The sequence below is a fragment of the Arvicola amphibius genome, chromosome 9 (assembly GCF_903992535.2).
Source record: "Arvicola amphibius chromosome 9, mArvAmp1.2, whole genome shotgun sequence".
NCBI classification, from domain to species: Eukaryota; Metazoa; Chordata; class Mammalia; order Rodentia; family Cricetidae; genus Arvicola; species Arvicola amphibius.
The window spans coordinates 69,900,900-70,146,416 of NC_052055.2; the positions used below are offsets into that span (position 1 = coordinate 69,900,900).

The following is a 245,517-nucleotide window of genomic DNA, read 5'->3' on the forward strand; positions in this document are numbered from 1 at the left end:
TCCTTTAGGAGTGGACCATCTGTTTCGTCAAAGCAAACGTAGAGCGTAAAATGATGCTGAGCTGTTGGGGTGGGGAGTAGGGGGCACCCAGCCGCTTTCTGCTCCGACATCACAAAGCCGGCAGCCATCTGCTTGCCCCATCGGGTATCATGGGGCGGTCATCTGTAGTTCAGGAACCACCTGATGGCAGCCCTGCTCATGCTGGGGGACCCTGGCCTGGCCCCCTGCAAGCAAGATTCAATGTGTGCATTTATTGCTGTTGTTTTTACGATTTATTTATTTTAACTTGGGAGGCAGAGATAGGCAGATCTCTGTGAGTTCAAGGCCAGCCTGGTCTACAAGTGATAGTTCGAAGACAGGCTCCAAAAATACAGAGAAACCCTGACTTAAAAAAAAAAAAAAAAAAAAAAAAAAGGAAAGAAAGTAAAGAAAAAAGATGTATTTATTCTATGTGTATGAGAGTTTTGCCTGCACATGTGTGTGCCTGGTGTTCTCAGAGGCCAGAGAGTGTGTCCAATCCCTGGAACTGGAATTACAAATGGTTGAGCGTCATCATGTAGAAGCTAAGAACTGAACTGGATGGAATCAAACCCAAGCCCTCTTCAAGAACAGCAAATGCTCTAAACCACTAAGCCATCTTTCTAGGGAGGGCCCTGTCTACCCCACTGTCCCTGAATTTGTTAAGTAAGGCTTTCTGAAACCTTCTCACCCCTTGGGGCAGATTCTGTCCAAAGTATTTTATGACAGGCAGTCATTCACTTAGCTGACTGACTTACCCTGGGGAGGAGGGGAGAGAAGTGTCTAGGTGGTAGAGCACTTGTCTAGCATGTTCAGGGCCCTGGGTTCAACTCCCAGGGGTGCAAGAAAATAAATAATATTAACAGCTCTGCATTCTGGGCACCTGCTACATGCTAGGTACCTAGCCCATGCCCTCACTAGGCTCTCGTGGATAGGGACACATGGGATCGTTATCCATGTGGCAAGTCCCACTACAGAGGCTGTATTAGCATGGAAACAGCCACACCAGCGCAGAGGCCGAGGGAACGCGAACGCAGAAGTGACCCATAGTAGGGGTGTTTGGCATTTGGCAGGTTGACTGAGACTCCAGGAGGCGGGGACTCTGGGAAGGTTTTTATCAGCTATGCCAACTATGTTGAGGGACGCAAAGATGACCTACGGACACACGGGGAAGGTTGGGATGGACTGAGAGTCTTAAATACAGCAGTGGTTTAACACATCTACAGTTGAAGAAAACTACTGGATCCATTTGGGGTATAGACAGAAGACAGGGCTGCCACACAGCGTGCTGGACAGGGTTAGTCAGCAAAGTGCAGCTCTGGTGTCCCCTGGCCTGGCCCTCAGGAGGGCGTACTGCCCAGCACTCTGCAGTGAGGGCTCAGCCCACCAGCCAAATAAGGGCCTACTGTGTTCACCCTGTGTGGTCCAAGCTGGCCTCAGATTCTCTGTGGCCGACGATGACCCTGAACTCCTGATCCTCTTGCCTGTGCCTGCCGTGAGCTGGGATTACAGCCGTGCACAACTATAGCTCGTACACACAGTCAGGACTGTGTGCGTGCCCTTAGGAGAGAAGCATTCTGCGGACTGGGACACATCTGTGACCATAACAGACCAAGGTGACTGCCCTGGTAGAACCTGTGTCTACACAGGGTTTGCTATTGTTGGAAGGAGACACCATGACCATGGCAATACTTATAAAGAAAACATTTAATGGAGGGGGGCTCGCTGACAGTTTCAGAGGTTCAGTCCATTATGATCATGAAGGGGAGCATGGCAGCGTGCAGGCAGATGTGGTGTTGGAGTCAAGAGTGCTACATCTTGCAGGTAACGGAAAGTTGACTGACAGCCCCACTGAAGGAAGCTTGAGCAAGAGACCCCAAAGGCCACACCTCCTAACAGTGCCGCTCCATTCAGGGGTCATTTTCTTTCAAGCCACGACCACCTGGCAAGGATGAGGTGACCATCTACTTGAAGCCTGTTGTGCAGTGGCCCACGACAGAGCTCGGAAGTCAGAAGAATGCAGGAGGGCGGCGAGCGGGATGTGCCAGGGTGTGGAGAGTTCTGGAGAGTTCTGCTCCTCCAGGGGAGCCTGCTGGAGATGGCATTTGGAGAAGTAGGGAAAGAAAGGGGTGAGACTATTCCAGGCAGAGAGAGAGGTACCGCTAGGCCGTGCTTCGCCTGAGTTTCAGCAGATCAGCACAGACAGAGCAGAGAAGGATAGTCAGGAGAGACAGCTCACCAGGCCTGAGGCCCACCTGGAACCTCAGCCCTTGAGGGCATCTGTGATAGCTCTGAGCACAGCGGGATCTGATGCAGCCTCTGTTTTTAGTTCTTATTGCTTGTTTTTCTTTGTTTGTTTGTTGTCCTGGCTCTGGGACAGACAACAGATTGGTGAGGTATAACCAAAGACAGAGAGGGGGACTCAGTGAGTGAGGGACAAGCAGAATTCTAGACTGTATATTGTTGTTTGTTTCGTTTTTTGAGACAGGGTTTCATGTAGCCCAGACTGACCTCCAACTCACCAAGTAGCTGAGGATGATCTTGAACTACTGATCCTCCTGCTTCTGTCTCCCAAACAGTGGAATTGCATGTGCACACAGTTTCTACAGTGCTGGTGATTGAACCCAGGCCTCCTGCATGCTAGGCAATCACTCTATTAACTGAGCCAAATCCCCAGCCTACTTCTTTAAATGGCTAATCTCTGTGCCTTAGTTTCTTCATCTGTAGAATGGGGCTAATTACAGCCCACATCGTAGAGTTGTTACAGGTGGATTAGGCGAGTGTCCTTCCTACACAGCACTTACAACCGGTGCCTGGGACACCTCTTCACCCACTTGGTTAAATACATAATCAGAGCGCAGTTAAAACAGGGACTCCTCCAGGCGTTGGTGGCGTATGCTTTTAATACTAGCACTCGGAAGGCAGAGACAGGCTGATCTCTGTGAGTTCAAGAGGAGCCTGGTCTACAGAGAGAGTTCTAGGACAGGCTCCAAAGCTACAGAGAAACCCTGTCTCGAACACCCCACCCCCCCAAAAAAGGACTCCCAATGCAGACTGGCTGTGCTCCCTTCAGTTCCCACTCTGATTTACTCGCCTCCTGTGCCTATAAAGAAACTGGGTATCCCCACTAGCTCCCCACTAGCTCCGTTTGCTTCTCGGGGCGATGGGGGCTACAGACACCGTGTTGTGATGGGGCTCCCTTGCTCCTGTCTCTGACTCGCCTGGCCCCGCCCACAGACTGCTGCGTCCACTGCATCCTGTCCTGTCTGTTCTGTGAGTTCCTGACACTCTGCAACATTGTCCTGGACTGCGCCACCTGCGGTTCCTGCAGCTCCGAGGACTCCTGCCTCTGCTGCTGCTGCTGCGGCTCAGGCGAGTGCGCCGACTGCGACCTGCCCTGCGACCTGGACTGTGGCATTGTGGACGCCTGCTGCGAGTCGGCAGACTGCCTGGAGATCTGCATGGAGTGCTGTGGACTCTGCTTCTCCTCCTGATGCCACAGAACAGCCTTAGAGCTGCCACACGAAGCTTGACACCTCCCCTGACCCCAGGGCCCCCTCAGAATCCCAGCCCAGATGTGAGAAAGTGGGAAGGCCAGAGGAGCCATCTCAGCCGCGGAACAGGTCCGTTACCCACAAGCCTGCTCTCCTCGGTGGGTGACCTGGAACGTGGCCTCTAGAACCGGGTAAGACGGAACCAGTTAGCTGCCAGGACTCCGAACACTGTGAACGGCAGGGGGAGGGGCAGGAATGGGAGGCCTCAGTCCTTCTCTACCTCTGCTCCAGGTGTCAGCCTCCCTCGGCTACCCCAGCTCAGAAGACAGAAAATGTGAAAAGACACCTGCCCGGCCCATTGTCAGCCCCTACCCACCTCCCCAGCTCATTTGCTGGGCTCTTACAGGAGCCTGACCCACACAGTGACCCGAGAGGGTGGGGCTTGGGGTGGGGTTGGGTGGGACAGGGGACAGTAAGACTGGAAGCAGGGTGGGCAGAGGGAGGGTCTGTGCTATTCGTTGCTGTAAATAAAGATGTTGTCTGTTCCGTCTCCACTTTCCTTGGGACCTGTGACAAAATGTAAGGGCATAAGTGCTGAAAAGCACTACTTCCTGCCAGGACCTTGTATGTATGTGGTCTCGGATGGGCCGATAGGCACGCTGCCACAAAAACATGAGAAACTGGCTTTGAGTCCCCAGAGTCCACATAAAAGATGGCTCTAGAAACCTGTGTCTGCCATCCCATAACTCCCTCAGCAAGATGGAGGCCGAGAGAATCTCTGGGAACAAGAAACTTCCAAATGAGAGAAGAGGTGAGAGCTGGCCCGAGATTGCCCTGTGGCATACATGCATGCTAGCACACACAGACCCTGTGGCACACACGCGTGTTAGCACACACAGACCCTGTGGCACACACGCGTGCCAGCACACAGACCCTGTGGCACACACGCGTGCCAGCACACAGACCCTGTGGCACACACACGTGCCAGCACACACACCCTGTGGCACACACGCATGCCAGCACACACAGACCCAGTGGCACACACGCATGTTAGCACACACAGACCCTGTGGCACACACGCGTGTTGGCACACACAGACCCTGTGGCACACACACGTGTTGGCACATACAGACCCTGTGGCACACACGCGTGCTGACACACATAGACCCTGTGGCACACATGCGTGCTAGCACACACAGACTCTGTGGCACACATGCGTGTTAGCACACACAGACCCTGCAGCACACACCATTCTCCCTGGCTTATGACTTCACTTCCCACAAGGAAGGGAGGATAGGTCAGGTCCTGACCACTGTTCCCAATGCCCGCCAACTGACAAGTCAGGTCCAGCAAGGGAAGAGTTAACCTTGGCACGGTGTAATTAACAACAGATGTGTCCAGGCTTTGATTAATTAATCTCCTGCTGGAGGCAGCTCTCCAAGATTCCCAATGGAGTTGCTCCAAGGCTCAGGCTGATCCTGTGTCATCTGCTGGAGGGTGCCTAGGAAGGGGTTACCCCAGCCTCACCCTGACTTGAAGCTACTCTGGGGATTGGGGGCAGATATGGCCTGAGCAAGGGTCATATTCCCTGGCTCAAGTCCTATTCCCCAGGTGTCAGGGACTGGATGAGGAGGAAGCCTTGTCAGGACCACAGGAACCTTGGAGGTCATGGGTCCAGTGACCCATTCAGGCAAAAAGTAGGATATGGCCATCAGAGACAGGCCTGGGTATCCCTGTACTGGGGTACATAGGCCCACAGCAGTCAGGATCAGGCCAAATGACAGGGACCTAGGTGTCCGGGGAAGAGACGTGGCTGAGGAGACACTCAAGTATGTGTGGGTGCTGCTTCCATCTCAATGGCTGGAGGGAAGGACACTCAGAAGGGCCATAGGCACCCCAGACTCTCTCCAGAAATATTATGGAGCCGTGGGCTTCCCTTCGGTATCAGAAGGTTGTGACAGGCCCTAAGGGGACTCCTGCCCTACAGGCCCAGGCCGCAGACCTTACTTTGCCTGCTTTCTGGATTCTAACACGACGCTGGAAATTTAGGAAAAGACAGGACCAGCCTGGAGTCACCATGGTGCTAAGAGAAAGTGCAAGGCCCCTGGTTATTAATTTGTCTATATTCATTTGTTTACAATTTTTATTTAGTTATTGTGCATGTCCAAGCTTCAAGAGTCAAATCTGGATTTTATATGCTCTGGTTGTTCGTTTTGAGACGGGGTCTTTCTATGTAGCCCTGACTGTCCTGGAGCTCACTCTGTAGACCAGGCTGGCCTCGAACTCACAGAGATCTGCCTGCCTCTGCCTCCCCATACTGGGATTAAAGTGTGTGCCACATGCAGTTTCTTTTGTTGTTGTTGAAAAACAACAACAAAAAAAATTGATCCTCTCAGTGACCCTAGTAAGTGAGGCAGAGCCACCGAGTGCCAGTGGGCGGGTGACTTGGTTTTATTCTTGTCCATTCTCAGCAGCCATGAACACACCCATTTACATAACTGTACTCCCTCTGAAGAAGGTTCCAGAAAATGAAAGGTGGGTGTAATGGTGCCTGTGATCCCACACTCCGGAGGCTGAGACGGGTTCAAGTCAGCAGCACAGTAGGAGCGTGCCTCAGACAGTCTGCAAGTGGCATCCTGGGCACATGAGTGTCTGTGGCACCGGCAGGGCCCCCAGTGGGCCTCTGTGAATGTCAACCAGCCCCCATGCACAAGTCCTCAGGTTGTCCCCATCTCCACTGCCCCTGGCAGCCTCATAGCTCCCTCAGTCTGGGGGTTGGGAGGTGGTCAGAAAATCCAGGATAAAGGATGCAGGGCTCCTGACCAATTCAGCATCAGCCCAGGTGGGCAGGAAGCCCTGCTGGCCTCCCTCTCTGCTCATAGACTGCTGGCGGTGGCAGGAAGAGGCACCTCTGCAGTCCAAACATTGACTTCCTGTTGCAAGCTCCAGGCTGTTTTCTTTAGGATAGTGGCTGAATCCCGAGAGTTGAGCAGGGTGGGGACAGGACGCAGGAAAGATTTAGCCAGGCTCAGCACACACACACACACATACACACACACTCAACTTCATGTTCATAGTCATTCCTCTATGCACATTTCTTCAGGCATATGTGTGCACACACATGCACACACATACACCTTCATGTGCACACCCTTTGGCTGGCACATACACTTCTCTACATGAACTTCCATTCATGTTCCCACTCATTCACACACAAGCCCCTCTACACAAACACGCACACGTGCACACACACACACACACACACACACCTTCAAGGAACACTCCTCGACACACATACACCTTTATCATCACCCATTCCATGTGTATTTTCCTTCATATACACACACCCTTACACACACACACCTTCATGGTATACCACCAACACATACACAGAGTCACATGGTGACCCCCATTCTGCATTCCAGAACTGTGCAGAGGTCATAGTTCACCTTGCATTCCCATGCCTGCTCTGCTTCCCCACCATCCACCTTTCCCAAGGAGCCATGGGCATTCATCTAGAGCTGTTCTCTACCCATTTGCACAAGCCAGCATCCTAGGAAAGCCCTAGTTGGGCACCCTTCTCTCCCACAGTCCTCTGATGGCACCTACCTTCACTTTCAGCTGGACAGAGTGGGTGACAGTTCTCAGCTGGCTTTGCTATGGGTCACAGAACAAGTCCCCCACCCCCACCCCATTCCTTGGTATCTTTTGTGCACACACTGGAGCTTGAGGGACTCTGGAGATCTGAAGGCCAGAGTCAGGAAGTGCCTGCCTCTGCTTCTCTCTGATCTTTGGAGCACTACCCAGGCCACCCTTGTCCAGGACATTTCTTGTGAGGTCCTGTCACTCCTGAGCTGTCCACACCGAGGTAGGAGATAAGATGAGGATCCCAAGTCAAGCTGACCCTGGCCTGAACCATCTGGGACCTCATGCTCTGGTCTAAGAGGGGCTGAGATGTGGTGGCGGAGGCTGTGTGAGGCAGGATGCTCACCCGTGCCCTCAGTCTCCCTCATATTAACAGACACTTTCTGTTCTTGGACCCAAAGCTGAGTTTCAGATACCACCTCTGACTCCAGAACTGTTAGAGGAACCACTTGAACAGCCATACTTGTTTGCGGTCAGTCATGTCCTGGGCCCCTGCCAAAGAGTAGTGGCGTTGGCTTGGCCCCTGAGGTCATCAGGGCTGCCACTAACCCCTATCGCTGTGCAGGTGGGGGCCAGTGGAACTCCATTGTAGCTCGGAAAGCAACATGGCCACAGCATATCTCTGGGGACAGAGGAGGTGATAGGGCTCATCACTTGCTGAGCTCTGGCCTTTCCAGGGAGAGAAAGGTCACAGTCTGGGGTGACACCAATGCCACAGGACCTCAGTGGCTTTAGCGCCCTGTCCCAGCCCTGCCACCGCCTGCCTCTCACCTCACAGTTCCGACCACCTCGAAACCTGCTTTTAGGGGGATCGCATCCTCCTTACTGCAGCAGTGCAGGAGTTGGGTGTGTGTTGGGGGCACTCATACACTAGCTGCCCGCCACAGTCTCAGTTTGCACCCCTGAGAAGTCCTAGATTAAAAACAAGTAAAAGACTAATTCACTCAGTTTATGCTACAGATTTAGGGCTGTGTTGTGATTGGCTAGGCCAACGCCACATGACATTTCTGGGCCCTCAGAAGGTGCGTTAGTTACATGGCCATCCTTCCAGAGCCATGTAGAATAGGTAAGTGTATTTTGGGGTGCCTGAGAAGGCAGGCTGGGAAATGAAAACAGTGGGAGCCACTCTGGGGGGTGCAGGAGACATGCTTGGTGGGGTGGCTGGCCTCAAAACCTCCAACAGTAAAACAGCTCAGCGAGGACACACGCCTTCAACATGCCTGGCTTGGTGAGATGGCCGCTCCCTCTCAGGCTCCAGCAGGCAGAGGTTAAAGCAAGGAGCAGACAGATAGGAGGGCCTCCCAGCTCTAGGAGAGAGAGGATGAACAGGGTCCCGGGAGCCAACACCCCAAGTGCAACTCCCCTGGTCCCAGACAGCTCTGGGGCATGGGTTGTGCTGGTGCTGATAGAGAGTGGAGTGTTATCCCAGGCGGCCCCCACCATGCCCTGACTAAGACCTCCGTGGTTCAACCACAGGGACCTGGCCATCTGATGAGAAAGAAATTCCAGGACACAGAGAGGGTGAAGGGATGGGGTGAGCTGAAGAAAAGGAAGCAGGACTGGCAGACGGCTCAGCAGGCAAAGATGCACACACAAGACAAACAAATAAAATGTGATTTTAAAAAGAAAGAAAGGAGACAGAAGTGCTTGAGAAAAATCCTGGGCACCCGGAGAGGAGGGTGCTGTGGGGACCTGGCCCTAGGCTCCTCCCAAGGTCACCCATCGTGGGATGTCAGGGCAGTGATGCCCCTCAGCCTGGGTCCCTCCCAAACATAGAGCTTCCACAGAACTGGGCAGCTTAGCGTTAATTAGAGGCCCTGGCTAATGGCTTGGAAGATTGGCCAGTTCTAGAGACGCTGATGAGTAGACACCTCGGTGAGATTTATTTCTAATTATCTCATTTGTCTCCCCCCATTACTCTTTATGGCCTGGATTTATGGGACCATTAGGGCCTCCCCTCCCCTGACCAGGCCAGCGTGAGCATCAGCCTTGGGATACTTCATAATAACAATAATAATGTTCTCCATGGTCAGATTGATGGAGGATTTGCCTTCTTGTCCTCTTCATCCTTGTCCTTGGGACCCAGATACCAGCTGCCCCCATGTCCCTTTCCCTTCTAGGACCAGTGGTCCTCAGTTTACCAACCTGAGGTGCTGAAGCTATGGCCTCCCCACCTCTTCCCTCACTGAATGACCCTTTACAACACCCCAGCCCAGAAGCTAAGGACAGCAGAGGGCCCAAAGCCTTCTATAGGTAATAGTTGGCAATGGCAGAAACATGTGGGTTTTTTTGTTTGCTTGTTTTTATTTCCTTGAGTTTTTGTTGCTGTTTTTGTGTTTTCACGACAGGGCATCTGTGCAGTCCTGACTGTCCTAGAACTTGCTGGGCTCGAACTCACAGAGATCCACCTGCCTCTGCCTCATGAGTGCTGGGGATTAAAGATACGCTCCACCTTTAATGTGTGGTTTAATCTGTATTTTCTCCTTGATGAGACAGACCATGGTGATCCCTGAGGTGGTCCTGCTTCTCCAATGTGTCCGCTCTCAGCTTCCTCCCTCAGAGATAGCTGTCCAATCTTCAGTTTGAGGTAGCTTCCTGCCTCCTGATGGTGGCATACACCTGAGCCCTCCTGCCCATTGTATGTTGCCCCTGCAACTGTAAACTGGGACATCTGCTTGGGCAAAAGCTACCAAGTGGACATTCGCATGCCATATCAGCTGCTAGTGGCATATAAAACACCCTGGATTCTCACAAAGCCCATGTCACACTATTCACCAAAGTCCCCCAATTGCTGTCTCCTGCTGGCAGAGGAGACATGCAGACCAGTGCGTTGAATTCTATCCAGCCGGAAAGAGACAGGATCCGATCATGGAGAAAGCTCACAAAACAGAGCTGCGGTAAAGGGACCAGGGTGTGCTATGGGCTTCGGCTCACACATAGCTGAGCACGGGATTCTCATCTCCAGTGTTAAAGTCAGAATCACTGTCACCCATTGCTGCCCTAAGGGGCAGTAGGACTGGAAGAGGGACGTGCGGTACTTCTGGGAAGCTGCCAAATGCTCGGGGTTTTTCTCTTAGACACTTTTATGTTGCCGTGTAAAACACCTTGGCCAAAGCAGATTAGAAGAGTTTATTTTCACTGATGACTCCAAAGAGATTAGAGTCTGTCATGTCAAGGAAGCAGGGCAGCACATGCCAGGCATGGTGGCTGCAGAGGATGCTGAGAGCTCTCATCTTGGATCACAAGCAAAGAGCAGAGAGCAGCTGGGGATGGCGGGAGTCTTTAAACCCTCAAAGCCCCCCTCCAGGGACATACTGTCCCAACAATGGCACACCTTCTGGATGTCCAGCGTTACCAGCTAGGGATGAAGTGTCCAAATGCCGGAGACTATGGGGAATATTCTCTCAAAACACATCCTCATTTTCTTTCTTTCCCTTCCCTTTCTTTTTCCTTCCTTCCCTTCCTTCCTTCCCTGAACCACATCCTCAGCCCCGTCCTGTCTTCTGCATGGTACCTTCATGACAGCTGAGACAGGGTGGGGATGCTTCCAGGGATAGCCTGGTCTCTGGGCTCCCACATTTCTGCAGAAAGCACTGAGCCTTCCAAGCAGTGTGAGCAGGCAGCTGCCTCCTGTATCTTGCTGCTGCATTTCTGGGACACAGGATCACATGACAGGGGCGGAGGGGGGGATGGGGAGCATTGCGAAGAAGAAAAGTCTTTCCAGGAAGAAGAAAGAATTCACAGTTGGTGGACTTCTGCTGCCTCTTACCATTGCTGTGTAACAAATAAGTCCAGACCGAACAGCTTTGAACCATAAGGAACAGCCATGGCTTCACACAAGAATGTGACGCTAGAATTTGCATATGGTGGAATGGTGTGAGTCTGGCTCAGGGTCTCTCAGGAAGATTCAGTCAAGATGGCAGTCTGGAGTTCTGCGGATGTGGCTAAGTTGATAGAATACTTGCCCAGCATTCATGAAGCTGTTGGTTTGGTCTACAGCACTGCCTAGACTATGTACAGTATCATACACCAATCATATCACCACTTGGGAGGTAGAGGCAGGAGGATCAGAAATTCAAGGTCATCCTGGGCTACAAAGTAAGCTCGAGGCAAGCCTGAGCTCTCTGAGATCTTGTCTCAAATGATGATTCGTTACTTACCTAGGACTATAATAAGGTACCACAACCAAGGCAACTTATAAAAGCATTTAAGACTATCATGGTGGGGAGCTTGGCAGGAGATAGGCAGACATGGTGCTGGAGCTTAGATCTTGACCCACAACTACAAGGCAGGGAGAGCTAACTGGAAATGGCTTGGGCTTTTGAAACTTCCAAGTCCACCCCCAGTGACACACCTCCTCAGCAAGGCCATACTTCTTAATCCTTCCCAAACAGTTTCACCAACTGGGGAACCAAGCATTCAGGAATAAGAGCCTATAGTGGCTGTTTTCATTCCGCCCATCTCTGGAAGATCGATGATGATGATGGTGGTGGTGGTGGTGGTAGTGGTGGTGATAACATTAACTAGAACTATGGTCTCTGTCATCTTGATGGGACCAGAGGGCATGTTTCCGCGGTGGCCCACTCCCAAGGCCAGAAGTCTGTGCTAACTAGTAGCAAGAGACCTCAGACCCTTGGGCTTCCTTGCTACAGGGATTTTTGTTGGTGGTGGTGGTGGGTGGGTTCTTTTTTTAATTTGTTTTTGTTGTTGCTGTTTGTTTAGACAAGGTTTTTCTTTGTAAGCTTGGCTGTCCTGGAACTCACTTTGTAAGCTAGACTGGTCTCCAACACAGGGATCCACCTGCCTGTGCCTTCCTGAGTGCTGGGATTAAAGGCGTGCGCCATCATACACGGCAGGCCACAGGGATGTTTAAGAGGACTCACTCACCGTGGTCAGCTTACTCCAGAGCAAATGATTCATTTCAGTCAAAGGGAGTCCAAGTGACCTGGGTGTCTGAGTCAGCCCTACTCAAGTTGAAAGACATCAAAAGGGTGTGAATACGTGAACCTGGAAAGCTAGAATCAGTGGGGGGCATCTTGGAAGCTGCTCAGCACCATGGGAATTCCTGCCTCCCTTTACTGAGGAAATCAACTTGGAGAGCCCGTTAACCTTTGGTTTGTTCTCTTTATCAAAGTCAGGACATCATGAATGCTAGGCAAACGCTCTGCCACTGAGCCATGTCCCCAGCCCTTTTTACACCTGTTCTTTTGAGGCAGGACTCTCTAAGTTGTCTAGACTAGTCTTGAACTTGTTTTGCAGGCTTTGAAGTTGTAATTCTCTTGTATCAGCCTCCCAAGTAGCTGGAGCCACTGGCTTGTATCACCCAGCCCAGCAACCTTTTCTAAATAACATCTCCAATGGGTACACCTGTGAGCCTGGTCCCCAGTGGTCCTGAGCACATCTCACGCTGTTACATTGTTTCATTGCCCGCAGTACTTGCCCTGCCCTGAGAGTCCAAGCCGGGTGCTGAGGTAGGCTTTCTGTTAACTTAGAATTTGCTACCTGTCACTGATGATGCTGCGTTCCTGGAGACGGTGTCTGCATGGTGCGTTTTCCCCCATGCTAGTCAGTTCAGAGACTGCTCCAGAGCAGAAACGGGAACCTGTTCCTGAGGTCTCACAGCCCCAGGCTCCTTCCCACTCACTCCCTGCCATGATTCTTGTTCTCGTGGTCCAGGACAGTGACACCCAATTCCAGACAGCAAATGGAGAGAAGACAAAAATGAGAGCCAAGGCTTATGCCAAAGTCCCTTAAAGAAGATTCCCGAGAGCTACTGGAACTGCAGCTTCCCATTGGCCGGAACGTTGCCACCAGTCATAATCCTCTACACCAGAGGCTGGGAGCGCAAGCTTCCTTCTGGGAGGCCATGCACTCTGCCAAAATTTCTACAATGGAAAAAAATGAGCTGGGAGTGTGGCTCAGGCGTAGAGTGCTTGTCTAGTGTGCATGAGACCTCAAGTTCAATCCCTAGAACAAAGAAAGTGGGAGGAAGACTGGGGATAAAGAGAGGAGGAGCAGAATGGGGGGGGAGGAAGAGGAGATAAAGAGGAGGGAGCAGAGCGAGAGTAGAAAGGAAAAGAAATGGAGAATGGCTGTATCAGGCCCTCATTCTTTGTGTGCAGAGTAGCGGTATGTCTGTGTGTGTGTGTGTGTGTGTGTGTGTGTGTGTGTTTTCATTTGTGTGGTGTTTTGCCTGAATGTATGTTTGTGCACCACATGCATGCTTAGTGGCCTCAGAGACCATAAGAGGGTATTATATCCCTTGGAACTGGTGCTGGGAACTGAACCCAGGTCCTACACAAGAGCAGAAGTGCTCTTGGGTGCTGAGCCACTTCCCACCCCCCACCCCATTATGTTTCGTGAATAGACTTTTAATTTACTTGACTCTGCCAGGGAACCATGAGTTTTATTCAGAAAGCAAGCCCCAGCTCCAGGGCAGGAATCGTGATTGATCTAAGTTAGCTACGACCCTCTCCGGGCCTGCGCTAGTGATTGATTTAGGAAAGTGTGAAGGCTGTCTGCGGAAGCTCCACAGACACGTGACAGGGACCGCCCATTTCCACCCTCAGTACTCGACTGCTGTCCACATTTGACCTCTATGCTAACCTTTGCCTTGCTCCGTTCATCAAATCCAGGCCCTCGAACATGCCCGGCAAGCTTCTGCCCCGTGAAGAAGCCCTGGCTAGCAAAACAAGACAATCCCTGAGGAGGCCAGGATGGGGAGAAGAGACAGCTGCAGCTGGTCGCGGTGCTGCAGCCCTGGGAGAGGAGACAGAGCAGCAGGATCACTGAGGATTTGATGGTCAGCCTATTGCACACACCAATTTTGAGCAAGGCTGTAGAACCAGACCATGCCTCAGCAGCAATGAAAGTCTCCCAATTCCTGTCTTCCCTGAAACCACACCATCTCTGAACTTTCCGGTGTGTGCTCGCCAGTATGTGCACGCCAGTGTGTGTGCACTTGCACTCCCAAGCATGTGGGGGTAAAAGGGCATTGTCAGGTGTCACCCACCTTGTTAGTGGTGTTTCTTTTTTCTTTCTCAGAGCTCAGAACTGAACCTGAGGGCTTGTGCTTGCTCCACAAATGCTCTCCCATTGATCTAATCCCCAGCAACACTCCTCACGCTGAGACGGTGTCTCCAACTGGCCTGGAGCTCATCAAGTAAGTTATATTGGATAGCCAGCAAACCCCAGCTTGGTCTTACTCCAAAAATCCCCAAAAGGTGAGGTAGTGGAGTAGCTGCCTCCCTGGGATGAGGCTGTGGGTTCTAATCTTGGAGAGAGGGGGAGCATAAGCTGGTATAAAATGGCTGCAAATCACATACATGATAAAATATTTGCCGACTGAATATATAAATGTATTAATCATTTTTTTCCTGTTGCTGGTACCACACACCTGATAAGATGAACACAAGGGCAGGAGGTTTGTTTTGGTTCTCAGTCTGAGGGATAAGGTTCATCATGGCAGGAGGGCAGGGCAGCAGGAGGCTTCTCAGAATGGGAGGTTACATTGGCCATTTTCTCAACTCTCACAAGGCAGGAAACAGGAAACACTCACACATGAAATAAAAATAAATAAATCTTTTTATTAAAGTCTTCAAGTAGATTTTCTTTAAAAATATTTTTATTCCGTGTATGTCTTTTACCTACATTTGTGTGTGTGTGTGTCTGTGCGTGTGTTGCAGTACCCAAAGAAGTCAGCAGAGGGCGTCATATCTGGAACTTGAGCTACAAATGGTTTTGAGTGCTGGGAACTGAACCCTGGTCCTCTGCAAAAGCAGCAAGTGCTCCTAACCACGCAGCCATCTCTCTAGTCCCTTTGATCACAATCTATGTAACTGTAGTAAACTCTTAGATTTCACATCACTTAGCATCTCAGTTTTCTTACCAATAAAGTAGGGATATGATACACTTATTCAATATCTATGCCACTATGCACACGCTTATGCAAGTGTGCAAGTGCACTCTCTAGAAGAGCTTCCAAATGAAGTGACTCTATTACTGAAAACTGGATGAGCATGCGGGCGCTAAAGAGGCACAATTCCAGTTGCCCCCACACCACCCTTAAGGTATTGGTTGATGGCTAGGGAGAAATGACCACTCCGATCGAGAAAGTAGAACTGCCTGGGTACTACTAGAGTGCCTGCCTGCTCTTTGGGCAAAATCATCCTGTCCGTGTGTCTTTCCGTCCCTCCCCCCCCCACACACACACACAGCCAGGCAGAACAAACCAAAATGTTGTGGCAACACAGCTTCTCCCTCGCTTCCCACCTTCGGGATTACTGGCCAGTAATTACCTAGCAAACTAGAGAGTCTACCAGGACCCTAGCTAGGTACCAGATATAATTGGTCCCTAATTAGAAAAAGTTATCAAATGGGAACAATTATATCTATTCTCCATTTCATCTCCCCTCCCTCAAGCCAAATCTCCCTGTCTCCCTCCCTGGGGGGACCTTCCTGCTATGAGACGGGGGGGGGGGGGGGGGGGGGAGGCCGGCAGAGGTTGGTCGCTGGAACCAGCTCTCGGAAGTGAGCCTCTGCTCCCAGGAACCCTTGCCCTCAGCTGTTTACTCTGGGGCCATTTAGAAAACAGAACACAGGACGTGGGCTTGTCATTCACTTCAGCAGCTCTGGGTGGAGACCTCGGCCTGTGTCCAGAAAGTGCCCAGAAGTGATTGTTGACTGCACCCGAGATGGCTGGTATTTGGCTCAGGAAATTTGAAGTTAAGAGGAAAAACCACAGGGTTGGGATGTAGCTCAGCAGGAAGAGGTTTGTCCAGCATTCTGGAAGCTGTGGGTTCAACCCAGCACTTCAGAAACTGGGGTGCTGTGGTGTGCATCTGCAATTCCAGCACTTGGGAGATGGAGCCAGTGGGGCAGGAGTTCTGGAACAGTCTCTGCTGCGTGCTGAATTTAAGGCCAGACTGGGCTACAAGAGACTGGGGGGGGGGGGAGGCAGGGCTGGAGGCGGGGCAAAGAACAGGCCAGTGGCTGGTGAGGGAGTCAGGTCAGGCTGAACTATGGAAGTACATGGAGACACAGTCAACACTGAGGCTCTGAGAGTCTAAAAAGTACTCCGTCCCCAACCTGGGGGTGTGTGGGCTTCACCTGGTAAGCACAGGGCAGTCAGAACCCCCAACCTGCAGCTGTGTGGGCTTCACCTGGTAAGCACGGGGCAGTCAGCTAGCTAAGAAAAGTGTCACTCCTGGCCACACTAAGAACTGAGGGGCTGCAGAACCAGGCCAGGCCTCCAGGACTTGGGCGACCACAAATGGTTCCTAATAGACAAAAAAGGCAAAGCGGTGTGGGAGCAGATGACGCCAAATGTCCCGTGTTTTATCTTTGTCTCTTCCAGCAGATACCATCCTCAATGGACTTCAGACTCTTTGGTTGGCTAGCATCCACCACGGAGTAGGGAGGATGGAAGACAGGGAGGAGCTCAGGCAGGAAAAACCAGAGTCCTGTGAATTACACAGATCACAAGCCACTCCTGGGACTCCGGATGCAGACACTGTCTGCCCACTGGTGTGCTGAGACGGGAGGTAAAGGCCATGATTGCTGGTGGTTATAGGGTTCTGTGTTGGTGAGATAAAATGTTCTGCTCCTGCCTGGAGACTGAGCAAGGAAAGGAAACCGCAGTGTGTGGCACACACCTCCTAGGTGCCTTCTTTGTGCAAGCTGGAGACCTCACCATCCATCATGGAGCCTCTGCCTCCTGCCAGCAAGAGGACAATGGGGTTCGCTCCGTACCCAAGCGCTGTGGCGGGGAGCAGCGAGGCTGAGTTTTCTGAGCAGGGAGTATGGTAGGGGAGAGGGGGAGGAGGAGGATCGATTGGGCAAGATGCTGAGGTGCTTGAGATGGGACGATTTTGCTTGTGCTGTCTGTTTTTCTCCTTCGCTTCTGCTATTTTTTCTCTCTGTTTTTCTTTGGCTTGTGCTCATTTTTCTTTGTAGTCACGGTATTATGGAGGAGGGGCCATCATTAAAGCTTGAGCCAGAAGGAAGAGACAGGAGGGCTGGGGGGCGGGGTACAGTTGGAAAGTGCTTGCCCAGCCTGCAGGAGACTCCCTTTAATTCCAGCACCACTACAGAAGGTGTGGTGGCCCCTGCCTGTGATCCCCACACTTAGAGGTAGGGCTGAGATGACTCACTGGATAAAAGCTTGTCAAACAAGCCTCGGATCAGAGTTTGGAGCTCAAGATCCAAGAATGTATGGAAAAGCTGGGCACGGTGTGGCAGAGAGGCGTGGGTGTTCGACTGAGAGCCGGCAGGACAGTGAGGCGCTCTAAAGACCCCTGCCTCCACCTTCGGGTCTCCACAGTGCACACACGCAATCCACACATGCCCACATCCCATACATGGGTACACACATAAGCACCCACCTCCCAGCCCCTCCCGTGCCACACACACACACACACACACACACACACACACACACACACAAAGAGGAAGTTGAGGTTATCCTTGCCTACCTAGCCAGTTTGGCGTCAGCCTAGAAAATATGAGATCCTGTCTCAAAACAAGTTAGAAATCAATTTTGACTGTTATCTTCTTTGCACCCATCACCTGAGGTGCCCAATTTTCAATTTTTGTTTTATACTCTCTCTCTCTTTCTCTCTCTCTCCCTCTCTCTCTCCCTCTCTCCCTTTCTCTCCCTTTCTCTCCCTCTCTCTCTCTTCCTCTCTCTCCCTCTCTCTCTCCCTCTCCCTCTCTCTCTCTCTCCCTCTCTCTGTCTCTCTCCCTCCCTCCTCCCTCCCCCCCCTGTTCCCGCTCCACTCCCTCGTCTTTTTCGAAGCCTGTATCGCCTTTCCTCTCCTACCTTACCTTCGTCACGTCTCCTGCTCACACCGTCTCCTCAACATCTTCTTCCTCCCTTGCTCCATCCTCTCTCGCCTCTCTTCCCTCTAACCCTTCACGATGAGCTCTAACACTGGCAGGGGCGGCAAACCCTCTCTTCGTCTCCATCCCAGATTCCTGCCCTCTCTCGAAGATCTACTCCCCGTGGAAGATGGTTGGCACTAAAGAGAGCGAACCTCTTCTCTCCAGTCCCTCATCTCCCTCTCACCCTCCGTCTCCTCGACTCTCGGCTCGTTCCTCTCGCCTCCCTCGTCCCTCCTCCCTCCCCTCGACCTCTACACTCATCCCCCTCCTCCCCCCTCTTCCCCCTCTCTTCCCCGACCTCGACTCTTCAGACTCCGTCTCCCTCTCTCTCTCTCCTAATCCCGGTTCCTCGCGCCCCCTCTCTCCTCTCCTCCTCTCTCGCCATCTCCCCTCCCATCCCTTCCACTCCCCCAGTCCCTCCCCATCCCTTCCTCCCCACCCTCTCTCTCCCTCTCCCTCTCCCTCTGGACCTCTCTACCTCTCTCCCTCCCTTCCTCCCACCCCCCTCTGTCTCTCTGTCTCTGTCTCTGTCTCTGTCTCTGTCTCTCTCTCTCTCTCTCACACACACACACACACACACACACACACACACACACACGAGTGTTTGCCTGCATGTGTGTCTATATATCTATCACACTGCTCATGCCTGGTGCCTGAGGAGGCCAGAAGAGGGAGTCTAGCCACCCCTGAAACTGGAGTTACAGACAGTTGTGAGCTGTCATGTGGGTGCAGGAAATGGAACCCAGGTCCTCTGGAAGAGTAGCCAATGCTCTGAGCCGTCTTGCCAGGGCTCCAGATGCCCATGGGTGTGCCTGTCTTTCACTCCACAGACACCGTCAAAGCAGACAGCAGGCACCAGGCCCTGGCGACCGAGCAGGAAAGTGTCCAGCATACAGGTGTAGACAGGCCACAGTGGTAGCCCAACTCACTGGAGATGGGCTGCTCTCCACAGGGGCCTGAGTCTTCTCTGACTGAGGAGATGATTTTCTGAGAGACCTGAATGAGAGAAGGGCCACCTTCATCACAGAGAAGCAGCAAGGCTCCAGCCTGGAGGTTGATCTGGCTCCTTGGGGGAACTAAGTTTTGCTCCACAGTCACGGCAGGTCTTGGGGTTCCACAGTCTAGGTCCCCCCATTTATCTGGATGTGTGGCCTTGAGTGAATTAGTCAAGCTCTCTGGGTACCTATTTCCTCGCTATCTACAGAAAAATACACAGCGGTGATCACAAAGCAAGTTTAGAGACTAGGGCTTGGATTGTAGGTTCCATGGCGAAACCAGAGGAAGGGATGGATGTAGTAACTTGTATTTTTAAATTTTGATTTCCCATGGGCGCTTAGCAGAGTATCATAACTAATGCTGGTGAGGGGAGAGCCTCAGATGACCCCAGTGTCTCCATGGCCAAGGTCACTGAGGGGAGGCCTGAGTGTAAGTCTCTGATCTTAGGACTGGAAATGTCACAAGAGCAAGCGGGGCTCTCCCCACCCCCACCCCCATTGTCCTTCCTTGCACCCACCATGAGAAAGCGCGGCTCTCCCCAACCCCACCCCCATTATCCTTCCTCGCGCCCACCACGAGAAAGCGGGGCTCTCCCCATCCCCCCCCCCCGTTGTCCTTCCTTGTGCCCACCATGAGAAAGCGGGGCTCTTCCCATGCCCACCCCGTTGTCCTTCCTTGTGCCCACCATGAGAAAGCGGGGCTCTTCCCATGCCCACCCCGTTGTCCTTCTTTGTGCCCACCATGAGAAAGTGGGGCTCTCTTCATCCCCACCCCGATGTCCTTCTTTGTGCCCACCATGAGAAAGCGGGGCTCTCCCCTTGCCCACCCTGTTGTCCTTCCTTGCGCCCACCACGCTACTTCCACATGTTTCATTCCAGAAGCTTCTAGCATGAGCGTCTTCTAGGCTTCTCTGAGGAGGGGGCTAATTAAACCTGAACTGACACAGCACTAATTGACTTCTTAATTACACGGAACCACATGGTTAGAGGCACAGCAGACACTAATGTTCATGAGAAAGCAGCCCTTCCCCCTCCCTTTTCCCAGGTCCTCTGCTCACCGAGGGCAGTAGCCCACCCCAGCCTAGACCTACCCCAGAGAATCTCTGGGAAAGTCACACTCTGGATCCAGGCTTCTAACAATAATGCAAATATACATGCCTCCCAGCTGAGGGTGGAGATGGAAAACCAGGAGGGTTTTTTGTTTGTTTGTTTGTTTTGTTTTTTTGGTTTTTTTTTTTTTATCATTTTTGCTTATGAGACAGATTCTCGCATAGCCCAGGCTGACCTTAAGGCCTCCTGTAGCCAAGGATAACCTTGAACTCCTGATGCTCCTCCCTCCACCTCACAAACACTAGTATCACAGATGTGGTCTACCATTCCCAGTTGATTTGGTGTTGGGGATTGAACCTAGGACTTCATGACCTCACACATGCAACTGAGCCACATCCCTGGTCTGCCTTTTGACTTTTTTTTTTTTTTTAAGAAACAAGATTTCATGTCTATCAGGATGGACTTAGAATCATTATATAGCCAAGAATGAGCTTGTACTTCTGATCTTCCTGCCTTTATCTCCCAGGTGTGGGTGGTGCCAACCCTGGGCAGGTTGTCCTGGATTGTACAAGAATTCAGCTGGCTGTGCTGATCACCCCTTTAATCCTAGCACTTGGGAGGCATAGACAGGTGGCTCTCTGTAAGTTCAAGGCCAGCCTGGTCTACTTAGTGAGTTTTCCGAGCAAGCCAGTCAGCCAGGACCCAGTCTCAAAAGGAGAAAGGAAGGAAGGAAGGAAGGAAGGAAGGAAGGAAGGAAGGAAGGAAGGAAGGAAGGAAGGAAGGAAGGAAAATGAGCTGAGCAGTGTGTGAGGAACAGCCAGTATGATGCAGCACCCTCTATAGCCTCTGCTCCAGCTCTTGCCTCAGGTTTCCCGTCCTGACTCCCTTCACTATGAACTGTGAGTGTTATCTGGGATATTTCTCCAAGATGTCACCTCCTCTTTCGGAGACTCAGCACCAGGTATGTGACCCTCTCTAGGCCTGTTTAGAGTCTGGGATGTACCAACAGGGCTCAAGGTTGCTCTGGTCATACTATAAGAATGAGGACTATGAGCAGGAATACTATTGGCCCTGCACACAGAGGGTGGCCCTACATCTTTCTTCTCCCAGACACTCTAGGTTGTGACCTGTTGCTCCGGTGTGACCATCCACTGGGTCAGGTCCCAGCCAAGTGACAGGGGAGACTGCTGGTGCACAGACAAGCTGGCTATAATCCAAAGTCTCTCTCCTCCTCGAGGCCCTCCCTGACCACCCCAGCCCCCACTGCCTGCTCCTCGGTGCCTGTGCCATCCTGAAGAGCATTCTTTGCCAGGTCACAACCTCCCCACACACTTATTAGGGTTTTGTCAGACACCATAAACACATCCAGCCATGTCTGCAGGACCCTTAGCATCCCCATCTTACAGATAAGGAAACGGAGGCAGAGGCTGAGGAACAGCACATTTTGACAGACCTAGAAGGAGAACCCGGGCAATCAGACCAAGTCCATGCTTTTAACTCTGATTATAATCACGTGACTAATAGATGCTGGGACATGCAGGACACCCACAGGACAAGAGTCGGCGGGCTTCGTAGGGTTTCTCATCTTATCAGCGGGTGCTCTTCTCTCTCTCTCTCTCTCTCTCTCTCTCTCTCTCTCTGTGTCTCTGTGTCTGTCTCTCTCTGTCTCTGTCTCTCTCTGTGTCTCTGTGTCTCTGTCTCTGTCTCTCTCTGTCTCTGTCTCTCTCTGTCTCTCTCTCTCTGTCTCTCTCTGTCTCTGTCTCTCTCTCTCTCTCATAGTTTTGGTACCTGTCCTAGAACTAGCTCTTGTAGACCAGACTGACCTTGAACTAACAGAGATTCACCTGCTTCTGCCTCCCAAGTGCTGGGATTAAAGATGTGCCCCACCACCACCAGGCACAAAAGAATCTATTTATTTTACTTTATGTGTATGGGTGTTTTGCCTGCATCTATGCAAGTGTAGCGAATGTGAGCCTGGTGCCAACCAAGGTCAGACGAGGACATCTGATCCCCTGGAAATGGAGAAACCCCTTGGCCCCCTGTAAAAGCAACAAGTGTTCTTAGCTGTGAGCCATCTCACCAGCTCCCAACTGGCAAACACTCGGGGTTTTTGCCAGTGTTGTGGTGGACGCTCACACCTGTACATGGTGTGTGCATGCAGCAGTGTGGGGAGCTCACACCCCACATGGGAAGTGTGGGCAAGTATTCAGTGTGTTCATGTCTGTGCACCTGGTGTGCTTCCTGCACAGGGTTGTTGGAGGGCACATCCCAGTCCTCTAAGTGCTGATGGCATTCTGCTTTTGAAAGGTGAGGGTTGGGGTGGGGCTGTGGCAGTGAGCAGCTGTGGCAAGGAGCTTGCTTAGCACTTGCAAGGACCCTTTTGTCCCTGGCCTCAAGAGAAAGTGGGGGCTGGGAAGGAGAGTGGAGAAGATTTTATCCCTTTCCACAGGCTTGTGCTTGTTTGTTTTGAAGCAGTGTCTCATGGAGCCCAGGTTGGTCTCCAACTTTCTGCATGAAGGATGGCCTTGAACTGGTGTTCCTTCCTCTCCTCCAGAGTGCTGGGGTTACAGAGTGCACCCAGTTTTTGGGTGCTATGGATAAAACACACAAGGTGAGCACTGTCTACTGAACTCCTCCCAGCCCTTGTTCCCTTTCCCAGCAGAGATGGTGCAGAAGCCAGGGAAGCGCTTTGACAACCTGCAGAGGCTCAGGGTGGCTTTCTCAGGACATGCCACATATTGTGCATGTGAAGACCATCACGTGACCTAAGAGTGCACATGCAGGTGCTTATCTCTGTATGCTTGGTGAGTCCCCTTGCATATCCATGTCGGCAGCATGTAGACGCACATTTATACAGCATGCCGATATAGGTCCGTGGCTGCACAGAGGATGTGACTTACGTGATATACATGTATGCACGTGTGTGCATGCCTGTCTATTTAGAGAGCAGCATATATGCAGGCCAGTGTAAGAGGGAATGTGGAGGTAGGAAAGGCTTGCACTTCTGCTTCTGTCCCCTCCTAGCCGTGTGGCCTAAGCCATCTTCCTCATTTCTGCACTACAGAATGAGAGCAATGATGTGGCCAGGCGTGGTGGTGCACGCCTGTCATCGCAGCACTGAGGAGGAAGAGCTAGGAGCATCAGCAACTCAAGGTTATCTTTGGCTACATAGTGAATAGAAGGCCAGCCAGGGCTACATTAGACTCTGCATCAGGGCTGGAGAGCTGGTTCTGCCATTAGAATACTGTACTATTCACCAGGGCAGGGAGTGGGGATATGGGGGAGGTGGTGCAGACCTTTGATCCCAGCACTCAGGAGGCAGAGGCAGGTGGATCTCTGTGAGTTTAAGGTCAGCCTGGTCTACAAAGAGAGTTCCAGGACAGAGTTACACAGAGAGAAAAGCAAAAGCAACAACAATAACAAAAGAGTAGCTACTGTTCTTGCAGGCGGCCTGAGTTCAGTTCCCAGCACATCTGGCCACTCTCAGGTACCTGTCACTCCAGCTCCAGGCCTCAGCACCCTCTCCTGGACTCTGCAGACAACCCACTCACATACGGACACATAAACACATACACATATACACAAAACTAACATTTTTAATGTAGCACTTGAGGAACCTGAGATAAACCAGTGGTTAAGGGTACGGGCTGCTCTTTCACAAAGCCAGAGGTCAGCTCCCAGCACCCACGTGGCAGTCACAACCGTCTGTACCTCCAGTCCCAGGGGATCCGATGCCCCCTTCTGGCCTTATCGTGCACAAGATGCACATAGAGCAAATACACATGCAGGCAAAACACGGGAAGAAAATAAAATAAATTAATCCGTAAATAAATAAATAGATTGTGTAAAAGAAAGAGAGGAAGAGGAGAGAGAGAGATGTGGAGAGAGGCAGCTAGCTGGGATGGTGAGGGCTCCTAGTGAAAACGCAGTAGGCGCTCAATGCATGCTCACTGTCTGGGAAGGCAATCCTGCGTGGGGTTCCATGTGCCTCTACACAGGACTTCTTGTGTTCATAGGGAGCATACTGAGCAAGCGGTGCATGTACACGGAACCAAGTGCAGGGCACACAGGGAGCACGCCCAGGCACGGAATGATTGTACAAGAGTGGTGCCTTGTGGTGAGACTGGGTTGCATTACATGCATGTTGGAGGCTATAGCCCCAAGACCCTCATTCTAGGTGGAGCTGGAGTTGAGGGGGCCAGGCTGGACCCAGGGGGTATCCCTGCCTGGCTGTCAGTCCCATGATAGGTGGGGGTGTCCCCACCAGTGGTGATTGAGCCTCTGCTCTCCCACCAGGCCTGCCAAAATACGGCAAGACAGGGTGTAATTACCAGCACTTACGGCGGCCATTACCCCCCTAGCTGCTGCGTGTGACACACGACCCGTCAGCTCAGCATTTGCACCATTAAGGGGCCTCATTAGCATCCCGGCTCTGAAGCAAAATTACCCTCACTGCTCATTTCAAGATGTCATCAATTTTAATTTAGGGCCCAAAGACGGTACAATGGGAAGGCCCTCCCTGGCCTGCCGCACACGGAGTGAGCCAGTGGGGGAGGGGCGGGGGGAGCCAGGCCAAGGAGGCAGTGAGGGAGAGCGACAGGAGCAGGCAGAAGAGCAGAGCCAAGGAAAAAGTCTATCCCCAACAAAGAACACCCCTAACCTGAGCTTCTACTGGTGCCCCCTGGAAATGAAGTGGGGGTGGGGGCAGTGACCATACACCCCCAGGATGACAGGAGAGTTAAAAGCGGCGTTTAGCTCCTCCTCAGTTCCCTTTAACTCCTACAGCAGCCCGAGAAGTTATAGATCGCCATCACAGATGGGGAAACTGAGGCACAGGCTCCTAGTGCAGCAAGCTGTCAGAGTTCACCATGAAATGTAGGTCTGTTCGGCTTTGCTGTTTTCAGCCTTCCACCCAGACGCTGTGGCTTGTTGAACAGTGTCCGTCAACACATCCGGGACAGGAGCGGGCAGAGGCAGCCATGCCCTGGTCTCAGACTGCCAGCCCATCTGCAGGGACCCTCACTCATTCAGTGTAAGACCCTGCACCTTCAGGCCTTACTGCACAAACGGTGTCCCATACCTAGCGTGCTCCTTCCCTCCTCCTACAGGGGGAGCACTCCTGCCAGCCTGATCCCTAGAGACAGCTGTCAACTCTGTCCCCTTCATCACTTCCAGTTTATATGTCTGTGTCCCCACCGTGTCCCCAGCTTACACGCCTGCTGCTCACCCTCTAAGGACATCTACCTAGGGTCAGCTCTCAGTGAGGGCTTAGCAGTTGCCCGGGGATGCCCCTCTAGCTGCAGAGGGCTTCCACTCTCCATTGCTCCAAGAACCGCTGACTCCAGAATGACAATTTCAGCCTGTCTCCCATGGGACAAAGCGGTGTGCCAGTAAGGTTTGTTGAATGACTGTGTAACTGAAGACAGGAACAAACGAGTCTGTGCTCAGGTCTCCCCGGGGCAGGAATCTCAGCTCCTCTTCAGCAGCCCTGCAGGCTCGCAGGCACACTCCACGCCCTGGAAATGGTCTTCTGCCAGGAGGAGCAGGTGCCACATCCCAGATCGTCTGACTTAGGGGACGGACGGAGAAGGATGTTTCCCGCCAGTTCTGCCTGGCAGTCATCCGTCATCATGCCCATGCAAGATCTGGCAGTCCACGAGCCTCAGTTTCCCCAAGTATAACTGTGGGATGAGGCTCGGTGGAACTGGAAGCAGGCTTGGGAGTGTGGGTGGAAGAACCGGGCTCCCGCAATCGTCCCACCTGCTGCAACCCTGTGGCGCTTCCTGCCTCCTCCCCAACCCCCGCCTGCCAGTGCAGAGAGTGAAGGGCCCCATTCTCCAAGCCCATGACAGGGTCCTCATGTCAGCCAGCTCACAGAAGACAGATCGCTGCCTTAATCACTCTGGAAAAGAACCCCAAGCCGATATAATATTATAATTAATTAATTCACTAAAAAGGTATTAAATTTCTCTCCCCCCTGTGGATATTATCTGAATTCATTGACCTTTAGAAAAATCGCCGTCTAATTGTAACCAGGTCCAGAAGCATTTGCGGCCCGTCCCTTTTACATTAATAATATCTTCCAGGACCAGGCTCTGGCTGCTTAAATATTGTATAAATTCCACTGCCCCCCTCAGAAAAGAGAGAGCAAGGAAGAGATGAGTCTGGAAGACACCAGGAGGGGGTAGACACAGGACCAGGGGTCTGGAGGCCCTGGGAGGTGGAGCAGGAAGGGCTTTAAAGGGGCTCCAATGGCCAGCCAGGGCTCTCAGAGGTCAGGGGAGGGGCTAAGAGGTCAGGGGAGGGGTTAGGGTTTGAGGAGGGCAGGGGCAGGAGTTCCTGAAGTCAGGAATGAGTCTCTGTGTGCAGCACAGAGGGTCTCACACCCTCAGCTTGTCAAAGGTCACAAAACAGCAAATGAAGAATCAGACTTAAAGGAATGGTGGAGATGGGAATGCCAAGCAGGGCCTTCTGAGGTCCCAGCTGTCCCTGGAGATGACAGGCAATCCAAAACTGGCAACCTGGGAAGGGGGAGGAGCTGGTGTGGATGGACAGACAGGCTAGGACCTGGAGCTGAGGGGACAGGGCGCTATGCATATGCCCCTTTTCTACTCCTCCAGCTCCTCCTTTGGGTCTTCTCACATGGGACCCAAGGAAGCTATGGCTGCTGGGACCTCATCCTACCATACTTTGTCCCCAAGGCTTAAAAGGGGGCTACCTCGCTGGAAGGGTCAGCGCTTTGTACTCAGCCTTAACGAGACTTTCCCTTGCAGATGTTCCAAGGGTTACCCACTGTCGAGGGATGAAGAACAGAATCCCCTATTTGACTGGGATCAGTCATAACCCCCAGCCTGACCCATTTCCAGTCACAGGTGAGGGTCCTGCCAGCCAGTCTCAGATAAACATTTTCTGGCGACGTGAAGTGCTGGAGACAGAGTCTGTGCTGGATATCAGCAGCCCCAGGCGGGAGAGAAGCCACCCAGCCAGGCAGTGTGAACTGCTCTCTCGGCCCTGAGACCGACTCCCCAGATTGCTGTCTGAGCCTGTGCGCCCCCGTGTGGACAGAACCCCACTCACACCCTGGTCCTGTTGGATGTGCCATCCAGACCCACGGCCCACGCAGCAGGTGGCGAACAAATGAAAGGAGCCCTGAGACCAGGAAGCTGCAGGCCTAGGTGACAGAGGTAGCTTAGGGTGGTTTTGAGGAGTTATATGAGGACGTAGAAGGCAGCTTCCCACGTCACTCCAGATCCACCAACCACCCAGAGTCTGTGGACGCCACCCACATCCCAGGCTCCAGTTGACCTCAGCCAGAGTTCAGGGTTCACGCCAGGGGTCTCAGAGGGAGGACAGATCCCAGGCAATGGAGAAGGACCCTGAACTGGAAGGAGTTAAGGCAGGCAAACTCAGGCTCTACAAGGTCATCCATGGCTCCACCTGACCTTGAGATTAATCTTTGAGCTCAGCCAGCCCAGTGCCACCTCGCCCACACCGTTTGGCGCCCTTTCTCCGCACGTTAATTGCTCGAATGTTGATTTGATCTCTTGTTCTTCGAAGAGGAAATTACCCTCTTAGTCATTTTCATACTGGGTTTAATTTTTTTTTTTTAAATTAGGCTTCTTTGGCCTTTGGGGACCCTCTGAAGAGAAAGCCATTTTGGTCCCTGGCAGAAGAGCCTTGAAAATCGAGGAACCAAGCAAAACCAATAAAGGTCCTGCTGGGGTATCAGGTTCACTTCCACATCCAGGCAAAAGGTCTAACACCCCAGAATCCGGAGCAAAGGTGTCCTAGAACCCCACTACCGTACAGCGCTGGAGCAGACTCCCAGCCAGTGTCCTCTGCTCCCATCTATTCCAAAACAAGTTCAAGCGGGTCCATTTCCCCATAGCCATAAAGACACAGCCTGGTAGTCATCTCCAGCTGGTTTGTAGCTACCCAGACAGGGGAAGAATGCTGAGGGTCCCACTAGAAGACGGGCCAGCCAGAGCAACACACCTAGAAAAGCGGCAGGGAGCAGACCCTACAGCATAACTGTTCGGACCACTGCAGGAGCTGAGGGACCAGCATGGCTGCAGCGCCACCTCGTGGCTTCAGTGAGACACATTCCCCCAGCCTCGCGCAGCAAAAGTTTCTCTCTCCTCTCTTGGAGTCAGTGCTACTCAAGGCGCGCTTGAATTCTGGATCCGGGATGGGGCCCGTTGGGCTGGTTCCCGCTTGTTGTGAGCTGAGGCCGCATGCACCGCAGAGCCAGGACAAATAATACAAAGCACAGTGTTTACTAAAGGCACGAAGTGGGGGGTCTGGAGGCGGGGGTACTCTCCACCCTGAACCCAGACTCCTCTTCTGGCCACCCCACCCTCATACCGCCAGGGGAGAGCTGTTAGCACCAAAGGGGGGTGGGTGCCCCACCTGTGGGGGAAGTGTCGGGCTGGGGGACAGGCTGGGCGCCATCTAGTCCCAGGAAGGCAGGCCTAGGCACCCCCAGGCCAGCTGCTACCTCAGAGATCCTTCTTATATATACCTTCTCCAAAATGTCCTTCATGGAGGGGCCCGGGCTCCGAGGCAGGGGCTCCCCTACCAGGGTTTCTTCTTATTCCTCATATTCTTTCACCTCACCCTTGCTCTTCCACATCACAATTCATAGTACTGCCCCCAGAGGAGGAGGCTCTAAGCCGAGCGGCAGGGCTTAGCCCTTCTGCAGCCAGGCAGGCACTAAGTCCAAACAGGGGCTGACCAAAGGGAAGGAGAGGCAGGGTAGGCGGCTACTTCACACCAAGTGCAGCCTGAGGGATAGGAGGGTTCTGCCCCTTCCTCCCAGCCCCCAGGCAGCCCCTGCTCCTTGGCACAGGGGCAGCCAACGTCACAGAACATCGCCCTCCTCCATACTGAAGCTGCTCCGGCGGCTGCTGGCCTTGGAGGCCTCAGGGGACATGGTAGAAAAGAGGGGGTCGGAGGCCAGGGGTAGCAGGGAGTCATCTAGGAGCATAAGGTCCAGGTCCTTCTTGGACAGGTTGGGGAATGGGGAGCCATGCTCTGTCCCCAGGGGATCATGGTAGCCTGTGGGCCCCTCATCACCCCCACCCCCAAAGCTCAAACTGTGACTGAAGTCCAGGTGATGAAAAGGGGACTGTGGCTGGGCGGCTGGGGGCAGTGGGACCTGAGGAGGGAGAGCCGGCATCGGCTCAGGGTCGGGGACCTCAGGCCCCAGCATGAGAGCCTCCCCTGGGCCGTCTTCACTGGGTAGTTCCTGCTTCACCACCTGCTGGGCCAGCTCAGCCATGTTCACTCCGGATGGTGATGTAGTGGGGAGGCCGTGGACCCGTGCCTGCATCTCCAGCTCCTGTGGGGAGCAGAAGGAGCAATAAGAGACATGTGATGCCAGCACCAGGCCTGCCCTCCCCGTATCCGCCACACTCACCCGCCCCTCCAGTTACACTCAAGAGCACAGAACGTCTCGGCTGGAGAAGAAAGCATCCCTCTCCAAGCCACAGCTGGTCGGCCGCTTATTGAGCCAACACAGAGCACCTTGGTCAGCTTTCTCTCAAAATTTTAAATTGAAATAGACCTGTCTGAGTGAGGTGGGAATGCCAAAAGGCACGGCATGCGTTAAGGATGTTTAGTCCACCAAAATTCAGTTTTCACTTCAATTGTCTGTGTGCTTAGGTGGGAACAATAAAGGTTAAAGCCTGTGGTCCGTGGGCAGCGGTGGCAGGCAGTGGTGGCACGCACCTTTAATCCCAGCACTCGGGAGGCAGAGGCAGGCAGAGCTCTATGAGTTCGAGGCCAGCCTGGTCTACAAGAGCTAGTTCCAGGACAAGCATCAAAACTACACAGAGAGAAAAAAAACTAAAAAAAAAAAAAAAAAAAAAAACCCTATGGTCTAATAAGCCTATGTTTAGAGCAGTGGTTCTCAACCTGTGGGTCACGACCCCTTTCGCAAATCTCTATCTCCAAAAAATTATTTACACTACAATTCATAACAGTAGCAGAATTACAGTTATGAAGTAGCAATGAGAGTAATTCTGTGGTTGGGGGTCCCCACAGCAGGGGGAACTGTATTCATGGTCGCAGCGTCAGTGAGAACCACTGTAGAGGACCAGCCTTGGGGGCCCTCGATACAGCCAGGAAGAGGCCCAGCTCCAGTGGGGGCTGACTCTCAGCCCTGCTCCTCAGTTTGCCCAGGTGACTGCCACCGTTGCCTGGACCTACTCTACCTCCCAGACACCCAGGGCAGGGCAGTTATTCCTGCTTCCTGGAGGTTAGGTGCAGGGTCTACTTTCCATTGCCCAAGGATATGTGAGCAGAGGTGACTGGCACCTTACGGAGACCTGCAGAGTCAGGGATGGTGGCCTATTCCTGCAACCCCAGCACTTGAGAAGCTGAGGCAGGAGGACTATAATTTTCAGGGCAGCCTGCTCTACAAAGAGAAATCCCATCTCTCAGAATATAATTTTGTTTTTGTTTTTGTTTTTTCAAGACAGGGTTTCTCTGTAGCTTTGGAGCCTGTCCTGGAACTAGGTCTTGTAGACCAGGCTGGCCTTGAACTCACAGAGCTCCGCCTGCCTCTGCCTCCCGAGTGCTAGGATTAAAGGCGTGTGCCACCACCGCCCAGCTAAATTTTTTTTTTGAGAAGTGGGGCAAAACATGAGTATCTGACTTTAAGAGGAACAGACCTGCCTGGTCCCCAGTGTGGACTGCAGGCTGAGGGTCTCAGGGAACGGGAGGAACTGGGGTTCATTTCACTGAGGCATCACATCCTGACTGATGCAGCTTCCTGATGGCCAGAATTTATGCCCCACCCCAGGACTTGGGAACCGGGTGAGATCAGTGAAAGCCACCCAAGGAGCCCGAAGTCAGGGCCAGACCTGGATGCGAAGCCAGAGCTGCTTGTTGGTCATCTCCAGGCGCCGAGAGTGGTTCTCCAGTTCTCGGGATTTCTGCAGATCCTTCTGCATCCTCCGGATGTAATCCACAGATGCCTTGAGAATGGTGCCCTTGTTCCAGCGCACGTCCCTGCAGCCACAACCACGCGGAGTCAGAGGTGAGCACCCAGAGGCCCGGCCAGGTCCCCCTAACACTAGGCTTGGTTCAGAGTCCCAGCTGCTTCCACCCCTCCCCATACCTAGCCTGAGTAGAGGATTTGTCTATGGAAATTTGTTCAGCTCCTCACTAATCCTTGGGACCAAGCAATCTGCCCAGCCCATCTCCTGCCTTCAGCTCTCACTCCTGCCCAGCGTCTCTCGCCTCTCCATCAGTTCAGGGTCTTTCACCCACTTTCCCAGCATGAGTCCTTCTCCAGGAAGTCCCCCCTTTACCCCAAAGTCTCCTTCCCAACAGAAGCTGTCTTGACCCAGCAGAGGCAGTAACATTCTCTTCTCAAATACGCGACCTCCATCACTGCCTTTAGCAATTGATCATGTCTGCAGCCTCTGCCCAGCCCAGACCCTTCCCCTCCCACCAGAAACCTGCTCACAGGTCATTGGCCTTGGGGATCAGCATTCCCAGCTCCTTGATGCGGTCATTGATGTTGAACCTGCGTCTCCTCTCAACTACAGATTAAGATTTCAGAGGGCATGGTTAGAACACTGGGAGCCCACCTAAGAGAAGCCCCCAACCTAGGATGGTAGGCACCCCATAGAAAATCTTAGTTTAGAATAAAAGGGACTCAAGCCTCAGTATGGTGCTTTAATCCCAGTACTTGGGAGGCAGAGGCAGGGGGATCTCTGTGAGTATGAGGCTAGTTTGGTCTACAGAGTGAGTTCCAGGACAGCCAGGTTACATAGAGAAACTCTGTGTCAAAAAGAAACAAAAAGGAAGGAGGAAGGGAGGGAGGGAGGGAGGGAGGGAGGGAGAGAGAGAGAGAGAGAGAGAGAGAGAGAGAGAGAGAGAAAGAAAGAAAGAAAGGAAAGAGGGACCTGCAGGTTGGGATTGGAGGCTGGGGAGGGTCAGGGTACAGTTTAGACAATTAGGGGGCAGGGTCAGGAGTCAGTTTTAGCAAAAGAGCTGCTGCCTGGGGCAATCTCTTCCACTCCTATTGCCTGAGGCCCTGAAGAATGAAATCCAGTGAACTGGAAAATTCAAGAAAATTCCACCCAGCGGCTCCTCCCATTTTCCTAAAAAGACCTAACGCAGTGGTTCTCAAGCTTCCTCATTGAAAAAAAATGAAAATAAGATTATTTTCATCGCGACTTTATAGCTGTAATTTCGCTACTGTTACTAATCATGATATAAATATCTGATAAGCAGGATATCCTTGTGGAAGGATCAGGCAAACCCCTGTGACCCCCCAGGTTGAGAACCGCTGGTCTGTGAAAGGGGACAGAAAGATGGGTAGTTTGAGACGGTACAGGGAGGCTGGTGGGGAGTGAGGCAGACGCTGGCTTCACAGCAGGGTCAGGTGAGGGAGGGGTGGGACTCACTTAGGTTGTGATTATCCTTCTTCTGCCGTTCCTTGGCCAGGGCCCGGCTCTCGGCATCTGGAGGCCAGAGAAAGAGAGAGGTGGTGGGAAGGAGAGAGAGAAAAAAGGACCCCAGAGCCCCAAGGGTATAGGGGAGAGGATGGCAGTACCTGTTAGCTCTCGCTTCTGGGTCAGGTCAGCAGGGCAAGAGCTGCTGGTGACACCTACCAGGGAGGCTGTGACCTGGGGGTCACCGCTGTACACGTTCAAGTGGCTGGTGGACAGGGGTAGCTGTGGAGGAAGGGGCGGAGGGGGACTTGGTGAGTCCTCGCCAGGACCCATGGTGCCAGGAGCAGCTGTTCCTGAAGGGCTAAAATTACCCCTAAGCCCCTTCTCCAGGATTCGGTGTGCTGAGGAACGTGTGGCCCAGAGCAGCCCTGCCCTCAAGAGCCCCTGGCCAGGGCGGAGGGTGGAGAGGAACCTAACCAATGCAGGGATTAAGCGCCACAGGGAGGGGCTCAATTCGTTTGGGAGTTTGAGTTCTTCTGAGAGCATGGAATTCAACAGAGCAGCAGTACGGACAGCATTGTCGCAGGGCAGAAAAAGATCCACTGGTTCCTACACAGAGCCAGGCAAGAGCCAGCCACAGGCCCAGAGATTCACTGTGTAAATGGGAGCCATAGAGGGATAATTAACTGGAGAACCTTGTTTCCTGGCCTCAGTGGCTATGAGCAACAGGTCTAAACTGGGCTCTCCCTCCTGCTTGCCCTGGCAATGTCACCAGACTGACATCCTCTCGGACCAGGACTTTCTCTCGGCGGCATGGCAATACTCAAGCCAAAGGACCCGAGCAAAGAAGTGAGCCCCGAGGAAGGTGGTGGCTCCAGCCTCTGGCTGGTGAGCCCCAAGGAAGGCGGTGTGGTGAGCCCCGAGGAAGGTGGTGGCTCCAGCCTCTGGCTGGTGAGCCCTAAGAAAAGCGGTGGCTCCAGTCTCTGGGAGGTGAGCCCCGAGGAAGGCAGTGGCTCCAGCCTCTGGCAGGTGAGCCCCGAGAGGCGGTGGCTCCAGGTCTGCCTGCTTGAAACTAATTCTTCTCGCCCTCTATTTTGTCTTCTTTTTTTATTTTTTTTTTTTTAGTTTTGCATTTAAATTTTATGTATATGTCTGTGTCCAAATGTGGGTTTGTGCAGGCAGCCACAGAGCCCATAGAGGGCCTGGGATCCCTGGAGCTAGAGTTGCAGGTCACCGACGTGGGTGAGTTCCCAAGCATGGGCTGTGCAAGAGCAGTTTCACCTGTCAGTCACTAAGCCATCTCTCTGGCCCCACCCTCTTTTTCTTCCCTTCTAATCTCCCTGTAACCTTATGGGTAAATGGTATTACCCCATTTTGCAGCTGAGTAGACAGGGGAGTCAAAATGGGGGGAGGAGGAACTTCCCAAGGTCATGACTGAAAGTCCAGAACTCTTGATCCAAGCCTGCTCCTCATCTGCTACCTAGGCCTCTCCCTCCCCACCCAAGTCAGTGAGACCCTTAGAATGGTCACGCAGACAAGAGTGACCGAGGGAAGGGTCCTGTGGTTGGGGACAAGGCAAGCCCTTCTGAGTAAAACAAACCTTCAGCCCTGGACACAGCAGAGGAGGGGATGATCCGCTCAAGACAGACTGACTCCCTATGGACACACTGCTGCTCTGGAAGGTTCTTCTAGCCTCTTCTCTACCCAACTCAGGGAACTCCCTGAGACCACCCCATCACACACACTGGCCAAGGCTGGGGCATGCCTGTCTTCTCTTCTTCTGAAGCAAGGCCTCACTTATGTGGCTCCAATTGTCCTAGAACTCACGATGGAGCCAGGCTGGCCTCGGGCTTCCGGAGATTTGCCTGCCTCTGCCTCCCGAGCTCTGGACTGACCATACCCAGCCTGTCTTCCTTGATTCAGTTCTACTCAGAGTCCTGAGTCTTTGCCACAGTCTTGCCTCCACAGACACCAGCTCTGGAACCACTATGTGTGTCTCCCCAACCCCAGCCCAAGAGTACCGTGTTTGGCATCTGCATCTCAGGGTTGATGTAGCCCAGCACATTGTCCAGGCGCATAATGTTGTCAATGACATCATCAAACTAGAAGAGAGAAAAGTTCATTTCGGGATGGCCTACCTGAAGAGAGGCAGCCATCCACCTACCCCAACACTACCTCACCCAACCTACTCCTCTAGAGGAGGATATGAACCAGAGAAAGGGCCTATGGCTGAGCCTAAGGCTGGTTTAGGCTTGTCCCCAGGATCTATCCCTTGCCAGGGAGTTCTTGACACACCTATCCAGGGCTACGAGAGCACTGGGCTTTCCTCTGAGTCTGCCCTATCACCGAGCTTACAAGAAGATGGCAACTCTCCTCAGAATAGGGCCCCCTGGAGGCAGGACTGTCTCCCTCAGACTGGAGCTCCCTGCAGACACGGCTCCACTTCTTCCACCAAAACCACACTTTCCCAGAGCTCCACAGCTGACAGACACCAAGCCGGCAGCCCTCACTCACCTCCTTCTCAGGGTTGGAGCTGATGTGCAACATGGCCATGGGACTGTTGGGGGCACTGTTGCCCGCTGAGGTGGACAGTACGTGTCCAGCCCGCACCCCAGGGGATGCTGCTGGTGGGGGCTTCGGGGAGCCTTGGGCTGGGCTGATGTGGGCCGCAAACTTGTTCCCGTAGGTCTCCGACAGGTACTCCCGCACCTTCTGGTGCTGGGACTGCTGCAGGTGGTAGGAGGTGGGGTTCTCCAGGTAGGACTGCACCTGGGGAAGGGGAAGGCACAGCTGTAGAGGGGTTGGGACTCATAGAGCAGGACAAAAATCAGTGGAGGCAGAGGCCCTACCTTCAGCACCTCCCCAGGCACAGGTGGTGGTGACTGGAAGTGGACCGGTGTGTTGATGGCTGGGGTGGGTGGGCCTCCCAGCTGCGGCTGCTGCTGCTGCTGCTGCATGTAATGCATGACGGCCTGCTGCTGCATGCGCTCTCGCTGCTCCTCCTGCTGCGCCTGCTCCCGCATGAGCTGCATGCGCAGCCCGATGCGTGATGCCATGGCAGCTGCTGTTTCGGGCTCCCTGCAGTCGAGAAGAGACAGGTCCGTGAAGCAGTCCTCCTCCTCCTCATAGTCTTTAAATGTGGGCTGGCACAAGTACGGTTGCTCCCACTGAACAGAAGGAGAAACTGAGTCCTGACAGAGGGGATTTGCCCAAGGACACTGAGCAAGCTGAGCCATGAGCCCAAGTTCCCTGACTCCTAGACCAGAGTGACTGCAGGAGCCCACCTGACGCCCCTCCGTCACATCCACATCCTGAGCATTTCATACCTGGCCTCAGCTCCATCCTCTCTCCTGCCCCTCCCTAGCCCAGCCCGTGCCACGCCTTCTCTGAGGGCCTGAGGAGCCTCCAGATGCCTGTGGCTCCTCCCCCACCATCTGCCAGAAGCTCCACCATGCTGCTAGTTCCTGTCTGCTCTCTGCTAAGAACTCTCCATGGCTCCCGTTCACTCAGAGCAAAAGCCTAAGTCCTTAGACATAGCTGCAGTGGCTCTCTGAAATCTGCTGACTTCATGGCCCCCCTCAGATCTCCCACCCCCACACGCTTCCCCCCCTTGTTCTACCCACTCCAGCCACACCCCCTAAACTAGCCTTTAAACACCCAGGGCGTGTTTCCACCTCGGGGCCTTTGCACTTGCTGTCCCCTCCACCTGGAACATTCTTTCTACAAATACCATCAAGGCTCACGTCTTAACCTCTTCCAATACTCAAATGTCACCTTATGGTGCCATTTCGGGACCACTGTGTTAAAATGACATTATCCCCTCCCCATGCCTTGCTTCTCTGTATCAGATGCCACCATCTAGGACGGGGCATTTTTTGGCTTAAGTTTGTTATTGTATTTGCTGTCTGTCCCTTACTAGGAATGCACGTCCCCTGAGGGGACACATTTCATCTGTTTACTGCCCTACCTTCGGCCTCTAGCCTCCAGCATGGGAGGTAGACACCAATGGGGAGGAGAAGGGAGAGAATGGATATTATCCGTGTGTCAGACACTGGACACGTAGTCCCCCCAGCTCCTGGATCCCACAGTCTCAGAGAGAAAGGAGGGCCCCCAGACAGGGCTAGTCCTGTGCAGAAGGGCCACTTCAGGCTCCTCACTGTTCGGAGCTCGGAGCTTAACCCACTGTGGGGAAGGGTGACTGAGGCACCCAAAGCTAGGCTGGGAGGTGGGAGGATGAGACCCAGTGAGTCCCCAAACTGGGCCTGCACTCTCCCTAGGCCACTGGGCCAGTCTCTTCCTCTCACTGGGCCACAAATGAAAGAGCAGAACCCGGTGACTTCTCAAGGACAGCCCAGACTGAAAGGCACAGGGCTTGGGGTACCCGAGTCCATGAGAGATCAGTCGGCGGGGGGGGGGGGGGGGGGGGATTTGGCAAGAGAGAGGGCTTTCCCATAGGCAGGTGGACTCAGAGCCCGGCTTCTCACTTCTTTGTTGTGTGACCTTGGGCAAGCTGCTTAACCTCCTAAAGCCTCACTCAGTTTCCTCTGTAAACAGCATCTTCCTCTTTGCCCACTAAAAGCGGGGTGGCTTGCGCACAGCCTGGCAGTCTGGGTGTGCAATCAGCACAATCTAACCAGGGTTTTCAAACTGGGATCCAAGGCCTCCGTCAGCAATGCTGGGAAGTCCTTGCTCAACCACAAACCATGGTCTTCTCATGAAGAAGGGAAACAAAGGCACCGGGCAGTGAGACACAGCTAGGACACACCCCAGATTCTGGGGAGCTGGGGCAGAAGTGGAGCCCAGGTCACAGGTTCCCAACCAGTGCTCCATCTACTATCTCCCACAGCTCCCTAATGGAGTGAGGGTGCCTACCATCCTGTCTCTACTGTAGCACACAGCCTTCCCCCCATCTTCCATTAGCTGCCCAGCGAAGGCCTGAGCAGCCCACGTCGACAGGACAGCCCCCAACAACTCAGGCTCTGACTCTCCACCCTCCCCCATTCCGTAGCAGTTCCCAGCTGCAGCCCTCACTGCCTTCCACCAGCACGGCTCCAGCTCTTACAGAGGGGTGTCCCAGTCTTCACACCACAGCCTGTTAACCACACTGCCAACAGACCCCTGGCTCTGACCAGATGCAGCCGCACACATCCACTAGGCAGCCAGCAACCTCCCCTCCGTGGACAATTCGACTTCAGATGGCCAGTGGGGGCCAAGGGGCCTGGCCGTGCCAGCCGGCTAAGGGAGGGTTAGGGAGAAGGAGTCCCTTGTTCCCCTGACAAAGAGTTGGCCTGGCTACCTCAAGGACTGTGCTAGACCCAATAGGCCATGCTCTGGCTGCATTAGCCTCAGCTCCCTGTCTGTGAAATGGGCGTGGAATTCAACAATCCCCTCTGCCTCAATCCAGGCAGATGGAGTGAACAGAGAGTCTAGCTAAGTGGGGTGGGTACCAGTGACTTCTGAGGGAGGAAGCAGGCAGAAAACACTTTCCCATTCCTAGCACCTCCCGGACAGAGCTACTGCTACTGTATCCCATATTCCTGATGGCCAAACTCTAGCCTCCCCGGCTGAGCTTGGGAGAATGAATGGGTAAGGGCCAAGAGTTTATGGGTACTGGGGAGGAGAGACCCTGTATGCTGACCAGCCTCAGTGGGGGCTAGCCAGAATGAACCAGGAGACAGGGACAGTCCAAATATTTGTGCCCCTCCCTTCCTGTCCCTCAAAGCCTGAAAAGGGTCCCCTGTGCAAGCCCAGGAACGTGGGACCCACAGGATCTACTATGTACAGATACCACCACCTCCTAAAGGGAGGAGACAGTGGCCCCAGAAAGTCCCTGCCTCTCCCCGTGGCAATGCCAACCCCTTCTGCCCACGTACTTCCAGCTGTCATTTGCCTAGGTCCTCAGCTAACTGCCTCAGCCCAAAGCCGAGATGGCTTAGTCACAACCAGGTGAGCCCCCAGGCCCACAGACGGCCTTCACTGGCTGAGTGACCTGGGGAAATTATCAAAACTCTCTGTGACTTGATTTCTTGGTCTCTGTAGAGCAAAACAATGGGCCAGGCAAGGTGGCAGACACCTTTAACCCCTGTATTTAGGAGGCAGAGGCAGGCTGATCTCTGAGTTCAAGGCTCGCCTGGTCTACAGAGTTGAGTTCCTGTGAGATCCCAGGGAGGTGCGGTGAGAGCGGAGAAGTCCCTGCAGCGGTCAGCACCTAGGAGAGAGGGTCCCTGCCTCCTCCTCCTCCGCTTCCACCCGCACTAGTGTGTGAACTTCCCTAACCACACATCTGAGTGTGGAGAGCTTTTCCTAAGGAGACGGGTGGGAGTCAGGATGGGAGGACAGAGATGTCAAGGGAAAGTCTTGTGTCCAGGAAAGAAGACAGCAAAGATACACCATGAAGTCGAAGAGGAGGAGGAGGAGGAGGAGGAAGAGGAGAAGGAGGAGGAGGAGGAGGAGGAGGAGGAGGAAAGAACTACAGAATAAAATGGACAGCTTTAGCCCAGTTAGGCAGGAGATGGGGAGAAGGGTAGAAGGAGAAGGATAACAATGCTGGAAGATGGTCCAGGAGAGGACTACCCTCTAGGTATCCACAGGAAGGAAACGGAGGCACGGAGACCGAATGGCTTGGCCAGAGCCGCAGTCACTCAGCAGCAGAAGGAAGAAGGCAGCCGCTCCCACCTCTACTTGTAATATACTCTTCTGGACTCCCTGGCACCTGAAACGCTTCCAAGTGGTCACCTCTGGGGAAGGGTGGAGGAGAGGAACCTGTTTCTGTGGTTCCCCCCCCCCCCACTTAGGAGGCATGTACCCTCCCGTGTGACTCGTGTGAGGCCAGCTGGCTTCTACAGGCCTATGGGAGGGAGCCCCACCTGATCCTGATCGTGTCTGAACGCATCTCTAAAAAGGAGTGCCCCCACCCCCAAGGTCCTTTTGCCAGGCCCGAGCTCTGCCCTACTCAGAGCAATGGTTGTTAAGTCAAGTGGGGACCTGAGTGGCAGAGGCACTGATGTGTCCCAGGCTGTTCTTGAACTCGCTAGTAGCAGAGGATGACCTTAAACTTCTGACACTTCTACTTCCTCATCCCAAGTGATACAATTCCCAGCTGTGCACACTACCACATCTGGCCTTGTGCGCTGCCGGACGTCCACTTCAGGGCTCCGTGTGTGCTTAGCATGCTTCACCAAATGAACTGCCTCTCAATGCTGTGTTGGAAGAAACTTTCAAAGGCTGGCTACAAACTCTTGATCCTCCTGCCCCAGTCTCCCAGTGCTGGGAGGTGTTTGTCACCCATACCCAGCTTCTTGGGAATTTGTCTGCCTTGCTGGTAGAGCCTTTAAGAACTGGACCACTGGGCCTGGAGATGAAGCTGAGTTGGTAGAGGCTTCCCTAGCACACAAACCCCTGGGTTCGGTCCCAAACCCCTGGGTTCTGTCCCCAGTCCCTGGGTTGGGTCCTTAGCATCACATGAACTGGGCATGGTAGGTGGTGCCTGCCTGTGACTGCACCACACAGAGGCGGGGTGGGGGACAGAGAAGTTTAAGATCATCTTTGGCTACATAGAGAATCTGAATCTAACACATGTGACCTTGTCTCAATAAATAAATAAATAAATAATAAACAAATAAAATAAAAGTTGTATCTCAAAACCGAAATCCATGGCAGAGGCAGGCAGATCTCTAAGAGTTTGAGGCCATCGTGGTCTACAAAACAAGCTCCCGGCCAGGTTCCCCTCCCCCCTGAAAAAAAGCTGTGTGTGGCCATTCAACACCAACCCCACACTCCACTGCCGCGGGCCTCACTGACGTGTCATATAGAGGCCAGACTCAGAAATCCCTGGAGCCAGGCTGGGTGTGGTGGTGCATACCTTCCATCCCAGCACTCAGAAGGCAGAGGCAGAGGAGACAGACTGGCAGATCTCTGTGAGTTCAAGCCCAGCCTGGTCTACATAGGCAGTTCCAAGACAGTCAGGGCTACGAAGAGAGACCCTGCCTCAAAAAACCACCACCACCACCACCAATAACAATAACAATAACAACAACAGAAAACCAAAAATGCACAAAGTTCCATCTACAAATATAAAGTTCAAAAGCAGGCACAAAGCGTCTACTGTGTGAGAAGTCAAGCTGCAGTTAGCCTTGGGGGACTGCCTGGGAGGGAGAAAGGGCAACTCTGCGGGAGGGGACCAGGAATGGTCTGCGAGGCTGCAGGTGTTGGTGACACAGGCTGACTAGTTTATGAGCACTGGTCCAGCTGCTCGTTCGCTCCTAATTGTTTTCATTTTCTGGAGTTCACTGAGGGAGGGAGGCCAAACTTGCACGGCTGAGAAGGAATAGCAAACAGTTTGACTTCACCAACATTCCGGACCTCAGCAAGTCCACGATGTCACTCAAAAGCAACTGGGGGCCAGCAAGATGATTCAAAGGACCAAGGTACCTGCCACCAAGCCTGGGGACCTGAACTTGATCCCCAGAATTCACAAGGAAAAACCAGCTTCTACAAGTTGTCCTCTGAGGCTCCACTTATACACTGTGGCATGTGAGCGCGTGCGCACACACACACACACACACTATAAAGGTGTTTTTTATATTATTATTATTACAGATGTTCATTAGGCCAAGGAAGTAATTCTAAATGTGGAAAACAGTGTAAGCAAACATACAGTCAGTATACATTATGTAGAAAATACAACAGTCTCAAGATGGGTATGGTGACTCACTCCTGTGCTCCCAGCACTCCAGAATCAAAACAGGAAGATACAGTAGAAGTTTGAGGCCAGCCTTGGCTAGATAGCAAGAGCCTATCTAAAACAATAAAGTAGCTGGAGGGATGAGGCAGCAGCTCAGAGCACTGGCCGCTCTCCTGGGGAACCTGGATTCGCTCCCAGCACTCACGTATGGACTCACAGCTGTCTATAACTCCCGGTCCAGGGGATCTGATCCTTTCGTCTCATTGCTGTGAGTGCCAGGCACACAGACATACATGAAAGCAAAATAATCAAAAACATAAAATAAAGATAAAGTCTCAAAGTCCAGTACCAGGGCAGCTCAGAAAACTATGGTTCATCCCTCCGATGTGTTTAGGGCAGACAGCATGAGGTTATGTGAAGGGACAAATGCACAATTTTATATAAAATCTGCTGTCACCTCCTGATGGCGTGCTGTGTTTGCAGTACACTGTGTGTGACACATGGGCAGGAAAATGTCTTGGAATGAAATACACAAAATTAGGACTGGTTTCTCTGGACAATAAGTGCATGGGTGTTCAGTGGATGTGTGTGTTTTAAAGATTGTGTGCATGCGTGCGTGCCTGTGTTCATATGTCAAAGGAAACCAACAGAGGGTGGTGGATCTGGATTTATGGGTGGCTGTGAGCTGCCTGTAGTGAGTGCTGGAACCAAGCTTGGGTTCTCTGGAAAGAGCAGCAAATGCCTCAACTGCCGAGCTATCTCTCCAGCCACCTAATTTGTTGTTGTTGTTTGAGACAGGGTCTCTTATAGCCATGCTGGCCTTATATAGCTGAAGGTAACCTCAAACTCCTGATCCTCCTGCTTCCACTTCCCAGCTTCTGGGATTACAAGTGAGCACCTTCACACTGGAGCTCCAATCTGATTTAATTTTGTAGTTCATTCTCAACAGTGCATGTCTGTCCCTGCATCACAGAGACAGACAGCGAGGCAGGGGCATAAAGGCCTCAGAGCTGCTATCAGGGCTGAGTCCTGGCAGGTCAGCTTTCCCTGGACTGGGAACCACCCCCATCCTGTTTTGGGCTGAGGTGGGCACCTTTGATTTTAGGAGTCCCCTTGAAGAAGAACCATACCCATCAAAGGGCTCGGCAGCTGATCTCATTCATATAGCCCAGAGCCAGGAAGGTGTCCAGCAACAGTCTGGAATTGGCAACCATAAGAGACATAGTTACCCTTCTTCAAAGGGCAGGGCCAGTTTCCTGCATTCCCAGAAAAACACGTGTCTGGCAGCTGAAACCGCAAAGTGTGAGCCCAGAGCTGGGGTGCCTGCTTAAGTCATCTTCTGCAGGCCTGCCTCTGTGGTGGGAGGGTGCTCTTTCCCTCGACTCTGCTACAGCCACCCACTGTGTGGGGGCTGCAGGCTCAATCCCGAGGAAACCGTGACCCTAGACAAAGGCCTCTTGACTGGGTGCCTGGGCAGGGGAATGGACACCAGAAGGAAAGGAAGGAGTCGGGGGAGAGGGTTCCAGGTTGGGAGGGTGTTCTCTCTTCTCTGTGCAGCCTCTGCTGCCGAAAGGCCCGGTGGCAAGAAGAAACAATGCAGGGGCCAGGAATGTAGCTCAGCGGGCAGAGAACTTGCCCAGCATGCATGGTCAGGAGGATCAGAAGTTCAAGGCCAATCTAGGCTCCCTGAGACCCTGTCCCAAAAGAGCAAGGGGAGGGGCAAACTAGCACGGATGGCCACACAATTCCCATACCCCAAGACGAGGCCATTTCTGTGATAGAAAAGAACTGTGGGCTTGGGATAGGAATGCAGAAGGTTCAAGTGTCAGTCTTGGGCCTGACTCAATCAATGTCTGCCTCAGTTTCCCCACTAATCAGGCTGGTTTTGTTAACTGGAGCCAGATATTCTACAGCGTACACCCTGGTTATGGAAACCACTACACAAGCTGTTACTGTCATTGTATCTGAGCTCACGGGTAATGTCCTTGAATAAGCTTTCTTCTTGTGTGTGTGTGAACATAGATGTGCCTGCATGTATGTGCACACGCATGTGTAGGTCAGAGGTTGACATTAAATATGTTCCTAAGTCATTCTCCTTTGGTCTCTCCCTGATCCAGAACTACCCAATAGGCTAGACTGGCTGACCAATGAACTTCAGAACCCTCCTATCTCCGTTTCCCACTTCCCTAGCAGTGGGGTTAGAGATGCTTGCCACCGTGCCTGACTACCTGAGCCACTGCTATTTCCACAGCCTAAGCCCCTTTGAGGAAGAGGAGCCTTCCAGTTTGCCCCACACAATCAGGGTTCCAGGCAAGCAGAAAGCAGCCTCTGGAAGACCGTTTCCTTCCAAAGTTTGTGTTCATTATGAAGCTCACAGCAAGGGGCTTTAGAGAAGCAGAAGAGCACTTCCCAGTTCCCTAGGCTCTCAGGCAGGCTGGGGCTAGAATATTGGAGACACCTGCAATGCACATTACAATCCCAGCACCCGGCCAGCAGCTCCCAGAGGTTAGGAAGAGTAGTGACAAGACTCTCAGCTTCTTCCCACCCTGGAGAACAGCACACTGGCGTCACCTGGGAACTGCACACTGTTTGGGTGGAAGGCCCCAGTATTTGTGCACTATTTAGTTGGAATGTGTCTTGTACCAAAATAGGATGCGATCAGTGGTGTTCACGTTTACATTTTTAAAAGATGTATTTAATTAACAATCAATGTGCATGTATGTATATGTACCACATGCGTGCCTGATGCCTGCAGTGGTCAGACGTCCTGGGACTGGAGTCATGGATGGTTGTGAGCCACCATGTAGATGCTGGGAACTGAACTTAGGTCCACTGCAAGAGTAACAAGTGCTCATACCCTCTGAGCCATCTCTCTAGCCCCATTTTTATACCCTTTTACATATTCTTATTTCTGTGTATGTGTGTGTATGCCTGCTCGTCCGCCAGTACATGCAGGTGCCTATGGAGACAGACCATAAAGAGGCATCAGATCCTCCGCAACAGGCAGTTACAGGCAGTTGAGAGCTGCCATTCTTTGGGTCTTTCTTCTGTTTATAGATGCCTAATCGACCCTAGCAAAACGTACAGATTTGGGGCCAGGGAGTAACGGCGCTTGCCAAGGTGATGGCGCGAGTTCAGTTCCCAGGACACAGGAAAGAGAGGACCAACTTATGCACGCTCCCCTCTGACCTCCCACATGCGCACTGTGGCGGTCTTGAGCCCCCTGACGAACAAGTAAATGTCATTTTTAAATGCACAAACTTGAACCATGTAGCTCATGAACGTCTACATTGGGCCTCGCCTGCCTGCACTCCCCACTCTGAGGTAAACAGAGGGCATCCCCAGGCACCTGAGGGGACCCCCCAAGGCCCCACCCTGAAGGCCTCTCCAGGCTAACCTATGGCATCTAAGCTGACAGTCACTGGTCTCCAAGACACTCGGGGCTGTCATGCAGAATGTGGCCTGCTATTACTTAGCTGAGTGGGAATACTTAGCACAGACCTGCCTGACCCTTACAGGTGACAGCTGCAGGTCCAGAAATAGACATGCAGTGACTCCAAAAAATGGGGCCCGGAGCAAACATGAGTATAGGAAAGGTTGACCCATCCCAAGAACAGTGAGTGACCACAGGGAGCTCAGCCTGTGGGGTCCACTGCTGGTAGAGGCTGGGGTGGTCAGGGGCCTGCCTCTGCTCTTCTCTTCTAACATGTATGTGGGCGGGTGTGTGGTGTGCGTGTGTGTGTGGTGTGGATGTGTGTGTATGAGTGTGTGGTGTGGATGTATGTGCATATGTGTGTATGAGTGTATGGTGTGTGTGTATGAGTGTGTGGTGTGCATATGAGTGTGTGGTATGCATATGTGTGTGTATGAGTGTGTAGTGTGGATGTGTGTGTGGTGTGGATGTGTGTATATGAGTGTGTGGTGTGGATGTGTGTGTGGTATGTGTGTATGAGTGTGTGGTGTGCATATGAGTATGTGGTATGCATATGTGTGTGTATGAGTGTGTGGTGTGGATGTGTGTGTATGAGTGTGTGGTGTACATATGTGTGTGTGTATGAGTGTGGCATGTGCATGTGTATGCAGGACAGAGGCTGACATCAGGGGTCTTCCTCGGTCGCTCTCTTCACTTAATCACTGAGGTAAGGTCTCTCAGTTGAACTCAGAGCTCACGGCTATGGGCTGGTCTAGCATCCTGCCCCCGCCTAGTCCTGGTGCTGGAATTACAGGCAGGACACTGCACCGATCTAGCATTTTCAGGAGTTCAGGGAACGCAGACTGGCTCTTGGGGTTTGACTGTAGGAAAGGACTTTATCCTCTGAGCCATCTCTCCAGTCCTGTTTCTATTTTATTTCTGAGGTACAGGGAATTGAACCCCGGGTCTCCCTCACTCAGCCTTCTTTTGGGGCATGATCCCTCTTGCTCAGCCTTGGGAGTAGCAGGGATTTTACAGAGCCCTGCTTCCAGCCCTGGCCAGAGCAGAAAGACAAGGGGTAGGAAGGGAAGGAAAGGGAGGGGCTAGGAGCAGAGCATGGCTTCTGATCAGCCTTGTGGTGGCCTCCAGTTCTCACAGGTTCATCAACCCAGGCCTCAGCTCCCATCCCACAGGAAAGAGTGGGAGCTGGCACCTCCTGCCTGCCCAGCCTGTGGGTCCGGGGCAACCTGAGCAACTGGGCACACAGGGAACAGCTTCAAAGGCAATCCCAGACCATAGACGCCTGTCCTGACCTTCAGGGACCAGCTGGACTCCTTCATAGGGAGAGTCACTGAAAGTGGGAAGATGGGGAGGCAGGAAAAGGATGTGTAGCCGACGCAAGTGTGGGGAGGGGATGTGAGAAAAGTCCTTGGTTCTGACTCAGCCTCCACACAGACCCTATCTCTGCCTGCTCACCTGCATCTGCCGATCCTCCCTCTCCCTCTCCCCTGTCCCTTAGCTGGCATGCCACCTGCCCCTTGGCTGAGTGGGACCAAGGGACTGGACCAGCCCTGCACCTCAGGCTCCCAGCCACTCAAGTGTCGGCTGTGTTCGCTGTGTTCTGTCCTTTCGTTTGCCGGTCACCCATCAGGCTCCCGGGCTTTTCTAGAAGAAAGAAAGCTCACAGCGAGAGCAGGTTTCACATCCGTCAGGACCCCTCCCCTGTCCACTCAGCAGACTTCCCAGGGAGGCGCCGAGCTCGCGCTGTGCTTGACAAGAGCCCACATGTTCAGAGATCTCTCCTCTAGCTCTGCAAACACTTCTGAGTGCCCCCCACATGTCAGGCCTCAGACATGGCCCATATCGGGCCTTGTGTACACCCCACAGACACCTCATGAGACAAACAGCAACTCTAGCAAAAGAGGAAACTGAAGCTCAGGGGAAAGTGGCCTGTCTGATCTCACACTGCACAGCAAGTCTACAGCTCAGCTTCCCCAGAGCGGACGTCACCACTACCTTCAGCAGGAGAACTTCCCCACCGTTACCTCTTGTACCCCCAGTCCTGTCCACCTACCCAGAATGCTCCCCTTAGTAGCCCCACAGAGAGCCCCTATAAAGGCCTGGGCACCAACCCTCTGGCTCTCACAGACACCACCAGACTCAAGTCCTTCCAAGCCTTCCAGCCAAGAAGACACAGACCAGGACTTGGGGACTATCTATGTGGCTCTCAGGCCATTAATGCCTGGGGAAGCCATACCAAAGTGTCAGGCAGAATATGATCACACGAGTCAGAGAGCTGATGCCCAACACAGGACAGGAGCTGATGCGAGAGGTGAGGGAGTCCAGCTCTGAGGGAAGATGAGGGGGACTCCAAAACCAAGACCACAGCTACCAATGCCCTGTCTGTGCCAACGCAGCCACCTGTGCCTCCCCTGCAGCGAGAAGCAACTGTGTTCACAATGGCAAGTTATTTGTAACTTTGGCTCCAGCTCACCCAAGGCCAGCGTAGCGTGGAAGATGCACAGTGGGTAGGTGAACCCTGCTCTCTGGGCCTCGGCTCCCTGTATCAAGCTAATGGGCCCCTCAGAGACTCCTTCCGGCCTGGTCTGGTGTAGAGAAAATTCAGGCAGCATGGATGCGCTCAAGGCTGGGTCTGGTATACATGGTGGGTAGGACTGCAGGGCTTTGACAGCAGGGCTTTGACAGATAGAGTCGGGGCTGCAATCCACTGCCACTTCCCGAGGTTCTAGCTCTTCTCCAGAACTATAAGGGTCTTAGGGACCAAGCTGCCTGGCTCACCCCAGCCTCTTAGAACCCTTTCTTGGGGCCGGGAAAGCTCCTTGTCAAATTCATAGCAACTTCTGGCTCTGGGTCCAAGGCCTAACTCTATTCAGGCCTCCCTCTATCTTCCTGGGCTACTAACAGCCCTCAGGGTCACTGTCACCCTGTCACACTCCCTGAGTTTGGTAGGGATCCACAGAGCACCCCTGGTCTGGCCCCCAGCCTCTGCTCACCCCCACTTCTTCCTCATACTTTTGTATGAGAGCTTCAGAAACAGCTTCCTAACTGCAACAGCCAGGTTCTGCCTGTAGTAACAAACAAACAAACAAGGCATGGGACCGGAAGGAGAAAACACTCCTGAACAGACACAGCCATGTCAATCGTCTCTCTCACCGAGAGCTAACGACATACAAAGCATCGTTCTGAGCTGCCACATACTGCTGACTTAATCCTCCAAACAACCCCACCAACCTGTGACAGGGGCATGACACACCCATTTTACAGAAGAGGCAACAGAGGGGCAGAGGCATGCCTGAGATCACACAGCACGTAGGCCACGGAGCATCGCTCTCTGAACCCACACACATGTGCTGCCCAGACGTACACACGGAAGAGGGTGGGAGCATGACAGCAGCCCTCTCTCTCCAGAACTGTGCTCCTCTATCCCTCCTTCCCATCAAAGGCCGTGGTCCACACCTCACACTGCAGTCCCCAACAGTTGCATGAGAACCCGGATGTAGTGAGATCTACTTGGGTTTTGAGGTTCAGCGGAGTGTACATGTGTTCTGGGCCCTCCCTTCAAAGCTGTGCGATTGTACACAGGCACATAACCTCCTGGAGCCTCAGTTTCCGTATCTGTAAATAGACAGCAACAAAGCTGTCTTCCTTGGAGCAGGTGAGAGGGTGATGTGCTTGTGAGAGTGTCAGCTCCCTGCCTGTCCACCAGCTGGAGTCTAGCTTTAGCTAGGGGCCTGGTATGTCCTCGTCCCTCAGCACAGGATCTTAAGGGAGTGGTGGTGCATGCCTGTAACCCCAGCACTTGGGAAGTAAAGGGAGGAGGATCGGGAATTCAAGGTCATCCTCAAGTACGTGGTAAATTCAAGGGTGGCATGGGCTACATGAAATCCTCTCTCTCTCTCTCTCTCTCTCTCTCTCTCTCTCTCTCTCTCTCTCTCTCTCACACACACACACACACACACACACACGCCACAGACCACAGCCCTCACACTCCTGAGCACCGGCTGGAAGGGCAGAACCTCAGCGCTTGGCCCAGACTGCCAGAGACTGAAGATTCACTGTAGCAAGTCTCCCGGATCTGTGCAGCAGTAAACCAAGAGACTTTACACGCTAACCTCTGAGGATTTGGTCACCTGATATCAAGGGTGAAAACTGGTGACAAGAAGGAGGTCAGACCCGGGTGGTCCAGCCCCTAGAAGGGTACAGGACAGGAATAATCTCCACTATGAACTCGAGCCAAATGCAGGCTGGAGTGTGGGTGGCTGGCTGCTTCATCCATGGCTAGGCCCAGCGCACGAGGCACACACATCCAGTGTTCGGGGACAGCAGAAGAGCAGTTGAGATGGTACTGAGACTCAGTCAGGACTAACTGCGTGAAGAAACCCGCTCACACAGACCACTACATCCACAGATACTCCCTGTTACAAGCACACACACCCCAAAGGCAGAATAATTCTGAGACAGAGGACTCTGAGATACACGGAGCCTCAGGCACTAAGACCCCTCCCCCTCACACAGCAGGCCAAGGAGCTCCTCTTGCCTCCACAGTGCTATCACCCCCATCATCGGCCACACGCCACTCCCACTCACCCAAGATGGACAAGGACCCACGTTCTTACTGGCTACCTGCTTGATGGGGCCTCACTCTCAAGAGACAGAGAGGCATCATGCCAGGCTGTTGAAAGATGGACAGCAAAGTGGCACTGTCACCTCAGGGTCCCCTGACAGGCGGCCATGCTCAGTACTTCACACACACACACACACACACACACACACACACACGAACGACAGTGGCATTCATACCTGTCTCCAGCTACACCGATTCAGGAGAGGCCACTGTCTGCTCTATCCATGGACAGGTGACCGCTCTTACCTCTAGCACCCCCACCACCAGCACCCCATCCCACATCCCACTGACCTCATTCACCACTGCAGGCTGGACTTCTGAGACACTAAGTCATGTGGACACTACAGAAACCCCAAAGTATGGGACCAGAACCCTGCAAAGGCCTACCATTCTTAATTAAAAAAAAAAAACAAAAAAAAAAACTCTTACTATGGGGGTCAGTTAGGACCGTTTCAGAGAGTGATTTCACAGGTTATGAAAAGGCCTGTGACCCTAAAATATCTTCCCTCTGGGTCTGGAAATCCCCACCCCCACCCCTCTGAGATTGACTTCTGGGACAGGCTCCCACCTGAAGTTCTATCACCTCCCACCCTGGGAGTGACAGCTGACAGCTGGCCTGAGAGTTGGTGAAAGATGCAGGGCAGGGCAGGGCAGGGCAGGGCAGGGTCACTAGCCTTTGCCAGCTCCCGCCAGGAGGGGGCACTCTGCCCCAGCACCCACCCAAGGACTAGTCCCCTAGAAGCTAGCCCCTCTTAGCCAGCAAGGGAGTTCGGACAGGAGAATTTTTAACACCACCGCCATGCAAACCAGGGAAAACCAAGTACCATCCCGACTGTCCCCTGCGGAAGGCAGAGTGCTGAGGACCAGGAAAGGACAGGAGCTCTGAGAAAAAGGAGGTGGTGGCGCTGGAGGGGGGAATTAACCAGGTTCCAAAATAGCACAGTTGGTTCTGCCTCGCTTCACCCGGCACAGTGTCTGGCTGCTTCTGCTTTCGATCTGACTCACGCCCGGTGGGGGCAGGAGAGGGTGGCCAGTATGGACTGAGGCCACTGGACGACCACAAGCAGTGGTTCAGAACCCTCAGCAGAGGGGCCTTTCTCTCCCTGGCTCCACACCCTCTTCTCCTGCCCTACCCAAGTGTGAGCTGGCTCCAGGAACAGTCAACAGGGCACCAAGGCCTGGAGGCTCCCTCGTCAGGGTGCTAGTCTCGGCTAGCCCACCTGGGTGTCTCCAGGAATGTCAGCTGCCTTTCACCTGCACTGCCTGGACACTCTGACCTCTCCAGCCCGCCAACCAGGAAGCCAGAGGACACTTGCCCTGAAAGCCACCTTCTCCTCTACTGAGGTGAAAGGACCCTCCCAGATCAGCCTCCTCGCAGCGAGCACAGCAGAGCTCCATCCTGGCCAGCCACCTGCAGCTCTCCCCTGGGGCCACAAGCAGGTATGAGAGGAACATGGAAGTCTTTTTCCTCAGCCACTTCTACCTTTTGCTGGTCCTTAAACACCAGCCTTTTGTGCTTCCTAGGTGGTGAAGAAGAACCCTGACCACATGTTGGGGTGGGGGTAGCATCCTGCCCCCGGTAACTATCGTTCTCCCCATGTCCTTCTGCCTCCTCCAGGACTTTGAACTGTCACATTTCTGCTCACAGGGGTGTGACTCCAGCAGCAGATTCACCACATATGGAAGATGCTTGAGCCCAAACCTGCGTGACTCCAGCAAGCAGATTCACCACATATGGAACATGCTTGAGCCCAAACCTGAGAGAGGCCCAGAAAGCAGCACCCAGCACAGGCCCACCTTATGGCTCCTGAGCAGAAGCTCCGCTGAACCTGGCCAGCTCAGCTGGGCCTGGAACAAGTATGGCCACCTGTATCAGTGAGTAAGGAAATCAGACACTCCTAGTAAACAGTGTCAGCGGTGAGATGGGTGGCCCACAGTGACAGGCATGTGCCCAATACCACCACCAAGACATGCAAACCGTGACCAAACATCAAAAGAGAAGAGCTGCAGGTGACAGCGAGGAGAAATCTATGCGGCGCACCTGCCCAAGGGGGATGCATGGCGAGCCCCAGCCCTTCACCAGCTTCGCACTGGGGCTTTCTTACTGGGCCTCTCATGTAGCCACACTACCTTCAAACCTACTACAGAGCTGAGGACGACCTTGACCTCCACATCCCAAGGGCTTGGATTACAGGTTGGGGATCCAACACAGACTTTTCTGCGCACTAGAAAAGCACTCTACCAACTGAGCCATACCCACAACCGCCACTCCCTCTTTTAGCTCTCTCTACCTGGCCCAACTAGGAGGAAGCCATAACCCAAGATTGGCGGGGCTAGGGTAGGCAGAGGTGAACCAGAGATTTGACCCTTCTCCTCAAAGCGGACTAGGAATGATCAGGGACGACTCTGCAAAACCAATCCCCCCACATCATGTTTCACAGACTGCATCTTGTTCCGCTGGGCACACAAAGGGAGGGGCACCAGAAGGCTCCACTCTCCACTGACTAATGGGCAGTCCAAGGTAGCCATGGTCCCACAGAAGAGGCAGGGGCAGTAAAAGAAAGGAAGAAGGGCTGCTGCATCCATCTCAAGAAGTTGGAAGGGACTGCTAGCGGGCATGGTGTCACATGCCTAAAATCCCAGCACTCAGGTCAACCTGAGCTATGTAGTGAGTTCCAGGATAGCCAGAGCTACATAGAGAGACCCTACCTTAAAAAACAAAAAAAAATCATCTTTTTCTCTTTAAAGGGGGACTGTTGGCTGCAGGTTATGTGCCACCTAGTGTAGCCACACATCTTTCTACGTGAAAATAGAACACCCAGGGCTCTCTCACTTGGTGGGACTAGGAAAGTACTAGCCAGTGTCAGGAATGGAGTAAACACATATTTGTTCGCAAAGGAAGATCCTGCCAGCTTCCACTTTCAGTTAATGGGACCTTGTAGGTTCTCCACCTCTGTTAGACACTGACTATAGCAGGGTGACTGGCCCAGGGTTAAGGGACTACCTTGGACACAGGCCAAAGGGAGTATGGAAAGAGGGCTGGCCTGACCACCTGGCTGGGTTGGGTGAGTCCAGCAGAAGCTGCTGAGGGCCATATCCCCTGGCCATGTGTGGCCCCAAGCAGTCCACCTGAGCACTATCATATGCAGCCAGAGGCGATGACATTAGTATCTGGCCCAGTGACCCCCACATTCCCAAGCCATCCCTGGATAACCTCAGAGCATGATCTAAGACCCGCCCATGAGAGGAGGCCAAGAACACACCCCCATAACCTGCACCTTATCAGCTCCCTGCCCTTCCAGGACTTCTGGACCCTACTTTTCCAGGTAGTCCCTGGGAATCCTCCCAAATAAACTATTTAAAGCTACATTCTTTGTCAGCCAGTAGGAATCTGGCCTGAAACTGAGCTGCCAGCTCTTAAGCTTAGAAGGGCCAGCTGTGGACGAGCCAGTGACAGGAGCTGACTTCCCTGAGGGGACCCGAGAAGCAAGAATGTAAGCGTCAGTCACTGGGAAAGACTGCCAGAGCCAGATGCAGTGGCCAAACGTGTACCTAGAACACCCTGACCTATGGGCAGGTAAGAATGTGCCTAGAAGCTGAGTTGTAAGGGTGGAGGGAAGAAACAAGGCTTAGCAGAAATGCTAATGCGCAGAAGAACACTGCACGTCGAAGGCGGTGATGGTGACGTGAGGTTCCTGGGAAGCCTGCTACTGCCTCCCACCTGCAGGGCGCGTCTGGGTAGAACTTCAGAACCTTAGCGTGATACTCATTTGCTAACGCTGCCTCTGTGTCTAGAACTCAGGAGGGGGCACTTGGGACGCCATCTGATTCACAACAAGAGCGCGTGCTTTGAGGCTGGAGAGCCGGCTCAACGGTTTAGAACACTGGCTGCTTTAGAGGACCCAGGTCTTGTTCCCGGCACCCACACGACAGCTCACAACCATTTGTAACTCTGGTTCCATGGAATCCGAAGCCCTCTTCTGGCCCGTGAGCACTAGGCACCCACATAGTACACAGACACACACGCAAGCAAACACTCACATACATAAAATAATAGTGTTAATCATTTTTTAGAAAGCGCATGTGTTAAGCAGAGAGGGCTGAATCCCACTTACTGGCTGTGAGAGCTTCAGGAATTTATTTCATTTGATGGGGTTTCAGGTTCCTGGTCCCTAAAATGAAATAACCTCCATCCTGGACCAAGGGTAAAGCATATGACCCAGCATCTGGCAGATTGAGTGCTCAATAAACCTCGAGAAATGAATACCATTCATTCATAGATGGAACAAGTGGGTGGGTGGGTGGACATGTGGATAATGAACGGATACATAGATAGGCCGAGTAGATAGATGGATAGATTGATAGACTCTACAGAGAGATAACTAGTTACATACAACAGGTGGATATAATGGATGATAGATGGGGGTATACAGTATGTTTTTATTCTCTTTGTTGCATGGGAACACACCCACGCATGCATGCCACTGCATGCCACAGCACTAGTGCCGCAGTAAGAGAACTTTCCAGCCGCTTCTCTTCTCCCATTGCGGGTTCTAAGGGTTAAACTCAGGGCACCAGGTTTGCAGTCAGGTGGTCCCCAGCCTTGACCTGACGAGGCAGCTCTGATTGCAGTACTATTGCTCCCACTCCTGACCCCTGCAAACATCACTTCACCACTTGCTGGGGCCCTCATGTGCGTCTTCGTGGAACCTTCAATAAGACTAGGGAGTAAGGAACTCCACAGGGAAACCGAGTCACTGAGAAGTTCCTGTCCAGTTCTTCAATCCTCTTTTACTTCATGTGTGTGTCTTCTGCCTGTGTGCATGTATGTGTACCACACGTGTGCCCAAAGTTTGCAGGAATTGGAAGAGGGGGTCAGATTCCCTAGATTTAGAAGAGGTAACTGTGAGCTACCACATGAATTCTGGGAATTGAACCTGGGTCCTCTGCAAGACCAGAAAGTACTCTTAACTGCTGGCCCAAATCTCTACTCTCCTGTCCAGCTTACTAGTTCATACGCTCCCCAAGGCCTGTCCTGGGTTTCTCTCCTAGGGACCTCCTAAAATCCTAGGGATCCTAAAATCCTCCAGACAGCAGGTAACCGATGCCACCGCCAATCCGCTCCTGTCTCCTGGGGGCGAGATCATGACGGCAGGGTGTTGGGAAAGGTACAGAGTGAGCAGACTGAGCAGCATGGGGGCAGGGACTGCAGGAGGAGGCAGGGACTGCAGGAGGAGGCAGGGACTGCAGGAGGAGGCAGCCTGTGCATCCCCTCCCAGCTGTCATCACCATCTGTCCCCATGCACCAGCCCTGGCAAGTCACCGTCCCATAGTCACTGAGAATGCCCTGTCCCTTTGCTAAGGCACTGAAGGAGGACTCAGGCCTCACGCCCAGGGTGGACAGGGTAGCTAGGAACATGGGCTGTGGGAAACAGGGCTCCTGAGTAAGTCCAACCATGAAAAGCAGGAAGACTCCACTGGGGGGGTGGCACATCTAGGAACTCTCCCCTTGGCCTTTGGACTTGGGCACAAGGCAAAAGTGGGCTCTTCTTGCATGACGTTAGGCTGCCCACGGCAGGCTCCTTTGCTGCAGAGGCCCCTTGAGGCTAGAAACCTGAGGAGGTAGAGAGACTCAGGCCAGACTCTCAGAATAGAAGCATCTAGAGGCAGAATGTCCTGCTTCCCAGTGGAACCGAGGCCTGCGAGGGGGCTCAGAGCCAGTCTATGGAGCTCAGGAGAAAATTCTAGGCCCTGTCTCAGTCACACCTCACCTCTATACAGCTAGAGTGGGGAAACTGAGGCAGAGGCTCCTCTCCAGCTTTGGAGGCTTGCTCTCCCCACCAACCAACCAATCCTTGATTGTTATTTACCTTGCTTTACACAGACATGGGGGTTCCAGATCCTCATGTATCGGGGCTCCATTACAACCCAGGATATGCTGTTTGCCTTGCTTTCCCAGATTGGCTCTGAAGAGCTGGAGTCATGCAATTTCAGAAGGTCAGCCTGGAAGGGGGACTAGTGGTTAAGCAGCTGAGCACGCCTGCCCCCACCCCAGGACTCTCAGGCCCCTGTGGGAGCTGCTGAAGAGACTAGGGAGCCACTGCTGTTGATAGCGCCGGTGCCAGGCCCATGACGCAGGCCTGAGGCCCAGGCACACAATGGGGCTGTGTGTGCACCCAGCATTACTCTGGAGTAGAGCTGGGCACCAGCATCTGGGTTCAAGCCAAGAATTCATTTCCCTGGAGAGAGCCTCCCACCCGTCCCAGGCAGCAGGGCTGGAGCGGGGGCTGCAGGGGTAAGCAAGTACTTCCTACCCTCAGTCCAGGGAGAAGGGACAGGCCAGGGGCAGGCACTAGGAACAGGGACTCTTGAGTCTACCCACTGGCTGCCTGCTCCCTTGTGAGGGATTTTGGATCTCTTACATAATGAAACAGGGTATTCCTGGGATTGCAGCCTCTCCAGAAATCAGAGAGATGGTAGAGGGACAATAGAGTGGCCTGGTCCCATCTGTAGGACCTTACTGCTACTTCTACACTTGCTCAGATGTGGATTCCATCTGTACAAGTTTTCTGAGACACCCAGGACTTCTGGACACCCAGCCTGTACAAATACCCTTAGGGTGCCCTGGGAGAGTTGCTGGCACCCTCCCTGGGGGAATGAGTCACCAGCTGGCTGCATCCAGGGTGTCAAGCAGGCGTTAGGCAGGTTCAGCTGCCTGCTCCCCTCCCTGGCAGGACTCAAGCTGGAAAACCACTCAGTTGGTATCAGGTGTTGACCACAGTGTCCCAGACTGGAACTGGACGGGCACTTCCCTCGGGAACAGGAGTTGCCTGGTGCCTGGATTCTGGGGCTCCATGCCTCCTGGTCCCCATGTTATCTCCTTTAGCCACAGGCTGAAGCACTAAGGACATTGGACCGCAGGAAAAGGCAGCCATTTCCCCCAGGAACAAGCAAGGTTTGAGCAGGCAGGAGAGAGAATAGAGCGCCTGAAGGCCCAGGGAAAGGGAGGAAGCCAAGCCACCTATATTTCAGGCTGAGGCTCAAATGCGACCGGCCCCTTTGCTGAAGCCCGGGGAAGCACCTGGTGACAGGAGCTCACCACCCTTGCTCCCTCTGGGGCTCTACAACAGGTTTCACACACTCCTTCACACAAATGTGGGGCCCCGAAGGCTTCTGCCTACACTCCCCAAAGGTCACACACAAATGTCACAGTGACAACCTTTGTCCATCAGACACAGATGGATGGCCACTCATCTTCTGATGGCCAAAGACCTCCATCTCCCTAATCAAGTGACATCAGGTTACAGGCATCCCATCAGCCTCACACAGGTACTGTCTCGGAGCATACTTAATCCGTGTGTGTGTGTGTGTGTGTGTGTGTGTGTATGTGTCAGTGTGTGTGCGTGTGTCTGTGTGTGAGTGTGTGTGTGTGTCTGTGTGTGAGTGTGTGTGTCTGTGTGTGAGTGTGTGTGTCTGTGTGTGTGAGTGTGTGTCTCTGTGTGTCTGTGTGTGTGTCTGTGTGTGTGAGTGTGCATGTGTGTGAGTGTGTGTGTCTGTGTGTGAGTGTATGTGTCTGTGTGTGAGTGTGCGTGTGTGTGAGTGTGTGTGTCTGTGTGTGTGAGTGTGTGTGTCTGTGTGTGTGAGTGTGTGTGTCTGTGTGTGTGAGTGTGTGTGTCTGTGTGTGAGTGTGCGTGTGCATTTGCACCACACCATCTTTACCCTGAGCGATTGCTCCTGTACCCTGAGATCAGAGACTATGTGGTCAGTGGGACCTTGTGGAGACCGACCCTTTACTCTCACAGATGAGCAGATGGCTGAGAGGAGCCTACATTCAAAGTTATGATGGAGTCTGGCACCCAGGGCTGGGCTAGCACAAGGTTAGTTTGACAGACCAGGAGACAGGGAATCGGAAAGGGGCAGGAAGAGGAAGGCGGGAAGAGAGGTCACTGTGCCATTCCCACTTTCCTGAACTGTCATTATGGATCCGTTTCACAGCTTTCTGTGCATGGTATGTGGGCCTCTCCAGCCCGGGTCATTCCACCTGTAAGAGCTGGCTCAGAATAACCACTGTCTTCAAAGTTGCCCAGTGTGGAAGAACAGCTACGGCAGAGCAGCTCATCTGTGTCCCACACTGAGAGATACTCAGCACCAAAGGGTTCGTGCCATAAGTACCCTCTGGAGTCATCAATGAGGGACAGAGGACAGCAACGTGGGCAGTCACCCACTAGAGAGCCCCAGGCCCACTGAAGCAGCAGAACCTCATTTCCAGACAAAAGACATGGAGCCCTTAGACTAAAGCAACGGACGGGGAGAAGGGAAGGTCACCTCTACCCCAGATAGTCACAAGGGACCTCCATGTTCTCAAGACCATAGCTTTGGGAAGTATGGGGGTGCATGATCAAGACACCGTGTATGAAATTTCCAAGAAATAATATACACACTATAAGAAATGAATCAATACTGGTTTGTTTATTTTAAGGATTGGCTTGTTTATTTTCTCTGGCTCCTCATCTGGCCAGAGGAAACAGAGGAGGCGTGTGTGTCATGGAGTCCATAGGGGACAAGGCCCCTGGCTCCAAATGCCAGCGTCTTTTCCACAGCTCCAAAGCTGCCAGAGCCATCTCCCTAACAGCCCCGGCTTCAGCCCCATGCACACCCATGTGTGTGACCAGGCAGTACAGCCTGCATCTTGCATGTGCAATAATATGGGGAATACGCCCAGATTCCAAGCCACCTTTGTGCTCTTCACCCCTCATGGCTGCTGCTGTGCCAAAGCCACCACTGTCACTAAGGCTGGTATAGCCGATCCTAGGAGTCATCCGACGTGTAGGGAAGCTGAGAGATCCTCCCTCTCAGCCCCTCAGTATCATCCACATCTCCCTGTCATTACCTCAGGCCTCCTCCTTGACCACCCCATTTCATCCTGGTGTGGGGCCTGCTTCCCTTTTCTGAGTCCCTTGTCTGCTGGGGGTCAAAGGCCAACTGGACCTACTAATGGCTACTGAGAGAAGTCTATGCTCTGACCTTCAGCCTCTGCCCCCACCCACAGCACTAGGGCAGGATAAAATGACAAGAGAAACCAACACGGAGCACAAACATGACACCAGCCACACACCCAGCTTCAAGTGGTGACAGGGGGTGATATAGGAGGCCGCCCCAGCTCTCCACTAGCCCCCAGAGGCATCCACAGGGGTCGCCGTGCACCACATGCTGGCAACACTTGGAACCAGAACTAAAAATAGACTCCATAATGAGTCACAGCTAAGAACAAGCAGGCAAACAGCCTCCGGGAAAGAACTCTGCCAGAGAAGCACCACCTCCTGCCCTTCCCAGCCCGTCACTGGGCCCCACGTCGCCCACAGAGGAACCCTGCACAGCCAGGCAAGGTGTGTGCCTACACACCCACAGCACAGGTCACCTCCAGTGCCCCGCGTGAAAGGTAGGGATAACAGGCACGAGAGCTTCAGATATGCCCAGTGCAGAGGTAAACTGAGGCACTGAGGCACGTTTCTCTCCTTAGCACCAGTTCTCAGCAGGATATGAAGAAGACAGCCATGCCCCTGTATGGGACCTCTGCTTACCCGTGCAATGGGTGTCCAGAGCCAGCCAGACTGGCTCTTCCCAGAGGTCATCAGTGGGCAGAGCCCAGAGAAGGCAGCAGGATCACTCAGGACCGATAGATATCACAGGGCAGGCAAATGCAGAGTCTTAGCCAACTGGACCCCATGGCTGTGGTCTCCTCCAGAAATCACAGGCTCGTTTCATTTGTACACGTCTGTAGCTGGAATCCGGGGACTTGGCGACACACACATTCTACCACAGGAACGCCTCTCCACAGCAATGCAGAAAGATAGGGTGAGGGTTTTATTTCAGAGGGGAGCCCTAGCCCCAGAGAACAGAAGGGCAAGACAAAGCCATAGCGCCATGCACCAGCCTTTGAAGTGTCTCCCAGGAACCACATGTTAGGCACACAAGACATTCTCATGCTGGGACCTAGGGATGGGGCTGGAAAAAGGGGGTCAGAGCTCTTGGTGCATAAGCCAGTCCAGGAAGAGAGGATGGAAGAAGAGGGACGGGGTCCCAGGCCGGTGTTGGTCATCAAGTCGGAGCACCTGGTCCAGCCTTAGGGATGTCACAGCCTCATGGCTTTGAACATCAGGACTTCAACGCCATGAGGCACAACAGAGAGACAGAAGGAGGGTTAGAAGGGCTGGGGGATGACTCAGCAGGTAACCGTCCTATAAAAGCAGAAGGTCCTGAGTTCAAATCCCCAGGGAAAAAACATACAAAAAGCCAGGTGTGGATGTCTGTAACCCAGTACTGTGTAGGGAGCAGGGCACAGGCTTGCTGGAACTGTCTAGACTCAGGTTCAGTTAGATGGCCTGTCTCAAGGGAATACACACACACACACACACACACACACACACATACCACATACATGTTCATACATATACACATGCAAAATTAATTTTAAATGAATATTAGTCCACCAAAGGCTCTAACAAGTCCAGCAGAGAACTGGCCCCATTTGTATACTATGTAAGTGCTCCACCACTAAACTACACCCCAGGCCTCATTTTTTGCCTTTTTGTTTGTTTTTTCAAGACAGGCTTTCTTGTCAGGCGGTAGTGCTTGAAACAAATTCATTTTCTCATTAGTCTGGGGGACAAAAGTTTAGAGCAAAGTAGGGTCACGGTCCCTTTGGCGCTCTGGGTCCTTGCCTCCCCTCACTTACAGTAGCTCCCTGCATTCCCTGGCTTGCGAGAGATTGCACCCCCTCAATCCTAGCACTTGGGAAGCAGAGGCAGGAGGATCTATGTGAGTTCGAGGCCAGCCTGCTCTACAGAGCTAGTACCAGGGCAGGCTCCAAAGCTACACAGAGAAACCCTGTCTCGAAAAACAAAACAAAACAAAAAGACAGGGTTTCTCTGCGTAGCCCTGACTGTCCTAGAACTTTCTTTATAGACCACGATGGCTCTGAACCCAGAGATCCGGCATCTCTGCCTCCCCAGCTCTGAACTGAAGATATGCACCACTATGCCCAGCTCTCTCATTTTGCTGTATAGGGGCTAGAGAGATGGCTCAGCAGTTGAGAGCATTGTCTGCTCTTGCAGAGGAACTGGGTTTGGTCACAAGCACTGGTGACTGAGGCTCCAGGGGATCTGATGCCTCCTCAGGCCTCTGTGGGCACCATGAATGCATATGGAGCATGGGCACATTGTAAGCACTCGCACATACATATAAACAAAGATAAATAAATGGAATACATATTTATAGATACAATTGGTAATTATAATATAGTCACACAGTTCAGAATAATTAAAGCAAGCTAATTAACATGTCTGATGCCTCAAAAATTTATCACTGATGGTGGTGATAACATTTAAAAATTTGATCTTGCTATTTTGAAAATATAAGACATCCTAGGTCACTGAACTGCTGTTCTGTGCGGCATGCCCCGAGTGCAGGGTAACATTTTCTTGTTATATCGAGATTCTGCCCACTTTGAGGGCACTTCCCATCTTCCACCACCCATATTGCACTTTTCAAATTCCACCTTCCATACCTGCTTGGCCACCAAAGCCATTGACAGAAACTGTCCTGGAAAAACACCTGGGAGACTCGGGCTTATTAATTGGAGGACTTTGTAGAAAGGTCAACAGGAGCCACGAGAATGTGAAGTGAACCCAAACCAAGAGCAATTTCCGTTACTGGAAAGTTCTAGCAGCCCTGTGGGCTATAGTAGGCTAGCTCTTCTGCCACAGAGACCTCCTTCTTAGCCACTTGGGGACTTTGATTCCCTACCTAGAGGGGCAAGGACCGGATCAGTTGTGTGACAGAGTCCAGGACCCACATGAACAGAGAACTTTGCAGCCCTTAGTCCACAGTCACAGAGCAGGCTTTTCACCAAACACCACACTGCTATGGGACTCATGCCCGAGTCTCTGGGCTCGGCACTCAGTAGACAGAAAACTGCCCACAGCTTTCTGAAACTGGAGGCTACTTTGGCCACCGACCCTCCCTAGCAACATAAACCTCAAGTTGGAGCTCCTTGGAAGCTCAATGGAAGGAGTACTCCAGAGGCCGGGGGTTGCCAGACCTGGTCTCGCCCCCTGGGACCTTAGCAAACCTCCTCCACTCAAGCCAGGGATAGCCTGGCCTGACATGACCAGGGTTCTCCCCACAGCTCCTCCTACTGCCCTCGGTCACAGGGTGGGGAGGAAGGGGGATTCTCCAGACAGGCAGCTGATGTCCTCATGATCTTCCTCAGCCATCCCAGCTTGAGAGACCTCAAGAGTAACCCACTCGGAGCTCCCACACTTCCTGCCACCCATTTATCAGTGCTGAGTCACGAGATGGGCAGGGGCATTGCCCTAGCAGGCTGTCAGTGGGTTAGGACGCCCACTCTACAAACGAGACACTGAGGCCCAGAATGGGCCAAGTACTTCCCAGGCTAGGCTTTAAGGAATGAAAGGGTTTTGGGTTCCTGGAGCAGGTCACAGACTAGGCTCACTGGAGCCGGCTGGGGCTGCAAGGGCAAGACAAAGTTCAGGAGGTTACAGAGGCACGGCAAGAGGGAAAAAGGAGAAACCCTCTGTTTCTCCCCAGTTACTGCAAGCAGGGAGGGGGACATCGCAGCCATGACTGCTCAATACTACCCCACCATCTGGGAGTGACAGAAACAGCCCTTCCTAATGTCCCCGGTGATGCCCACCGAGCCTGCAACCTCCACCAATAAGGAACTGCCTCTCTAGAGGCTGTCTAACCCCTAAACCATACCACCAACCATGCTAGGAACTGTCTCCTCTCCCTATCCCTGTCCTCCACCCTCTGCTTGTGTTTGTGAAGAACTGGGCCCTGAAACCTGACCCCCAAGCCATCTCTGGGTTTAAGTATGGCTACCTCAGCCCAGTTGGGGTGCTGGGCCTCATAATCAATAGGTACTACACCCGCCCTGCACAGGAGAGGGAGTCTCTAAGGCAACAGCCCTGAAGTTTTTAACCATGACTCACAGAAAGATGTATTTCATTTGACCTTGGAGGCGCACACACAAAACCAAGTGCTTTCCAAAACAGAAGTTCCTGATCTACTGGCACTGTACAACACACTCAAATAGTTCTGTTCTATTGTGTGTTTATGTGTGTGTGTGATACGTGTGCACATACACATGCCAGAAGAGAACACCAAATTCCTGCTCTATTACCCTCCCCCCATTTTTATGAGACAGGGTCTCTCTCTCTCTCTCGCTGGAACTAAAGTTCTCTGTTACAGAAAGGCTAGCTGACAAGCAAGCTCTTGGAATCCATGTCTCTGACTCCCAACACTGGTGTTACAGGCATGCGTGGCCATTCCTGGCTTTTCATGTGGGATTCAAACGCACGTCCTTATGCTTTTCTATGTAACCCTGGCTGTCCTGTAACTCGTTCTGCAGACCAGGCTTGCCTCAAACTCAGAGATCTGCCTACCTCTGCCTGCCAAGTGCTGGGATTAAAGGCGTGCGCCACCACCGCCACCACCGCCACCACCGCCACCGCCACCACCGCCACCCGGCTCCCACAGTCCTTTTCTACTATTCCTTTTTAGTTTTTAAAAATGTTCATGGAGGGCTGGAGAGATGGCTCTGTGGTCAGTACTTCCTGCTCTTCAAGAAGACCTGAGTTTGGTTCTCAGCACCTATATCAAGTGGCTCACAACCATCTGAGACCTCAGCCCCAGGAAGGATGGGACGCCCTCTTCTGGTCTCTACATGCACCTGCATGCATGTGGTATACACTCACACAGAAACATACATAATCTTTTTCTTAACAACAGCAAAAACTGTTCATGGAGCCTATAGCACTGATTTCATGAGTTAATTAGTGACCTGGTCCATAGTTCAAAAGAGCCCTCCATGTCTACTCAGCTACAATTCCATGTCTAGCCAGTGGCCCACTACCCTTGTTGCTATGCTGCCTGACCTTGTCCTTCCCTTCTCTGTAACAAGTAGGAACTGTTGGGTCCTCCCGGTATGAAGAAACTGAGGCTCAGGGCCACACAGTAAATAACTCAGGGAGAACCAACCCAGGCCTTCCAGAATGTACAGCCAGATATGTATCATACCACTCTCCATCGAAGATAATCAATCACCTTGGCAGGTGAATCTCTATGAATTTGAGTCCAGCCTGATCTACAGAGCAAGTTCCAGGACAAGCTCCAAAGCTACAGAGACACTCTGTCTCAAACAAACAAACAAGCAAGCAAAAAGATAATTACCTTGAAGAATGGTAGAGCATTGGCAAGGCCAGATGTAGACCCCAGAATACCCTCTGGACACTGTTCTGCCACGTGCACAGACACATTGGCTGGGGGAAAACACGCTAACAGGTGCAGGACACTTACTGAGTGCCAGGCTCTGCATCTGAGATCTTTTGTCTTTAATGCCCACGATGAGCACATGAGACGGGGACTACACCTGTCACCTCCATCTTAGAGATGCACCCGGGGGCACTGTGAGCAAGCTACCTGTCAGGATCACCCAGCTGGAAGGCTGCAGGGCCAGGGTAAAAACCCAACAGAAACAGGACCGCCCTCCACTAACACATCCTATCTACGTGACCTATAAACTAGGACCTAGACACAAGTCTAGGGAAGTGAGCAGCCACATGCCCAACTGGAGCTGGCTCCTAATTTCCCATGATTCCCACCACACTCTGGGCACACTCCCCCTTAACTGGACCTTTCTCCTTCTCCCCTTCTGCCCTGGGCCCAGCTCAGCCCAGTAGGCTGAGGCAGAAGATGGAGAGGCTGGTCCCCATTACACGGCCAGACAACATCTCAGTGAAAGACAGCCCTGAGTCAGAGCGGCCGGAGGGGGTTTTCCTCTCTGAAATGTCACACACACGCACACAAGCTTGCATGGACCTGGGAGAGGGTGCCCCTTGGAAGGAGGCCCCTGGGGTGCTCAGCTCCACTCCCCCACTCAAGCCCCAGTCATTTCCTCATTTTCCCCAGTGCTGTTTCTCACCCAGCCCCCTGCACCTCGGTGAGAGGAAGTTGCACAATCCCCTGGGAGCTGCAAATGTGGCCAAGGATTACTCACTGCACAGAGGGAAGCTCCAGCCAGAAGCCTCTTCCCCTCCCCAGGCAGGCTGGCTCCAACCTCCCCAACCCCAGGTTCCAGTCCTAGACAGAGCCTTTCGTAGGCACCAATTCAGCTTCTGGGCACCCAGAGAGAGATACAGAGGGACAATGGCCAACACAAACGTCCCAGAGAATACCAAAGTTCTCCTCCACCTTCCCGGCTAGCCACACGCCTGTGGCCTTGGTCTCTTATATTGCCCCTCTAGAAATGAGACCCAAATGTCACCAGGCTCTGGGAGGATAGGAGCCAAAGCACTCAGCCTGGTGGGAAAGCCATTCTTATGCACAGACGATTTCTATGGCTCCAAGGTCTCTTCCAGACAGCCTCTGTGCACAGGTGACTTCGGTGGCTCCTAGGCCTCTCCTCTGACAGACAGTGAAGGAGTGGCAGTGAGACCCCGTGCCCACAGATAGGTATTTGTCTGGAAGAGCAGGCGGTTATTAAGCCCTTGTATCCCAGGATGGAAGAGTTCGCTGGGCCCTTCTCTCCAGCATATTTCAGAGGTGTCGTGGGGAGAGCGCACTCCTGGAGAACGCAGAGGCCAGTGAGAGGAGGGGAGCCCAGAGCAGAAAGGGAGGTTCTGACTCTGACTTACCCTGGGCTAACAAACAGGAAGGAGCCCCAGTGCCCTGGACCTGCAGTGGGGCCTCAGATAAAGAACAGCCTCAGTACCTCTTTAACACCCCACAACCTTGGACTCCAGCTAAGGACAAAGTCAGAAGGGGCTCTTCCTGGGCCCCAGGGCTCCCACGGAGCCCCACATTTCTGCAGTCTTCATCAAAAGCCTGGGGCCCTCAGGGTGGTTCCCTGCAGGAGGGTCCACAGCACCAGGTTCACCAGCTGATGCCTCTAGTTCAGTGGACAGGGACAGCATGGGGGGAGGGGCACACTAGAAAGCCAGTCTTGTCTGGGAAACATAAGTAGCCCTAGGGTCCTTATAGAACTGCTTCCCCAACCCCATTAAGGAGAGGGGTAGCAACTCTACCACTCCCATTTTTCAGACAGAGAAACTGAGGCACAAAGCACTTAAGTAACTTCTCAGAGGCCATACTACTGAGACTTAGGACCAGGCCATTTTCTGATGTGGGACAACTTGTCCTTTATAGGATACTTTGTACTGTCACTAGCCAACTTGTCCTTTATAGGATGCTTCTTAGTGTCACTAGCCAATGTCCTCAGACATTGACAAATGTGCTCTGCCCAGTCAATTGCTCCCCGCTGAGAATTACTGCCCTAGGAGTGGCTGAAAGTCAAGGGCCTCCCAATTCAGCCAGAGATCCACAGTCCTCCTCCTGTGACAGATGCCCTAGGCACGAGGTCCAGAACCACGGCTGGCAAGAGGGTACCCCCACAGCAGGCACTGCCACTTGGGGTTCCTTCCCATTCAAGCAAGACTTGCTGGCAGCTGTCCAGTACTACAGCAATGATCTTTCCCTATTTTGATCAGAGACCCCTTACATCACTGAACAGAAAGAAAGAAAGGAAAGAAACTGATCAATCCTAATTAAAAATACATTCCCTGCCCTCAGAAATGGGACCGTCATTCCCATTCCTCAGTCTTCTTGGGACTCATGCCAGGATCTCTCTGGATGCTAAAATCCAGAAATGTTTAGTGTCTCTTACATACAGGACATCTAGCTCAGTGCATATCCTCCTATTCTTTAATCATGCCTAAGTTACTCCAAAACCCAAACAGGATTGTATTGTTAGGGAACAGTGGGAAAAAAAGCTATGTACGTATTAAATACAGGTGTATTGTTACGCATGTGTGTACACACAAAAGTGCAGTGCCCACAGAATCCAGAAGAAGGTGCTGGAGCCACCCAGGGTGGTGCTGGAATCAAACTCAAATGCCCTGAAAGAGAAGCAAGCCCTCTTAACCAGTAAGTCTCCTCTTCAGGTACTTTTAATCTGAAATCAGTTAGTCCTCAGATGTAGGACTCACAGACAGAGGGCCCGCTGTATACGCCAGTTATTCAACATACACTTGCTAGCAAACATATGCAAAACATAGATTTACTTTTAAAATGGAGAGACAGCTCAGGGGTTAAAGCACTTGATGTTCTTCAGAGGACCCAGCTTTGGTTCCCAGCACCCACGTGGTAACTCACAACCATCTGTAACTCCAGTTCCAGCAGACCCCACAACCTCCTCTAATCTCTGCAGTTACTGAACACACAGGTGCACATAACTTTTAAAAGTTGATGGGAATGTTAATTATACCTGTGATAAGACACCAGGTGGTGGTGGTGGCGGCAACACATACCTTTAATCCCAGGAGAGGCAGAGGCAGTCAGATATTTGAATTCCAGCCAGCCTGGTCTATCATAGTGAGTTCCAGGACAGTCAAGGCTACACAGAGAAACCCTGTCTCAATAAACCCCAAATAATAATAATAATAATAATAATAATAATAACAACAACAACAATATATAAATAAATAAAATAAAGCCAAAATAGTAGTAAGTTCTGGGAGGGAAGAAAAGTTGTTTCTTCTTGTTGTTTACTTGCTTTAAGGAGTCTCCCTATGTAAACCAGGCTGGCTTTGAACTCAAAGAGATCTACCCGCCTCTGCCTGCTGAGTGCTGGGATCAAAGGTGTGCACCATCATGGCCTGTTTATAAGAGTTCACGTTACCGCCTGTGTCTACATGCAGGTGTCTGTTATCTGGGGAGTTCCTTTCATTTAAGAGATTTATTTTATCTTTATGTATGTGTGTGTGCACATTTGTATGTGCAAGTGTACAAGGCACCGTTGGCGGCCAGAAGAGGGCGCCACATGCCCCGGAGCCGGAGCTGCCCCACGTGGGTACGGGGAGTCCAACCAATCCTCTTAACCGTGAGCCATCTCTCTATCCCTTCACGGCCCCTCCTTATTTATTTGTTCTTTCTTTGCACACGCTCATTCATGGACTCCTGAGGAAGTCAGGGGAAGACTCAGCCGCGGAGCTCGACAGCGGGTGCCTTACTGCCAGCGCCATCCTGCTGACCCAGTCATTCTGTACTTGTGCATCTGTGCTGTCTTTGGCAACTGTGCTGCATTTCACAATAAAACAGGGCAGGAAAGGACAAGATATGGGTAAATAGCAATAGAAATTCTAACATTTTCTTCCCACACCTGGCTTTGGAAAACACTATAATTAGGCTTGAAACACTTGGATGATAACCTATCATTAGTCACGGTTCTAGAGTGTGTGACGATGCTTGGGGCCCTCTCGATGGAGACCCCCCAAAGTGCCCAGTGTGGCGCAGGCTGCAGGCTGTCCCTCAGCCAACCAGAGCTGGCTACCTCAACCTCTTTCTCACCCTTCTCGGATACCCCTTCCTGCAGAAGGGCAGAGTGAGTGTGTTAGGCCATGTGTCTGCACACCCACCCTGCTCCATGCTGGGTCAGTCCTCTAAGGGCCCAACAGCAGGACCTGGAGGCTCACCTGGGGTCATTCCCTGAGCATGAGGAAAACAGGAAGACAGAAAAGAAATAAAGTGGGTGGAGAGAGTGAAAGAGAGAGAGAGAGAGAGAGAGAGAGAGAGAGAGAGAGAGAGAGAGAGAGAGAGGAGAGAGAGAGAGGGGAGAGAGAGAGAGCGAGAGAGAGAGAGAGAGAGGAGAGAGAGAGAGAGAGAGAGAGAGAGAGAGAGGTAGATGCACCGTCCTCAGCCTCCAGGCAGACATACCTTACAATCCCAAGGCTTCTACACAGCAGGTGAATGGCCCAGGGGCCTCCCCTTTCCTCCAGAATGCCTAGAAGGAAGGACTCAGTCCAGGAAGAAATCCTCCTGGGCCTGCAGCAGTGACCCCTAACAACCTAGAGTGTGGCAGAGCAGCCTTTCTGGGGTCAAGAAGGCAGGAAGGGCTGAGGGCCCACCCCAAGAGTCAGGTCTTAGTCTATCACTGTCTGCCTGCCTGTCTCTGTCCTCCGAGACTTCCAGAAGCTTCTGTCCCTAACAACCTCCTTGGACACACAGACTTGGGTGCCAAGTCCACATCTGCTGACCCTCATGGTGCTGAAGACCATGGCTGCTAGCTGCTTGGTCGCTAAGCCCCCTCCTTCCTCCTCTCAGTAACAGTGCCAGTCAGACAGCTGCTACCGTCAGCCCAGGGCAGAGTCAGTCAGCACTGCCCTGTTGGGACAGCTGAGCACACCTGGCCAGAGCGAGGAGGAGATGAGTGACAGTGGGGCTGGACAGTATAGTGTGTCATCTCCTGGCCACATCCCTCAGGGACCACAGGAGGCTGAACAGGTGCTGTCCCCAAACTGATTACAAACAAACCAGAGGACAGGCTGTGACTTCCCTTGCCAAACAAGCACAAGCCCCGCCCCACAGGCCCATTGGTAGAACTGGGATAAGTTGGGGGTGCTGGCAATTTTTCTATGGGGAGCAGCAGGCCGAGAACCCCAAGCCAGAGGGGGTTAGATCACTGTAGAAGAAGAGAGAAAGGTGGGATCAGAGCAGAAGCGGAGGACGGGTCTCTGCGGAGCTGTGTAGGAGGCCCTGGGTATACGGTAATGAAGTACCTAGAGTAGGGATCATGGAGAAGCTGTCTTTTAGGCCCTCGTTTCTGGGCATATGATGGGATTCAATTTATGTTCACTCATCCACCCTGAAAAGCTTTACTGGGCATCCACCGTATTGGAGGCTCTCCTGTAGGCAGGGGGAATGGACCCAAACAGACCAAATCCCTGTCTTGAGAGGATATCTATTGTGGAATATTAGCTTAAGACGTGTTACATGAGTTTATGCTGTGGAATATTTCTTTAATGATGCAAAGATGTGTTACATTCTTTTATGTTGTATTTATTTGACTCTGAAGCTGTCTTACTGTGCCCGTCTAAAACACCTGATTAGTCTACTAACGAGGGAGGAACGAGAAAAGGAGGGGAAGAGGATATGGGGGCAGCCACCAGCTACACAGCCAGCCATGGAGTAAGGAGTCACCCAGCTACACAGCCAGCCAAGAAATAAAAAGAGATATATAGAATAAAGAAAGGTAAAAAACCCTGAGGCAGCTGGGCAGTAGTGGTGCACGCCTTTAATCCCAGCACTCAGGAGGCAGAGGCAGGGCAGGCGGATCTCTGTGAGGTTGCGGCCAACCTGGTCTACAAGAGCTAGTTCCAGGACAGATACCAAAGCTACACAGAGAAACCTTGTCTCGAGGGAAAAAAAAAAGAGGCAAAATGTAGTTAAATAGAAACAGAATAATTTAAGAAAAGCTGACTGGAAACAAGCCAAGCTAAGGCTGGGCATTCATAAGTAAGAATAAGTTTCTGTGTATTTATTTAGAAGCTGGGTGGCAGGTTCCCAAAGATTAAAAAAAAAAAAATCAAAAAACCAACTATAGGCGGCTGAGGTCCAGTGCCATCAATCACATGTTACCTGGGACCCTAAGCTCCTCCCCACCAGCTTTCAGCCAGCTCCTTCAACCCTGAGCCCCAAGCACTCCTTAGAATGTAACAGCCTCAAGGCCCAGGTGGCACAGACTGCAATCCCAGCGCTGGGGGAGGTGAGACTACGACAGGCAGATCGCGAGTTCAAGGCTAGCCTGAGCCACACACTGGGATAGATAGTGAGACTGTCTCAAAAATGTCAAACTAACAAACAAAGCCAGACGTGGTGTGCACGCTTGTCACCCGGCACTTGGAAGGGGAAACAGGAGGATCAGAAGTGCTAAGTTGTCCTTGACTACATAGAGAGTCTAAGGACAGCCTGGGCTACGTAAGACCAGGTCTCAAAAACAACAACAAAAATCCACACATGGGCAACAAGACAGCTGCCAAGCCTGATGACCTGAGTTTGACCTTGAGCCCATGTGGAGAAGGAGAGAAGCAGTTCCTGAAAGTTGTCCCTAACATAATAAGCACCGTGTCTTCACACATATGTACACACGCACATGCACAGACACATATTTAAGTAATATAAGTAATTTAAGTAAATATAATTTTTAGTAAGTAAATATAATTTTTTTTTTTTGGTTTTTCGAGACAGGGTTTCTCTGTAGCTTTGGAGCCTGTCCTGGAACTAGCTCTTGTAGACCAGGCTGGTCTCGAACTCACAGAGATTCGCCTGCCTCTGCCTCCCGAGTGCTGGGATTAAAGGCGTGCGCCACCACCGCCCGGCTAAATATAAATTTTAAAATAACATAAGTAAATAGGAGTCCAGAACCTTCTAGATGAAATATCCTCTCACAGGGATCCGCCCAACACCTATCCGAGCAAAGAAAGGATACTTATCTCTCTGGTAAGGACCGTGAATGAGGGGCGGGTGAGCCAACTCCACAGTCAAAAGTGCTCGCTGTGTTGGCCTGAGGACCCGAGTTTGACTCCTAGAAGCCACATAAAACTGACTCCATAGAGCCTTCCTTCATGGTGGCACACTCAGGAGGCAGAGGCAGGGGGATCTCTGTGAGTTTGAGGCCAGAGTGAATTCTAAGACAGGCAGGGCTGTATAGAGAGACCCTGTCTAATACAAACAAAGCAATGTTGTCTTCTGACTGCCACACAGATACCTGGCATATACCTTCCCCCATTATGCACAATAATGATTCAAAAAATAAATATGATTCAGTGGCCAAATACTCGCCTGTGGCCCTATGTGGAGAAAGAGGTGAGTGGCAGGTGTGTAACAGTTTCACTTCGGAAAATGGCTCTTTCCTTCCAGCAATGTCCCAGGATACTGGTGACACGAAACATGGGCAGCTTTGGCTCTGCCACAGATTCTGATGACACCGTGCTCAGAACCGCCGCTCATCCAGCTCACTCCGTGCAAGCAGGCGGCATGTCCCAGAGAGGGACCAAATAGTGCCGAGTTTCCTGGGATGCTCAAGCATGGGTGTGGCCAGAGTGTCCCGTAAAGGCTGAGATTTAATCCTCATTACTCACAGTGGGGATTAGATGCTAGAAATACAACCTGACCCTGTTGCTCAGAGGCAGGCCTTTGGGAAGTGATCAGAATTAGGTAAAATCATCAGGATGGAGTCTTGAGATTGAGAACTGGTAGTGTTTTAAGGCCAGAGCCTGAAGATCCTGGTTTGTATACCCAGAACCCATGTAAAAGTCAGGCATGGTAGCATGTGCCGGTAACCTCAGCACTAAGTGAGCAGAGGCAGGCAGATCCCTGAAGTCATTCAGCCTAGCCAGATTAATAAGCTTCAAGTTTGGGGAGAGACTCGGCCCCAAAGACAAATCATAAATAAATGTATCGAGTGATGAAGGAAGGACATTATGCTGACCTCTGGCCAATGCCAGCGCATACACACTCATGTGCACACACACCACATCCATACTAAAGAGTTCGTGCACCACACACATGACACAACACGTTACACCCCCTTCACCCTCCCATACACACACACGACACATTATGCTCCTCCTTCACCTCCTTTACCCTCACACACACACACACATACACGACGACACAACATTACACCCCCTTCACCCTCACACACACACGACACAATGTTACACCCCCTTTACCCTCACACACACACACACAGACACACACATGCGACACGTTACACCCCCTTCACCCTCTCAAACACACACGCGACACATGTTACACCCCCTTCACCCTCCCCCAACACACAACACAACACGCTACACCCCCTTCACCCTCCCATACAAACACACACACACACACATCACACTTCCCCTCCACACCCTCCCCATACAAGACCAGAGGGGTCATCTCAGATGAGGTCTCCTGCCTTGAAAACTGTGAGCTACAGCCAAACCTTATTCTTCACAGGGTTCTTGATTCTCTGCCCTTTTGTTGTAGTAACTCAAACAGACTAATAAATGGGGACTGGGGACAGAGATGTTAGCACACAACGCAGAAGTAGGCACTGCCCTAGAGATCTGCCTTGAAAGACAGTATCAGCCAAACAAATCCCAAACAGCCTAAGACATTGCCACTGGGTTGTGTTCTGGGGACCAACAACTTGCCAGAAATTCAGTTCACACCAGACGAGTAGTTGTAGTGTGTCGTGGTACACACCTGTGATGCAAGGATTTAGGAGGTAGAGGCAGGAGGACCATGACTTTGAGATGATACTGAGAAATATATACATAGCAAGAATTAATTCTCAAAATTAATTAATTCTCAAAAAGAATTAAAACAGGGTTGGAGAGATGGCTCAGTGGTTAAGGGCACTGGCTGCTCCTGCCGAATACCTGGTTCAGTTCCCAATATCACATGACAGCTCACAACCATCTGTAACTCCAGTTCCAGGGAATACAACGCCATCTTCTGGCCTCCACAGGTACTGCATGCTTGTGATGTGCAGAAATGTCCAGCAAAACACCCATACACATTAAAATAAAAAAGTTTTTTTAAAGAAAAATAAACAGGCAAGTATAATAGGAATAGAGAGATGACTCTGTGATTAAGCGTGCCTGTTGCCTTTCCAGAGGACCTAAGTTTGGTTCCCAGTACCCACTACAGATGGTTGACAACTGTAACTCTAGCTCCAGGGGATCTGATGCCCTCTTTTGGCCTCAGTGAGCAACTGCACACATGAGCACACATATCCATATAGATACACATAGCTTAAAAGAAGAAAATAAACCTTTAAAAAGATAATAAAATAAAGTAATGGCTGTGAGGATGGTTCACTGAGCCACGTAAAAGTGTGCAGGGTGAGTCAGGCAGTGGTGGCGCACACCTAGCCTCCCCTAAGTGGTGAGCTCCAGACCCTGAAAGAAGGCAGACGCTGTTCCTGATACCCCAGGTTGCCTCTGGTCTCTGTGCACATGAATACACCTGTGCATACACAAACAAATACATGCACACACAAAAAAAATAAAAAATAAATTCTTATTTTTAAAAAATAAAACTCCAGACCTCAGAAGCTTGTGGAACTACTGAGGACGAGCTATGAAGCAGGCCAGAGAAAGCTGAAATGGAGCAGTCACTGGGGACTCCTCTGGTCTGCCTGGTGCAAGAGACCTTGCCCTGGACTCTGTGGCCTAGAGAAGGGCCTGGGAACCGCCTGGGCCTGATGCCTAGGCTCCACCCCCAGAGATGGGGAGGCAAGGGCATTTTGGAGGAGTTCCCAGCCAGGTGAGCGGGAAGATGGAAAGGTCCAATGGCCTCCATGAGAACTATGACGTCACTGAGAGGACACTGGTTGGAGGGAGAGAGCAGGGAAGATGTGACGGGAGCAAGCACATAAGAGAAGGAGGGCGAAGCAAGGGCATAGGAATCCCAGCTCTCTAGACATGGAATCTGCTGGAGTTCAAGCTCTGGATTATTCTCCAAAGCATCAAATCCTACTTTGGGACTGCCACTGCATGCTTAGCTGCCAACAAGGCGGACCGTCCGCTAGCAACACTGGGAAGGCCTGGTACTGGCCAGGTCCATTCTCTCTTCTTCTTTGTGTTCGCATTTAAGGCCAGGACCATGGTGGGGGTGGGGATCAGGGGCTCAGCACTTACTAGCCTAACTTGCACAAGGCTCTAGGCTTGCTACCCAGCACCAGGAGGGAAAAACTACGCAAGCCAGGAATCAACAATGATCCCGCCTGATGCTCCTGTCATCTCTCTGGCTGTCCTCTGACCTCACCCACCACCAGCCCACTCCATAGCAAAGCACTTCCTGTGGGTGCGATAAGTCTCAGGCCCTCCCTATCACTGGGATTTTATCTCTGCCCGCAGCAGCAGCAACGCAGCAGCCAAGAGGGTCAGTGCGTGTAACACAGAGTGGAAGAGGAAGGTAGGCAAGGGAGAGGGGAAGAGCACGGCTAGGAGGGAGGTGCCAGGACAGATGCTCCACAGGGAAATTCGAGGGGGGAGCACAGACTCTGCAGGCATGGCCAACCCCCCTGCACAGCCTCGCTAGCTGAGAAGAACAGCTAACTAGGAGAACAAGCTGGGAATGGGGAAGGGGTTGCAGAGTGTAGTAGGGACTGTGGCCAGAGTCTGCAAAACTTCTGGGATATACACACACACATATTTTATTTATTTACTTGTTTATTTTACAGACAGGGTCTCTCTGTACGGTCCTGGCTGTCCTAGAACTTGTTCTGTAGGCCAGACTGGCCTCAAACTCAGAGATCCTCCTGACTCTGCCTCCCAAGTGCTGAAATTAAAAGTGTGTGCCACCACCACCTGACTACATATAAATTGTGTATATATATATATATATGTATGTATGTATGTATGTATATATATATTATAAACTACATTATATATAGTGTGCCACGACTGCCCGACTCTATCTATCATACATAATATTTCTCTTATGTGTGTTTTTCCTGCACGTGTGTCTGTGCACAATGTGCACGCTGAGGCTGAAGAGCGCGATGGACCCTTGGAACTGGAGTTATAGACGACTGGGAGTCACTGTGTGTGTGCTGGGAACCGGAACTGGGGGCACTAAGGAGCAGCTGGTGCTCTTAACGGCCAAACCATTTCTCCAGCCTGGAAGGTGTTATATTTGAGGGCATTGGATACATCGACTGGACTGTTAGAACCCATAAAACTTTTGTTTGTTTTTTAATATTTATTTATTTATTATGTATACAATATTCTGTCTGTGTTTATGTCTGCAGGCCAGAAGAGGGCACCAGACCCCATTACAGATGGTTGTGAGCCACCATGTGGTTGCTGGGAATTGAACTCAGGACCTTTGGAAGTCTCCAGCCCTGTTTGTTTTGTTTTAAGATGCTTTTAAAATGTATGTGTTGTGTGTCCATGACGACTAGAAGATGTCAAATGCCCTGAAGCTGGCCTCACAGGTGGCTGTGAGCTGCCCGACAATGGTGCTGGGATCCAGTGCTCTGGAAGAGCCAAGTGCTCTTGGCCATGACCTAGCTTCCCAACCCCACTTACTGATTCTTCTTTAGGCAGGTCCACTGTTTCTCATGCCAACCTCAAACTCACTATTCTAGCAGAGGATGACCTTGAACTTCTGATTCTCCACTTCTCAAATGCTGGGATTACAGGTGTGTGCCACCGTACCCAGCATATCTGGGATCAGAGATCAAACCCAGGGCCTCCCGCATGCTTGGTAACTACACTATCAGCTGAGCTACGTAAGTATCCCCAGCCCGTCCACGGTTTTTTTTCCCTGTCCTGGAGCACTTTAGGCCTGTTTCTCACTTAAAACTGAGAAATGAAAAAATGAAAGAGCCACAAGAGTTGAGTGTGCTTGTGATTCTGAGTGCACTGTGTATCCAGGGCATCGACACACTTGGCCCTGGCTCTTACGTAGACAGGTAGAGCGTACACCTCTTAGTTGTGGAAGGAAGGGTACAGTGGGCTGCTAAAATTCAAAACCCTTGCTCAGGGTCCCACAGTGGTAAGTGACAGAGCTGGGACTCCAAGCCAGGCAGCCTGGCCCCACATTCATCCAGTACAGTGCTGAATACATGGTGGCTGGGGTTACGTCCTGACAAGATGGGACACGTGAGCCAGCCTTGATTCCAGGGCCTCCATCAGTCCCCAGGTCTTCTGCCACCCACAACCTCCCGTTCTGAAGCTTGTCCTGGTGCCTGAGGTAGAGACCTGTAAACAGCCATTCCTGGATTGAACCAACAATGATTAGTGTTCCTCAACAGCCACAAGGAGGCTGAGCAGCTACCCAGATAGCTGTTGATGGTGTCACGTCTCTGGACTCCAGGTTCCCTGTGACTTTCTCAATCAAAGGCCCCGCTGCCTTTCCTCCACATCTGATGAAACACATCCTTACTGATGTACTGATGTACTGTAGCTTAAAGGGCATGCTGTCCACGGTCGGAGCCACACACCCAGAAGGCTAGCCTCCCCTGCCTGGGATGAATGAGCTTTCCAGGGAGACCAACAAGGTCCTGCTGACCTATTTCCTCCCAGGATAAGGTCTCCCCGAGACCTAGCTCAGCAGCTCAGAAAGGAGGCCTGGAGACAAGTGTAGTCCCTGAGCAGCAAAAAGAAATGCCCCAAATTATCATGCCCTCTTTGAAAAAATTCACTATTTTTTATAATTAGTTTTTAGATTTTTAATTCGCATTTTACGCGTGGTCGTATGTCTGTGTACTACATGTGTGCAGCTCCCAAGGAGGCCATAAGAGGGATCCGACCCCACAGGACTGGAATCGTGACAGCTATGTGGGTGCCATGGGGGTGCTGGGAATTGAACTTCAGGCCCTCCAGCAGCCACTGCTCCTCGCTGCTGACTGCAGAGACAGCTCTCCAGCACACACTCCATCCACAGAAGGGACAGTTCAGTGGGTAAGATCTCCTTCAGTAAGTTCCCAGCATCCTGTCCGGTAGCTCAAAAGTGCCTGGAACTCCAGCTCCAGGGGATCTGATGCCCTCTTCTGACCTCTGTGGGAACTGCACTCTGTGGACACAGCCTCATACAAATACACAGAAATAAAAAAAAATTTAAAAGAACTTCTGGCCAGGTGGTAGTGGCTCACACCTTTAATCCCAGCACTCAGGAAGCGAAGGCAGGTAGAGCTCTGAGTTCGAGGCCAGTTTGGTCTGCAAAGGGGGTTCTATGATAGCCGGGGCTGAACAAAGAAACCCTATCTTGTGCCAGGCAGTGGTGGCGCACGCCTTTAATCCTAGCACTCGGGAGGCAGAGGCAAGAGGATCTCTGTGAGTTCGAGGCCAGCCTGATCTACAAGAGCTAGTTCCAGAACAGGCTCCAAAGCTACAGAGAAACCTTGTCTCAAAAAAGAAGAAAAGAAAGAAAGGAAGAAAGGAAGAAAGAAAGAAAGAAAGGAAGGAAGGAAGGAAGGAAGGAAGGAAGCCTGTCCTGAAACAACTGAATAAATAAATAAATAAATAAATAAATAAATAAATAAATAAATAAATAAAAAGAACAAGAAAAAAGAACTTCTGACAAACACTGGTGTGGTCTTCAGGAATTAAAGACGTGGTTCTTGGAATTGGTTGAGCCTGGGTTAGAACCCCAGCCCTCTACTCCAGTGTGGTTTCCAACAATTTACTTAACTTCTCTGAATCAATGTAACAAAAACAAGAATTCCTACCCTGATGCAAGATACATTCGGTGCTGGCAGCTATTGCTTGCAGCAAGGTCTTACTACAGTCTGCCTCTGGTGGCATTTAGCTATTGTGATTAACACAGTGCTGTATTCTCCTTACTGTCAGAGACGGCCATCTTCACAATCCATGAACACGTCCACATCCATTACACAAGCTCACCATGTAGGTCTCTGCACCTGGTCCTCACAGTGGTGCAACAGATGATCCTATTTCTATTCGGTCCTTTCGCAGCCCAAGACAGGGATGCTTCTGGAAGCTCCGAGGATCTGAACTTCCTCTACCTCCTACCTCCCGCCCCCAACACACACACTAGAAGGCCAACTCATTTCCATGGCAGCCCCAAGTGTCCCCTGCCCTCCATCCCCAGGACAAAGTCTCAACTTGGCTTTCATGTCAGCTGTGGTTGGGGAAACCCCTGCTGCCTGCAAAAACCAACTTGACTTTGAAAAGGAAGAGAAGCCAGAGGGAAGGGAGGCTGGGCCACTCCCTGTGGGGGCAGGTGCTAAGTAACTCTATAAACCCTAGCTAACGATGCAATTGCAACCATAAACAGAGCCTAAGAGAGATCAGGGCCAGAAGCCAGACCCTCAAAGGGCAGCCAGGCTAGAGGGTAGGTCCCCTCCCACCTACTTCCCGGCGTCCAGGAAATGGGGTGGGGGCAGGTGGCGGCTCCCTGGTGATGGGATGGGCAGACACACTGCACATCCCCCAGCGGTGCTTGAATGAACTCTCCCCTGGCTCACTCCCGGCCCACCTCTTACTGAGTCACCGGGCCATCGGCCCTAAATGCAGTCGGCTCTCTGTGGAGTCAATGCTCACGTCAGATGTACCTTGCCGCATTCCATGGGGCCTGGAGCCAAGAGACCTGGGTCTCCATCTAGCTCCACCTCCTAGGCGGACAGAGAATTAGCACTCAGCTGTAACAAGCCCTGTAAAGTATAAGCCATATCGGCTTCTCTCACGCAGGAGAACCCCCAAACAGACCTGCCTTTCATCACACGCTCTCCTTCTCAACTCTCCTATAACTGAGGCAAGCCTAAAGAAGGGAGCCAAAAGAGCCGAGGGAAACTGAGGAACAGTAAAAGCTCCAGAGGCAGCAACGTTTCCCCCACCCAACTACCTCTCTTCACTGGCCAGTTACTAAGGCTGGCTCTCACTCCAGACTGGGCGCTGCGGGGGAGTAGAGCCTGGAGACCGGAGACTGGCTCCCCAGCGGGGCACCAAGCAGCTACGAAGGGAGCGGGCCATCGAGCCTGACCTCCGCGTCTGGATCTGCCAGTATCTGCACCTGGCCGCCCTAGAGGAAACTGGAGATCTGCCCCCACCTCACCCCCCAACAGTGCCTGGTCTGGGCCAGCGAAATCCGGGCCAGGGAGGGTGTAGGAACCTCAGGACACGTCCTAGAGGCTCCCCTTCCCTGCTGCATCAAGCAGTCCCTCACTCCCGGTCCGTGGAGCCCACATTTCCCCAGTGAACCGAACACCCAAGTTTAGTCCTGCAACTGTCACACCGAATAGTCCTCTGCAGGACGAGCGAAAGCTGACGCACGTTGGGGAAGGGCACCGCGGTGAGGGGCAGGCGTAGAATGGAGGGCGGGGGCCGGGAGAGCGCTGGCACAGACTAGCCCCACCCGGGGGGGGGGGGCGTCCTCCCTTCCTCTCCAGGGCGCGGGGCTGGGGCGCGCCAGGCGGCTGCGGCGCGAACCTGCTCGCGCAGCCCCGAGCAGCTCCGGGCAGCGGTGCGTGAAGCCAGAACCCAGAGCACGACGGGGGCCGAGGGGCGGGGACCCAGGTGGCATCCGCCAGCTCTCTTCCAGGAGGCGCTGGGCGGAAGGAGCGACGGGGTCCGGAGTTGGGGGTGGGGGAGACGAAGGCACTGACCTGGAGCCCGGGGCGAGCTAGCCTGGGGTTGGACGGTTCAGAGTGAAGGGGACAGACAGGGGAAAGGGGGCGTATTTTCCGGAATCGGGGACCAGGAGGGTGGCTCAGGGAGGAGGGCAGACAACTGGAAGTTCAAGGAAGCAGAAAGCGAGACCCACAGAAGGTGCAACCCGAGTTGGGGTTCCCTAGGGTGGTGGGATAAGGCGAGAAAAGTTTGCCAGGGACACCAGGGGCTGAAATCGGGGTGTCTTCTGCAAGAGATCAAGGAGGGAGGGAGGCACAGAGGGAGGAAGAGAGGGATGGGACGTCCACACCATCCCCGGACACAGCAGCCCAGCCCACGGGGCGTGGCGCCTCGCCGGCCCTCCCACTCCCCCGCGACCATCCAGGCTGGGCCTGGCCCCGCCGGCCTTGGTGCTTGCACACCTCCCCGGGCCTCGGACTCCCTCCCCCGAGCCCCCCGCCCCCGCCGTATCGGGGGAGGGGGAGCGAGCTGAGGGCCCCGAGCGTCCCTCAAAACTTATTGCAAGTTTACTCGTGCGCCTCCCGCCCCAGCTCCACTCAGCTTCCCCGGGCCAGGAAGGCCCGTGCCCGCCCCAGCCACTCCCGCTCCGGTTACATAAGGTCGCGGGGAGGCGGCCCCCTACCCGACCTGAAGGGAGGGGCCCGAGGGGCTCCCCGGCTGACGAGCCGCACCGCTCCGGCCACGCGCTGGGTACCCAGGGCTGCACCGGCTGCGGATGGGTGGCGATGCAGTGCACCCTGTCCTGCTCGTCTGTACCCCCATCCACCCACCCCACCTGTCTCGGGCACCCACAGGATGGAAAGTACAGAGCTGGCGTCCCCCAGTTCCCCGTGCATCCCTTGCCCCCTAGTCCTGCTCACCTCGCTTTGAAGGTCAATCTGTCCGCCGCCGGCGCCCTATGGTTCCGGCAACTTGTCTCAAGTTCGGGTGCCCGACCCCCGATCTTCGCCCGCCGCCCGCTTTCGGGCTCCTCAGGCTACGCGCCACCAGCCAGACCCGCCCCGTCCGCCCTTCCCGCCGCCGTCGGCGCCGTCGCCGTTCTCTGCGTCCCGCCCGCGGCTGCCGCCTCCGCTGTCACCTAGCCCCGCGCCCGGCGCTCGGGCTACGGCTGTCACTCCGCGCCCACTTCCCGCTGAGCCCGGCAGAGGGCAGCACCCGCCCCCTGCGGACCGCCCCCGGAGGCCTCCCGCGGCGCCCGCTGGGAAACGTAGTCCCTGCCGCCGCCGCGCGGGGCTCGCCGGGATTTGCAGTTCTACTCTGCTGGCCGAGGTCCCAAGGAATCAACTTTTTTTTTTTTTTTTTTTTTTTTTTTTGGTTTTTCGAGACAGGGTTTCTCTGTAGCTTTGGAGCCTGTCCTGGAACTAGCTCTTGTAGACCAGGCTGGTCTCGAACTCACAGAGATCCGCCTGCCTCTGCCTCCCGAGTGCTGGGATTAAAGGCGTGCGCCACCACCGCCCGGCAGGAATCAACTTTTGACTTTAAAAGTTTGTCCCCTTTTTCCCCTTTTCAGATTTTCTTTCTCCTCTCTATCAGTGGTGTCCCGAGGTAGGATCTACTACATTATGACATCTTGTGAAAGGACCAGTACCAAGCTTCTTTTCCAGGAATGTGAGAAAGATAGAGGGTCCTAGGTGGTCCCTCCTGGTTTATGCCAAGGTGTTCACTCTCAGGATTGCCAGCAGCAGACTGAGGAGTTACCTTATCCTTTAGGAACCTCCACTTAGAGACTTTTGACTGTTTTGTTAAATAATAATGATAATTGCTGTTCTATTAATTATTATTATTTTAGAACAAGCCCGTATGAAGCAGAACTGTAGTTTATTTAAAAAATGTGTGCTAATGCATAAAAATAACATATATATTGTTTGTTTGTTTTTGTTGACAGGATTTCTTTGTGTAGCCTTGGCTATGCTGGAACTCACTCTGTAGTCCAGGCTGGCCTCAGACTCACAGAGATCCTTCTACCTCTGCCTCCCAAATGCTGGGATTAAAGACCTGTGCCACCACTGCCAGACTTAAAAATGTATTTTTAAATATATATTTAAAACACAGAGGTTAAGAGAAAGAGGCGATCAGGGAAAGTGGAAAAGGCAGGCCCACCAGAGAAACTGGGTGTGGGCTTCTCATTGTTTCTTACAATGGCCAGCTTTCTTGTTTTGGTGATCTCTGAAGTTATCTTCAGAGGACTGCTGAGAAACTTAAATAAGATCACAGGATGTTTCCTGGGGTGGACCTGATAGTGTTGTAATTGACCAGGTTAAAGATCATAAAGGAAGTGAGGCTATCTTAACTGTAAACAAAACAGTCTTACTTGTCAGGTTCCCAAACTGTCTGGAGGAGAGCTGAGGCTTGACTCTGGGACACACATGCTCAGGCCTTAAGCCTGGTTTATTGTTGTGTTTACCATTGTTTTATTTTGTTGAAACAGGGACTCACCAAATAACCCTAGCTGGCTCAGAATTCACTAGTGGATTACGCTGCCCACGAACTCACAGAGGTCTGCCTGCCTCTGCTTTCCAAGAGCATGTCCCCACTCTGGATTGTCTGTCTAAACGCTTACTGAGATGACCTCTGCGTTGGCAGCCCTCACATGAAATGCTCACTGCCCTAGAAGTCATGATTCTCAGCCGACAGAAGACTTCATCCAGACTGCAGAATGAGGAGGATACCTTTTCCTCTCAAGTCCCATAATTTCCCCTTCTGTCCTGTCTCAGTTTGGACCTTGCCCTTTGTGTCTGCCTGTAAGTATAAGATGGAACCACATCACCGCCATTTTACTGTTCAGTTTTCCAGTCTCCTCACTTGTCTCTTCCTCCGAACAGAAGCTCAGAGCACTAAGATAACATTCTTAGCTTTCTTTCCCTGTTGTTTTTTTTTTTTACTCCTTCTCCCATTGCCTCCTTTTCTCCACACCTCCTGCCCTTTTCTTCCCCCTTACCTCTCTCCCTCCACCTTTCCCTTTATTTTCTTCCTCTTCTTCTTCTTCTTCCCCCATCATGTGACCCCAAATTTCTGGGGCTTTCTGAGAAACTGCTAAGGATGTGCAAGAATAAAGTCTAGAGCAACAGACCTGTAACTGAGCTGGCCAGAGAAAGCCAGAGAAAGCCAGGGAAAGAGCTGGCCAACCTGTCCATAGGCGAGGGGCAACTCTCTCTCCTTCAAACACAAGTCCTCGGATTTAGGAGGTTGGGTGAAAATATAGTCACTTTAATTCAGTCTCAACCTTCTGCAGCCTTCCTAGAAATAAGCATCTTGCTCCCTCAAGGACCCATAACTGTTAGAAATGAACATGGGTACAACATCCTTCAGAAAATTCTAGTCAAAATGGATTCATAGCTGAAGAGACAAACAGGCACAACGTTGCTAGGGGTCATTCCCGTGGCCTTGAGGTCCGTGGATTCTGGGGTGTGGTTCAGCAGGGTGTTTCCCATTTGCCCATCAGTACAAGCCCTGCTCCCATCACCAGTCTTCAGAGGGAATCTGAGAAGAAGCTCGAAACTCTGAAGGGTACAGCCTATGTCCAAGCCTGGCTTCAAACTCTGCTTCGCTTAGCATCTCAATGACCCCACCGGGAAACCTCGTGGCCACTGAGGTCAGTCAAAGGGAAACTTGCCGTGATCCCCACTCCCACGGTCCCGAAGACCCAGTAGTCTGAGTCACAACTTTACCCAGCTCCCCCACCCCACATATCCCATACAAATGACCCAACAGGCTGGTCAATGTGGAGAACTATTTATTATCAGAGAAAGTATAGGGTACAGAAAGGGAAGGTTGGAGGCAGAGGGCAAGGACAGAGGGTACCCCTCACAAGTTGGAGGAGGTTGAGAGGAGGAAGGGCACAGGGTCCAGATGGCAAGTCTAGACAGCAGTGGCAAAGCCCACCCTCTTATTGCCCATGTCGAAGACGGCATAGTAAGACCTGAGGAAGACATCCCCAAGGATCCAGAAGGGCTGGCCATCTTCAGAGGTCAGAGGAGTGCTCTCAAGGCCCACCATGCAGTAACCATCCTCCTGATCAACAGAAGACAGCATTCTCTCAGCAACTGAATGACTCACACTGCCCAGGGGCTCATGGGACAGCTGCCCCTCCACAGCAAGGGCTGCTGGGGCTCAGGGAGAGAGGGTGCTCTTTCCCCAATAGCTGACTTCAGGTTGCCATGGTTCTACGGAGTGGAGGGCTTCCTCCTCAGACTACCCTCCCCCTGCTCCTGGCCTGCAGCAGGTCAGCCTGACAGTTAAGCCTCAAACCTCTGCATAGCTGTTCTAGACCAATCTAGATCCCAGCGGCTCTGCCCATAGGAACGAAGCCTTACCTGGAGGATGTAGGAAGAAGGTGACAGAGGGAACTCGACACCGTTGAGGACAAAGTTGAAGGTAGGCAGGCTACTGACGCTGTCACAGCTCACAAAATACTGCAGAAAGGAACACGGCCCATGCCAATATGTCTCGCTTAGAACAGTGTCCACATGCCTGCCACCTCAGCACCCTAGGCCTGTATCCATCACGCCTGCCACCTCGCACCCTAAATCCTAGATCCACACCCCAGTCTGCTTTGGATTGGGGGGGGGCACAGCTCCAAGGCAATGCTGACTCACCTACTATTAACATTCAGTAGCATTGGCACAGGTGGGGAGGGGTTCAAGGAACCCTGAGGAGCCCACTACCCTAAAGCTTTGCTCCTGACTGAATTTCCACTCTGGGAAAGTGTGTGGATTGTTGCCTTCCTTGCAAGTGCCCTTTAACATACATTTCTGTAGAACATGGAAACCATCAGTTTCCCCAAAATTAGGAGAATGGGTTCAGTAGTCAAGCTCTCCACTGGCCTTAGGATGGAGAGAGCCTGACCCTGTAGGGGTGAGGACATGTGGACCACAGAGCTGTCCTTTGTCACTCATCTGCTCGGTCCCGCTTTCTAGTCATTTTCTCCAACCCTAAAGGCCAGGCAGTGTTTAATCCATATTCCAAGGTGACTTCAGCTCAGAAGAGAGTCTTGCTTTGCCCTACTTCCTCAGCTCCAGCCTCCAGGTCTCTTCCCTGCCAGGGCCACTACCCACCAGTGCCCTCAGTAGCTAAAAGCCTGGAGGCCGAGAATTCAGCTAGCTTTGACTTCCCAAAGAGAAGCTGTAAGTGGCACACACAGTCCTGCCACCCCATAAGATGGCCATTCCTGAGGAAGAGGGAGGCCTGCCTGCCCTACTCACCTCTCCATATTCTTCCTCAGCTCCTATGGCCTGCAGAAAGTCACTCAGGTACTGAGAGGGCATGGTGAGGAGAGAGGTACCAGTGTCTACAATGCCTTGGCAGCCCTGGGAGCACCAGCCAGAGGTGGTTCCACCAATAAGGAAGCTGAATGGTAAGAAGACAGCAGCCTCAGTTCCCACCTGTTCAGAGCAGGCAGAGGGCCTCCCACCACAGTGACACAGGGGGCTGCACACAGAGACAAGCCTTCAATGAGGAAGGTAAGGGGACCCCACTTCATATCGCCTTAGAGTCTCTTCAAAGTCATATGAATGGCCATTGAACCTACTTCCAAAGTTTCAAGGAAGGCTGTAGACACAGCGAAAGCCAGAGCCACTGGTTGCCGCAAGGACTTTGAAACACACTCAGTTTCTAACCTGTGGCGTTGGACTACAGGGGACCTCATGATTGAGATTTTATGTGTCGCCCCTCTTCTCCAGATTTAGCTCGACTCTGATGCTCCTGCTTAGGTTAGCTGTGACCCCAGGGGATGGCATATCTTAAAGTCCTCTCCCACCCATCCCCACCAGCAGTGCCTGGATGAATGGACGGTTTATAGTGTTTGGAGGTGCAAGCAGAGAAGGCTACACTCCCCGAGATCCCACCACAGACTCACTCATCGATGCTAATCTGCCAGTAGAGTGCCTGGGTGACGGGAATCCAGGTGAGCTCTCCAGTGTAGAGGTCCTTGTCCACACCGCCAAAAACAATCTGTCCACCGTTAGATCCCTCCTGGCTACAGAAGACAAAAGGAAGGATAAGGAATGAACAGCATCCTGTGGTGAGTTAGCCATCTTCAGAAAACAGCTCCTGATCTCACTTCACAGTGAGGCTTCCTGCGGACAGGTCCCCTCAGACTGGGGCTCCCTGCAGATGAGCTAGGTCTCCTCAGACTGGGGCTCCCTGAGGGCAGGTACCCTCAGACTAGGGTTCCCTGTGGATGGGCTCTGTCTCCCTCAGGCTGAGGCTTCCTGAGGACAGTCTGTGTTTCTCTAGGATTGGGTCTTCCTGAAGATGGGATGTGTTTCCCCCAGATGAGCTCCCTGTGTGGGCCTCTCAAAATCTCCAGTGCTTCAGCCCCTGGAGTGATGCTGTCCCATGAGTCCCAGCCCCTCTGAGCAGGGAGCTACCATGTGGGCCCCACCCACTGGAGGAGGAGCAAAGCAGGGATGGATGGAGCTCCCAAAGGTGACGTGCAGAGTGATTGTAAACAGAAGCAAAAAACAAGTCTGTAGGGTCAGTGACAGTGAAGGTATCAATGTCAGAGTCAGGCCCTTAAGTCACAGTGAGTGTACGCACATTCTAGAAGGTGGCTAACTCTGAAGAAAAAAGAGAGAACCGGGAGGCCCAGGCGAGGCCTGCTTGTGTTAGCTGGAAAGATAACAACAGGTTAGAGGTCAATCCCGGGCCAAGCCCCAAAGACTCCAGGACCAGCTGGAACAGCAGATCAAAGGGGATAAAGCAAGAGATTACTAACAAAAGAGATACAGAGTGGAAAATCTCAGCCAGAGAGGGACCTGGGGGGAGGGTGCAGGGGGAGGGACATGACACCTGAGGGGGGCACAGAGGCTGACCCAGGAAGAGCTAGATGAAAGCCACTCCCAGATCTGAGCTGGAAATAGAGAGCTTGTCACAGCCAAGGAACACAAAGAACACCTGCATGGGCTGGCTGGTTGGCTCAGCACATAAAGGTGCTTGTGGCCAAGCCTGGCAAGCTGAGCGCCATCTTTGAGACCCACACAGTGAAAGAGGAGAACCGGCTCCTGCAATTTGTCCTCTGACCTCGCTGTGGTGTGTACCCCGACCCCTGCTCTAACACAAATAAATAAATGTTGAAAAAAAATAGGAGTGGACAGGAAACAGATATGGGGTGGGGAGTGCGAAATTCCAGAGCTGGAGAGGAAGGCGCTGGCTGGGACAGGTGTGGGGGAAGCGCTCAGCCCACGAGCTTCTGAGCCACAGTTGGGCAGTGGAAGGCAGAGAAGTTCCTAAGCGGTTGCTTACCTGCCAAGGTAGACACCGAAGAGGGGCTGGGAGAGCGCATTCTCCTTCAACAAGCCCTGCATGGCGGTGGTGGCACCACCGGCAGACAGGCCGGGGAAGGCCAGGCCCATGATGCCATCGAAGTCTGCATAGACGAAATTGGTGCCGGGTTCGTTCTCGCTCAGGCCAAACTCCTGGTTGGGGACCTTAATGCCTTGGACCTGGAGCAGAGGTTAAAACAGAGAGATAGTGACATACCAGACGGACCTACCTCGATCCCCCACCGCACCCCAGAGACAACTCTTGTTCCTCTCTCCTTGCCTCAGTTCCCCCTACACCTTCATAAGTTGATAGCAGCCATCTTCCCTCCCGAGATTCAGGTGCATCACTGCATCGTCCCTGCCCCACCCCTCTCTCCTCTGAAGGGCTATGTTCATGCAGGGAAATGGCCACAACCAAAGGGCTCGTCATGGCTTTTCCAGCAATCCTGACAGAACGATCGTCAGCAAGCGTCAGCATCGAGAGTAGACAAGGTCTCGTGCTGACTTCCTATCCTATGAGCTTTTCCACCATGTTTCAGGGGCTTTGTTAAGGCCCTCATCTTCCTCCCACCCCGACCCAGGGGCAGGAAGTCGCACTCACGGTCAGAGTGTCGTAGCCAAAGAAGCCGGTAAGGCTGCCAGTGCCGTACTGCAGGGAGAAGGTCTGTCCGTCCGTGTAGTAGGTAGAGGACTTGCTAGGGTTGTAGCGGGTGTGTGTGGCTGCACAGGGGAGGCATGACATAGAGGTCAGATTGTTGAGTGGAGGGAGCTTCTTCCTCAGCCTGTGCTTAACCTTGGGGCTTCAGCATCCCCTACTCATGACAGCAAGGGGTGATCAGCTGAGACTCCCGCCTTTGAATCACCCATGACCTGAAAGCCCCCTGTGATTTATAGGGTAAGCTCTGGGACTTTGGTCTCTCTGGGCAGGGTTGGCTGGACTTCATCTCTGTGTCCTAGGTCCCAGAAAAGCCCCAGCACAGATGGACTGCTCATCCACTGTAGGAGCGAATGGGCCACTAAACACCTCTCATCCCACAGCCTCCACCCCTTCAAGAACTTGGTCGTACCAAGATCTTGAGGCAGCATGAGATATAGCCAAAGAGAGACCTCTTGGACCAGAGATAATAGGATCCCAAGACTCAGGCAGGGACAAAAGCAGTATTACAAAATGCCTGCCCAAATTCTATCTGCCTGACCAAAGTACGGCAGGACAAGGCCACATCCATTGTTGTTCCAGCCCATCCTTTAGACACACCGGATGCCAACGTGGGGTGAAGAGAAGGCAGAACTGACTGCTGTGGAGTGAGTGGAGATGACCAACAAGAAAAAGGATGCTATTGTCCTGGTCATCAGGATGGGTGGGATGGAAGAAAATAGGGTGGGCGAGGTGGGCTGGTATAGATGAACGTATATTTGCTGCTTAGCAGAAAAGGCAAAAGAGCCACCCAGCTGCAGGGTCAGCCTCTTTGACAAGGCTTAAATATGTCATGTGTCTGAAAACACCACCGTCTTCTCCAGGGGTGGATTTTCCCCAGCCTCCCTTCCCTGCCACCCAGCACTCACTGCAGGCCTCGCTCTGGCAGTAGACAGAAGGCACCCACAGGTTGGAGGAGCCAGTGTCGAAAAGGACCAAGAAGTTCTGGGGTGGAGTTCCGATGCTGATCTCACCAAAGTAGGCAGCCTGATGAGGGAGAGGGGATATCACAGGGTAGACTGGTTAGCTCTGAGGGATCCAGGGGCTCCATAACTCCACAGGTACGCAGGAAAGGACCCAGATGCTGCCCTCCAAACCACACTAAAGCCAGTGGCCCTAGACTTCCCCGGAAATCTGCCCCAAACCCAAGGATGCTCAGTCTATGTTGCCCAGGGCAGTCACCAAGCTCTCTGAGGGCTGCAAGATCAGTAAGGACCCCGTCCCAAGCTCTTCCAACAGTGTACCCCAGTGTGGGAAGACAGGGAACCCTCAGCTTTGGCAGCAGGGACAGTGGTGTTAAGACTTACGTCCATGTAGGCTATGGGCTCGTAGAGTACACTGAAGTCACCAAAGTTGCCAAAGCGGTACTTCAGGCCAGGGTCATACTTGTGGTTTTTCAGGAAATCATTGAGCACACCCTTTTCCCTCATGGTCTCTCGGATAGTCTTCATCCTCTTCAGGGGGACCCTGCAGAAGGCTGTGTGTCAGGTGGGAGCCTCCCTCCTTCCTTTCTCCTTCTACACTTCCCCCTCCCCATCTCTGGCCTCTGTCTCTCTCTGTCTCCCCCTCCCTCTCTCCTGTACCTCACTCTCTGATGCTCTGCCCCACACATGCCCACTGTTTGGATCTGTCTGTCTCCCATCTTTCTGTCTTAATTTCTTTCCAGGTTTTTCTCCCTTTAGTTGTTCCTTCTCCTTTCCTCTTGTTCTCAAACTCCTTCTTAATGTTTGTTCTGAGATTTAGAAACTAATCAACTTCAGCCACATCCACCTTTGCCCCACATGAAAGTACCCCTGCTACTCAGATCCCCTTCTCTGATATACACTGGAATTCCCTCCCAAGAAGGGGAGGATGACTTGGAGAACTATCCTTGTTAGAATCAGTGCCTATGCTTTTGATATAGGGTCTCATGTGTCTCTGGTTAGTCTCAAATGGAATCCTTATCAAAGAGCAGCCTTTAACTTCTGATCCTTCTGCCTCTGCCTTCCAAGCATGCACCACCACATCTAGTTTATAGAGAGCTGGGGATTGAAGTCAGGGCATCACACAAGCTCCTACCCAGCGAGCCACATCCCAGCCACTCTGGCACGTATTTAAAGGTGCCGGAGAAAGCAGGTTCACCTCAAAGGATTCCTTCCTATGGTGGCTCTCTGCCACCGAGCACTGACTGAGGTGACCCAGCATTGTGTGAGGGGAACGGTACTAACCCTACCTCCAGCCCAGGGACATCACTGTGCCTCCCCGGACAGTCCTTGGGGAAGGTGGCTTGGGAGTTCCAGAGCTGGAACTTAGGCGCCGCAGCTTCTGCCCGTATCACCGCAAGCATGATCTAAGAGCTGCTGGCTACTACCTCCCAGCGACCTCTGCAGATCCACCTGCTTGCTCTGCAACTCAGAATTCCTTTTCCTTTTCCTTCTTTCTCCATCTTAAATCCTTATTCTCTTAGGACTCTAGGACATTTCAGAGTTTCTCTGCTAACCCCTTCACAAGAGCCACACCAACCACCTCTGTGGAGTTTGTCTCTGGGAGGAGCTGGCTTTTCACCGAGAAACTCCCGGGGAGCAGGCCTGGTACCATGGCTCAGCAGGTAAAGGCGCTTGCTGCTAACCTGTCGACCTGAGTTCAGCTCCTAGAACCCATGTGGTAGGAGAGAGGTGACTCCTGCTGTCTTCCTCTGGCCTCCACATGTATTCAGTGGCACCGATACACTCAGTCTCCTCCAAACACAACTAAGCTGAGTCATAATTTGAAAAAAGAAAGTATGAGGTGCTGACTATAGATACTCAAGCCCATGGGAATTATCCGTAACCTCCATGAATCCTCCCTCTGCTTTTAAATTATCCCTAGGTTACCATGAAGACCCAGTAAGGGACTGGGTAGTCGTGGTAGACGTGGCTCAGCAGCTAAAGGCACTGTTTGCGTTTCCAGAGGAGCAGGGTTCAATTCTCAGCACCCACAACCAGCTCCAGTCCCAGGGGATCTGACACCCTTGTCTGGCCTCCATGGGCTCCAGGCACCTGGCCCCCACTTAAGGCTCTCCGAGTCTGTGGTCCACGTCCAGGCTCACCTGATCAAAGCTGCCTCCAAGAGAGGGAGGCAGAGCAAGGCTACGACCATCCACTTCATGATGCTGACTCGAAGCTGGTCTCACAGGATAAACCACTTCGAGCTCGACCGTTGTGGTGGAGTGAAGCCCTGAGTGTGCTCCTTCCTTTTATATACCCGGGAGCTAGCCCGGCCCCTGCCTCCCAGCCCTGGGTAAGCATGACCCCTAAGCTGCACGGCCCCCCGGACTCTGTGTATCAATGGTTTCTGTGTGTTTTTCCTTCTGGAGCATGACCACGACACTTTTCATCTTATTGACTTTCTATTCCAGCAGAGACGGCCAGAAGGTGCGCGATAAGAGGGAACAAAGTGGCCGCACCTTGAAGGGGCAAAGATTACAACTCTGGGAACCAGATGCACAATATGAGCATTTGGGGGTGAGGACTTGAATGAGAGACCAGGGACCTGATGGTTGGTTTCTCAAGCTTGGCACTAGTGACATTTGGAAGGAAATAATTCTCTGTTCTGGGCATGGCCCTGTCCTCTGTAGGGTACTAGCAGTAGCTGATCTGCCCACTAAGTGCCAGGAGCAATCCCCCAGTTGTAGTCACCAAAATGTCTCCAGGCATTATTGGTTTACCCTTGGGGACAAGTCCCTGAGAGCTGCTGTTCTACCTTGACATACTTGGAGGTCCAACTTAAGTCCTGCCTCCCAGTAGCCCTTAAACCTCTGGGAGCTGGAGTTCAGGGTGTCTGGGGGCTCAGGAATCAGGCTGCTGGCTATGCTCATAGTGGCAACAGTGGCCATGTGGGCAGTGCTGATGCTGAGGCCAGTGCTAGGGATGAAGTCAGAATGGAGTGGTGGCTTTGGACTCTTGTCCCAATGCAGCAGGATTCACTCACAGGGGATGGTCACACCACCTCTGGCTGTCTGAATCAGAACAGATGCCCAGAGCAAGATGCGAGCAGAGGGGCTAAACTGCCCCTCGATGCTTCCCTCCTTGTCTCTCCTCCCTCCCCATTGCTACCTGGGGTTTTACTTGGCTGGATTTGGAGGTTGAGACTAGGGTCTCATATGTGCTAGCCAACTACCACTGAGCTATACCGCAGCCCATCTGAGGGCGTGTGCATGTGGTGGATGCATGTTTACTTGTGTGTACACATGCAGTCATCTATGCAGGCACACGTGGAGGCCAGGGGCTGATGTTTGAATGTCTTCTTTGATTGCTTATCCACCTTATTTCCTAAATTTTTGAATGAATTGTAATTTTTTTACATTGTGAGAAAGGGAGGAGGGAGGTGCTCATGTGTCATCGTTGTGAGAGTTTTTTCTCTCTTTCCACCATGTGAGTCCTGGGGATGGAACTCAGACTCTCAGGCTTGATGGCTCCTTTACCCACCGAGCCATTTTTTCTGGCTCTCTACTTTATTATGATGGCATCTCTCACTGAACCCATCTAGACTGAAGGGTAGTGAGCCCCTGGGCCACAGCTGCCTCTGTCCTCCAGTGCCAGGTTATAGATGCCACCTCATCCTGTTCTTTTCGTGGATGATGAGAATCTAACCTCAAGTCCCCATGGTTGCATGATCAGGCTATTTTTATTTGTAATTCAATTTTTTAAATTTGGAATCCAGGTCTCACACTGTAGCCCAGGTTGGCCAGGAACTCACTATGTAGTTCAGGTTGGCCTGGGATTCTCAACAATCTTTAATTATAGGCATGAGCTACTGTACCTGGATCTTTGTGTTTTTGAGACAAACACTCGCTAAATTACACAGGTTAGACTTGAACTCACACTGTAGCCTAGACAGGTCTTGAACTTGTCAACGTCCTGCCTCAGCTCTAGGTAGGTAGGATAGATAATAGGTAGGCTCTATACCACTAGGCCAGGCACCCTCAATCTTTAAGGCTTCAAAACCTTCCTCTATCTCTCCCAAGTCCTTACTCAGCTCCACTAACCTTGCTCTCCATCTCTCCACAACATCCCCACGACTTGTGTTAGCTAGGCCACCAGCCTGGCCACCAATGAGCTCACTATTTGGAGTGAGCAAACAGTCCCCAGCCAGCACCCTCTCTGTCATCCTTTACCCCAGACTCGGGGCCCCATATAGATTTATCACACCCTAGGATCATAGGCAGAAGGTTGAACCAGACTGCGAGCTGCCTATGTCATCTATCCAGTAGGAATTTTCCATTCTTGCCACTGCTGCCCTCCACCCGGCCTGTGATGAGAACAGAAGGGGGTTGGGAGACCAGAAGTCTGCCCGGGCCTGGCACAGATCAGGAGGTCTCTGCGAGCTTGTGTTTCAAGACCAGCTCAGCGTTCCTTCTCTCCAGTCTCCAGAGACCCACTGGAGTCTGGACTGGGGGGAGTAAGGGAGAGGACCCTAAGATTTTGGGAAAGCAGGAAAAAGATAGTGGAAGTTTGCCAAACCCGTGGAATATTCAAATCCTGTAGGCCTGCTGGATCCCCCAACCTCACCCTTCAAAGACCTTTCCTTGACTTGCTAGGACCCCAGGGTCTTCAGTCAAACCTCCAGGCCAAGTTCCACCGCATCTACAGAGCAGGCCAGGACGTCCCTGCTCAGTTGACAGCCCCAGGGCTTCTGCAGCCCCCGTGGACCCACGTTGACCCTCTGACAGCTCTGTCAGTCACTTTAGGGTTCCCAGATGTCCCAAGACATCCACTGCCCCTGGTCTGTCCCCTGCTCAATATCTATGAAGCTCGCTTTTATATGTGTCATGGATCTCCAGGCCCTGAGGATGTCTCAGAAGCCATCAAGGCTGTCATTCTCTGTCCCCACACACTATGCATCCCGGCAGTGCGGCCTACCTGGCACTTGATCTCCAGCAGTCTCGGATGGCTCACCAGCGGTTCCTGGGGTATTTTAAAATTACATTTATATACACATGTATGTTGTGTGTGTGTTTATATGCATGGGCACGTGTGTGCCGTGGCTGATATGCAGAGTTCACAGGACAGCTTGCTGGGGTCAGTTTCCTTCTCTCATCAAGCAGACCCTAGGGACCAAGCATAGGTCACCAGGCTTGGCAACAAGACCTCTAGCCACCGAGCCACCTTACTGCTCCTGATCTTACCCACTCCTGCCCTGGTACATTTCTCCCCGCTGAAGCTCCCAGTGTGCAGACACTGAGTGTTCACATCCCCATACCTGCCCCAGGCTCCAGGAATCAGGAACAGTTGGTAACACCCCCAGACTGTTTTCAATGGGGCGTAGCTACTCCTCACACCCTATTATTCCAGGTTCTGCCTCAAGTTCACCTTCCCTTTTTAGTCTACACATCCTCCTTGCTTCCCCTTACCGGCCCTGCACATCCACCTGTGAAAGCTACCTCCCCTTACAAGCCAGGCCATGCCCACAAAGTGCTCCCACCTGCTCTGAAACCACTGTGGAAAACTGTCTTTTCTTTATGGAATTTATTTCCTGGACCCATGACTTTGCCCAAATTTTACAACCTCTAACACAAAAAAAGGAGTCTCTTTTTGCACACAGCTGGCATGTCAGAGTCATGTTTCTGGAGGCAGAAACATATATACACATACACATGTGAGAGCATGGCCCATGTGTGTGAATGCCACTGGAGGCAAAAACATATCTACACACACGTGTGTGTGTGTGAACACCACTGGAGACAGAAACATATATATACACACATGTGAGAGCATGGCACATGTGTGTGAATGCCACTGGAGGCAGAAACATATATACACATACACATGTGAGAGCATGGCCTATGTGTGTGAATGCCACTGGAGGCAGAAACATATATATACACACACAGGGAGCTGATAGTGTTTCTAGAATATGACAACCAGAGTTGGATGCTTGTCAAGCTGGGTGTGGTGGCACACACCTTTAATCCCAGGACTCAGGAGGCAGAGGCAGGAGGATCTCTGTGAACCTGAGGACAGATTGGTCTATGTAGTGAGTTTCCTGTACTTAAAAACAAAACAAAACGAAAAAAGACATGACAGTCATTGCTTATCCTTCACTTGTGGCAGACATCACCAATCAATCCAGTCAACCTTGGCAGACATCACTAATCAATTATGTTATTCTTTCATACAGTGTTCAGACAGGGCCTTAGATTTTAGATTGTAACCCCTTTCAATCCATAATAAAGCAACAATCCAGCTGGGTGGTGGTGGCAGCACATACCTTTAATTCTCAACACCCAGGAAGCAGAGACAGGAGGATCTCTGTGAGTTCAAGGCCAGTCTGATCTATGAAGTGAGTTCTAGGACAGGCTCCAAAGCTAAAGAGAAATGCAGTCTCAAGGAAACAACAACAAAAATTAAGTAAATAAATAAAAAACAACAATCCCAAATCCATATGTGTGAGTGAGTGTGTGTGTGTGTGTGTGTGTGTGTGTGTGTGTAAGAGGTGTGCTCACCTTAGGCAAGCATATGTGGAGGTCAGAGGTTGATGTCAGGGTGTATTTTATTAATCAGCTCTCCACCTTATTTTTCTAAGAAACATATATACACATACACATGTGAGAGCATGGCTCATGTGTGTGAACGCCACTGGAGGCAGAAACATATATATACACATATGTGAGAGCATGGCACATGTGTGTGAATGCCACTGGAGACAGAATTGGGTATTGTGTCCCCTGGGCCTGAAGTTACGGGTGGCTGTGAGAATAAGTGCTGGCACCTGAACTTGCGTCTTCCGGAAAGAGCAGCGAGTGCCCTTAACTGATGTGCTGTCTCTTCAGCCCCATTCACCTGATTTTTTTGGGATCGGCTCTCTCACTGATCCTAAAGCTCACTGCTTTCGTCTCTTGGGGTCCTCCTCTCTCCACCCCACGGCCTCTTGAGTCACAGGTCCGCACCACCAGGCCTGGCTTCAGCGTGAGCTCAGGTCTTTACCTTACGCTTATTCGAGTCATCTCCCCAGCTTTCAAGTCGTTTAATAAAAAGTGGGGCTTGCTTTGTTTTGATTTTTGTAGTTTTTTTTTTTAATTCTAAATACTGAAGTAAAAGCATTTGCTGTCAAACCCATGAGCTGAGTTTGCTCCCATCCCCCACACGGTAGAAGAAGAGGACAGACTCCCATGAACTGTCTTCTGATTGCCATGCATGTGCTGTGCACACACGTGGAAACACATAAACAAAAATGTATTTTAAAAATTTCAAAGATTTTGAAAAAATTAGGATTTCTAAATTTCATTTAAAATTTCACACACACACACACACAGTACTTTTTTATCAAATTAGGCTGGGCCTGGAGTGTTCCTCAGTGGTGGATTGCTTGCCTAGCGTGCATGTGGTCCTAGGTGCAAGGACCAACATCAGCAAAATAAAGAGGAAAAAAAAATATTAAAAAAAAGTCAAGGTAGCTTGCAGGTGTTTACACCTTTCAAAATTATCTAGCAGCGCTTATTGTACACACTTATGTTTTAACACAACCACACTTCCTATGCCAAGGCAATTTCTGTTCTGTCCTTATCGCGTCGGATTGCCACAGAAACATGTTTCCATGCATTAAGATAGGCCAGGCTCTTATCAGCTTCGCAGGCTGCACGCTGCTGTATCTTTTCGGTAGCTAGGAGTACTTGGCCCAATTCGTCTGGGCACTGTCCAGTTTCCCATTGCTATCAGTAGCTCAGGCTCCCACACTAAGATGCATCCGAAGGCACCCAGTAGTGAATTTCCCATGATCAGGGGTATGCAAGCAGAGGCTAAAGGATGCTTTCTGAGGGAAGTTTGATCCTGGGATCAAACTCGGGCCATCAGACTTGGTGACCCAAAGTTTTTGGATATTTGAGATAGGGTTTCATGCAGGCCAGGCTAAGTGCAAACTGGCTCTTTTGCTGCGGATGACCTTAAACTACTGATTTTCCTGCCTCCACCTCCCAAGTGCTGAGGTCACAGGTGTGCACCATCGTGCCCAGTTTTCTGCTCATGAGTTTAATGACCATCTGTGGATGGGTCCAGCTCCAGCTGTCAGGGTGTCTGTCTGGTGGTGACTTCTAAAGCCATCACTTTTTGAATTTATTAAGCAGGATTCTGCTGTAAGCAAGAACTGAACCTAAGGTTGAATGTGGGCTTCCCCTCCCCCATTCCTTAGGGCGCACTGAGCAGGAAGCTCTCTGCACCTGTTGAATCACAGCACTCTGACAACTACCCCATAGACAATGTGCCTTAGCCCCTCCTATTGAGGAGTCAGTTTTATCTGGTCCCATCTGGAAAGAAAGCTCTGTGCATTAAAGGATGTGTAGAAAGACAGACTGCTTTTGTTCTCTGGTCTATTAATTAACTTATGCATACTTGTAGGCTCAGCTGGGAAAAGGATACTGTGGGTAGGTGGGGAAGCTCGGCTGGACACTGAGCTGGCCAGGCCCAGGAAGGAGAGGAAGGGTGGGACCCCAGATCAAGTAGAGCCGTGGATCAAACACCCCAGGACGCGTTTTGTTTGTTTGTTTCTCATTCCTGTTTCCTGGCGCCTCCCTCTCCACGTGTGCTCCCTCCCCGCTCTCTATCTGTGTCTCTGACAAGGTCTGGTATAGCCCACGTTGGCCTTGAATTCATGCTTCTCCAACCCTAACCTCCTACGTGCTAAGATTGTGGGCATGTGCCACTCAGCCTGGCTTCAACCGCTTTCTCTATATCATTGACAAACAGAGGCTAAGATTTTCATTTCCAGAGAAAGAATGAGATCACAATTCCTAGGAACAGTTGGTCAGGCCCTTACTTTTGGACCCATCCACTGTGGCCAGCAGATAGGAACCTACTGGCTACTCCCTCCGGAAACATGTTGAAGAGAGAGAACGGGAACACTCAGAAGTAAGTCCTCAGGAGAAGTAGGACCTTGGGAAGAGCAAAGGGATGTTTCTGGGTCAACTCTGTCTGAAACGCCCACATTTCTGGGGTGGCTCATGGACCCTGCATCTCCCACCATTCACCTCTCTTCTTGAGTACTAAGCTGTGATGATGACTTCCCGCTAGCGCTAGCATCTGCTCTCTGAGCCTTGGTGAGCTTGAGTATAGAATGAGATGAGAAACCCTCCTGCAGTGTAGCCACATAATCCAGTGTAGCCAAATAATCTGGTGAAGCCACATAATCCAGTGTAGCTACGTAATCCGGTGAAGCCACATAATCTGGTGTAGCCACATAATTCGGTGTAGCCACATAATCTGGTAGCCACATAATTCGGTATAGCACGTAATCTGGTGTAGCCACGTAATCCGATGTAGTCACATAATCTAGTGAAGTCATAATTACAACCAGAGGATGAGAAGGCAGAAAGAGTTTAAGCCAGGCCTGACCTGATGGTACCTACCTCAATCCTGAGGTAAAAGGATCACAAATTCAAGGCGTTTGAGGACTACTAAGAGATTTCAAAGAGGGTCGAGACTGTTGCTCAGTTGCACAAAGCCCTAGGTTTGATCTCCAGCTTTACAGACACACAGTACTGCCTGCCTGTAATCCCAGAAGATGGAAGCCAGAGGATCAGAAATTCAAGGTCATTCCCAGCTACTGGAGAGTTCAAATCTAGTCTGGATTTCTGAAGACCCTGTCTCAGAGAACAAGCCCAGAGTGAGTTCAAGACCGACTTAGGCAATTTAGCTCAACCTTGTCACAAGGTTTAAAAAGAAAACTAGGAAGTTGGGGGTGGGGAGCTGAGATGTTTATTGTTCAGTGGCAGGATACTTACCCAGCAAGTGTGAGGCTCTAGGTTCAATCCCAGACACACAGAACCAAATCACATTGTTAAAATAAAGGGTTCAAGTAGCAGAAACTGGCCTAGCAGGCTCTGGGTTCCAGTATAGGCAAGAAAAATGAATAAGGGTAAGAGAAGAGGAGGGTGGGGAGGAGGGGAGGGGAGGGGAGCAAGTGGAGGATGGCGACTGGCCCATGGCTCCCACGAAGTTCATCTGCACCCTGGACCTTGCTCACAGCTAACGCTGTCAGAGGGCGAGGGTGGGCAGGAGGATCCTACATTCCAGGCAGGTGAAGGCACAATGAGGTATGAGAGGAGTGTGGGAGAAAAGAAAAGATGAGGAAGAGATGGGGGAACTGAGGAGAGAGAAAGAGATGAGGACAGGGGAGAGAAGAGGAAGGGGGAGAAAGGGAGGGAAAAAGAAGGAAAAGTTAGGCGGGAAGGGGGTAGTAGTGATTTCTGTTGGGAAATGACCCCTAATCCCCTTCCCAAGCCCAATGCCACAGGGCTTTCGGTTGAAGAGTGGCTTCCTCCATCCCAGGTGGTAAGGGAGACAGCAGAGTGAGAGAGGACAGACGAGGCCTCAGGGCCCAGCCGTGGGAACTTAGTGTCACTGATGTGGACAGAGGAGTGGGCAGGCTCTGGCCAACTGCAGAGGGGGACAGTGAACGGCAAAGAAGCAAGTGCAAGAACCCAAGCTCCGGCAGAGGTGACCAGTGCAGTCTCTCCTTGTAAGCTGGTAGTTTTATACCCAAATCTGTGGGTCCCCACAAAAGCCAACAAAGGAGACCGAATCCCATATGTAAAAGCAAAGAGCCTTTATTTTAATCAAGTTTGCAAACTCGGTTTCTCCTCATGTCCAACATACTGGAATATCCGGAGAGCCCCGAGCTCAATTAGAATAGGGTTTTTATAGTAGTAAAGGTGGGGGTGAGGGGTCTCTGAGGTTCAGGGCCCCTGATTGGCTGACATTTGTCTAGGGGTGTCCTGTTAAGGTGCGCTGGCAGGTGTCTCTGTCCACAGCTCTTAGAATGTCAGGCATTTCCTTTGAATGGTCTGCTCTTGGGTGGGGGGTCGGGTAATCTCGGCCTGCCAGGCATTGTCTCAGGGTAAACTGTTGAGACTCCAGACTTCATTTAAATTCATCGATGGCCAGAGTCCCAGGTAATAATGGTTGGAAGTAAAGCACTTCCTTTGGGTGACCTGCCCAGACACTTCCTTTGGATGACCTGCCCAGACTTAGATTATCATGGCTGGCCCCCACAGTAGCACGTGCCTAAATCTTCACCCTCAGCTCCACAGCAAGTCTGGGGCTGCAAGAGATCCTATCTCAAACAGCCATGACAAGACTAGATCCACATCACACCCACAATCTTTCCATTCTTTCGCAGCTTCCCAGCTTGTCCTGCCTTCAAATGCCACTGAGGCAAACTGTCTTAGGGTTACCACGGCTGTGATGAAACATCCCGGCCAAGGAAACTTGGAGAAGAAAGAGATTCTTTGGCTCAAACTTCCACATCACAGGCCACCATCCATGGAAGTCAGGACAGGGACTCAAGCAGGGCTGGATCCTGGAGGCAGGAGCTGATGCAGAAGCCATGGAGGAGTGCTGCTTACTGCCTTGCTCTCTGCGGCTTGCTCAGTCTTTTTTTTTCCTCATACAATACATCCCCGCTAAAGCATCCCTTCCATTCACCCCACCACCACCACCTCCCTTCTCCCCCAGACCCACTGCTCCTCCGTTTCTCTTTAGAAAAGATCAGGCCTCCCAGGGAGATCAAACACAGAATGACAAGTTACGATAAGACCAGGCACACAGCCTCATAGCAAGGCTGGATGAGGCAACCTAGTAGGAGGAGAAGGGTCCCAAGAACAGATAAAGGAGTCAGAAACACCCCCACTCCCACTGTTAGGAGTCCAACAAACGCTGCGAGCTAAACAATCACAGCATGTGTGCAGCAGGCCTAGCACAGACCCAAGCAGGTTCCACGACTGCCGCTTTTGTCTCTGTGAACCCCTATGAGCCCAGCTAGGTTGTTTCTGTGGGTTGTGTTCTTGGGGTGTCCTCAGCCTCTCTGGCTCCTACAATCCTTCCTCTCCATCTTCTGCAGGGTCCCCAAGCTCCACCTATTATTTGGGTGTGGGTCTCTGCAATCTGCTCCTGTCAGTTGCTGGAGGGAGCCTCTGATGAAGATGGGGCTAGACACTGATCTATGAGAATAACAGAATATCATTAAAAGCATTTCATTTCCTTCCTTCCTTCCTTCCTTCCTTCCTTCCTTCTCTCTCTCTCTCTCTCTCTTTCTCTCTCTCTCTCTCTCTCTCTCTCTCTCTCTCTTTCTTTGGTCAGTACGTTTGGTTCTACCCTAGGTCTTTGAAGCATTCAGCTTCCTGTTCCTGGCCACCCACAGCCTGGTTTCTTATAGAACCCAGGACCACCAGCCCAGCGATAGCACCACCCCCAACGGGCTGGGCCCTTCCCCATTGATCACTAATGAAGAAAATGCCTTAGAGTCAGATTTTATGGAGGCATTCCTCAACCGAGGCTCCTTCCTCTCTGATGACTCTAGCTTTTGTCAAAATCACATAAAACCAGTGAATATATAAATATACCCTCATCCCAGATTGGCATTTAACTGCAGACTTCATGGTGGCAGCTAGCGGTGGCCATCTTGGAGAGGAAGTTCTAAGTCTAAAGCAAGGAAAGCCTTTAAGGAGAGGGGACGGGGCAGGGCGGGGAACGGGGTGTCAGCATGTCTGGACAGCAGCGTATCATGCAGGAAAGCCATGAGCAAACCTTCAGAGGCCAGGATTCAGAAGGAACCTCGAGGTCAGTGCTCCTGGCAACTGCTGTGACAGCAGGAACAGGACATTCCCAACTCTTTCTTGACATCCCTGCCCCAAGTGGCTCTCCAGAAAAACAGGGGTGATTGGGGTTTACAAGCAATTTCTGCTTTTCACCAGGTCTGCCCCAAACTGGAGAGAAAGTTGTCCTGAACTAGGCCTTGAGCCTCGGGAAGCAGAGGGTCGGTCGTTACTGAGGAAACAGAGAAAACAGGAAGAAGCCTGCAGAGCTGGGGAAAGGTCTGAGCAGGAAAGGGAGGGGTGGTGCAGGGGTGCAGTCTGGAAGGGTTGTTGTGGGGCAGCAGGCAGAGACAGCACCCTGAGGGGTGGGTTGCAAATTAAAATGAGCATGTGGTCCTGGGATCGGGTGGAGCTCAGGAGCACAGTATGGGGCCACATTGTGTTCCTGGTGTCCCAAGCCAAGCAGGGCAAGACTGGACCGGAGCTAAATCTAATCTCAGAGCCTCCCAACTGGGCCCATCTTCCCCTCCAACTGTAGAGGACAGCCCTAGCCCCCTGCCCAGCTCCCTGAGTACAGGGCCTCTCCAAATGGTGGCTCTTCTTCCATCTGTGCATCGTGGAGCTTGCTGCTGGTGAGGGGCACTCCCCACCCCCACCTCCTGTCTCTTTCCCTCTCTCTCTCTCTCTCTCTCTCTCTCTCTCTCTCTCTCTCTTTCCCATCTCTTTCATGGGTTTCTTCATGTAGCTGAGGTCACCTCGATCTTCCTGCTTCTAGTTCTCAAGAACTGGCTTTATAATAATAAGCCACCACAGCTGGTTTGTGGGAAGCTGGGGGTTGAACCCAGAGTTTCCTGCATGCTAGGCGAGTACTCTACCAACCAGGCTTCATCCTTAGTCTGAGACTCTATTTTTTAAAAAAAATTTGTTTGTGGTTTGTTTTTTGAGACAGGGTTTCTGTGTGTAACCCTGGCTGTCCTGGAACTCACTCTGTGGACCAGGTTGGCCTCAAACTCAGAAATCCACCTGCCTCTGCTTCCTAAGTATTGGGATTAAGGGTGTACACCACCATGCCCAGTTTTCTCTCTCTTTCTCTCTCTGTCTCTCTCTTAATTTATTTAGGTTAAAAACATATTTTAAAAGATTTATTTACGTATGTGAATGTAGGTGCCTGCAGAGGCAAAATAAAAAGCGTCAGAGTCCCCAGAACTAGAGTTTAGCTGGTTGTGAGCTGCCAATATGGATGCTGGGAACCAAATCCCTGTCCTCTGTAAGATCCATCACTACAGGCATTTAGCCACTGAGCTAACACGTTAGCTCACATGGTCTCTGAACTAGATGCAACCGACTAGAAAGAGTGGAGATGATAGCTCAGATACGTCCTATGATGGCATGAACCAACTCAGAGACACGCCTGAGCACACTTGTGTGCCTGCACAAGCCTGCACACAGAAGCACCAGCATGCATAGGTACAGGTTCATATTTAGCCATGCAGATGCAGGCTGCATATCTGCCTCACTCCTGTACCTGTCTTCCTCAAGGGCTTCCTCTGCAACAGCCCTGTCTTTGTCTTTCTGTCCAAAATGGCCCCACTGCCTGGGCTCCATGAAAACATCTTCACTGGGGCACTAGTCTGGGTGAGCATATACTTGCGCTGGGTGAGTGGGTGGAGCAGGCCAGGGGCAGGCGATGGATCTCTGCATGTCTCCATGGTACAGCCCCAGCTTCTTGGGAGCGGGAGGCAGGGCAAAGACCTACCTATGGTCCTCTCCTCTTCTTTGTCCCCACTGGAGAGGACAAGTAGGCTTGCTAAGTCTTCTGCACGCCCTGCTCCTTTTAGACCCTACTGAGTGACAGCCCAGGGCCTCTTGTACCACCACAACTGAGCAGAGATCAGGGAGAGTGGTTATATGGTGACCAGAGCAGAAATGAGTGCAATTGGGCCCACGGCAGCACAAGATGGCCGGTCCATCCTGCTCCCACTTGAGTCTCCATGGCCTTTATCCTTTTCTGCATCAGAGGGCAGGGCCCAGTGAGCATGGGGGCCTGTGAGCAACCAGAGAATCCCTCCCTTCTGGTCTTGCCCTGCCTCTGTCTCAAGGACCCAGATTTGCATGGACCCAAACCCCTGTGCTTTGTGTTCCCAGGAAGCCATGCGCAGCAGCTGGAGGCAGAGGGGAATGTCCTGGGGAGGGCTATTGGGATTCAGCAGGCCGTGGTTAGCCTAGGTGCCCTTAGGTGAGGGCAGTGCTGAGTTTGGAGACTGGGTGGCAGGGAAGTGAGAGTCCTGTCTCAAGTTCAGATACATCAAAGTCCAAAGAATCTAATCATGGCCCTGGATAAGGAGCAGGATCCGGCCCGGACCCAAAAGTCCCAAGCTAAACACTGATAATGAGCTCCGGATGATCTGGCCCAGTCTCTGCCTTGCCACCCCTCCCCCAGTGAAGCCTCAGCTGGGTGGCCCTGCTTGCCTCTGGGTCTGTATGGGGGTGCTGGTTATGTGTCTGAGCTCGGGATGCTTGTGGTGACTTCCTGGGATGTGATGGGGCCAAGGATGTGTCCGAGGAGAACAGAGAGCTTGGATGGGGAACTTCCTGAGAGATGCCCTCGACAAGAATGGGAAGACACACAGCTCAGATATGGAGGTTCTAACCGTACAGATTGGGAAACTGAGGCCTGGAGCAGGTAAGGGACTGATGGTCTCAGAGTGTCTTCATGTGCTATGTGGGGACTGCCAAAAGGACGGGTCCAGAGGCCTCAGGTGCCCCCGAAGATGTTCTGTCAGAAGCTCCCCTTGTGCAGATTCCAAGGGGACCTGCTTTCAGAAGTGTGCAGAGTGCAGAGAGGACCCCCCCACCCTTTCTAGAGTAGTTGAAGCCGTGATCCTAATGGCCTAGGAGGATCTCTCAGGGTCCTCTCTGCTGGTGTCCCTCAGGCCTGCTGTGAACATTACTGTGGTCTCAGCCATAGACAAGTCTAAGTGTACCGGGGCTTGCCATCCAGGCGGTTGAAGTGGGCCGCACAAAGCCTGGCCTCCAGGACAGTGAGGGTATAGCAGAGGACACGCTCTACAGTCTCTGGTTCCAGGGATAGGACACAACTGTCAAGGTTTTGTCCTCTGGGTCTCTTGCTAGGATCTGCCCCTCCTCCCTATATTCCTTCCTCACTTCCGAAAGTGGACCCTCCTTCCTGTCCCAGGCCTCGGAGCTCTCTCCAATTTCTTCTCCCGGCCTCTCTCATCCTCTTCCCCACAACAGTGGCTGGACTTCATTAACCCACATCCCATCAGGTTCGCCATCTCAGTGGGGGGTAGGGTGTCAACAAGGAACGGGGAGCGCAAACATTTAGTTTATAACAACTCGCAACTTCTGCCTCCTTCCCATGCCCTCCTCAGCCCTGGCATCCACCCAGCAGCAAGATCCACCCCGTTACACCCTACACGACAAGGCGTCTGCTTGGGACCCCCTCCACAAGCGTCCAGTTGCTCTTGGGTAAAGTCCACCTTTCCCAGCCCGTGTGTCCTGGTTCTGTAACCCCAGCCTGTGCCTTCCTCTCCCTGCAAGAGCTTCCCTGGTCGTCTCTGAGCCTTCTTCCATGAACTCAAGTCTGTTTGTCCCACCCCTACCCCAGGGCCTGTGTACCTGCAACTCCCTCTGCTTGGAATTTCCTTTCCTCAGCTGTGCCTCAGTCTTTGTCTTGGCTCCAATCTAACCTCCCAGAGGCCATCCTTGACGGTGGAATGCAGCACTGTGAGGGCGAGGTCTCATTGATCCTCCATTTGGTCCTCCACGGCTAGGTCCCTAGCACAGTGTCTCCTACCCTAGCAGGTAGATGTTCAGTAAATATTTTGTTGGATGGATTGATGGATGGGCACTTGCATTGGACTGAACCCCAAGCCTCCTCGCCACCCACAGCCTGGCCCCCAAAGGCCATTCATAGGTACACAGATCCATATTCCATAGGCTACAGAGGGAAGTCACCTCTACTTTCCCTCCCCACCTACTTCTTTGCTCTATAGTGCAGGCTCTCCTCTCTCAGTAGGCTAATTGCTAGGCCCACACCCTCCTCTCCTTCTCCAAATCTACAAGATCAGGGCCCACCTCCTTGAGAAACGTTCCCAAATCAGCAGACTGTTGCTATGAAAACCACAACAAAACTAAGCTCATGTTGTGTGCCAGGTAACCATTGAGAATTCTAAGTGCCTTTGTGTGTGTGCGGGGGAGGGGGAGATGTATGCATGTGTGTGTTTGTTGCTTCCAGTGGTGGATGTCTGTTGTCTTCCTTAATTTTTTGTCCATATTAATTTCTGAGACAGGATCTCTTCACTGAACCTGGATGGAGCTCACTGATGCAGCTAAAATGACTGGCCAGCAAACTCCCAGGATCCTCCTGTCTCTGCCTCCCCGGTTCTGCTACACTTGGCTGTTTATGCAATTGCTAGATATCAAGCTTACATTTATACAGTCAGTAGTTTTTATTTTGCTCATAGCAACTTTCTAGGCCCCATTCATTCCACATAGTAGTTGAAGGAGCAGATTCAGAGTAGTTGAGGGATATGCCCGAGGTCTCACAGCTGCCAACAACACGAGCACACCTCCCATAATCCTGTCCTTTTAAAGCTTCCCTCTCCACCTAGACAAAAGCTTTGGGGGAGTCTGAGGTTTGGTTAGGGCTCGCCTCGCACAATCCAGATTTTGTGTCCTGGACGTCCAATGTTTACTTGGGAAATCAAGGTCACTGTACCTGTGTACACTGGGCCTCACCCCCCATGGATCAATCTGTTGATGTGTTCCTAGGAAAAGGGAGACAAGGAGCCTCCAGGAACACCTGGTACCTCTTCCCCACCCCCATTCTTCAGGCTGAGCCCCAGCTGCTCCTTGCATTGCTGGGCTGCCCCAATCTGGTACTCAGTCCAGAGCGGACCAGCCACTCCGTGCTCACATTCCTTCCCCCAGGGGGTTAAAGCCTTAGTACTCATCTCTCCCAGCCACACTCCTTCTGGGACTCTCCTACCGGGAGGGAAGCTGGGACAGGCTGAAGGACAGCAGGTGGGAGGCAGCAACAGGAAGAATCTTCCCCCAGCCCCCAAGGGGCCACAACTCCCTGCTAATGGGCAGAAATGAAGAAGGGGACAGGGAAGACACAGGTTCAGTTCACTGTTCAAAGCCAATCATCATGTCTGGCACAGAGTAATGAATGCCCTTGACCCCCCTGACCTCTCAGGTCCTCTTCAGGGACAGCTCTGCCAGCAATGTCCATCCTGGAGAAATGGGGCCCAGAGAAGTATCTACCCAAAGAGCACGACAAGAGACTGAGAAGATGCCACAGTGACCAGGGCACTTTTCTGCCCATCTCCAGCACAGAATGAAGCTTCAGGAAGCGCTAAGCCAAGGGACAGGGATATTGAAGCTCTGATGACCCAGCCCCTGTGGAGACATTCTTCCCACCCCTTTCCAAAACCCGAGTTCCCATGCCTAGTGTTCCGTCAGCTCCATGCCCACAGCAAGAATTGGTGTCGCACAATCCCGGGGCATGCTCAGAGGGCTGAAAGGGAATAACACCTGGATGCATGGACCATTCTGAGCTTGATTTGCCAACAACTCCCATGCTAGATGGGGTCGGGGACGAGGAACGTGACAGGTGTTTATACAGAAAAAGACAAGATGGTTTCAGGCCAAGTTTGAGTTCTCAAGAGCCAGTAGTGAAGTGAATACTTATGGTCTGTGTTGGTGGAATCACAATGTCTGGAGCAGGGCACTGCCTGGCTGGAGGCAAGTGAAGGTCAGCCCTGGGTGCTGTTTTCAGGCAGGGCTCAGACAGTAGCTCAGGAGGCATGCTGGGAGGAGTCAAATGCAGTGGTGATGGACAAGGAGGTGATGGGAATAAGCCAGTTACTGCCCACCTTCTGACCACTTGACTACAAGCCAGTTGCATGGTTAATATTGGGGGGACATTTTCTTATTTGACTCTGGCAATAATTCCTAGAGGGAGGGACTACTATTATCCCTATGTGGCGGCTGATGAAGAAAAAGTGGTCAGAAGGTGCCACAAAGTGTCTGGTGAAGGGACCATGGCAGGCACACATGCTGGCATTCTAGCTGGTTGTGACGGCTAATCCTCTCTCTCTCTCTCTCTCTCTCTCTCTCTCTCTCCATGGTTTCTCTGTGTAGTCCTGACTGTTCAGACTGGCCTCAAATTCAGAAATCCGCCTGCCTCTGCCTCCCGAGTGCTAGGATTAAAGCTGTGTGCTGCCACCGCCTGGCAGTTAATCCAGTCTTTAAGATTTGCTCTTATTTTGGTGGTGGCATACATCTTTAATCCCAACAGTTGGGAGGCAGAGACAGGTGAACTCTGTGAGTTCAAGGCTAGTCTGGTCTACAGAACAAGTTCCAGGACAAGCTACAAAGCTACACAGAGAAACCCTGTCTCAAAACAAACAAACAAAAAAATTGCTTTTACTTATGTCCATGTTATGTGTACGTGTGCCCACAGAGGCAGGAGAGAGGTGCCGGGTCCCCTGGAGCTGCAGTCACAGGAGGTGTGAGCAGGCCAACACAGATGCTAGGAACCAAACTTGGCTTTTCTGCCTGAGCAGGGTGTGCTCTTAACTGCCAAGCCATCTCCAGCCCTATACTGGTTAACTCTGAGTGCATACTTGACCAAGTTTAAATCCCCTAGGAGACCAACGTTTGGGCACATATGGGAGGGGTTTTCAGGCTGATTTAACTGAGGTAGGAAGAGTGAGGGGGCAGCACCATTTTATAGGTTGGGGTCCCAGACAGGACAAGGAGGAAGTGAGCTTAACCTCCGCTGACTGGGAATGGATACTGTGTGACGTTGCCTCACACTCCTGTATCGTGTTTGTCCTCCATGATGAGCTGTGGTCAGGCACGTCTGTCACAGCGAAGGCACAGGTAACTAACACTCCGCCCTGCTTGTCCTGGCCAGCTCCTCTCCGCCACAGGTGGCCATGGCTTCGATGGAGGCTGGCAGCATTTATCCCGACCTCTTCGCCTCCGAGTAGGACTTCACTTGAAGGTACTTGCTGGAGCACCCAGTACTCAGGATTGGTTAGCCTGACCTCCTATGCACCCGCCCCGCCCCTCCCACGGACAGGAGCTGTCCCTGAGGATGTCAAGAGTACAGGAGCAGGGTAGATCTGCGGGTGTTGGGCAGGCGTGGGAGGAGCAGGGTCACTGGGTAGTTAAGGTGAGGTCCTGGCCTGGAATTCCAAGTCGGGCACTGGAGTGTGCTCTACTGAGAAGGGAGTCATTTGGGCGGGGGAGTGGTCCTCAGTCAGGTCAGGCCTGGCCCAGAGCAGGGGTGGGATGGGGTGGGAAGGCCACACGACTGGCATCCAGCCCCAGTAGAAGCCATTAATTAACTCATGGCCTGAGGTGAGTCTCTTCACCTCCTGGCCTGTTTCCTCTCCTGGACACTACGATAACAATACCTGCCCAGTGAGGTCTGACAGAGATAAATGGTCTCAGCCATTCTGTGTAGACTTGGTGAAGCCTTGTTATTACACAGGGGTGGGTTTGGGGAGGGCCTCTCCGGTCTGACCTGAAATGTCACTCACAGACAGGATGCTGCATCCTCTGCTTTCCTGAGGGAAGCCCAGGGGGCCAGCAGTGCCCGCATCTAAAGAAGAAAACAGGTGCTCAGTCACTGGTGTTGGCTATGATTTCTGGACGAAATGGCTGATTCCATCTAAGTTCCCAGCCCTGACTTTTGAGGGACAGGTCCCAATACAAGGGCAGCTGTTACCCTCCTGGGCACTGTGCCCATTTGCCCATCCATCCCTTCCTGTAGGAAAGCTGTCCTCTCTCACCCTACCCTATCCCTGAGAGAGGAAAATTCCTATAGTAAATGTGGGTCTGAGGCAGAGGGAAAGGTGAGGGCCCCACTGGGCTGGGATCCAATTCTGGGGCCTGTGTCTTGGACTTTCCCACCGAAGCAATGGTGACTTGTTCTGGGGACCCAGGGAGTCAGAGCAGCTTTTGGAACCAAGAGAACGCGGTTAAGTGTCTCTAAAGGAATGCAGGAAGTCCGAAGTTGGGGGCCTCAAGAGTGGGGACAACTGTTGATTGTTGTCCTCAGGAGCAGCTGGGCTCTTTGGTGTTGAGACATAGTCTTACTATGTATCTCGGCTGGGCTGGAATTTGCTCACAGACCAGGCTTGCCTTAACCTCAGACGTCCACGTGCATCTACCTCCAAAGTGCTAGGTCTAAAGGTGCAGGGCACCACACTTAAAATCCGTCCACTATTGAAGTGCAATGGCGTTCATCATCTGCCTGGCTACCTGTCATATTAGCTCCGGGTCTTCCATGTGCAGAATGAGGCCCACTTGCTTAACCATTCAGTGGCAGAGCCAGGGACAGAATTGGGTGTCTTGACTACAGCAGCCTCTGGCCACCCCTTGGCAGTGCCCATTGTCAGTGTGGAGGGGTCTGGAGGACTGGGGGTGTAATTCAGCATGAGCTGTTTGCTTAGGACGCATGAGGTCCTGGGTTCCATTCCCACAGGCGGAGAGGAAGAGGAGAGAAAGAGGGCAAGAGACAAGGGAGGGAGGAAGGGAAGGGAAAAGGCAGTCTGTCAGCATGGCTCCATAACTGCTGAAGTGTGGTTAGGGTCCTAAGGCCTGACCCTGGCACAGCTGTATCTGCCTCTCCCCTGTGCCCCCAGCTCCCCACTGACCTTTCTGTGTCTAGACACAAGCCCTCCTGAGGAGAGGCTGCAAGAGCAGGGTCGTGTGCTGGAGGACACAGGAGCTGCACTGAGGCTGCAGGGGTCAGGAGCACCCTGCCAGTGCTGAAGCCAGTCTGATCTGCAGAGGGTTATCCCCCAGGGCAGAGACCAACGGGGTGGAAGAGGCAGAAGGGTCTGTGGGCCGGGAGCTTCTAGGTGAGGCAGCAGTCTCCTCCTGCATCCTGCTGTGACCAGTCCTCTTTGTGCGTTTTTAGAGAGTGCAGGTGACATCCACTTGTCAGGAGGGCCTTCTCAGTCTAATCTCCACGCAGAAGACCGTGGCAGAGGAAAACCGGGGAGCCACCATCCGATGGAGAGGACCACATGATCACAGCACAGGACAGGGAGCCACTCAAGGAGCACCCAGAGAAAAGGCCTGTCGATATGTCTTGGGCAAACCGGCTCTCATGCACATCACAGGGAGGAGGCACAAACAGCCTGAGGAAGAATGGAGTCCCTGCCACAAGAGGGCACCAGGTGGCCTGAATGATGGGGGCGGGCAGGAGACCGCTGGGCCTGCTGGGCCTGCTGGGCCTGCGCTAAGTTAAGGTACAGGTCCCTGGGGGCTCCGTCCTAGGACTGTCCTCCAAGAGAGCCTTCAACAACAAGCTGGAAGGCTGGGCAGATGTCATATGGTTTTCCCTGGGCTACTTCTGGGATTTTAGCAAAATCCTGTGTGAAGGTTCCAGCCTGGGCTCAGCTGTGCTGGGGGTAGCTGAGGAGAAGCTGTGGTCTACCTTTGGGCCAACATGTTAAGGGGTGGCAGTAGCCCCTGGGGCTTGTCTGGAGGGGTGCAGAGGAGAGTCTTGTGAAATGTCTCTCCTCCCCTCCCTAGTCCATTTCAGCCTGGGATGAGAACATCATCTCTTTGGGGCACCTTTCCTCCAGTTTCCCTCTATACCTGGGTTCCCAGCAACAGGGTCTTGTTCTGCAAGAGCTCGTCCATCCCTGGCAACTGTAAGTTTTAGGCTTCTTAGAGAAGAAAAGGAAATGACCAGACTTTACAACCACCCTGCATTTGCCAGAATGAAGTCCTATCTCTATCAGGCCTGCCCGTTCTACCTATCTAGACCCCTGCCAGGAAAGACTGCACAAGAGACAGACTCACCGAACCAGAATTTAAAAATAATTATATTAATAATAAATATGTTAAGTTACATTTAAAACAATAAATAGAAAAATAAACTGATAAATAAAATCAACAGGTACAAAATGTTTCAAAACTCCAACCAAAAGAAGAAGAAGAAGAAGAAGAAGAAGAAGAAGAAGAAGAAGAAGAAGACGACGAAGAAAAGAAGAAGAAGAAAAGAAGAAGAGGAGAAAACAGAAAAAAGAGAAAACACATAAACACAGACAGACAGACAGCTGACAGACTAGACAAATGGACATTAGGGAAGGGTGCAAAATGCAACCTTGGGAACCCTTCACAGTTTACACCATGGCTCCCTCCTCTCCAGCTCACTCTCTCCTCTCCCCAGCTCGGGGAACTGGACACTCAGTGGCTGACATCTGTGGGGACTCCAGCAATGCAGAGAAGCATCTGGTCTGCCCCAGTGTCTGCAAAGCAGCTGAGTCCAGGGCTGGTGGGCGAGGTGGAGGTCTCCCTGCAGGAGGTGGGCGGGGGAGGACCAGGTCTACAGAGGCAGGTCGGTGCTGTTGTGCCGAGTCTTCCTAACAGTGCCATCATCTCGGGGCAGAGCCCTCTGCAGGTTGGACATGGCCACGGTCTTCTTGAGGTCAATCACGGCATAGGAGTCTGAGCTGCGAGCAGGGTGTGGGGTGGGCCCAGGAGCTCCCGACACTGCGGGGTTCTGGGGCCCCTTGGGACGGTCTGTGCCCCAGCCCTTGAGCTCCACCTGGATGTAGTTGAGCTGCCTTGAGGGCTCAGGGCCAGGCCGGCGGAAATCAAAGTTGAAGACTCTTGGGGAGCCTCGGTGGCGGGTCAGTGGGACAGGGAAGTTGCTGTGGCTACGGACAGAGGAGCCCCGGGTGCTGGTAGGTTTCTGTAGTGGGGTTTCATCCTCCTCACCATCGGGGAAGCCATTTGAGGATGGTGTAAGCCCATCCCTGGAGTCCCCATCATCCCCGGCCTCCAGGCCCAGCTGCTGAGCTTGGCTCTCCCACACAGGGGGAAGCGGGGGCAGGTTCTCATAGTGCAGTAGTGCGGCCCTACGGTGGGCCAGGCCATTCCACCCTGGCTCCTCTGGGCTCAGTCTCCAGCCAGCTGCTTGCCGCAAGCTCCCGCTGACATTCTCATAGGTGCATTTGGGCTGGGCTGGGCACTCAGAAGGGCCCTCGTTGTTGTTGTGATGGGGAGGGTCATTCATGTTGGGACACAGGCTTTGGCACTTCATCGCCTGCCGCCGAGCCGGGGTGGGGCCCAACACAAACTTGACCTGCCCTGGCTGTAAGAACACCTGCGGGTCCCGCTGGTCGGAAACCCGGGTCTGTGGGAAGGGTGCCCGGCCCTCAGGCAGTGGCTGCAGGCAGTGGCGACTCCTGCGGTGGTCTTCTTCACCAGTTGGTGTGTTGACATAGGTGTGGGACTGCAGGGGAAAGATGTCAAGGGAACAGTGGGTTCAAGGACTAGGAGGGTGGGAAAGGCAGTGGGACAGAACCAGAGGAACAGGAAAAGAGCCACGTTTCCTCTGCCACCTCTAAACCTCCCAACATGCTCACCCTTCTGGGGGTAGAATGGAGCCCTGCTGGGTTTCTTCCCCTTCCCACAACCTTTCCTAGGCCCCATCCCCACCCAGAGTGCAGCCTACCATATGCGCACCTGCTCATCGGAGCCAATGAGGGTGTGGGTAGACTCTTCCCCAAGCGTAGGATGTCGGAGACTGCTTGTGGAGGGTCGGCGGGGAGCGGAGAACCGTGTGCCCTCTCCAGGGCAGCCAGGGCAGCCATTGGAGAGGCTGGAGACAGTGTAGCCTAGAGGTGGCAGCCAAGGGGATGGGTATGGGAACCACCTGAATCATTTACAATCAGATGCACACATTTGTGGGGTGCCCTGCAACTCCTCTGATGGCAAGGCAAGACACTCTCCAGGCTCCTTGTGTGACTAAGCCACACTGAACTGGAAGCCCTGGCCTGCCTTCTGAAGTCACCCTGAGGCCCGAGGCTGCCCCAGCCTCCCATTCCATCACAGCCTTACTTTAAGCACGGAAGGTACACCTGTCACCCCGGGACCATCCATGACTGCAGTCAGGCTTTGTCACGAGCACCATGCAAACGCCACAAACGCAGGGACCCTTTCCATCTCTCCTATTTCCCCAGACCCGGCCAGGGAATGCAGAGCAATAAGCAGCTGTGTAGTCAGAGACCCAACGAGCACAAACTGTGGGAACGCTACACAGTCATGGCCAGAGATGTCTGCACCAGTAAGGCAGGAGAGGTGTATGTTGTATGTCACCCAGCACAGTAGACAGATGGAAGCAAAAAGCTCCAGACTGCTGTTTCTATGGCAACCCAACGTCTTCCTGTCTGCTTCCCAACCACTAGTCGACCCAACGCCTAGGATTCTGCAGCTCCAGCTTGAGTCACCCAATTGGTCCTGCCCAGCACTGAGCCATCCTCAGGAATGGTTCTGATGATGGGGGAATGTCCAGGAAAACTGGCTCAACTCAGCTATCCCCTACCTGCTAGCTTGACTTGGGCCTCCCAGACTCATGGTTCCTGGGGTGGTGGTTTCCTTACCAGTGGGTTGTGAGGGTCCTCGAGGAAGGTCGAGCTCTGGGGGATGGCTGTTCCGTGTGACGATAACTGGCTCTTCCAGCACGTTGATGCTGTTACACTGCATAAGGTCCTGCAGCAGGTTGAAGATTTCCTCAGCCCGAGAGCACTTGAAAGCAAAGATCCCTGGAGAAGGCAAAAAAGCAACAAGGCTCTTGCCAACCCTAAGTGACTAGGGAACATCAGCCAGTCAAAAGGAAATGTCCCTGAACTTCAATCCCACCCTCTGCCTCTCCTTTCTGAGCATTCATCCTCGGGGCATTCCAGAACCCCAGAGACACTGGAGGGATGGGCGGGAGGGGAGGCACCCATGGCACCTGTCTCCCTACACTACCCGCTGCTATCGTTCCAAGGCCCAGCACTGCAGCCATATCCCCCAGGGTATGCTTGTTTTCATAAGGATGCCTGCCTTCTGGGGTGAAGCTAAAACCACAGAGAGTTGCCCCCAGCTTCCTGCACCTACTACTCCCTGCACTCCAGGAAAAACCAGCTTCACCCAGCATGCAGCCAGCTTTACCCACTGCCCTCTAATCATTCACAGGTCATTCACTGGCTAGCCAGGAAGCAAAGGCCTCCTGCCTCTGCGCATAGGGTCCCTGCAGAGCTTGGGTTCTGGTGAAAAAGGAAAAGATGGGCAGAGCTGAAGAGAGACACAGCAAGGCAGTCCTGCGGCTCCTGCGTACGGTCAGCCTCTAAGCCCTTCTAAGTCTGACCTGTCCCCAAAGTGGCAGGAATGGGCTGAGCAACTGGAATTCAATGTCTCTGAAGATGCCAGTCTGGGGCTCTGCAACACAGGATCATGGGATTCAGGGGCAGCTCTGGGGACACCTTGGGCACATATCCACAGCAAAGATAGATATATTCAGATATGGCACCACACCCTGATAAGTAGTCACAAAGTTCAAGGCTGGCCTGAGCTACCCATTAAAACCCTGTTCAAAAAAACCAGGGGGAGGGGGTGGAATCTGTGGTAAAATGTTTACTTAGCATGCACAGACTCAGGTTTAAATCCCAGCACCACACCCAAATAATAATAAATATGATTATGTGGAAATATGGACAATGCATATTATATTACTGTTACAGTGTTGTCCATTCACCCGAGTATAGGGCAACTGAGGTTTGTAGAAACAGAATGAGAAAGATGGGGAAGAAAAAAGGGCTCTTCTGGCAGGAAATGTGAAAGCCGGAAAAGACAGGAAGAGGTGGTGACACCCTGCTGTGAACCCAAGACTTGGGAGGTGAGAGGAGACTCACCATGAGTTTAGAGACCAGTGAAGGCTACATAGAACAGACCCTCTCAAAGGGGACGAGCAGTGAGAGACAGAGGAGGAAAAGGAGGAGAGGAGGGAGGGGACAGAGAAAGCCTGGTATCAGGAGAAGCCCCGCACTGGGATCTAGGACGGCCTCCCTCAGGTGCCAAGTGCAGATCAAGCGGCTCTGCCTCATCTCTCTGTTCACATGCCATGTTCTCCTGTGCCCTCTCATGCCCATGAGCTACAGGAATGAGACACATGGAGGAAAGGGCCGCACAGCAATCAACCCAGGAGACTCACTGGCCTGCGGCTGTCCCAGGAGACATTGATCTCCTCCACCTGTCTGTCTACAGCACACTCTCAAGGACTCCTGGGGCTGAGCCGCACCTGGACCTAATAGACAAGCCCAAACCTCATGCCCTAACCTCAGCCTCATGGAACAACCTGCCAGCCCCTGACCTCTGGCTGCAGAGGGCAGATGTCCAGGGGGAACCAGTACTCTCCACTGCCCACAGGTGATGGCAGACACATGTTGGGCTCCTGAAGGCTAACCTGTATATGAGACCTAAGCTCCTGCTTCCCCAGATCTCAGCCCAGGGCAGCCGGTCTTCTTCCTGACCTCTCTTCTACTATGGATGAGATCCAGGGTATATGACATGGTAGCTCAGAAGGCTTTTTTTTTTTCTACTGTAAGGGCAGTAGAACCCTGAAGCCATAGCAACAATGGGAAGAATGGTTTGTCTTTGCTAGGTAGGCTCTGGCCTAGGAGCACTGGCTACTTCATGGATTGCGCACCGAATGTTCCCAAAAGGCTCGAGGAAGAACAGCAGCGATGCTCGGACCTTTCCCTGCTCTCGGCAACACCACCAAGTCTGATGTCTGATGTCAGTATGTGAAGGGCCACGCTCTAATTCTGTAATAAGCTCATGTCCTTGTCCTGGAGGGCAGAGCTGGTACTCACCCTGGCCCGTCTGACAGCGGCGGCCACTCTCAAAGGAGAAGAGGTTGGAGTCATAGCCATAGCGCCGCAGGCAGAGGTAGGGCCAGCGGACAGCGTCCCGCTGCTGCAGGTGCAGCACCAGCTCACTCTGGGTCAGCTCCATCACCCCTGAGCCCAGTTCCACCCCTTCATCGTCCACATTAGTCACCTGCAGAGAGAATGGACACAGGGTCAGTAAAGAGCCCAAGAAGTATATGCAAGGGACTCTGAGCCACTGGGAGACAGTGACTGTGGGGTTAGGGCCAGGAGACTGAGTGGCTCTTAGCTGTACCACAGGTACACTGGTCCCCTTGGGTAACACAGAGCAGTGCCATGGGGAATGACAGTTCTATGGGGTAATCTCTTCTATGGCTCTCAGCTCTGACATTTGCAGACAGGAAAGAGGTCACCTGTTGACCTCTGAGGTCAGGTGGTTAGCTGTCCAATGCTCAAGAACTTCCTGGGGCTTAATTTCAAAGGCCAGGATATCAACAAAAAAGGGTTTAACCGTTAATTCAAAGTCAAAAGACTTGCTGAACAGATACAGCCATCCTCCAATCCCCAAACTGTGCAAACTTGCTGAGGGCTCCCTCTCTAGTTGGGAAGGAGAAACATTAGCCCTGACAAACCCCAGTGTGAGGAGAAGGCGCCTCCTATGGGATATAGGGAGCTAAGGTTCATAAAACAATATAGTGTTTCTTCGGGGCTAAGTATGCTCTCTTTAAAACACATTATTCTTGGTGGTAAGGGGATGGGGGAAAAGAACAACCAGAAATAAAAAACAAGGTTAGGTTCCCCCACCACACTACCTCAGATGTCAGAGAGCAAGGACAAGGCACCTTACTAAGTCCACACCACAGCCTGTCATTTCTCCTTCCCGAGAGATACTGGAGGCCTAAACTCAAAAGGCCCTGGGAACTTGAGCAGGGAGAGGCTCTGGGTACCTTGAACTTGGTGGGGTGGTTGTGTGGCACGCTGTTTCTGTCCAGGCAGCTACAGCAGCTCCCCATGGTGTTAGAGCAGCCTTTCCACCCTAGGAACAGACAAGGGATGAGCAGGTCACCAGTCACCCTGCCAAGGAGCTCTGAGCAGACACCACACTGTGAGTATGTCCTCCTGCCAAGAGGCTGCATGACACAGACACACCCTGAGGGAATGCTCTCTCAACCTGTGGTCAAACACACTTGGGATAAACATTGATTCAAGTTAGAATGAGTGAAGGATTCCTACAGGTGGGGGACGGCAAGCTTCTCAGAGGTTGAGAGTCAGCCTGGGCCTGGGAAGCACACAGCGGTCTGGCCTGTGGAGTGATTGACTGGAAAAGCAGCACGGCTATAAGAGGCACAGGGAGTGGCTGTCACAGCTGTGATCCTCATCTGGAGTCAGCAAACAGTGTCCCTTGGGTGTCGCAGATACTGTCTTGTTCCTTTTTCTTCCCCTCATTTTTCACCTTACCCATTTCACTCCAGCCTTGTTCTCTCTTTCCTCCCTTGCTCCACCCTAATATCCACCGGAAATGAGTATTTCTGGTGTTCTCTTCAAGTAAACTGTTAGTAGACTGTGATCATAAAACCCAACAATCCAAGCAGTGGTGGCACACACCTTTAATTCCAGCACTTGGGAAGCAGAGGCAGGCGGATCTCTGAGTTAAAGCCAGCCTGGTCCACAGAGAAAGATCCAGGACAGCTGGGGCGACACAGAGAAACACTGTCTTGAAAAAGCCAAAAACCAAATCGAAACAAAACAACAAAAAAGGCAAACCCACACTTAATGACTGAACACTGGAACTCACAGAGATCTTCTTGTCTAGGCTTTCCAAGTGCTGGGAGTAAAAATACTACCAGGCTGGGTTCAATCTAGCATGATTTTTTAAAAAAACCTTGGTTAGATATTTCTTCACTGAGGAAGAAAAATGCTGGGGCTGAGCATGTAGCTCAGCAGTAGATACTGCCTATGAGGCTCCAGACTGAACTCCCAGCACTCCATGAAAGCAACTCACAGAAGGCGGGGTTGCCTTCCCAAAGGTTGGAGCAGAGATAGGAGACCTTAGCTGGCTTTTCCCTTCAGGCTACTGGTAATGGGAAGACAGTCACAAAAGACAGGTTTCTGCCTTACTATGGAGAGGAAAGCACTTAGACCTCTGTGACCCAAGGGAACAAGATACACACGGACAGAACCCAAACAGAGGTTTTGTTCTTAGTGCTGGAAATCCAATTCGCTCTGCTGCTGAGCTATACTCCTAGGCCCAACCAGCAGTGTTTTTCATCTTTATTTTTGGTTTTTCAAGACAGGGTATCTCTGTAAGCTTTAGAGCCTGTCCTGGAACAAGCTCTTATTATAGACCAGGCTGACCTTGAACTCCTAGAGATCTGCCTGCCTCCCAAATGCTGGGATTAAAGGCGTGCGCCACCACGGCCCGGCCCAGTCAGCAGTTTTCAGAGGTTCACTTTACTGCAAAAAAACACAAGGTAGTGGATTATCCAGGAACCTCTGTTGCTGTGGTAGAACCTTTAACAACCCAGTGACCTGTTCCCTACATTCCTCTGGAGTTGAGAAACTCTACAAAACTGACACCAAGCCGCAGTTCTTACCTCACCCAGGCCATTGGGGAGCTGACCCTGGGAAGGGCATCGGAAAGGATTCCCACTTCACTCCTCCCGTCCTTGGAGGGGTGTCATGGCAAAGCGTCTGCAGAGAAGTCACCTGGATCCCTGTGGGTCACACCTGGGGCTCACCTAGCACAGGAGACAGAGACCATACGTTAACGAAAACCAACCCTCAGCCCCCAACTCTTCATGAAACGGGCTTATCAGTGTCTCCCACCTGGATTTATCTGGTCCAGGTCCTAGTGGATCCTGGGTCCAGCTAGAAAGACCAATGAACACAACACGATCTCCCACGAAAGACCACAATTTTGCAGCCCTGGATGGAACTCCCTAGGCCCAAGAACAATGAACTCTGAGATGTCTACCACCTCTAGTTGGCAGCCATCACTGCAGTCCCCTCGGAATCCTGCCGCTCAGACCACCACCTGACCTTGCAGAGAATTTCAACCCTACAAAAAGTTTTCTTTCTCAGAAGAACAATAATAATATGTTAGTTCAGCAAGAGCACCAGTTTAAGACTCTGAAAACCAACATTCTAGAACATTTTGTTGCTATATCTAGGGAGGGTCTGTCATTCTCCCTCCACCATCTCCAACTCCGGACCCCCCCTTTTGAGGAAATATCCGTCAATTATGGGAGTTCTAGCTGAAGTAACTTCTAGAAGCAGGTATTAGTGAAACACTTCCCATTTGAAAGCTGGTCAGGCTTTCTGTTCCTAGTGTCAGAAAGGACAGTTACAACAAGAGGCAAATTTTCTTAAAAAAAAAAAAAAAGAGGCAAATTTTCAGATTATCTGAGCCCTAGGTAGATGAATCAACAATCCAGAACTCTAAAGAAAACTCCTGAAATCCCTCCCTCCCAGTCCAGGAAAACAGCACTTCCCAGTGTCCCCCCACCAGCCCCTGCACAACTCTAGGTAAAAGAACCCCACACTCTTATTCTGGTTAAGTCTTTGGAAGGAGTAAGGAGGTTGAAGGAATTGTGTGCAGGCTAAAGGCAGGTACTGAAAGGACCATGGGGGCTTAAACCATCAACAGGGTGTTGGGAAGGGATGTGAAGCCAAGAGCTACTGGATGCAAGATGGGGGAGGGGTTGCACCTTTCCGACTCCCCTCTTTTTCTTTGAGATTTCAAACACATTATTAGATAATCCATTGAGAGGGATTACATTGGGTGGGGTGGGGGAGGCTCTGGTCTGAGGTAGGTAGGTTTAGGGACAGGCACTAGATTGAGGTATGTGGTCTGAAAATATATTCGAAGCCTTGGGAGAAGATGGGCAAGGATTCTGGATTTGGGCATGGTGCAAAAATGAAAAGGCTGAGGAATTTCTGGATGGTGACTGCGGAAGCCTTTGGGCCACTGAGGGGAGAACGAGATGTGTCTGTGGGTATTTCAAGAGGTTGGGAGAGTGAGTGGGGTGGGGGGTTCTGCGGGATCCTGGAGACCCGAAGGTGTAACCAGGGGGAGGGGAGAGGGTGGGGTCTGGGGAGCGAGAGGCAGAACTGGTTACAGGTTTTCTAGATACCCAGAAGGAATGCGGAGGTCGCAGTCGCGCTCCGAGCCTGCATCCCCGCCCCCAGCCCCCGGGTCCGCCGCTAGCTCGCCCGCTTGGGGCTTTCTAGGATAGGAGCGGAGACTGCGGCGCGGCGCGACACGGCCTCGGTAGAGCCGCCTGGTCCCCGCCCCGCCGCGCCCCGACTCACATCGCCCTGCGGCCCGGGCGGCGCCGGGCCCCGCTCCCGGGTCCCGCTGCAGCAGCCGCCGCCCGCCCGCAGCTAAGGCCTCCCCGCCCCGCCCCGCTCCCGCAGGGTCGGAGGTCGCGGGCTGCACCAACGAGACGCTGCGGGCCGGCCGACCCGAGCGGGGGCACCCGGCAGGCAGCCTAGAAGGTCCCTTTGGAGGACTTTGCAGCCGGGGGCAGAGAGCATGCGCAGACGCCAGAGGGCGCTCGGGGCCGGTGGCTGGGAATCCTGAGGGGCGTGGCCTGTCTTGAGAGGGGCCCGGCGCGGGGTGGGGCGGGGAGCAGAGATGTCAGCAGTCTCTCTAGCAGAAGAGAATCTCGAGAGATAGCAGAGCGGGTCGGAGGACTGAAGCGGGACAGGATTCGGGATCCAGGAGGGAAAGTAGCGAGGGACACTGGGGACAGAGGAGAGGAGCTGGAGAGGCCCGCAGAGGGGGCGGGGCTGAAGCCGGGGGCGGGCCGAGAGACTAGACCTTTCGGGCTTTGCAGTGGCGCCTCGCATCTCGCGTCGCCAAGTCCGTGGATACCTGCGCCCTTCCCGCCCTGAGACCCACGAGCGGTTTCCTCAGTCTGCAGCACCCAGTTCGGGGCCACTGGGGGCGTGGCCCGACGGCGGGTCTCACCAGAACAGCCTGGGCGCTTGCGCTTTGACAGGCTGAGACCCCCACTCCTAAACCAGCAGCTAGACAGGGACCCCAAGCCAACTCGGTAAGCACACGTCGAGCTTCCGCCCTGCGGGTGGCCCGCAAAGTCCTAGGAAAACTTTGGGGCTCTGCCGAGAGGCCACTTGATGGAAACGTACACTTCCCTCCCATTTCCCTCTGGTTCAGGGATACCTTCCCACTCCACTGCTCTCTAGTGCCTAGGACCTCTGGGGCTCATCCTTCCAAGAATGGGTGTTGTTTGGGGAGGTCGAACCCCTGAGCTAGGTTGCATCTGGGGCGAGAGGCGGGAGCCAGTGTTTGACCCGATCTTATCTGAAAGGAGAGGAGGGGAACTATGGGAGGAAACCAGCGTGTTAGTAAGATGGGGTCTAGTGGTAGCTGGAGGTGAATCAGGTTGCTCGGAGGTGGGGGACAGGAAGGGTGACGGGTAGAAGTCTGATTTCTGAGAGTTGTTTTTGTGCCAGAGAGTTCCATGCAAACTAGAACTAATCCGGAAGAGGGTACCCCAGAACCCCTCCCCCCCTTGTTTTGTGGAGCTCAAACAGTGCTGCTAAGGGGTGTGGCTGTTCCTACCCCTGAGTGTGGACGTCCATCCTGGCCACCTTCCACAGGAAACCTGCCCTGAGGGACTAACAGGAAGGAAACAGGTGGGTGTGGAGCCAGGAAGGAGGGAAGGGTGGCACTGGATATTTGAAGGGAGACTGGGGGGCGGTCCATGGGGTTGGGTGGCGCTGTGATGGTTATACACGGAACCTGCCAGACTCCCCAAAGCCTAGTGATTTACTGTTGACTCTCCTGAGCCCAGCTGCTGCTCCGAGGTCGGGTACCTCCTAAAACTCCCGGAACTTTGTAGTTTGCTCATTGGTCAATGGTTTGGTTGGTTGGTTGGTTTTTTAACTGTAAAAGCGTAGAAGAAACTGCTTCAATGGACGGTAAGAATGGACCTATTATATAAAGTTCTAGAATAGTCGCGGACACTGAATAAACTTGTAACTGTTTGCTCCGCCTGTCACCATCCTACACAGCCAGCCCTTCACCCAGATACAGGTGCATGAACCCTGTTCTCTCTGGTTACATTTCCCACTCACTAGCCTGCGACCTCATCCAGAGCAGCACCCATCTTTTCTGTGCATCAGTAGTTAGTCCCACCCAAAGACACCGTGATCCCATTTCGACTGTGCCTAAAGAGGTGCACTGGGACTAGTCATTAAAATTGCTGCTATAAAGTGGGGTGTGGTGGTACATGTTTTGGATCTCTGCACTTTGGAGGTTGAGGCAGGAGGATCAGGAGTTCAAGGCCAGCCTTGGCTCTGTGAGATCCTGTTTCATGCTGCTATAAGGACAGGAGGTATAGCTTGGTGGAAGAGGGCTTGTCTGGTTTGTGAGGGGCTATGGGGTGGACACAGAATTTTCTTGTACCCTTGAGACTAGATGAGGAGACACTGGATACTAATTTGGGGCCACTGACTATGCTTACTTTGAGAACTCAGGAAGGGAGAACTGGTAGAGGCCAGAGAAGCTGAGGAGGATTCCTGGCAAGGAGGCCTTCGGCCGGGCTCCACAAGGGCAATGCTGGAAAAGAACAGCCTGAGTAGTGTGGAGACAGGTGTGTGTGTGTGTGTGTGTGTGTGTGTGGTGGGGTGACTGAGGAAGAGCCTGAGTAAGGTGTAGTGCGGAGACAGGTGTGTGTGTGTGTGTGTGTGTATGGTGGGGTGACTGAGGAACAGCCTGAGTAGGGTGTAGCGTGGAGACAGATGTGTGTGTGTGTGTGTGTGTGTGTGTGTGTGGTGGGGTGACTGAGGAACAGCCTGAGTAGGGTGTAGTGCGGAGACAGGTGTGTGTGTGTGTGTGTGTATGGTGGGGTGACTGAGGAACAGCCTGAGTAGGGTGTAGTGCGGAGACAGGTATGTGTGTGTGGTGGGGTGACTGAGGAACAGCCTGAGTAGGGTGTAGTGAGGAGACAGGTGTGTGTGTGTGCGCGCATATGGTGGGGTGACTGAGGAACAGCCTGATTAGGGTGTATTGCGGAGATAGGTGTGTGTGTGTGTTGTGGGTGACTGAGGAACAGCCTGAGTAGGGTGTAGCGTGGAGACAGGTGTGTGTGTGGTGGGGTGACTGAGGAACAGCCTGAGTAGGGTGTAGTGCGGAGATAGGTGTGTGTGTGTGTGGGGTGACTGAGGAACAGCCTGATTAGGGTGTATTGCGGAGATAGGTGTGTGTGTGTGTGTGTGTGTGGTGGACTGCACTGAGGAACCTTGGGAAGACTGGCAAGGTGAGTAGGAGAGCTCCAGCCTGCCCAGAGGCTCATGGGAGAGCAGAATGGTTCCTTCCATGGTTGCTTCCTCTTCTACACCACCCAGCTTTGTAATACCCAAGAATTTGAACTTCACAAACTCAGGGGCTAAAGATCTGACTTTGCCACTTACAGCTGTTTGACCTTGGATATGTATATATCAGTGCTGTCTGAGCCCCAGCCTGGCCGCCTGTAAGCTGGGGACAATGCTACCTCAGTCTCCTGGCTGTTGACAAGACTGAGATGGCGCTTGTCAAGCACTTGGCATTGCCTGGCATGCTGGGAAGGCTCACTGATGAGCTGATCTTCTGTCTTTTCCAGGCAGACTGTTGGTCACCAGTGTCAGCTCAGAATTGACTGGTCCCTCCAGCAGGACAGTTCTATGTTCAGGGAGCCAGATCCACCAGTTAACTCAGGCAGTGGCGCAGGCCAGCAGCCAGTAGAGGGTGATGAGGACACCTCTGTTCAGGTAGGAGCCCCACTCTTTCTGAGACCACCGTGCTCTCATCCTCTGGCCCTCATTCCCCTCCTACCAACCAGGAGATGTTTGCATTTTTCCTTCCGTCAAAACAAAACCAAACCTTTATTAACCAGGTGTGGTGGGCACACCTTTAGTCTTAGCACTCAAGAGAACTCAAGAGGCAGACACAGGCAGATCTCTGTGAGTACAAGGCCAGCCTGGTCTGTGGATGAGTATCAAGTTCCAGGCCACTTGGGGCTGCAAAGAGACACCCTGTCTCAAACAAAACCAAACCCGAAGTTTGTTAAATATTTACTCAGTGTGTGTGTGTTGTGAACCACAACACGTGGAGGTCAGAGGACCTGCGGGAGTCAGCTCTCGTCTTCCACCATGGGGATCCAGAGAATCAAACCCAGGCTTGGTGTTAAAGTGTCTTTATGTGCTGAGCCATTTTGCTATCCTCGGTCCTCTGTCCCCCACTTTGAGGTAAGACCTTGTCATGTAATCCTTGAACTTTGTCCTCCTACCTCAGCCTCCCAGTGGGTGGAGCTGCACACCCCCTCAGCTTTGCCTAACTCTTTGTAGACCTGTTCTCTTTTCAGGACTTAGGGGTTGAAATCCATTCCTGCAAACATAATAGCACTTCTCCTGAGTCCGCTTAGGTTGTCAGATCCTGGCTCCAGGAGTGTGTAAATGTGGGGCTTCCAGTATATGGAGTGGTGTTTGTGGGGGCTTCTTCCAGGCAGGTCTCGGATCAGGAGTGGACTTACTGTTCACTCTGTAGACCAGGCTTGAAGTTAGAGAGATCCACCTGCCTCTGCTCCCGACTGCTGGGACTAAAGGCGTGTGCCACCATGCCGGACAGATCTACTGTTCTTAGTGACGGGCAGGAGGGGGTTTCCTCCAAGTGGAGAGGAACGCTTGGGAGTTGCTGTAGATTGGAGGGCAGGTGATAAGGGGAAGGGAAGGGAGAGGAAGGGAAGACTCAGTCCCCTTCTCCTGTGCCTTCTCAGGCTCCTCCAGGATCGAGCTTGGGCCCACCTTGCCTGGATACCAACCAAGCCTCAAGCTGGCCTGGGTTTCGGACCCTCCTGCAGCAGTTTCCCCCACAGGACAGTGATGTGGGTCGCCCCTCGGATTCCCCTCGCTCCTCCTTTGCTCCCTCTCCACACCTTGTTACTTACTGTGTAGTCTAGAATTCAAGATATATGACTAAAAGGCTCAGTTTTGCCCGTAGCTGGAGGAAACAATTCCCTTTAGCTTGAGTTTCCATAGCTAATGACAGACAGGTGCAGGAATACATGTCCTGCGCATCACAAGGCTTAGCTTAAGAGCAAATGGGAAAATGGACATGAACGGCATCTGAAACCAAGAATGGGATGCACAAATGTAGAAATGTGGTTGTTCAGTATTTATTGAGGGTCCCAGCATGTGCAGCCTAAAGACTTACCATTCACTAGGAGAGGCAAGACAGTCTATGGAGCAGAGAGAACAGATGTGAAAGGGATCCTGGGACCTAGCTCAATGGGAACAAGAGCCACACTATCTGGCGATGGTGCTAAGTGCTATCCGGTGCAGCCCCGAGTGACAACCATCTCTGTGGCAGCAGAGTGAACTAAGCACTTAGTTACGTTTTCTTCCCGTCTTCTCAGGCACATGCGCCATTCCCTCTCTCCCAGCCAGCATCGACCTTAGAGACCATGTCAGTCCAGCGGTGTTCTAAGGTTTGGGTGCATGTGGGCCTTTCCTTTAGGAACGCTACTGTCTGGCCCTAGGGGAGGAGGAACTGACCCAACTGCGGCTCTTCTGTGCCCAGCGGAAGCAGAAATCCATGGGACAGGGGGTGGCCCGCTTGTTACCTCCCAAGCTTGAAGGATACACCTGTGAGAAGGTAGGGAGTATGTCTGTCCCTTCTCCATCCCTGAGTCTTTCCCTTCCTCCTCCCTTTGCTCTGCAGAAAGGGTTGGGGGGAGTTTAGCAGAGAAATGTTTTCAGGATTGGTGATTTGGTAAATGTTAGGGAAAAGAGGAAGCCAGGTTTGGGGAGTTGGCCTCTGTGGTGGAGATGGGCATATGAACAGTCAGATTGGGGGATTCGGGGGTTGGGGGATGTGGTTGAAGAGCCATGAGCGAAGCTAAGAAGGTTCAGGTTAAGAGCCTGGGGCCTCTGCTTTGGCAGTGCAAGAAGCTGCTGAATCCAGGAGAGTACGGAGTGTTTGCGGCCAGGGCTGGTGAGCGGTGCTGCTGGCACAGACCTTGTTTTACTTGCCAGGCCTGTGGGCAGGCCCTGATAAACCTCATCTACTTTTACCATGATGGGCATCTCTACTGTGGCCGCCATCATGCAGAGCTGCTGCGACCTCGATGTCCCGCTTGTGACCAGGTAGAGCAAAAGGGGAGAGACACTGGGAGAAATCCTCCCCAGAGCCAGCAATGCAGGAGCAGCTGTCACCTTCCTAGGCTGGAGGATCTTCTAGTAGAAGTGGAGAACAGGGTGGAGAGAATGAGGAACTAGCCAGGGCCACTCAAGAGCTCTGGGCACGTGGGACCTTTACCTCTGCTCCCCCAGTGCAAACAGAGGTCTGTAAATTCTCTTGGACTCAAAACGTTTCTGGATTCCTGAATCATCACTATGCCAGATGCTCAGTGCTGATCTTGACCATGCTAGAAAGACCCTAACATCAACAATAAAGACAGTACTGAGCCGTGGGAGTCAGGAAAGCTCTGGGGCCCAACTTCTGGCTATGCCACCTGCTACGTGGAGGATCCGGCTAAAGCCAGTCACCCTCCAGAATCCAAGAGTTACAAAGTACTCCAAATCGGAGTGCCTGTGGGCAATTTTTTTTTTTTTTTGAGCGTTAATGGGTATAAGGTGTGGTTACTGGGTGGATGGATGGATGGATGGATGAGTGAATGAGTGAGTGAGTGAATGAACGAACGAATCAATCGTTTTCCTCAACCTCTCCCAGCTGATCTTCTCTCAGCGCTGTACCGAGGCCGAAGGACAGCGCTGGCACGAGAACCACTTCTGCTGCCAAGACTGCGCCGGGCCTCTGGGTGCAGGACGTTATGCCCTGCCCGGGGGCAGCCCCTGCTGTCCCAGCTGCTTCGTGAGCCGCTACCGGAGTGCAGATTCTAGCTCAGAAGAGGCACTGGAAGGCCTAGCGTCCCTTGGTAAAGGAGGGGACGGTGCGATCTTAAGGGGAAGGGGGCGGCGGCTTAGGCTGATCATAGAAGCGGGGAATCTCCCGAGCCAGAACCCCTCATCCCATTCCCCATGCTGTCCTCCCACCGCAACCCCCAGACGCGAGCATTGGGGCCCGAAGCTCTCACCGCGCGTCCCTGGCCTGCGCGCTCCGAAGGCCTCCTGAACCCTCCCGGCGGGGCTGCGGCGCCAAACTCGCTCCCGGGCTGGGGACGCGGTCGCCCACTGGTGGACGGAGGCGGGGGCCCTTGGGGTAGACTGGCGGCAGCGGCAGCGCGCACGGCACTAGCCTGGGGCGGGGCGGGAGGCTGCACGCAACCCTGGCCCGCCTCTTGCACAAAGATTTGGGGGCTCTGAGATGGGCATTTCTAACAGGGGAAACAGAACCCGATTCAAGCGTCGACTGGAACAGTGCCTCCTCGGATGGCAAGATCACCTCCCAAGTTACACTTCCCTCTACAGTCGTCAGCTCCACTCTGGAAACCCCGAGTGGGGCGTCCAAAGGGCAGGGCCGAGGGCGCCCAAAGACTCCCGGAAACGCCAAGGAGCACAGCCCCTGCCCCACCTGCTCCTCTTCCTCTGAGTCGGAACCCGAAGGCTTTTTCTTGGGCCAGCGCCTTCCAGGTCCCTGGAAGTCCCCCCAAAACCTCCAGACAGATGACAGAGACATCTCCAGGAAGCACTGCACCATTTGTTAGTGGGGCGGCACGGAGGTCAGAGTAGTGAGATGGGGGAACCTATGAAACAGGATAACAAGACTGCTGTGTAAAACCCCGAGACTGAAAACAGGCAGACACGCGGGACAGTCCCATCCACACTGCACGTTCTCTAACCTGTAGTAAAGTTTCTTGGGGAAACACCACTGCCCAGAACTTTCTGGGTGAGCTAGCCCCTATCCCCGAGGGCTGAATTTACTCCACCGTCAGCACTTTGCTTAAACTAACGGAATGGTGGCGCTACACAGGTAACAGGCTCCAAGCACCGGGAGGTGGGGCAGCGAGCACCGGCTCCACCTCCGTCCTGGGTTCCAAGCTCGTGGAAGCAGCCGGGGGCGGGTCTTCTTGCGTCTCACTACCTGCCGGCGGAAGTGCGGGGTCGGAAGTTGCGCGATCTGCCTGCGCCGACTCTGAGCCGCGCGCAGCCACTGTGGTGCTCGGTGCTGTTATGGCTTCTAGTGGGATGGCAGTGAGCGCCTCCGGCTCGGTCAACGAGGCCCCCGAGGTTCCAGACAACGTGGGAGACTGGCTCCGCGGCGTCTATCGCTTCGCCACCGATCGGAACGATTTCCGGAGGTAACCGAGGCTGGCCCCTCTCTGATCCTCATAAACTTGTATTTCCCTTCCTAGTGAGGCTGGCAATCCTAGGGGTTTTTATTTGTTTTTAACCACATTGACAAAATAGTGGTTTCGTGATAACTTTCTGTGTTTTGTTGAGGCTGTAGGCTCGTAAAATGCATCGATGTCAAAAAAATATCTGTCACGTGGTTCTCAAGGTATCTAGAATGTCGACCTGGGCTGTAGCCATGGTTCAGCGGGTGGAAGCGTTTGCCGCCAAGCTTGAGGACTTGAGTTCGATCCCTGTTACCCGCAAGGTGGAGGGAGATAACCAACTCCTGCGATCTCCACACTTGCACTGTGTCAACTTGCAGTATCACACAATATAATTTAATGAATGTATTATTTTTAAAAAGTCACCCTGACCTAGGAGGCAGGGAAGAGATGCCAAGGCATAAACCGGAATTCTAGCCTGTTACGTTAGAGTGTTGTTGGCCTTTGCTTGTGTTAGGAATAGATGTAAATTCCAAATTCTCACGTGCATATTGGGCGACGTAGCACTATACTGAGTGTCGATCAACATTTCCAGAGGGTGGTGCTGACGTAAACTTCCCATGGTATGTCATTAGTTTCATCAAACTCAGTGACCTCAGGGTTAATGAAATATATTTTCTACTCAGGAACTTGATCCTCAATTTGGGACTCTTTGCTGCGGGAGTTTGGCTGGCCAGGAACTTGAGTGACATTGATTTGATGGCACCTCAGCCAGGGGTGTAGCCAAGTAAGCACTTAATCTTCTGTCTCTGCTTATTCCAGTTCTGAGAGACAACAATTCTGTTGAGCTATTCACAACAAGTAGGAGAGAGACTTGGTGTAAATCCTCACTCTTGAGGGTTTCTAGGTGAAAGCAGTTTTCTTTGTGTTTTCCAATTTCTAATACCACCTGTTATCTGGTTGCAGAGAATGGAATTCCTGTGTACTCAAACTTCCCAAGACAGCCTACTGTCTAGGACTACCACAAGATACTACCCCAATGGCAGCTGAACTTCCACCCCTTGGGCAGCCCCCAGCTTCAGCTCAAATATTGACTCTGCACAGCTGTGTGTGCATCCCTACATTTCTGCAGAGGGTGATCTTTGCCCCTGTCCCGAGGAGTAGTAATGGTTCTTGAAAACATTTCAAATAAAGCCTGCACACAAAGACGTTTTATTCTTTTAATAAGAAACTTCTTTCAAAACCACGGTGTAAAAAGTCAGTTTACAAAAACCAAAAAACCATGATTTGTGTTTCACACTCAAGAGACAGCAATGAGCCCCAAACATGGATTGTAATGGAGATGTTTTGTCTCATTTAAAAAAGAGAACAGAAAAAAAAGACATTGAATGGGAACCACCTACTCCACAGTGATAAAGCTAAGCTACACAGATGATTCTTGAGTTACTGCTGGTGAGCATTCCTGGGGAAGAAGCCATTTGGTGGTGTTTGGCATTTTAGTTCACCAGGTGGGTTTTCCAGGCACCAGGGAGGCACTGTTGTTGGAATAGAGTGAGATTTGGTGGCAGAAGAGAGCACTGATGTGTGGGTGGAGTCAGCTTGTTAGTGGGCACAAGGAAGCAACTTCCTACCCCCAGACTCATGCTAGTGGCACTGTCTGTGTTCTGTGGAGAGACTCCTGTGGCCGAGGGACAAGGTGGTGCTAGAAGTAGGCTCTCCAGAGTCTCATTTAGTCAAATTTACTGGGCATTAAAAAAAAAAAATACTGCTTTTTTGTGCAAAGGCCCCTTGGACTGGTCTTGGATTACAGGGCACGAATGAGAAGGGCCAGTGTAACTGGCCACAGCTGCATGACGATGAGAGCTACTGCTAGCTGCTTTCCTAGGTCTGTGGGTAGACACCTTGTTCAGTCAGTTCTCTGGGGCCTAGGTGCATAGCACCGCAGAAACTCATGATGCGACTTCCAAACACCCACCGAAGGCGGGAGGGGGGGGGAGCTTTTTTTTTTGAGGCAGGATATTTGCAGCCTAGGCTGGCCTCAGTTGAAGAGGCCTTGAACTCCTTATCTTGTTGCCTCCACCAACTGTGGGAGTCCAAGTGTGCTCTACCATGCCTGGTTTTACGTGGTGCTGGGATCAAACTCTGAGCCTCAGGCCTGCTAGGTAAGCACTCCACTAACTAAACCATATATGATATGGGGTGGGATCACCATTTTCTTGTGAATGAAGAACCTGTGTGATGTGATGCTTGGCTAGCAGAAACTATTGAGTAAATTCAGGCCTAGAATTGGCTTAACATGAATCAAGACCCTAGAGTTTATTCTGAGTCACAGATACTCTGAAGTCTGTTTTAGGAATTATTAAGAGACTGGGCCTCGTGGCACACACTTAATCCCAGAGGCATGTGGATCTCTGAAGCCAGCCTCCTCTAAAGTTCCAGGCTAACCAGGGCTACACAGTGAGACCATGCCTTGAAAAAAAAGGGGGGGGGGGGTCATGACTGTGAATACATGGATAAGGCTTGGGTTTGAAGCCATTACTTCCAAAGGACCACAAAGTAACGAAGAAGCAGCTTTGTAAGCTGTACTATAGATGCAGAACCCCACATGACCGCAGCTAAGCTAGGAAATAGCAGCCTGGTTTTGTTTTGAAGAATAAAACCTTAAAGTGTGCTATATGATCCTATAGCTGAGTAGTTCTAGTTAGTTAAAAAAATTTCTATGTTGAAAATCAGAATCTAGATAGAATTAAGATATAGCTTTTAAAAATATAGTTTTTTTCATTCCAAATTTAAGATATAATCTCAAGTAACTTTACTCTTGGTTTTTGAGGTCATAACGCTGGTTTGGCAGTTTTTGTTTAAACTGGTTTACGTGACCTGGAACCCATTGTCTCAAGCATGCTAGCTAAGTGCCGTAGCAGTGAGCTATTTCGTCAGCAGCTGTTGTATTTAAAAGAAACATGCCAGCGTAAGTATGGACAGAGTTAACCAAGGTGACCGCTTGCCCATAGCTACTAAGCTGTGGTGTAGTTACAGCCATGTGTGAGTTGACAAGTAAATAGCGGTTAAAGGATAATCCTGGACTGAGAACAGACAGGAACGTGGAAGAGATGACATTCACAACCCTGAGAAGGCGCTTTAGTGCTAACAAAAAGAGAACCACCCGAGAGACCTACTCTTAGCTGGTAAAAACCAAGTGACCCTGGAAAATTTCACCCCAAAGATGCACTCTTTACCTAATCAGTCTCAATTAGGAACTGGGCTGAGAGACCCAGTACCAAGTGTGCTTTGAATGGCGAGCCTGTCAACACTTTTGGGGAAGTCTCACGAGCTCAGCAGAAACCCTTGGGCTAGAATGAAAGACAGGCTGTGAACAGCCCGAGTCTTGCTAACCTTTCACAGTGACTTAGCCCCATCCCAGCTGCATCTGCCCAGGAAGTCCTGAGTGGTGGTGTCAGGGACATCAGTTTTGCATCACTCACTCTGCATGTTACACAGTGTACTGGTTTGTCTTACAGTCTAAAGGTTCACATGTAGGGGGATTGTTTCCTACACTGCTTCCTGATGGTTTGTGCAGAAGGACTCAGAATTGATGAAGATTCCACTGCCATTGATTGCCTAACTTTTGATCATTTGGCTCTCCCAACTAGCTGGAAACCCTTCCACACATAAGCTGCAACCCCAGATAGGGATGTGGTACACATTCAGAAAAGGGTCACCTTGCCGGGCGGTGGTGGCGCACGCCTTTAATCCCAGCACTCGGGAGGCAGAGGCAGGCGGATCTCTGAGTTCGAGGCCAGCCTGGTCTACAAGAGCTAGTTCCAGGACAGGCTCTAGAAACTACAGGGAAACCCTGTCTCGAAAAACCAAAAAAAAAAAAAAAAAAAAAAAAAGAAAGAAAAGGGTCACCTTCCAGAAAAGGTCAGCATTAATGTTCAGCATATACAAGAGGCAATGAACAACAGTAGTGTATCTTGGCTGCCTTGAAAGACAGCTATCTGATGGATGATTATAAACACAATTATGGACATTGAAACTCAAGAACTTGCTGGTAAGGACAATTTGCATTCATACACAAGAGATAAGAATGTTCTATAAAATCTGATAGCACATATCCTTTAAACACTACAGATCCATCTGCCACTTGACATAACAAAAAGGAACCCTTCCCCTTAACTTTTCAATCTCATGCAAACTGTAATTAAGAACAAGGCACCAAATTTTATGAATTGTATAAAATTAGTTCACAAAGCTTTATCAGTAAAACAAATGTCAGATCTCCCTTGCTTACCCCCACCCCCACCCCCAAGTTTTCATTCTGCACTACTGTCAACCTCTCAGCGTACTCTGGAGCACTGCCAGCCAGCCCACCTCGTTGGTTCGTCCCCTGAATGTGGATGGAGCTGAAGGCATAACCAGAGCAGGGGACTCACACGATCATGAACTCTAGAAGCCTTGCCACCGTGAACAAAAATAAACTCTGCTATTGAGTCCATAGGACACATGAACACTTCTACAGTTTACAACTTTATTCATGGCATTTTTAGAGACATCTAGAAGTTCTTTACCATGTGGCACTGCCCTCCCATTTTAGCCCAAGGGGCTGGTTAAAGCTGGTAAAGCTGGCAAGAGCTCTGCCTGCTGTTTGACGAGAGCTGCAGTTCCTGGCTGCACTAGCATGGGTGCTGCTCTTAGAGGCAACCGCAAGCATGAGGGCCAGGCTAGACTGAGGTAAGAAATCATTTTTGAGGGCTGGGGTGTATTCATCTTGGCTGGCTACAGTGGTAAGTAAACACACCAGCCGATTACAAAGGGTTCAGAGAGAAAGAGAGAGACTGCTGCTGGCAGAGCAGCACCTGGCATTTGGCCTGGAGCCCGCTAGTCAAGGTCTATCTGTTCTCTTCAGAATGTTTCAGTGTGATGCCAACTGACACAGCCCTCTTAGGCGCTGCAGGCAGCAGAGGGAGCAGAGCACAGAACAGCACAGCACAGCACAGCACAGCAGCCCAAACAGTGCACAATGCTTCTACAACAGATTCATGCTCCTGCTGCCTGAAGTGCTGTCTGGTTGCAGTGGCACCTTCATGAGGGTGGCTCAGTGGAGACAGCTAGTTTTAGTTAGAACTCATTTTAACTCATTAATCTCATGTGGGTTGGGTGTTCAGGTCAGCTAAACATTTATAAAGTCCCCATTCTGCTTACCGGTCTTGCTGATAGTTGATACAAAACTTTTTTTTTTAATTGAATTAGAACCTTCAAATTTTCCTTTAAGTGTTTATATTGATTAATGTTTTTCCCTCTGAACAGACAGATCTGTATTCTGTGCCTGTAAGTTCTCTTTCTAAAATAAATAATACAGGGTTTAAAATGAGGTGCAATCCAGTCTTGTTTCCTTTTTTACTCCCAATAGTTTGTTATTTTTGTTTTTCAGACAAGGTCTCACAATGTAGCCTCAAACTCATAATCCTCCTGCCTCACCCAAACAAGTGCCATCCTTCCAGGGGTGTACCAGCACACTGAGCTTGGTTTTTGAATGGGCTTTGCTACCATGGTAACAAATCACCATCATGCACCTTGGTAATGTGGACCTCAGGGTACAGCTTTATATCAGAACCTCAGGCAGCGTGGACAACCGCGACACTTTAAAACAGTGTCCTGGAGAGGAGGAGGCTGTGCAAAGCTCACAAAAAAGCCTGCAGTAGACAGTAAAAACCAAACAGCACAAAAATGCCATACATTATCGCTTCCAAATAAAAGCTAATACAGAAACCTCACAGTGTTGTAAAAAAGCAAGTTTACATCTAGCCACCCATCCCTGTCAGGGAGCTGTTTTCTGTCTGATTTCTTCCATGTCTCAGTGATGTCTGGCAGGCCTACGAGAGTTCATCTCCAGTGAGGGCAGCAGTAAGTGCTACAGATGTGCCTGGGAAGCGGAAAAGTGCCTCCTTTAGCCTCACTGTCTCTGTGCCCCACCCCTTCAACTCCCTTCAAGTGACACTGTACTACATTAACACAAGCTAACTTATTCACAGGAGAGGCTGTGGGCACTGCACAGGTCATTGCAGAGAGAATGAGAGTTTACTGTGCTCTGTCTGGGCATTTGAACTCCATTCAGAAATGGAGCAAATTTTAAAGATGTGTTTTTACTAATAGCAGAGTAAAAGACAGGAGTCTCTCTGTACTTCATGGACTGAGGGCAGGAGAGAATGGGTAGCAGAGTGGGAAGAGAACATGAAGGGCCATAACCAAGAGCTGGACACATGGTCAGTTCCTAGGGAAGCGAAAGCTCCAAACCTTGTGAGCACCAATGTTGCAGGTGCAGGAGAGAAGCTGCATAGCACACAAGGTGAGACCCTAGGGCAGCAGGCACTGGGACAATCCCCACTTGCCTTCCCGAATTCTGGGAAGGCTTCTGACCACTGACCCAAACCACGAGCTGGTTCCAGACCTGAGCCAGGGTCCTGCTACAGGACTGGAGGGGTCAGGAGTGTCCGGCTTAACATGCGCAGACCGACCATGCGCTGGTCTCTGCCTCCTATGACTGCCTCTTCAAAGGGAAAAGGGCTGCTGGGCCTCGTCTCCCAGTCAGTGTAGAGTGAGATTACAGCAGCAGCTCAGGAGAAGCCTAGCTCTGAAAAGCCTTCCTATTTGGCATGGGGAGATCTGCTCCATGCCCCTCACTCCCTCGATGGTCACCTCTTCTGTGGGATAATCCTGTGACTTTACCTTCCACTTTGGAACCAGTCTTTCCCACCAGCTGCCAGTCTGGGCCCCTCCTCATGTGCTCTGTGCAGTGCTGCAGAAAGAGCCTGATTAGTAGGCTCACGACAGAGAGAAGACAGACATGGCTTCTCTCCTGGCTGGCTGATCACTTGCCCACACTCCAGATCCCTCAATTATCCAGAAGCAACTGACAAAAGAATCTTCATAGAAGTTACTCCTTTAGATTTGTTTTATGAAAGGAGGGAATTTTCAAATGTTTTCAAAAGAAAGTGACTACTAATTTTTTGACAGGGCAGGAATCACCTGGCATTCTCTCCTTTAGGCCTAGAGAGGCAAGCTTCTGTTGCTGTGCAAGCCTTATTACCCATGAGGAAAAAGGTAAGGACATTTTAATGCATGCCTCCTAGTCAGGGGAGCGTGTATGTTCTGCCTTTGTCCTTGCTGCTGGACTGCACCTGAGCTCGGAGTTGGGTTTCTGAGAGTCTTGTGCTGCCCTGAACTGTTCTTCGAGTGTAAAAAAGGATGTAGGCCTGGGTTTTGCACACGTCCTCGACACTGCATACATCCAGCTTTGAGTCATTGCAGTGGACCCAAAAACCTAGGAAACCAAAAGAGAGAAAGAGAAAATGACAAGCTAGTTTATATCTCTAGACAGGTGCTGCCAGGAGATGGGGAGAGAACGTGGGGGACAGAGCCATCTTCTGATTACTGGTTGGGAGGCAGGGTCACTGTAATCCCTTTCACCCCACATATCACCAAAAAAACTCTTGCCTTCGGTACTGATGGACCAACTTTGTCCTTGTTTTCTTTATGTCTTTTTATTGTCTGCTAAAGCCTCCACAGTGCCCCAAATGTCCTCAGAGTCATTTGAGTAAGACTAGAGATTTGTAACACATCACCGTGAAGTTACAAAGGCCCCATTCTTTTTGCATGACCAAGAAGGAAGCTGAGGTCTGCAGAAATTCCATCAGTAATCAATACTACTGATGATACTGTATTAACCTCCAGCACTAGATCTAAGTACTTAGATATGCTAAGTTCTGTTCATTCCTAAGCATAACCTTACATCCTTACCAAATCCCCAACTTTCACAATGCTTCTCCCTGAATCTTAATGTATCTAATTTGTCCCTAGCGGACCTAGGGGGATGGAAATAATGAAAAGCAATACAGTGTGAATAACCAACCCTTTTCCATGTCCCCGACCCTACAGGGTAAAGCGCACGCACCTCCCTCTGTGTTGTAGCAATAGGCTGTGTAGTGTCCTGAGCCAAACCCTTTCCCGTGATGCATGACCACTGCGGAGAGATCATAGGCAAAGGTCTCTTTGTCAAGAGTGGAGAGCATGTCCCTGCAGCAGTAAGGTTCCATGGTTAATACCTGGTCAAAGACGACATGGACCCCAATCTTCTCACGATGATTACGGCCAGACCACCTAGAACATGGAATGAATTTCTTACTCAGTAAGCTAGATAAACAAGAAGCTAAGGAAATGACTTTTGTTTCTCTCGTTGTCCCCTGCTAATCTATGTGTATATCTGCTGTGACAGTTCCATGGAGTATTTGAACCTACAAACCCCTAAAGAACAGTTCAGAACTGGGCGGTGGTGGCACACACCTTTAATCCCAACATTTGGGAGGCAGAGGTGGGAGGATCTCTGTGACTTTGAGGCCAGCCTGGTCTACAGAGTGAGTTCTAGGACAGGCTCCAAAGCTAGAGAAGCCCTGTTTTGAAAAAACCTAAGAAAGAAACAGTTCATGCATGGCCTCTGTATGGTCTATTGTTTGCCCCTTTCACCGTTTATTTTATACTGAATCCTTGGGATGAAGTTGTGTAAGCCCAAACAAGGATAGGAGAGGATTGGCAGACATTGGGTGTAAACTAGAAATGAAACAAGGCAAGAGGGCTGAACCCCAGGCTGCTGGGTCCAACATCACATCAGCTTTTCTTACTGGACAAGAACCATTGACTCTCCACAGCAAGTGCAAGGCGCCACAGGAACAGGCTTCTCCTTCCCATACAAAAAAAAACAAAACAAAACAAAAAAAAAAACAAAAAAACAAACAAACAAAAAAAAAAAACAAAAACCAAAAAACAGACATCTGTCCTCCCCAAGCCCTCGAGGCAGCTCATCCCAAACCTCACCTGAATCTTTTAAGGTGCAGCCGGAGGACTTGAGGTAGTCTGTAGATCATTAACTGCTTTCTGGCTTCACTCAGAACAAGGGGTTTGGGGTTAGATTTCCGTCGTTTGCCTATGTGTTTGAAAAGGTGTAAGACATAGGCAGTGAGGAGCATCAAGCACAGTTACCGGCCACTCAGTAGACATTCTCCTTAGTTTTATTTATGGTAGCATGTGACACATCCCAAATATGTCTGCGCTTCCCAGCTTCACAGGCCTAAATGCAGTGGCTCTCAAGTTGTGGCTGAGATGAAAAGGGTGATGAGACCGAGTTAACTTTGAGGATAGGAACTTTTTTTTTTTTTAATATTTATTTATTTGTGTACAGCATTCCTTCCATGTGTGCTCGCAAGCCAGAAAGGGATGCCTGGTCTCGCCACCATGTGGTTGCTGGGAATTGAACTCAGGACCTCTGGAAGAGCAGTCAGCGCTCTTAACCACTGAGCCATCTCTCCAGCCCCCCGAGGATAGGAACTTTAAACCAATAGTGAAACAGTAGGAGCCTGCATTCCTTGATGTCTGTGCAGCCACATGTTAGCCTTGGGATGTCCTCCAGACTTCTTTTATATGACAGTCACTGTTACTGGGCTTTTAAAAGCAGCCAAACCTGATCCTGATACATCTGCTTTTAAATTTTTGCCACCAGCAGCTTCCAGAGGTGCTATGGGTGCTGGGTAGTGTACTGCAGTGTCAGCATGACCTTCTGATGGAATACAATAGACGGCTGCTACCACAGTGAACACAGAGTTCAGTACACCAGGGTTCTATGCTTTTACATCCCTATCACTTCAATTATCATGCACTTTATGTTTAAAGGGCTTTTTCTTTTCACCAGACAGGCCTAGCTGAACTTCCTCCTTATAACTACCTATAGGCCAAACTCAGCCTCAGCTCCCTCACGAGGAGATATGTTTTTTGAATGTTACATATATTTAACACTTAAAAAAAGATGATAAACTATGATTACTAAAGGACAGAATACGAAAGCAGTTTTTTTTCCAACATGTTTTGTTTATGTTATACATAAACTTAAAAAAAAATAAACTTTGGTAGTTGTGATGGCTAATTTTAGTTGTCACCTTGATACAGCTGGGAAGAGGGATCCTAACTGAAGAACTGGTTCCATCAGATTGGCCTGTGAGAATGTATGTGTGAGATTTCCTTGACTGCTGATGGACACAGGAGAGTATAGCCCACTGTGGGTGCACTACCGATGGGCAACTGGGCCTAGGTGGCATAAGAAAGGTAGCTGATTGAACCTTGGAAGCAAGCCAGGAAGTAGCTTTCCCCCAGGGTTTCTGCTTCAAGCTCTTACCTTGAGTTCCTTCCTTGACTTTCCTTGATGATGAACTGCATATAACCTATAGGCTAAAATAAACCCTTTCCTCCCCAAGTTGCTTTTGGTCATGGTGTTTATTGCAACAACAGAAAGCAAACTAGGGCAGTAGTTCTGTGTTTTTATGCCACAGGATTTAAAATGTATTTCTCTTTCTTTCTCTCTCACACCCCGTACCCTTTTAGCCTCCCTGTTCTGACAACTTAGTCTATAGACCAGGCTGGCCTCAAACTCAAAGATCCACCTGAATGCTGGGGTTAAAGGCATGTGCCACCATTGCCTGGCTGAAATGTGTTTCTTTTTTCTTTTTTTTTTTTTTTATATATACAGTGTTCTACCTGCATGTATGCCTGCATGCCAAGAGAGGGCATACAGATCTCATTATAGATAGTTGTGAGCCACCATGTGGGTGCTGGGAATTGAACTCCAGACCGCTGGAAGAGGAGCCAGTGCTCTTAACCTCTAAACTATTTCTCCAGCCCCTGAAAAAGTATGTTTCTTATAGACAAGGTGGGAAGGGAGCCAGGTTCATCTGGTCCAGTGGTTCCCAACCTCTGGGTGATGACCCTATAGGGGTCAAATGATCCTTTTGTCACAGGGGTTGCCAAAGACCACTGGAAAACAGATGTTTACATTACAGTAGCAAAATTACAGTTATGAGGTAGAAATGAAAATAATTTTATTGGTGGGGTCACCACAACATAAGGAACTGTATTAAAAGGTTGCAGTGTTATGAAGGTTGAGAACCACTGGTCTAAACCAAAAGAACAAATGCTGATTCTAATTTTGTTTCTAAACTATAGACTTGTGAGTGAAATGGAGCCCTAAATCCTTAGAAAATAGACAATGGGAATAAAACTTCCCCTGTTTCAACTGGAGACCTTTGTAAGCACTTTACTGATCCCTCAGAGGTGGTCCAGCTGCTTGTCTCTAAGCTGTTGTTCTCAGGGCTCAAAGTAGAAAGCATGGCATCTGATTTCAAGTCCTGTTTGTAGCACTTGTGAAAACAGCCCTCTGTGGCAACAAGACATGAAGGGAGGGCTAGCTGTTCAGGGCAGACTGCATCAGAGTGCATGTGTTGCTATAGAACTTTGACCAGCCATGCAGTCATGACATGTGGAATATGCAAAAAAAGCACCCAGAAGGGCTTTGCCCGACTTTTCCACTCCTGCTCATCTGCCTTTGAGAAGGACTAGCTGGCAGTGACCACAGTCCACAGCAGAGGGAGTACATGAGCTAAGATGAAAACAATGTGGACTGTCTGTCTCCCTAAATGAAATTTCACACAGAGAAGAAACTGCTGCCTCAGCTGAAATGGGCCAGTTCTGTCTCCGTTTAGTTAAGGTAAGACGTGGAGAGGAGGAAGAAGAGTGGCAATCAAGCTTCACAAGCTTCACAAGCGCTACCCCAATGCAGTTTGCGCCTGGTGGGCCTTTCTTCTGCATTAGCAGGGGCATGGAGCATAGAGAAGTCCTGACTAATCCAGAAAAAAAAGATTACTTCCTGAAAAAAAAAAAAAAACTGAGTATTTCCTGCCTAATCTGTCACATCCAAAAATGATACAAAGTTGTTAATGCCCCTCTGTTCCTTACAGGTAAAAAGCTTTGGCCAGGTGTGGTGGTGCATGCCTTTAATCCCAGCACTCAGGAGGCAGAGGAAGGCAGATACCTGAGTTTGAGGCCTACATAGTGGAGTCTACATAGTGGAGTTCCAGGACAGCCAGGGCTATACAATAAAGAAACCTAGTATTAAACAAACAAAGAAACAAAGCAAAAACACAGAAAATGACACCCCCCAAAACCCAGCATATACTCCAAACTATTAATATAAAGTAATAAACTGATACCTAGGTCATTATGTGAGAGCCAAAGTTACATTTTAATTTTAATTACTATGCCTAAGAGATCCAAGAAATAAAAAATGCCTCTGGTCTGCGAGCTCCTTGCTCAAGGACAGACGGTTCCTTAACTGCTGGAGGCTGTTGTTTATGGGAGGCGACAAGACACTTGTTTTCATTCCCCTTGTTTGACCCATCTGCACCGAATGTGCTTGATAACATGGGGGCAGGGGTTCGCAGGCAGGAAATATGTCAGTATATATGCTTGCCCCTGATTGGACCTGATGGGAAATGCCATGAATTATGGGTTTTCCTTCTTAAGCCACTGCAAACTGTTATTCTGGGCCATTTCCCAGGAATCTGGGTATGGATCTGGCCAGAGCTCACCCACCTGGCCATTACTTAATTAAAAATTGCTTCAAATTTGGCTTTAAACTGTGGTAGTGGTCTTATTCTCAATTGGTGGGATTAACTATTGTGTTAATACATAAAGATACATAACTTTGTATTTTTCATTTCTAAATCTTTATTAGGTCAAAAATCCAGACACCAGGGTTGGAGACATTACTCCAGCATTCAGAGTACTGGCTCCTTCTGCAAGACAACCCAGGTCTGGTTCCCAAGGCCCACATGGCAGCTCAAAGCCAGTTCTAGCAGATTTGAAGCCCTCTTCTGACTTCAAATGGTCACACGGTGCATAGGCATACATACAGGGAAATACACACATAAAAACAAGCCAATCCTAAGCCGGGCGGTGGTGGCGCACGCCTTTAATCCCAGCACTCGGGAGGCAGAGGCAGGCAGATCTCTGAGTTCGAGGCCAGCCTGGTCTACAAGAGCTAGTTCCAGGACAGGCTCTAGAAACTACAGGGAAACCCTGTCTCGAAAAACCAAAAAAAAAAAAAAAGCCAATCTTTAAATACCATCACCAGACACAAGCATCCATATATTTGCTGTGAACGCCTATCTATGCATTGCATGCTGGGCCAGCAGAAGCACTAGGTGTTAATATAATGACAGAGAAGGGCCTGCACATGTCCATGTCCACACAGAAAGAGATCCAATTTAAATTAAACCAATGACACAGACACTTCATTGTGACTTTTTCTGAAATACAAACTTTGCAAACATGTGAGCAAAAAAGCAGAAAACATCCATGAGGCTGCCATAAGATATGCTGCATTGGTTATATGGTACCAATATCTTAAAGATTACATCCATCCATCCATTCATATGGTGTGTGTCTGTGCAGGTCACATGATAACCTGTGTGAGTCTGTTCTCTTTGTCAACCATGTAGGGTTGTGCCTTTACCCGCTGAGCCATCTTGCTTTTGTCTATGTATGTATATGTGTGTGTACAGAGATGTTTGTGCCATGTGCCTGTGGAGGCCAGCAAAATACTGTGGTGTCATTCTTCAGGAGCCGTCCATGTTGCTTTTGTTATTATTTAAGACAAAGTTGCTCACTGGCATGGAACTTGCTAAGAAGTCTAGCCTGGTGGCCAGTGAGCCTTAGGGATACACATGTACCTCCCTGTTCAGTGCTGGGGTTTAAAGCACACACCACCACACCTGACTCTTTTTACCTATGTTATAGGCTCCACGTCAGTTCTGTCTTGCTTGTAAAGAAAACCCTTTACAACTGAGAAGTCTTCCCACCCCATTATACCATTTTTTAACATGAGGTTCAACAGACTTTAAATCTACAGACTCAGTACAAAAACATACTTATCCTACAGCACTCAAATGGGGCATGCCACCTGAATTTAGGCTAAGTAAGAACTATTAGACTACATGTGTGAACCTGGGACCCTGCAGTATTATGAAGCTAAGTACTCATGCTCATAGCCCCTGTTTCAGAAACCACATTCATACACTTATCAGTCAGAAGGGTCAAAAGAGGCACAATTCTTAGGCCACTGTTTTCAGTGTTAAAGTGTGTGTACATAGGTGTGTGTGCTATGGCAGTCTGTTCTCTCTAGCTACCTCTCTGTGGGTTCTAAGGACTGAATTTCAGGTCACCAGACTTGGGTAAAAGAACTTTTACTCACTGGGCCATCTCACTGGTCCAAGTCTGTTTTTAATATGTAAAGTCCATATTAGTTTTTTTATAGAGACAGAAAAACATCTTTAAAAAATGATTTAGACCCACTTAGTGTCTCCACATTTCTTTTGATTAAAGGGTCAAAAGCAGCTCCTTAAATTGTATTCCAGTTGCAATCCCCACCCCTCTCCATGCAGCACTCACTGTTACACTGGTCACAAGCGTAGATTCTCCCCTCCAGGGCCTCTGTCTCAGTAAACTTGGCCAGCATCTCAGTGAGCAGGCACTCTGTCTGATTCAGAGGGACAAATCCCTTTTCTATGCAGTGGTAGCGTTCAGGGAATTCCAGGGACAGATCCCAAAAGGGCTCAATGGTATTGGATTTATAATTGCATGATACACATGTAACCTAGAATGACAAGATTGGTTTGCAGATTATATAGTTTCTGTGCTTCCCACATACAATTTTGCTTGTTATAAAGAAGACATAAAATCACCAACCACTTCTCCCAAAAAGGTTAATAAGAACTTAAGTAACTGTACTAAAAGCATTGGAACGTATTATGCATGGCTGCATTTCTAACCATGCTGTAACTAACTAGTTGTAACTGAGGAGCCACAGGCACCCCCTGCTTTTCCCCTTCTCTCCCAATGAATGCTGCCTCAGTGGAGACAGCAAGTTACCTTGGAGGCATTCGTTGGGCTAAGAGAATTAGCAGGTCACTGTCTGCTTTGTTCACCCACAAATTCCTTTCACTTGGTCCTTCCAGGTAGCAAACTTACCTCTTTTACCTTCCTTCCTTCCCCTTCTCCTATACTTCCCTCATTCTTATTTTCCTTTGACATAAAATCTCACTGTGTATTCCTACTGGCCTAGAGCCCATTACATAGCCCAGCTGGCCTTGAATTCTGGTTTCTCTTACTTCAGCCTCTCAAGTGCTGCGGTGGTGACACATCACCAGCACACCTGGTTTATCCACTTCCTACAATGTCCCTTCTGCTGCACCTCAGAATGCTGTGGTTAGACTTGCTCTTATACCGTAATATTCCCACATGCAGAAAGCAGGGAGAAAGCCCTCAGTTTCCCTTCCTAGCCTACTCATCATACTTCCCACAATCTTAGTAAGTGAGGCACAAAACCTCTGTAACTCAGTGGGGAGGCTTTACTCAATTCTCCTTACGTTGTTCACCTTTTTTAAAAAAAATTCATAATAATTCTTTTTGTGCATATTTTTATTAGGCCTGGGAATCTTTGCTTAGGTCTTGACATGGTCTTGATCCTGAAAATGAAAGATAATAAGGACATGGAGTCTATAATCCAGCACTGAGAGATGGAGTCAGGAGGACCAGAAGATTAATAACCTCAGCTGCATAGTTAAAACACACTGAGCTACTGGGGACCATATATTTGGGGTGATTATGGGTAGTGGGAAGGAGGCTTACTTGGCCTTTGGCATAGTTCCAATTACTACTTATAAATAAAAGGAAAGGCTTTTTCAAACGACTTTGGAAACAGTTTTCTACACAAACTGTTCAGTTTTATAAAATGGACTAAAGAGCAAGACAGACAGAACTTCAAGTTCACCTTCATCATCACCAGCATACAGTGTCAGGTACAAACAACCATTTTGAAACATGCAAAGTTTCAAAAATACCGGCTACACTAATTAATTAGCCCAGGGATCTGGAAGCCCAACTACCAGCCAAATTTCCCACCTTGCTTCAGGTAGGCACACACCTACCTGACTGAGCAGCTGCCCGTGAAATATGGTGTTCACCACCTTTAAGACCTGTTTGGTGAGCTTCCTCTGGGAGAAAGGGATGAGGATCCGGCGCGTTGAGCCCTCAGACTCAAGTTCCTGCTGCACCTTGTGCAGCAGTTCACAGAGAAATTCCTGTGCGTCCTGCTGGTCGTAGCCACGGAAGGCGGGAATGAGGCTCCACACTGAGTGAAGCATGGCAAAGGGCGATACCAGTGCCCACTTCCCAGACCACATGACTCGGAAGAGGGTGTGCAGTTCGTGGCAGAGGGAAATGTGCTTTGAACTGGGTTCCTTGTTCTGAATGAGCTCCAGGCTCCTGCTGATCGAGGCTCCGCTGTTCCAGCAGAAGCCTTGAGGTTCGTATCCCTGGGCAGGGTTGCTCTTTACTGATAACTCTGCGGCAGAGCTGCTGGCTGGCCTACCAGAGAGCTGAGCCTTCCCGTTTGTTGCTTGGGGAAACAGGTGCTCAGAGGTGGAAGGGTCGAGGTTCAGGAAGCATTCCCGGAACTTCTGGAGGTGGCTAAGCACCTGGAGGATGGAGTTCATGTAGCAGGTGTTGCCCAGATTGCGTAGGCCGGTGACACCTGGGGCCACCGCCGGCTGACGGCGCTGCTTAAGTGTAGCCGCAGGCGTGCGCCGGGAGGTAGCGAGGGTAGTAGGGCGCACGGATACAGGCCCGGTCGCGTGCAGGAGCAGACGCGCACTCTTCCGCGGTGGCGCGCTGGCCAGCTCCTCCAGCAGTCGCCGCTTGACCTCGCGCCTCCGCCGCCGGGCCTCCTCTTTCTTGCGCTCCAGCGCCTCCTCCCGCCGCCGCTGCTCCAGCTGCGCTCGGCCCCTGGAGCTCTTCTCGAACCACAGTCGCAGCATCTTGGCCAGCAAGCGCTGGCGCCTGTACCACAGAGCCGTGAGCATCTGTGGCTGTCCCTGAGGAGTGCGCTGCGGTGGGACCACGTCCTCGCCTGCAGCTGTAGACCGTAGCATCCGCCCACGCCTCGCGGGCTGGTCCTGCTTTTGGCCTTGCACCGCCAGGAGGGAGCTTCTCAGCAGCTTCAGGTCCCCCTCGGGGTTGTCATTGAGCACGTAATCCTTGCACAGGTAGCAGAACACGTAGAGATCCCGGACCTCCATGGCCAGCGGGTGTCCGGTCTCTTCAAAGTGTTTCAGTGCATGGTCTTCAATGTAACGGCCGCAGGCCACGTGGGAACACTTGAGGCAGGCCCATGCAGACTCCGTGGTGGAGCACTCCAGACAACACCACTTCTGAGGGTTTAGGATGGAGTGGTCCTGGGCGAGCCGTAACCGCCCTACATGTTTGCATCTATCCATGTTTTAGCGCAGTCGCCACTCTCTTAATCTGCCCCCCCCCAAAGGAAAAAAAAAAGCAGAATTTCAGCAAAATATTTTCCTAGAAAAAAAAGGGGGGTTGTAATCGGCATATCTGTGCAAGACTTATTTTTAAATTCAAAATTTGTTGTTTTGAAAGCAGAAGCTGGTATTTCAAGTACCACCAGGAGAGAGACAAAAGTCTCCAAACCAACGCGACAACCTTAGGTCAATTTTAGTGTATTTCAAAGCAAAGGTACAGAATCAGGGAAAGATAAGAAAAAGAAAGTCAAATGACAACTAATGAGGCAGAGCCTGAGCCTCAATTTAAATAACATTTTAGAAGCTAGCCTTCCTGAAGAGGATACATTTTGTAGAAAGAATCGCAAAATTCTCACTGTCTTTACTGAAAAGTAAATAGACAAATAAATCTGATAGGATAAGAGGTGGTGTGGCTATTGGGACGGCAGTTTTCAAGCTAACCACCCAGACAAAACAAATAAGAAAACAGAGGCAAGCTTGCTTCCCTTTGGTTTTGATACCGACTTAATTTGTAGCCCAGGCTGGCTCAAATTGGTAGCAATCCTTCTGCCTGTGTTTTGAGATAGGGTCTCACTATGTTGCCCTGGCTGGCCTGGAACTCATATGGGACCCAGGCTGGCACTGAACTCAACAGAGATCTACCTTCTTCTCTGTACCCCTACTTCTGGGATCACAGGTGTGCACCACCATGTCTGGCTTTTTAATATTCTTCATAAGGGAAATATAGTAGACATTTATCCAAGGGGATTAAGATGAACAAATATTTTTAAAATGTTTTATTCTTTGGAAACCTTAAATTTTCCCAGGATTAAAAACATCCTAAAGGTGCTGGGAGGTGGTGCACACCTTTAGTCCCAGCACTCAGGAAGCAGAGGCAGGTGGATCTCTGTGAGTTTGAGGTCTGCCTGGTCTACAAAGTGAGTTCCAGGACAGCTAGGGCTACACAGAGAAACCCTGTCTTGAAAAACAAAGTCCTAAAGGCAGTTCTCTAAATTCTTAAAAGTTATTTATTTATGAGACAGGGTCTTACTATTATGTAGCTCTGGATGTCCAGGAACTCACTATGTAGACCAGGTTGTCCTTGAACTCACAGATCCACCTGTCTCTGCCTCCCAGTGCTGGGATTACAGGTGTGCACCACCATTGCCTGGCTAAAAGATTTTGTTTTTTGTTTTGTTTTTGTTTTTATGTGTTTTTTTATTTTTTTAATGTTGGCTGATTTATTAACTACTGATCAATGGGAAAAATGAAAACACCCCAAAATAAATAAATAAGAAAAAAACCCCTCAAATCAAAAAAGAAAAGCCATCTATACTATCCTAATCAAGGTAATGATTTCTCTTTGAGTACTAGCTTCTACTGTATTACTTTCTAATCATTATTCATTCTTATTCTCATTATTTCCTACTGATTTATAGCTATGCACCCGTTAAGTAACTTCTCTAGATGTGTTTGTTTATTTTAGTGAGAGATAATCTCTAGAGAAGAGTTCGCGTGTTACAAGGCAAAGACCCGAGTGTTCAACTATAGCTTGAACAGTATTATCAGAATGATTTTCTCCGGGGCTGGGGATATATGACAGAACACACGGTTAACCCTCAACACTATTAGGGGAAAAATTATTCTCCCAGTTTGAAACAGTCCTGAAATAAGCATTTCTGGGGCACAGACAAATTACAACACACGTAATTGAAAACTGAAGAGATGAAAGGGTAGATGCTACTCAACACATGACAGTGCAAGCTGGATCTGCCTTTGATGTTCTCAGATCAGCTACTGGAACACAGAGTCAGCAGGAATTGGCATGTTTCTGTTTCTCAAACTAGTCCCTGGGCTCCACCAGCATCAGATCTCCTCAGGCTCACACCCACCTACTATGTCATACCTGATGAATGGAAATCTGCAGATAGCCAAAATATCCATTTTAGACAAACTCCAGAGATAAGTCTCTCACACATAAACATTGCATTAACCCAACAAATTAGGGATGAAGAACTCAGAAACCAAAGCCCTTCTCACTTGCCCCAGGGAGGGTCTCATTAGGCAGCCCTCGTCGTCCTGGCACTTGTGACATAGAGCAAGCTGGTCTCAGACTCGGAGATTGGCATGCCTCTGTCTACTGAATGTTGAGATTAAAGGCGTGCTCCACTGTACCTGGCTATTTTCTAAATTCTTCCACTCAGACCAACACTACCTAAAATAATAAAATATTCTCTCTCTTGCTTTCCAATACTGTAGTAACTAGTCACATGTGACTACCAAGCTCTTGAAATATGCCTAATGGGATTAAAGGACTGAACTTTTTTTTTGGGGGGGGGGGGCGGGGTTGAGACAGGGTTTCTCTATGTAGCCTTGGCTGTCCTGGAACTCGGCTCTGTAGACCAGGCTGGCTTTGAGCTCACAGAGATCTGCCTGCCTCTGCCTCCTATGCTGGGATTAAAGATGTGCGCCACCACTGCCTGCCTGGCAGGACTCAACTTTTAACTTCATTAATTTTAATTAAGATATTCAGGAGAAGCTGAGCATAGTGGCTCATGCCTTTAATCCCAGAACTTGGGAGGCAGAGGCAGGTGGATCTCTGTGAGTTCACAGCTAGCCTGGTCTACAGACCAAGTGCCAGCCAGGCCAGTCAGGGCTACACAGGGAGACCCTGTGGTTAAAAAAAAAAATCCACAACACAACAATATAGTCTTATCTGGCTAGCGACTATAGTCTGTGATAACACAGGTTTAAACACACCAGGCCCAGCCAAGCGGAGGCTTTCAGATTATATTTTAATGACCTCTTCTTACGAGATTCTGATGCCCAGAAAATGCCCATTTTGCCCTGGTGTATCTTCAGAAGTTAGCTGCCACCAAATCTGATACTGTGAAATACAGCACCAGAAGACTAATGTCTTCTAAAGTCAGCTCCTGGGCTAAAATGAAATAGAGAAACAACACAGACCACAACCAAACAACCCACACTGTCTCTGTGGAGATGATCTGTAAACTGCTGATCAAGCATACCCTTTCCTGCTCAGCTCCCTCCCCATTACAAATCTGTAGAGGTGGCTCACTAAGCCTGCCACATGGCAGAGTACACTATTCAGGAAAACACTAGGCCTCTTTGCACCACACCAATCACCTCACCTAGGCAGACTAGCTTCTCAAAGGACAGCACATCTGATCTCAAAATGGAAATCTCACAAATTAATGCAAAATAAAAACAACTACCTTATCCAATATAAGACAGAGCAGAAGGAACACAGCCTCTAATAGGTGTGACTCTCCCACATGCGTTCTGACTTTATTTCAGAACAGGCCCAAACCTTACTAACAGAAAGGGAATTCTACTTTGTATTTTTCTGACATGTACATTCTTCTCTCCATATTCTCAAAGACCACAATAATTCTAACTTTTCACTTGACACATACATCACCAGTGTGACAGGTACTCAATACTCTAAACAAATGAACCTAAGTGTGACCGGCAAAGAACGGACTGTCTCTCAGCAGCTCTGCACTGGAGTAGACCAGCCACTTTATTCACAAATGCCCTGCACACCCTGGATTCAGGTGTATATGTGAAAGTAAATCCAGCAAGTATTAGCATTTGATTTTTTAATCATCATAGTTTGTTTATTTACTCTTTTTTTTTTTGAAGCGGGGTCTCACACCGAGTTCAGGCTGTCCTTGCACTCTTCTGCCTCTGCTTGTCAAGTGCTGGGATGTCCTAGTTAGGGTTAATGTGACCAAAAGTAACTTGGGAAAGAAAGGGTTTGTGTAACTGAATGTGTAAAAAGGGGGTGAGGGCGTGAGTCAATCCCAAACTAACTTCAAAAGATTCCAGTTATTATTCTTTATTGTAAAGGGAAAACTCACAGAATAGGAGCGAGAAGTCCAACTTCAAGGTGTGTTACGTGGGAACAGAGAGCAAGAGCTGGGCGAGCCAGCTGTTTTCTCTGGGTACCCAAAAGGTCACACCCCAACCTGGTCCAGCCTCTTCAAGGTCATTGGCTGAAGGAGGTTCCCCATCAAGTTTACTTCACTTATACTTCTGGGTAACAGTTCATCAATGAGGGAAGTAAGGGCAGGAACTCAAACAGGGCAGGAGCGGATGCAGAGGCCATGGAAGGGTGTTATTTCTGGCTTACTCCTCATGGTTTGCTCTGCTTTCTTTTCTTTTCTTTTTTTTTTTTTTTTTTGGTTTTTCGAGACAGAGTTTCTCTGTGGCTTTAGAGCCTGTCCTGGAGCTAGCTCTTGTAGACCACGCTGGTCTCGAACTCACAGAGATCCGCCTGCCTCTGCCTCCCGAGTGCTGGGATTAAAGGCGTGCGCCACCACCGCCTGGCTCTGCTTTCTTATAGAACCAGGACCATCTATCTGTCCAGGGATGGCACCACTCAGAATGGGCTGGTCCCTCCCCATCAGTGAATTAAGAAAATTCACTACAGGTTTGCCTACAGCCTGATCTTATGGAAGCATTTTCCCAACAGAGGCAGTTTCTTCTCTGATGACTCTAGCTTGTGTCAAATTGATGTTAAACTAGCCAGACAATGGGATTACAGGCATAAACCACAATCCCAGCACCTCATTCCACTGGTAGGTGTAGCTGAGTGCTCTGCTTAGCAGTCACGATGCTCTAGATTTGTATCCCAGTAACCATGGAGGAGAGGTAGAGAGGAGGAAGCCAAAAACTGAATCAAGCTTTAAATGATCCCACAATTAACTATCCCTAAGTGTCAAATGAAATGTTAGAGAAATCTAACCATTGCCTTTTGTTGTGAGGAGAAACTTCTTGATTAATTATATCATTAAATATTGTTGAAAATTTATTTTCTTTTAATTATATGTACATGTACATGACTATGGACGCTAGGAGAGAAAGTTGGATGCCCTGGAGCTGGAGTTATAAGCTGTTGAGGGTGCCAGATGTAGGTGCCGGGGACTTAACTTGGAAGCTCTAGAAAAGCAGGAAGCACTCTTAACCACTAAGTCATCTCTACAAGAGATGAATGAACATTACAATTATTGCTTAAAAAAACAACCCCCCAAAAACCTAAAGCATGAAAATGTCTTTTCAGTACAATATCTTTAAAACATTTATATATATACACACACACACATACACACACACAAACACACACACACATATATGGTACTCTATCTACAGGTACACTTGCACACCAGAAAAAGAGGGGATCAAATCCCATTATAAATGACTATGAGCCACTATGTGGTTGCTGGGAATTGAACTCACGACCTCTGGAAGAGCTGCCAATGCTCCATCTGCCCAGCCCTATGAAAATGTCTTTTAATTTGGATCATTCCCATTATTCTCACACAGAAAATATGCTAGCAATGTGTAACTACATCACCAAAAAAAAAAAAAATTCAATGAGTGAAATAGGAAACAAATATGGAAACCCTACAGAAAGATCTCTATTTCTTTTCTTATATTTCCCTTTTCTCAGTTCTTACCTAACTAAGGACCAAGGAATTCCTCCTTGGTCTTGGTCAGACTAAATGGCATATATCCCAGCTTGGACAGTAGACACTATGGTAACATGCTGACAGCCTTCATTTACATAAAATAATATTAATTATGTGATGTCATCAACACCTGTGATTATGCTCATTGCCATATGTAATCTTGCTGGGTATTTTAACCCTTCCATTCACTAAATGAACCCAGATTTGAGTCTCCCACAGAATCTACAGAGACTGTAGAGGCGACATAGTAAAGATGCTTTTAAATGTAAGTGTTAAATGAGAGTGGCTTTTTTTAGAGGATCAAGAGAGCCAGGCCTGTCACCAATAAAGACTGCCCCAAGACCAGAGGAAGCTGCGTACATCTTCAGCACCTGGAAGTCAGCCTAAGCACACTTGTGCACTGCTGTTCTAGGTGCCATAGGACTGGAACAGGGCTCTCCTCTTCCCTAAGACCAGCCAGTTTGTGGGGTCACTTGCAAAATCCTTGTGTCTTTAGTACTGTGGCCTGTCTTTTCTTAGGCAGCCTGGCCTGCAGCTCTGTTGTGTTGCAGGACCCCTCTTACATTCAGGTTGCTGCACCTGGAACTTGTGCTGTCCCTGTCCCTTATGTGGTGGACCACACAGGGTGTGTGTTTGTTAACTAATACTCTCAAGGCAGGGAGTGAGCTACTGCTGGGGCAGGTTTGGATAGATGTCCAACAAGGAGCATTGCATACAGGAGTGGAGTCAGCCCAAGAGAAAAACTGTACTGCAGTCACCATCAGAGCCCTTTGACATCAGACATAGAGCTACAGGATTCCGAGTTTGTCCTGCTGAGTTTCAGTCTTGCTTTGATCACGTATTTCCTCATTATGCCCCTATTCCTCTCCTTTGGAATGGTAATGTATATTCTGTATCTTGGAAGAATGTATTTTGATTTTTTATTTTACAGGGAATTACAATTAAGAGACTTCCTTGAGTCTCAAAAGAGACTTAGAAAAAAAATTTTTTTTTCAAGACAGGGTTTCTCTGTGTAGCCCTGGCTACCTAGAACTTGTTCTGTAGAGCAGGCAGGCCTTTAACTTGGAGAGATCAGTGCCCGCCCCCCACCCCCACCCCAGTGCTGGAATTAAAGGTGTCTACCATCACTACTCACCTTTGAACTTTTAAACAGTCTTGAGACTAAAAGACTATGGGAACTTTTGAAGGTGGACTTAAAACATTTTGTATTATGATACAGCCATAAGCCTATGAGGGCTGGGGAGTGGAATGTAATGGTTTGAATGATAATGGTCCCCATAGGCTCATACATTTGAATGCTTTGTTCTGAAGCTGGTGGGACTGTTTGGGAGGGATCAGAAGGTGTGGTCTTGTTGGAAGAGATGTGTCACTGGAGGTGGGTCTTTATGAGTGCCATTCTCAGATAGTGCTCTCTCTTTCTCCATTGCCCGTGTGCCTGTGGACCAGATGTGAGCTCTCAGCTCTACTGTCCCAGCACCATGCCAGCCTACCTGCTGCCATGCTCCACACCATGATGGCCATGGACTAACTCTCTGGAGCTGTAAGCAAGTCCCCAATAAACTCTTCTTTAAGCTGCCTTGGTCATGGTGCTCTGTCACAGCAATAGAAAAGTAACTAAGACAGCGACTTAGTGTGACTCTGTCTCAAAATATAAAAGGTAAAAGAGGGTCAATGGTAGAATACTTGCCCAACATGAGTAAGGCCCCTGGTTCAATTCCTAGAATCTCAAGAAAGACAGCCTCCAACTCTGTGCAGAGAGATGGCAGCTGAGATAATGAAACCAGGTTGCCATGGAAACATTACATATGTGAGCCTGCTTCAAGTTCAGCAGTTTGAATATTTGCTGAGTCATGTCTGGAGGTCAGGAGGTAACTTCTGGAAATGGTTCTCTTCTTCTACTATGGGTTCTAGGAACAGAACCCATGTGGTCAAGTTTGCATGGCAACTAACTTTACCTATTAAGACATCCCACTGGTCCAATTTCTACTCTTGGGGGAGCAGTATATGGTATGTATATGATATGCAGCTATGTAAATGTGTGCATGTTCATGTGTGAGTCCAACACATGTGTGCCACAGAACATGTGTGAAAGTCAGGGGACAGCTTTAGATGTCAGCCTTCACCCTTGTTTGAGTCAAAATTTCTTCGCTGTCCATCATTGTGCATGCCAGGTTATCTGGCCTGCTAGCTTCTAGGGATTCCCCATCCCTACCTCCCATCCCACCTCAGGAGTCTGGTATTACAGATAAATGCCTGTTAGGCAAGCCCGAGGACTGTTGTGGATATTTGTTTAACTATGTAAAGATGTGCTGCTGTTTTACCTTGCCTACCTAAGGGCACCTGATTGGTCTAATGAAAAGCTGAATGGCCAACAGTGAGGTAGGAGATATAGGCAGAACTTATGGGCTCGAGAAGAAAAAAAGAAATGCCAGGGAGATGCCAGGGGCCAGCTAGCCAGACACACAAGAAACAGGAAAAGTAGGACATACAGAATGGAAGAAAGGTAAAAAGTCCCAAGGCAAAGCGTAGATGACTAGAGAAACAGGTTAAATTAAGTTAAAAGAACTAGTGGGATAAGCCTAAGCTAAGGCTGAGCACTCATAATAAATAAGTCTCCGTGTCTTTATTTGGGAGCTGGTTGGCAGACCAAAGAAAATTCCAACTACAGAGGACCTGAGTTCAGATCCCCATAATCCATGAAAAAGCTAAGCATGGTGATGCATGCTCATAACTCTAGCTGTCACTAGACAACTGAGGTAGCTGAATCAGAGAGCCCAGGTTCAGTGAGAGATCCTATCTCAAAACATAAGATAGAGGGGCTGGAAAGATAATTCAGTGGTTACTAGCACCAGCTTTCTAGAAGATGAAGGTTTTATTCCCATCATTTATATGGTAGTTGTCATAACTCCAGCTCTTGGTGACCTACCCACCTGATTATCTTCTTTGGGCCTCCAAAGACCCTGCACACACATGGCGCAAAGACATACATGTAAGCAAAAGACCTATACACATAAAATAAGCCTAAAAACATTTTTAGAAATCCCATTGAACCTACCAGGTATCTATAATATGAGGCTAGAGTATTAGCACTACCACACTGGCAGCTAGCTGCCGAAAGTATTTTGTTTGAAAATAGGGTCTCTTGATGTGGACCAGGCTAGCCTTGAACTTGGGAGTGATCCTTCTACTTCAGCCCCCCAAGTAGTGGGATTACAGGTATGGGGCACTACTCCTGGCTCAAATATATTTTCTTTGAAAAAATTAATTCAAACTTGAAACTTAAGATGCCAGCAATTGTTTTTCCCGCTGTAGCCTAAGCAGTGAAACTGGGAATCTCCCTACTTTCTCCACGTGGCTGAAGACGACTTTCCACACATAGCTGTTTGCACAGAAGACACTTTTATATGTTAAGAACCACTGGTAGAAGGGGAAAAAAGGATAATTTCTGTGAATTAAAAAAATTCATCTTACTAGAATATTTAAAGGGATCCTCTGGAATAGATGTCAGTGCTGGTTACTTCAGTGGGCTGTTCTAAGACATGGGGACACTTTTAGTCCTGTGCACCCTGTCTACTCTCAGCACAACTAGGTGTATCTGTCAGAACAGAAAGCCATCGAATTTTGCATGAATGGAACCACAAACTTGCATCACTTGATTTCAAGAGTAAAGATGACAAACATAAAAAACTGTATGTTAAATGCGTCCTACAAGAGAAAACAGGAAATGACAAAGAGAACAATCAGGCACTTTAACAGGAAATAGGTCAGGGCCACTATAAATCAGGACTGGGATGCGGATCAGTTGGCATAGTGCTTGCCCTTCATGTATGAAGCCCTCGGTCCTGTCCCCAGCAGCACATAAACATAGAAAATCCCAGAAATTGAGAGGTAGAAGCAGGAGAGTCATGGAGTAAAGGTCATCCTTCGTTACAAAGTGAGTTTGGGCCAGCCTGGCTATATGAGACTGTCTAAAAAGCTAAACAAAGGCAACAGTAAGATGTTATAAATCAGCCACATATGGAATTCACTAATCATTTTTTAAAATGCAGAGAAAGGGGGCTCTGTGTGTACTTAAAAATACAATATGTGAAAAAAAGGGAAAAGTATTGTATTATATGTCATGAGTGCCCTCCAACCTAATGAAAGCCAGAGAATAAAGAAAAATCAGCTATAACACGTGTCTTCAAGTGTGGGCAGGGATGGGAAAGAGACTCCCTTTTGAGGGGAAAAACATTGTTACTTATTTTCAAAAGGAGATGGCACTGAGAGACTTGATATTTTAGTTGTCTTAAAAATTCAGGAATGATGGGATGGAAACATGGTTCAATGGCTAAGAACACTAGCTGCTCTTAGCAGAGGACCTGAGTTCAGATCCCAGAATCCATGTCAGAAGGCTTACAACTGCCTATAACTCCAGCTTCAGGGAATCCAATGCCTCTGGCTCAGTACACACACACACACACACACACACACACACACACACACACACGAACAAAAGTGAACATTCAGGCATTAGGCAGATGCCCTATGTTAAGCACAGAGCAATATAGTTGACTGCATTTTCACTAGGAAACATAATATAGTCAGTCTAATGACACTAAGAAATTTTGTTTTTAAAAACTAGTTATTTCTAAAAGAGCCCTCTCCTCATTCCAATTCCCTGTCGATAAGTGACAAAGTACAGCACTCTTCAGCAGTAAGCGGAGTGGAAAAACAACTGAGCTTCCATCAGTGAAGTGTCAATCATCTGACATTTCATATCAACCAAGGAGCAAGGTAATTTCTCTTCTTCCCAGGGGCCAGTTCCAATAGTTGTTCATAGAAGTGAATTTTTGAGAAGACTGTCTTTCCCCCAAAGGACAGCTCCAATAACAGTCCACTTTAGCGGTCAGTATTTTTTTCCCCTAATACTCAACTAACCACTCTGAAGGACAGAGGGAGGGACAGGCACTTAGGAAGGAGAATCAGTGAGGGGAGGGGAGGCTCAGTGAAGAGACTGTTTACAACTCCCTATACTTTATAAGTCACTGATGCAATCAAGACCATGGTAGACTTGGTTAACAATGGCCCTGTCTCTGAGGCAGGCTTTCTCCTGGGGCCTCTACAGAGTCTGGAGTCCTATAGGAACCAAGAAGCTGGTCCTGACTTCATTCAGAGAACATCATTCAACAAGGCATTCATAATGAGCTGTTAAGCAATTAAAGAACATGTTAAACTTAGAGTGAGCTTTTCAAAAGAAATTAAAAGGTTTTATCCAATTTTTTTTATTTTTCTAAAGTCTTTCAAAATTATTTAATAGCAACACAGAGCAAGGATAGTAAAAGTCCAATTAAGATGTCAAAAGCAAACTCAGTGCAGTTGAATTAAAGAGGCTGAGTTAGCCTCAGCTCGGCCTTTAGCGGGGGTGTACAATGAATCTGCAGAATGTGCTGTGTGGTGGAAAAAGAAAGGGGTCTTCTTTCAGTAAGACACAGAAGGGTGTCAAAGACATGAACTGTGCATGAACTCTTATCCCTTGTGTACTATGAACACAGTACAGTGAGCAGGCCCACGAGGTGAGGACTGGCCCGGCTCTCACACAAAGGCAATACACGTAGGCAATATTCTTGTGGTTCAAGTTCCACAAGCACCTCTGCTCCTGTTTCAAAAAATCAAAACAAAACAACAGCAACAACAAAAACAGCTTCTGCATTGCCAGCCAGTTCTACCATTAAGTTAAGGTGTCAAAGTCTGTAGCAAGGGAAACATATAATCTATTAGGGAAACAAGCCAATCAGCTGCTAATAACTTAGTGTGGGTTCACTGACCACAGCAGGGATCAGAAAGCAGAATTGGGGGACAGGCCACTACGTGAGCAAATACAGGCAGAAAGAGGAAGAGGGAGCCGTGTGAGGCCTGGCCTGAGACCCCACGGAGGAGGAGCTGAGCTGTAGTGCTGACAGCACTCATGACATTGGCCATGACAAGTAAAAGATATGAGAATGCAAAACATGAATCTTGTTGATTTCATTTTTTCAACATCCCTATTTGCCTCTAGATACTGACCAAATAATAACATCAATGATGCATATTTGTAACAAATATCAAATAAAAAAACAAGAAAATTCATTAGTTTTGAGACTTTATCTGATTATTTGTGAAGACTAGTTGCCTAGTCCAGTCCCCAAACCCCAGACTCCAGGTTATTTCTTGTATCAGCCTGAGTATCTAGACTACAGGAGTGCAACGCTATGCCTAATTAAATACAGAATATAACAGTTAAGAGGGGTAATTATTCTAAAATTAAACTTTTGGTGTATGCACCACATGTTGTCTGAACCTTTTATCCCTATTAACTTATTTTAGTTCCTATCATTATTGTGTGCATGAACGATGTGTCTAGAACCTGGGAAAGTTTCTGGAGCTGGTTTTCTCCTCCACTGGGGGTCACAGGAACTGAACTCAGGTCATCAGGCTTGCATTGTAAATACTTTCACCACTGAGCTACTTCACTGACCCTTATTCTTACCTTTCTTATTTGTCTGTGGTACTATGAACCACAACCAGGCCCTTCAGATTCTAGACAAGCAGTCTACAGGTCCTGCTTATTATCTTTAAGTTAATGGTTGGCTAAATAATAGCTTATTATTATATAATAATTAAATAAACAATACCAATAAATTGTACAAACCTATATATCTTCACTCCATATATCATTTGAAGAAATTACTACAGCAAATAAGAACTAAATTGCTTTGAAGGAACTACAGATTAGAAACATGCTACCTAATTTGGCAGAGTAAAATATTGCTATTATTTTATATCCCTGGGGATACCAACCCAGAGGAGGGCCCAAACATGGTGGGCTTGAATGAAAAGGCGGAGGGAGGACTAATTAAGTGATTTGTTTGTACAGATATTTTTCCTGTTCTGGCTCACAGTTCCATGGTAGAGATCATATGGCAGGGAGGCCAAGTGGCAGGAGGTTGAAGCAGATGGTTTATATTGTATCCCAAGTAAGGAAGACAGAGTGATTGATCTTTATATTTACTGTGCTCCCTCTGCTTTCCTTTATACAGTCCAGAATCCCAGCACAGGGGATCGTGGCACCCAGTGAACCTAATCAGAATAATCCCTCACAGGCAAGCCTAGAAGCTTCTGTCCCAGGTGATTTTAGATCTCTCATTAAGGTGACAACTGAGACTAACCATCATAAAACCATTGAACATAGTCAAGATTCAAGAAGTCAGGCACGGCAGTCCACACCTTTAACTCTGGCACTTGAAAGGCTGAGGCAGGTGGATCTCTATGAGCTTGAGGCCAGCCTTGTCTAGGTAGCAAGTTCCTGCGAAGGGAAGGAGAGACAAGTGGAGGGAGAGAGACTGCAGATGTAGCTGTTATTTACCTAGCAAGCACAAGGTCCAAGGTTCTAAACCCTAGTGTATATAAACACAGACACAGACACACACAGAGGGGGGGGAGAGGGAGGGAGGGAAACTCCTCTCTGTATTCTGTGATTACCATTGATTAACAAAGAACTGCTTTGGACCTATAGCAGCAGGGCAGAACAGAGCTAGGCAGGGAAAACTAAACTGAATGCTGGGAGAAAGAAGGCAGAGTCAGAAGATGCCATGTAGCCGCCAGTGGGGAAAGGCACAAGCTGCCAGCTGGAACCTTGCCGGTGTGCCACAGCCACATGGCGATATACAGATTAACAGAAATTGGTTAGTTTAGGATATAAGAGTTAGCCAGAAATATCCTTAATCTATTAGCCTAACAGTATTGCAAATAATATAGTTTGTGAGTGATTATTTCGTGATCTGGGTAGCCAGGAACAAACAAGCAGCCTCCTACAACAGAGACAGCATGAGTATTTTATGTTTATACATAGCAATGACATAAAATGCTCTACAATAACAGCTTTAGGTTACCACCTGAGAATGAAGAAAGTTATGTAATGGTCACACAATAATTAATCTTTTAAAAAAATAGCAAAACACTGCGGTCTAGTATTAACAAGATGTCAGACATCTAATTGACTTTGACTTCAGAGTTCTGTAAACCCCCAAACCGATCAAAGTGATCCAGGCACAACTTTAGACAGCAGAGAGAATGAGAGAGAATGTAACTGTAAAGGACTATGAGCCTATGCCTAACCACAGGCTGGTGGTCACCAGTGTGTGTACAGAAAGTCTTTGCACTAACTGGTCAGCGTTCCTCCTACAGGACTGAGCCTGCTGACAGCATAAAAGAGTCTGATGGAGTCGGTCACTAAAACCATCCAGCAAGGTTCTCTCTGCACTTACTCCTTGTGCAGAAAACCAAAACTGATTTTCCATAGAGCTAGCCTTCGGGGACAGAATGCAATAACCACCACTCTCAAGGATCAGTGTGCTTAACAGTCCCATTCCTCACTGTAAATGAATCTTCACTCTGTGATTATGACCACATGTGTCTGTTCCCAAGAAAGCTGGTCATCACATCATGTTTTCACAAAATTTAGGCTCTGAACTTCCAGCATTAAGGTCCAGACCCTAGTTATGACTGCACTGGGGAAATGGCCTGAGAGGACTGTAAGTAAGAGGCCTGTAGCCAGCTGCGTTTTCAGACTAGGTAGCTCTCCATCCACACTCTCCACGTAGAACACAGATAAATTTAGTCAGGGAAAGATGCTTTTCTACATTCATGTAATTACTGGCATTATAAATGATTAAACATATTCTCAATTAGCAAAAACTACATCCTGGAACTATTCTAAAACTTAAGTATCATTTACTTCCCATGACAAGCTGCTGAAGTACTGGACTATATCCCTTTTTATGTGATCTATTTTTTATTATGCTTTTATTTATTTTGTATTTATTTTTGTGGTGGGGCAAGCATGTGCCACAGGGCATGTGTGGCGGTCAGAGGCACTTGTAGGAGCTGGTTCTCTCCTTTACCACGTAGTTCCAGAGATGGAACTTAGGTTATTTAGGCTTGGTGGCATAAGTAGGCTTAGAAAAAGTAAAGAATCTTCTCCCAAGTTGTATTGCTGGTACATGACTAAGTTGTGTGTCAGATTTCAAAACTGGCTTTGAAAAACTGGGTATGCTGGGTCCCCGTACTTAAGAGGCAGAGGCAAATGGATCTCTGTGAGTTTGAGACCACTCCGATCTACATAGTGAGCTCCAGGACAGTCAGGGCTATGCAGGGAGACCCTGTCTAAGGCAAAACAAAACAAAACAAAACAAAACAAAAATAAACTCCCCCCCTCAAATCCATAAAGTCTATTACTAACATGACTGTCTAAACGTGATCTGAACCAGGACAACACTAGACATGCTAGTGTGTGTGTGTGTGGGTGTGTGTGTGTGTGTGTGTGTCGGGGGCAGGAGTCCTGAACTCTACACAAAAACTATAAGCAACTAAAGAATGAAAATAGGAAATAGTCTTCCTTAGGGAAGAGCATACCAACTAGTTGTAATTCCAAATGGTCAACATTGAAACATACACAACATGTATACAAGTAACATTATACAAGTGAGCACATTGTACTTAAGTATTTAGAAATACATGTATTCATACACATATTATGCACACAACATAAACACACATATGCATATATATATGTAATAACAATGAATAAGAAGCCATGAATTTATAGTCTAAAAAATAAAACAATAGTAATAATAATAAAAATAATAATAAAAAACCACGACTGGGGAGATGGCTCAGTGATTAAGAGTAAGAGTGCTTGCTGCTCTTCCCGAGGCCTGGGTTTGATTCCCAGCACTCACACGGTGGCTCACAATGGCTTGTAACTCTAGGTCAGGGAGTCTGATGAGCTCCTTTGACTTCCTCAGGCACCACACACACAAGGCACACAGCCATACATACAGGTGGCATACTCAAAGGAATTAATAAACAAAAATTTAAAAAAATATGATTATTCACTATCTGATTTAGAGTTTTTAAATGTATTTCATTTCTTTCTTTACTTATATATTTGAGACAAGGTCTCCTATATAGCCAGCCTCCTAAGTACTAGAATACAATACAAACATGCCTAATTGATCAGTATTTTCTTTTGTCTTCTGTAAGCTGATAAAGCATGCTCACCACTATTCCTGCCAGTCACAAAAGAACTTGCCAGAACTAAAAATGAAACTACTTTGTAAGTACTAGAGATTAAATATTAGTAGAAACAAACATTTCATAGTCCAAGAGATCAAGCAATTGTTTTCAGTTGGGTTGTTTTTTTTTCATTAAATAATTAGCATTCTTTATACAAGCTGTATACAAACACTTGCTAGACAGAGGTATTACCAAAATCTTTTTCTGTGGCATGTCTTTTGTTTCAAATGTCTTTTCATACATAAGATTTATAGTTAATGTCCTCACGTGATGTATTTTATAAAATGTTTTGCTACAATATAATAAAAATATCCCCTCTGGTTTCTTTTCTAGCTGACTTAGGCTGTTTACGTCTAGCCAGCTTGGTCTGCATGTCTCTTCGGTGACCCACTGTACTCTTCCGCTCCCATCACTACAGCACTCGGATTAGGACAACGTGAGCTGTGCAAATTTTGTTGGCCCCAACCATAGTCTCTCCATGAACTCTTTTCTAAAGTAATTTGACTCCTTTTGTCTCCAATGAGCTTATACAATGTTGCCCAAAGATACTTTCTTGAGAGTTCAACTGCAGCTGAGTGTGGTAGTTGACACCTGTAGTATCTGAACAGCTCAGACAGCCTGGGCTACAGAATTAGTCTTTCTTAAAAAAGAGAGCACGAGGAGGAGGGGAAAGGAGAAGATACGGGAGATACAAGCATGGAGTTCCGATCCCCAACACCTATGTAAAAATGGGCATGGAGGCCTCTAGAGGTGTATCCAGAATTACTTGGGTAAGTTGGCTAGCTAGAATAGTGAACTTTGGTTCAGTGAGAGACCCTGTCTCTAGGTGGAAGATAACTAAGGAAAACATCCAACATCAACCTCAGCTGTCTTCTGGCCTCCTTACGTACACATGTATACACACACACACAGATGTGTAAATAAACAAAAAACATGAAAGATGAATAAGTAGTTAAGAGCAAGTACTGCTCCTGCAGAGGCCTTAGTTTGGTTCTTAAGACACATTGCAGGTGTTCACAACCATCTAACTCTAGCCCTAGGGGATCCAACACCTTCTGGCCTCTAAAAGCACTTTCACACACACATACACCCCACCCAGACACATAATTCAAACTGAAAGAACAAACAAAACCTACCACCCAACAAATGATGAAGAATGTGCTGACAGTTCATACAGAAAACCCTGGTTATTAATCAGAGTGGTGTGTGATATCAGATGCACGTGATGTCACAGCTGAGAGCATGGTGTTCTCTAGTGTGCAGGTTCTTGTTTGGCTTTTATTGTATCTGTGTGTGTGCATGTGTATGCCGTGGTGTGAATGAGGAAGTGAGAGGACAACTTTCAGGAGTCAGACTCTCCTTTAACTGAGGATTTTCACAATCTCACCCAGATCAGCAGGCTGGAATGGCAAGCACCTTGTCTACCGAGCCATCTCATCATCTGCACACAGGCCTGTCACTCTCATGATCACGTGGTAGACTAGGAGCTGTGGTTTGTTGCCACTGTCCAAGTTGTTAATAGAGAAGATTGCTAGTCCAGAAAAAGAGCAACACATAAATTTGAAGTATAGTTTCTCTATGTAATATGCATTGCTTTCACATCACTGTAAAGTTTTAAAAAAAAGAAAGTAAAAATTCAGGTAGCCTGATTTGGGAGCATTTTGTGCTTCACTACTTAAGCAGGAGAGTGGTGGCACATTCCCATAATCTCAGCACTTGACAGGTGGACATAGGAGGATCTGGAATTCAAGCCAGTCTCATACACAGCAAGTTCAAGTTTGAAGCCAGTCTATGCTGTAAGAGGCCCTAAGTCAACCACCTCTAAAATGAAGAAAGAAACAAAGAAAGAAAGAGAGAGAGAGGAGGGAGAGAGAGAGGGGGTAGAGAGAGAGAAAAGGGAGGGAGGGGGGAGAGAGAGAAAAGGGAGGGAGGGAGGGAGAGAGAGAATGGATGAATAGAGGGAAAAATAACAGTAGAAATGGAAAGATGATACCAGAAGAAAGAGTATTATGCCGTCTCTTCCCACTGTCCAGGTATTCCTTAGGTTACAGAACACAGCTTGCTATGGAGCTGCCATGTGTTACATTTATCTGACATTTCCCAGAAAGGTGATGGCTCAATAAGGCCTTCTGAATGAATGGATGAGTAGATGGAAGGATGACAAAGCCACACTCAGCATGTAAGGGAAGTGTTAGTCAACCCAGAGGAGTGTTCAAGTCATCAACATCACCATTAAAAGATTCTGAAAGACCAGAACTACACAGAGAAACCCTGCCTTGAAAAACAAAACAAAAAACAAACAAACAAAACAAAACAATAAACCCAGAAAGGTAGTATGACAGAAAAATCAGAAAATTTGATTGCACTTTAGGTTTGCTAGGTTACTGGAAAATGAGAAGCACTGAAATGCAAATACAACTGTTGTTTTAAGATCTAAAGGATGACCCTGAACAGTCAACCCAGCTCCGAGTGTGCCATGCCATGATGGGTTCATCACAAAGGTGATGCTGGAGGAACTCAGGAAGGTTCCCCAGGCAGCTGCAGACTCAGAACAGTTCTGTCTGCAGAATGTTCAACATGACCTGCTGCAAATGGGATGTCTTCAACACAATCCCCACAGACCCTACCAAGTCTATTCTATTGGTTACATTTAAAGTTTTAAATTTTATTTATTTATGTGTGTATAAGTGTCTTGTCTATATATATATATATATGTATGTGCACTATGTGTCTACATGTCTGTGGAGACTAGAAGAGGGTAGAGACTTGTGGCCTACCATGTGGGTAATGGAAGAGCAGCAAACACTACTAACACTGAGCCGTTTCTCCAGCCCCCACTGTTCCTTTTTTGTAGTCAAATCTTTCAGAGATTTCTTGAAACACTTTTGATGAACCACAGACTATCGAAGAGAACTACATGTGAAGCATGTAGCACACGCATCATGATAGACAGTCTTTTGCTTGCTATAATGTCTTAACACTAACCTCTCTGAATTTTCATTGATTGTAGCATAATGGTAAAACAATACAATATTCAGCCTTTCACTGATTTGTTTGTCTAAGAGAAAAACCAGAGGGTAAGCTAAGGAATGGTACAGGAAATAAAGGAAACCTTATTCAACAACACAATTGAATGGATAAAACAGGACTGGCCAAGAGCAGGAAGAGTGTGCCTGAAGGAAGCTGAGAAGGAACTTCTGGGCACTTAAGGAACACTAAAAGTCTTCACAAGATTTGAGGCCCTGAAACAAGACACATTGACTGGTAAACATGGAGTCTGTCCTGTTTAAAACAAACTGGAATGCTCTCATCCCCTAGATTTCTGTCGCCTTTCCATGAATAGATGCATAGCTCCCCCAATGAAGGGCTCTACCTTATACACCTTCAAGGAAAAGTTTCCACTCAAAACACTTTCTTCCATTAAAAACTGCCTCCAAAGACAGATGGGCTATTGCCATCACTAAGTTGAAGGTCCACAAGCTAGTGTCCTCCTCTGAGCTTAGCTCCTGTTACTCACTAGTCTATCAGATACAGGTACTTTCAACTTATAAATACAGCTCTTCTCAGTAGTAAGGTAAATGATTCCAAGGTAACTGTCATTTCCTCTTATCTCCAATGCCATGCAAATTGTCTTAAAAATTTATGTGTGCACCAGCCTATTCTACATATAAAGACTCTGAGTTGTGATGTGGGAGATAATGTATGGTGTGAATATGTTTTATTGCCATTGGTTAATAAAGAAGCTGCTTTCAGCCAATGGCTTAACAGAGTAAAACCAGGCTGAAAGAGATATATAGAGAGAGTAGGCAGAGTCAGAGAGAGATGCCATGTAGCCACTAGAGGAGAAAGACACGAGTCACCAGCCAGAACCTTGCTGGTAGCACAAGCCTCATAGTAAAATATAAAATAATGGAAATGGATTAATTTAGTATGTAAGAGCTAGCTAGAAATATACTTAAGCTATTGGCCAAACAGAATTGCAAATAATATAGTTTCTGAGTGATTATTTTGGGTCTGGGCAGCCAGGAACAAACGAGTAGCCTCTGACAATAGATGACAAAATAAAAACAAAATTTTTCTTAAAAAAGCAATAGAGGGAGTGCTGTTAGCAAAATGGTGTGGGCAGCTAGAGGTTCTTCTCTAGTAGATGGAGATAGCAGGCACTACGCCCTCTCCACACACACGATATTTCTAAGAGCAAAAGAATATCTAGTCAAAATAAGAGTCAGAGCTGTTATACAGAGAAACCCTGTATAGAAAACCAAAAAGGAAAAAGGAAGGGAGGAAAAGAGAGAGGGAAAGAGGGAGGAAGGGAGAGAGGGAGGAAGGGAGGGAGGGAGGGAAAGAGAGAAGGGAGGGAGGGAAGGAGGAAGGGAGGGAAAGAGAGAGAGAGGGAGGGAGGGACGGAGGGAGGGAGGGGAGGAGGAAGGGAGGGAAAGAGAGAGGGAGGGAGGGAGGGAGGGAGGGAGAGAGAGAAGGGAGGGAGAGAGGGAGGGAGGGAGGGAGGGAGAGAGAGGAGGGAGGGAGGGAGGGAGGGAGGGAGGGAAAGAGGGAGGGAGGGAGGGAGGGAGTGTCCCCTGGATGTGGAGGCTCTTTTTAGAAGAGGAAGGTCAGATATCAGAAGGGTATCTAATTTATTAACAGCATTGTATGAACCAGAATACCTCTGGGGAAACCCTAAAGAGCCTAGAAGCAACAGCACTCAGGTCATTTTTAGAACAAAAAAGGAGAAATGGCTCAGCAGGTAAGAGTACTCGCTACTTTTCTAGAGGACACAAGTTCCATTTCCAGCACCCACACCATCTATAACCAAGGGATCCAGTAACCTCATTTAGCCCCCAAGGACACCAGACACACATGCAATGAACATTCAAACATCAGGCAAAACGTGTACATCTGAAATAATAATTAAAAAAAAAAATAAAGAAGGTGGTCAGACAGGATGGGAATGTCCACAGCAGGTGTTCTGCCCATTCATATCCCTGTGCATGCTTTGGATGGACAGGAGGATGCTATACTGCACTGGTCATCTGGTCCAAGGTAATCCATCCTAACTCCAAATGGAATCTGACCCCAGCAACCCAGATAAATGAGAATCTGACCACAAGTCTTCACTGGCCAGGATGTGCCTGTCCTTGGAAAACACTGGTTCTTTACAAAGAGATTTTATCTCCAACATTCTCAATGTTAAAGTGTTTTGTTTTGCAAACAATAGGTTGTAGTTACTGTGCGTACTTAAAAGATCCATGAAATTAAAATCACCAGAAACCGCTGACACAGGTCAAAGCATCCAAGAATAAAGTCTTGGGCACGTGTACTTGTCATCCTTTTAAAACAGATGTGGTTGTTAGAATAGAAGAATCACTATATTTTGTGAATTTATTACTAGTATTTATGGAGTGTATTTATTACTATATTTCATATATTTATTATATTAAATATATAGTTTCTTCTTGACTCAAAAATAAATAAATAAATAAATAAATAAATAGCCAGGCTGAGTAGATGGCTAGGGAGGTAAAGGTGCTGACAAACCCGAGCACCAGAGTTCAATCCCTGAGACCCACATAATGGAAGAACAGAACCAACTCTGCAAGTTGTTTTCTGAGCTCTTCATGCATGTGTACACATTCACACTCACAAATAAAATAAATGTTAAAACAATGGCTGGGCATGATGACTCACATCTTTAGTCCCAGCACTCAGAAGGTAGAGGCACGCAGGTCTCTGTGAGTTTGAGGCTAGCTTGTTTTACATAGTGAGTTCTAGGACAGCTAGAGCTATATAGTGAGACCCTGTCACCTTGTCTTGAAAATAAAACAAACCAGCAGCAGCAGCAAGCTTGGAGAGCCTGCCAGCCTCTGGTTCTATGACTCTAGAGCATAGCGCTCTAGGGAGCCTCCCATGTGAGCTGGAGCACCGGTGCTGGGCTTTCTGCGAGAGTTTTCTTTTGTATACTATTATGAGAAATTAAAAGTACTTTTTAATTTAAAAATTTTCTGGTCCTACAACTATAAAATGTGAATAGAGAAAATGTTAATTTGCAAATGAACCAAACAGCATCAGCACAGTAGTGAGGTCAAGCTAAGCTAGCTAGTTTGGGATTCTATCACTTTCCTGTTAGCTTTATATGACCGACAGGCAGTGTCTCCAGACCTCAGTTTCTTCAGGAAACAGAAAGAATATTCCTGTGAGTATACATAGAATTGTTAAATTATTCAATTAGTTAACAGGTAAGAAATGCTTCAAGCAATGCCTGGCACCAACAGAGCTCAGGAAACAGTTACTTCCTCAGTTATTTCCTACAGTCAGAAGACACTGAGAGCACACTAACCCTGACTAGCCACCTCCTGCTAAGGTCCTTTCGGCAGACCTCACAAACTCCCCTTCCTACTGGTCAAACGGTACAGGTAACAAAGGCTGGGTAAACAATTACTCAGGGTTCTTGCTAGTTCTCTTCAAATGAAACCCAACCACTTAGTTCCACAAAACCTACCATGCCACTGAGCTATGACTACGGGTTATGATTTTCAACGACAGCCTGTAGTATTGGAGCTCCAACGCTTGGGCAGCCTCTCGAGCATCCTGTTTCTGAAAGCCTCTGCTTTGCACGCTCCAGTAGCTGCTGGGTGAACAGAAAAAAATCAAGCAGAATTTGCCAGAGAAAGACTTTGAAGATCCACAGAAATGTACTTCAAATGGTACAGCTTCACTGGGGACACGGAATCACAGTAGCAGATCTACCTAGGGGGCCTAGTGAGCATCTAGAGTCTTTTTGAAGATGGTAGGAGCAAACTGTGCCAAGTGTGGAATGTGGGCCTGTGGCTGTGAATCACAGGCTGGGATGCGTAGCTGGTAGGAATCTGCTGGCTTCACAGCAAATGCTCAGTGACTGCCACCTTCAACTACAAAAGGATCAGGTGTGATTCTCTACATGTGCATCCTTCAACTGGTTATTTATCTTACTGCTAAAGTGACAGGTGGCTACAAGGCATTTACTCATCTGCCTAAAAATGGAAAATGGAGAGGCTCATTCACAAAGGGAAAGCATTCAACGAGACTATTAAATTTTGTACTGAGCGATATGACAAGCAATCTCCTCTTAATCCTTTGTACTCTACCACAATAATAATAATAATAATAATAATAATAATAATAGTAGTAGTAGTAGTAGTAGTAGTAAAAAATATAAAAACCTGTAGCACAAATAATAACCCAGAGACAGCTATTGGGATTCAACCTGAAAATCAGAAAAGCAAAGCAAAGCAACCAAGCCACTAGAGAAGTCTTACCTCTACCAAGGCTGAGCCGACTGCAGACTAAGTAGATTAAGCAGCTTGAATCTCTCTTTCCTCCTATTTTATATTCCCTCTAGTGCTGGGATTAAAGGCATAACTCCCTAGTACTGGGATTAAAGATGGGGCACCACCACTTGGATTTGTTTCTGCATTGATCTTGTGTAGACCAGAGTGGCTTTGAACTCACAGAGATTCTTTTCCTCTGTCTCCTAAATCCTGGTATTAAAGGCGTGTGCCACCACTGCCTGACCTCTAGTGGCTTAGCTTTGCCCTTCTGATCTTTAAGCAAACTTCCTTTATTAAAACAAATAAAATATCACTATATTTCACTTTTTTATCTAAAATTAAAAAGGCTATAACTAATATAAGAAAAACTATATACAGTAGTTACAAGAGCTATATATAATATATACAAGCAATAAGTACATCAACAATGTCTAGTCAATTTGCATTTGACAAATTATGAGAAAATACTCCATATCTTTCCTATCTTGGTGAGTCCAAAGTCTTGTACCTAATTTACCTTCTATCATAACTCCCTTTCTGTGTCTGGTAAACAAGGAAATCTATAACTCTCTGGTCTTCAACTCCCTCAGAGACCTGAGAAGGAATCACTATTAACACACTCCTGAGTAGGCAGGAGGTGTGAGTACCACTTACTGATTTCAGCAAGAGGTGACAAGCAATGGGATAGACATCAAAGACAATCTGAAGGGCTGGAAAGCTGGCTCCATGACAAAGAGTAGCACTTGCTACTCAGCCTGAGGATTTGAGTTCTGTTTCAAACACCTACATAGTAGCTCACAACCACCTATAACTCCAGTGCCAGGAGATCCGATGCCCTACTCTGGCGACCATGAACACCAAGCACACACATGGTAAACAGATACATGTAAGCAACACACACACACACACACACACACACACACACTCACTCACATTTTCAAAGGTACAAAAATACTGTAATAAAAAGAAAGAAACTCAAAAGTAGGGGCATGGTGCTATACACCTGCTTCCCAGCACTGGGGTGAAGGTTGGAGGATCAGGAGTTCAAGGTCACCCTCAGCTCCATAGTGAGTTCAAGGCCAGTAGGTCTAAAAAAAAAAAAAAAAAAAAAAAAAAAAAAGGAAATTTCAGGGGTGCTCTTTTGTTCAACGAGGCTGCCATGCTCTGAACCAAAAATCTGGCATAGCTATCTTGAAAGAAGAAAAACTACATACATCCTGCAGAGACAGAATCTCTCTCTCTCTTTTTTTTTTGTGGGGGGCATAGGGTGGGTAGTATCTTACTATGGAGCTGAGGTTTGGCTTCAAATTCATGATCCTTCTTCAGCCTCCCGACTGCTGGAAACTGGTGCATGACACCAGCAGGTGACACAAGCTGAGGTAGAACTATTATATATAGCCAGAAAATGGCTGTTTATTCACATACACCATAAGATATGCAGTAAGAGCAGGAGGTGGATAACTCTGTTCTCACAGTTGAGCAACACACTCTAAGAGAAAAGAAACTAGGCTAAAACAAAAACTTTCATAAAGAATCTTTTGTCCTCAGTACTAGCCTTCCCTAAGATGGGCTAACTCCCAAAGTGCAACATCACAGAGTGATCCCATGGAGATGATATTTACCAAGTACTTACTGTGTTCTAGGCATTACTGTGCATTTTTCATATGGACTAATTAATCCTCAGCATCAACATATTATAAAAATTTTATTGTCTCTAACTTTAAGCTGGAGAATTGAAGCTCAGAGACCAACTTGCCCAAGCAAGCTAAAAGCAACTGACCCAAAGTAGTCTGGGACCAAAGCTCATGTTTTCGACCACTAGACCAACGGTCTCGACTGTGGGTCATGACCCTTGGAGTTATCAAATGACCCTTTCACAGGAGTCGCATGTCAGGTATTTTTTACATTATGATTTATAATCGTAGCAAAATTATAGTTATGAAGTAGCAACAAAAATGATTTTATGGTTGGGGGTCAGCACAACATGAGAAACTGTACTAAAGGGTCACAGCATTAGGAAGGCTGGGAACCAGTGCTTTAGACAGAGAAGAAAGCTGCCCTAATCTAATAAATGCCGCATAAACTCTAGACTCTGGTAGAGACCTAACATTCATGGACAGTTTTGGTTATCTAGAATATCTGAATTCTAGACAATAAAAATATATGGGCTTTTGAAATTTTATTTGAATACTGCCTGACACACATCTGCAGTTGCTGAAGTGAACAAGACCCCCATGGTGAGCCTGTTGTCACAGCAGCTGGCAGTATTCAGAGAAAAAGAAGGGTAGGTAATCACTCTTGACAGGCCATGGCAAGTGCAGTCTTTAGTCAACAACCAATCAACTTCAGACCTCTTTTCAGTATTCTTGCTGGTCTCGAGGTCCATTTTATCTTTAAATACGAGTGTACCACCTCTTAATTTATGGTATGAAAAATGTGCCAGGTTGGGTGCTGGGAGCAGAAGTTCAGAACACCACTAAGACACAGATCATAATTAACCAAAGACAGGCTGGTCATATCATCAGGAATGATTCTCATTAATAAGATTTTACCATAGCATTGTTCCTTACCCATTAAACAGTTTTTTTCCCATCTTCTTCCATACTTCCATATTATCACATAATCATTGGCTGGGTTTTCCTTTTCTCTATTACCTATAAGGGAAACAATCTGTGAGTCTGGGCTGATACATGGCAAGAAAAAAAGCAATTTCATAAATTTTATTTATAAATTCAGAAAAGGATTAATATATTACAACAGTAAAATCCCTATAACCTTTTTTGACACTGACATTTTTTTTTTTTTTTGGTTTTTTTCGAGACAGGGTTTCTCTGTGGCTTTGGAGCCTGTCCTGGAACTAGCTCTTGTAGACCAGGCTGGTCTCGAACTCACAGAGATCCGCCTGCCTCTGCCTCCCGAGTGCTGGGATTAAAGGCGTGCGCCACCACCGCCCGGCTGACACTGACATTTTTAAAAATAGGAAAAAATATGATCCATATTTCAGATAAGAACAACCAAAGATTCAGTCATTTACAGGCAAAATGAGTCATAAATACAAGCATTAAAGGATTAAAGCATTCCTCGCTGGGTGATGGTAGTGCACACTTTTAATTCCAGCACTTGGGAGGCAGAAGCAAGTGAATCTCTAAGCCGGAGGCCAGCATGGTCTACAGAGTGAGTTCAGGGCTACAAAGAGAAACCCTGTCTCAAAAAACAAAAACAAAAACAAAAACAAACAAACAAAAAACTAACTAGCCAGGTGGTGGTGATGCACACCTTTAAGAGACAGGTGGATCATTGAGTTTGAGGCCAGCTTGGTCTACAGAGCAAGTTCCAGAACAGCCAGGACAGTTACACAGAGAAATTCTATCTTGGAAGGGAAAAAAAAACCCCACAACAACAACAACAACAACAAAAACTAAATAAATATAAAAAAATAAAGGTTTTCTTCTGAAAACAAATGGAGTTCTAAAGCATACACATTGTCTTTACATAACTTAAAACTGTCAGAGCTGAAAAATCATGCTAACAAAAATACTCAAGTATCAAAAGCTAAACTTATTTATGCGTAAGTGAAATACATAATGGTTCAGAGAAGGTGTGAGACAACTCCTTTGTGTTAGACCTATATGCAAGAAGCAAGTATCTTTAAAAGCAACATACTCTATACACAGAATATTATATTAAACAAAGATAACTAGAGTTTATGAGTTCAATAAATTACAGATGTAATCGTTTTTTAGACTTCTGACACTTTATTGGGAATTTAGTAAAACTTGATCGGTGTATTAGCTGCTATATAACAGGATGGCAAATTCTCCATTTTATCAGCCTAACAGTGAACACAGAATTCCTCTTGAAAGAAAATTTCTTTGCGAAAATATGCACCCTTGATATGGGCCCCAACCTCTCAGGTCCAGTCCCCTTAGAGTGGGTGGTTCCCTGAAGAATGGCTGTCAAGATCCCAGAATAGCTGTCAAGAAAAGGAAATTGCTCTGCATTCTACAAGGGGAAGAATTTGTTGTTTTATCTCAAAAAGGGACTGAGAGAAGAATGATGAGAGGGACAGAGAAGAAAAGAGGAGTTAGTACAATAGGGCAAAGCTAGGATTGGGTGAGGGTGAAGAGCTCAGGCCAGGGACAGCTGAAAGTTGTCTGCATTAATGCAAAGCGAGGCTCTCTCCCTTTCTTTAGTTAGGTATACAAATCCACAATGTGCTGTATGAATAGAGCCTTTCTGAAAATCAGAGGCACCAAGTTTTACATCTGGGTGCAACGGTGCAAATCAGTATACAGGGCAAGAAGGTCTGGCCCCACATGGCAGAAAAAGTTGCAAGACCATGAAACTCACAAACGCCCTTAGGGAAAGCTTTTATCTACTATATATTATATATGCAATACTTACTCAGACAAACCACCCCAAAACTATGAATGGAGCCTCAAATTCAAACAGTACCCCTCTCTTCCATCCAAACCTGATTTCCAAAGTAACAAAGCCCCCAAAAAACTAATTACAGTTAAAACCAAGTAATTTTAATTTAATTCTAGATGCCCCTCCTAAGCTATGTTAACCACCTTTATACTCAATAGCATGTAGGATGTGTAACCACATGGAAATTATGCTTAACATCCTATATTTGATCTTGGTCAAACGGCCATGCTGGGTGTGGTGGCACATGCCAATGGTTTAAAGGCTGAACAGGTGGCTATCTGAGTTTGAGGCTGTATGGTGCTAAGTATAGAACTGAATACTGAATATAGGGCTTTGCTCATCAGGCAAGCACTCTACCAATAACGCTGTATCCCTAGCCTGTGACCTACACTTTTCATTAGAGAAGTCGAGAATGTAGCTCAGTGATAAAGTGCTTGCCTAGAATGCTCAAGGCCCTTGGTTTGAATTCCAGCACCACAAATTGGTGTAGGAGGTCCTTCTGTCTGTGTGTTCTTTCATTGGTTAATAAAGAAACTGTCTTGGACTGTTGATAGGGCAAAAACTTAGGTAGGCAGGGAAGACGGAACTGAATTCTGGGAGGAAGAAAGCAGGATCAGAGAGACGCCATGGATTGCCTACCAGAGTCAGATGCAGAACCTTACCGGTAAGCCACAACCATGTGGTGATACAGAAATGGGTTAAATTAAGATGTAAGAGTTAGCCAATAAGAAGGTAGAGCTAATGGGCCAAGCAGTGATTTAATTAATACAGTTTCTGTGTGGTTATTTCGGGTGTAAGCTAGCTGGGTGACCAGGGAACCAACAAGCGGTCCTTCCTGTTACAACAAATCTCAAATGAGGTCTCACTCAGCACTTCATTATATCTAACAAGCCACTAGAAGGATCTCTTTATTTAAGGGGCTCAAGAGCATGGAAGTTTTAAAAATAACTACAGATTTAGAAATCAGGGGCCCTTAGCCGGGTGGTTGGTGGCCCTTGCCTTTAATCCCTGCACTCGGGAGACAGAGGCAGGCAGATCTTTGTGAGTTCAAGGCCAGCCTGGTCTACAAGAGTTAGTTCCATGACAGGCTCCAAAAGCTATAGAGAAACCCTGTGTCAAAAAATAAAAAACAAACAACAACAACAACAAAAATCAGGACTTGAGCCTATATCCCAGGCTTATGAGCTGAGAAGCCCTGGACAATTCATCTATGACTAAAGACCCCTACACTTCCTCCCTGTAATGGGTATAACATCAGCTGTATTTCCAAAGATGCTGCAAAGATCAATAAGAAATTGTGTATAAATGCATTACAAATAGACAAGAACTGTACATGTGTGATATTATTCTGATTAGAGGAGAACCTGGTACTTAAAAACATTCCAGGAGCTCTGAGCAAACTGGGATGCAAGAGCCAGGTCTTCTAGGCAGAGTTCAAAGGATTCTGAAGTGCGTTTGACATTTGATTCTTTATTTTAGCTATATAATATCTAGTTTTAACCAATAAGCTTCATAGGGATTAAAGAACATAATTAGGTAAGAATTTTAGACTGAGAATTCCTTCTTACCAAAAAATAGCTAAGAGCAATGGCTTAGTATGATTGTATTCTTCCCAACCATACTAGTTAAATGCAAATGAAAGCAATATCAAATTGCATTCATAATGAACAGCAGCAGAAGCAGGCACAGCAATCACCTTAGCATGCATCAGAGTTCCCATTTAATCACTTCAGAATTGTAATCTTTTTATACCTCTACATAAAATAAATACTGCTAATCGGTAAAGTCTAATGTTTACACATAGCCACACCATTTTTAAAATACTAAAACATGGGCTGGAAAGATGGCTTAACAGTTAAGAGCACATGCTGCTCTTCCAGAGGACCTGACCTCAAATCTCAGCACCTATGCCAGAAGGTTCACAATTACCCATAACTTCAGCTCTAGGAGTCCCAATGTCATCTTCTGTCTTCCAAGGGTATCCCCCCCACATAAACAAACAAGCAAACAAATTTAAAGTTTTAAAAATGAGAGAGAAGAGAAAGACAGACAGACAGACAAGGAGAGACTCTGACAGAGTAGACAGTGGGCTGGAGATATGACTTCCGTACACTGTAAATATGTATTACTCTCATTGGTTAAGAGCTGACTGGTCAATAGCCAGACAGGTAGAGGTTAGGCTGGACTTGCAGACAAAAAGAAAGTACAAAGAAAAAGGAAGGAGTCTCAAAGAGACACAGAGAGAAGCAAGATGAACTTGCCATGTTGAAAAAAGGTACTACTATGAGACAGAGCATAGATAAGAAATATTAGTTAATTTTAAAATGTAAGAGCTAGTTTATAGGGGCTAGAGAGATGGCTCAGAGGTTAAGAGCACTGACTGCTCTTCCAAAGGTTCTGAGTTCAATTCCCAGTAACCACATGGTAGCTCACAACTGTCTATAAGATCTGGTGCCCTCTTCTGGGCAGAACATTGAGTACATAGTAAATGAATAAATCTTAAAAAAAAAAATGGTGCATAGAAATACATGCAAGAAAAAGCCACCCATATAAATACATACACAATTTTAAAAAAAGAGCTAGTTAATAACAACTGTGAGCTATCTGCCAAGTATTTATAATTAATAATGAGTCTATATGTGTTTTTTTGGAAACTGGCAGGACAGTAATGTTCACCTACAGTTAAGAACAAAGACTGTTCTTGGTAAGGACCCAGGTTTGGTTCTCAAGCATCCATGTCAGGTGGTTCATAAGTACCTGTAACTCCAGCTCCAGGGGACCCTCTTCTGTAGTCTGTGGGCATTTCACTCACAGTCCCAATATCCAATATCCCCACCTACAGACACACACACACACACACACACACACTGTAAAGAAGAAACACTAGACATTAGTTTTACAAGCACAGAGCTGCAACTTCAGCAGGGAGGGAACATGTGGGGAACATGCTCACTGTACTCCTCCCAGACATCACTCCTTCTGGAGTGTTTCAAACACATCTGCTCTGTCATGTATTAAAATGAGATAGGTGTCAAGGATATTTTATAGAACAAAGTAGGGTCAGACTGCACAGTCAATGACTAGCTCATGTACGGCCACAGAAATAGAGGCACCTAGGGCCAGGTGCTTTACTGGTGCATTCCAGTAACTATGAAATATAGTTTACACTGTTGTGCCTATGGTTTGAAATTATTGAACAATGAACCTATCCTTTTCCACAATGAACTGACCAATCAGGGAACAGTAGTAGTAGAAGAGAAGCCCTTTAATGCTTGATTTAAGTTTTTTTAAAACAAAAAGGTCTGGCCTAGTGCAGTGGCTCAGAACTGGCATCCTAGCACTCAGAAGGCTGGGCCAGGAAAAATGCCTTGATTTCATGGCCAGTCTTGGCTATATAGTTCTAGGGCCAGCCTGAGCTACAGAATAAGTACAAAAACCAAGAGGAAAAAAAAATCTTTAAACATAAAGCATAGATTTTTCACAGTTTTAAAATTCATCAAAATAAGTCAGACAGTGCTAGCACACCCCTTATATCCCAGCACTCAGGAGGCAGAGGCCTGTAGAGTTTTCTGAAGCCAGCCTGGTCTACAAATAAGTTCCAGGACAGCCAGGACTATACAGAGGAACCCTGTCTTGAAAACAAACAAAATTCATCAACATAAAACTAGACCCCAATAAGGAAGAAAAATATGACTTTTAAATTTCACAAAATGTGAGGTCCATCTTCTCCAAATGGTTTTCTTCAAGAATGGGAAGGTAACAAAAAGCTACTCATTTGATGAAGTCAGAAAAAAATCACAGCTGAATGTCGAGCAGGACGTGGCACCTCATTAGGCCTGGTTATTGTGCAGTCTGTGTATGCATATGTTCACTATGTATGTGTTTGTATGTATGTAATAACATGTTCATTGCATAGATGACTGGCTAATTTCCCTTCTGCTTTTTCTGGGATTCGTGGGGTTTTGCCTTATAAATTGCATGCTGTAAGGAAATAAATGAGTTCCTGCCTGACTAGACTCCCTACTATGCTGTGCTGCGTCTGATTGTCTTCGGGACCCTGGGGCTGGCTGGTGAAGAGCGGCACACTTCCCCTCCTCAGTCAGGGCCAGTGGGCAGCTGAATTCTTCGGGGGGGGGGTGGTCTGCAGAGGGACCCTGCAACAAAACAGTAAACTAAAAGAACATTTGGTGACGTAAACCATGGATAGATCACTTGCAGACTACTTGGACCGTCTAGCTCAGTGGTAGATCCCTGGCCTAACCTGAGGCCCTGGGTTTAATCCTAGCACCACAGAGTGCTATTTTGGAGACTATCACAACAGGTATGGAAAGAACACTAGAGAAGAGACTCTGCTGTAGCCCTAGACAGAAGATTAACACTGGTAAGCCACATCCATTCTACATATCAGATTCCACATCTGTATATGGTACATTGGAGTTCTAGTATATTAACTTGTAAAATATGTTATTATTCTCTGAGCAATCTCTGTCCTGGGCATTAACCAAAGAGGGTAGCAGAAGCTAAAATGAACTTGCTACGTACAATTCTTCCACTGTAGTAAAAGTTGAAATGGGACATCGACTAAGTAAGTGTGGACTTCAGTGAAATACATGGAGCAAACACCTGCCTTCAGCTCCCTAGCCCCAGCAGGTATTCCACTGACACTATCAACACAGACCCACAAGAGGAAGCAAGGCGAGCAATAGCTTCCTGACCCCAAAGGACTCAGCACAAACACATTTCAAATTCAAGAAAAATTAATCCTAGATGAGCCTTTAATCAATTCATTATTTTTATCTTTTGAGGGTTTATGCATGTGTGTGTACAATATGACTATGTGTGTATTCTGTTTGTGAATACAGACACATTCATGTAACAATATGTGACAATCAAAAAGACAACTGTGGGTGCTGGTTACTGGGTGTGGTGGCACACATCTTTAACCCTGCACCATGAGACAGGCAGGCAGGTATCTGTGAATTCAAGGCTAGCCTGGTCTATACAGGGAGTTCCTGACAACCGGGGCTGAAAACTGAGAGTTTTTTTTTTTTTTTTTAAGTAAAATTGTAGGGACTAAAAAGCAAATTGAATGGAATTAAGACACATCAGAATGTTGTGAAACATTAACTATGTAAAGATGTGCTACATTTGTTTATGTTGTAGAATATTATTATGTAAAGATGTGTTACATTTATTTATGTTGTGGAATATTACTTTGACTATGTAAAAACTATACAAAGTCGTGTTGCATTTGTTTAATAATGGAAAGGTTTATTGCTATTTTACCTTGCCTGCATAAGGCACCTGATTGGTCTAATTAAAAGCTGAATGGCCAATAGCTAGGCAGAGGAGGGATAGGCGGTGCTGGCAGGCAGAGAGAATAAGTAGTAGGAGGAATCTAGGCTCTTGAGAAGAAGAGAATGAGGGAGAAAGTGAGAGAGACACGCAGGGTCAGCCAGCCAGACATGGAGTAGGACATACAGAATGAAAGAAAGGTAAAAAGCCCCAAATCAAAACATAGATGAAGAGAAACAGGTTAATTAAGGCATAAAAGTCAATGGGACTCCCATTAGTTCTGTCCTGCCGTCTCAGTGGGTGAACGCATCCCTCATGGTTCTGACTTTCTTTCTCATGATCTCTCTCCTTCTGCTCCTCATCAGAACTTTGGGAGCTCAGTCCGGTGCTCCAATGTGGGGCTCTGTCTCTATCTCCATCCATCGCCAGGTGAAGGTTAAGGCTCACAGTGAGCCCGTCCATGCTGTAGAGTTCACATTCATTGCCGTTGTCCTTGGTTTCTCAGTCCTCCTCCACCGTCAGCCACATTCAGGGAGCCCGGTTTGGTCCCCTGTTCCATCAGTTCCATTCCAACTCCACTTGGAATGGGACTGATGGAACATGCGACCAAATCGGACTCTCTGAAAGTGGCTGATGGTGGAGGCTGACCGAGAAGCCAAGGACAATGGCGATGGGCTCGGTCTCTACGACATGGACGGGCTCTGTGTGAGCCTTGTCAGTTTGGTTGCTCACCTTCCTGGACCTGGAGGGAGTTGGGAGGACCTTGGACTCAACATAGTGTAGAGAACCCTGATGGCTCTTTGGCCTGGAGAGGGAGGGAGTGGGGGTATGGGTGGAGGGGAGGGGAGGGAAGGGGGAGGAGGAGGGGAGGAGATGGCAATTTTTAATAAAAAATAAACTGGAAAAAAAAAGTCAATGGGACAAGTTGAGTTAAGGTTGAGCATTCATAACTAATTTTAAGTCTCCACGTCATGATTTGGGAGCTGAATGGTAGCCCAAAGAGCACCTGCTACACCAGAACTTGAAATGCCTGTGAAAAGGGAGACAGCAGGCAGACTGCAGAATGGCAAAAATTTCTACCCCCAGATTTCTACTCTGACTCCTAGTGACCACTGACTGAGATTATGAGGTTTATTCTCCAGAAAGATGACTAGAGAGACTCTGGGTTTAGTTCGATACACCAAGGGCAGCACAGAGGTTTCAAACTGGTACTCACAAGTAGAAAGGCTGGTAGTTTTGAGGCCAGACTAGGCTTCCTGGGGAAGGAGGAGGAAAGCTATTATCCTGAAGGTGAGGCATTCCAGCTCTTTTTTTCCACCCTGCTTCCAAAATGCTGTACTCAGATTTACATGCTCTGTACAAAAAAACACCTACAAATGCCAAGTACTAGCAGTGACCCTTCAAAAAAATTGGGTCCCTGGTTCATCAATTTTACAGGGAAGAACTCTAATTAACTTTAAGAAGTCTGGTAAAACCAGCCTTCAGATTTTAGGTGGCTCATTTCTGTATGAATAAGACACCCACAGTTATATATTTAAGGCAATTCTTTAAATAAAAGAACAAGACAAATAAGGTGTTAAGGTAGGCTGGGAGTGGTGGCACACACCTTAATACCAGTTCTTGGAAGGCAGAGGGAGGCAGATCTCTGTGCATGTGAATCCAGTCTAGTCTGCACACTGAGTTCCAGGACAGAGGTAGATAACAAAGACCCTGTCTAAAAAAAAAAAAAAAAAAAAAAAAAAAAAAAAAAAAAAAAAAAAAAACCCTAAATACCGAAAACTGGAGATGACTCAGTGGTTAGGAACAATTTCTGCTTTTGCAGAGGACCCAAGCTTGGTTCCCATCATTCATGGGACTCACAACTTTAACTACAACTCCAGGGGACCCAATGCCTCTGGGTGTCTGTGCATATAGCCCACAAAAAGACAAATGAACATATACACAACACCAAAGTATCAAAATAAATCTTAGAGGGTTTTTGGTTTGTTTGCTTTGTGTATGGGGGGAGTTGCTTTTTGACATAGTCTCAATGTAGCTCAGTCTGGCTTTAAGTTCACTATAAGCAAGGATTGAGTGGCGGGCTTTATGCATGACAGGTGAGCACTCTGACAACACACCTGCATCCCAGACTCCCGAATCTACTTACTGATCAAATGCTGGCTCCTGTGGACGGGCAGGACTACTGCTCTGCCACGGAGAGCAACGTGGCTGTTTCCCCATGCTCTTATTTCTTGTTTCCTTAAGAGAAGATTATGGTACAGCCTAGGCTGGCTTTGAGCTGTTTATGTAGCAGAGGATAGCCATCAATTCCGGATCCTTTGCTTCTACTTCTCAAGTTGCTGGGACTGCAGGCATATGCCACCATGCTTGGTAGTATCTGGTATCTTTTGATATCCTATTGAGTTTTCAGCACTGGAAGTATTTTGGTTTTAAGCAAACTAAACCAGGTTCACTGCAGTAAAGCCACTTGTCACTGTTCAGCATGAACGAAGACAACAAGAAAAGGTAAGAGCAAAGCAGGCAGTAACTGTAGTGTATCTCATGGTCTTTAAGTAGAACATCTAAGAAAAGAATTCCCTTAGAATTAGGAAGGCAATTATACTTTATACTTTTGCACAAAATGTTATCTCCCCCTTTTGTTTCTTTTGAGATAGGCTATCACTATGCTATCATCCAACCTGGCCTTGAAATCTTCTATTCAAGAGATCCTCATGGGCCAGCAAGATGACTCAGTGGAAAAAGACACTTGTCACACAGCTTAGCTACCTGAATTTGATCCCTGGACCCCACATAAAGAGGAAGGAGAGAAGTGACTCAGACGTTGTCCTTTGACTTCCACATACACACATCATGCACACACAAATATACAGTAAAAATTTAAGAAAAAAAATACTTAACCAGGTGTGATAGTGTACACCTTTAATTCAAGCACTCTGGGGGCAGAGGCAGGATCTCTTTCAGAGTTCCAGTGCTCTTAACCTCTGAGCCATCTCTCCAGTCCCTCCCTCCCTTCCTCCCTCCCTTCCTTTCTTTCCAGGTAGACCCAGAACTCACAAGAGATCCTGCCAGCAACTACTTGGTAGCTCACAACCACTTGTGATAAGATCTGGTGTACTCTTCTGGCCTGCAGGCAGACATGCAGATAGAACATTGCATGCATAATACATACATCTTTTAAAAAAAAGGGAGTGAGGGAAGAAGGACGGAAGGAAGGAAGGAAGGAAGGAAGGAAGGAAGACCTAAGTATAGTGGCATTGGCCTTTAATCCCAACACTAGGGAGGCAGATGCAGGCAGACCTCTGTAAATTCAAGACCAGCCTGATTTACATAGGGACTCTATGTCAGCCAGTGCTAGAAACTGAAGCAATGTCTCAAAAACTGTCTTAAAGAAATAAAAAGAATAATAATAAAGCAATCCTACCTTAGCCTCCCCAGTATCTAAGACTAGAAATAGAAAACATGTGCTACCAAGCCAGGTTCTCTTTTTAAACTGTGAGAAACTGTATTACTATCCTTAAAAATGTCCTCTAGCTTAAAAAACAAAACTATGTTCTTTCAGGCTTATAAGTGGAGTGTGTGTGTGTGTGTGTGTGTGTGTGTGTGAGAGAGAGAGAGAGAGAGAGAGAGAGAGAGAGAGAGAGAGAAAGAGAAAGAGAGAGAGAGAGAGAGAGAGAGAGAGAGATGCCAGATCTTGCTAAATTAGCCTAAAAGTTAAAACAATGTCAGTCAAAATTACAACAGGAGATTGAGGATATCTCAGCTGTAGAGGGCTTATTTAGCAGCATACAGAAGGTCCTAGATTTGATCCCCTAGCACAGGAAAAAAAAAAGAAGGGAGGGAGGATGGGAATGGAGGAAAGGAAGGGTTTCACATATATTAAATTTAACAGGAAAAGTAAATTCATAAAACTAAAAGAAAGAAATCTAGGAGACAACCTGGGAATGTTAAGTCCAAGAAGCACTAGTGTAAACAAAACATATTAAAGCTAAAAGTGATGAGCTTGACTACATGAAATTCAAATATTTGTATTCAATAAAGAAAAACATAGACAAAGTTAATAGATGTTACTAAGATGATATTCTTATAGCTCAAAACCACTGGGGATTGTGCAACTGTGTCTAGATATTAAGTTTATGATTATTATATCATATATAATTTCCAGTTTCTATAGGAAACAAAGAACATACAGAGGCAACACACAGAAGGAAAGCAATTAACTGAAACATGAAGAAATGTTCCAGCTCATTAGAGCCTTACATAAGTTACATTGAGACATTACTAAATGGCAAAAAGTAGAGGAAGTATTAGGGCAGCAGAGAAATGCCATGCTTGTGGAATATAAAGTGATACATCCATTCAGTTCCTAACAGTATCTATGCCATCATGGCAATCCTGGGGGGGGGGGGGCGGATTCTAAAACAAGGAATTCTAAAACAAGTCTGTGTTGGACACTGCAAGATTGCTACTGGTAGTATTGTTTACAGATGCCTAGGTACCCATTGCTATGGAGATCCATGTACACCATGGAATACTATGTAACAGTTAGGACCAATTAGCTAAGTCTGCATCCAGCATAAAGAGATCTTCAACTAGTAAACAGTGAAAAACAGAGTAAGATGGCATTTCCAGGAGATTCTAAAGCCAAATTCTACAACAGCATGTGGAACCAGGTATTCTGTGACTAAAGATAAACACCACCACATTACTAAATGTTTACAACGATGCATATAGAATTAAGAGCTCATATAAGCTACATTAGAGAGGAGTCTGTAGAGAAGGAAAACACGAAAGGTGAACAGAAGGCCTCTGTCCACTGAAGCAAGAGTGCCCAAGCCATGGGAGAGTAAAGATGACTGTTCTCAAATCTGATGACCTGATTTTAATTCCTAGGATGTATCAGTAGAAGAGAACCAACTCCCAGCTACAGTTATCCTCCAACCTACACACACACTTTAAAAAAAAATCTTTTTAAAGGGCTAGTAATTGTGGCACACACCTTTAATTCCAGCACTGAGGAGGCCGAGGCAGCTGGATCTCTGAGTTTGAGGCCAACTTGGTCTACATAGTGAGTTCTAGATCAGTCACAGCTATATAGTGAAACTCTGTCTCAAACACCCACCCCAAAACAAAACCAACCAAAAACCTCCCAAAACTCAAAAAACATTTTTTTACTCATGCATATATTAATTGATCCAATAAAAGCTTCTAAATAGCTCTTACATGGCAAGAGTTACGTTTAAATAGACTTATGGGGAAAAGTAAGTTATATATATACTACTACTACTACAAAGTGAGAAGCTCAGCATGTGTATGTGTTGTATGCACTGGTCATTGTGGGTTTGTGTATGTGTGTGCTCCTGTGTATGTGTGGATATGCATGTGGAGGCCAGAGGTCAATACCAGATAGCCTTCCTTGATCACCCATCACCATTACTTACTTATTTATTTTTGGAGCTGGAGTCTCACTGAAACTCATGATTTGGTTAGGCTGCCTGGCTCATGAGTTCTGCTCCATGGCCCTATAGCAATGGACTGTATGAGCAGTCACCATGCCTGGCTCCTCATGTGCATCTGGAGAAGGAACTTATGCTCACAGGACAGGGCAGCACTCTACTGACTAAGCAACCCCCTAGGAATCATAATTTTTTATTTATTTTATTTATATGTATGAGTGTTTTGTTTGCATGTACATATATGCACTACATGTGTGCCCACAGAGGTCAGAAATAGGCATCAGATACTCTAGAACTGAACCCAGGTCCTCTGGAAGAGCATTCTGTGCTCTTAACCACTGAGCCATCTCTCCGGCCTCAGAACTCATCATTCTTAAAAGTTTTACTAAATGAAGCTGTAATCAAACCCGAGCCTGATGCACACTAGGCAAGTGCTATATTCCACTAAGTTATTGTCTCTCAAATTTTTTATATAAAATAGAAATATATTTTGAGAGTCAAGTATGGTGGCTCATACTTTTAATGCCAGAACTTGGGAGGATGAGGCAGAAGGATCGAGAAATCAAGACTAGTCCTAGCTACATAGCAAATTCAAGGTCAGCCTAGGCTACATGAGACCCTATCTCTAAAAAACAAAACCAAACAAAAATAGTAAGATAGCTTCAAGTTCCTTAAAGAACAAGTTGGGGTGGGACACAAGGGCAAACTCTAAAGCTCCAGTGACAGCCATTTTCCTTCACACTTCCACTGGGAAAACAACTATTTTTTGGAGAATTTTCAAAAAAATAAAAAATAGTAAAGAAATCAATCTAACTGCTCAGGAACCGTCTCCGCAGATTCCCATGTTCTGAGAGATTTTACAGGCTGACTGCTGGACACATTGTGCCTTATAATGTGCTCGCTGCCACGCACTAACACAAGCTGACTCGCACTGGGAAGTTAAGCACTTACTGCACACTCATGAAGACCCGGGTTCCCACATATGAAGTAAGGCATGGTGGCTAATTCTCTTGCAGTCCCAGTGGTGGAAAGATGCAGACAGAGAATCCCTGGGATCCTTTGGCTGGCCAGCCCCAGTCCCCAGTAAGAGACACTGTCTCAAAAAACAACATAGATGGCTCCTAAAGGATGTCATCTGAGTTTGACCTCTGACCTTCACACACAGGCACACATTTGAACATGCACATGTACACGCCTGCACGTATACAAAAAACATGTTCAGTGCAAAGTGACAGTTTAACTGCACATCCTTTTAGGACAGAACATGAAGGTTAAAAAAACAAACAAAAACTCTTTACCTTTCCCTTTTCTCTGATCTTTTTAGACAAGGGCTAGCTATGTAGCCCAGGCTAGCTTAAACATGTGACTGTCATCTTGTCTTAGCCTCCCCTGTGCTGGTACCACCATGTCAGGCTTTGTATCTCTCTCTCTTCTTTTTTCTTTTTTGGTTTTTTGAGACAGGGTTTCTCTGTAACAGCCCTGGCTGATCTGAAACACCCTCTGTAGACCAGGCTGGCCTCAAACTCATTGAGATCCACTTGCCTCTCCTGAGTGCTGGGATTAAAGGCATGTACCACTACTACTGCCTGGCCTGTACTTCTCTTTTTATCTCAAATATATGAACATCGGAAAAATTCCTAGAAAGGGATATACACATTTTAGATTCCAGTAAGCACTGCCAAATCCACCTCCAGAAAAAGTTTCCATTCCTGACAACAGAGGGCAAGGTTTTCAGCTTTCCCACATCCTACTGGCAGGCAATGACTTAAAATGTCAGCCTTACAGATAAAAGGGTAGTAAACTGTGTTTCATTTTATATTTATATTTAAATGCTTGGAACTACTGAATTTAAAGCTCGGGTATATTTTACAACTAATAATAGCTGTATACTGAGATGAACTGCTTACAGAAAAGTCAAGAGTCACATGAACAGTGTAACTAGAGAAGCCGATGCTACTTGAGCAACTAAGAATTTCAGCATGGGGGCTGGAGAGATGGCTCAGAGGTTAAGAGCACTGGCTGCTCTTCCGGAGGTCTGTTCTTCCGGAGGTCCTGAGTTCAATTCCCAGCAACCACATGGTGGCTCACAACCATCTGTACTGAGATCTGGCGCCCTCCTCTGGCGTGCAGGCATACATCAAGGCAGAATGTTGTATACATAATAAATAAATAAATCTTAAAAAAAAAAAAGAATTTCAGCATGGGGTACAGCATGGTATCAAACACAAATGGTACAGATGTGTCTTATGGCATACTTATTAGCCTTTCACTTGAAATGCAGTGGCGAGCTCATTAGGCTCTGCCAAACACCTGGAACATTTAAGAGTGCATCATGCATTCACTCTCCTAACTTTATGCATTTACTTAGTTTTGCCACTCTGACAATAGAACCCAGGCCTTGTCCATGTTAGGGAATTGCTGAACCACACCCCAGCCTTTATAACTTCTTTACTCTCTGATCAATACTTTGGATGACATTTTATTTGCTAATAATAAATCTGATCTTTTCTAGATGTTATAAAGTACAAAGGTCTAACATTAGCAATTAGTGTCTAACCATGAGCATCCAATAAAATTAAGATAGAGGTAGCAGTAATGAACATAGAAAAAGGAGCAGAAAAGTAAATGTTGGGGTTACCAACATGGCTCGGTGGTGTTTGCCACCCAGTTTTGTGGCCTGTGTGTGATCCCTGGAACCCACATAGTGGAAAGAGAGAACCAGTTCCCATGAGTTGTCCTCTGACCTCCATGAATAATCTGTGCTATGTGCAGACTACACACTAAATAAATAAATTTTTTAAAGATTCAATTTTAGTGTTGGGTATCCACGAGGATATCCTAGACATTCTTGGATTTTTCCTTAATGTGGTGGTTTGGATAGGAATGGCCCCCACAGGCTCATATATGGTCATCTATTTGAATACTTGGTCATTGGGGAGTAGGACTACTTGAGAGGGAGGAAGAGATGTGACTTGCTGGAGTAGGTGAGGCCTTTAGAGGAAGTGTGTCACTGGGGGTGGGCTTTGGGGTTTCAGAAGCCGAAACCAGGTCTAGAGGCTCATTCTATTCCTGTTGTCTTTGGATTCAGATGTTGAACTCTCAGCTACCATGTCTGTCTGTGTGCTGCCATGCTCCCCGCCATGAGGATAATGAACCAAATCTCTGAAATCATAAGCCAGCCCCAATTAAATGTTTTCCTTTATAAGAATGCCATGATGTCTCTTCATGGCAATAGAATGCTAAAAGACTTAAAGCGTTATTTTTTTTAAGGATTTGCTTATTTTATGTGTAAGTGTACATGACTGCATAAATTTATGGGCATTACATGAGTGCAGGTGCTCGAAGAAGGCAGAAAATGGTGTTAAGAGTCCCTGCAACCGGAGTTACAGATAGCTGTGAACAATGTGGTTACTGGGAACCAAACCTGGATTTTCTACATAGAGCAACAAGAATTCTTAACCACTGAGCCATCTCTCCAGCCCATCATCATCATCATCATCATCATCATCATCATCATCATCATCATCATCTTGTTATATGTATGGGGTAGTGGGGGTTATGTGCACTAGGTTTATGTGCCTGTAGAGGTCAGAAGAGGGTAATGGATGCCCTGGAGCTAGAATAACAGAGTTTTCAGACATCCAAAGAAGGTCCTGAGAATCAAAATCTAGTCTCCCATGATGCTTAGGTATTACAATTGCAGATTACTTTGAATTCCAGCTCATTACGCTTCCACCTCCCAAGTGCTAGAATGCACCATTCCTGGCTGGGATTTGGATTTATAAAAACAAACCACTAATTCAGACCCACATACTCTCTAAGTGCCCACATGAAAGAGATGACCTCTGCTCACAAGTGCTGATTCACTCTCAAAGGCTCAATGCCTATGATGATAAACCTATTAGTAATGATGGCTGAAACAAACTATTCACACATTTTCTTACCCAATTCTCTTCATGATTACCTCCAGGTAACAGTTTTTTAAAAAGAGAATCAAATTAGCTCTAACAAGGACTTTGACCTTACTATCCTGATAAATCAGTAGCTATTATTATAAGAATAAGTACCATAATTTATCTATCATTCTAGAAGAGTTTTAGCTCAAAACTGATAAATCAATAAACCTCTAATTTTCAAGTAAAATTTACATTCACAGATAAAGGACTCCTTTGGGCTATTTTAATGTCAAATGTTCTTGCTGCTTTAACACCCCCACATGGGCCTGTCAAGTGAACACACACAAATGACCCTACACATACTCCCCATGTCAGAGACTGGAGGAAGAAAGAGAGCAAGAAGCTAGAAAGAGCAGGATCTTTATGTGACGCAGCTAAAACTTAGCTGTAATTTATATTTTGGTCACTCAGCTGCCTTTGAAAAGGCTGATACTATGGCAGGACTGCCTTTCCTTTCCTACCGCACCAGCAGCTGGGCAGCCCTCTCACCACGGAGCAGTCACTGCCCTGCTAGAGCAGCACAGCTGGGCAGCTTCTGAACACAATGCTGGAAGTCCGCTATTCTGATGGGGCAAGAACAGTAAAGACCAGTTTCCTGGACTCAAAACTATGCAGCGTGCTGTGCTAATCCTCCCCAAATCCTACAGCACAGGGATGGGGGTGGGAAACAGCACACAAATTATCAAACTGCACCATGGGCAGTAGCTCTGGGTTACAGACGTTCCTAACATTCTTATATCTAGGGAAGGCATGGTGGAAAGGGAGAGACACACGTACAAAAGCCTACAAAAAGCATGCAAAAATTAATTTTTACCCTGATTCTTCTAATGTGCTAGCCAACATTTGCCCCGAATCATTTGCACGGGAGGCATTTTCACAGTGAGACTGGGAGACATGCTACTAGAGTATAAATTACTAATTAGCTCAAAGGAAGACAAAGAGAGAAAATACCTGTCACAGAGTGCTGTTTACAACTTGACACATAATACAAACAACCGGAACATTTCAGAGGAACCCTTACTTCCCAGACTTCTATTAACACGTGAATGGAAAAGGAATGGTTTATAGTCTTTAAAAACTGTCCATGTCTAAGAAACAATAACACATGACTAGAAACAATGCTTCCCAAATAATTTGTAATTTTCTCGTCCTTATGAAAGGGAAGTGTTTCTAATTATTACAATCAGCATTTATAAGGAGCTATATTTCATAGCACTGATAGCAGCTTAAAGAGGGGAGAAAAGGAGACGAAGCCCACAAGTTCTGGGTTTCACATTTGTCAGGATGTATGTGTCAAGTTGTAAACAGCACTCTGTGACAGGTATTTTCTCTCTTTGTCTACTAGGCTTAGGGCTTAAGTCAGTCAGGCCTGTCTAGTCACATGTTTAACATCTCAGACACGGAAGGTGACTGGAGGCGAAATGGTGTCAGTCCATTTCCTTAAGTGAAAACAATGGAAAAGACTCAAAATTTAGGTTTGGGGATGGTGGCCATGTGAATATTTTTATGGGTCACCTCCACATAAGGCAGACTTATTTGAATGAATTCCAGTCAACATTTCAAAAGTAGAACCTTGTGTACATTGGTTCTTTTAGCTCCTTGAAGCTGCATAAAGATCTCCAAGGTAGGAATTTCATCTCAAATACTTCATGGTATGGCTTAACAGCCTTGATTCTTGGCACTCAGGAGGCAAAGGCAGGAGGATCTCTGTGAATTCGAGACCAGCCTGGTCTACAGAGTGAGTTCCAGCACAGCCATGACTGTTTCACAGAGAAACCCTATCTCGAAAAACAAACCAAAAACCCCAGCCCTGGTTCTCACACAATCATCATGCATTTTAGCAGCCACCACATTCTAAGGATGTCATTTCCAACAAGTTCCCAACAGAAAAGCATTTGACAACACAATGTTTTGTTAATAACAGGGCCTACACATCTGCCATTAACAGGTGACAGAATTTTCCCAGCATCTACTAAAGCACACTGCATAACCTTACAAAGTCCTCCTAATATTTATTTATTTAGGTTTCTTGAGAAAAGGTCTCACTGTTAGCCCAAGCTGGACTGAAATAATGTAGCCCACGCGGACTTGGAATTTATGATAACCCTTATGCCCCAACCTGAGTGCTGGGATTCCGGGCTTTGCACCAATATCTCTGACTTCTAAATTCCATCTTGACATTACTTCACCTTAAAGGCTTTGACTAAAATAAAATATATACCAAACTTATTCCCTTTCACTTATTCTCAATATATTATTTATTGAGACAGGGTCTCTATGTAGCCCTGGCTGTCCTGGAACTTATTATATAGACCAGGCCAGTCTCAAACACAGAGATCTTCCTGCCTCTGCCTTCAGACTGGGCCACCACACCTGGCCTCTATTTTAATATTTTATGTGCATGAGTGTGTTTGCCTGTATGTATATGTGTGCACTACATGCAAGCCTAGTGATGCTGGAAACCATAAGAAGTCACAGGATCCCTGGGACTGGAGTTATAGGCAATTGTGACCTGCCATGGGCGTGCTGAGAACCAAAACCTGGGTCCTCTCCAAGAGCATCAAGTGCTCCTAACCAATGAGTCATGGCTAAGTGCCCCGTCCCCCGAAAGCCTAGTTTTATTTATTTTTATGCCTATGTGTGTGGATGTGCACATCAGAGGTGTTAGATGCCCCTGAAGCTGAAGCTGAAGCTGAAATTACAAGCACTAGAGACCACCCAGCATGAGTGCTGGGAATCAAATTCAGATCCTCTGCAAGAGCAGTAAGTACTCTTAATCACTGAGCCATCTCAACAGTCCCCTCCCTTTTCTTTTTAAATCGAATGTGTTCATATTAAGTTTCTCCTATTTTATTTGTTTAAAAATACTTAGAAAAATGATAAAGCGAGTCAGGTGAAGTGAAAACAACTAGAGATTTTGAGAAAAGGTATATAAAAATCTGTGTATTTCTGTAACTTTCCTCAAGATTGAAAAATTGTAATAAAACCCATAGTCATAAAAAAAAGTTTTTCAGGTCATGGTAGTGAGAGACCAGGAGTTAGACAGACTCTGTGACAGACAGACAAACAGATAGACAGAGGGGCCATAGGTATAGGTAATAGAGGTGTCAAGTTTCACCCTTCAGACTTTTGTCTTCTACTAGATGGCCCCTGCTGGTGGACATATCAGAACGTGTCACACAACAATGCAGACCAATCAACCATCATCCTATCTGTCCTAAACTGACCAACCCTCATAGGGGAGGGAAACTCTCGGCCCTAAGGACAGCTGGATTCCAGCTTTCTGAGGCCCTCTGCTTTGCCTGTGGCATGTGTCTTCTTACCCACAATGAACGCCTTTTTTTTTTTTTTTTTAACTGTCTGTGGTGCTTGAGGTTTCCCTGGTGTTAACCTTTTATGCTTTAGATTGTTCCTGTCTTGTTAATTTTTAACTGGCAGAGAAAATGAATCCAATCCAGACCCCTGGACTGTATCATTTCAATACCCCTAGACTGTATGACTGGAGGCAGGAGGTTCAAGAGTCCAAGGCAAGTTACTGCTACACCAAACGCCTTAAACTTCAGCAGGTAGGAGGCTGGGACAGGCCCATCTCCGTGGGTTCAGGCCAGCCACTAATGGAAGCCCCCTGCCAGGTTGCTTCTGGTTACAATTTTCATGTTTACCTAAGGTAAACCCTAAATAATTTCATTTGCTTTCTGTCTGTTTGAAAAGAGCCATTCTGCAGCCCAAGCTGAGCTAGAACTTATCTAGTCTAGGCTGGTCTCAAACTTATAGTTAATCCTGCTTCAGCCTCCCCAGTGCTGAAATTCCAAGTATGAGCCACCAAACTCAGCAAACTACATTTTTAATTTTAATGAGTAAATTAATTTACTTCACCAAATGAAAGCAGAGTATTTGGTACATTTCTTAGACAGGCATATATAAAAAGAAAATAAAATAGCAATATTCTGAACAGATTTTTACTTATGGATATCTGCACTGAAGCATAACTTCCATTTTTCCTCACATAGCAATGATCTTTCAACTGAGTATAAAATATTTTTCCAACTCCAAAAGTAGACAGGCAATTTGCAACACAGTAAGGTGCTATGAAATTGGTTTGGAGTTGTTGGTTTTGTAAAAACAATTTTGGAATAAAAAATACATAAAAGCACAGAAGAACCTTGATGTAATATGTGTATTAGATGGCACCCTTGGGGTGTTGGTCCTAGGTTCATCACTTACAAAGAAACAGAGTAGGGTGGGGTGTGGCAGCAAGTACCTGGAACCCAGAACTGAAGCAAGAGGCTAAGAATTCAAGATCAGCCAGGGGTGAAGGCACAGGCCTTCAATCCCTGGGGAGGCAGAGGCAGGTGAGTCTCTAAGGTCAGCCTGGTCTAGAGAGTGAGTTCTAGAACAACCAGAGCTACACAAGGAAACCCTGTCTGGAAAACAAACAAACAAACAAAAACAATTAAAAGTCATCCTTTTCCATACACATATAGTTCCAGATTCTAGGCCATTCTGAGCTATATGAAACCCTATCTAAAGAATGAGGGAGTTGTTTCCTAACAGATTACAGAAGATCATTAAGACTGGGAAAGACCCGCTAAGAGAACTAATTTCACAGTTTAGATCCCTAGTATCCATACAAAAAGGCAGGCAGGGTGACATTTGTCTGTAATTCTAGCACCGGAGAAGCAGAAACAACAGACTCCTGGAGCTTTCTGACTGGCTAGCTTAGCCTAGCTGGTGAAGTCGGGATTTAGTGAGAGACCCTGTCCCAGAAAGAAGTGGGGAGTGAATGACTGAGGAAGAACACACACACCTGGTGTGCGCGCACGCGCGCGCGCGCACACACACACACACACACACACACACACGATTAAGGGGCTGAGGGGTATCTGTGGTAGAGCATAATCTTAGTGTACATGAAGCAGTGGGTGCAATGACCACCATCAGAAATGAAAGAGTAAATGTATCACTGGGTTAACAACTGACAGAAATAGTATTTGTGCTGAAAGACTATAGCGACCAAATAGGCAGGTCACTTCATCTCAAAGGACACTTTATCTCAACACAATTAACAGACCCCTGCCTCAAGGTCACTGAGAGGAGATGACTTACAACAGAATCTGGCACTGGAGAGTCATGCAGAGACTCATGGACACCTTCTGTTGCCAGTGAGTAAGGTTTTCATTCTTTGTTTGTTTGTCTGCTTGTTTATTTGTTTTTAAGACAAGGTCTCACCTTATAGCACAGACTAGCCTGGAAATCCTCCTGCCTCAACCTTTTGAACGCAGGAATTTCAGACATGGGTTACCACACCAGCCAGAGCTTTTATAAATACCACAATAAGCAGATACTTTTTTCTAGTAAAAGATCGTTGGCAAGAATAAATACAAATATAGCATTAAGTTTGTGCTGATTAGAAAAAAAAGACTTCCTGAAAATAATAAAATGTTAGAAGAGATTATCTATAAGGTAATCTTGCCACTGAAGATCTATAAGAAAATAGGATGAGTTTTGATCTACCTGGGATGACTTAGGTGGGATATTGACTGAAGCTGCAGGATAAACCCAAGATCCTTTCAACGTCTCTTCCCATCCAAAGACTCTAAGATTAACCAGAAAAGAAAATTAATTATGTACAACCTACTCATCCTAATCTAGAAATATAAATAAGTTTTACTCTTAGCAAATAAAATAATAACCAAAATAAAAGTGACATTCCATTGATAAATGGGTATGGTAGCCAGTGCCTATAATCCTAGCACTCAGAGACTAGGCAGGAGGTTCACCACAATTTTCAGGCTAGGTTAGACTACGTAGTCAGTTTCAACAGTCCAGGCTACAATGTGAGGTCATATCTCAAAACAAACACAGAAAACTAGAGACAAGCCAGGTGTGGTAGAGCTCATCTTTACTCTCAGGACAGAAGAGGTAGAAAGTGGATCTCTATGAGTTCATGTCAGCCTGGTCTAATTAGTAAGTTCCAGGCCAGCCAGGGATATAGTGGGACCTGGTTTCAAAACAAAATATTTCTACTTGGTGAACAAAAAAAAAAAAAAAGCTTAAATTTAACACTGGAGTCCTTATGATAAGTAATAATGTCTGTATTAAAAGATCATCCATTTTCAGCCAGGCATGGTAACCCAGCTCTTTAATTCCAGCTTAACAAAAGCAGAGGCAGGCCGATCTATGTGGGTTAAAGGTCAGCCTGAGCCGGGCAGTGGTGGCACGCACATTTAATCCCAGCATTTGGGAAGCAGAGGCAGGTGGATCTCTGTGAGTTCGAGGCCAGCTTGGTCTACAGAGTGAGTTCTAGGACAGTCAGGACTGTTACACAGAAAAACCCTGTCTTGGAAAACCAAAAAAAGGCCATCCTGGTCTAGTCGACATAGCAAGTTCCAGGCCAGCCAGGGCTACACAGTAAGACCAGTGTTTCATAAACAGTTTTAGAAATATGAACTGAGGACCGAGAGTGTGGTCAGCATGTGTGATGCTCCGGAGTTCACTCCCAGCACAGAAGAAGCAAAAAGGGAGGAACTAGGATGAAGGAAAGAGAAAAGAAAAGGAGAGAGGAGATCGCTGAGAAATAACATTCACAGCAGCAGTGGTTCAGCACACTGTAGCAGTGTGACAGAAACAAAACAAGCACTCAAATAAGCTCCTTCCTTTGACTGAGCTTGTAGTTTCATTTTCAGACAGCCAGATAAACAGATCACCTTTTGAAAAATGCATCATAAAATGGCAATATCTTAAACAGAGTATAGCCAGCCCAAGCACAGCTACCAAGGCATGTGCACATACTTTGCAGAAACAGACTCATATTAAAGTCACACTTCATTTTCAAAGTTATTATTTCCAGACCAGTCTCAAATTAAGAAGCAAATATTTGTAATTAAATTTCTTCTATAAGTTGCCAAATACATCTACCTACCTTGAATCTCCCTAGAATAATCCAGAAAATAAACTACTGAACTATAAGCTTTCCCTTAGCACAGCTAAAAGTTAGTCCAGAGTTCAGATTCTAAAATATCCAAATATATGTATGTGTGTGACATTTCTGATATCCACAAATCAAAAGCAAACTTTGCTAACCCTTATTAATGCCAGAAACTTATCTTCTGCTACTTATGCAAATGTCCACCAAGTAAGAACAATCTAATGTCACACAACTTTGGAAAATTGGGCTAGGCTTTTCTTTTTAGAGAAAGTGCTAATCTTAGAGTTGAGTATTTCCCTCTCCTTAGGTGTGTGTGTTTGTTTCAGAGTCTCATGTAACCCAGGCTGGCCTCATACTCACTCATGTAGGCAAGGCTAACACCTACTACCTTGGGAGTGATAGGATGACAGCCATGCACCACCATACAGTGCTAGGGGATTAAACCCAGGCCTTCATGAATATTAGGCAAGCACTCTACCAACTGAGCTACATCCCAAGTCCCTAAAATAAGGGTTGTTGAGGTTTGCAGTCTGGCTTGCCGAGCTGAGGGCCAACCCAAGCCCTTGCACATGATAGACAAGTGTTCCACCATCAGCAACACTTGCAACCTCTACAGGACTTGAGGGAGAAAAGGCATCACTGTGGCTCTGAATGTACACCAAAGAAATAAACTCTTCCCAGAAGACCCAGCACCCACACACAGTTCCTGGGGATCTGATTCCCTCTTCTGCAGGGTCCCGCTGCAGGCACAGATATACATGCATGCAAACAGAGCACCTATACACATAAAATTAAATTTCAAACAAGATTGTCAAGAATAGTTGTACCCTCTGTCCCCCTTACAGGAAATCATACACTGTCTTTCACAATATCAAATGCAAAGTAAATACTCATCAATATTCTTAGCAAAATGTAAACACTTTAGAATGAAAATCATTAAAAACTTCTACCAAGAAAGAATAACCTAAATTTTGCCCCAAAATTCTAATCTTCCTTTTAATCTCCAAAATGGTCTTACAGGGCAAGGGAGATGGCTTATTGGGTAAAGGAGTTTGCTGCCAAGACTGACAATCTGAGTTCAATCCCCAGTACCCCCATGATGTAAAGAACCAACTTCTTCAAGTTGTCTCCAACCACATGTGCTCCACATACATATAAATAAGTAAATATAAGTATTTTAATTTAAAATAAGTCTTAAAACCCAAAAGGTTCTAAATATTAATATGCCCTTTCTAGTCACAATCATAAAATACAGCAGGCAGAGGGATGGCAATCTTATCTTACAGAATTTTTTCATAAGAGACATTCAAAAATGCATTAGGTAATCTAAAAGATGCGTCCACAGCTTTAAAACTCTTCACAACTCTCCACTCCACCTTTCTTTCTTACAGTGTGCAAAACTGAGGAGTAAGCAACTCCACAAAAATGTTCTACACAAAGCTGGGAGCAGTTTAGGAACTCAATCCCCCTTTAGCGCAGTTCCCTGGTTGGTTATTCACCTTTCCCTGAATGGTTTCTCCTTATTCTCGAGGCCCTGAAAACAACTAAGGAGAAATCTGGCTGAATAAGGAAAACAGAAAGAGTCCTAGCTGTCTCTATCCCAGTGGTTCACTCTTCAGTGGAAAGAAAACCCTGTTGACAAGACCCACCCTAACTACCCCAGCACACAGGCGCATTGTAAATCAACACAGCCCTTTACCCTTTAGCACGGTAGTAAAATTACAAGGTTTTAAGCACCTAAGGCTGCCATTTTTCTATTACACAAGAACAAAATCAAGTCAAAATGGGTCCCATCTTTTCAAAGTGGCCAAGAGAGCGGATTTTCAAGCAATGAAAGATGGAAACTGGATCTAAGACTCCTTGAAGGGAGAAAAGGGTTCTGGAATTTCCTACTTTTAGGGACAAAAGGAGTCACAAATTCAATACACATTTCTCTTAACAAAGAATTCCTGTGCTGCACCCCATCTGGGCCCCTACTGTTCGGTTTTACCCTTGTTTCGAGGGCCCCTTTCACTCACCATGGTTCCTTATCTTCTGCACCAAAGGCCCCTACCCTGGATTCTTCACTACAGCATTTGTGCCCTGCCCCTTCCAGACCTTCTGGGGCACCTCAGAGCAAAATGCGCATTCAGCTCCCAGTCCTGTACAACCACCCCAGTTCGACACCCATCAGGACTCTTCCCCGCTTCCCTTAATCTCGTTTCTCTTCCTTTACTCCCCATTCCATCCTCTAAATTCCAGGGCCCATCTCTTCCTTACTCATCTTCTCAGGCTGCTTTTCAGCCAGTCCCTGCTGAAGCCCTCCAATGTCCCCAGGGTCCCTGTCCCAGAGCACATCACTCCTTAAACCGTGCTTCTAGCGTCCGCTCAGCTTTTCTTTTCTCCCACAACTGTCCTATTAACGCCCAGCTCTAAGCTCGCCTTCCTTTCGTCCTTTCACTAACGCTCCAATTTCTGACTCCACCTGGTTGTAATCCAGGTCTCCTTCTGCCTCCCTCACTTTGCAGAATTTACACCCATCACCCAGCTATTGACCCACACCTTGTCGATCCTACCCCAGCTAGTCCCAGCCCTTCAGCTCATCCCTGGCTCGGCACTAGTTCACACCCTTGTCACGTCTGGCTCTTAATCACTCTCTCTCCCCTACTCCCAACTATTACCCGGTCCTGCTCCTTGTCTTTCCGTGCAACTCTTCTGGCCCTGGTACCCCTCACCCCAACACCATCCACCTGCCAAGCCTTGCCCCCTGCTCCTAGCTCTGACCCAGGATCCCTCTTCCCAGCCCCGGGCTTCCTAACCTCATCCCGGGGCCAGCCTGGGTTTCTTTTTCACTCCTCTCCCCAGCTTCTAACCCTTTCTCCTAATTCTCCTCATCTTATACTCCGCAACCGCTCCCCCAGCAGCCTGCCTTCCCCTCTCTCCCTTCAAGGATTTCACCTCAGAACCCAGACGTCGCCCACCCCGCCAAAACGCAGCGCCCGCGCGCCGGGGCTCGCGCCTTCGCTGTCGCCGCCCGTCGTCCCCGCCCCGGGCGCCCCAGGACCGCCGGCGTCGCGGTCCCGCCCCCTGCCGCCGCTCCTCCCGCCCGCCAGGCGCGCGCCGCCTTTGTCGCCCCTCACCCGGTGTGTGAGGGGATTTTTTTTTTCTCCTTTAAAAGGGGAGGGCCGGCATGCCGGGGCCGGGTGTCCCCGCCTCCGAATGTCTGAGCGGGATCCCAGCCACCGCGGACCCCCACGCCCCCCGGGCCGCCCCCTTGGCCGCTTCGCCGGCCCTCCGCCCCCTCCCCACCCCACCCCCCCCATATTTACCGCCATCATCAGCACGCGCGAGCTGTCACCAGGGCGCGAGACAAGCGAGCAGGCCACACCCCCAATCGCTCATAGGTCCACCTACTATAGCCCCGCCCCCAGAGCCCCGCATTGCGCCAACGGCGCGCATCCTGGCCGCGACCCCTGGCCTCTACGCCCTCTCCGCGGGTTCGCGCCGCGGGCACCAAGTTTCGGGTCAGCCGAGACTAGGCGGCCGACGGCCGGTCGGCGTGAGGGGGCAGGCGCGGAGCGGCGCGGGAGAATCGCCGGCAAAGTTTGGTTGAGTCACAAGAGGGTACAGAAGATTTCTAGACAAAGAGACTCTTAAAGGTGCAGAGTCTAGTGTCTGGCCTTCCTCCTTAAAGGGCCAGGCTTCTGCCGAGCACCACCCCCTTCTTCCCAGCCCTTAGTCTACGGGGTCTGTAAAGGAATTCTGCGCGAGTTCGTTTACTCTGCGGCTTACCTTTAATTCGTCGCACCGCTCCAGAGAGGCCTTTTCCACTCCTGCTTGCTTTTTAGTTTTGTTGTTTTCTTTACGGTGAAGCGGCAGCCAGCGAACCATGGAGTTTCCCCGAGGCAGCGTTTGCAAAAGTTACTGTTGGCGCCCTGACAAGCACACACGTGTGGACTTTTGCCACTGATGGCCAAGGCGCGATTCAGCTGTTTTATGAAAGTCCTCTTCAACAGAAGGAAAAGATCGTTGCTCCCCAAATGGGGCCTAGGAAATAAATCAGACCGAGGTGGCAGTAGCCCTAACGACTTCCAAGAAGGATGAAATCCATTCTGAAACAGGAAAGACTCGCTCACAAAGTAGGGAAGCTTCCTGGGCACTGTCCTGACCAACCTTGCGGGAAAGGATCCCTCCAAAGAAGATACAGTGTTACAACACCCAAGACAAGGCTAAGGCAGACAAAGACATTTTTAGTATAAGAAAAACAAAAAGAAGCCGGGTGGTGGCAAACACCTTTAATCCCAGCACTCGGGAGGCAGAAGCAGGCAGAGCTCTCAAGGCCATCCTGGTCTGCGGAGCTAGTTCCAGGACAGGCTCCAAAGCTACAAAAAGAGCGAGTTCTGGACAGGCTCCAAAACTGCAAAGAAACCCTGACTCTAAAAACTGAAAAACAAAAGGAAAAGAGAAAAACAAAAAGAAATGTATATTATATGCTACAGTGGTTCAAGGCTATATGCCTGTAAATATGGAATAAATAAAAATGGCAAAAATTAAAAAATAAAGCCGGACGTGGTAATCAAATCAATCAGGAGGCAGAGGCAAGAGGATGGCATTGAGTTCTTAGCCTCTATAGATTGCATGGTGGATTCAGGGACAGTTTTGGATAAGTAACAAGAGCCTCCTGGGTGAGGACGGAGGCCCTAGGTTCAATTCCCATAATGGAGGCCATGCACCTTTAACAGTTCTCTTATGGGATTCTAAGTTGTAACTTTTTACCTTAAGTGGATGTAATAATAAACATTTTAAAAGCTGTCTTTTGTTCTCTTTCCCCAGTTCCCAACGACTTCTTGAAGACAGTTAAGCATCTTATTCAACATTTCCTAACAAGGTGCTCTTCTGAGTGAGAAATTTGGAAGCCACTTAAAACTTGAGGAAGTTATGTGCTCAGAATAGCTAGGAGGAAAACAGCCCCACCACAGTCAGCACACATAACACCAGTGGTTCTCCAAGTCTGCTGCGGGGGGAGCCATTCAGAGGTTCTCTGAGACACAAACTAGTTTTAAAATAATATTGAAAGTAATCTGGATGCTGGAGAGATGGCTCAGAAGTTAAGAGCACTGGCTGCTCTTCCAAAAGCTGTGAGTTTAATTCTCAGCAACCACATGGTGGCTCACAACCATCTATAATGAGATCTGGTGCCCTCTTTTGTCATGCAGGCAAAACACTGTATACATAATAAATAAATCTTATAAAAAAGATTTGTTGTGGGAATGTCATTGGACTGATGATAAAGACAGAGCAGTAAGGGTAAAACATGCTGGCTCAGTGGGTAAGCTCTTTCTTGCTGCTAAGCCTGCCTTTCCAGTTCCATCCCCTGGATGCACATGAAAGAAGAGCACAGGGTTTTGCAAATTGTCCTACTGTGTGAGGTTCCACACAATAAACACAACACACACACATACACACACAAATGTGATTTAAGGTTTGACGCTGGCAAGATGGTTCAGCCTATAAACACCACCAAGCCTCACAATCTGGATTTGATTCAGGGACTACATGAAGGAGAAATAATTCCCAGATGTTGTCCTCTCACAGTTACATGTGTGTGCCCACATACAAATAAGTGAATGCAACTTTAAAAATATTTTTAAAAGAACAGTGAAGTTGGGCGGTTGTGGCGCACTCCTTTAACGCCAGCATTCAGGAGGATGGATCTCCGTGATTTCAAGGCCAGCCTGGTCTACAAAGTTCCAGGACAGACAGGGTTGTTACCTGTCTTGGAAAATCAAAAACAAAAAAACAACAAATACAACTGCTGTTGACTACACAAAAGCACAAATTACAAGAAGCCAAAGTAGCATCCAAGTGTTCTTTCATGGCACGATACAAAAACAACTGTTTCACTAAAATCTCAGGTTAAACACTAAAAATTATTCTAAGTAGACAGGCCTCAGGTATGGTGGCACAATCCTAGGATTCCAACACTTGGTTCCCTGCAGGAGTTCAAGGTCACACTCAGCTCCACAGAGAGTACAAGGTCAATCTAGATAAGTGAGATGGTTTCAAAAAAATCAAAACCCAAGTAAACCCCCAAATTTTATATATATTTACTTATTTATTTTGGAGGGGTGAGGCTGGGAAGATCACCTCAGATTGGAGGCTAGCTTGGAGTACAAACTGTGTTCTAAACAAGCCTGGGCTACAGACTGGTCTTTCTCTCAAAACCTAACAACAAAGCATTTCTCAAAATAAATAAAAGATCTATTACATATTATATATAGTTCACAGATGATCTATACAACTGTGCTCATCTGCCTGGTTGCAGAAACTACACCCATTTTTTTTTTTTTTTAAGGAGGGTGAAGCAGGAGATCACAGCGGACTGAAGGCTGGTCTATAGAATATAATCGTCTGGGCCACAGGGGAATCCCTTGTCTCTAACAACCAAAAGAACAATAACATCAGCCAGACATGCTGGCCCACAGTTAATCCCAGCACTCACAATGGATCTGAGTTTGAGGTGTGCCTCGCATACAAAGCCAGTTCCAGGAAGCCAAAGGTACCCAGTAAGACTGTCTTACAAAGAAAGCTGTATAACACACCATCTCTCTCAGCTTTCATACTCTAATGCAGAACATTCTTTGTATCAAGCAATGACTCCACAACCTCCCACTTTTCTTCCAGTCTCTTCTGTGAGATAGGTTCTTGTTCTGTAACCCAGGCTAGCCCTTCAACCTTTGTATCAGCCTCCCTGTGGCCAGATTAGTCATGTGCCTCAGTGTCGAATGTAGTTTGAAGTATTCTCTGTCCAACTGGTCCACGTGGACCGTGTTTCCCCAGCCTGCCTGTTCCCGAAGCCAGGGGCCCACCTAGCTATATTCTGCCGTGCCAAAGTAGCTTCTTTATTAACCAAAGGTAATAAAACACTCATAGTATACAGAGAGGAATCCCACATCCTAAACATCCTAATCCATCATCAACATCAGAACTATTAAAATGAGCCAGAGACAGGCTGGGGAGATGACTGCTCTTGTGGAGGACTGAGCTTTGATTCTAGCACCACATGGGTGCTCACAACCACCTGTAACTCTGCCCTCTTCTGGTCCCTGTGCAAACCATGCTTGTGGTGCACACACATATATGCAGACAAAACATAAAATTAACAAAAAGAGAATCCAGAGACCACACCTTTGTGTTCACAAAGCACATATTTATTTCCCTTTCAACATCTCTACAATCCCACTATAGAGCTACAACCCAAGGAGCAAATGTGTTTATGTTAAGCCTAGTACTCCAGCTAGCTCCCAGACGGCTGTCTTCCTAAACCAGCATTCTCATCCTTTAACTGGCACCCAGCACATCTGTCACAACCCGAGCCTTGCCTTTCCTACCGATTCCCACTGTTAAATTCAGCTCCAGGACAACCTGGACAAATAAATGTGCTCTCCAAATTTTCCTTTTTAAGTATTTAGTGTGTGTGTGTGTGTGTGTGTGTGCACAAGCGTGTGCATATATAGTGGCAAGTACACACATGGCATTCAGCACCTGCACTGTGAAAGTCAGCATGTTTACAGAGTTGGTTCTCTTTGGTGGCAAATGCCTTTAGCTGCCAAGTCATCTTGCAGGCCATAAACTATCTTATTTATTTTTGTTTTCTTAAGACAGTGTCTATGTAGTCCTGGCTGTCCTGGAGCTCACTATGTAGACCAGACTAGCCTCAAACTCACAGAGTTCCTCCTGAGTACTGGGATTAAAGTTGTGCTGGGCTAAATTCTCGGTTTAATGGACTCTAAAGAAAGTTCAGTATAATTTATATTACCCTTAAAAATGAGCCAATGTGCAGGTAGAGAAATGGCTCAGGAATTAAGAGTGTATACTTCTCTTGTAGAGGAATCCAGTGCAATTCCCAGCATCCATGTCAAGAGGCTCACAACTGCTCTAACTCTAGCTCCAGGGGATCTAATGCCCTCTTCTGGCTTCCTCAAGCACTGCACTTAAATGCACACAACCAAGCTCGCTCGCTCGCTCTCTCTCTCTCTCTCTCTCTCCCCACAATTTTTTACATATTTTAAGTTAGACTGTGCTATATGATAGGACCTGGGATGGCTACGTTGGAAAATGAAATGGAATGCAAGAAAATCAGGAATCTTTGACTTAGAACTGAGGATAGCTCAATCGGCACTTGAGAACCCGAGTTCAATCTCCGGAACCCAGCTATAAAGGCAAGTGTAAAGGAATACGTGTGCAATCTCAGCAGATTCCTGAGGCTCACTAGCCAACCATCCTGGCCAAATCAGTAGCCCCAGATTCAAGTATATATAAAATGATGATAATCGTGTCCTTTTCCCTTGAATTTATACAACTAACCCTAACGTTAATGCAACTCGAACCTTCAAGAATGTGATAACTGTGTCCTACAGTATGCTAAGAAGCCCCATCCAGACTTGCACATGAAAGCCAGGTGACATACAGGCTTTCCCAGCAGTCACAGTTCAGTTCCAGTGTCTCTGCCAGCAGAGCCATCACCTGCTCCGTTATCAGGTGCTTGCTTAGCCAGATTCCTTCAGTGTGGTGTTTCCATTAATTGACAAGGACGAAGCAAAGTACCTGTGTGGCCGGCCATTCTTCAAGCTTGAGCTCATGTCACTATTTTAAAGCCAGTCATATGTGAGCACAAATGGAAAAGAACCAAAGGGACAGCCTAGTAGCTGAGTGTGCCTACCGGTCTTACAGAAAACCTGACTCAATTCCCAGCTCCCAAATTTGCCTCTAACACCATATCCAGGGAATCTGATGCCTTCTTCTGACCCCCCATGGCACTGCGCACGCATACGCATATACACACACACACACACACACACACACTAAAAATAAAACCTTTAAAAAAAACCCACCAAAATGAAGATGTTGACTAGGTACACTTTTCTTTATCTTTTAGAAACGGAGCCAAGAGTCCATGTTTGCCACATTTACCATCTGTGTTTCTCTAGCATGCACATTCACAATGCTGTCTGCGCTGTCTCATCCACAAAGGACTTGAGGCAACCTATAGGAAGTACAAAGTAGATACACTGCAGCAAGACCAAATATAGAACAGAAGGACAAAATGTAGTATTTGTAGATTTTATTGTGATATCTAAAACATACCTCAATTTTTAAAGTACAAAAATAAAATAAACAAACATTAACAACAAAACAAAAGCAAGAAGAAGTAACAGTAACTGATGTGGATAGCAGATCCTACAGCCAGGAAGGGATGCTGAGCTTCCCTGCCAGTCAACGCTAGGGCACACATGAGCAGTGCCTCACAGCTGCTGCAGAAACATGCTCTGGTAAGTCTGCTTAGCTGTCCTCTGAGCACAGACTCCTCAGGGGCATGCTACATTTTGTATATTAGCAATTCTGCCAAGCCTATCTATCTCAAATACTAGCCTGGTTAACTGTTTCTGTAGCAGGTAAGAGGGAGGTGAGCAATGGTGTCAATGAATAAGTTCAAGGCACACTCGAGCATGACAAGAAGACAACTTGAGAAGCACAATAGACGACCCTAAGCAAAGCAGTGCTGAGTGTCAGGAAAGTGTGTCTGCAGAGATCTGAGCAACGCTGGAAGGAAACCACCCTTCTCTCTCTCTGTCTTCTAGAAGTGAATATGGAGCTAATGAGTGTGCTTAGATCCTGTGGTAAGCAAACCAGTATGGCGGTGACCGAATAACAAGAAAGACATAAGAAGCCTAATTGTGCTAACCCTAGAGTTACTTCTGCCCTGTGGAACTGACTGCCTCTGAGCTATTAGGTAAGAAAAAAAAATGTGCAGTAAGAGCCCTGTGCTTTGGCTTTGCTACAGCAGCTTAGCCTATAGGGTCACACTATTCAAAACAGAAAGGGAAACTGTAAAGAGTTCAAAGGATGAAACCAACACTTGAGCAGACTCAGTTCTGTTCTCAAATCACTGCAGCCAACAGGTCAGAAAGCTAGAGCAATCCAGTCATGCCACCCATCCATCTCCAGGAGAGGCCAGCCATGTCATCAAGCAAAAGGGGAGAGCAGGGATTCCACCCAGCACAGCCACACACAGCAGTGTGGCTGATACCAAACCCTCAGGATCTGGGGACACATACTAGTTTCACCTTCAGGGCTGGCAGGGACAACCCTGTCCTACCTTTACCCCACAGCAGGAAAGGCCCAAGTTTCTCCATCCCTCACAATTACCATTGCTGAGGACAAGCCAAATCCAGTTAAGGGATGAAGTAAAGTCAGCTGTGACAGGGTCAGGAGGGGCGTCAGAGCCCCAGAACACAAGCTACAACTGGGAACCAGCTGGGGCCAGAGGCCCAGGACCCTGCTCCTCCTGGGCAGTACCCAGGTAACAGCTCAGCAGCTGGACAGCTGCCAGTCACTAACGGATCCCAGCCACTGGCACTTGCTGCTGTTTTCGGATCTTGTTGAAGAGTTCCATGTATTGTACCATGGTGTCTGCTGGTCCATACACAGCATCGTGTCTGTTCCCAAATACTGTGGGGGCCCCTGGTGTGTGGCTACCTAGAAAACTCTGTAGGAACTCAAGCAGGAGGCTCCAGCAGTCACTAGCCACCACACAAGGGCCATACTCCACCTGGGACAGAAGAACAGACAGCAAGGGTAAGGACGAGGATGAGGCTTGCTTCTCTCCCTCCTCCTGCCACCATCACCATTGAAAGTCACAAACTGACAAGGCTAGAGAATCTTGGCCCTGGAGGGTCCTCTTTTCCACCTGGAACACTCCCCAGACTCAGTCCCCTCTGGTTTTTATTTTTGTGACAGGATCTAACTGTGCAACTCAAGTTGGCCTTGAACTAGTTATGCAGCCAAGCTGGCCTCTGTGTGATAAATGCTGAGACAGGAGGCAGGCACCAGCACTCCCAGCCTCGGGGTCCCTTACTCTCTACACTGCTCTATAGGAACGGCACAACTACAGGCATCCAACAGACTTAGTCTCTAAGCCAAATACCTTTCAGGATATTTCTTTCTTGGTTTTCTTTTTTGGATTTTCTGAGTGCTGGGATTAAAGACATGAGCCACCATCGCCCAGCTGGTATTTGTAAACCAGCTTCAAAAAAGTGTGTTTCAGCTTTACTTGCCTACTAAATGACACATTTCAAAGATAGGCCCTATAAGCTTCTGTCTTGTTTTGTTTTTTAAATCTCAGTTAATGCCAGACACACGAGGGGCTGCGAACCTTCATGAAGGGCTGCGAACCTTCACTATACTCCCCATATGCTACTTTCAGTACCGATATACATAGGTTCAATGATGATGGCAATCAGCCAATAAAGATGCTTGCCTCCAAGCCCAATAACCTGAGTTCAATCCCCAGGACCCACATGGTAGGAAGAACGGATTGCTCTGATCTCCACACACGTGCTGTGCATATGTACACCTACATCCACAATAAACAAATGTAGTCATTTGTTTTAAACTAAAAACCTAGATGAAGGCATTTCATATGCATATTCTTGTCCACTATGAAAACTGACAGGTGCCAAAAGGGACAGTTTTGTTCCACAGCTCTGAAGACCTCTCATAAAACATACTAAGGAGGGGTGTACAAGGCATGTGACTGACATCCCCCTCCCAAACACCTCTCAGAACACTGTCTATTCCAGCCCTTCTTGGGCAGGGTGGTTGGTGCCAGTCCTATTCCTCTGTTTTTCTTGATTCTGCCTCACCTCTCCAGCAGGAGAGCCTCTCTAAGCTTTTTACTAGACGTAAACCCACTTCAATTCTAGGCTAGAGAGTGAATGGCTAAAGAAAAGATAAAAAAGAACCCCAGCAAGGTGTTGGAGAGATGGCTCAGAAGTTAAGATCACTTGTTTGTTGCTCTTGGGACTGGGGTTGGTTCCCAGCACCCACATGGTGCCTAGCAACTTTAAGTCTTTGACTCCAACTCCAGGGCATCAGTCAGATGCTCTCTTCTGGTCTCTGTGGGCACTGCACATACGTGGTGCAGACATACACACAAGTGAAATACCCCCCCCCCACACACACACACGCAAAATAAAAAACAAATCTAAAAAATACATAGAGAAACAAGAATGGTGGCTCACTACTATAATCCCAGTTCTTTGTAGGCTGAGAAAAAAGGATTGCAAGAGTTCAAGACCAGGCTAAACTATAGACTAAGACTCTCTCTCTCTCTTTCAGGCCTGTATTGCACCTTCAGTACCACACAAACCAAGCATGGCAAAATATACCTGTAATCCCACCACTCAGGAGGGAAGGCACAAGAATTAGAGTTCAAGCCAAATGAGACTGCCTTAAATAAATAAATACCATAAGAAAAAAGCTGCTGTAGTAGCATATCATGTAATCTCAGGGCTTGGGGGTAGAAGCAGGAGGATCATAAATTTATCATCCTTGGCTACATAGTAAGTTCAAGGCCTGAGACACAAATCTGCCCCCCCCATGCCCCAAACAAAAGAGCCCTGTAATAGAGGCAGGAGAGATACTGAAGAGTCCATCTGAACTAAGTAGGGCTTGGAAAACTTCCAGAGCCCTTACTGTGCAGCCCACAGCATGTTCTGCTTGCCCTTCACCAAGGTCTTACCTCCACAGAGATGCCTCGGGCACTGGGCCCCATTGTGACCGTGCCCACCTTCACCAGGAAGTCACAATACTGGTAGCGAGTACCCCGGGTCTCAATCTTGCTGGCCTTAGCACTCTGGAAAAAGCCCTTGAGCTTCACCATGAGCACATCGAAGTTGGTGTCAGCACTAAGGCAAGGGCCATTCTCAAAGAGGGCAAAGCAGCTCAGGGGGTACTCAGAGTTATGCATCACGTACATCAGCTTCCCGGCCTGGCCTGCAAGGGACAGATGGCCCACTCATGATCAGGACTTTTATCAACAAACCCCAGGACAGGTCAAGTGCACCAAACAAGGCCAGCTGGTAGTTGGTACCCTGGCAGTCTGAGAAGGGAAAGGATCCTTAAATACTACCTTTTCCAGAGAAGCCAGGTAACTGGAAAAGCCGGCCAGATAACACGTGAAGAACACCAGGGGATTCTTAGAGTGCCGAGAGCAGCTGTGTGGTGAGCTCGCAGATGGCTACTTTATCACGATTAGCAAACCGTACAGAAACTCTCTTCTATGTTCTCATCTGTAATAAGTAAAACTAAGGACTGAAGCCAGGCAGTGGTGGCACACGCCTTTAATCCCAGCACTTGGGAGGCAGAGGCAGGCAGAGCTCTATGAGTTCAAGGCCAGCCTGGTCTAGAAGAGCTAGTTCCAGGACAGGCTCCAAAGCTACAGAGAAACCTTGTCTCGAGAAAAAAAACAAAAAACAAAAACCTAAGGACTGGTGGTGTGGCTTAGCAATAGGTACTGGCCTAGCCCCAACCTCCAGCCCCTCAAACTTAAACTTAAGAACCTCAAACTTAAAAGTAAAACAGAAGCAACAACATCTGGCACATCTCTCTGGACCTCAGCTCGTGCCTCATTTGACATCTAAATGTTCTTGCAGAGGCTTTGGAATAGGAGGACTGTGAACTTTAGGCTAGCACAGCAGGCCACAGCCAAGCTGACTGCCTTAAAAAGCTAGCAGTGCCTCCTGCGAGTGAGGGCAGTGTTTGCAAACGTCAGTGGAGACAACTAGGAAAGCCCACAGAGGATCTTGTGCTCTGGGACCTCAAGCTGGACTGTGAAGCCCCTTTCCAGTCTGTCAAGTGAGTTTCCTCATTTTTACTGTTGTTTAGTTGGTTGGCTTTGGTTTGGTGTTTTTCTCTTCAATTTATTTTTATTTTATTTATTGGTGTTTTGCCTGCAAGTATGAGGGTGTCAGAAGCCCTGAAACTGAAGTCACAAATGTCAGCTGCCGTGTGGGTGCTGGGTCCTCTGGAAGAGCACCACTCTTAATGGCTGTGCCATCTTTCCATCCCCCCCCCCCCACCCTGTTATTATTGTTTTTTGAGACACGGTTTTTCTGTGTGGCCTTGGCTATCCTGGAACTCCTGGAACTAGCTCTGTAGATCAGGCTGGCCTTGAACTCAGAGATTCCCCTGCCTCTGCCTCCCAACTGCTGGGATTAAAGGTGTGTGCCACCACCACTCAGCTTGGTTTGGTTTTTTGAAGCATGGTCTTGCTACATAACCCAGGAAGGTCTGGAATGTGACTGTAACTCCCTAATGATGAAATTATGAGAGCATGCCACCAAAGCTGGCTTGATTTTTTTTAAAGATTCATTTATTTATTATTATGAATACAATACTCTGCCTGCATGTGTACCTGCACCCCTGAAGAGGGCACCAGATCTCATTACAGATGGTTGTGAGCCACCATGTGGTTGCTGGGAATTGAACTCAGGACCTCTGGAAGAAGAGTCAGTCCTCTTAACCGCTGAGCCATCTCTCCAGTCCCCTGGCTTGATTTTCTTGTTGCTCATTTTGTGCTGCTAGAGACAGATCCCAGAGTCTTGTACATGCTAGGCTAGTGCTCTCCACCAAACAGCCTCAGCCCACTCACTGATTCTACTGGTTTTCTAGATGCTTTCTCTTCAAAGACGAGGTATTAACTATGTGTCTCTGGAAAGTCTGAAACACTACGTAGACCAGGCTGGCCTTGAACTCGAGAGATTCCCCTGCCTCTGCCTCCCAGTGCTGGGATTGAAGTCGTACACCACCACCCTGCTCTAAACTCTTCTCCCCTACCCCCAGACATTTATTTGTGTTGCCAGTGTATGTGGAGGTTAAAGGACCACCCTAGGATAGCAATTATCCATTTTCACCCTGTGGGTCCTGAGGATCAAACTCAGGTCATCAGACTTGGCCTCATGTGCTTATACCTGCTGAGCTTTCTTACCTGGTCTTCTACAGACTTTCTCCAAGGAGAGCTATGAATATATTTGGTTATATAGGACTTGGAAGAAGTCAAAACACTAAAACCAAAATACACTACAAGAGAGAACAGAGGCCCACAATTTGAAATACCTGCTATACATTTAAAAGCATCTATCCTCAAACCCTGCCTGCTCTTCCTCGTTCATGTCCTTCCCTATTTTGTTCTTAAGAATGCACTAAGTCCAATTAGTGCTATCTATATGTGCACAAGTGTGGGGCTACGATCTTATTTTTTGAGTTAGGACCTCTCACTGAACCTAGAGCAAGACTATCAGGCCAGCGAACTTTAGGGATCCTCCTCTTGTCTCTCCCTCCCCAGTTCTGGGATTTTTTTTTTTTTTTTAAGACAGCCTCGAATGGGCTTAAAGTTATGCACTACCATACCTGGCTTGCACCCAACTTTTAAAGTGGGTTCTAAGGATCCAAACTCAAACTCTTGTAGTGAGAGGCTGCGGGCAGGCCTGCTTTTCGTCCTGCCCTGATCCCGCACGGCTAGCTGTACACCCGAAATAACAACACACAAACTGTATTAATTTAAATACTGCATGGCCCATTAGCTCTAGCCTCTTACTGGCTAACTCCCACATTTTGATTAACCCATATTTAGTAATCTGTGTAGCACCACGAGGGGTGGCTTACCAGGAGAGATCTTAACCTGCGTCAGTCTCAGAGAGGAGAGGCATGGCGACTGACTGAGCCATCTGCCTTACTTCCTTCTTTCTGTTCTGTCTACTCCACCCACCTAAATCCTACCCTATCAAAAAGCCAAGGCAATTTATTAACCAATGAGAGTCCTCCATCAAACTCTCATGCTTATAAGGCAAGAAGCTTACCAATGAAGCCATCTCCCTAGCCCCCGCCCCCAAAGTCTTTTATTTTTAATTTACATTTATTTGTTGTGGGCATGGGCACATGCGTGTCACAGGATGTGTCTGATGCAGAGGAGGGCACTTGGGAGAGTCTTTTCTCTACCATGTAATCGTGGGGATAAAACACGAGTGTTGGACTCAGCTGCAAGCCCTTTATCTACTACAATCTGCCCCTAGCAAAAAATAACAAAAAACAAGACTTTTTTTTTTTTTTTTTTTTTTTAAAAAAAAGGTCAGGAGTCAACAACAGAAAACAAAAGTGACTCAAGCCTGTGATCCTAGCACTGGAAGGCTGAGACTGGGGTGGGGAGAGCCACGAAAGGAGACCTAGTCTCCAAATAAACACCATAGGGTAGCTCATGGGTACTCAAGAGGCTTAGGCAGAACAATGGCCTCAAGTTTCAGATCAGCCTGGGCTCAAAGCAAGACACTGTCAGAAAAAGATAAATAGGGCCGGGAAGATACCTCAGTAGGTTAAGGCTCTTGCTGTCAAGACTGACAATACGATCTTGGACCCATATGATGGTAAGAGAGTACCAATGTCTGCATGTTGTCCTCTGACTTTTATTTCCTTGTTAGGGTGCATGTACAGACACATGAAATAAAAATATAAATAGATGCATGAAATAAAAATATAAAAATCTACTTTTAAAAATGGGAATGGGGGTTGGGAAGAGAGCTCACTGAGGGCCTAAGTGCTAATCCCCAGCACCCAGGTAAAAAACCTGCAAGGCTGCACACGCCTGTTATCCCAGCATTGGGAGCAGAGAGGGGGTGGATCCTGAGAGCCACTGGCAGTGAGTTGTCCATGGTGAGCGGTCCGTTCTCGAGGTATTCAGGCAGTCAGAACTTCATACACATGTCATGGCAAACACAACCATGCTCACACACACACAAACACTAACTAAATAAACAAACAAATAAAAAGGATCTGGTAATGATAGTCCTTGCCTAGTATGTATGCGTGAAGACCTGGGTTCTAGTCCCAGCACCACATAAACTAAATGTGGTGATGCACACCTAAGATCCTAGCACTAGAGACGTAGAAGCAGGAGGAGCAGAAACACAAAGTCATCAGCTACAAAGCAATGCCACAGCTAGCTTGAGCTACAGAAAACTAATCTCAAAAGACCTAACTAATTAATTAATATAAAGTAAAATTTTAAAAAGAGTGATTAGTTGAAAGGGACCAGAAATCTAAGATGTCAGCATAAGAAAAGATCAAACGAAAAAGAGGACTTGAAGGAGGCTGTGGAAGGACTTCCACCCACAGGGCAGAAAAGATGGAATTCTAGCAGAGATAAGAGTATAACAAGACGTGCGCCACCACTCGGGAGGCAGAGGCAGGCGGATCTCTGTGAGTTCGAGACCAGCCTGGTCTACAAGAGCTAGTTCCAGGACAGGTGCCAAAGCCACAGAGAAACCCTGTCTCGAAAAACCAAAAAAAAAAAAAAAAAAAAAAAAAGAGTATAACAAGAAGCCGTCAAGATGGCTCAGTGGTTCTGATCCTTTACTGTTCTGTCAGAGGACTAGAGTCGAGATCCCAACATCTTTACTGGGCTGACGTGCCTGCAACTTCAGCTCCAAGGGATCCATCCTATGCTCCCTTCTGGCCTCCATGGGCTCCCATCTACATAAATAAAATAAAGCTGGTGCACTTCTTTGATCTCAGCACTTGGGAGGCAGAGCAAGCAAATCTCTGATTTTAAGGCCACCCTGGTCTATGTAGTGAGTTCCAGAACAGTCAGAGCTACACAGTGAGACCCTGTTTAAAAACATAAGATAAGGGGCTGGAGAAGATGGCTCAGTGGTTAAGAGCATTGCCTGCTCTTCCAAAGGTCCTGAATTCAATTCCCAGCAACCACATGGTGGCTCACAACCATCTGTAAAGAGGTCTGGTGCCCTCTTCTGGTCTTCAGGCATACACAGACAGAATATTGTATACATAATAAATAAATAAATATAAAAAATAAGATAAATAAAGTAAAACCAAGGTTTTGCTTAAAGATTAGTAATGGAAAGAGGGAAAGATGGTGGGAGTCGGGGAGTTCAGGACCTTCCCTGTACTGCACTGGCCTCTCTGCTGCCCCCTGCTGAATTTAGCAGGCTCTGCACTGAATCTCCAGCACCCATCCCTTCTGCGGGTATTGCCAATTCACACCTTCCATCTCTTTTAAAATCCAGTTAAAACTGTGTCTTGAAAAACAAAAACAAAAAACAAAACAAATCCAGTTAATAGCATGTTAGTCCTCAGAGTCGCTCAAAGTTGATCTTTTGCTGTTCTCAGGTTTACACACTGTTGTAGTGATGTTAAATAAAGCTTGCCTGAAGACCAGAGAGTGAAACAGCCCCACTGGTCAGCCTTACAGACCAGGCAGTGGTGACACATACCTTTAATCCCAGTCACCACAATAGTTTGCCATAGAAACCATAGAAAAAGGCAGCAGTAGCGCACTCCTTTAATCCCAGTAATAGAGAAGACTATAAGACAGAAGGAGACAGCGCTCAGACACAGTCTCATTTTGAGATTCCTGGAGGCAGGATCGTCACTTCAGACTGAGGTAGAGGTAAAAGCCAGCGGCTGGCTGCTTTGCTTTTTTGACCTTCAGGTTGAACCCAATATCTGTCTCTGGGTTTTTATTAATCATGCTACAGCCGTGCAGTGGTGGCGCACGCCTCTAATCCCAGCACTCAGGAGGCAGAGGCAGGTAGATCTCTGTGAGTTCGAGGCCAGCCTGTTCTACAAGAGCTAATTCCAGGACAGGCCCCCCCCCCCCGCCAAAAAAAATAGCTACAGCTAAAGAGAAACCGTCTCAAGAAAACCCAAAAACAAAACAACCCCCCCAAAAAAATTGTGTATAAAAAAAAAATAAGAAAAAAAAATCATGCTATACACTGTAATTACATATCTGATTCATACTACATGAAGTTGCACTGCCTTGAACCTTTTAAAAATCAACTAAGGGCTTTGAGTAGAAAAGGGGGACTGCTGGGGATTGAACCCAGGGCTTTACACATGCTTGGCGTGTGCTCTACCACTACAGCATCAGCTCTTGGGACCCTGTTTTGTAATATTTTATTTTTATATATACAACTGTTTTTGCTTCTGTGTATGTCAGTGCACCACTTACATCAGGCGCCCACAGAAGGCACTGAGCATCGGATCTCCTAGAACTGGAGTTACGACGATTGTGAGCTGTCATGTGGATGCCGGGAATCAAACCTGGGTTCTCTAGAATAACCGCCAGTGACTTCAACTAATGAGCCATCACCTCAGCCCCAACCTATTCTTTAGTGAAGAAAGTACTTCTGGTTGTTGTAGACAATTTTTGTTTCCCAAGAAAGGTTCTCACTCTCTAGCCCAGGCTGGGCTTGAATCCAAGTTCAGTCCCAGTACCAATATCAGCTGGCTCATAACCACCTGTAACTCTAACTTCAGGGAATCTGACAGCAGTAGCCTCTACAGGCACTGCACTCGTGTGCAAATATGCAAACGCAGGAGCACAAGTGCACATGCTCTCAAACACACACGCGCGCGCACACACACGCACGCACACACAATTAAAAATAAAAACAAAATTTTAACTAAACAAGTAGGTTCAAACTGCAATCTGAGCACCGCAAATAGATGCCAATAAATATAAATGCGTGTGGGACTCCAAGCCAGGGTCCGCCACCTGCTCACAGCCATCCACTGACCTTGGCTGCCCAGGGCAGAGGCAGCTGTGTGGTAAGTCTCACAGTCCACACAAAACGTCCCTTGTTTCTCTGCCCCGAGCATCTCCAGTTTCCTGGTGAGGAGCTCCACCGTCTGCTGGACACTCTTGCCCTCAGCCACGGGCATCTGGGACACACTGGAAAACAGAACAAGTCAGCAGTGTCCAGAGACACACGTGCTCTGGCTCAGTCCCTCATTCCAGACAGGTCACAGTCCAACAAGGCTAGGAGTTACGTTAGACAACACTCATTCTGATCCCTGCCCCTCAAACCTGAGACGAGGCCACAGTCTACAAGATTTCCTCTGACAGGCAGAGTGCAGGTCTCACATGTCTCACACGTGGACATTAAGCTTTCTACCGCATCCCCAGGGAAGACACGTGTGCCAACATTCTGTGAAGATTCTAGGTGGTACCCACTACACACATCTAGTATGATTGAGTTGTTCAATGAATGTGATGGTGTATGCTGCCAACCTGAGAGAATCTAGAATCACTAGTTACTTGTTGGAGACGGGGTCTCACAACCGCGCAGCCCAAGCTGATCTGGAGTTCACTACATTAGCCCAAGCTGACCTCACTCTTTTAGCAACCCTTCTGTCTTAACCTCCCAGGGGCTGGAATTACAAGGTACACTTGGCTGAGATCTATTTCTTAGACTCCCGACCACATCTAAGAGTCTATATTTTACTGAGGTGTGGATAAAAGAGCTGAGCGGGACATCTCCCCACCCCCAACTACAGACACAATGTAACTAGCCGCCTCATATTCTTTGGGCTCAAACAGTAAGTCAAAATAAACTCTGTCACAAGTTGCTTTTGTCAGGTACTGAACCACAGGAGGCTGGTGGCTACTGTTCTGGACACTGTGGTCAGAACTACCACAGAGCTCCATTTACCAGCACAAGGTGGGCAGACATTGGTGGCGCACTCCTGTAATCCCAGGATGCAGCAGTCAGAGGCAAAGAATCAGAAGCTACAGAGCAGCCTGGCCTACATGGCCCATTAAACATAAAGATGGGGCATGGGATTCTAGGGCTCAGTGAGTAGGCTGGGATTTCTGTTTTCATTGCTGACAGGCACTGTTTACAATATGATGAGGCTGAGATAAGGCTTCAGGCATCAACTGTGGGCACGTGTAGTCACTAAAAAGCATACAAGAGCCTGGGCAACTTTCCTAGGCAACTTTCACAGAACAACCCTGCTGCTCGTGACTTCAGGTACCCTGGCCTCTCTAACTGGGAAGGTGCACACCACTGCCAAGATTTTCTTAAAGTGCTGAGACCTAGTATTAATTAATGCCCAGGAAAGCACAGTGTCCAGCACTTGGGAAGCAGAAGCAGGTAGAGCTCTGTGAATTTGAGGTCACCCTGGTCTACAAGAGCTAGTTCCAGGACAGGCTCCAAAGCTACAGAGGAACCCTGTCTGGAAAAACAAAAAAAAAAAAAAAGAAGAAGAAGAGGAGGAGGAGGAGGAGGAGGAGGAGGAGGAGGAGGAGGAGGAGGAGGAGGAGGAGGAGGAAAGAAAAGCAGTGTCCAGACATTACTAACCACCTCTCTTTTTCCAAGAGAGATTTAAAACATGTTTAAGATAAAATGTCAATAATCAAAACTAACTCAAACATTTAGGAAGTGATTCCTGAATAGTTAATGACCCTGAACTCCGATCCGATCTCCAAATCCCCAAAGCTCCTTTTCCCCTCCCCCTGACGCTAGACCCAATATCTTAAAGTGGACAAATTAAAGCCAGGTTGCTATAATTGCAAGCAAAATGTAAAAGGCACTTTCTCCTCGCGCCCTTTTTTATCCCTGCCTGTAAATAATTCCTAGTCCAAAAACCCTATATGCAACTTTTGGGTTCTACTCCCAACAGTACTATGTTCTCACGGACAGGAAGAAATACCAAGAAAAAGAAGGTACAACTCCTGGCAGGCTTTCGAGACGAAGCACTCTCTTTGCCAAAGGAATGCATCTGGGAAAAAAAGAAGCACCACACGGTGTCCCTTGCTCCACACGACCTGAGGACATCTTTGTCAGCCCGCGAGGACCCGAGAAGTTGGGTCCCGATCTCCCTCCCGGGACCACTACAGGCTTACAGGAGCCTTCACGACCCCAAGCTCCGCCCCACAGAAGCCCTTGCAGTCCTACCAAGTCACTCCCATGGCGTAGGGTTAAAAAGGAGGCACTTCCAAACACCAGAACTGAGAATCCAGAGGCCCACGGGAGGTGAAGCCACCTAAGGCAGGACGCAGTCGTACATCGGGCTCCGGAAATACGCAAATACTGGGCGCCACGACGGCGCGCCCACAGGAAAGGGGCGTGTCCGAGCGCTACAGCGGTGACACTTCTGGTACGTCATCAATCCGGCTCCGCCCCCAAGGCGCGCTTTGCTTTGACAGGGCATCTTAACCTACATTCATGAGTTCTGGAAAAGTTGACTCGGACTTCCACCTCTTCCAGACAATGAGAGTACCTGAAAATTTGGGGAGTCCAGCTCCAAGCCCCGGAGCTCTTTGAGACATGGCGGCATATGAGGAACTTTCGACCTCCGAACGCTGGGTGGCGCTGTGTTCTCTCAGTAATCTCTTGGCTACCGGAATTCAGCGCGCAAGCGCAGTCTTAGCTTTAAAGCCGGCTCCCCACGTGTAAACCCTGTGGGCAAGTTTTTCGAGAAAAATGCCCAAATTCAAGGTGGCCCGTGGGGCCGGGAATCAGGAGAAGCATGCACCTCTGGCCGAACAGATTCTGGCTGGGAATGCAGTGCGCGCAGGAACCCGAGACAAACGGCGAGGACGCGGGGTCGAAGAGGAGGAAGAGTATGTGGGACCCCGGTTGAGCAGACGGATCTTGCAGCAAGCCCGGCAGCAGCAGGAGGAACTCGAGACCGAACACGGCACTGGAGACCAGCCTGCAAAACCGCGAGAGCGCTCCACGCGGCTGGGTGAGTGACAGGAGGTGGAGTGGTGGGTTGGGCCGGGTTACCGCAGTCCATCCGGATACTGGGTTGGAATTAAAAGAAGAGGCAGCTTTTCTCTCCCGCGTGGTCCTTCACTTCCACCACTAGCTTCCGGAACCTCAGAGTTAAGCCAACAGGAAGTGACCGCTCACACCAAGTTCTAATACTTATTCCCTGGGCTTTTGAAGTATTTGTGGGCTACCTGCATTAATGCTTTTAACTGTGCTAAGAATTTAGGCACTTCTAATACCAAAATAAACAAGATATTCGTCCCTGCTGTAAGCATCAGAAGTCTATCCCAAAGCAGAGAACATTAAGTAGATAGAGTAATTTATTTCAGCCAGGAGCGGCGGTGCTCGCCTGTAGTCCCAGCACTCGAGAAGCTAAGGCAGAAGCCCCTCTTGGACTACATAATAAGTTCCTGATCAGCCTGAGCTATATGGTATAACCCTGTCCCTCAAGAGAGTGAAAGAAAATGAATATATTCCTATTCAACAAAATCGCTATTAATTCTCCAGGGCAGGTATCCCAGGTTTCGTGCCTTTCTAAGATCTGGAAAGCAAACGGGAAATGTTCCAGTAACAGAGGAAAGCAAACAGTGTGCTTTAGAAGCGCGAGGGACGCAGAGATGAGTGAAAAGTGCTTGATACTTAGCTCTCTGGGAAAGAACTGGTGTTTATCTCCACTTGCTTAGTTTTCCATTCTTTTTTGTCCTGAAAGCGGTATTGAGATAATTTATGGCCGTAGTAGCTTTACCTGCTTTCTTTTAGGTGTTATGAGGTGGGTCTAATGCCCAGGATGACCTCAAACTACCATGTGTAGGTGAGGATGGCCTTTAACTACTGATTTTGCCTCTGGTTCCAAGTGGTGGCATTATAGAAGTTTGGTACCACACCTGCCCTTAAAAATTGTGTTTGTTTGTTTGTTTGTTTGTTTGTTTTGCTTTGTTTTACTTATTATACTTTGTTTCCTTAATTTGCTCATGCTGAACTTGAACTTGCTCTGTGACCAAGGCAGGCCTGAGCTTTTGGTCCTCCTGTGTTGCTGTCAGCAGATTTCCAGTTTGAAGCCATCTATTTGATAACTACTCCCAATTTTTTCTCCCAGACATTGCTCTTCAAGTAAACATTCTTATATCCAGCTGTCTACCTGACATCTCTCTGCTTGCTCCATGGAATCTGTTAGCACGTTAGCCTTCCCGGGCTCAAAGCAGAATCTTGGCTCCTCCTCCTCCTCATTCTCCATCTAATTAGTCAGTGAACCTGATGATTTTGTCTTGAGAATATATCCAGAACCGGATCACTTTCCATTAACTCAGAGCATCTTCCTGTTTAAAGGACCACAGTCTCTCCCCTTAATCACTGTGGTAGCATTATACTTGTGTTCCGTAACCTCTGTGGTCCATTCAACAGCTGGAGGCCATCGGCGCTCTGCTTGGCCCACCTCTGCTGTTGGTCTGAACACAAACTATGGAGGTGATGCGATAATTTATTTGGTAAAATATGTGCTTTGAAAGGCATGAAGCCCTGACTTCGACCCGCAGCAGCTTGTGATCCCAGAGCTTCTAGGCTGAAGCCTAATCAGCTCATCCCAGGTCCCAGCCAGACCCTGTCACAAAAAAACAAGGTCATCGGATGCTGAGGAGTAACACTGAAGATTCACCTCTGCTGCACACACGATGCAAGAGTGCACATGCAGGGGCTGGAGAGATGGCTCAGAGGTTAAGAGCATTGCCTGCTCTTCCAAAGGTCCTAAGTTCAATTCCCAGCAACCACATGGTGGCTCAAAACCATCTGTAATGGGGTATGGTGCTCTCTTCTGGCCTTCAGGCATAAACACATATACAGAATATTGTATACATAATAAATAAATATTTTGAAAAAAAAAAGAGTGTACATGCATGCAGAACTAAGATACCTACCCCACAGATGTCAACATCCATCTCTGCCCTGTTCGTTTCATAACACTTGCCTTCTTTTGTTTTTGTTTTTTTTTTAACATTTCTTTATTTTGTGTGCATGTGCGTGCCATGACATGTGTAGAGAGCAGGGGAAAACTCTCAATAATTTGGTCCTCAGATCTTAACAATGCTTGTTCATAGCTGGACAGTGGTGATGCACACCTTTAATCCCAGCACTTGGGAGGCAGAGGCAGACAAATCTCCAAGTTTGAGACCAACCTGGACTACATAGTGAGTTCCAGTCAGCTGGAGCTACACAAAGAACCCTGTCTCAAAAAAAGGGAGGGGGGTACTTGTTCTTGCAGAAGACCGGAGTTTGGTTTCCAGTATTCACATGGCAGACCACAGCTATCTGTATCTCCAATTGCACGGGATCATGTGCCCTCTTCTGACCTCTTTGGGCACCAAGCACACTTGTGATGAACAGCATACACATAAAATTTTATATGTATGTTGTGTGTGTGTGTGTGTGTGTGTGTGTGTATGGTTCTTATTGGACATGTTATACATACTCTCCTGAGCTATGTATACCCTTAGTCCAGTTCTGTTGCAAATGACCTATTGTTGTATGGTGTTTCAACTCCTTTGGTTTATTAGACTCTTTTCCAGCTATGTGTAGTGTTTCAAAAGTCAGCCAGGTGTGTTGGCACATGACTATAAATCCTCAGGAAGCAGAGGCAGGCAAATGGATATCTGTGAGTTTGAGCAAGTTCCATGCCAGCCAAGGCTACATGGTCAGACCCTGTCTCTCAAAAAAAAAAAAAAAAAAAAAAAAAAAAGTCAAGAGCTCAATGTTAGGCATTGTGGTACATGTTTATGATTCTAATACTTGGGAGGTGGAGACAGGAGAATCAGGAAGTCCAAGTCATCCTTGACTGTATGAGTGAGTATTGAAGAATAGAATATTTGTTTAACTGTGTAAAGATGTGTTACTTTTGTTTGTGTTGCAGAGTAATTGTTTAACTATCTAAAAATATATTGGATTTATTTAACTATGTAAAGATGTATTGCTGTTTTGCCTTGCCGGCCTAAGGTACCTGACCGGTCTAATAAAAAGCTGAATAGCCAGTAGCTAGGCAGGAGAGGGATAGGGTGGTCTGGGGTGCAGAGAGAAAAAAGGCCAGCTCACCATGGACCTGCCTGCCAGATATGGAGGAAGCAGGAAAGCAGGATGCACAGTACCTAGATGAGATGAATGAGCCTCGGGGCAGCACATAGATTAATAGAAATGGTTTAATTTGGGTTAAAAAAAAAAAGCTAGATAGAAAGAAGCCTAAAGCTGAGACCGAGTGTTCACAGTTAATGATAAGTGTCATGTCATGATTCTGGGGGCTGGGGGTCCAAGTCGGTAACTTAAGTGTATCGGTTGATTAGAGAGTGGATACCACTGCCTAGCCTTGGGGCTTCCAAATTGGCTGTACCTTTCCTTTCTGGCCCTATGGTCCTATTTCTGGCTCTGACTCTTTAATGCCCAACATTCTAATAATATTAAAGTCCTTTTCTAGGACATGAGACCCACTGCTGCTCTCAAATCACCCATCCATCAGTACTGTGGTACCTACCGCCTCTACCATCCTTTTAGTGTTAGCACAGGATTCAGCTCTGCTGTGCAAGCCGCTAGCAGGGAAGAAGGCGCAGTCAGGATCCCATCTGCCTGCTCTGGCCACGTCAACTTTTCTGTCTTAGTTTGAACTGGATGCAGTGACTTCTTTTTGGTTTTTCGAGACAAGGTTTCTCTGTGTAGCCCTTGCTTTTCTGGAACTCATTCTGTAGACCAGGCTGTCCTAGAACTCACAGAGATCCACCTACCTCTACCTCTGCCTCCCAAGTGCTGGGATTAAAGATGTGCACCACCACTGTCCAACAATAGTGTCTATTTCTTGGGGTTATCTGACTGACCAGGTTGCATGTGTGTAGATCCTTCTAGATTATTGCGGGTGGCATGTCAATCATTATTTACTGGCATTGTTCTGTGTCATGTGTTGTATTTTATCTCTCAAGATTCCAAGTCTTGCCAGGCAGTGGTGGTTCACGCCTTTAGTCCCAGCACTTGGTAGGCAGAGGCAGGCGGATCTCTTGTGAGTTCGAGGCCAGCCTGCTCTATAGAGTGAGTACCAGGAGAGGCTCTAAAGCTACACAGAAATCCTGTCTCAACCACTCCACCCCCAAGAAACATTCCGAGTCTCAGAAGACAGAAAAATATTTTGTAACTCTGTGCTCCTTCCTTTTGGACATGTGTGTCTCCAACAGCCAGGCGTGTGGTGCATGGCAGAAGTGAACGGACTCAGAAGCCCCTGCCCTCCGTGCTTACCATTTTATCTTCCTCTTTAGGGCCGGGAGTGCCACAGGATGAATCTGAGGATGAGGATGAGGAGTGGCCCACCCTGGAGAAGGCAGCGAAAATGACCGGGGTGGATCACCAAGCAGAGGTGGTTGTGGACCCCGAAGATGAACGTGCCATTGAAATGTTCATGAACAAGAACCCTCCCATCAGGTAGGGCTGCTTAAGTGTTGGGACAGTGGATCCTGGTAGAAAGCTCCTACAGGCTAGTAAATACCCTGGCCAGCTTTTGGTTTGAGCATTGTCAACTATAGAATACCAAACCTTCTGAATGGGCATGAGTCAAGCTCCAAATATCTCCCCTTTTGTCCATCCAATGTAGAACTTCCTGGATTACCCAGTTCCTTTTAATATCTGGAGTCCATTCCGCTATGTTTGTTCTTGTGTATTGTTCTCAGATCTTAGACGTCCTTTAATTCGGGGCTTTCGGTCTCAACCCTGGATCCCACCTGCCTGCTCTGGGCACTGTGAAGCACCCAAACTAGAGGTTGAAAGACTGAAATCTTTATTAGGGAAAGGCACTGTGAAGCGCCGACAGGCCATGTAATCTAGGGCACATTGGAGGCACTGTGAAGCGCCCAAACTAGAGGTTCAAAGACTGAAATCTCACTCTTTCCCTAATGAAGCCTTAAGGCCTTAGGTGGGTTGTTAACCTCAGAGTCTCAAGTCCTACGTCTATGGAATAAAAAGCACCTCCTATCAGCTACAGTGGTGGCTCACACCTTTAATCCCAGCACCTGGCAGGGGCATCTACAGCTAAGACTACTCAGAGAAACCCTGTCTCAAAAAAATCTGTCCTGCAGATCATATGGCACAGATACCATCAGCAGACTATAACCTACTATGGTGGTAATTATTTTTGGATTTCTTCATTTTACTTTATTGTTGCACGAGGAGGGTGGCCCTTTGTTCCTCCCGGCCACCCAGCTAGCTTACAAATGAAGTAATCACACAGAAATTGTATTCATTTAAACACTGCCTGGCCCATTAGCTCTAACTTCTTATTGGCTAACTCTTACATATTAGTTTAACTCATTTCCATTAATCTGTGTATTGCCACATGACTGGCTTACCGCCAAGATTCTAACCAACGTCCATCTCAGGCAGGAGATCCATGGTGTCTGCCACTCTGCCCTTCTTCCCAGCATTCAGTTCTGTCTACTCCACCTACCTAAGTTCTGTCCTATCAACTAGGCCAAAGCAGTTTCTTTATTCATTATCCTATGAATGTATGTACATCGTGTGCATTCCTGGTGCCCATGAAGGTCAGAAGAATGAGAACAGGAGTCACAGCCACTGTGTAGGTGATGGGAACTGAACCCAGGTCCTCTGCAAGAGCAAAAGTGCTCGTAACCTCTGAGCTGTCTTTCCATCCCCAGGCTGTGGTAATTTTGAATCCTCATTTGATAGCTTCTGTTTAAAAGAGGCTGAAGTTGGGAGGCGGCAAGATGGCTCGGTGGGCGACACATGTTTGCTACACAAGCCTGGTCCCTGAGTTCAGTCCCCGCAGCTTACTTTAAGGTGGAAAGAGAACTCGACTCCACAGAGTAGTCTTCTGACTTCACATAGCCCACACAACAATAACAGTAAAGTTTTCAAGGTAATTGAAAGAGGCTGAGAAGGGGGCCATTGACTTAAGGACTAGTCTCTACGATGGAAGGACGGTGTTGCTGTGGTAGCCTGCTTAGTGAATGAAGCTGCCTGGACAGAGGTGCATGTCACACCTGTCACACCCACAAGGCCAGAGCTCCGGTTTGCACTCTGACAGAGCTCCCTGTTCTGCCCGCAGTGATAGGTGTGTTTGAAGTAGGCAGCCTGGGATACACACTGATTCTAGACTGGTAGCTCTGAGTGGTGCCCATGCAGTCTCTGAGTTCACCCCTTAGCTGACTGGGCAAGGTTTTCCTATTGCTGTCGCCACTTCATAGCCAGGAGACTGAGGCATAAAGGAACAAACTGACAGGCCCAAGCTCATACAGGGGCAGAAGAGTGACACCTGAGTAGACTGGCTTCAGAGTGCAAGGACCTAACCTCCACACTGCTGCTAGCTTTGTTCTAAACACTGGGACATTCAGGTCCTTCGCTCTCTGCAGCAGTCCGTGGTGGCTAAGTGGACATACAGGGGAGTTGAGGCTGTGTATCCCAGCGGGGTCTCGGGTTGTCAGCAACCTGGCACTTACGCTAAAACTGAAACAGTAAGAGACTGGCGTGGCCCCTATGCAAGGATGACATGCAAGTTTGTGGAGCATCCCTGTTTTGTTTGGGGATTGTTTTGTGGCTTTCCTTTTTCCCTTTGAGATAGGATTTCACTGTGTAGTCCTGGCTGACCTGAAATTCCCTATGAAGGCCACCGTACTGGCCTTAAACTCAGAGAGAGCTGCCTGTCCCCAGGTGTTGGGATTAAAGACTCGTGCCATCACGGCTGGCTGGATGGCTTGTTTATTTCTCCCTCCCGCCCTTCCATGAAAGGGTGAGGGGACTTTAAAGCTTCCTGAAAGTGACCCTACTTCTTTGTCCCTCCCCTGTCTCCACAGGCGCACTCTGGCTGACATCATCATGGAGAAGCTGACTGAGAAGCAGACAGAGGTGGAGACTGTCCTGTCAGAGGTGTCGGGCCTGCCCATGCCTCAGCTGGACCCCCGCGTCCTGGAGGTCTACAGAGGGGTCCGGGAGGTAAGGGTTACAAGGGCATGTGTGGTGGAGTATCCTAACGGGAGGGTTCTCACACCTGGCACCTGACTGAGGTAGAATTGGTGGGCTCGGGTTCTTGCGCTGCCTCTTACCTGGAAGTCACTAAATTCTGGTCACCTGAAAAGTGAGCGTTTTTGGATTGTTCTGAAGGTAAGGTGAGGCAGCACATGAGAACACAGCGACGGGCCCAGGACCACAACCATGGGTGCTGATGACTTTGCCTCCTTCTTCCCCAGGTATTATCTAAGTACCGCAGTGGGAAACTGCCCAAGGCTTTTAAGATCATCCCTGCACTGTCCAACTGGGAGCAAATCCTCTATGTCACTGAGCCCGAGGCCTGGACTGCAGCTGCCATGTATCAAGCCACCAGGTAGCGTAGATGGGCTAGGGTGGCTGCCCTATGGGACAGGGTAAGGGTGTGCAGGCTCTGCCTCCGTTAGCCATGCCATGGCCCAGCCCATCCCTCTCCCCCTTGTTATTCTCTTAACTTCTTTCCTCCTGCATTTGTAGGTCAAAGTCCTGTGGTACTCTTCTATGAGAAGGGCTTAGATAGCTTCCAGGCTATGGCCCTGGTGTGGGAGAATAGCTTGAGAATTCTGATTCTCCAGGTGACGGCAGGTCCTTCATGATAAGGAAAGGAGAACAAGTAGCTGAGTAGCCAGCAAAAACTGGACTATGAGAGTGACTTGAGGTGCCTCGCTTAAATAATGCACAGAACTCCATGGGTTCAAGCCCCAGTCCTTGTAAGAAAACATTAGGGTCTGGACAGGTGACTCGGTGGGTTAGAAGACCTGGGTTCAATTCCCAGCACCCACATGGTGGTTTCAGGAAATTCGATTTCTCCTCTGGTGTCCATGGATACCAGGCACATAGATGGTGCACAGACATAATGCTGGCAAAATACCCACACACATAAGTAACAAAACAACACCAGGGAGACAGTGTGTGCTCTCTCTGTTTGGGGTCATCCTATATTGCTGACCTCTTCTCTTTAAGCTGACCGGGATGTGGTCTGTACACAGCTCCCATATACAGCTCTCTGAAATGATGCCCCCATATCTTACTATGAAACCTCTTGTGTGCACCATCCACAGTGATACTTAAAGGGCTAGGGCCAGACTGTCTTGTGACTTGGAAACTCGCACCCTGCTAGGATTTTTGCCTCTAACCTGAAAGAACGCATGGCTCAGCGCTTCTACAACCTTGTCCTGCTTCCCCGAGTGCGAGACGACATTGCTGAATACAAACGGCTCAACTTTCACCTCTACATGGCACTCAAGAAGGCCCTCTTCAAGCCTGGAGCCTGGTTCAAAGGTTAAAGGAGGGGTCAGAGGTCCTGCTTGGCAAATGGCTGTATTCCATTGGTGGCCCTTAGATTCCGGGTGGTTGGGTACTGCTTCATTTCCCTTACCGCAGGATTCCATGACTCTGCCTAGGAATCCTGATCCCACTGTGCGAGTCTGGCACATGTACCCTCCGAGAAGCCATCATCGTGGGCAGCATCATCACGAAGTGCTCCATCCCTGTGTTGCACTCCAGGTAGTGTTGGCGCAGCGGAGGGGACTGGCCAGTGTGGAGAGCCATGTAGTAGAGAGGCCAGGACTTGGCAGGAGTGAAGAGAAGGTCTTCGAGAGCAGGGTCCTAGGACCTGGTGCATAGTAGGTTCAGTAAACAGTTGAATGGTTGCACAAATGACTGGACACCTAGGAAGAGCGTGTGATAAAGGTGGGGGTGGTGAGACATTCAGACATACGCTGTGGCCGAATACAGGGATTGCTTGCTATCCGAGCCAGGCGCAGAGGTGTGGGTGGAAAGATGGGCAAGTGAATCCTGGAGTGGCGTCATGAGTAGATGAGGAGCCTGTGGCGACACCTTAAACATGCTGTAGGTAAGGCTCAGGCTGGGGAGACTTTCCTCCGTGGCCCATAACTCCACCTTCCCTCCTAGTGCGGCCATGCTGAAGATTGCGGAGATGGAGTACAGCGGTGCCAACAGCATCTTCCTGCGCCTGCTGCTGGATAAGAAGTACGCATTGCCCTACCGTGTGCTAGATGCCCTGGTCTTCCATTTTCTGGGCTTCCGGACAGAGAAGCGCCAGCTGCCTGTGCTCTGGCACCAGTGCCTTCTGACACTGGCACAACGCTACAAGGCTGACTTGGCCACAGACCAGAAGGAGGCCCTCCTAGAACTGCTTCGCCTGCAGCCCCACCCACAGTTGTCTCCTGAAATCAGACGTGAGCTTCAGAGTGCAGTCCCCAGAGATGTGGAAGATGTTCCCGTCACCATGGAATGAGAACAGTCACCACTCTTAGTCCAGGGGGCATGGGAGCTGGTAACCCAGGGTGTAAAGACCTAGGTCAGGGCACTGAAGGGTTACAATGGCATCTGCGGCTCCAGCCCTGGGCAGGAAGATTGAATCTGGTTGGCTCTCTCTGCCATTCTAGGCTTTGGTCCCTGCTCACTTCTGGGAGCTAACAGGAGTTACCCCAGCTCAGTACTCCCACAACCCAGCTGGCACTTTTTTTAAGGGCTGCTCTCTCTAGTTACTGTGTCAGCTCACTGGGGTGCAGATAAAACAAAGGCAGATATTTATTGGAGCTCTGTGTTTTGGTACAGTCCCTGGAGGTTCCTGCCTCCCCTGTAGCTAGAGGTGAGAGTCACTTGTAGCTTTTTCCAGGTCAGAAGGGTGGGCTCTTAGTTTCCACAGAACCCTCACCCTACCCCTTACTCTTCACAGTTGTCTGTGTGTGAGTCCCCCGCCAACCACTGATAGGACATTCATGGGCTCCTTTGGGGGCACACCTGCTGCCTCCGCCATAGAGTTGTCCGTCGGAAAGGTGACGGCCATCGCTGTCAGTGAAGACTGCAGGAGCAGGCCTTTTCTCAAGCAGACAGCAACAGAGTCAAAGCCAGCGGTTTCTTCCTTGCGCTCTGAGCAACAAGAGCTTTAGGTGGTTGACAAACCAGGGTCACATGCCTGTTTGTGTAGATGGTTTGTATAGATGATGAGCAAAGAACAAGCTTCATAGTCTTTAATGGCTTGGGGAAATTTGCATGAAATTTTAGTTGCAGCAAGCATAGATCTGTAAGTTTGAGGCTAGTCAGGACTAACTATACAGTGAAACCCAATCTCGAAAAAAAAAATTGGGGTGGGGGTACATCCACGTACCCCCATTTTGCACCACAACTGACTCCAGTCATCCTGCTATACCGCTTTTGCTCTCAAGAAAAGTGTACTGGTTAGAGTCCAGTTCATATATCTGGAAACAGTTTCAATCTATCGATGCATTCACACTTGCTTGCACTTGGAAACAACAGGCAGATGCAAAGAAAACTACACCTAGCTCAGCAAGCCAAATTGCTCACCATAGCAACTGCCTCTCTGCAGTGCTGGGGAAGTGTTTCCAGCCACACCTGTGCCCCATTCGTCAGTTTTTGGTTTTTATTGTTTTTTTTTAAGATTTATTTATTATGTATGCAGTGTTCTTTCATGTATGCCTACACATCAGAAGAGGGCACCAAATCCCACCATATATGGTTGTGAGCAGTTGCTGGGAATTGAACTTAGGACCTCTGGGAGAGCAGCCAGTGCTCTTAACCTCTGAGTTATCTCTCCAGCCCTCATCAGTTATTTTTTAATGTATATGAGCATCATGCCTGCATGGCATCAGATCCCCCAGGACTGGAGTTAGAGAGGGCTGTGGTCGAATCCAGATTCTCAGGATTAGCCAATGCGCTCAGCTGCTGAGCCACTGTCCCAGTCCCCAGGCGTCTTTTAGAACAGAATTTTCCCATGTAGCACAGGCTACCCTAGAACTTCTTCCTCTAAAGATTACAGGAATCCCATCATTGTGTGGGAGCACAACAAAATTTTCACATAAAACTGTCCAGCCCTATTTTCACATGAGCCCTCTGGGGCGGGTATGGTGGCCACTCCTTAGACCGTAATTTAGATAAAGAGGTCCACATTGCCTTAGCACTCCCTGCCTGAGATGCCTGACTCATGCCTCCCACCTCTACGCGCACAATCTCAGTGACTGCAAAAGCCAGGTTTATTCCGGAATCTTTATTAAGGCAGCATGATAGAAATGGGCCACCAGCCCAAACCTTGTGGCCTAAGGAAAGACCTGTGTCAATAGGGTTTGCCCTCTCCAGATAGGCCCCGTCACCTCCAGAGCATCCATCCCTGCTTAAACCCTCAGATGGAAGATGAGGTACGGAGAGAGCCTCAGGAGAGGAAGGCACGGCCCCATCCCAGGCTGTAGCAGCTCCTGGACCACAAAGCAGTAGCAGAGGGGAGGGAAACAGCAACCGCCAGGGTTACCACCACTTGTGGGGTACAGGCCTCACTGTACCCTCTTACAGTTGTACTCAAAGCAATAAATTAAAATGACCATCAGCACCCCTCAAGACCCCTCAATCACAGAAGCTAAGCAGGAAGCAAAGCAAGAATTTTGTAGGTTCTTGCCCCTCTGACCAAGGCCTAGGCTGTTCCCTCTAAGAGCAGCTGGGAGCATGGATTACTGGGCAGCCATCTATCTGGTTCTTCGTGCATATCTGTCAGGATGCCTGAAGGACCCAAATCCAAATGCACTGATCTGGGAGGGGCAACACCTTTGGAAGGAATTGGGGCGTTTTGGCAATTGAGAAGATTAGACCCCCAGAGAGGAGAGGCTCTAAAGGGAATGCTGGTGCAGGAGTTTTACCTGTTTGAATTTCTCTGACCAGCAATGGCCCAGAAGAGCCAAGGTGGTCAAGTAGGGAGGAGGAGGAGCTGACTGGCCATGCAGAGCTCTCATGGCCAGCCAGCACCTTAGTGCACACTGTGGGGATAGGCAGGACCTGGCCCCTTGGGCTTTGTGAGAGGGAGAAGGGTCCCCCTCTTCAGATATGGCATGGATTGTTCTAGAGGAAGGGAGGGCGTGGCAGTGGCCCCTCCTCTGCTTGGTGGCCACCTGAAGGGGCTGTCCCAAGCTACAGGTGGATGGCAGTGACATCTGTGGGAGTGCTGGTCTGACTGGATCCCTGGCTGCTAGAGCCCCGGGGAGCTTTGGGCACTGGGCTGGGCGCTGTCTGGGCAGCTTCCCTGAGGCTCTCCCGGAGCGCAGCTTCGATCTGCTCCTGACAGGCCCGTAGGCAGTCCTAGGAAGAAGAACGAGGTCAGCAGATGGGATTCTTCCCCACAGCACTGAGAGCAGCCCGGTGGAGGGAAAGGCCACCCCCCCTGCACACCGGGAAGTCTGGGGAGGTTAGGCCACAGCCCAGCCCAGGAATCAGCTCTTTAGTTCTCAGAAACTGGCAAGAGGATGTGGCAAGGGTGTGAGAGCAGCCCTGCATCTGACACCAAGTCCCCCACCCCAGGCCGCAGCATACCACTTGGCAAGAGAGGGGCAGCTACATGCAGTGTCTTTCACCCCACCCGGTCCTCTCCAGAGGCAGGAGATAAAGGCCACAGAAGCAGGCAAGAGTGTACAACTGGAATTTGGGGGTGGGGGAGGTGAATGCCGCCCTCTTCTGGGGATTCAAGGGATAGCACAGCTTTTTGTGAATAGGACTTGAGACTTACCACTTCGGTGCCTGTGATTCCTGCCAGCAATTCTGTGAGCTCATCTGCAGACATAGAGCAGGCACCTAGGCCTAGCACTGCAGCCCCAATGCTACCCGTGGCGATCATGGATGGAGGATACATTGCAAAGGTGTAATCTTGTAAAAGAGAGGGAACCATGAGAAGAGCCATTTTATACTTCCTACTCCTGTTACAACATGCCAGACTGCATGAATACAGCATACTGGGAACCCCCAGAAGCGGGTGGGGTGACGCAGGGCCAAGGGGAGGGTTTGGTGTATGCATGGTGCTGGCAATTGACTGAGGCATGCACTCTGTCATTGAACCACTATACCTCACCCTACCTTGAGTGAACAGTTCTATCCACCCAGGCTAGAGAATGCCCACAGCCCTGGGGTGAAGACCTTATGCAAGTCACTGTACAGTGCCTCACCTCCATCCCAGGACTGCCAAGGTCCTACACAAATAGCTCTGAGTATTGAAACAATCTCCTGGTTACTTATCCTTATCCTTCAAATCCTGATTGTCCCAGACTAAACTTGTCCAAGGCCCTTACCTGTAGCACAGAGGGCCAGAAAGGTCTGGGCGTGCTTTTTGACCAAGGCCTGTCGGTCGCTGGGCAGAGAAAGGCGGTGAAGAATCAGAGCCAGGAAGTCGTGTGCGATCACAGCGGCAAGGTCCCACTTGAGCTTCCCCAGGACGAGCACCTCCCATTCCTGGGGATGGGGGAATAAGCATGCAGTCAGTGGCAGGCATGAGAACACGGCGGAAGGTTCACAGTTGTGCTTCTGGCTGCAGGGGTTGGCACTGAGAGCAGGCAGGAGCTGGGGCATTTACTTGTGCATCTATTCAGCATTACTGGGTACCAGGATGACTGAAATCCCTTAGTCCTCCAGGAACTTGAGGCCAGCCTGAGTTGAAGCAGGCTGTAAATTGCAAGAACTTGAGGGGGCATCATCCCTAGCCTGTCCCTCCCCAGCCCTGCATCTCAGCCAGGCCTCTTAAAGAGACAGAACCAGCATGAGGTTCCTCAGAGGGAGGTTACCCAACCCCACCCACACCCCTTTTGTGGGACATCAGGGGTGGGTCCTGTCTTAAGACAGGGAGGCCAAGCCAAACAGGATGAATCCAGATGATCCCTGAGGAACCAGCCCAAGCCACATAGCCAATGAGAGGTCTTAGAAGGAGGCTGGGAGCACTAACCCAGCTCATTTGTCTGGGGTTCCCAGTTCGGGCCTGAGTTGCATTTCCGAGTTGCACACATGAGGATTTCTTCATTGTTTTATCTCAGGAAGGAACTCATGGGTTTGACTCCTCAATGAGGTAGCAATGTCAGCCCCACCCAACCTCTTCCAGGACCCCAGCAACAGCTGTCTCTCTCTTTGTCTCCCGACCTAGGTGTCAGCCCCAGGCTTCTTAGAGGACTTTCTGGGCTAGAGCCAGAAGTAAGGTATAGAGGCTTGCCCTGGTAACCAATAGCATCTAGTCTTCAAGGGAACAAGAGGCAACCAGAGTGTGTGTGGGGTCCTCACTGAGGGTAGGTGACCGCCCTCCCCTATATCCAGACAACATGAGAATCACAGCCCTACTTTCCAGAACATCATGGCTGGCAGAATACATTTCATCCCTGGCTTTAAGGCGTTCTGGTCTGTGCCGTGCAGTAGGAATTTTCCCCTCCTTTCTTGGGCCTCAGCCTCTGCTGTGCAAGGGTTTAGACTGCTGGAGTTCTTGGAGGTCCCTCACAACTCTGACCGCAGGCCACTCAGCGCGCGGGCCTGGAGGAGAAGGACTTGCCTATTCTGAAAAACTCCCCTCACACACACTCGTGTAGACCACCCTAATCTCTTCTCAAAGAGGAAGTCTACCTCCCTGCCTCAGTCCCTCAAAAACATCTTGCTCCCTGGCTCTGGAAACTACTAGATTCCTCACAAAGAGCTGTGGGGCCTCCCGGATTCCCAACTCAGGCCTCCCATCCGTGAGAGCTGCTTGACAGGAAGAGGAATCCAGTTCCCCGACTCACAGCAGTCAGGGGCCCCAGTACCCTAGCTTCCCAGCCAGCCAATCACATTAGTCTGCCTGCTGCCCTCCTCCCTAGGAGATGGGGCCCAGAGAGTCCTTTCAGGGTCAGGGAAGGCTTGGCCAGCCACAGAATAAGGTGGAGGGAGGTGCCAGTTCACCCACCCTCTCCCCCAGACCCTGTGGGAGATGATGTTCATGCTCTCTTCCAGATCCAAGCAGTTCCTCCACCTCCTCCCTAGACTCCTCCGGGGCAGGGCAGAACCCAACCGATTTTTGCCCCGCCTGGAGGAGCCCAGCCCAAGTTCCCAGCAAGAGGCCCCAAGGAGCCACTTCCCAAACCACTGGAGTGACAGCAGCTCCCCACAGGGTTATGAAAGCCCTTGGTCTGAGTGGGAGGGCCAGGGGGACCAGCAACATTATCACATCGGAAGCAGCTGCAGCTGAGCTCCCTGTCTGCCTCTGGCCTCTGGCTAAGAGGCAAAGGGAGAAACCAACCCTTTCCCGGGCCCAGGGCAGCTGCTCCAGTGTTTCAGAAGCCGGGGAAGGGAGGGTAGTCAAGGGGCTCTGTCTTTGGGAATAGAAGGGAAAGGGCTGAAAACACCTCAGCACTTCCTTCCAGCAATCAGGGCCTGGCTTTAATCAGCTCTGGGAGGCTTTTCCATCACAAAGTCCACACGGGGATAAAGACTCATGCAAGGCAGCCCCCTCCCCCACGTGAAGCACATTCCACTCCGGTGGGGGTGTGCAGACATGCCCTGCTGCTGCCAATAAATAACTCACGGAGGCTGTGTAAACCAGAGGCAAAGTACTAGTGTATAGACCCTTAACTGGACTGGTTGCTATCTGGGGGAAAGACGAGTTAGGAGTGGAACCCCACTATGGTCAGAGAAAGGGGGTTCGTTTAGTTTCAAGCCTGTAACTGAAGCACAGCTACCACACTACATGGCCTTTGTCCCACCCTAGTTCTTTTCCAAAACACTGGCCTGGAGGAAGGGGAGGGTTGGTGAGTGAGGGGGTGAGCTTGGCATTCCTTTTTCTAGTACATAGGGCAACAGTATGTTGAGAGCGGTGGGGGGGGCTACAAAGGGGGTATTCCACACGCACCCGCAACTGCCAGGGAGCCACAGCTTGGTCCGTATAGATGCAAAGCTTCTCAATAGTCAGGGGCGTGGTTTCGCGCAGCTTGGAGGCCAGCAACAGGCAGACGGTACCGAGGAGCTGCAATTGCGCCTTTCGGGTGGGGACGCAGGACAGGTAACGATCCAGGTAGTTCATGGCCAGAGGGAAGACATCCTCCTCGCAGCGCTGCTCCTCACACACCTGAGGGATGGCGCACGAGTCATTGCTAGGGAAGGACCAAGTAAAACACAGCAGCATGGGGGGTGGAGAGGGAGTGGAATGTGGAGCAAAAAATAAACAGAAAGGGGATAAACTTACAGTGACAAGTATCTATAACAGAGGAGGATGCGCCCTCCCCAAGGTAACCCCCCCCACTTCCTCTACATGGCCTCCTCCCCACCCAGGAGTGGAGGGGGTGTAAAGGAGAGGAGCCCTTGCTCACCAAGGATTCCAGACTCCCCTCCCCCACGTCGAGCGGAAGGGGGACGGAAGGGTCACCTACAGAGAATTGGGACCTTACCCTCATTACCACCACCCACTGCACACACACTCCCAAGGGGAAGGGAGGGAACTCCTGCCGCGGTCTCCTGCACTTTTCATTTCCCTGTGGACCGGAACCGAGCGCGCGCCACCCCCACCAGCTTCCCCCGCCAGAACCCCGCGACAGACACAGGAACCAGTTCTGGAGAGAAGGCGGTCGAGCCCAGAGTTTTCCAAACGCGCTCCCCGAGAACACCGGGCGAGGAAGGAAGCAAGAGACACCGAAAGTAGCCAGAGGGGAAATAGTGGCCCTTAGCCCGTTTTCCCGACCCGAAGTGAAGTTTAGTTACAGTGCCAAGTGACTGGCAGTCACTGAAGAAGCCGATGGGGATTGGAGGAAAGGAAAGGGACACAACGCAGGCAGCTGGCTAGGGTGCCTGTGTAAAAAGGCGAGGCCCCTGGAGTCTGGGCCGCCAAAGCATCTTACAGATTGTGGTCCGGATCATGATGCCCCGACAGGGCAACTTCGATTTGCTCAGAGCCGGAGGTGGGGGTGGGGTGAGGAGAGGAGACCGGTCCGGGCCTTACCTCCAGCATCCAGTACGCCAGCATCTTCCGCATGTGCGGCTTGATCTCCTTTTGCACGCACTGGAAGTAGGAGGCTCGCGGCACGTAGCGCTCCTCCAGTCGGAGCAAGCTCTGCAGGACACGCTGGTCCCCCAGCAGCCGCGGGTCGGGCCCGGCCCGGGGCGCGTGCCGGGTGCCCTCGCAACACAGCAGCTCCATCCTGCGACGGCTCACGGGCGAGAACAGGAGTGCCGGCTGGCAAGTCCTGGGAGAGGCGACGCGCACGAGGGAGAGCGCGGGGTGCGGGCGGGTCTGGCGCTGGCGCTGGCACTGTACGGAGAAGCCCCAGCCCGCCCGCCACCCGCGCGCACCGCTTCCCTGACAGGCGCCCCGCCCCTCGCGACGATGTAGCAACCGTGGAATGCTTCGACGTCACAACGTTCCAAGGGGGCGGGGCCGCAGACGGAAAGGGCTGGCGGGCGCTATCCCCTCCTTCCCCGCAGCCCCATTGGTCCGCTGGGCTCCGGCCTGCAGGCTTCCGGGCCCTCGGGGCCCTCCTGACCGAGAGGGTGGAGAGAACTTTCTGGGAGGGTGCTTTCTTACCCATCAATGGGCCCTGTGGTGACTCTGGCTACCCAGGAAAGAATTAGTCGCCAAAAGTTATTCATTCATTCACATATGTGCCGTACTTCATTGCTCTAGGGAATGTGGTAATAGCGGCATAGTTGGCTCACTCCTATCTTAAGGTGCTTTCCAAGGATGAACTGAGTTGGGGTTTATTTTGCAGACCATGAAACTGAAGCACAGAAGTGAATTGCAAAGATCTCACTGTCAGTCCTTGGGGAAACCTAGCTCTAGAATCTTTGTCTACTTAAATGAATTCCACAGACCTGCAAGCAGCAGCATCTGGAAGCTGACCAGAAATGTAGCTTCTGGCTCATTCGATGGCTTAGAAAGTAAAGGATCATGTCACCAAGTCTGACAACCTGAGTGTGATCCCTGTGACCCACATGGTGGAAGAAAAGATTCAGCTCCCATAAGTTGTCCTCTGACTTCCACACCAGCGCTGTAACATGCCTCCTACACACACAAATTCTATTATAAAATTATATAAATTATTAAATTATGAAAATGAAAAGCAAAAGAAGAAATGCAGTTTCTCAGGTCTGCTGGATAGGCCACAGTATTGTTTGGAGATTTGTGGAACACATCAGTATGAACAGTGTTGGTCAAAATCAGCATATTAAAAGCCATTTGTGGCAAATGCCTTCATTCCCAGCACTCAGGAGGCAGAAGCAGGCAGATCTCTGTGAGTTAGCGGCCATCCTGCTCTTCAGAGAGAGTTCCAGGACAGCCAGGGCTACACAGAGAAATCCTGTCTCAAGAAACAAACAAACAAAAAGCCATTTGGAGCTGGATGTGGTAGCGCAAATTTGTGATTCTAGAATGAGCAAAGTCATCAGGATCCCCTACACAGACACTTCAGACCAGTCTGGGCTTGATATACTCCCCCCCCCCCCCAACACACCTCTATCTCTCTCTCTACCACATACACATGCGTGCACATACACAGAGAAGAATCAAAGAGCTAGAGAAGCTGAGGTTATACCCAGTTTCTTAGTATGCTCGAAGCTGCACTGTAGAACCAGGAACGTTGTCCTACACCTGTAATTCCAGCACTTGGGAAGTGGAAACAAAAGGATCAAAAATTCAAGGTCACTGGTCAGTGGTGGTGCAAGCCTTTAATCCCAGCACTTGGAAAACAGAAACAGGCAGATCTCTGAGTTTGAGACCAGGCCTGATCTATTAGTTCCAGGACAGTTAAGTCACACAGAGAAACACTGTCTTGAAAAACTTAAAAAAAAATTCAAGGTCATTTTTGGCTACTTAATGAGTTCAGGAGCAGCCTGGGTTATAGAAGATCCTATCTCAAAAACAAAACACAACCAAATTAAAGAATAATAATAATAATAAAGTGGCTTCTTGTGCTTATAATAACAGGACTTCAGAGGCTGAGAGAACTAAGGTAAGTTTCCAGACCAGCCTGAACTAGAATGAGACCCTGTCTCTGAACAAAACAAACAAACAAAAAATGATCATATTGCAGAACTGAACATGTTGATACATGCCTATGATCAGACACTTGGGAGGAGGCAGGGGGCCTGTGGAGTATTCCAGGCCGGCCAGATGAAAAAAAAAGGATAGTAGTAGAAGGTTGGGGTGTGGTGTGGTGGTGCACACCTTTAATCTGGCCACTTTGGAGACAGAGGCAGGCAGATCTTTGTGAGCTCAAAACCAACCTGGTTTAAGTAGAGAGTTGTAGGCAAACCAGACCTATAAAGTGAAATTTTCTCAAAAACAAAAATAGAAAGAAAGAAGGAAAGCAGGAAAAGAAGGGAGAAAGAGAAAAGGAAGGAAAGAAAGAAGACAGGAACAGAACCCTTCATGCACTGCTCCATCCCTCAGCCCAAGTGAGCTCTAGCACAGGGATAGACAAAGGATAATCAGAGCCCATCTGCATGCTGGAGGGGTCAGAATCCACCGCTGCATCCCTGTGTGGGATGAGTAAGGCATGATGGGATTAGTTCACAGAAGGTCACCTCTCCACCTCTCCAGTGGTTTCTTTGCTTAGACAGCATCTTACCTTTTAGCCCCATACTGATCTAGAACTTCCCACTCCCACTCCGTGTCTCAGTTTCCCAAGTGCCGGGATTAAAAGTGTGCACCATGATGCTTAAACTGCAAACTGTACACTTAAAAAAAAAAACTGGGAAGGTGACACGTTTGAGAGAGGGTCTTATGTACAGGCTGGCTTTGAATTTACTAGATGACCGAGGCTGGGTTTGATCTTTCTGCCATTACCGTCCAATTGCATGCACCACCCAGACAAACATTCTGCTAGGTTTTTGAGACAGGGTCTCACTATGTAGCTCTGGCCCATGACAAGCAGGATAGCCTCCAGCAACAATCATACTGCCTCTGCCTCTCAGATTCTGGGATTATAGGCAAGCACCACCAAACTTCCTGTCCTTAAGTCCTGTATGGCTACATCCCCTCTCTATGAGGACCAGCAGCAGTAACAGTCTTCATGTAAATGTGCTATGTTCCAGGACTAAACATACCTGAGATGTAATAAATCATTTCATCTACACCACAACCTTAGAGGAAGTATATTATTTTACCCCCTCCCTGGGTTGGGGGGGGAGGACATGTTTTCTCTGTGTTGCCCTGGATGTCCTAGAACTCACACGGTAGACAAGGTTGGCCTCGAACTCAGAGATCCACCCACCTCTGCCTCCTGAGTGCTGGGGTTAAAGATGTATACTATCATTGCTCAGCTATTTGTCCCTAACAGGATCTGGGGTGCTAATACTCAGAATTAGCCACTAAGTAACCATTAAGAGGTCACACAGCTAGCAAGTAGTGGGGGCAGGCCACAGTCCAGTCTCGCTCCAGAGTTCATGCCCTTGCAGGGGGTGGGGGCCAGGAGGGGAGAGATGCTGGGGTTCAAAGCCAGGACTTGATACATGCTAGGCCAGTAATCTCTGCCATGGAGCTACATCTCTAACCCCATAGTCTCTTTTTACTTTAAAGCTTGAGGACCATTGTATTAAAATTTGAAAACAAAAACAAAGAAGGTAGCTAGCTGCCAGGAAGAGGGCCATGGGCTGAAGAAGAAAGCAAGCCACACCTGCTGAGTCAGAATCAGCAATGGAGAAGCATCCATAGACATGGGGTGGGAATGTCTTCAGAAAAAAAAAACAAGGAGAAATCCCAGAACGCCAGGACAAACATGCTTAAGAATTTGGAAGAGAGAATGGGGGAAAAGAAAACAAAACACTGATTTAGAAAAGTAGGGGGGCTTAGCAGTGACAGTTGGAGAGCACCTGCCTGTCCAGCTCTTGACCACTTCATTCCCTTGCCTCTTGTGTTGTCCCATTGGTGTATATTGATTTATTCCTTGTTGGTCCCTTAACTGAGAAAGGGCATCCAGAGATAGTTGAGTCTTAGAAGCTTCTTTGTCTTCTTGGAGAGCAGTTCAAGAGCCCCTCTGTCTGGGGTTTTCACGGCCAAGGACCTGGCCAGCTACATGAAGGGCGGCTGCTGAAGGAGCAGCAGATGGCTCCTCGGAGAACTCCTGGGTGCCCGGATCTGTTTCATCATTGCTGCCCCTCAAAGAACAGAACTAAGAAGACCAAGCAACAAAGCAAGGCTTGGAGATGTAGCTCAGTGGGTAGAGTGTTAGACTGATAAGCATGAAGCCCTAGGTTCAATTCCCAGCACCACATAAAACGAAGAAAAATGGGGCAAAACCAGGTGTGGTGACACGCACTGGTAATCTCAGCAATCACAAGGTGGAAACAGGAAGATCCGAAGCTTAGGTCTGCCTTGGGATACAGGAGACTGTCTCAAAAAGATAAGAAGCAGAGCCATGACCAGGGGGGTATGTCAAAGCGCTTCGGGCCAGGTACAGCCAATCACAGAAGTTACTCTATGAAATGGCACAGAAGAGGAGAGCTAGAATGAAATGTCCCACGCCAGAGGGAAGGCCCCAAGGAAGAAGAACACCATTCCTCCTTCCTCCTCCCACTCCCTCACCTCTTTATCACTGGAATGTCTCCAACTGAGACCCAAGAAGGGGGACCAGGCGAGGCCTATCACCTCAGTTACCTTCAGACCCACTAAAATGACAAGGAGGGAGACAAACCAGGTATAGACGAAGATGACCCTAAAACAGGAAGAAGCTGCTCTCAGTTCAAAATCTGGGTCCACACCCATGACTCTGAGGAAAGACCAGTCCTCCCTTGACTGCTTCTCTTTTCCTCCAGTTGGGTAACAGCAAAGGTCCCTGCTCTACAGGGGTGTTCTGAAGACCAAAGGGCCCAAAGTGTCTTGCACATATCTGGGGCAGAGTGAGCATGCAAAGGCAGTAGTTTCTAAACTAACTGTGGTGACCACACCTATAATCCTAGTACTGGCAAGTCTGAGACAGAATTGCTGCAGGTTCAAGGCCAGTTTGGGCTACCCAGTAGTGAAACCTGTCCTTCTAACTAACAACACCCCTCCCCGCAAAGAAAGTCGTTTCTGTAATTATTCTTCCCCCGCCTCTCTCAAAAGTACCCTTCTCTGAGCTGGGTGTAGCTCAGTGGTAAAAAGCACTTGCCCAGAATTCATGAGGTCCCTAGGTTCAATCCACAGATCCATAGGAAGAAAAGAAAAGTTCATTGTGTTTATGGGTACTTAAAAGCCAGGCTTGTTCTTGTGTAAAGGTATTTACAACCATCAATACAATAATAGTGGCTAGACCTAAACCCAGAACTTCCTGGATGCCAAGAACATGTGTCCCATATGGCCCATTTTTATAACTGTTTTTACAAACATTTATTACAATTGAGAAATTAAGAGGCTGGAAGGATGGCGGCTCAGTGGTTAAAAGCACTGGCTGTTATTGCAGAGGCCCAAATTCAATTCCCAGCACCCATAGGTCATCTGTAACTTTAGTTCTAGGAGATCTAATGGCATCCACGGACACCAGGCAAGCATGTGGTGCACATAAATACATAAACACAGGCAAAATACCTCAATGCATAAAATGAAAATAGTTTTTATTAAAGTTGAGAAATAAACACAATACTATAAGCTGAGTGTGATGACACAGACATGGAATCCCAATAGGAGACTCTCCCTAGTTCAAGGCCAACCTGGGCTATAGGGAATTCCAAGCCAATAGGAGCCAGAATAATCCATTAAAAACAAGAACAGTTATTGAGCCTTTAAAAACAAAGACCCAACTTTAATCCCAGCACTCAGGAGGCAGAGGCAGGTGGATTGTTGTGAGTTTGAGGCCAGCCTGGTCTACAAAGCGAGTTCCAGGACAGCCAAGGCTACAGAGAAACCCTGTCTCAGAAACAAATAGAAGAGTTCTTACTGAATTCTGCCTCATGGGGAGCCCTGGGCACATGAACACACACATGTGCACACACACGCACATATGCACACAATTAAAAATAAAAATCTAATTTTGTCTTAAGCTTAGGATCATCTTCAGCTGTTTAGTGAGTTTGAAGCCAGACTGGGCTACATGAGTCCCTATCGCAAAAGGAAAAAAAAGGAAAACAAGCAAAAAACATGGAACCCTTGGAATGTTAGAAAAACCCTGTCTCAAAAAACAATAAAGTAAAATATTACATTCTGGAGAGGCATGGTAGCACACGGCTTTAGTCTCAGCACTCCAGAAGCAGAGGAGAGTGGATCTCTGTGAGTTCAAGCCCAGCTTGATCTACATAATGATTTTCAGGCTAGCCTGTGCTTGATAGTGAGTATCTGCCTCAAAAATAAGTAAACAGATAAACTATGTCCATCTTGTTCTTATGACAGACATACATAATGTACCGCGGAACATAATGTTAAAAGAGCAAGGTAAAAACCACACATGAATGTTTCTTCCCACTTCACAATGAAATGTCTTACGAGTGGCCAAAACACTATCATCCAGCTTCAGGCAGGTTTCCCTATTGATCAAAACACTCTGGAGCTGGTGGGATGGCTCCGTGAGTAATGGCACTTGATATAAAACCTGACAACTTGAGTTCAGTATCCAGGATCCACAAGTGTTCACACACACACACACACACAGACACACACACACACACACACAGACACACACACACACACACACAGACACACACAGACACACACACACACACACACACACACACACACACACAGACACACACACACACACACACAGACACACACACACACACACACACACACACACACACACACACAGACACACACAGACACACACACACACACACACACACACACACACACACACACAGAGAGAGAGAGAGAGAGAGAGAGAGAGGAACAGATAAAATGTAATTTTAAGAAGAAAGCTGGGCAGAGGTGGCTCATGCCTTTAATTCCAGCATTCAGGAAGCAGAAGCAAGAGGATCTCTGTGAGTTCGAGGTGAACCTATTCTATACAATAAGTTCATGTCAGCCAGAGCTACATAGTAAGACCCTGTCTTAAGAAAAACAAAAGGAAAGTGGGGGGGGGGGACACGGAGGGAGGGAGGAAAGAAGACTATAACTTAATTAATTAATTAATTAACTCTAGCCTAGGATCAGAGGTTAAGAGCGCTTGCTGGGAAATCAGGATGACCTGATTAACCCCACATCAATGCTGGACACAGTTGCAAGTGCCTGTAACTCCAGCATTGAAAAGATGGGCAGAGCTCCCTGGCTAGCTAGCCTATCCTAAACAGCAAGCTTTAGTTTTAGCGAAAGACTGTCTCAAATAAATAACAACTGGTATTGCTGTTGCTTTGTTAATGTTTCCAAGGCAAGGTCTACCTGGTTTAGACTCACTGTGAGCATATTTGGTCTCAAGCCTGTGGCCATCCTGCCTCTGCCTTCCCAGTGCTGGGATTACAGGTATATACAACCACAGGCCAGCAGAAAAGCTGAGTATTATACCCATAGATAGATTTCAGCTAGTGTCTCCTGTAGTCCAGGCTAGCCTCATACTTGCTTTGTAGATGAAGTTGCCCTAGAACTTCTGATCCTCCTTGACCCTGTCTCCTGAATGCTAGGGCTATAGGCAAGTGCCACAATGACCAGTTTATACAATGCTGGGGACGAACCCTGGCCTCCTACAGGCTAGGCAAGTACTCTACCCACTGAGGTATGGCTATCTCCATGTTAAAACTGTTACGTTTTATTTTAAAGGTACGTATGTGCATGCTACTGCATACACAGAAGTCAAAAAACAGCTTGAGAGAATTTGTTTTCTTTTTCAGTTATATAGGTTCTGGGGATTGACTCAGGTCACCAGGCAGCAAGAGTCTTTACCTGATGGCTTTCATGCAGGCCCCATTATATTTTGTTATATTTTATTTATTTACTTATAGGCAGGGCCTCACTATGTAGCCCTGGCTGTCCTGGAACTCACATATAGACCAGATTGGCTTCAAACTAACAAAGATCTGTCTTCCTCTGCCTCCTGAGTGCCGGGATTAAAGGCCTGCACAAGTATGCTCAGATATATTTAAAATTTTCAAATTACATTTGGTGTGTGTGTGTGTGTGTGTGTGTGTGTGTGTGTATACTCACTCCTGAGGACAATTTTCTGGTGTGTCTCTTCTTCCACTGTGAGTTCCAGGAATCAAACCCAAAATCCAGAACTTTTGTTTTGTTTTTTGACACGGTTTCTCTGTGTAACAATTCTGGCTGTCCCAGACCTCACTCCGTAGACCAGGCTGGCCTCGAACTCACAGAGATCCACCTTCCTCTGACTCCTGCATGCTGGGATTAAAGGCATTAGCCACCACTGCCTGGCTCAAACTCAGGTCTTTAAGCTTGTCCAACAGGGCTTTCACCTGCTGAGCCATCTTGCTGGCCCCTTTTTTCTTCAGATAGCATCTCATGTAACCCAAGCTGGCTTCTATCTTGATGTGTAACTGAGGATAACTTTGAACTTCTTTTCCTTTTGAGGCAAGGTATCATGTAGCTCAGGCTAGACTTAAACTTGACATGGTCTGGAACTCCTGACCCTCCTGCCTTTACCTCCCTAGTGCAGGAATGCTAGGGTCACTGAAGCATGAAGCACCATGTACAGTTTATGGATTGCTAGGGATGGAATCCGGGGCTTCCTACTCGCTAGGTAAGCAGGCAAGCATTCTAGCAACCACACTCCCTTTATAAACTCTCTTTTTCAGACAGAATTTTGTGGTGTGCCCTGACTTACCAGATGATACTCACTATGTTGCCTAGACTGGCAATGCTCTTGCCTCAGCTTCCCAACCAAAGGGACCACCGATAAATGCTACCACAAAGCTATGCTCTTAACCACTGTGCATGATGCTGGAGCAGCCTTTGACATCTTGCAATGAAGAAAGGGGCCTAGAGGATTATCAGAATGAATCTCCCTCCGGGTGACATCGTTGAGCTACTGATTAACCAGTCCTGAGGCTACCTCTGGACTGTCTGTGATGTGGGGAGTGACGCCTCTTCCTTATTGTTTAAACCGCTTTCACTCTTCAAGTAAAAGTTTGATTCACTGGGCTAGCCTTCACCTACACATTGGGCTAGCCTTCAGCAGCAAACAGGCAGAGTCTTGCAAACATTCAAGAAAGGTGTTATCGCCAACTCAGAAAATATCATGAGGGGTGACTTCTCAACTAATTTATTTTATTTTATTAACTTTTATTTATTTTGGGCTGTACATGGTAGTGCACAGCTTTAATCTCAGCACTCAGGAGGCAGAGGCAGATGGCTCTCTGTGAGTTTGTGAACAGCCTGGTCTATATAGTAAGTTCCAGGTCAACCAAGGCTGCATAGTGAGACCCTGTCTCAAAAAAAGGGGGTGGGTGGGAAAAGAGACAGGGTCTATGGCTTAGCGGTTAAGAGCACCTACCATTCAGCCACCTGTTACCCCAGCTCCAGAAGGGTTCAATACCCCTCCAAGAGCATCAACACTCACTTGCACATACTATCACACACACACACGTTTTAAGCTGGGCACTTAGTTCAGTTGCTACAGTACTTGCCCAGCATGAAGGACCCTGAGATAGATTCCCAGAACTATGTGAAACAAGTGTGACCATATGTTCACATAATCCTAGCACACTGGACGTAGATGCAGTGAGATCAGAAATTCAAGGTTGTGGGTCTGGAGAGATGGCTCAACAGTAAGGAACATGAGCCACTCTCACAGAGGATCCAAGTTCAAGTGGCTCACAACCATCTGTAGCTTTAGCTCCAAACATCTTCTGGCATCCACAGTGCACTTGCACTCCTGTGCACGTATCCACGTGCACACAGACACACACACACACACATACACTCACTCACTCCTATACTCTAGTAAAAACTGTTAGTTATGGTGGTGCATGCCTTCAACCCCAGCACTCAGGAGCCAGAGGCAGAAGGATCTCTGTGAGTGTAGGCCAGTTTGCCTTACCTATTGAGTCCCGGGCCATCCAGAGCTACAGAGTGAGATCCTGTCTCAAAATAAAATAAAGTAAAATAAAACAAAAACCTTTTAAAAAGAAAGAAAAAAATAAATGCAAGGGCTGGAGAGATGACTCGGTAGCTAAGAGTATGTAGTAGTGAACCAGGCAGTGGTGGTGGCGCACGCCTTTAATCGCAGCACTCGGGAAGCAGAGGCAGGCGGATCTCTTGTGAGTTTGAGGCCAGCCTAGTCTACAAGAGCTAGTTCCAGGTCAGGCTCTAAAGCCACAGAGAAACCCTGTCTCAAAAAACAGAAAAAACAAAACAAAACAAAACAAAAACAACAACAATAAAAAAAGAGCATTCTCTTCCAGAGGACCTGAGTTCAAATCCCAGTGCCCATGTCAGATGGCTATCAACCACCTGTAATTCTAGCTCCTTGGCCTCTTCTGGCACCTACACTCATGGGTGTGCACACACACACATACACACATACACCATTAAGAACTTGAGATATCCTGGGGGCTGGAGAGATGGCTCAGAGGTTAAGAGCATTGCCTGCTCTTCCAAAGGTCCTGAGTTCAATTCCCAGCAACCACATGGTGGCTCACAACCATCTGTAATGGGGTCTGGTGCCCTCTTCTAGCCTGCAGGCAGACACACAAACAGAATATTGTATACATAATAAAATAAATAAATATTTTTTTAAAAAAAGAACTTGAGATATCCTAGGAAGGAGAAGGTCACATCAGGTCCGGTCAGCCCTTGTCTGTGACAGTGTACTGGCCAGAAGCAGGTAAAGCCTGGGGCCAGGACCCCACTTCAGGGAGACATCCCAGGCATTCCCTGAGTGACCTGCCTTAGCTCCTCCTCTTCTCCTTCTTGTATCTTTGTGTGTGTTTGAACAACATGTGTGTATGTGTACATACGGGTGTGTGTGTGTATGTCTGTGTGTGTGTGTGTGTATACAGGAATAAATATATCACAACACATCTGTTTTGGTCATTTGTAGAAGCCCACACCTTCTAATTGTTAAGACAAGGTCTCCCTTGTTTGCATACACTGGGCTACCTCTAGGGATTCCCTTTTCTGCCTCTCAGCTCTCTACAGGTACTGGGACAGCAGCTGCTGGCCACCACAGGCCATGGGTTCTGGGGATTCAAGCTCAGGTCCTCACGCCTGTGTGGCAAGAGTTTTACTTCTTGAGTTAAATTCCCAGTCCTCAACTCAGAGATCCATGCGCCTGCCTCTGCTTCATGAGTGCTGGGATTAAAGACGTGTGCACCACCGTTTGGCTCTCAAATCGTTTATGTAACATTAATTCCAAAATCCAAAGAGAGGCTAGGTATCTCAGTACATTCCTAAAATCCAGTAGGAGGTGGGGTTAGGACAGAAATATTACAAGTTCAAAGCCGTCTGGGCAAGTTAGCAAGATCCTGTTTTAGGCTGTGGATATAGCTCAGCTGAGAGAGTACTTGTCTAGCATGTATGAGCCCTGGGTGACATTCCATAGTGCTGTGTAAACTGGGCTTAGTAATTCACATCTGTAGTTTCCACCTGGGAGGAGAGCAGTGTGTGTGTGTGTGTGTGTGTGTGTGTGTGTGTGTGTGTAATCAGAAAGTCAAGGTCACCCTCCCATAGTGAGTTTGAATTGAAACAAGCCTGGGATATATGAGACCCTGACTCAAAAGTGAAAAAAAAAAATGTCTCAGGGCTGTGATATAATTCCTCGGTAGAACATCTGCCTAGCAGGTTCAATTCACAGCACAAGGGGAAGGAGAAGCAAGAGCAATATATGGGAAGAAAAGTACACTTCAAGGCATGGATGCAAGCCCTAAACAAGATGTCAGCAAGTGAATCCCATTGATATATAAAAACTGCAGCCACTGGGGATGTTGAGATGACTCAGCAGTAAGGATGCTTGCTGCCAAGCCCAAGGACCTGAGTTCAGTCCCTGGAACCCGTATCGTAGAACAGACCTAAATCTCACAAGTTATCCTCTGCCCTCCACACTCACATCATAGCACCCACACACACTAATTAATTAACTAATTCATGTAATTTTAAGCCTACAATTCCAGTATTGAAGAGACAGGCAGATATCCATGAGTTCAAAGCCAGTCTGGTCTACATAGAGAATTCTAGCCAGGGTTACATAGTGAGACTTTGTCTCAAAAGCAAAACAAACAAATATCACTCCCAAAAAAGTAAAAAATAAATAAATGAATAAAAAGAGTGGTATATGTGATTAAGTTGACTTTATACTAAACTCTACATGCTGATTTATTGTTTTTCTTCTTTTTTATACTGGAACTAACATAAAATTCTGTTTGTTATTATACTTTTGGGTTTATTTATTTTTGTATTATTATTTGTTTGTTTGTTTACTTGAGACACAGGTTTCACTATGAAGCCTTGGCTGGCCTGGACTCGAGGACATCAGCCTGCCTCTGCTGGGGTTAATGGTGAGCCATCACCATGCCCCACTGGTGCTTGCACTTTAAACCCTGGTACCATGTTGAATTTCTTCCTTGCTTTGATTTCCTGATGCAGTGG

At 48.9% G+C, this 245,517-nt stretch overlaps 10 protein-coding genes and 1 long non-coding RNA gene across 28 annotated transcripts in view; 5 read left to right on the forward strand and 6 right to left on the reverse strand.

Moving 5' to 3' along the window:
• Mdfi (MyoD family inhibitor) overlaps positions 1–3,921 on the forward strand; it is a 14,225-nt gene extending 10,304 nt beyond the window's left edge. Inside the window, exons 4-5 of one of the 2 annotated variants that reach the window (XR_006020887.1) lie at positions 3,256–3,703; positions 3,804–3,884. Coding sequence is in view for 1 of the 2 variants with exons in the window: in XM_038343442.1 (XP_038199370.1) it covers positions 3,256–3,512 (257 nt within the window). In the remaining variant the exon portion in view is untranslated. Of the gene's footprint in view, positions 1–3,255 lie in introns of both variants that reach the window. The other variant, XM_038343442.1, reaches the window with a different exon arrangement.
• A 24,419-nt stretch (positions 3,922–28,340) lies between these two features.
• Positions 28,341–80,332, reverse strand: Tfeb (transcription factor EB). 2 transcript variants are annotated; one of them, XM_038343963.2, is made up of 9 exons: positions 80,099–80,332; positions 35,340–35,568; positions 35,005–35,259; positions 34,512–34,592; positions 32,652–32,772; positions 32,503–32,559; positions 31,557–31,632; positions 30,949–31,096; positions 28,341–29,423 (listed from the first exon to the last, which is right to left on the reverse strand). In XM_038343963.2, the coding sequence occupies exons 2-9, from the start codon at positions 35,544–35,546 to the stop codon at positions 28,944–28,946; spliced, it is 1,425 nt and encodes a 474-aa protein (XP_038199891.1). In that variant the 5' UTR covers positions 35,547–35,568; positions 80,099–80,332; the 3' UTR covers positions 28,341–28,943. The 2 variants fall into 2 exon arrangements, with proteins under 2 accessions (XP_038199891.1, XP_038199890.1); XM_038343962.2 differs by lacking the exon at positions 80,099–80,332 and having other exon boundaries at positions 35,340–35,726.
• Positions 80,333–83,027: 2,695 nt separating this feature from the next.
• Positions 83,028–90,364, reverse strand: Pgc (progastricsin). The gene is made up of 9 exons (XM_038343602.1): positions 90,262–90,364; positions 88,502–88,661; positions 88,064–88,181; positions 87,102–87,220; positions 86,481–86,680; positions 85,093–85,212; positions 84,440–84,584; positions 83,552–83,650; positions 83,028–83,249 (listed from the first exon to the last, which is right to left on the reverse strand). The coding sequence occupies exons 1-9, from the start codon at positions 90,318–90,320 to the stop codon at positions 83,097–83,099; spliced, it is 1,173 nt and encodes a 390-aa protein (XP_038199530.1). The 5' UTR covers positions 90,321–90,364; the 3' UTR covers positions 83,028–83,096.
• A 20,444-nt stretch (positions 90,365–110,808) lies between these two features.
• Positions 110,809–118,570, reverse strand: Frs3 (fibroblast growth factor receptor substrate 3). 2 transcript variants are annotated; one of them, XM_038342676.1, is made up of 6 exons: positions 118,043–118,570; positions 116,396–116,484; positions 115,434–115,620; positions 113,181–113,342; positions 112,264–112,415; positions 110,809–112,030 (listed from the first exon to the last, which is right to left on the reverse strand). In XM_038342676.1, exons 2-6 carry the CDS (start codon positions 116,459–116,461, stop codon positions 111,119–111,121), a joined length of 1,479 nt encoding a protein of 492 aa, XP_038198604.1. In that variant the 5' UTR covers positions 116,462–116,484; positions 118,043–118,570; the 3' UTR covers positions 110,809–111,118. The 2 variants fall into 2 exon arrangements, with proteins under 2 accessions (XP_038198604.1, XP_038198603.1); XM_038342675.1 differs by lacking the exon at positions 118,043–118,570 and having other exon boundaries at positions 116,396–117,667.
• A 758-nt stretch (positions 118,571–119,328) lies between these two features.
• On the forward strand, positions 119,329–127,127 carry Prickle4 (prickle planar cell polarity protein 4). The gene is made up of 8 exons (XM_042055755.1): positions 119,329–119,464; positions 120,346–120,505; positions 123,077–123,224; positions 124,229–124,336; positions 124,969–125,106; positions 125,394–125,597; positions 126,184–126,388; positions 126,795–127,127. Exons 1-8 carry the CDS (start codon positions 119,329–119,331, stop codon positions 127,115–127,117), a joined length of 1,422 nt encoding a protein of 473 aa, XP_041911689.1. The 3' UTR covers positions 127,118–127,127.
• A 319-nt stretch (positions 127,128–127,446) lies between these two features.
• Positions 127,447–128,895, forward strand: Tomm6 (translocase of outer mitochondrial membrane 6). Its single transcript, XM_038342383.2, has 3 exons — positions 127,447–127,711; positions 128,374–128,474; positions 128,654–128,895. The coding sequence occupies exons 1-2, from the start codon at positions 127,584–127,586 to the stop codon at positions 128,468–128,470; spliced, it is 225 nt and encodes a 74-aa protein (XP_038198311.1). The 5' UTR covers positions 127,447–127,583; the 3' UTR covers positions 128,471–128,474; positions 128,654–128,895.
• Positions 128,896–131,593: 2,698 nt separating this feature from the next.
• Positions 131,594–161,053, forward strand: LOC119823072. Its single transcript, XR_005286895.1, has 2 exons — positions 131,594–134,788; positions 160,839–161,053. It is a non-coding gene; the product is annotated as an uncharacterized LOC119823072 (long non-coding RNA).
• Positions 134,616–213,406, reverse strand: Usp49 (ubiquitin specific peptidase 49). Of its 13 annotated transcripts, none has more exons than XM_038342844.1 (9): positions 213,288–213,406; positions 197,644–197,898; positions 170,380–170,463; positions 167,002–167,127; positions 143,551–144,925; positions 142,013–142,217; positions 136,556–136,664; positions 135,639–135,844; positions 134,616–135,008 (listed from the first exon to the last, which is right to left on the reverse strand). In XM_038342844.1, the coding sequence occupies exons 5-9, from the start codon at positions 144,895–144,897 to the stop codon at positions 134,818–134,820; spliced, it is 2,058 nt and encodes a 685-aa protein (XP_038198772.1). In that variant the 5' UTR covers positions 144,898–144,925; positions 167,002–167,127; positions 170,380–170,463; positions 197,644–197,898; positions 213,288–213,406; the 3' UTR covers positions 134,616–134,817. The 13 variants fall into 13 exon arrangements, with proteins under 13 accessions (XP_038198772.1, XP_038198765.1, XP_038198775.1 ...); XM_038342837.1 differs by lacking the exon at positions 167,002–167,127 and adding an exon at positions 192,459–192,540; XM_038342847.1 differs by lacking the exons at positions 167,002–167,127; positions 197,644–197,898; positions 213,288–213,406 and adding exons at positions 192,459–192,540; positions 195,891–196,609 and having other exon boundaries at positions 135,639–135,707; positions 135,790–135,844.
• Positions 202,961–215,623, reverse strand: Med20 (mediator complex subunit 20). The gene is made up of 4 exons (XM_038342850.1): positions 215,451–215,623; positions 213,288–213,442; positions 206,435–206,688; positions 202,961–204,463 (listed from the first exon to the last, which is right to left on the reverse strand). The coding sequence occupies exons 1-4, from the start codon at positions 215,462–215,464 to the stop codon at positions 204,248–204,250; spliced, it is 639 nt and encodes a 212-aa protein (XP_038198778.1). The 5' UTR covers positions 215,465–215,623; the 3' UTR covers positions 202,961–204,247.
• A 48-nt stretch (positions 215,624–215,671) lies between these two features.
• Positions 215,672–226,434, forward strand: Bysl (bystin like). The gene is made up of 7 exons (XM_038342849.1): positions 215,672–216,243; positions 220,550–220,712; positions 223,094–223,232; positions 223,487–223,620; positions 224,404–224,564; positions 224,687–224,789; positions 225,198–226,434. The coding sequence occupies exons 1-7, from the start codon at positions 215,979–215,981 to the stop codon at positions 225,541–225,543; spliced, it is 1,311 nt and encodes a 436-aa protein (XP_038198777.1). The 5' UTR covers positions 215,672–215,978; the 3' UTR covers positions 225,544–226,434.
• Positions 226,435–227,301: 867 nt separating this feature from the next.
• Positions 227,302–233,409, reverse strand: Ccnd3 (cyclin D3). Of its 3 annotated transcripts, none has more exons than XM_038343160.2 (5): positions 233,023–233,409; positions 231,940–232,155; positions 229,373–229,532; positions 228,817–228,953; positions 227,302–228,392 (listed from the first exon to the last, which is right to left on the reverse strand). In XM_038343160.2, exons 1-5 carry the CDS (start codon positions 233,218–233,220, stop codon positions 228,225–228,227), a joined length of 879 nt encoding a protein of 292 aa, XP_038199088.1. In that variant the 5' UTR covers positions 233,221–233,409; the 3' UTR covers positions 227,302–228,224. The 3 variants fall into 3 exon arrangements, with proteins under 3 accessions (XP_038199088.1, XP_038199090.1, XP_038199091.1); XM_038343162.2 differs by lacking the exon at positions 233,023–233,409 and adding an exon at positions 232,475–232,921; XM_038343163.2 differs by lacking the exon at positions 233,023–233,409 and adding an exon at positions 232,501–232,569.
• Between the last annotated feature and the right edge of the window lie 12,108 nt (positions 233,410–245,517).

Excerpts from the sequence above, each read along its gene's own strand:
- Tfeb (XM_038343962.2), bottom strand. The coding sequence starts at position 35,726 with ATGGCTCAGCTTGCTCAGTGTCCTTGGGCAAATCCCCTCTGTCAGGAC. Across the intron at positions 35,260-35,339 it reads TGCCTGGGGAGGTGCTGAAG|GTGCAGTCCTACCTGGAGAA; the intron begins GTAGGGCCTCTG and ends CCCCTTCCCCAG. Across the intron at positions 34,593-35,004 it reads GCTCCAACCCTGAGAAGGAG|TTTGATGATGTCATTGACAA; the intron begins GTGAGTGAGGGC and ends TCTCTCTTCTAG.
- Pgc (XM_038343602.1), bottom strand. The coding sequence starts at position 90,320 with ATGAAGTGGATGGTCGTAGCCTTGCTCTGCCTCCCTCTCTTGGAGGCA. Across the intron at positions 88,662-90,261 it reads TTGGAGGCAGCTTTGATCAG|GGTCCCCCTGAAGAGGATGA; the intron begins GTGAGCCTGGAC and ends AGCCTTCTGCAG. Across the intron at positions 84,585-85,092 it reads TGGCAGATTAGCATCGATGA|CTTCCTTATTGGTGGAACCA; the intron begins GTGAGTCTGTGG and ends CTTACCATTCAG.
- Frs3 (XM_038342675.1), bottom strand. The coding sequence starts at position 116,584 with ATGCAGCCTCTTGGCAGGAGGACATACTCACAGTGTGGTGTCTGCTCA. Across the intron at positions 115,621-116,395 it reads ACCACCCCACCAAGTTCAAG|GTGACTAATGTGGACGATGA; the intron begins GTACCCAGAGCC and ends TTCTCTCTGCAG. Across the intron at positions 112,416-113,180 it reads AGGACCCTCACAACCCACTG|GCTACACTGTCTCCAGCCTC; the intron begins GTAAGGAAACCA and ends TGCCACCTCTAG.
- Prickle4 (XM_042055755.1), top strand. The coding sequence starts at position 119,329 with ATGGGCAAGGATTCTGGATTTGGGCATGGTGCAAAAATGAAAAGGCTG. Across the intron at positions 119,465-120,345 it reads TATTTCAAGAGGTTGGGAGA|ACCCACGAGCGGTTTCCTCA; the intron begins GTGAGTGGGGTG and ends TCCCGCCCTGAG. Across the intron at positions 120,506-123,076 it reads AGGGACCCCAAGCCAACTCG|GCAGACTGTTGGTCACCAGT; the intron begins GTAAGCACACGT and ends TGTCTTTTCCAG.
- Tomm6 (XM_038342383.2), top strand. The coding sequence starts at position 127,584 with ATGGCTTCTAGTGGGATGGCAGTGAGCGCCTCCGGCTCGGTCAACGAG. Across the intron at positions 127,712-128,373 it reads GATCGGAACGATTTCCGGAG|GAACTTGATCCTCAATTTGG; the intron begins GTAACCGAGGCT and ends TTTTCTACTCAG.
- Usp49 (XM_038342839.1), bottom strand. The coding sequence starts at position 144,897 with ATGGATAGATGCAAACATGTAGGGCGGTTACGGCTCGCCCAGGACCAC. Across the intron at positions 136,665-142,012 it reads CGCTTGTGACCAGTGTAACA|GCAAACGACGGAAATCTAAC; the intron begins GTGAGTGCTGCA and ends TCAAACACATAG. Across the intron at positions 135,009-135,638 it reads TTGCTACAACACAGAGGGAG|GTTTTTGGGTCCACTGCAAT; the intron begins GTGCGTGCGCTT and ends TTGGTTTCCTAG.
- Med20 (XM_038342850.1), bottom strand. Across the intron at positions 206,689-213,287 it reads CTCTGCCCTGGGCAGCCAAG|GCCAGGCCGGGAAGCTGATG; the intron begins GTCAGTGGATGG and ends TGTCCCTTGCAG. Across the intron at positions 204,464-206,434 it reads CCCGAGGCATCTCTGTGGAG|GTGGAGTATGGCCCTTGTGT; the intron begins GTAAGACCTTGG and ends CTTCTGTCCCAG.
- Bysl (XM_038342849.1), top strand. The coding sequence starts at position 215,979 with ATGCCCAAATTCAAGGTGGCCCGTGGGGCCGGGAATCAGGAGAAGCAT. Across the intron at positions 216,244-220,549 it reads AGAGCGCTCCACGCGGCTGG|GGCCGGGAGTGCCACAGGAT; the intron begins GTGAGTGACAGG and ends CTTCCTCTTTAG. Across the intron at positions 224,790-225,197 it reads ATCCCTGTGTTGCACTCCAG|TGCGGCCATGCTGAAGATTG; the intron begins GTAGTGTTGGCG and ends CTTCCCTCCTAG.
- Ccnd3 (XM_038343160.2), bottom strand. The coding sequence starts at position 233,220 with ATGGAGCTGCTGTGTTGCGAGGGCACCCGGCACGCGCCCCGGGCCGGG. Across the intron at positions 232,156-233,022 it reads TGGCGTACTGGATGCTGGAG|GTGTGTGAGGAGCAGCGCTG; the intron begins GTAAGGCCCGGA and ends GCCATCCCTCAG. Across the intron at positions 228,393-228,816 it reads GAATCACAGGCACCGAAGTG|GACTGCCTACGGGCCTGTCA; the intron begins GTAAGTCTCAAG and ends TCTTCTTCCTAG.